Source organism: Vulpes lagopus, chromosome 3 (genome assembly GCF_018345385.1).
Source record: "Vulpes lagopus strain Blue_001 chromosome 3, ASM1834538v1, whole genome shotgun sequence".
Lineage (NCBI taxonomy): Eukaryota > Metazoa > Chordata > Mammalia > Carnivora > Canidae > Vulpes > Vulpes lagopus.
The window spans coordinates 131,778,363-132,017,160 of record NC_054826.1 but is presented as its reverse complement, the minus strand read 5'-3'; the positions used below and the strand labels follow the sequence as shown (position 1 = coordinate 132,017,160).

At 39.5% G+C, this 238,798-nt stretch overlaps 5 protein-coding genes and 1 pseudogene across 12 annotated transcripts; 5 read left to right on the top strand and 1 right to left on the bottom strand.

Moving 5' to 3' along the window:
* The first annotated feature begins 15,810 nt into the window (after positions 1–15,810).
* Positions 15,811–24,526, top strand: PRPF38B (pre-mRNA processing factor 38B). Of its 2 annotated transcripts, XM_041749543.1 has the most exons (7): positions 16,505–16,833; positions 17,090–17,142; positions 19,155–19,223; positions 19,507–19,658; positions 19,739–19,799; positions 21,988–22,211; positions 22,484–24,526. In XM_041749543.1, exons 1-7 carry the CDS (start codon positions 16,710–16,712, stop codon positions 23,343–23,345), a joined length of 1,545 nt encoding a protein of 514 aa, XP_041605477.1. In that variant the 5' UTR covers positions 16,505–16,709; the 3' UTR covers positions 23,346–24,526. The 2 variants fall into 2 exon arrangements, with proteins under 2 accessions (XP_041605476.1, XP_041605477.1); XM_041749542.1 differs by lacking the exons at positions 16,505–16,833; positions 17,090–17,142 and adding an exon at positions 15,811–16,365.
* A 14,573-nt stretch (positions 24,527–39,099) lies between these two features.
* FNDC7 (fibronectin type III domain containing 7) lies at positions 39,100–64,882 on the top strand. The gene is made up of 12 exons (XM_041748378.1): positions 39,100–39,177; positions 39,692–39,710; positions 44,309–44,563; positions 45,304–45,564; positions 49,486–49,743; positions 52,177–52,431; positions 54,154–54,411; positions 55,359–55,613; positions 56,938–57,192; positions 59,257–59,517; positions 63,436–63,465; positions 64,753–64,882. Exons 1-12 carry the CDS (start codon positions 39,103–39,105, stop codon positions 64,782–64,784), a joined length of 2,214 nt encoding a protein of 737 aa, XP_041604312.1. The 5' UTR covers positions 39,100–39,102; the 3' UTR covers positions 64,785–64,882.
* A 4,741-nt stretch (positions 64,883–69,623) lies between these two features.
* On the top strand, positions 69,624–119,642 carry STXBP3 (syntaxin binding protein 3). Of its 5 annotated transcripts, XM_041748382.1 has the most exons (20): positions 70,627–70,671; positions 79,001–79,050; positions 79,652–79,733; positions 80,705–80,894; positions 83,432–83,508; positions 86,140–86,218; positions 87,511–87,611; positions 92,056–92,210; positions 95,052–95,142; positions 97,816–97,940; positions 101,112–101,207; positions 101,341–101,398; positions 107,793–107,858; positions 108,561–108,641; positions 110,781–110,919; positions 111,326–111,432; positions 112,449–112,541; positions 114,252–114,337; positions 117,605–117,753; positions 118,706–119,642. In XM_041748382.1, exons 5-20 carry the CDS (start codon positions 83,473–83,475, stop codon positions 118,798–118,800), a joined length of 1,557 nt encoding a protein of 518 aa, XP_041604316.1. In that variant the 5' UTR covers positions 70,627–70,671; positions 79,001–79,050; positions 79,652–79,733; positions 80,705–80,894; positions 83,432–83,472; the 3' UTR covers positions 118,801–119,642. The 5 variants fall into 5 exon arrangements, with proteins under 5 accessions (XP_041604315.1, XP_041604318.1, XP_041604313.1 ...); XM_041748379.1 differs by lacking the exons at positions 70,627–70,671; positions 80,705–80,894 and adding an exon at positions 69,626–69,746; XM_041748380.1 differs by lacking the exon at positions 80,705–80,894 and having other exon boundaries at positions 70,632–70,671.
* Positions 119,643–126,444: 6,802 nt separating this feature from the next.
* AKNAD1 (AKNA domain containing 1) lies at positions 126,445–161,811 on the bottom strand. The gene is made up of 13 exons (XM_041748569.1): positions 160,831–161,811; positions 158,525–158,564; positions 157,999–158,147; positions 157,842–157,904; positions 152,868–152,998; positions 145,417–145,573; positions 139,774–140,283; positions 136,406–136,503; positions 132,743–132,876; positions 132,541–132,648; positions 130,447–130,528; positions 127,870–127,999; positions 126,445–127,114 (listed from the first exon to the last, which is right to left on the bottom strand). The coding sequence occupies exons 1-13, from the start codon at positions 161,809–161,811 to the stop codon at positions 126,983–126,985; spliced, it is 2,715 nt and encodes a 904-aa protein (XP_041604503.1). The 3' UTR covers positions 126,445–126,982.
* Positions 161,812–171,351: 9,540 nt separating this feature from the next.
* Positions 171,352–171,450, top strand: LOC121488575 (annotated as a pseudogene).
* A 17,273-nt stretch (positions 171,451–188,723) lies between these two features.
* On the top strand, positions 188,724–238,430 carry GPSM2 (G protein signaling modulator 2). Of its 3 annotated transcripts, XR_005986633.1 has the most exons (16): positions 188,724–188,959; positions 199,432–199,735; positions 208,229–208,450; positions 208,823–208,958; positions 209,283–209,425; positions 210,583–210,706; positions 210,814–210,929; positions 213,298–213,453; positions 214,638–214,746; positions 215,629–215,758; positions 221,598–221,668; positions 225,289–225,465; positions 227,896–228,055; positions 229,077–229,294; positions 237,018–237,159; positions 237,662–237,792. XR_005986633.1 is itself a non-coding variant. In XM_041747336.1 (15 exons), exons 2-15 carry the CDS (start codon positions 199,680–199,682, stop codon positions 237,887–237,889), a joined length of 2,046 nt encoding a protein of 681 aa, XP_041603270.1. In that variant the 5' UTR covers positions 188,724–188,959; positions 199,432–199,679; the 3' UTR covers positions 237,890–238,430. The 3 variants fall into 3 exon arrangements, 2 of the variants coding, with proteins under 2 accessions (XP_041603270.1, XP_041603271.1); XM_041747336.1 differs by lacking the exon at positions 237,018–237,159 and having other exon boundaries at positions 237,662–238,430; XM_041747337.1 differs by lacking the exons at positions 199,432–199,735; positions 237,018–237,159 and having other exon boundaries at positions 237,662–238,430.
* The last annotated feature ends 368 nt before the right edge of the window (positions 238,431–238,798 follow it).

The following is a 238,798-nucleotide window of genomic DNA, read 5'->3' as shown; positions in this document are numbered from 1 at the left end:
AATTTAAAAAAACCTCTTTAGAATAAGGAAAAGTGAAGAAGAAATACTTAGAAAAATGCTTCTGACTTCTCAAAAATCTGCAGTCATAGGTTTTAACAAGAATGCTCTAGGCTCTGACATTGTCTGATGTAGCCAGCAGGCTTTAACTATTGTTGCCCCATTCACACACCTTTCTGACCTGGGGGAAGGAAGCCTCCCTCCCCAAAACCACTGTCGAAAAATGTAGGCCTTTCCCCTGAGGATAGGGCTGTAAACAGCTCTTAGACTCACTTTGTCTTGTATTAACTTCTATTTCCTTGAACATTCTTGTTGATTTGGGATGAGCTCTCCACTATAAGATAGTAGACCAATCCTGTCACCACTAATCTCATAGACCTGTTATTATATGCCAGGTGTGGCTAAGAGACTCCCATACAAACAGGATTCTGATTATCTGAATGGTACCTGGGGCAATTCTGGGATTGGTGAGTAAATAAAGTTTTCCCTGCCTTCATGACCTATACTTCCTTTTCTTTTTTAAAATTTTATTTATTTATGAAATAAACCCTACACCCAACATGGGGCTTGAACTCACCACCCCAGGGATCAAGAGTCACAGGCTCTTAGCAACCCAGCCAGCCAAGTTTACCTTCATCTTAGAGAAACATTGGCATTTTATTCTCTCCTGTGCTGGGAACTGTCAACAGATTCCCAAGGCAGGAAAGCATTCCAAAGAGACACGAAGAGAAAGTTGTTTTAGGTAATCTGTTGAGGGTTCCCAAGATGGCTCTCCGGTTGGATAACTCAGTAGGAAGACTCACAGGACTCAGCACATAGTAGTAGTCATGAGTATGATTTATTACAGTGAAAGGAAAACATACTCAGCAAAGGGAAAAGATCCATGGGCAAAATCTGGAGTAAGCCAAGCACAAACCTACAGGGTCCTCTTCCAGCAGAGCCATAAAGAATGTGATAAAGTTCCTCCAATAACAAGTGGTGGTAACTCACAGATGGCACATGGTCAGGGCCCTTTTTGGTGCAACCATTGCTCTTTCTTTTCTTGGTCACCTTGGAATCAAGGAATCCAAAACTGAGAAATTATTTTTAAAGAGATTTTATTTTTCAGATCGGTTTTAGATTCACAGCAAAAATGAGCAGAAAGTATAATGTTCCCATAAAACCCTTGTCGCCATAAACATAATATTGCTTACTCGCAATATTCCACATTACAGTAGAACATTTATGACAATCAATGAAAGTACATTAAAAAATAATTGTCACCCAAAGTTCATAGTTTACATTAAGGTTCACTCTTGCTGTTGTATATTCTATGGATTTTAACATGTATGTGGTATGTATCCACCACAGTAGTATCATACAGAGTATTTTCACTGTTGTAAAAATCTTCTGTGCCCTACCTATCTCTTGGAAACTGCTGTCTTCATAGTATGACTGTTCCAGATGTCATACAGTTGGAATTTAATTTTAAAATTTTAGCCTGCCATCCCCCCCCTTTTTAAAGCAATCTCTATACCCAATGACCCCAACATCAAGAGTTGCATGCTCTACAGACCGAGCCAGCCAGGTGCCCTAGATTGCCCTTATAATGCAGCTTGTCTTGGTTAGGTAGATTAGATGACTATGCTGGCACAATTCTTTCCTGTAAAATATTTTCCTTCCTCTGGAGTATGTAGATAGCTAAAGATTAATGGTTTCTGACAGTAAATAAATAAATAAATAATAAAAACACATGAAGCTACTTTGGAAGTGAGAAATTTTATTTCATTATTTTTCTTCTTGATCTAGTATTTTCATTCCACTTCCCTCATAACATTTTATCCTAACAACATTTTTATATTCACACTTCTTTTTTTTGGTCAAATTATTTTATTTCCCTGTAAGTAGAAGTATATGTTTAAAAAAAATGTTTTAAACTTCCTAAGAGCTTTAAAGCTTATTTTCTTCTATAGTACTTATTTAACAGTTATATACAACTGATCAAAATAGCAGAGATGTAAGTATTGGTAAATATTAAACACAAAATGTAACATTTTATTGGAAATACATAATTTAATGAGATTATATACATATATATACACATTTTTTAAAGTTTTTTTAAGTAGTTTCTTCACCCAACATGAGGTTTGCACCTATAACCCCTAGATCAAAAGTTGCATGCTCCATTGAGTGAGCCACCTAGCTGTTCAAAGATGATATATATATGTTTTTAAGCAACTAGTACATTTAGCTATTTATGAATATTACTGATTTCTAAAGTGAGACAGAGGGATCCCTGGGTGGCGCAGCGGTTGGGCGCCTGCCTTTGGCCCAGGGCGCGATCCTGGAGACCCGGGATCAAATCCCACGTCAGGCTCCCCGTGCATGGAGCCTGCTTCTCCCTCTGCCTGTGTCTCTGCCTCTCTCTCTCTCTCTGTGTGACTATCATAAATAAATAAATAAATAAAAATTAAAAAAAAAATAAAGTGAGACAGAGTATCTTATCAATATTGTCCCTATTTTTCATTTTTATATATGTAAGTGCTGGAAAAATCTTATTCACAGAAATGAGTAGATGGATCTGAAGGGGTTTTGTTATAGCAGTGTCACTTGATTCTTTGAACTACTTCCAAGTTATATGCTGTTAAAAAAAGAGACAGCCGACCCAAAATGGAATCACTTATGCTAAGCCCACATCAACGAACCAAGACTTAATACCTAACCTAATTGCAGTTTCAGACTCTTCCAGAACATAATCTTATTTTTTTCAAGATTTTAGTTATTGATTTGAGAGACAGCACAAGCTGGGGCCGAGGCAGAGGGAGAGACAGACTCCCCACAGAGCAGGGAGCCCAATTCGGGGCTGGATCCCAGGGCTCTGGGATCATGACCTGAGTCAAAGGCAGACACATAACGGACTAAGGCCCAGGTGCTCCCCAGGACATAATATTAATCTGTCAATCTAGAATTTTCTGATCAACACCAATGAGGCCTGACAGACCCCCCTGTGGTCCCTGATAGGAGGCCTGGCCTTGGCCGAAAGAATCCGCTTTTTGCTAGAATAACTTCCTTGACCCACTTCCTTCTGCCTATAAAAGTCTTCCAGTTTGTGTAGCTCCTCAGAGCTCCTTTATATCTGCTAGATGGGACGCTGCCTGAATCATGATCATTGAATAAAGCCAGTAAGATTTTTAACTGTACTTAGTTGAATTTTGTCTTTTTTTTTTTAACAAAACCAAACGATGATGATTTGATATTTCATAAAAAAAATTTTTTTAAGTTTATTTTTTAAATAATCTCTACACCCATTGTGGGGTTTGAACTCATGACTCTGAGATAAAGAGTCATATGCTCTTTTGACTGGGCCAGTCAGGCCCCGCCAAAGTCATTTTTGATGGGATCTCTTTTGTAGACAATTTGATTAGGTCCCCTTCCTATTTTATTGGAAACCACCTGACTTGAAAAAGGATTTTCTTCCCCACCCAAAAAAGGATTTTTTTTTAAAGATTTTTATATATTTATTCATGAAAGACAGAGAGAGAGGCAGAGATACAGGCAGAGGGAGAAGCAGGCTTCTCACAAGGAGCCTGATGCAGGACTCCCAGGACCCTGGAATCATGCCCTGAGCCAAAGGCAGATGTTCAACCGGTGAGCCACCCAGGCGTCCCAAAAAAGGATTTTCTGTCTAGTCACTGGAGTCACCTTGTCAACACCAGTGCCAACATTGTTTTTGAGAAATGACACCATGTTTGGACCCTGAGGTTTTTATGCCTTAGGACAATGTACCATTATAAGATTTTGACGAAAGAAACAAAAGCAAAAATGAACTATTGGGACTTCATCAAGATAAGAAGCTTTTGCACAGCAAAGGATACAGTCAACAAAACTACAAGACAACCTACAGAATGGGAGAAGATAATTGCAAATGACGTATCAGATAAAGGGCTAGTTTCCAAGATCTATAAAGAACTTATTAAACTCAACAGCAAAGGAACAAACAATCCAATCATGAAATGGGCAAAAGACATGAACAGAAATCTCACAGAAGACATAGACATGGCCAACAAGCACATGAGAAAATGCTCTGCATCGCTGGCCATCAGGGAAATACAAATCAAAACCACAATGAGATCCCACCTCACCCCAGTGAGAATGGGGAAAATTAACAAGGCAGGAAACCACAAATGTTGGAGAGGATGTGGAGAAAGGTGAACCCTCTTGCACTGTTGGTGGGAATGTGAACTGGTGCAGCCACTCTGGAGAACTGTGTGGAGGTTCCTCAAAGAGTTAAAAATAGACCTGCCCTATGACCCAGCAATGGCACTGCTGGGGATTTACCCCAAAGATACAGATGCAATGAAACACCAGGACACCTGCACCCCAATGTTCACAGCAGCAATGTCCACAATAGCCCAACTGTGGAAGGAGCCTCGGTGTCCATCGAAAGATAAAAGGATAAAGAAGATGCGGTTTATGTATACAATGGAATATTCCTCAGCCATTAGAAACGACAAATACCCACCATTTGCTTCAACCTGGATGGAACTGGAGGGTATTATGCTGAGTGAAATAAGTCAATAGGAGAAGGACAAACATTATATGGTCTCATTCATTTGGGGAATATAAAAAATAGTGAAAGGCAATAAAGGGGAAAGGAGAAAAAATAAGTGGGAAATATCAGAAAGGGAGACAGAACATGAAAGACTCCTAACTCTGGGAAACAAACTAAGGGTGGTGGAAGGGGAGGTGGGTGACTGGGTAACGGGCACTGAGGGGAACACTTCACGGGATGAGCACTGTGTGTTATTCTATATGTTGGCAAATTGAACACCAATAAAAAATTTATAAGTAAATACATTAATTAATTAATTTAAAAAATAAGATTTTGACGAGTAAGATGCATACCTTTCTTTTGCAAAGTGGGAGAAGAGGCCTATTGTGGAAGAGGAGGAGGAGGAGGAACAGAGAAACCAGTATTATACCACTGATCTCAGGAAGCTTGGTTTTAGGAAAGTACAGATATAGAAATGGGAATCCAGAAAGTGAATCCCTTAAAGCAGTCTGAATGTCCATGCATCCAGGCAGAACTCTCAAAACCATATGAATTGTACACTAAGGAATTTTTAGACGATAATATATCAAAATCTATCAATTTTGCATTTTCATAGTACACTGGCTTGAGAACTTAACCTTTTTCAACTTGATAGGTTTCCAAAAAAAAGAAAATTCAACTGAGTTAATTAGTTTATTTCCTTATTTTTATTTTATTTTTTTTTAAGATTTTATTTATTTATTCATTCAGAGAGAGAGAGAGGCAGAGACACAGGCAGAAGGAGAAGCAGGCTCCATGCAGGGAGCCCGACGTGGGACTTGATCCGGAGACTCCAGGGCCATGCCCTGGGCAGAAGGCACCAAACCGCTGAGCCATCCAGGTATCTCCTCCTTATTTATTTTTAAAGGGAGGAGGCAGAAGGAGAGGAAGAAAGCATTTTAAGCAGTGTCCACACCTTGTGTGGGGCTCAATCTCACAACCCTGAGATTATGATCTGAGCCAAAATCAAGAGTTGTACACTTAGCTGATGGCCCCCAACTGAGTAAATTTAAAGATCTAATTAGCTTTTTTCCAAGAATTCATGAATGGGGCAGTATCCCATCTAGCAAATAGAAAGGAGTTGTACAAAATGGAAGGCTTTCATAGGCAGAAAGGATGGGACAAGAAAGTTAAAAGATTGCATTCTTTCAAGCAAGTTTCCAGGGCCAGGGTCTTATCAGGCTGATGAGCTCACACAGGCTGATCAGGAAATTTGAGACTGAATGGTTTAAAATTCCACTCCTAGAAAGACTTTTTTATTTTTATTTTTATTTATTTATGATAGTCACACAGAGAGAGAGAGAGAGAGAGAGAGAGGCAGAGACACAGGCAGAGGGAGAAGCAGGCTCCATGCACGGGGAGCCCGACGTGGGATTCGCTCCCGGGTCTCCAGGATCGCGCCCTGGGCCAAAGGCAGGCGCTAAACCGCTGCGCCACCCAGGGATCCCTAGAAAGACTTTTATCTGTAGAGAACAAACTGAGGGTGGCTGGAGGGGAGGTGGGAGGAGGGAGGGGATAAATGGGTGATGGGTATTAAGGAGGACACTTGTGATGAGCAGTGGGTGTTATATGTAAGCGATGAATCAACTAAATTCAATTCCTGAAAATATTACACTATGTGTTAACTAACTAGATTTTATTGTTTTTATTATTTTATTTGTTTTATTATTTTATTTTTAAAAATATTTTATTTATTCATGAGAGGTACAGAGAGAGGCAAAGACACAGGCAGAGGGAGAAGCAGGCTCCCCACGGGGAGCCCGATGTTGGACTCGATCCTGGGACCCCAGGATCACCCCTGAGCCAAAGGCAGAGGCTCAACCACTGAGCCACCAGGCGTCCTACTAACTAGATTTTAAATAAAAACTTGAAACATAATAAATAAAATTCCACTCCTAGAAGAGGCTGAAACTGCATTAGCTATTAAATCTTGGTGGGTGAGGCTTAACACAAATGACTCCATTTTAGGCCGGTTATTTTTTTTTTTTTAAGATTTTATCTATTTATTCATTCATGAGAGACACAGAGAGAGAGAGAGAGAGGCAGAGACACAGGCAGAGGGAGAAGTCTCCATGCAGGGAGCCCGATGTGGGACTCGATCCCGGGACCCCAGGATCACGCCCTGGGCTGAAGGCGGCGCTAAACCACTGAGCCCCCCCCACCCCCACCCCCGGGCTGCTCAAGGGCCAGTTATTTCTAACAGGTTCTTGCTCTTGTTTTTTTTGTTTTTTGTTTTTTGTTTTTCTTTCTTTCCTTGCTTCCTCAGAATCTGGGTATGAGCCTGGGTGAATCTATATGATGACTCCATGACTCCTTCCTTATCCTCCATTCTTTTATTGGGATGTCTGACTGGCTCAGTCGGTAGAGACACAACTCTTAATCTCAGGGTCATGAGTTCATGAGTTCAAGCCCCTGATGGGCATGCAGCCCACCTAAAAACAAAACAACAAAAAACACATTCTTTTTGCTTCAGGGCCTGCTAACTGATTTCCTGTTCCATTCAAATCCCAGCAAGGGTCTGGAAGCCCCAGCTCATCTCATTCAGAGGGAGCCACATCACAGGTCACTGGTTAGCATGTGGATCTGTACTACCTCTGGTCCAAGTGGCCACGGCCAGATGGCCAAGGTCACTAGGTATATATCATGGCCACATAGGATTGCCCTCTCAACAGCACTAGGAGTGAAAGTTACACTTAGAAGGGGCAATGGGTGTGTAAAAGCCACGAGAGGAGGTTGTTATTCACAGTTATTCTCCCTTAAATGATTTTCAAAGGTTGAGGTAGAACCTCTGAAATATTCTTTATTTCTTGTGAACAGCTTAAAATAAATCTGGTATCAAGTTTATGACCCATCTGCTTAGTAGATCTATCCCATCTGTAATCCTGGCCATGCTACACAGTTGGCAGCGACACAAAAATGTCTCTGGCAAAACGCTGTATCACAATTTAGATTCCTAATGGGAAGTAAAAAGACAACAGTTAGATTTAGAAAATAAGACTGCAATAACGTTTTTTAAATTGTTTAAGTGTATTTTATTTAAATTCAATTAATTAACATATAATGTATTATCGGTTTCAGAGGTAGTCAGTGATTCATCAATCTTATACTTAAAAAAAAAAAGACATTAAAAAAAAAAAAAAGACATTTACTTAATTTATTTGAGAGAGAGTGGCAGAGAGAGGGGGAGAAGCAGGCTCCCCGCAGAGCAGGGAGCCTGACACAGGGCTTGATTCCAGGACCCTGGGAGCATGACCCAAGCTGAAAACAAATGCCTAACCAACTGAGCCACCCAGGCATCTCGACTGCATTAACATTTTTAAGGTGGATTTTTTTTTTTATCATTTTTATTTTTTTAAAGATTTTTAAAAATTTATTTATTCATGAGAGACACAGAAAGAGAAGCAGAGACACAAGCAGAGGGAGAAGCAGGCTCCCTGCAGGGAGCCCAATGGGGAACTTGAACCCAGAACCCTGGGATCACAACCTGAGCCAAAGGCATACACCCAACTGCTGAGCCACCCAGGTATCCCTCTCTATACCCAGTATGGGGCCAAACTCACAACCCAAGAGATCAACAGTCACCTGTGATACCGACTGAGTCAGCCAGGCACCCCTAGTAATTTTTAAATTTCAACTCATACCTCTTCTGATTCAGTACTTTGAAATAATAACCAATAAATAAGGGTAGCTTTGTCCAACACCCTTGATTGTTCATTTCCACATCCCTGAATGTGCATATATTGTATCAGATTTTTAGTTCCAGGGTACCTCAGTCATCTTATGTTACTCTCGATTTATAGTTCTAAATAGTAAAATGTTCAAAACACCAGAACATTTATTTTAGTTACACATGGCAGTTATTTTAATTCTTTATTCATTTATTCATGAATGTACATATTTATTTTTTAAAGGATTTTATTTATTATAGTGAGAAAGAGAGTGTGTGAGCATGGGGTCAGGGAGAGGAGGAAGGAGAGGGACAAGCAGACTCCGTGCTGAGCTCCATCCCATCACCAGAGATCATGACCTGAGCCAAAAATCAAGAGTCAGATGCTTCACTGACTGAGCCCCATGATACATATATATTGAGTTACCACATGAAAACATGCCAGGCTTTTTCTTAATAATAAATTTATTTTTTATTGGTGTTCAATTTGCCACCATACAGAATAACACCCAGTGCTCATCCCATCAAGTGCCCCCCTCAGTGCCCGTCACCCATTCACCCTCAACCCCCCGCCCTCCTCCCCTTCCACCACCCCCAGTTCGTTTCCCTGAGTTAGGAATCTTCATGTTCTGTCTCCCTTTCTGATATTTCCCAAACATTTCTTCTCCCTTCCCTTCTATTCCCTTTCACTATTATTTATATTCCCCAAATGAATGAGACCATATAATGTTTGTCCTTCTCTGATTGACTCACTTCACTCAGCATAATACCCTCCAGTTCCATCCACGTGGAAGCAAATGGTGGGTATTTGTCATTTCTAATTGCTGAGTAATATTCCATTGTATACATAAACCACATCTTCTTTATCCATTCATCTTTCGTTGGACACGGAGGCTCCTTCCACAGTTTGGCTACTGTGGACATTGCTGCTAGAAAAATTGGGGTGCAGGTGTCCCGGCATTTCATTGCACCTGTATCTTTGGGGTAAATCCCCAACAGTGCAATTGCTGGGTCATAGGGCAGGTCTATTTTTAACTCTTTGAGGAATCTCCACACAGTTTTCCAGAGAGGCTTTTTCTTTTTGTAAGAAATTGATGGAGGGGCGCCTGGGTGACTCAGTCAATTGAGCATCTCCCTTCTGCTCTGATTGGAGAGCAGATCCTGGGGTCCTGGTATCGAGTCCTGGGTCAGGCTCCCAACAGGGAGCTTGCTTCTCACTCTGCCTGTGTCTCTGCTTCTCTCTGTGTTTCTCATGAATAAATAAATTTTTAAAATCTTTTAAAAAAAAGAATAAAAAAAGAAAAAGAGGGATCCCTGGGTGGCGCAGCGGTTTGGCGCCTGCCTTTGGCCCAGGGCGCGATCCTGGAGATCCGGGATCAAATCCAATGTCAGGCTCCCGGTGCATGGAGCCTGCTTCTCCCTCTGCCTGTGTCTCTGCCTCTCTCTCTCTCTGTGTGTGTGACTATCATAAATAAATAAAAATTTAAAAAATAATAATAAAAAAAAAGAAAAAGAAAAACAACAGAAACATAAAGGATAGAGTAACCAAAGCAATTTTTAAGATTTGTTTACTTATTTGAGAGAGTGGGAGCATGCAGGGGGGAGGGAGAAAGTCTTTTTTTTTTTTTTAATTTTATCTATTTCCTTGAGACAGAGAACAAAGGAGGGTGAGAGGGAGAGGCAGACTCCCCACTAAGCAGGGAGCCCAATGTGGGGCTCAATCCCAGGTTCCTGGGATTATCATGACCTGAGCTGAAGGCAGATGATTAACCAACTGAGCCACCCATGTGTCCAAGGGCTGATAGTTCTTTTTTTTTTTTTTTTTGAAGATTTTATTTATTCATGAGAGACACACAAAGTGAGAGATATATTTTAAGGTTTTTTTTTTTTAAAGTAAGCGGTCCACCCAACTTAGGGCTTGAACTCAGGAGCCCAAGATCAAAAAAGTTGCATGCTCTATCTACTGAGCCAGCCAGGTGCCCCAGTCTAGGGTAACCTGAAACCTGCTGTGTGTTTTTTTTTTTTTTTTTTTTTATTGTATTCATTTATCCATGAGAGACACAGACAGAGGCAGAGACACAGGCAGAGGGAGAAGCAGGCTCCATGCCGGGAGTCCAACGTGGGACTCCATCCCCGTTCTCCAGGATCACCACCTGGGCCAAAGGCAGGTGGTAAACTGCTGAGCCACCCAGGTGTCCCAGTAGTTTTTAAACATAAAAGCACAAATCATAGGGGATCTCTGGGTGGCGCAATGGTTTGGTGCCTGCCTTTGGCCCAGGGTGCAATTCTGGAGACCCTGGATTGAATCCCACATCGGGCTCCTGGTGCATGGAGCCTGCTTCTTCCTCTGCCTCTCTGTGTGACTATCGTAAATAAATAAAAATTTTTTTAAAAAAGCATGAATCATAAGCAAAATAAAAATTTGGTAACTTGGACTTCATTAAAATAAAAAACTGTTTGCTCTTTGAAAGACACCATTAAGAAAATTGAAAGGCAAGCCACAGACTGTGTGAAAATACTAGCAAAACACATATTAGACAAAGGACTTAATATCCAGATCATGTAAAGAACTCTCCAACTCAATAGTTAAGACAAATAATCACATACGGATACGGGCAAAAGATTTGAGTACTTCATAATACAAGATATAGGAATGCCAATAAGCACCTGAAATAATGTTCAACATCATTAGTTGTAAGGGAAAGGTAAATTAAAACCACAATCAGGGCAACCTGGGTGGCTCAGCGGTTTAGCGCCGCCTTCAGCCCAGGGCGTGATCCTGGAGACCAGAGATCAAGTCCCGCATCGGGCTCCCTGCATGGAGCCTACTTCTCCCTCTGCCTGTGTCTCTGCCTCTCTCTGTGTGTCTTTCATGAATAAATAAAATCTTAAACACACACACACACACACACACACACACAATGAGGGACACCTGGGTGATGACATACCTGTTAGAATGGCTAAAACAAAAACAACCTATCATGCCAAGTGTTGGTGATGACATGGTACTACTGGAATTCTCATACAGTGCTGGTGGGACTGTAAAATCGTAGAAAACAGTTTGGCTGTTTTATTCTTGTTTTTTTTTTTTTTTTTTTTAAATGAGATTTTATTTTTAGGTAATCTCCACACTCCACATGAGACTTGAACTTACAACCCTGAGGCAGCCAGGTGTCCCTCGACTGTTTCTTTAAAACTTAGAGGCACTTGGCTTGCTCAATTGGCTACACTTCCAACTCTTGATTTTAGCTCAGGTCATGATTTCTTGAGTTGAGCCCCACAACTGGCTCCGCACTGGGCATGAAGCCTGCATAGGATTCTCTCTCCCTCTGCCTCCCTCCCCCTGTGTGTGCTCTCCCTTGAAAAAAAAAATTTAAAAATATATATATAAATTTTTTTTTTAATTTTTATTTATTTATGATAGTCACAGAGAGAGAGAGAGAGGCAGAGACATAGGCAGAGGGAGAAGCAGGCTCCATGCACCGGGAGCCTGATGTGGGATTCCATCCCGGGTCTCCAGGATCGCGCCCTGGGCCAAAGGCAAGCGCCAAACCACTGCGCCACCCAGGGATCCCAAAAATATATATATATATTTTTTAAATATTTAAAAGTTAAACACATGGGACCCCTGGCTGGCTCAGTTGGTAGAACATGTGACTCTTTATCCTGAGGTTGTGAGTTTGATCCCCATGTTGGGTGCAGAGATTATTTAAAAATAATAATTGAAAAAATAAAAGTTAAACACATCAAATAACACAGTCACTCTACATTTAGGTTTGTAGCCAAAAGACATAAAAACATATTTACACAAAGGCTAGTACACAATGTTCATAGCAATTTTATTTATTTATTTGATTTGATTTGATTTAAGGGGCACCTGAATGGCTCAGTCAGTTAAGCATCTACCCTTAGCTCAGGTCATGATCCCAGGATCCTGGGATCAAGCCCTGCATCGGATCTTTGCTCAGTGAGGAGCCTGCTTCTCACTCTGCTTCTGCAACTACCCTTGCTTGTGTTCTCTCTCTCTCTCTATTAAGTAAATAAAACCTTTAAATTTTTTTTTAATTTAAGAGTGAGAGAGAGCACAGAGGGAGAGGGAGAAGCAGATTCCTTGCTGTGCAGAGCCCAACTTGGGGCTTGATCCTAGGATCATGGCGTGAGCTGAAGGCACGTTTAACCGACAAAGCCACCAGGTACTCCAGCAGCTATATTTATAATAGCCCCAAATTAGATAACCAAATGCCCATCAACATATGATTGAACAAACTGTAGGAAATCCTACAATTGAATACTATTCAATAATAATATATAATCTTATAACCTGTTGATACAAGCAACAAGTATAAATCTCAGGCTTGTGCTGACCTAAAGAAGCCAGGCAAAAAAGAACGAAGTGTATAATTCCATTTATTTAAAATTCCAGAAAATGCAAACTGACAGAAAATGGCTCCCTGGGGATGGAGTTGAAGGAGACACTGATTCCAAGAGGGCACAAGATAACTTTTGGAGGCGGTGGAAGGTTATCTTGATTGTGGTTGATGAGTGCTGTGGTCTGAATGTATCCCTGCAAAATGCATACGTTGAAATTTTTTTTAAAAGATTTTATTTATTTATGAGAGACACAGAGAGAGAGACAGAGACACAGGCAGAGGGAGAAGCGGACTCCATGCAGGGAGCCCAACGTGGGACTCCATCCCAGGTCTCCAGGATCACCACCTGGGCCAAAGGCAGCACTAAACCACCCCTAGCCACCCGGGCTGCCCTGAAATTCTAAGTCTCCAAAGTGGCTGTATTAGGAGGTGAAGGCTTTGGGAGGTGTTTAAATCATGAGGGTGGAGCCCTCATACATGGGATCAGTTTTCTTATGAAAGAGATCCTAGGAGGTTCCCCATCTTCAGCCATGTGAGCACAGCTAGGTGTCAACTCTGACCCAGGGAAGAGCATGTCCCTTGATCTTGGTTGGACTCCTTAGCATTCAGAACTGTGAGAGGGACGCCTGGGTGGCTCATTGGTTGAGCATCTGCCTTTGGCTCAGGGCACCTGATCCTGGGGGTTCTGGGATAGACTCCCATATCAGGGTCCTGGGAGGGAGCCTGCTTCTCCCTCTGCCTATGTCTCTGTGTATCTTAGGAATAAATAAATAAATAAAATCTTTAAAAAATAACTGAGAAGTTAATTACTGGTATTTATAAATTACCCTGTTTGTTGTAACAGCATAAATGGACTAAGACAATGGGTGTGCACTAAGTAATACACTTAAGTAAAGGAAAAACTCGGTTCAACATTCTTTTTCATTGTATTTTCAACTTAGTAATTCATTAGATGTTGTGATCATCAATTTTCCTTGGTAAGTACAGTGATATAAACTAAGTATAGAAAAACAAGATCTACTAGGATGTGAAAACCACTTCTCTCAAAGCTTCAGTTCTTTATTTTTAAGATTTTATTTACTTATTCATGAGAGAGACAGAGAGAGAGAGAGGCAGAGACACAGACAGAGGGAGAAGCAGGCTCCATGAGGGGAGTCTGATGTGGGACTCAATGCTGGGACCCTGGAATCACCACCTGAGCCAAAGGCAGCCGCTCAACCACTGAGTCACCCAGGTGTCCCTATTTATTATTTTTTAAAAAGATTTTATGTTATTATTAGCATGAGCACAAGTGGGGGGCAGCGGGAGAGGGAGAAGTTCTCTTTTCAGCAGGAAGTCTGACTTGGGGATCAATCCCAGGACCCTGAGATCATAATCTGAGTCGCAGGCAAGATGCTTAACCTTAACTGACTGAACCACCCAGGTGTCCCTCCAACCATTTATTTATCATTTACCTTTCCTTGCATTGTCATACCAGGTTATCCCCGTTTACCTCCTACTTCTCTGTTTTCTCCCTCCTGCAGGTATGGATTTTCCTCTCCTCTGTATATGAGGCACTGAAAAGTAAGGGCCTCCAGTTTCCAACTTTCAACCCAGTGTCTAGGAAAGAATAAATGATAAAAAAGTGCCACAGGGGCACCTGGGTGGCTTCAGCCGAAGAGCGTGTGACTGGATCTTGGGTGGTGAGCTTGAGACTCACGATGCTAGTGGAGATAAATAAGACTTAAATTTTATTTTATTTTTTTTTTTTAAATTTTATTTATTTATTTATTTATTTATGATAGTCACAGAGAGAGAGAGAGAGAGAGAGGCAGAGACACAGGCAGAGGGAGAAGCAGGCTCCATGAACCGGGAGCCTGACGTGGGATTCGATCCCGGGTCTCCAGGATCGCGCCCTGGGCCAAAGGCAGGCGCCAAACCGCTGCGCCACCCAGGGATCCCAAGACTTAAATTTTAAAAAGGGGGGGAGGTCACAGGAATCATATAGGATGAAGAGTGGAAATGGTCACTGGGTCTTAGCAATGGCAATGAGGATGTCACTGAGATCTCGAGTAGGGGTGTTACACGTTTGGGATGAAGAATCTGGCAATGCTCTGAAGCATGATTGGAGCCAGAGAATATTATTTGGGGGTCACAGGTGTAATCGCGGAGTCCTGGGATTTAAACGCCAGCGCATTCCTTGTTTCATCGTGGCCTCCCCCAGCCATTACTCCATCGGCGGCTCCCGTCCTGTCCAAGGACGAGTCTGGCCCTCCTGCTTCTACAAACCCCCAGGCTGAAACTGCCCAGTGACAGCCTCTGTAGAAACTCCAGGGCTCTCGGCAGGCTCTCCTAGCTCCCTCAAATCAAGAATCTCCTCTGGGTTAACAACAGCTTTTGAGCGACAAGAGCTACGCGTCCTCCCACCCGCCTCTCCTCCCCGCGCCCAGAACGGGCCGCAGAGCCGACGGACTCGAGCAGGGACGAGCGGCGAGGACAGACAGCCCTAGCCCACGCCCCCACGAGCCCGCGACGCTCCACACGGCAGTTGCACGAGGCTTCCCAATCTTTTTTTTTTTTTTTTTAAGATTTTATTTACCCATGATGGACACACACAGAGACAGAGGCAGAGACACAGGCAGAGGGAGCAGCAGGCTCCACGCAGGAGCCCGACGCGGGCCTCGATCCCCGGTCCCCAGGGTCACGCCCCGGGCCGAAGGCGGCGCTAAGCCGCTGGGCCGCCCGGGCTGCCCAGGGTTTCCCAATCTTACAACCGAATAAATCTGAGGACGCAAACAAATGTCAGTGCCGCCGGCGGACAGAAGGCTGTAACCACTGCGTCGGAACCACACGGCGGCACGAAGTCCGGGTCACCCTCCCTTTCAGGGAATCCAGAATCGGTAACTCGAGAGCCTGGAGCGCTCCGTAGGCGTCGAGTCACGCATTCGCGAGCATCTATCCCTGCGGCTCGCTTCCTGCCCGGCTTTCGAGAGGAGGAGGCGGGCCCCTAATCCAGACACTAAGACACACGAGGTGGGCGCCCGAGCTCCCAGGGAAACCCTCCCAGGAGCCGCGCGCGGGAGACCCCGCAGGGACCGCGGCGCGCACGGAACGCGCGGAACCAGGAAGAGGAAGGCCCCGCCCAACCGGGCGTCCCTGATTGGCTGCCGGTCCGCTTGGAACTCTGGGGCGGGCGGCGTCACATCCGCCGGGCCCGCCATCTTGTTCCCAGGGGCAGTTGGCGGAAGAGATCGCGCTCCGTGGCCGCCGGCTCGCCTTCTGCCGGGAGTTCTTGCGGCCCGCGCTTCGGCGTCTGCGTTCGGCTCAGGGTCCTTCTGTCGGCGTCCCCGTTGCCCTCCCTCACCCAGCTGGGGGACAGCGAGGCGGCCCCCTCTCCTGACGGCGTTCCATGGAGTAGGGTCCCGGACCGTTGTCCCGAAGAGCGAGATCGAGCTTGGCCCCCTCCCCCTCCCTCCTCCCTCCCTCCTTCCTTCCGCCGCAACATGGCTAACAACAGCCCCGCGCTGACAGGCAACTCGCAGCCGCAGCACCAGGCGGCGGCGGCCGCGGCCCAGCAGCAGCAGCAGTGCGGCGGCGGCGGCGGCGCCACCAAGCCGGCGGTCTCGGGCAAGCAGGGGAATGTGCTGCCGCTGTGGGGCAACGAGAAGACGATGAACCTCAACCCCATGATCTTGACCAATATCCTGTCGTCGCCTTACTTCAAAGTGCAGCTCTACGAGCTCAAGACCTACCACGAGGTGGTGGACGAGATCTACTTTAAGGTACGAAGCGTCTAGGCCTGGGGGGCCGGGGCGGGCGGGTCAGTTCCGTGGAGGGGTGTGGAGGAGCCGGGCGGAGGCGGCCCTTGAGGTCTGAGCGTCGGTAGGCTCGGGGGGTTGGGTGGGGGAGCGGTGCTCCATAGTCGGCCAGGGAGGGGTCAGACGGGCCGCCCGCCCTCTCATTTCTTTTTCAGATTTTTAGGGCTGGGAGAGCCCGCCACCCTTGAAGTCTCTCCTCCCCCAACCTCCTGCCCACCCCTGGGGGGAGTTGGGCGGGAGGGGTGGGGGAGGGGAGAAGAGGGTGACTGAATCCTCTCCAGTTCACAGCTTTAAAATTATTCCTTTTGATGTGGATCTACTCAGCGCCAACTTGTTGGTGCTTCTCCCGCTCACCCCGGGCCAGGGCGTGTATTGACTTCGATGTTGGCCTCGTGTTGTTGGTATTCTTTATCCGATCCAGACAGGGAAGTGGTCAGTGCGAGTGTCGGGTGGGGGTGGGAGGGTTGAGGGTGGAGAGGTGCCAGGGCAGGAGGTGTACAGAAGGCCTGGAAAATTTCCCAGCAGGAAGTCAGGAGTAAGTGGTCTCAGTTACTTGTGCATTGGGCTTGTTTAGAATTATCTGGGCCCTGGGCTTCTGCGGCAGGGTCGGTGCTGGCTTGGCTGTGCTGGGGAGCTCACCTGGCGCCTCCTCACTGCACTCTTGTCTCAGTTCTTGTTTCGTTAGCAGGATTGACTCAGTCTTGCAGCGAGGCTCGGAGCAGCCCAGGGTCGCAGGTAGAGGTATGCACTATTAATCATGCTCAATCGCCATAAATGCATTTCCCTGGTTAAATGAACGGCTAATTAGGTACTTTTTGGCCATTGGTTTTGGGCTTTTCTTCACCAACTAGATAGGTTTTCTCCACTTCCCTGCAAATTATGTAGTTTTAAAAATATCTTCCAGGCCTCGTAAGGTTAATTCATATTTTAAGGAATGTTAATAGTCTTAATGATCTTTAAATATTTTAGCTAGAACATGTAACAAAACATCATCCATTTTGAGTATTTAATTCTTGGAACATTTGACAGACCACAAAGTATTTTCTGTGATCTGAACATACCTGTAGAAGTGTTAGCAGAAGGAAATTCTCTTTATTTGCTTTTAGGTTATATTTTGTCCACAATCCTCCCCCCACCCCACCTCTTTAAGCGATTAGGGTATTAAAGGATTTTTTTTTTTTTTTGAGATACTAGTTTTTGATAGAAAATGATACTTTGAGAGTACAGTTCAACTTTGGGTATGTAAACTACACTGAAATTTTGTTATCCTTTTATAAGAGTATATTGTAAGTAATTGTAGTACTTTGAACTAGCTTTATTAGCTTTTAAAAGGTAAGACCTTTTTCAGCATGAATACAGTATGGTGGATATTCTTAGTTTTGTGTAGTAAACTTAAAAAAAATATGGAAAATTGGGTTCCTGCTCTTTTTGTAGCAGGTTCTGTTTAGTAACACAGGCAGATGTTAATGTGATAGAGGAAAAGCTTGTTTTCAAATTTCAAATACTGTGTTTTGAAACCATTTAAGATTGTACTAGAAATTATTTAAATATAGTTAAAAAATTAAAGATGGAGGCTTTGTTATCAGGATGTCCAGATTAAATAATCATTGAAATATGTAGGCTTCTAATTTTAAGTCAGTTTTGTGTTGCATCCCCCCTTTGGCTGGCCTTTAAGGAATTGAAACATCTTTCATAGCAAACTGGGGGAAGGAAATGAAACCTTAAAGCAGTGCTGAGCCTAACAGTGTAATGCTTACATTCAAATGCATGCTTTTCTGTCTGAAGCCACTGAAAAAGGCTATAAAAATGTAACCATGGGTGGGGGAAGCTACACTTTTAGGAATGCGTAGTGAAAGAACAGGATTTTACTTTGATTTTGTTTTAAATTAAGAAAAAAACAGATCTTTCTAAAAGACCTTGAGTTCTATGTTACCAAATTAATATTCTTTCTTTGCTATTTGTAGGTAAAGTATGTGGTTTTTATAGGGTATTCAACAAAGATACTGTATCAGTTATACTTAATATAATGACTAGTCACACTCAGTTTTTAACAGTTTATATTCTGGGGAAAAACTGAATTGGTTTACATAATTAGGCTGAAAATAAACCAACAAGAATGATCTTTGTAGGTGTGGCCCTTGTAATTTCATCTTTAATCAGGAACGAACATAATGCCTATTCATGGTAAAAAAAAATGTACAGTTTCGTAATTTTGCATTAGAAGTAACTTGTTGCTGTCTAACATACTTAAGTCATTTTTCTTTATTTGATGTAGAATTTTAAATCATAAAATTAAGAGCATTTTTTTGAAATTACTAAAACTTCATTGATGCTTCAAGTTGAAGACTTAAATCCATTTTAAAATGAGAATCTTTATTTTTTTTAAACAACTCATAGTAAGATATAAAATTTTAATATATTATCACGTTTTTTACAATTATATGAGATTCCTAGAAATCTCTTGGCTCAACAAGAATCAGCTCTCTACAGAGCTGTTTTAATGGAATTTCTGCTCATGAAACTGTTGAGGTTTTTGCCAAACTCTGGCAGTTTTATTGGTGCTTTTAAAAAAACTAAGCAGTTTTTCAAAGATGGTTTATATAATGTATGTAAGCAAAATATATAATGTCAATACGCCCAGCTTCCAAACTTTTGGAAGAATCTGCTCTATTATGGACTTGGGTTTACTTTAATCATAGCTTTAAAAAAATTCGAAGTATGAATGTTTGTTGTGTTCCTCTTTTCTATTTCAGGTCACGCATGTTGAGCCGTGGGAGAAAGGAAGCAGGAAAACAGCAGGCCAAACGGGGATGTGCGGAGGGGTAAGTAGAAGTACGTGCATTTTTCAGTTTTTCTGTGTCTGATAACTAAGTTTATATTTAGGAAACTAAAAGTGACAGTTACTCAAATGACAGTTGGCAAAGCTTAGAAGTTTTGCTTTTATCTAAATCCAGGTGGCTCGTGAATGGGGTTAAAACATGCTGTTTAATAATGCTCTAATCTTAGTTTTTGATCATATCTTGTTATTACTACCTAATGGAATTAATCAATTGGTGTTAAATATCTGTTATTTTACTACCTTTTTTTTTTAACTTTCCCTTAAAGGTTCGAGGTGTTGGAACAGGAGGAATTGTTTCTACAGCTTTCTGCCTATTATACAAATTATTTACTCTGAAGCTAACTCGTAAGCAAGTGATGGGTCTCATAACGCACACAGACTCTCCATATATTAGAGCCCTTGGATTTATGTATATAAGGTAAGCATGCATTTATCTACATTTCTATTAAGTATATCATTTTAATTCATATAAACCTAATCAATCTTTTGTAATTCTAGGTACACACAGCCCCCTACAGATTTATGGGACTGGTTTGAATCCTTCCTTGATGATGAAGAGGTATGTCAACAAGGGTAATAATTAGTTTTCTTCTCATTACTCTCATGTTTTTAGTATCTTTTATTGGAGGCTTAATGTTTTTCACAATCTCCTGTAGTTAGGTTTACTTCACTCTTTTGGAATTGCTGTCCTTTTACTAAGACATAGTGGATTTTATATATTATAGATTAAGTTTTTTAAATTTTCTTATTTCTTAATTGTTTAAATGGTTTTGGTAGCTATTAAATTTTTTCTTCCTGATTACATTTTGTGTATTGCATTGATCTTGACTTGTACAGTTGATAGTGATTTTTTTAAGTGGGCCATTCTCAGGATTGAGGTGTTAAGACATGCCCATACAATACTAATTATAGTGCTTTATTCTTTTGGAACTTTTCAGCTCTCTACACTCTTAACTTCTTCCATGTATCTTAATACTCCCACTTGCGTAGAAGTGCAGAATTGAAGAGCTGGGTGGGATTTCAATAGGGTGAGAGTTTAGATGATATATCCAAAATGATCAAAGTATTTCAATTCTAGCTTTCTGACTCATAATGTACTGTACATATTTTTAAGCCAGAAGAAAACCTTAAAATTAGTACTTTAGTTCTTGCTTTTTTAATTGATTTGTTTTTTTTAAAGTAAGCTCTACACCCAGTGTGGGGTTTGAACTCAGGACCAGGAGATCAACAGTCAGATGCTCTAAGACTGAGCCAGCCAGGTGCCCCTTTTTGTTTTTTAATTATAAATATAGTTTGCTGCTGAGCTTTAATAAGGTTGAGCTTGTTACATATGTTTAGGAGACAAAAGTTACTTTTGGAAACATTGCTGTGTCATATTTAAATCGCAGTTATGTATTAATATGCTTACACAGTGATGTCCAAGATCTCAAAAAGGTACTTAATACATACCTGTATTATCCATACATATGCCCCCCACCACTTTGTATTTTAAGGTTCATAGCGTAAACTTTGAGTCCCATGCTTCAATAGTACTATTTAAAACATTTGTCCAAAGAATTTGTTGAATTAAAGGATAGTTCTAATAGGTCTTCCTAGTGTGTTTTTATATTATTATGTGCACATCTAAAACTCTTGTAGACATGGAGAATTTTAGTCTGCTTTTTTTTTTTTTGGCAGGGGATATTTACTGAATTACTCATTTTCCCGAAGAAGCAAAAAATGTATTAGGTGATAAATCACAATCTTTAAAGTAGTTTTTCTTTTTAGATGAGATTTTTCAGGCCAAAACACTTCTCCCTTCTATATTTAAAAAGCATGTCCCTCTTCGTAATTGGTATTGTATTAGGTTTGTTTCTGAATGCTTCTATTTAATCTGTTTTTTATTGTATTTACAAACCTTAGGATCTCTATTTAAGCTAACTTATTGTTTTCTTCCTTAGATATCTGCAGCGATTATATTTGGAAATACTGTATATCTGAACACTTAAATGTGTGTGAGTGCAAGCAGTTTTACCTTTAGCTCTTGTTTTCCTGTTTAGATAACAAATCTCACTTTCCTTGTGTGCTTGCACTATAGGTTTGGGACTGACAATAGCTGACTAACATGTCCTGAGCTGTGAGAGGGCATAGCAAGAAGGCCTTCATGCGGTAATGACCCTTTTCAGAGACAATGGTCATCATGGATTATGCGTTTCCAATTATTTGTTCATTTATTTATTTTCTACATAACTCTAAATTAGAAACCTCACTGCTTCATGGCAGTTGGTTTGCTATTGCTTCCAGTTTTATGAGGGCTTCATTTTATATTAGAGCTGTTAAAAGATAATCTTTAGAGAGGATTGTCTGAAGTAGTTCATATGCAGTTAGGCTACAGTGCTAGGAATGTGTGCAAATGTGTCCACAGAAAGAAATACATACTTAGTAGGTATGTGGAATGTTAATTTAAGTTTATGTTCCACAGAGTTTAGTAATGTAAGGGGCTGTTTCATGTTCCTGTTAACTGAGTGAGATCAATGCTCTTTATGCCCACAAGGCTGCAGGATTTGTTCGCACCTGCATGCACACACTTAAGCCCAAGTATTTCTCTGTATCATTCATTACCAGATTAGTAGGGTACACAAATTAAAATTTTCGTTAGAATTTTTTTGTATTTGAGATTCCAAAGATGGTAATATTTTTATAGTATTCACATATATATTGAAATTACTATTTTTTTGACGGCTAGGGTATCTTTTGTGTTTTTGTAGGACCTAGATGTGAAGGCTGGTGGAGGCTGTGTAATGACCATTGGAGAAATGCTGCGGTCTTTTCTCACAAAATTGGAGTGGTTTTCTACCCTGTTTCCAAGAATTCCAGTTCCAGTTCAGAAGAATATTGATCAACAGATTAAAACCCGCCCCAGAAAAATCAAGAAGGATGGGAAGGAAGGTCCTGAGGAAATAGACAGACATGTTGAACGCAGGCGTTCCAGGTAACGTACCTCTTGGAATTACTTGAAAGATAGGCTTTATAAAAGGTCCTTGGAGATCAGCGGCAAATTCTTAGAAAATTCTCTGTATGCTGTTCATTTTATGAGTTTGTCGCTTTTAACCCTGAAAGGTCATTTTCTGCCTTTTGGGGCCTTTAATCGTTCCTAACCTGTCTATGTAAGTTGGGGGCCTAAATAACACTCTCAAAAGTTAAATTTTTAGGATATGTTTTATTTGTTGAAATTTTCTTTTTCCTTCCTTTATTAAATATTAGGTCTCCGAGGAGATCACTGAGTCCACGGAGGTCCCCAAGAAGATCAAGAAGTAGAAGCCATCATCGGGAGGGCCATGGGTCTTCTAGTTTTGATCGAGAATTAGAAAGAGAGAAAGAACGCCAGCGACTAGAGCGTGAAGCCAAAGAAAGGGAGAAAGAAAGGCGAAGATCCCGAAGTATTGATCGGGGGTTGGAACGCAGGCGGAGTAGCAGGAGTAGGGAAAGGCATAGAAGTCGTAGTCGAAGTAGGGATAGGAAAGGGGACCGAAGAGACAGGGATCGGGAAAGAGAAAAAGAAAATGAGAGAGGTAGAAGACGAGATCGTGACTATGATAAGGAAAGAGGTAATGACCGAGAAAAGGAGCGAGAGCGATCAAGAGAACGGTCCAAGGAACGGAGAAGTAGGGGTGAGGTAGAAGAGAAGAAACACAAAGAAGATAAAGATGATAGGCGGCATAGAGATGACAAAAAAGATTCCAAGAAGGAGAAAAAACACAGTAGGAGTAGAAGCAGAGAAAGGAAACACAGAAGTAGGAGTAGAAGTAGAAATGCGGGGAAACGAAGCAGAAGCAGGAGCAAAGAGAAATCAAGTAAACATAAAAATGAAAGTAAAGAAAAATCAAATAAACGAAGTAGAAGTGGCAGTCAAGGAAGAACTGACAGTGTTGAAAAATCAAGAAAACGGGAGCATAGCCCCAGCAAAGAAAAATCTAGAAAGCGTAGCAGAAGCAAAGAACGTTCCCACAAACGAGATCACAGTGATAGTAAGGACCAGTCTGACAAACACGATCGTCGAAGGAGCCAAAGTATAGAACCAGAGAGCCAAGAAAGGCAACATAAAAACAAAGATGAGACTGTGTGAAGTTTTTTTTTTTTGTAAAAGTGGATCACATTGAATCCTATAAATGTTTGATTAAATCTGCTTTCTTTTTCTTCCTCCCAAGTTGAGATTGTGCCGTAGTTAAGCACTCTTCAAGCTCCCTGTAGGCTGCATTTTCATTTCCTCTTTTGTGTAGGGAAGTGCCTTTGTAATCCCATTTATTGCATTGATGTTTTCACCCAATTGTTGAGTTTGATACATGATGCACAGATTGTTCTTGCATTTTTATTGTTTAATTGTTTTTGAGATGTACAGTCTGTACATATGTCCTGAAAATGTTTTAATTCCTTTGGCATGGTTGCCATGTTGGTTAAATTTGTATAAGGCAATAAACTGCCGCTAATTCTATTTTTGTTTTGTAGGTGTGGGATTATGGTTTGTGTACTGAAGTTAGCATGGCTGTGCTTTTCATAATAGAATGCTAAAGACTTTGAGAATGGATCTTGGATGTCTATTCTGGGAGAATTGTGTGCTTTCAGTGTACACGAGGGCAGCAGTTGTAGGATTAACATTGTCCACTGTATATTCTCTTGGAAGGCTCTTGTTTAATATGTTACACTTAATATTCTCCACAGTTAACTTTTAGATTCATGACAAGGTAGTTTCTGAGGCAGAAGTTTCATTTAGGCTGTGATTTGATCAAAAGTCCTTTTAGCATTCTACCTCAAAGGGACACTTACTATGCCTAAAATATATTCACTTAGTTTTCCTTTTTTATTTGAAAAAATACATGTCATGTAATCTTTTTTTCTCAAATTTCTCAGATTTTAAAGTACTATATTAAAGGAAAAAATTAATGTCTAAAGCCTAGCATTCTTGCAGCAACCCTATACTAACGTGAAATTGGGAGAGGGTGGGGCAGATGAGTAGAGAAATAGATTCAAGCCTCAAGCTTCCAAAGGATTTTTATAAATGGAAAAAACTTAAATTATGAAACAGCTTGGTAATAGTCTCCTTTTTTTAAAATTCAAAACTTTTTTTATTGATAATGAAGATTGCTGTTTTGAGTTTTTAAACTTAATCTAGGACAGAGATATTAAAAGTAATGCTATGCTGCATTATTTAAGATTATCAGCAGATTATTTGAAAGATTGTTCTTATGACTTGTATTCTGATTACAGAGAACGATCATGAGTGTGGAATAAATACTGGATTAAATCCTTTATTCTGGGTGTTGGCTTCCCCCCCCTCCCCTTTGTCAACATTTTAAATATTTTTATTGTGGAAATTTATACAGTGTTAGAGTCACACTTTGTGTAGAGGGTTGGATATCTCAGTGCCCAGATGACCAGTGAATTTTAAATGGGTAGACTAGAATTGAATTGGATATGTGATAGTCAATAATATTTACTAGAGTTCTTAATATCAGCAATTCCTTTTGTCAGTGGGTATTCTGTGTGTCACTAGGTTCTTTTCAATTGGGTGATTACTTAATTTTCACATCAAAGGTGCTTAATGAGATACTTTGCACTTGGATTACATACTAGAATCATTTAAAATTTGGACCTGAGGTGACTTTTATATAAGACCACTCCTCCAGTTTTTTTAGAACAAGAAATTGAGGTCCGAGGTGATTTGTTCAGTCAACAGCAAGACTAAAAGGGAGTGTTCCAGACAGTGTATGTAGACCATCTATCTTAACATGTCTGATCTCACTTTATATTGGCCAACTCTATGGGCACTTGGAAACCACCTTGCAAAGTGTTACATGGGGCAAACAAGTACATTTGGAAGAGTCCTTCATATGGGGGCTTAACATTTGTACCTACCTAACTCCAGAAAAATCTCATTAAATGAAGGAATTCCTCACTGAAAAAATGCTACGCTTTTTTTTTTAATAAGTAGAAGATTCAGTCATCTTGCCTTTTAAATTGAGCATCAAGTAAATTGACAAATTAGAAAAGCATTTTAAAGTAACGAAAGATTAATCTTAAATATTTTTAGCCTACCTGAATTATGGTGCTATTCCTAAATATAGTTCCACCTGAAATGTTCATTTCACAGTGTATTTTACGTAAAATGTGGAAAGAATTTCAGATAGAGATGAAAATATTATAAACTGTATTTGATTTCCTCTGGTTTTTAATGTTTAAGTTTACCCTTGAACATTTTGATAAGTAGAATATGTTAATAATACTAATTGTTGCCAAATACATATGCATGGTTTAATTTGAAGAGCAGCTTCCTGAAAGACCAGGAAAACAAGTGGCTGCAAAAGACCTCAGAATTATTTCTTACAACATGAGCAAACTTGAAAAGCTTTTGACAGAACGTTATAAATAGCCTCTTTCGGTGTGTTCTCGGCTTACTGAAATGACTTCACCTTTTTGTGTACTAATATCTTTCATCTGTTTTCTAATGTTCCATTTGCAATTAAATACTATACATGGGCTAGTTTATTATTAATCTTGAAATTTTAATATAAAAGTTTCGTTTTAATGCCCAATTTATAATCAGTTGAGGTTTAGTGCTGCTTAACCTTTGAGTTACAGGCTCCTTTTTAGGAATCTAATGAAAGCTACAAATCATGTCTAGAAAAATAAAAAGTACTCTAAAACTTGAATGCAATTTCAAAAGCACTAAACTGCCCTAGGGCTTTTGTACTGTTTACTTTTTTTTTTAAAGCTATGATTAGATGAACAGTAGGGAATGAATAGGAAGTTTGTTTCTGAGAGTAGTAAAGGTAATATAGCTTTTAGGGTTTTTTTGTTTTTTAGTTAAAAGGGGAAGATTGGGGGGGGGCGTGAAGCTTAATGATACTAAGATCTTCCCCAAAAGAGTTGTCCTTTATGAATAGAAAGGTTTTTTTTAACTTAATCAGATATGAGGCCCAGACAGGCAGTTTATACATCTTTCCACTGATTTCCAATGCACAACCTGGATTATAGGACTGGTTGATCAGTTCTCTCTGGTTATATTGGCCAACTAACAGACTTTAAATTGGTTCTGGTCCTAATCTGATTATATCACATCCTTGAGCAATTCATCCAATTACAGCGAGACTTTTATTTTTTTTTTATTTATTTTTTTTTATTATTTTTTTTTTTTTTAATTTTTTTATTTTATTTATGATAGTCACAGAGAGAGAGAGAGAGGCAGAGACACAGGCAGAGGGAGAAGCAGGCTCCATGCACCGGGAGCCCGATGTGGGATTCGATCCCGGGTCTCCAGGATCGCGCCCTGGGCCAAAGACAGGCGCCAAACCGCTGCGCCACCCAGGGATCCCGAGACTTTTATTTTTATGGAAAAGGAAACCCTTCTGATTGTCTTTGAATTCCTTTGTTCTGTCCCGTGGGATCTCTTTGCACTTGGCAAATACTACTGAAGTGGCATTTTTCATTTTAGGATCACTGCCTATCAACATTTGTTACTGTAGGAAACATGACAGTGAATAAAAACAAAAATGTTACTCTCAGCCGATTTAAAATCCATTCTGTTTCTCCGACCATTAATAGTCAAATTTCTATTACATAATCTTGGCCCATAATGTATCACACAGGTAGGGTGTCGGGGAGGTTGTCTTCAGCATGTTACAAAAACGAGTTCCAGTTGTTCAAATTGATCAGTTGGCCTTACAGTGTTTCATAGAATACCCAAGCCATGAGGTTTTTGGTTTTGTTCTTTATCAGAAGGATCAGGAAAAGAAAAGCCATCATAAGGAAATCACTTAAACTTCCCTGACGTGCGAAGTGCACTCGTCTACAGCTAGCTCTCTGGTCAGTACTGCTCTGGCCATTCTGAAGCTGAATTCTTTCTCCATGGGGTCCTTGGATTTTGTCACTCCCTGCAAGTCCTGACAGGCCTCACCTCCTAACATCCTCAGTAAATGTACAATCTCCGAGAGAAAAGTGCTTGCTGAGCAAACACAAGAGCAGTCCTTTTGCCTGCCCAACTTCCCTCTTACTTAGAAATTCTGAAGTTACCAGTGTCCTTCATAGTATCAATAAGGTGAAGTTTCTCAAGTGCTGGCCTCAGGCAGCCAGTCCAGGTATTTGTTCAGTGACGTTCCTCCCCGGATAAAATGCGCTCCTCTCTGGTTTCCATTCTGGGAAGTTATGATGACCTTGTGCCGGGACTGCCACTGATTGTGGATGTGCCATTTATTGGGGGATTTCTTCTCAGTTCCCAAATCCCTCTTTGTGAGCCTGAGCCCTCCAAGCCTTTGCCTGCTAGCACGTATTCAACTTGTCAGTAGAGGATACTGGAGGGATGCTGAAGAAAGCTGCTCATCCTGGTTCTAGTGGGTTTTTTTCCTTCTGTAGTGTGTAGGGGTTGGTGGCTTCTGGGAGAGTGCTTTCCAGCAAGTGCACCGGTCCCCCTGCCAGCTTCCCAGCAGGGTTCTTTGGCAGCCCTTTGGCGGGGGGGGGGTTGCTTCCAAGCTAGTTTTGTTGACACCCTCTCCTCCAGCCCTGGGCTTCAGTAGCAAACCTCACAACCATGCCCTCGCCAACAGTCTGACTCAGTCTTGCAAAGGAACCTCTTCCAATTGGTTTCCTACGTGGGTCACTTGGCTTAGCTGTAGGCACAGTGGCTGCTCCTGTAGCCACTACTGCTGTGTTCTTGAGTTCTCTCCACCCTTAGTAACTAATCCTGTTCCTGGGTACTAGTTCTCTACATCACTCTTCCCCTGTTCAAGTTGCCGTGTCTCCGGTTTGGACTGGACCCTGCCTGGTACAGTGGATTGAGATACCGGCCGCAAGGGTGCCCACCGCAGCAAGCTGGGTGATAGCCCCCAATGGAGTGGAGTATACAGGGCTCAGCCCGTTAAGATTGCTGAGAAGCATCTAAGTGAATCACTGGCTCCCTAGCAGAATTTTGGCTGAGAGCTAGAAGTGGTCGAGCCCCTAGAAGAGTGGATAAGGCTTGTGTCGTCTTATGAGGATGCCCACGTGAAAGCAATGGCACAATGAATAACCTGAAGCTGCCTTGCTTCCTGCTTTCTCATTTCTGTTTTGTTTGTTTGTTTGTCTGGTCCCTGAATGTGCTTGGGGCTTCTGTCTTCCTTCAAATGGCCTGACTTTCTCCTCCTGGGAACCCACAAGCCTCATTGGTTTCTCTAATCCTAACCATCAGAGATCTCTGATGAGTGGTCTGTCTTCCTGACATTTCCTTGACATTTAATCTTATCTGTGCTCGACACCAGTGAGAAAATGTCATCTGCTTGATTGGACCTGGCAAAGAAGTCCACGAAGAAGCCCCAAATGCAGTTGCTTTTCCTTGACAGAAATTGCCCAGGGGCAGAAGGGGGATATACAGGTATGGAAGAAAAATGGAGTAGGGATTAGGGCAACTGTAAATCTCAGTGTCTGCTTCTTCCCTGGACGATCAGGCTTTCTCCCATGTTCCTTCTCTGTCACTAAAGAACTTGCTTATTTCCTATTTCAACCCTCGCTAGTTTCTTACGTCCCTCCTGCACCTCCATACTCATTCTCCCGTCACAGACACTATCCCTCAACTTGCTGTCCCCTCTCCCACAAACGACACTAGCTGCAGTCACATCTGTCCTGTTTTCCTCCTTAGCTCTGTCACTTTTGATCCGTTGTTACATGTTGTCAACTCTGCCCTACACTTAATTCTACGTTCATGTGGCCAAGGCTGCCAACTGTCCACTACCCATCCTTCCCTCCTTCTATAACAATAGCATTTTTTGACTGTGTGTGCCTTATTTTCTTTCAGCTTGGCATAGCCATGAGACCAACTTCTGCCTACTGGGATGGAACTGGCAGCAGGAACCTCCCTTAAGAGCCTCTTGGCATAAAGTTCAGCTCCCCCCCCCCCCCACTGCCTTCCTGAACTCTGCTGCTTAGAACCTTCATAGGGTAACTGGCACTTTATTTTGGACTAGAAGAAGAGAGCTTCGCTTACACACTGGCAGACTTAAATATTGTAGGGAGCCTAGGTCTCTGCAGACTCCCATGGAACAGAACTGCTCTCCCAGCCCTAGATGCTCTGCCTCCACTATTTTTTAAATTTTTTTTTAATTTTTATTTATTTATGATAGTCACAGAGAGATAGAGAGAGAGGCAGAGACACAGGCAGAGGGAGAAGCAGGCTCCATGCACCGGGAGCCCGACGTGGGATTCGATCCCGGGTCTCCAGGATCGTGCCCTGGGCCAAAGGCAGGCGCCAAACCGCTGCGCCACCCAGGGATCCCTGCCTCCACTATTTTACACCCGAAAGACTCTTCTGTTTAAGCCACCATGTTTTTTTTTTGTCAGTCTCAGAAAAGCATAATCCTAACATTATAGTTTTTTTTTTAAGCTAAGTTTTAATTTATTGTTTTCTTAAGATTTTATTTATTTATTCATGAGAGACAGAGAGAGGCAGAGACACAGGCAGATGGAGAAGCAGGCTCCCCACGGGGACCCCGAAGCAGGACTCGATCCCTAACCGGGATCACGCCCTGGGCCGAAGGCAGACGCTCAACCACTGAGCCAGCCAGGTGCCCCCTAACATTATAGTTTTGATATCTGTAATTCTATACCAGGTAACAAAGCCTAAAATGTTTAATGTTAGCTTAGTAAAGGACGTTGGATGTCAGGAAGCACAGACACAGGTATCGTGAACTAGAAAGCTCATGCCTCTTGACAGGCAGCAGCCTAACATTTTTCTCTCTCTCATTCTAGACTTTTGTCTTTATCTTTTCAGCTCCTCTCCAGGCCTTTGGGTTCTTGACTAATTTAATTTCCCTGGCATTACCCTATTAGCACACTAAGAATGTTTAAACAGACTCGCTCTTGCAGCTACTTCCCCTTCTAGTTGCCTTAGCTCCACGCTCCTCAGGACCTAAACTCTGGCACTTACTGCTCTGCAGAATTCTGGTCCCGAAAGAATTACAGACAGCTGGCAAATTTAGAAACGCAAAGTTTTAAAGTAAATTTATGTTATGAAACAACTGCTTTATTTGCATCATTTACCATTGGAACTGCTCAGCAGTAACACTTTTTTTTTTTTTTTTTTTTTTAAGCAGTAACACTCACTCAGAACCTATCTGACAACAACCAAGGAGTTGACGCTGGCCCAACCCCGTTGGTCGCATAAAATCGCTGTACCTCCACACACGGCTTCTCCCTCTCCTCTGAACCTCCCAGCTCCTCTAAATTTTTTTTTTAATTATTTATTTATGATAGTCATACAGAGAGAGAGGCAGAGACACAGGCAGAGGGAGAAGCAGGCTCCATGCACCGAGAGCTCAACGTGGGATTCGATCCCTGGTCTCCAGGATCGCGCCCTGGGCCAAAGGCAGGCGCCAAACCGCTGCGCCACCCAGGGACCCCTCCCAGCTCCTCTAAAGTTCTTGTCATCCACTTGCCCACAGCTCAGGTCATCCACAGACCTTGAGAGATACTCCCCTAGAATTTAAATACTTAGTCTTAACACGTGTCCCGATACCTCTTTTCTCACTCCTCCTGCCATGATTCTTAGTGACGGAACAATCTTTCCAATACTTGGAACTCTGAATTTCCTGATCTAAACTCTAGTGATTTTTCCTTTCCTCCACCTGACCTCAGCTGCCAATTCCAATAGTAACATCCGAGAACTGGCCCTTGTCAATAACTGAAACTCGTCCACAGCCTCCATTTCAAACATCCATTCTTCTAATCACCAACTCCCACACTTTTTTTTAAGTTTTTATTTATTTATTCATGAGAAATGAGAGAGAGAAAAAGAGGGGGGGTGCAGAGACACAGGCAGAGGGAGAAGCAGGCTCCATGCAGGGAACCTGATGCCGGACTCGATCCTGGGTCTCCAGGGTCACACCCTGGGCTGAAGGTGGCGCTAAACCACTGAGCCACCCAGGGATCCCCAACTTCCACATTTTCTGTTTGCTTTCCTCTAATATCCTTTCCACCACTTTTTAAAATTTTATTTTCATTTTTTAATTTTTATTTATTTATTTTTACCACTTTTTTAAAAATAAAGATTTTATTTATTCATGAGAGACCCAGCAAGAGAGGCAGAGACACAGGCAGAGGGAGAAGCAATCTCCCTGTGGGGAGCCCGATGCGGTACTCGATCCCAGGACCTCGGGATCATGACCTGAGCCAAAGGTCAGGCTCAACCACCGAGCCCCCCAGGGGCCCCTCCCGGGTCCTCGCTGAACACTCCACATGGCCTCCTCTGTGCCTGAGCACGAGTGGCCAAACATGCCTGGAGACCATTCACAGTCTTGCTAACTAGCAGTCTCTTAAACTCATGACCATAAACCTCCGGGACTCTGGGCTCCTATGAACCTGAGAGTGAACCAACCTCTCTGTGAACCAACCTCTCCCTCCTCACTGTCACCCAGCCCTGGTGGATGCCCAAGTGCCCCATTCCCCTCGCCCCTCCAGAGTTGTCCTGGATTCAGGCCATGGGCACTTCCTTCACCTCTCAGCGCATCAGGTGGAAGAGGCATCACCTGGAAGAGGGTGTGACTTAGGCCAGGTGGCTTTGAGCTGAGGGCAAGCGTGAGAGGCTCCCTGGGGCTGTCCACCAGGGCATTCCCCCACTTAGGAAGCGCTCACCTGGCTCTCGCCAAGCCCTCCTGCTCCTCAGGGCCTGCCTCTTCCCTCGGCCTGCCAAGCTCTTTTCTGAGGGCTCTTCCTCACTTCCCTGGAGCCTTTGCTCAAGCACCTCATTGCTAGAGAAATCTCCCCTGACCACAGTAAATAAACTCCGTCCCTCAATATTCTTTCCTTCTGCTCTGCTTTATTTTTCTTCACCACAGTTAGCAATGCTTGAAATATTAGATATTTATTACTTTAGCTGCTTATTTTGTCCTTTTATTTAAAGATTGTTTATTTTTATTTATTTATTCATGAGATAGAGAGAGAGAGAGGCCGAGACATAGACAGAGGGAGAAACAGGCTCCATGCAGGGAGCCCGACGTGGGACCCGATCCCAGGTCTCCGGGATCACGCCCTGGGCTGAAGGTGGCGCTAAACCGCTGAGCCACCCAGGCTGCCCATTTTGTCCTTTTTCTACTAGAGTGCATGCTCCATCAGTGCAGGGCTTTGGTTTCTTTCTGTTTATGTCCCCAGTGCCCAGAATAGATCTTGGTATACAGTAAGTGCTCAATATATACTTGTTGAGGGCACAAACAAAAATGCCTTGAATGCACAGTAGTTCACTGGCAGAAAGCAGAGTTGTTTTTGTTTTCTTTTGTTTTGTTTTTAAGATTTTATTTAAGGTGGGATGCCTGGGTGGCTCAGTGGTTGAGCATCTATCTGCTTTCGGCTCAGGTCGTGACCCCAGGGTCCTGGGATAGAGTCCTACATCAGGCTCCCCACAGGGAGTCTGGTTCTCCCTCTGCCTGGGTCTCTGCCTCTCTCTCTGTGTCTCTCATGAATAAATAATTTTTAAAAATATTTTATTTGATAGAGAGAGCACATGAGCAGGACAGAGAGAAGGAGAAGTAGACTCACCACTGAGCAGGGAGCCCAATGTGTGGCTCAATCCTGGGACTCTGGAATCATGATCTGAACCCAAGGCAGATACTTAACTGACTAAGCCCCTCAGGTGCCACCCTTGAATGGTTTAGGGGAAGGATCTCAGAGTGTTGGAGTTAGACTAATTTTTTAAAGCAACCTTTTTTTAAAGATTTTATTATTTATTTATTTATTTATTTATTTATTTATTTATTTATTTATTTATTTATTTGACAGAGAAAGCACACAAGCAGGGGGAGCGGCTGGCAGAGGCAGAGGGAGAGGAAGAAGCAGCCTTCTCACCAGCAGGGTGTCCGATGTGGGGCTCCATCGCAGGACCCTGGGATCATGACCTGAGCCGAAGGCAGACACTTACCCAACTGAGCCACCGAGGCGCCCTTCAACCAACTTTATTGAGATATAACTGAAGTACATATATATTTGTGGTTCATCAATGGGCTTGTAGACTTCTATATAAAAAAGGAGCACTCTAATCTCACCAGCACACACACACTTCTCTACATGTATTTCTTAGCAGTAAAACATGGAAAAGAATCTTATATTTAGGTATTTAGTTTTCACTCTTCCTAGTCAGAGAAGTTTCTGTTTGATCCACTTCTCATTTATAAATGATATAAAGCAAAGTCCTCTCCTCTCCCACGTTATTGAACTTGACCCTATTTTATTACTCGTATGGGGAAATGGAGTTTGAATGTAAGTCTCAACATAGCTCAACCCAGAATTCCGTTAGAAATATGCTAAATACCTCCATCCCCTGTTATAACCAAGAACTCATTTTGTAGCTACTTTGTAGCTTACTTTTAAAAATTATTCATGGGGAGGCACCCGGGTAGCTCAGTCGGTTAAGCATCCAACTCTTGATTTCGGCTCAGATCATGACCTCAGGGTTTTGAGATTGAACCCCACGGTCAGACTCTACTAGGCATGGAACCTGCTCAGGATTCTCTCTCTCCCTTACCCTCTGCATACCCCCCTCCTTTCTTCCTCTCAAAAAATTTTTTTTATTTTAATAGGAATTGCCATATGGTTAGAGAAACACTTGGCTTCTAGTTCTAATGGTACCTTTCTTTCAGAGACTTCCAATGCTATTCTTTTCTTTTTTCTTCACTCCCTTCTTAGGAATATTGAGCCTGCCTAGATCAGGAGTGCAGTCAAGTAATTTTCTTTCTGAAAAGCTCCCCCTCCACTGTGTAGTCTCTTCTTAGTCCTTGGGTCCACTTGGGAAAGGTTTGTTTTTCTTTTTCAAATGTTTCATTTTGAAGTAGTTATATACTCACAGGAGGTTGTAAAGAAAGTACAGAGAAAGAAGTACCATAAACTTCTTCCAGTTTCTGTCAATCGTAGTAACATCTTATACAAGGATGGTACGGCATCATAGCCAAGCAACTGACATTGCTACAGGCTGTAGCTCTTATTCAGATGTCACCAGTTATCCACACACACGCACATCCCCGTGAGTGAGTGACTCTGGGCAATTTTATCACATTCGTAGCCTTGCATAACCACCACCACAAGATGCTCAACTGGGTGTGCCTGAGTGGCTCGGTCAGTTGAGCGTCCCCTCTTGATTTCAGCTTGGTTTGTAGTCTCGGGGTCCTGGGATCCAGGCCCAAGTAGGGCTCTGCACTCAGTGGGGAGACTGCTTGTCTCCCTCTCCCTCTGCCCCTCCCCCTGCCCTCTCTCTCTCTCTCTTTAATAAATACATCTTTTTTTAAAAAGATGCACAATTATACAATCACCATGAGGCTCCATTTATATCCAGACCACCTCCTCCCCCCATCCCTAATTCCTGACAACTGTTAATCTGTTCCCTATCTTTATAATTATGTTATTTCACAAATGTTACACCAGCAGAATCATGAGGTGTGTATCCTTTTGAGATTGGCTCCTCGGCATAATTTTTTTTTCACTCAGCATAATTTTGTTGAGGTTCACCCAAGTTGCTGTGTGTATCAACAGTTTAGTTATTATCCCTTCTTATTGGTGAGTAGTATTCCATGTTTAACCACTCATGGAAAAGGATTTTTTATGTTTCAATATGAAACAATACCCATGGCCTTTGTCCTATTCAGGGAAAACCTGTATTTTTATAGCTGCTTATGGTATACATCAAATAACTACAAAGGGACATACTTTTCCTAACTAATCTCTGAACATTGGAAACGTTTTCAACTATCAAGTTTTTCTAGTGGCGAAAACATGGGTTTATTTATGCCACAGCCAGATTCATTTTTTTATTTATTAATTTTTTTTCACAGCCAGATTCATTAAAACACACAAACACACACACATACACATACACAACAACTGAAAACTTTCAAAATTAAGATTCCTATTTCCCTTTAATATTTCACTGGCCTCTTTAAGAAAAAAAATGTTGGTATCTGTGAAATTAAATTTACAAAAAGAGAAATAAAATTTCTGGTAACTCCAGGAGAACTTATACCTGTTGGAAAATTATGAGCTATCTTGTAATAAAAGCTTTCTGCTTGATATATAAATTCACTGAAATAAAAATTAGAACAATCCCAGGTTTCTGGTAAAATGGGCCACATATACAAAGATCCACTCCCAGGTTAATAGAACTGGATGGCAATTGTCACAAAAAAACAAAAAACACAACAAAGCTTTGCATGCATCATTGTTAGAGGAGCTATTGTTTCGTAAATAAAAAGGAATCATGCTGTTTCCCTCTCATGAAATGTTCTTCCTTTACATTCAAACAAAACAAACCCCAGCTATCTCCTAGGCTCAGCTCCAGACCCTTCTCTACAATTCTTCCAAACACACAGCCCTCTGTTCTTTCTCCAACTCCTGACGTCTGTGAGGTGGCGCGTCTCGTGTACTGCTGTGTGCACATTCTATTTGAGATTCTTATAACTGAGCATCTTACTGGGTTCCAGGCTTCTGTCTGTTGTTTTTTGAGAGCTTACTTATAAGAGCAAAATAAACCTGGAAACATCCTACAGTCCTACAATGTGGTACTGGTTCCATATATGATAATTAGAATTAAAGAATGATAAATATAGGCATGTATTTAGTGTTGTGGAAAGATGTTCACAGAACACACGGATGTCTGTTATTTTACTGTCATCGTCAAACTCAAACTACTAGCATTTTCTATATATGTAACCATGACAATGATAAAGTGTACATAAAGAAGGAGAGAGACTAAAACATTAATAATCCAGGGTTACGTATTTTTCCCTTTCATTTTCTGTTTGTTTTTTTTTTTCAAAAGTTTAATGATAAACATGAGCAATAAAAAATATTCAAAAGTTAATGCTACTGGGGATCCCTGGGTGGCTCAGCAGTTTAGCGCCGCCTTCGGCCCAGGGCGTGATCCTGGAGACCCCGGGTTGGGTCCCATGTTGGGCTTCCTGCGTGGAGCCTGCTTCTTCCTCTGCCTGTGTCTCTGCCTCTCTCTCTCTCTCTGTGTCTCTCATGAATAAATAAATAAAATATTTTTTAAAAAGATTTTATGAATAAATAAAATATTTTTTAAAAGGTTTTATGAATAAATAAAATATTTTTAAAAAGATTTTATGAATAAATAAATAAAATATTTAAAAAAGATTTTATTGGGATCCCTGGGTGGCGCAGCGGTTTGGCGCCTGCCTTTGGCCCAGGGCGCGATCTTGGAGACCCGGGATCGAATCCCACATCAGGCTCCCGGTGCATGGAGCCTGCTTCTCCCTCCGCCTGTGTCTCTGCCTCTCTCTCTCTCTGTGACTATCATAAATAAATAAAAATTAAAAAAAAAATTAAAAAAAAAAAAGATTTTATTTATTCATGAGAGACACAGAGAGAGAGATTGAGAGGCAGAGACACAGGCAGAGGGAGAAGCAGGCTCCACGCAGGAAGCCCAACATGGGACCTGACCCCGGGTCTCCAGGATCATACCCTGGGCCGAAGGTGGCGCTAAACCGCTGAGCCACCCGGGCTGCCCGAAATAAATAAAATCTTAAAAAGAAAAAAAGTTAATGCTACTATGAATACTTGTATATAAGTTTTTGAGTTTTTTTAATTTAATTTTTTATTTAAATTCAATTGATAAATATATAGTGTATTATTAGTCCTCAGAGGCAGAGTTCAATGATTCATCAGTCTCATATGATACCCAGTGCTCATTACAACCTGTGCCTTCCTTAATGCCCTCACCCAGTTACTCCATCACCCCACCCCCTTCCTTCCAGTAACGTTCAGTTTATTTCCTATCATTAAGAGTCTCTTATGGGGGATGCCTGGGTAGCTCAGCACTTGAACCTCTGCCTTCAGCTCAGGGTGTGATCCTGGAATTCTGGGATCGAGTCCCACATCAGGACCCTGCATGGAGCCTGCTTCTCCCTCTGCCTGTCTCTGCCTCTCTATGTCTCTCATGAATAAATAAATCTTAAAAAAAAAAAAAAAAGAGTCTCTTATGGTTTGTCTCCCTCTCTGATTTCATCTTATTTTTCCCTCCTTTCTCCTATCATCCTCTGTCTTGTTTCTTAAATTCCACATATAAGTGAGACCATATGATAATTGCCTTTCCCTGTGTATATAAATTTTTGTATGGACATATACTTTCATTTCTCTCCAATAAATACCTAGGGGTGAAATGGTTGGGCCATATGCTAGGTGTATGTTGTACACACAAATATGTCTAGGTATATATCTTATATGAAGTGTTTGTTCAAATCTTTTGCTCATTTTTTATTAAGTTTTCTTCTTTTTTTAAAAGATTTTATTTATTTATTCATGAGAGACATAAAGAGAGGCAGAGACATAGGCAGAGGGAGAAGCAGGCTCCATGCAAGGAGCCCAATGCAGGACTCCATCCCAGATCCTGGGATCATGCCCTGAGGTAAAGGCAGACACTCAACCACTGAGCCACCCAGGCATCCCTTAAGTCGTTTTCTTATTAGGTTTTGAGAGAATATACATATTTTTAAAATTCCTAATTAAAAATTAAATATGTGATCTGCAAATATTTCCCCCCAATGTGTGGTTTGTTTTTTCATTCCCTTAATAGTGCAAAAGTTTTTGATTTTGATGAAGTTCAAAGTATCAATTTTTTAAATGGATCATGCTTTCAGTGTGGTATCTAAGAAATCTTTGACTAATCTAACATCACAGCGATTTTTTTCTGGAAGTTTTATAGTTTTAGGTGTTACATTTAGGTCTATAATCCATTTTTTTAAAATTATTATTATTATTTTTATTTATGATAGTCAGAGAGAGAGAGAGACAGAGACATAGGCAGAGGGAGAAGCAGGCTCTATGCACCGGGAGCCCGATGTGGGATTTGATCCCGGGTCTCCAGGATCGCGCCCTGGGCCAAAGGCAGGCGCTAAACCGCTGCGCCACCCAGGGATCCCTATAATCCATTTTGAATTAATTTTTTATGTAGGGTAAGATATGGATCAAAGCTCATGTTCTTTGCATCTGATTATTTAATCATTCCAGTACCATTTGTTGAAAAGACTATCCTTTTTCTACTGGATTGCCTTTGTACGTTTGTTGAAAATCAATTGTCTATATATGTTTGGGTCTATTTCTGGACTATCTATGCTGTTCTATTGATCTATTTTATTCCGTTGATTTATCCGTCTTCATGCCAATCCTTATAACCAATTAATCCTGTCTTAATTACTGTAGTTTTATAATAAGTTGAAGTCATAGGTGGTAAATCCATTCCCTTTTTGCCCTATTTCGGTTGGAAACAGAGGTCTGATGAATTTTAATCCCAGCTCCACCATGTAATACTTGTGTGATTCCATAAAAGTCAGTTAATACTGTTTATTACTAATTTACATACTTGCTTATTACTAGAATTGTTTATAGTGTTTGGATTAAATGCTTATAAAGAGCTCAAATGGGCACCTGGGTGGCTCAGTGGTTGGGTGTCTGCCTTCAGTTCAGGGTGTGATCCTGGAGACCCGGGATGGAGTCCCATGTCGGGCCCCCACAGGGAGACTGCTTCTCCCTCTGGTTGTGTCTCTGCCTCTCTCTCTGTGTCTCTCATGAATAAATAAAATCTTTGAAAAAAAATTTTTTTAAAGAAGAGAGCATTCTACATATTACCTTGAAACCCAGGTTACAGTACCTTTATGGCCAGTTTGGGGTGGTTTTCTTCAACTCTTCTTTTTTTCAGCCTTGGCAATATCTGTCCCTGCCAATCTCCGAGTGCCCCCAGGAACAGGTCAGTTCCACACTGAAGAGGAGGAGCTACTTCCCAGGATCGCAGCCCTAGCAATCCACAGTGCTGCCCTCCTGGGGACCGAAGAGGACCCGGATCACTCTGTTGCGTGTGCCATGTGAGTGCTATGTCCAACAGGATGGCTGGTGGACACAAGAAATGTTTGCCTTTGATTGGATTCACTCTTATCTGTCTTAAATTGGTGAGTTCACCATTCCGACCAACCTGCAACTAGTTAGAAAAAAAGAGAGAGAGAGGCATTTGTTACCTTTTTATTTTTTTGAGAGAGACTAGGGGGTAGGGAGATAGAAAACAAATACTTTTGGACCATACCAAGATTGCATATGTTTGCATGTTTGAAATTTAATGCAATTTACTAGAGAAAGAAAACAAGATTATCATTATATTTTAAGAACAAAGATTTTTGAGAAATCTGTCAGCAGCTGCTGACTTAGTTCAATAGGCAGACTCAGGGAGAAAAATGAAATAGTAATGTGATCTGCCTCCAGCCTCTAAATTCTATTTGGATTTCTTTGTGGCAGATTTGAGTTTGGGAAATGATTTGTGCAAATAACTACTCTGTATGGATTCAAATATTGCTCACATAACATATTAAAATGTTGTAATAAATTTATTGCTGCTCTGACTTATGTTTTATGTTTCCCCAAATGGTATTTTTCTCCATGGTTCTAATTTTTGTAAACTTTCCTTTTCAGGTTGCTTCAGCAAAAACAGGTAAAATTTTTTGAAATGCAAGTTTTTCCTCACCATGTTTTATGTTAATTTCTATTGTTAATTCTTGAGCTGTCCTGAAATAGAAAAGCTCTACCAGGAAAAATATTCAGCATCTCCTGAGCACTCACACTGTGAGTGTAACTGATAAGACAGATACATGGATCAAACTTATGAGTCCTCATAAGATACTCCTATCAAAAAAAAAAAAAAGATACTCCTATCAAGTGCTGAGATATATATAGAAAGTCATGCAGTCATGGATTTTCTCAAATACATTTAGCCATTAGTAAAATACTATGATTATCGTTCTAGTTAAAGAAATAAAGTTTTAAACATAAATAGCAGAGTCTAATTTATATAATTTTTCTTTTTTTTAAGATTTTATTTATTTATTCATGATAGAGAGAGAAAGGCAGAGACACAGGCAGAGGGAGAAGCAGGCTCCCTGCAGGGGGCTGGACTCTATCCCTGGACCCCTGGGACCTTGACCTGAGCTGAAGGCAGACACTTAACCACTGAGCCACCCAGGCGTCTCAAGACTCTTTAATAGGAAAGGATTTTATACTTCTAATAGTGCATCCCTAAAATACAGGAAATGATACCTCAGAGCTAGAAAAAGTCTTTCTTTTAAAAAGATTTTATCATCATTTTTCCTGAATAATGACTGAAGGCAAAAATAATATCTCTAGAGACCTCACCTAGCTCCTCCATTCTAGAAATCTATGTCCTCAGAAAGGAAGTGTATATTCAATGAGATTTTGATTATCTGGAGGACTCATGTAGTATTGATTATATCTCCAATAAAGTCTCACATAAATGAGAACAATTTTTATTTATTATTTTGTCTGTACCACAGAAACAGGAAGTGTAAATAAGGCAATTTTAAAAAATATCTTATTTATTCATGAGAGACACAAAGAGAGAGGCAGAGGACCAGGCAGAGGGAGAAGCAGGCTCCCTGTAGGGAGCCTGATGTGGGGCTCGATGTGGGGCTCGATCCCAGGACCCAGGATCATGCCCTGAGCCACAGGCAGAGGTTCAACCGCTAAGCCACTCGTGCCCCAACCTTTCCCACCTTTCAAAGTGCCCTTGAACACACTATTTTACTTAATCATTACAACAATCCCAAGATGTAGATATTTCTCATTTCTTTTTTTTTTAATATTTTACATTTCAAAAGTAAATCCTAAAATGCAGACAAGATCAATATTCTGGATGCTCAGGGGAGAAAACAGAGGCTGGAAGAGGCTGAATGACTTGGACACAATCACATGCAAAAGTAAATGTCAGAGCCAGGCCTCCAACCCGGAGCCGCTGGATCCAAACGCTATGCTGTTTCCACTGGGCAACCCTTGTTCCACCCCGCGGACACTGGGGTCACACGCTACTCCTCTGACCTTGCTCACTTCACAGCGGTCGATGTGGTGGCGCTGTCAGGCCCCTTGGCAGGCCTGGGAGGAGACAGTCTAGACTTTCCGGTGCCTCTCCAACCACTCCATGAACGCACTGCCAGGCCTTGTCTGCCGATGGCTAGTTTGGGTGTCATTTTTCCAGGAAGCTGGTCCACTCCAAGGAGAATGAGTAGCTAACCCAGGAGATAAGATACACTGCGGGGACAAAGGAAGACAGAGTTGAGAGACGTCACAAAGTTTGTTAGAGGAAAGAAGGCAAATAACTGAGAGCACAGGCCCCTGGGTGGCTCAGTGGTTCAGCGTCTGCCTCCAGCTCAGGGAGTGATCCCAGGGTCCTGGGATCAAGTCCCGAATCAGGTTCCCCGCAGGGAGCCTGCCTCTCCCTCTGCCTGGGTCTCTGCCTCTCTCTCTGTGTCTCTCATGAATAAATAAAATCTTAAAAGAAAAAAAAAACTGGGAGTAGAAAAGTGATGAGTGTGTGGGAGGGATAAAAGTGGAGGCCCTTGCTGGGGCTTTCTTTTAAAAAAAATATATATGTATACACACACATATATATATCTTAAGATTTTATTTATTTATTCATGAAAGGCAGAGAGAGAGAAAGAGAGAGAGAGAGGCAGAGACACAGGCAGAGGGAGAAGCAGGCTCCATGCAGGGAGCCTGATGCGGTACTTGATCCCAGGACTCCAGGATCACACCCTGGGGCTGAAGGCAGGCGCTAAACCGCTGAGCCACCCAGGGATCCCCTTAACATATATATTTTAAAGATTCATTATTTATTATTTGAGAGAGAGAGCTTGAGTAGCGGGGAGGGGGAAGGGAGAGGGAAAGATCACTTTGAGCAGACTCTGCACTGAGCAAGGAGCTGGACACAGGGCTTGATCTCACGACCCTGAGACTGTGACCTGAGCCAAAACCAAGAGTCAGACGCCTAACTAGCTGCGCCAGCCAGGTGCCCCTTGCCGGACCTTTCTGTCCTGCCGTGGGTGGGAGGGGACATGGATGCTTCCCGTGGAGTCACCTTCTGCAGGCCAACGGCTATGATGAGCAGGTCTGTAACATCTCCCCAGCAGATATAAGTCTCAGTTTTCTTTTGATGGCAAAGGAGACAGTCCTGGGTGATGTTCAAGGAATGTCTGGCCAGAGCACAGTGGCGACTTTGTTCCGTCTTGCAGCATGGTCGTTTCGGAGCTAGTGCCAGAGCCAAGTCTCTAGGCTGTTGGTACAGAAGGAAGTTGTCTGTGTCACGCACGCAGGGATTTGGCTGGCGGGGGACTGCTGGGGGCCTGCTGGGGGCGGGGCGTTGATACTGCTAAGCCACACATGGGTCTGTATTTACTTTCTCCTCTTTGCCCTAGAGTTTAGTTTGGAATTTGGTATAAGGGGATTTTACCCAGCAAATGCAATATATTGAACATAAAAGTCCAAGTGCCAGTCGCAGACTTAAGCCCAGCTGTTTTTGTTTGACCTTTTCTTCTGCATGGACCTCCTACACCGAGGGCATTTTAGGTGTCTGTGGATTTTTGCAATGTAGTAAATCTTGTCACCATGCTGTATCTCCTGCCCCTTACACGAAGTGTGGGAATGCCTTATATACACTCCCGACGTCAGCATTCAGGTCCCCGAGACAAACCACAGCTTGGCCTGGGTGAGGAGGGACCACAGCATCTCATTCTCATGCTGGGGCCGATGTTTTGATGGAGAAGGGGAGAAAAAAAGTTTATTTTTATTTTATATAGCAAAATCTAAAAAATGGTTCTACTCTGATAATATGGAAGTATGATAGAGCAATCCCCAAACAACTCATTTCTTCCTCTTCTTCCATTTAGATTAAAAACCACGTGGGAAATGTGCAAGTGCATGAGGTGGAGACACAGGCTTGGCAGAGGTGGGCCCCTCTCTGTCAGGCAGAGGCAGTGGAACAGGAGTCAGGGGCAGGGCGGGTGGGAGTTCACAGGTGCTGAACCAGAGGAGAAGCTTCCAGAATGAAGCTCTCAGATTTTTTCCCCACAATCACACCCCACTCTTTTTTTTTTTTTTAAGATTGTATTTATTTATTCATGAGAGACACAGAGAGAGAGGCAGAGACACAGGCAGAGGGAGAAGCAGGCTCCCTACGGGGGGCCCGATGTGGGGCTAGATCCCGGGACCCCAGGATTATGCTCTGGGCCAAAGGCAGGCGCCTGACCACTGAGCCACCCAGGCATCCCCCCACCCTTTTTTTTTTTTTTTTTGAGTAGGCTCTGTGCATAATGTGGGGCTTAAGCTCACAATCCTAAGATCAAGGGTTACATGCTCCACGGACTGAGCCAGGCAGGGCCTGCCCTCCCCATTCTGATTTAACTCTTTGAAAAGTACAAAAAATGTAAATTATCCCAGAGGCAACTGGGAAAAATGTCTCTGAAATCCTGTTACTGAATGAGAGGCTTGAGCTTTCTGGCTCTCTTCTGGAGAGTAGCTTTGCCTTTCTTTTTCTCTATTTCTGTCTTATTCCTGAAAACGAGGGCAGGGGCGCCTGGCTGGCTCAGTCAGTAGAGAATGTGACTCTTGATCTTGAGGTTATGAGTTCGAGCTCCATGTTGTGTGTGGAGATTACTTAAACATAAAATCTTAGAAGACAAAAGAAAAGAAAGGGCACTTGGGTGGTTCCGTCGGTTAAGCGTCTGCCTTTGGTTTGGCTCATGATCCCAGGATCCTGGTAACAAGCCCGGGTCCCCTGCTCTGCAGGAGTCTGCTTCTCCCTTTCCCTCTGCCTGCCACTCCCCCTGCTCTCTCTCTCCATCAAATAAATGAATAAATAAGAAAAGAAAATAAGGGCAAAGTTTATGTCTAAAGGATGGCAGGAAAATGATTTCGTTTGAAAAGTAAAATGATGAAAGAAATAATCTTCATAGGTATCCAAGCTAATGTAACCTCAAAATCTCTCCCAAGGGGCCTGGGTGGCTCAGCTGGTTATGCATCTAACTCTTGATTTCAACTCAGGTCATGATCTCAGGGTGGTGGGATCAAGGCCCTTGCAGGGCTCACGCTCAGCATGGAGTCTGCTTGGGATTCTTTCCCTCCCTCTGTGCCACCGCCTCCGGCTTGTGCACTCTCTCTCTCCATCTCCCACCCCACCCCCGCTCTAAAACAAACAAACAAACAAACAAATAAATAAATAAATAAAATCTTTAAAATCTCTTTCAGCTCCTGACATACCCACTATTGATCAGGCATACTCAAAAATCAGCAACAGCATCACTGTGGAGTGGGCCACCGTGCCAGGGGCCACCAGTTATCTCCTTACGGCTGAAGATGGAGACACTGTCATTGAAACCACAGTGGCCAATTCCCCGGGCACTGTGACAGGCCTGAAGGCTGCGACCTTGTACCAAATCACCGTCAGATCCATCAGTGCCACCGGGAGAAGCCAAGCATCACCTCCGAAGCAAGCAAAGACAGGTAGCTGGATGCTCGGCCTCTGTTGAGCTAGTGTTTATGACCTAGGTCGGTCATACTGAGGCTTCAAGTACATGATATAATTGTGAAAGTGTCGTGTGAGTGCCTACAATTCAGGGCCCAGGGGTAAAAGCCACCAAATGATGTTTTTGGCTGATTCAGATATCTGGGGAGCAGGTGGTATTTAAATTTCAGATGCTTTGGAAAACAAAACCCATTTCTGGCCATCTTTGAGAACATTCTTGCTTTTAAATCTCTGAAAAAGAGATTTCTGTTTTAACCTCAGTTATCCATAAAGACCATGCTAAATCAAGAACAGGTAGAAAGGATTTTGCTACATTTTGACTTGCTTAAAATAAAAGTACTTAGCTTGTCATCAACATGACTTAAATGGAGTTGATAAAGTTGTACTGAGGCTATTTCCAAAAGGTTGTTACACATTAAAATATTATAAACCACCGTTTCCCCCACTGAGTTATAATTATAGGGATGTTTTATATAATTTCTTACAAACATCCAGTTGAAAGTAATGCCTAATATTAGACCTTTTCTGTTCCTCATTCCTCTGCCAAGTCATTTATGATTAATACACACTTAGTCACTAATTATTTCATGAAACTCTGCTGTAAATCCTTTCACAAAGCAAATAATTGTCTCATAATATGGATGATCAACTTCAAATTACTTGTTCCTAAATTTGAATTATCCTCTATTTGCAAACGCATGTGTTTTTGTCCTTCTAGTATTGGCTGCACCAATTCTAGAAGTGAGCTCTCCGAGTCCAGATTCTATTCTTGTGCAGTGGGAAGCCGTATATATGGCGATTGGATTCTCCGTTTCCATTATGCGAGCTAATGGTTTGGGTAGAGTATGGAAAGAGAATACCACAAACAACTCGTTGACATTCACCAGTTTAGATGCTGGGACTCTCTACACCATAAAGGCCTACGCGTGGAATGCCAATGGAACCCCTGGGGATGACTCCACCTGTAATCAGAGAACAAGTAAGGACTTCCCAGCTCAGCCCCAAGCAATCTCCATCTTGATTAATGAGAGGGGCGATGCATTGTAGCCATCAGGCGGTGTGTTAACTGATAAGTACAGAACAGCTGGCAGCAGATATTTAGATTTATTAGTTTATTTATAGTGCCTTGGCTCTTCATTCTTGGTAATTTAGATGCTTACTACATGTATAAAGAAAGGCTGCTCAGAATACACAGAGTATGGCTTCCCCCTCACTGACACCAACTTATTTTCAAGCACACACATTCAATATCACACAGCAGGACATGATTTATGTTAGGTTTACCAGCCTCCCATACCCTGCCTAGGTTCAGACCAATGGCATAAACAAAAAAAAATGGGACAAACAGGAATTCATTTACTCAGTAGACATTTAGTGAGTGTATGCCAACTCTGGGCATTGTTCTAGAGGTCCAGCCGCCGACAAAACAAAGTTCCTGTTGTTACAGTACTTTATGCTGTGGTGGGAATCAGAGTTTCAGATATATTTTCTTTCTTTTTGTTTAAATATTTTATTTATTTATTTATTTGACAGAGAGAGAGCACAAGCAGGGGGAGTGGCAGGCAGAAGGAGAGGGAGAAGCAGGCTCTCTGCATAGCAGGATGCCTGATGTGGGGCTTGACGGTAGGACCTTGGGATTATGACCTGGGCCAAAGGTAGACACTCAATTGACTGAGCCACCCAGGCACCCCTCAATTATATTTTCTAAAACTTCAGTTTAGGCCTGAGGTCAACATGGGGCTTCCTATCACCTCTTCTCCAGTTATAGGCTGAGAAGCTAGAGCATGGCGTGTGTCTCACCAACCCCACTGCAGGGGTACCCTGACCACAGGGTCAGGTGCATGATAAATGAAAGCCCAAACTGAGTTGCTGGAGCAAGCCAGAAGAATGAGAAGGAGAGAGAGGGAAGGAGAGAGATTTTTTTCTTCTCTTGAGCCAAAGTAAGCCATCCACTGATAATATGGCCTAATAGACACCAGATTCTCACCAAGCAAATGAGCTATTTCATCCCTTGGAGAAGACCAAGGAAAGGATGCAAAGAAACCAGAAATGTTCTCCCCAACATTCCCTAAGTTTGGAGGGGAGTGGAAGCCCTGTTGTCTATGTGTCAAGACAGAAATTCAGGGAGAAAAGGATTTGTCTTTTATAATTCTTCTCTCAGGTGAAATCAAGTTGGCACAAAGATAATTCATGACGGGCTTGGTGTGTCAGGATGTCTGTGATAAACTAGTGTCCCCGGGGTTTTTTCCTAGATATTCATTCTTTCTTTCTTTACACAAACATTGACAATGCCCCATTATGTGCTGAACATAGTTTACCTGATGGGGATAGAAAATCAATTAAGGCATAATCCCTACACACTCAGAGAAATGACTGTATCTTGGGAGAGACCAAAGTGTCAATCAGTGGTTATAGTTCTATGTGACAAGTGCTTTGAGAGAAGGTTTTGCAGGCATGGAGTTGTGGGGGAGGAATCTTCTACATTAGGCTGGGGACAGCAATCTCCTACAAGTGACTGTTTTCTTAAAGCCTTCCTCTTCATTTGTTTCCCGTATTTTAAAATTTTGTAGAGTTTAGATTTAGCCTCTCTATAGTTTGCTAAGGCTGTCATAACAAACTACCACAAACTAACTCAAACAACAAAAAATTATCATCTCCCAGTTTTGGAAGCTGGAAGTCTGAAATCAAAATGTCAGCATAGTTGGTTTCTTCTCCGGGCTGTGACGGAAGGATCTGTTCCAGGACTTTCTCCTTGGCTTGTATAGGGCACCTTCTATAGTCCATGGCATTCTCCCTGGAAGCATATGCCTGTGTCCAGATTTCCTCTCTTTATTATTTTATTTTTATTTATTTTTAAATGAAATTTGCATGTTACCCCTGTGACATGCAAATTAGTATGGCCCATGCCATACTAATGGCAATTTTAGTATATGTGCTACTGAAGCCAGTACAAAATTGACTGTCTTTATAAGGACACCCATAGTATCGGATTAGGGCCTATACTAATGATCTCATCTTAACTGATTGCATCTCTTATGACCCTGTTTTCAAATAAGATGACATTTTGAGGTACTAGAGGTTAGGACTTCAACATATGAAATTTGAGAGGACCGACTACTCATTTTTCCAGGTTTTCTCACCCCCCATGAGGGAAGGACAGGTTGTCCTAAAATACTGCAGGCTACCCTTACTAGCTTTGAGCCTAGAATTACCCCCAGAGTAGATCTGCCTCTGCAGATGAGCTGACCATGAAACAGGGGAGGGGTCCTGTGAAGATGGCCTATAGGAGAAACATGGCAGGTGCCTGCCTTGCAGAGGATGAGTTGAGTACCTGTTTCCTCAGCCTTCCTTGTACAATCATCTGTGCCCAGAAGGTGGTTTCTGCTCACATGCTGTGCAACAGGTCTCTAATGCTTACCATATGGGCTTCATCACAGCACAGATTCTGGAGTATGAGGCCAATTTCTCCTCTCTCAGCACAAGAGGATACTCCTCAAGCTTTTTCAAGAGGATAACCCTGAAAAAAAGGAAGGCATAGTTCTAAGAATGTAGACAGAAGTGTTTTTGGAGACACCAAAATGTGTGCCTTAATGTGTGATCATCATACTTGATATTTTCCTTCCTTCCCTTTGATTTGGAATGGAATGAAAGTCTGCTTTTTTTTTTTTTCCCTAGAAACAGCTATGACCTAAAAGCTCTTACATAAAAAAGGTGTCAAAAGTAAAGAAGGGAGGGATGTCTGGCTGGCTCAGAGCACATGATTCTTGATCTCAGGGTTGTACATTTGAGCCCCAATTTGGGTATAGAGACTGCTTGACAATTGGTTAAGCATCTGACTCTTGACCCCAGGGCCATGGGATCGAGCCCCACATCAGGCTCCGCACTCAGCAGGGAATCTGTTTGAGATTCTCTCCTTCTCTTTCTGCCCCTTTCCCCACTCCAGCTCTTTCTCTCTCTAAAATACCTAAATAGGGATGCCTGGGTGGCTCAGCGGTTGAGTGTCTGCCTTCGGCTCAGGGCGTGGTCCTGGGGTTCTGGGATCAAGTCCCACATTAGGCTCCCTGCACAGAGCCTGCTTCTCCCTCTGCCTGTGTCTCTGCCTCTCTCTCTCTCTCTCTCTCTCTCTCTCTGTGTCTCTCATGAGTGAATGAATGAACAAATAAAATAAATTTAAAAACATAAATCTTTTAAAAAATAAGTAAAAAATAAAAGGTAAAGAAAGGATATTGTTGAAGCCTAATCTATTCAGCTTCATCAATCAATAATAGAATATTTGACCTCCCACTTAATAGTAACGTACCCACATGGTCCTTTTAGCCCTTCATGTATACAATTTCATTTAATTATTCGATCACTTATTGTGTTGTGCATTCACTGATTCATTCATTCAAAATATGCTTATTACCAACTATATATGTTAGGGACTCGATCTTATTAGATCCATTTTAATTTTTATTTATGATAATCACACAGAGAGAGAGAGAGAGAGAGAGGCAGAGACACAGGCAGAGGGAGAAGCAGGCTCCATGCACCGAGAGCCCGACGTGGGATTCGATCCCGGGTCTCCAGGATCACGCCCTGGGCCAAAGGCAGGCGCCAAACCGCTGCGCCACCCAGGGATCCCTAGATCCATTTTACAGTTTTTTTTTTTTCCCATTTTACAGTTGATACAAAAATTAAATAACAGACTAAATAACATGGCCAAAGTCACATAGCTAGCTAGAGTTTTCATAGTCAATGGCAGATGTGTTATCCTAAATCCCAATGTTATGCTCTAAATACTAGCAATTATCCTACTATGGTGGCACCCCATCCCCCAAGCTTTAGGATATCGTTAGGTCAAATCTTACTTGGGTTCTTAAAGCTACTGCAAAATCTTAATTGTTTCTCAAAAATCTAGGTCCTCAAGCTCCTGCCAACATTCAAGTCTCTTTTGACAGTGGGGCTCTGAAGGCCTCTGTTTCATGGCCCCCAACGGAAGGAGCTTTCAACTATACTGTGATGGCTTCGAGTGATTCTTCAAAGCTGAGCTGTAGTACAACTCTCAGTACCTGTACCATCTCCTCCCTCCAGTGTGGGACTGAGTACCTCATTTCAGTTTTAGCGAGTAATGATGCTGGTTCTAGCCAATCAACTTCAGCAGAGGCCCTAAAAACTGGTATGTAAACAAGAGTGAGATCACTCTGGGGCCTGTGAACCAGAGTGACTGCCAGAAGGGAAACATAATCACCTGATAATGTTCCAGAACATTCTGGAAGCGGTGAAAATGAAAGCCTGACTAGGCTTTCCAATGAAAGCGTGGAATTGGACAATCTAATGAGTTTTAATAATGTGATACTGAAACCAGATATCATACACTGGAAAAAGCACTTCTTTGAAAATTGATTGAAGTCCTGGCTCCTATTCTAGCCTACCATTAATTAATCTTCTTTATCCTTTGTAAAGTTCTACAAATTCTAAGATCCAGTTGGAGTGGGCAGCCCCGGTGGCGCAGCGGTTTAGCGCCGCCTGCAGCCCGGGGTGTGATCCTGGGGACCCGGGATGGAGTCCCACGTCAGGCCTCCTGCACAGAGCCTGCTTCTCCCTCTGCATGGAGCCTGCTTCTCCCTCTGCCTGTGTCTCTGCCTCTCTCTCGTTCTCTCTGAATAAATAAATAAATAAATAAATAAATAAATAAATAAAGGTTAAAAAAAAAAAAAAGATCCAGTTGGAGTGATACACAGCTCTAACCATGTGGTACAGAGAGCAGCCTCTTCCTTACATCATGCTTCACAGACCTAGACCTGGTGGGAGCTATTTTTTAAAGATAAAGATGGGCAGTCTATAATTCTTAGTATGTGTCTGTGTTTGTTTGTTTTTTATTTTAAATATTTTATTTATTCATGAGAGAGAGAGAGAGAGGCAGAGGGAGAAGCAGGCTCCACGCAGGGAGCCCGACGTGGGACTCGATCCTGGGTCTCCAGGATCACGCCCTAGGCTGAAGGCGGCGCTAAACCACTAGGCCATCCAGGCTGCCCGTGTGTGTGTGTGTGTGTGTGTGTGTGTGTGTGTGTGTGTGTGTAAAGATTTTATTTATTTATTTATTTATTTATTTATTTATTTGAGAGGGAGAGAGAGAACAGGGAGAGAGAGAGAGAGAGCAGATTCCCCAGTGATCAGGGACTCAGATATGGAGATTGATCCCAGGACCCCAGGATCATGACCTGAGCTGAAGGCAGTTGCTTCACCAATTGAGCCACCCAGGCATCCCAGTATGTGTTTAAATATCTTCATTTTCATCTTATCAAGAAATAATGACTCACAAATATGGAGTTTTACTCCTCTAGAAATATTTGTACATTTTGGTGATGGGAACTAAATTTTAGTGAAGACCTGCTATGTACCAGGCACTATAAATACATGATTTTATTTAATTTTCATGACCACTCAACAAGGTAGGCTCTATTACCTCCTTTTTCAGACAGGAAAGTTTTAGGTCTGAGAAGTGAAATAATTTTTCCAAAGGCACACCAACAGTGAGTGCTAGAGCTAGATTCAAGCCTAGGATTGCCTGATTTTAGTCCTCTAAGCCAAAGAAAATGTTGATAATCACAATAATGTCCACTTTACCCAACAGTCAGAACTACATCACTCGAAGTATAAAAGGCTTCTGAACAGGGAGGAAAAGAGCTATCACCAAGTTGATGCACTGTTATTTCACAGGGAAACAGTACAGCCAAGCCCTCAGCTCCACAGTTTCTTATAGTTGTGTTAAATTAAGGTCACTGATAGCAAACCTGGTGATTTGGTTTCCCTTCTGACAGCTGTAATTTACTCTGGTTGGCACATTAGGAAGGGTCATGAGGTCGGGATAGCTGAGAGTGAAGGAAGAGATAAGAATACACTTTCAAAAGCACAGCAGATCCAAGTTAGTCATTTAATGCAGAAGAGAACCTTCCAGTGTTTCCCAGTCTTGGATGCACATTAAGAGAATCTGGGGAGCTTTTCACAAATCCACCTAAGACCAATTAAATCAGAGTTGCTGGGCATGGAGTCTGGGTATGACTGGTTTATAAAAGCTCCTCCGTGAATTCTAATGTGCAGCCAGGGTAAAGTGGCAGGGAAGCAATCCTGCACATTTACAGTAGGGAGGCACCACTGCACTTTGGGCATAAAACAGTTAGTCATGATCATGGGAACGGCCCACAGTTATCAATAAAAGAACTATGTTTAGAAGATGCTATGTGTTTCCCAGGTTCCAGAATTGTGAAATATATTTTAGAAAGATTCCCACTAGAGATGGCTAAAATTTTAAAAGCTTAGAGTTTTAAAGAATAAACTTCATTTGAATTCTGTGCTGATCCTGGCATTGCCTTAACACAGAAATGCAGGCAGTAGCAACAAAGGGGATCCATGCCTCTTTGACATGGTCTAACTAGCAGGTATTGTGTAAGATAAATTTTACGACATGTGAGAATGTCTTGTTGGCCTGCACATACTATCTGATGCATTCCTTGTCCATGGCGTGTGAACAATCCTGGACAATTGCAAAGATGCAAAGAAAAATCTCTTGCAAGACACTCATAGCTGTTCATTATTTACTGTTTCCTAGTTGCTTGTGCACCTGGCAGAGTGACCATCCGAGAAGATCCTCCTGGCCACCTATCTGTGGCTTGGTCCAGTGTAGATCTGGGCGATTACTATGTGGCCTTTGTGAAGAGTGACGATGGCTTGGAAGTCCACTGCAACACATCCCTCACCCAGTGCAATTTCTTATCTGAATGTGGCTTCACTTACTTTATCAGTGTTTTTGCCTATAACAAGGCAGGCCAGAGTCCTCTGGGCGATGTGGTCAATTATACCACAGGTAAGTTGCACTTGATGCTTATAAAGGGAGTCTGGAGTTCACTTAACAGCAGCGTAGATCACCCAATTGATTTACCTAGAATACCTGAGAGTCATGCTATGGCTTGGAACAGAAAGAGAAGCTCTCCTCTCACATTCTTTCCAGATCAGGAAATTTTGGCTTCATGGACTCAAGCTTGAGGAGAACACAAGGCTTAGGAAGAAAGCAAAAAATATGGTCGTTCACACCTGCTCTGAAAAGCCAACCCCCCCCACCAAGATCTACTCAGTGCTCAGCACCCTATGTAAGGTGCCGAAGGGGTTGCAGTCCTCCTGTCTCAGGAGTTCACTTTCCCCAAGACCCAAAACCAGAGATGCAATTGTAAAGTTGTGGCATCGCGCAAAAGGCTCTGCAGCAGGACACCTGTGTTTAAGTCCTGTTGTGACCACTAACCCATTACAGAATAAGGATAGATAATGATGTTTACCTTTCTAGTTCCTTAGTATCCTCCACAGCAAAATCGGACAAATAATGAGAGCATGAGTATGAAAGGTATTTGTATGTGGTAAAGCACAATGCAAAGTATTTTTATTAGCATCATTACTACTATTATTCTCCACCCCTAGGCTTGGATCTTCCACAGACAGAGCAGGGATTGTTTTATTTACCTCTTCATCCTCAATGCTTATCATAGTGTGATCAGCCTATAGGAGAGGCTTGATTTCTGAAGAATGAATGGAGTGACTTGAAATTAGTGAACCATGCTTACAAATAAGAACATTAGAATATCATTACATAATAACACTACTAGCTGGATTACAATAAATTTTACCAAGATGAAAGAATCAAATAATTGGTGCCTTTAGAATATGGAATTAAGGGGCTACCAATCAAGTCTCAAAAGCATAGGAGGGCTTTCCAGAAGGAGTGGCCTTGACTTGGATGTTTAAGGGTGGATGGAATGTAGGTGGGACAAGGGCATCCCAGAGAAAGTCCAAGCTGAGCTAGACATTTGTCAGAATTGTCAGAATTCATCCACGACATGATATAGGGTCTCTTCTAAGATCTACTAATACAATGATATTTGCCCCTCCTGCAGCCCTCAGTTTTATCTGGTGTTTGTAAAGACTGATGGGATCTAGCTGTTAGACAAGGTATGATTTTTCTCAGGCAGAAGAGGGGAATAGCATTCCAGTAGAGGGTTAACAGTCCTTGAGGCATAGAGAAATGAGAGCATATGTGGGCTGGGGAATTGAGAAGACTGGTGTGGCCGGTGATGGGGGAGGCACAACTGAACATGCAGACTGGATGCAGCTTTTAATGACCTTTAGACGTCATGCGTCGAGGAATTATCCTCTATGTAGTGGGTGTTAGGCCAAGATTGGAGCTGGAGAGAATTGTAGGAGAATCTATTTATTTATTTATTTATTTATTTATTTATTTATTTACTAATTTGGGAGAGGGAGGGGAGGGATAGAAGGAGAGGGAAAGGGAAAGAGAAACTCAAGCAGGCTCCACACCCAGCACGGAGCACAATGCCAGGCTCAATCTAGAGACCCTGAGATCATGACCTGAATGGAAATCAAGTCAGACACTTAACCGACTCGGCCACTCAGGCTCCCCATGGAGATTCTTGCAGCAATTTAGGAGACCAGTGGCAGAGGCTCTGGGCACCAGAAAGTCAGGTCCCTCTGATATCACTGCTCCTTCACTGACCTCCATTCTCTCTGCTCCTGCTTTCAGCTCCCTGTTGTCCTACTGACATTAACCCGGTGTTAGTGTCCAGTGATAGAGTAGAGATCGTCTGGTCTCCTGTCCGTGGTGCCGAACTTTATGAAACCAAGGCTGTAGATGGGTTCAGTGTGGTTGAGTGCAATGACACGGCTCCTGCTTGCACCCTCTCAGCTCTAGAGTGTGACACCAAGTACAACATCACAGTGTATTCCTTTAGTGAAGTCCGGGGCAGCAACATGTCGTGTACTTCCCGATTCATAACCACAGGTATGATACAACATGGTTTCCTTCACTGACTTTGAACAATTCACCCCAGCTATGTCCCTCGGAATGGACGTTTAGCAAGAACTATAAAACGGCTCTTTGTGGGGACCATTAGAGCCCCTGTCTTTCTACGGAGAGGCCGAAGGGAAGGTAGAACAGGGGAAGTGGGAAGACAAGAAAACAAAAAAAGGAGGTAATGGAAGAGTGGAAGGTTTCCCCAGGGATTACTTCAGCCATTCGGTTCCTCTGACTTTTGGGGGCTTGTCTATATTCACACCATGAAAGTCAAGCCCACATCTTTTGTCTTTCTTTCTTTTTTTTTTTGGAGGGGGGAAGAGAGAGAGAGAGAGAGAGAGAGAGAGAGAGTTATAGTAGAGACGCAGAGGGAGAGGGAGAGAGTCTTCAGTGGGCTCCACACCCAGCTTAGAGCCTGACATGGGGCTTGATCTCAGGACCCTGAGATCCTGACATGAGCCAAAATCAAGAGTTGGATGATGGGTGCCTGGGTGGCTCAGTCAGTTAAGCATCTCCAGGGTGCTGGGATTGAGCCCCTGCATCAGGTTCCTTGCTCAGCAGGGAGCCTGCTTCTCCCTCTCTCCTGCCCCTGCCCCCAGCTTGTGCTTTCTTTCTCTCTCAAATAAATAAAATCATAAAAAAAAAGATTGGATGCTTAGCTCACAGAGCCACCCAGGCACCCCAAGTCCCTAAATGTTTGTCTTAATTGCTTTTGCTTTTGGAGTTCAAAATGCCTCAATGTTTTCCAGTGAGTCTGATGCTATAGGAATCTAATACCATGTTTCCACCCAAAAGCTCTGTGAATCTGGCCTATGTGCTTTGTCAGGTTGAAAGTAGTGATGATCTCATTTGGGAAAAAAATCGGTTTAAAACAAATGGCACACCTGATATTTTTTGACTCAACCGTTCCCATTAATAACCTAAAAATCTCTTAGCTCCTTGCAGGCCTGAAATAAAAAATGTTTCGAAGGATGATTTCTCCACAATTAACGTGCACTGGCGATCCACTAATGATGATGCCACTTACACAGTGACTGCCCAGGGGGAGAAAGGGCGGTATCTGTGTAGTAGCAGAGGAGAGTCCTGCACCATGGGGGGCTTGCCCTGTGGCTCCATGTTCTCCATCACTGCGGTGGCCGAAACACAGGCAGGACGGAGCCTGCCCAGCTACAGTGTGCCCCTAGAAACAGGTAGGTAGCAACCACCAGCCTGAACATTGACTTCAGCTCGTCCTTAGATATTGTTATAAGACATGAACTTTCTCATTTGATCTACCCGAAGTGTGGTAGAAATACATTGAACTCATGAACAGCCCTGGTCTTAGAAAATAAAACTTGCAATATTTGGACACAGTTTCTGTAAAAATATCATCAGAAGACTCTAATATGCTGACATCAAAGGAGGAAAGCATTGACTCTACAAAACATTTATTTGAATTCATATTCCTCTGTGACTTCCTCTCCCAAAACAACTAGCAAGTGACCAAATGATCTGGCTCATTTTTTATTTCTTGGGCTCAGCCCTTTCAAATCTTTCTGTATAAAATGCTTTCGGAATTTCAGTTTTCTAATTGGTGAGAGGGGGATCGTAGATTCCTTGGGTGGTTGTGAATGTTAATGCTGCAAGCACTTGGCATGGTGCCTCACACATAGTGAGAGCTGCATAAGAGAACGCTGCTCCTGCTTCATAGCGCCAGGTGTGAGGGGAATTTAGCAAATTACTTAAAGCCTTTGGACATTATTTTCTCTTATATACAATATATGGAGCTTTGAACTATGAGTTGAAACATGAAAAGCAACAGATCAGGAGATCCCTGGGTGGCGCAGCGGTTTGGCGCCTGCCTTTGGCCCAGGGCGCGATCCTGGAGACCCGGGATCGAATCCCACGTCGGGCTCCCAGTGCATGGAGCCTGCTTCTCCCTCTGCCTGTGTCTCTGCCTCTCTCTCTCTCTCTGTGACTATCATAAAAAAAAAAAAAAGAAAAGAAAAGCAACAGATCAGAGACAATGCCCAATATTCAGGAAGATTCTAGATATCCTATATCCTGAATAATGGGCCCCTGAAAAACTGAGAATTGTCTGTGGAATTCTTAAGTGGCTAAAAATATTGTGAGCTTTTATATCAATTATGTACTATGAAATACATGAAAAAGACAAAACACATTGAATTGTAAAGGCTATGAAATGTTATTTTGAGAGAAGAGGTGAATGCAGCCATTGCTTTGAAATTTGCAACTGGAATGGTTAAAGTTGGGAAACAACCAAGGATTTCTTTCTTAATCTGAAAAAAAAAAACCTAGAACTCACATTACCCACAGCTAGTTAGTACACCGTTCTTGGGGGAAAGCACCCCCTATGTACACTTGATGTTAAATAATGTATCAGAGGGAATGAGATTTTGCTTAACAATTGAAGGTTTGAGAACTTTAGGATATTGAATGAAATATAGACAAAATACCATTCTTGGTTATTGTCCACAATAAATCCCCAATTCTTTCTCTTTTTCTCCATCTAAGTGCCATGCTGTCCAGCTGGTCTGACAGTAACTCAGGTCACCCAGTCAGTAATCAATGTGAGCTGGACTGCTGGGACCGGGGCCCAAACTTATGTGACGGTTCTGGAGTCACACACTGGACAGTCTAAGTGTCTCACCCATCAAAACCAGTGCCTCCTGGGATGCATCGCATGTGGCATCAATTACACAGTGGCATTAAAAGCGATTAGTGCCACTGGGTTGACGGCAGACTGCACCTACCAAGCTTATTCCTCTAGTAAGTGAATTCTAAACTCCAGCTATGGAGTACCAATAAGGATTTTGGCTATTATAAATCCAGACACAAGCCCCTCCTTCTCATTTAAAAAGATGCTGCATCTCCATCAGGTTAGCATTATACATTCATAGTACTTTCTAAAATGTTTACAGTTTTCCTCTTAATTTAGAACCTCAAAGCTTCAGGGACGCCTGGGTGGCTCAGCGGTTGAACGTCTGCCTTCATCTCAGGATGTGATCCCAGGTCTGGGGATCGAGCCCTGCATCAGGCTCCTGCGTGGAACCTGCTTCTCCCTCTGTCCGTGTCTCTGCCTCTCTCTGTGTCTCTCATGAATAGATAAATAAAATCTTAGAAAAAAAAAAAAAGAACCTCAAAGCTTCAGAGGCTCCTCTTGGTGGTTGCTGAATTAGTTCCCTGGGTAACATGGCTCAGATGTACTTTTTTTGAAGGGAGGACAGATTTTTCTATGACACAGCTACCTGCAGCACAGAGTAAATCAGTCTGTAAGAGTTCTCGGAAAGCATTGAGGTCACACATTCTATTTCGCTTGAATTCTTTTCTTCTCATTACGCTATTACCTCTCTCGTCTAAACCACTCCAGCTTCTTCTATGGTTTCTTATTTCAACAGGCTAAAAAGGAGCACTGTCTACTGACAGTTTTGTATCTTGTTCTTCACAAAGACCAAATCAATAGGAATAGCAGGGGAGGGTAGAAGTGGTACAGGGTTAGCAAAGAAGATTCTCTTGATGATTCTAGTCCACTGAAGTGGCTGCTTTGGAGCACTGTTTTGAAAAAGGAAAGGAAGGAAGAAAAAAGAAACAAAACTCCTTAAAACACCTTTTGTTTTTAATAAATTAATTTTTATTGGTGTTCAATTTACCAACATAAGAGTACAATGATCAGTTTATTGTGTCTACCCCAGGACATGGGATGGGAGAGCTGAAATTTTGCCACCCCAGGGACAATAGAATCTTCAGCCAGGAGCCTAAGGACATGGCGTTTTTGCTGTGTGTGTGTGTGTTTTAAGATTTTATTTATTGATTGATGAGAGACACAAAGAGAGAGGCAGAGACACAGACAGAGGGAGAAGCAGGCTCCCTGCAATGTGGGGCTTGATCCCAGGACCCCAGGATCATGACCTGAGCCAAAGGCAGGCACTAAATCGCTGATCCACCCAGGCGTCCTGAGACGTGGCTTCTTATAAGCTGTGTTGCCTTATCTTCCCTGATTTTGCTTCCTCATTGGTAAGAGAAATAGTAATAACTATAATGTGAAAGCATTTATAACATGCTATACATATGTAAGGGGTTTCATATTTTCTTTGGGCCCATTGTTTTCCATCAGATTTGCTGCCTAAATTCTAACCCTGATATCCAGTTCTGGGAATATGGCCTGCTGCTTATCTTCCCATGTAAAAAGCTGCTTTTTTTTTTTTTTTTTTTTAAAGGAAAGAACGAATCAAAAGAACCTAATTATCTGTAACTGGATTTTAATTTAAATTGTTGTACAACAACATTTTTATCTTAGTTACTGAGTAGTCCACCATCTGGTGCCCTGCTTGACATAGAGTGTGTGGCCTGCTCAAGGCATTTAGAGAAGAGAAAAAGAAGGATCTAGTGAGCTAGCATGGACACAGTGGGGTGAGCAAAGCCTGGTCACTTGACTGCTATGTAAGTCACTGTTCCCCAGGCATCATGCTACTCAGCTAGCAAAATAGGTCTTTTCAATTAAAGCTGAATGCAGTTAATTTAAATTCAATCCCACTAAAATCATATGGAACTAGGACATTATGAAATCTCTTGACAAGAATGTTGTGCATTTGACTCACATAGTTTGAGATACTGTAGCTGCCAAGTGGGGACTTTTGGCCTCACCATTGTTCTCTATTAAAAATTCATGGCCCACCTCACCATCATATAGGGATTTCTAATCATGGAAAGAACTTGCGTACCCCTTCAAATAATGCTCTAATTATCCATTATTTAGGTTTTTAGGGGAAACTTACTTTGCTTCCATGCTTATCTGATGATGAAATGTGATTTGTGTCTGTTTTTCCCCTGCAGGTGCCTGCTGCCCATTGGGAGTGAAATTGTATAGACTGGGCCCTAATGGCATTCGAATCTACTGGCAAGCCTCCAGGGGCTCTGCCAATTACAGCACTGACCTCTATGGTTCCAAAGGCATTTTCACGTGTGCCCCAAGTGCTGGCCTCAGTTTTTGTGATGTCACCGAGATACCCTGTGGGGATGTATATACCGTGATGGTCTCACCAGTCTCTGAGACAGGACTGAAGCTTACTTTCTGTCCAAAAAAAATATATTCAGGTAGGGCAATAGAGCCCTTAAACCCTCTATTTAAAACCCTGAACTCCATCTGTGAATCAAGACTCAGAGCAATTACACTTATTTGCTATGTAGAAGGTCAGGAAGGTGTGAAATTTTCTACACCCTGCATGTGGATTCTGGCTACAGGGACCTCAAGCTTCTTTGGAATTGTGATGCTTTCTTATCATATGATTTGGAGACGCTCCTTTCTTCACTTTGCTGACCCTTTCTTTTTCAGAAAAAGGACCAGATGCTTGCTGTTTAAATAGTAAAGCGGATTTAAAATGATTTTCTGCTTTGAGGTTTGGGAATAGATTTTTAACATAGTCTCAGAGATAATGAGACACACCCTGAAATGTTGGAAATTAAGAGACTTGAATCTCTGCACAAGTTCAGACTTATGACTGAGCAGAAGTTGGAGGATCAGGGGAAAAAATGAATTTATAAATCATAAGCTAGGTTTGGAAATATGAGTGGGCAGGCAGTCTGTGATCACAAAACAAGACTGTCAGCAGCTGCCATCTCACCAGAACTAGCAGAAGAACGTTAGCAATTCTGCTCTGTATTCCAGCACCTTCTGCTACCTTGCCCAGGGGATAGTCATATATTTTTCATATATTTCTAAAAAAATTTTGTAAAGAAACGAGATGATAAGGTCCTAGAACTTTATAGGTGATCACAGAAAGAGTAAATATTAGCTCAGAAACCTTTACTGAAAACCAGAATCTAAAATTCCCAATTACATATAGGTGGCACGAGGGCTCAAATGGTCCCTGGACAGAACCAGGCCAGTTCCTCATATTGGTGTTCTTGCTGTGCATGGCTGTCATGCTCTGATTCCTCATTTTTTCATTATCTTGTCCATAGGACAAGCTGGCTTAGAGTAGTGCCCTATGGGAAAGGACAGGAATAGGTTCTTGGGGTGAGGGTCAGCTCTTAGGAAAAAAAGAGACTTTCTTTCAATAACAGTGCTTCATCATATTTGCATTACATTTTACGATTTATCAAGTGTTTTCACATTCAGTCTCTTATTAAATGCTCAAAATAACTCTGAATTAGATTTAACAAATCTTATTATCTCCAATTCATAAATGAAAAAACTGAAGCTTCGGCTCCCACATCTCTATCTATAACCTTTCTCTTCTTCTCACCCCTAAATTCATATTCAAATTCATATTTGACTCTTCTAACCCCTAAATTCATATTTGTATACCTCTACCTGGAGGTGCCCCAGGGCTTCCAACTCCTCAGGGCCCAAGAGAACTCCTGATCTTCTCCTGCAGTTTCTAATTTTCCTCCTGGCATCCTTGTTTCAGGTATGAGAGCTGATCACCTGGGAGTCAGCTTCCCTCTCTCTCACCCTCCCGATCTCAGGGGTCTCCAAGTCCTGTCCTGTTCACTTCATGATGTGTTTTCTTTTTAACTATTTTTTTGAAGATTTTATTTATTTGAGAGAGAGGGCGAGAGAGAGAGAGAGAGAGAAAGAGAGAGAGAGAGAGAGAGAGAGCAGGAGAGGCAGATGGAGAGGGAGAGGCAGACTGCCCGCTAAGCAGGGAGCCCAACATGGGGCTCAATCCTGTGTCCCAGGGATCATGACCTGAGCCAAATGCAGATGCTTACCTGCCTGATCCACCCAGGTGCTCCCCTTTTTAAAACTTTTAAAGTAATCTCTGTACCTCACATGGGGTTTGAACTCACAACCCCACACTCAAGGGTTGCATGTTCTACCAACTAAGCCAGCCAAGCACTTCTCGAGACAGTTTTTATTTTTTTAAGATTTTATTTATTCATTCATGAGAGATAGAGAGAGGCAGAAGGAGAAGCAGGCTCCCCACAGGGAGCCTGATGTGGGACTTGATCCCAGGACCCCGGGATCTCGACCTGAACCAAAGGTAGACAATCACTGAGCCACCCAGGGGCCCCTCATGATGGTTTTTAAATCCAAATTCTTCTCTCTCCTACACCTACTGCTATATAATAGGCCCTCACCACTTCTCACCTAGAATATTGTACCAGGCTTGTCTTCCTGAACTCATGCCAGCCTCCATACTATTACCAGAGTTGTCATTCCAGGACACTGAATTTGTGTTTCTTTTATGCTTCAAAATCCTCAAAAATGGGCAGCCCAGGTGGCTCAGTGATTTAGTGCTGCCTTCAGCCCAGGGCCTGACCCTGGAGACCCAGGATCAAGTCCGATGTCAGGCTCCCTGCATGGAGCCTGCTTCGTCTTCTGCCTGTGTCTCTGCTTCTCTCTGTGTGTGTGTCTCTCATGAATAAATAAAATCTTTTAAAAAAAAATCCTCAAAAGTGTTCCATTTCCCAATAGGAAAAAAGCCTATACTTTGAGCGTGGCATTCAAGGCTCCTCATAGTCTGTCTGTTAGTTGGTCTTCCTACACCTGCATTGTCCAAAAGATATTTAGTACAAGCCATGTATGAAAAAAATTTAAATTTTCTAGTAGCTACATTAAAAATTAAAAAGGTAAAATTAATAATACATTTTAGTTAATCCAATATATCCAAAATATTATAATTTCCACATGAAATCAGTATAAAAATTTCACATTATTTTTTTCATACTGAGAATCTGATGTGGATTTTATGCTCCACAGCACACTTCAGTTCAGACTAGCCACATTTGGAGTTTTCAGCAGCTACATGTGACAAATGCCTGCTGGTTAAGCAATATTAATTCTAGGCTCATTCCACAACATCTGTCCTGAGAAGACTCTATTCTCCAGTGTAGCCACACACACCTGCCCTCACCACACACATATACCATGCCCAGCTTGCCTCTGAGCTGATGCAGTACTCTTCTCTTTGCCTGGAATTCCACCTCCATCAAAGGAACTCCACCAGCACAAATTTCTTCTCCTCTGTAAAATTTCCAAATCCTAGAAGTTGATTTATTCTTCTTGCTACCTCCTTTATGACCCCATATCACCTGTGTCTTTATGACATCATATGACTTGAATTGAAAACGTGTTATTTCCCCTAATAAATGATAATCTCTGGATTCTCAACACAAAGCACACAACTATCACCCAATATATTTTAAATTAAAAAATGAATAAATTAATGAGTTTCTCTGGTTGCCTGGGATCCTACAGCCAGTATATTAATCACCAGAAGTCCTTGTTAGTTAGAACTCTAATACCTGGGGAGCCTGAGTGGCTCAGTTGGTTGAGCATCTGCTTTCCACTCAGGTCATGATCTCCAGGCCCTGGGATCTAGCCACACAGCAGGTTCCCTGCTCAGCAGGGAGCCTGCTTCTCCCTCTCCCTCTGTTTCTCCCCCTGCTTGTGCTCTCTCTCTCTATCAAATAAATTAATAAAATCTTAAAAAAAAAAAAAAAAGAACTCTAATACCCACTGCTGGGATGCCATCTCAAGCCTGCAGTCATTCCACATTAGCAAGGATTAGGTGTCTAGACTCCAGTTAGGGAATCCACTTTTGCTCCATCTCTCTGCTAAAAAAAAACAGGTGTCTAGGGAAATATTTTTGGTTTTGTTTCTTGGGTTTCTTTTTTTTCGATATCAGTGGTGCCTTCCTTTGATAATTAAGACAATATTATAAATGATAATAATGACTGTTTATTGAGTGTATGTGTCCAGCACTATTTTGAGGGCTTTACATATGCTAACTTAGTTGATCCCTATAACAACCTTATGAGGTTGGCATTCTGATTCTTACCACTTTACAGATAAACTAAAGCACAGAAAAGTGAAGTGACTTGTCCAAGGTCATACTGCTAGTAGTTATATCCTTTTATCACTCAAGCTGGGTCTTAATCAGTCTTTGGTTCACTATCCCATTATTCTTTAAGTTATATCTTCACTATCTTTTTTTTTTAATATCTTCACCATCTTAAATATGTTCATTAATATATTTTAAATGCTTTTGTTTTTATTCATTACAGTAACCTGCTCTGGAAGTACACTTGGAATGGGTAAGTCACTTTTCTCATGGATAAAATAGAATTTTTGTTGTTGCTCTTTCGGGTGATGTAATATGGTAGGGATTAAAGCTGACTCTTTCTTGCTCTCGCCTCCCACAACCTTTTCTCCCCTATTGCAATGTCTCCCCTCAGATTTCACCAGTTAGGATGAATTCCTTTGCATTCGGAAGTCTCTTCAGTTTCCAGGGTCCCACAGGAAAATGTAAATATGGTTCAGTAGAGGCAGCCGCTTCATCCTTCACTTCAGAGACTAAGCCAGCCAAGCACTTCTCAAGACAGTTTTTATTTTTTTAAGATTTTATTTATTCATTCATGAGAGATACAAAGAGAGAGGCAGAAGGAGAAGCAGGCTCCCTGCGGGGAGCCTGATCTGGGACTCGATCCCAGAACCCGGGGATCACAACCTGAGCGCAAGACAGATGCTCAGCCGCTGAGCCACGCAGGCACCCCCATGTGTCAGTTATTAACATTTTAGCATGCTACTTCCAGGATATGTGCATTGTAAAGTCAGTCTTCATAATACCCTAACTCATTGGCTCTCAAGGTGTTCCCCCAGGGCCAACAGCATGAGCAACATCTGGGAACTTCTTGGAAACGCAATTTGTGAGGCTTCACCATAGACCTAATGAGTGATGAGTCAGGGGCCCAGCAATCTTTGTTTTAATAAACCCTCTGAGTGATTTTGATGCACGCTAAAGTTTGAGAACCACAGCTCCAATTCAAAGAAGCTACTTTGGTACTGGGAATTTGATTCACGTTGGAAGGGAAAGGAAAACAGTCTACCTGAGGCAATGGGGCTCTAACAGCAGGTAGCCTGACATCACTCTGTGGAGGCATTCTTAGTCCTCAGCATCTAGCCTCACCTGCACTTTCAGGAGGATTTTCCTCCCCGAAACTTCCTCAGCAATTAAATGGGTTTAGTATGTTGTCCCTACACAGCTCCCTGAATCAATAAAATTTGAAAGCTGTCTGAGAACAGAGCAAATTGGCCTGGGGGTAGAGAGGAAAGTTCTTTGTCCAGAGTCAAGGCAGTCTGAACTGGTAGAGGTTGTGGGCGGGGTCATTTCCTGAAGCACCTGGATTAGTTGGAACCTACTGGTTAGTTTCTTCTTGCCCTTTCAGCAGTTCAGATTGTCTTAATTTCTTGTTTTCTTGCTGTGAAGTGCTACGAAAACAGCATTTTGAATCAAAATACTAAGCTAATTTTCAGAGACATTTGAGGGCTTTTTAAAAAAATGTCTGCATATGTAATGTATCTTGTGGCTTCTTCCCTTCCAGTGATTTACAGGGGGAAAAGAAATGCAGAATGACACAGGGAACCCTGGCTAAAAACAGACTTAGTGAGTAACTTACATTGAAATGAGTCAAAGGCAAAGTGTTTTGGCTTTGTTTTAAAATTTTTTTCCCATATCTTTTGCAGGGTTGACTCAATTGTTAGTGTGATTAGAGGTGGAAAAGCTCTATTAGAATACAAAAATGCCTGTAGGGTAGGATAAGCTCTTTTGGCCTCTGTAAGGACAACTCTGACTCCACTTCCTGAAGGCAAGCAAGGTCAGGCATGTCCTCATCTGCACAGGAGTTCAAGCTCTGCTATGGAGAAGACTCAGAGAAATTAATCCAGAAAGTGCTCTGGAAGACTGCCAGAGTGTGCTCGCACACTGGGAAAATTCTGGAAGTGTGAAAGGTCTGTTTAGCAGAAACTGTCTCTGGGATTTCATATCCAAACACCACACAGACTTCAATACATTCACTTATAGGTATTTCATGGACACCAGGACTTGCCGTTCAAGGACTGCAAATGTTCACTCCTGGAGAGCTTGATATCCACCACGCAGAGACACTGCTCATCTCAAGACCTCCAGCAGGACTTTGGCATAGATTGGAGAGCCACAGCTGCCAGGGCAACCTGTAGTAACAAATCATCTCAAGTAAGAAGAAAGCAAGTTGCAGATATTGTTTGCCAAGTCAAAGCATTCTGTGATGTTACCTCTGCGTGAACATCTGGGCAAGTATAGCTGCTGGCCTGTTGCTGGAAGGATTATACTCATGGTTGTGAGTGAGCAAAGACTTCAATGGAGGGACAGCCAAGGCAAAGCTGACAGACTGTGGCAGGCTGACAGGCACACATCTTTTGTGGGATCATCAATCTTGTTGGTCGTATCCCCATGCTCCCACTGCAATATTTTCATCTCGGAAGAAGACAATGATATATAATATAAATCTGTTGTACCTAGAAAATGTCCTTTGAAAGCTTATTAAAAAAATAATGTGAGTAGGAAAAATGGAATTTGTTGCATCAGAGAGCACCACAGAGTAGGGCTGAGTTTAATTCAGTTTTTTTTTTTTTTTTTAAGATTTTATTTATTTATGAGAGACAGAAGGGGAGAGAGAGAGAGAAAGAGGCAGAGGGAGAAGCAGGCTCCATTCAGGGAGCCCGACATGGGACTCAATCCCAGGTCTCCAGGATCAGGCCCTGGGCTAAAGACAGCGCTAAACCGCTGCACCACCAGGGCTGCCCTAGTTTTGTTCTTAAACAACAGTATATAAACAGGAGCTGAACTAGGTGTTATCTATATCATTTGAAGAACTCATTGCTTAATAAAGATTTCCAGACATTACCTCTGGAGATTTTAATTCAGTACATCTGGGTCCAGGCTTGGGCATCTATATTTTTAACAAACTTGCCAAGTGACATGTGGCCGGGTTTGAGAAACTTAAAAGGTTTTACATTGGCGAGTTCTTCCCTGAAGCAAAATTTCAGTGACAGGAGGCTAGGAAGTGTTAAAAGATGAATTGAGGCATATTAAACATTTTACGAGTTTGAGCAGAACTTGATTCTAATTTAGTAGCACCAAACCAGAAGTGGTTACGGGCACTCCACTGACAGGATCTCAAGGAAACACTTTCATAGAGAAGAGAGAAGCAAAGCAAGGATATAATTTGATTGGCTGTAACTTAAGTGGTTTCCACATTTGGGAAAGCCCAACTGGCTGATTGGTTGTCCTTAGATTTTGATTTTTTAAAAAAGATTTTATTTATTTATTAGAGTGAGCAAGAGAGAAAGAAGAGAGGGAGAGACAGAGAGCATGAGTGGGGGTGGAGAGGGATTAGGGAGAGGGAGAAGCAGACTCTCCTGTTAAGTAGGGACCCTGAGATGGTGACCTGAGCTGAAGGCAGACACTTAGCCAACTGAGCCACCCAGATGCCCCACATTTTGATTTCTTAACCTTGAGACACTTACAGGTGTAGGTTTTGGTTTGCTTACACAGACTGCTAAGGCATTAGAACCACCTCAGTTTAATGGCCTCTTTGTTTAATTTAACAGAAGGTAGATGGCTGTGGCATATAAAGAAAGATTGGTGAGAAGATCTGGGGGTGCCCATGAGGTTCAGAGTGGGTCCATGCCCTGTGAGGCAGACATGAACTGGGGCAGTGTTCTGGGCTGTGGTGCAGGGTCCATGCAAGACTGTGTGCTGAGCCCAGTTGCCAGCAGGGTGTTCTTCCAAATAGAGCTGTGTTCATTGCTGATTGGAATGGTCAAAGGCTAAGGCCAAATGTAGGTCAGAATCCCTGGTTCTAGGATGCTAGGGAGCTGGGACCAGTACACCCATACCTTATGAATACCAGGGCCACAAAATGAAACGGCCATCTACTTTAGGCATCTGAGCTGGGCTGTTTTGGTCAGAATTCCACAGAAGACAAGGTGGTCCACACTAAAACTAAAATATGGATGTAGCACATAAAATGTGCTTCTATTCTAGGTGCTTCCCACATACTCAGTTCATTCTCAGAACAACTCTATGAGCTAGACAATATTACTGTTTTATACTGATAAAGAAAATGAGACTCAGAAAGGTCAAGTACCCCGCTCATGTTTGCATAGCCAAGTCAACGTGCAGCATTGGTGAGAACTACTAATCCATGATACTTTTATGGAGGATATTTATCTGGATTATCATGATTAAGTCATCATTACTAATGAAGAAGGCCTGGGAATAAGATGGTGAGTGATTTGCCCTAACTCAAGAGCTTTTACATTCAGCTCTTAGTTATTTTGATTCTTTTTTTTTTTTTTTTTTGATCCCCCCCCCCCCCCCCCCCTCAAGCAGGTGTTTTGCCTCTGACCAGTGTTGTTGGATTTGACCTTTTATTCTGTCCTGTCATGTTCAGGGGACTCAAATTCCTTGTCCAATTTGCCCAGGCAAACAGACTAGAAGAGGCGGAGAGACAGCTCAGGGAGGTTATACGAAACTAAGGGAGCAAGGGAGATACGGTATGCAGTATGGTACAACAGAAAGGGCAATGGTCTTGGGGTCATTCTGAGGTCTTAAGTGGTTTATTTAGCTTCTGAGTCTCAGTTTTCACATCTGTAAAATGGCAATAAGGATTTTCATCTTGGGCTATGTGAGGTTTTATCATATTTAACACACAAATGCAATGAAACAGGTGTTTGAAGTCACATGCTTCTAAAAGGCAGAGACAGCATCTTGTGCTGTGGACCTGTTATCTTTGTGCAGCTAAGGCACACATTTGTTCCATTAGAACACACTGCTCCCTGGTAACCCAGCCTTCAGGAGCGTGAGCCACAGCTGCACCCGACATGATCCAAGTCAGACTTTCAGCCCCAGAGGGAGTTTCTGTGTCATTCCCGGGCACCTGGTCATTCTCCTCAAGGTAGGAGATGGAGGCACTTCACCCACCTCCCTCTTCTGCCTTGGTTTGCCTCTCTAGGGCAAGGAGCTCCATTTTAGAAGGGTGAGTGCACTGTCATGCCTTTTTCTTAGGGCTTGGGGCTCCACCTCCTCTACTAAGCAGAATCTGATTTTAAATTGAAAAGGGAGAGGGAAATAATGTGTTCATTTATGATCCTGAACAGCTGAGTCCATTTAAAGCAAGTTTAAAAGAGGCCAGGGCTCCAGCTTCCATTCCCATACAAGCCATGAATGGGAAAGCCATTAATGCCACGGGTTGTGCTCAAACCCATTTTATGGCTGGTTTTATTCTTCATTCTCCTTTTCTCTCCAACAGAGCATATATTGTAAATTATCCCATAGACAGGATACTCTATTGCTTTCTGTGTAGCTTAGACACAGTCCGCATTCCACCGCAAGCGCGGCCTCCTGGGCAAGTTTCAGTTTCCTTGTCTTTAAGGAGGATCCGTGAGATAATCCACTCACCTTTGAAGCACTCCGTAAATATTAGCCACTATCATTACTAGTATAGTAACTAACCATTTCCACTTATTAAGATCATTGGTTCTTTGCAATCTGCAGGAAAGTCTTTCCTTTTTTAAGATTTTATTTACTCAGGAGAGACACACAGAGGCGGAGTCGCAGGCAGAGGGAGAAGCAGGCTCCGACGCAGGATTTGATCCTAGGTCTCGGGAGTCATGACCTGAGCCGCAGGCAGAGGCTCAACCGCGGAGCCACCCGGCGCCCCTATTTTGTGATTAACTGATTTCGCCTCAAAAGATTCCTCTCAGGAAGTAGTTTTCTGCCCCAAATTTTCTAAGTCTGAGCTCAAATCACCTCCTTTGTGAACAGGCTCTTAACAATAATTCCTTCGTCTTTCTTTAACAATCCCTCCTTTGGACCCCCAAGGCATTGATAACCCCTCCCACACAATTTCGTACGTCAACTTTTGCTTGTTGAGGACACAGCCGCCGTCCTGCGGGCTCCTGTTCGGCGAGGTCTTCATTAAGGCCTTCGCTTTTCCGACCAACTTCCGACTACCGTCGGCCGGGAAGGGCCTCAAACGAGGCTTAAGGGGCCTCGCAAGCGGGTCTCTCATTCATAGGAGCGCCCTGGAGGGGGCCTCAGAGCCGTACACAATCACTGTGTCCTGAAAACAGAGCGACACCAACCTCCGCGGGACACCTTTCCTAGCGGGTAGCTGAGCGCGCTCCCCGGGCCGCGCGCTGCGAACGGCTTCGCGACAGGGACGTCCTTCTCCAGGACCGCGAGCGTGGACGCCGAGCGTCGGACGTCGCGCTCTCCCACCCGACCCGCACGCGCCGCTGCTGGGTCCCCCAGGTCCGGGGCCTTCCCCGGACAGAGCCCCCGCCGGGGGGCGCGCGACTGCCCGGCCGACCCGCCCGCACTGCGCAGCCTCCGCCCGGAAGTGGGCGGGAATCCGCGGGCGGCCGCGCGTGACGTCACGCGGCGGGGGCGGGGCCGCCGAGCTTGGCCGGCTCCAGTGGCTGCACCTCGGCGGTGTTGGGAAGATGGCGCCGCCGGCGACGGAGCGGGGGCTGAAGAGCGTCGTGTGGCAGAGTGAGTGCGGTGGGGCGGGGGCTGAGAGGGAAGGCCTAGCTTTCCTGCCCCGGGCCGCTCGGGCAGCCGCGCGGGCACTTGTTGCTTTGGGGCCCCTGCCAGCCCGGGGACTTGCGGCCTCCTGGCTCTCGCGGGCACCCCTCGCCCCGGCCCGGCTCTGGCCTGGAGGCGGCGCCCGGGTCAGCGGCCCCGTCGGGCCCAGCGGCGATGTCCGTCCCCCGGCGCCGTCTGTGCGGCGTGTGGCCGCGGCTCGCCCGTCGCCGCCTCCCTGGTTTGCAGGCACTGCTTATTGTGCTGCTTCGTTTTGGTACCAAGTAGGGTTTTATCACTGCGCTTTTCAGTGTCCCCTAGAAGAAACAAAACGAGAGGAGCCCACTCTCCAGAGGGTCCTTGAGAAAGACCCACTTGAGCGGTCAGATGTCGGGGCCCGGTCCCCGCCGCGCTGCGGGCCTCCCTGCTGTGGGGACTGAGCTGCTGCTTGGCGGTGCCGGACGTGCCGCCCTCCTCCTCCGCGAGTTCGTGAAACTCGCTGCAAGAGCTCGCTGTGCTGGGTGACAGGGGCAGCAACCACCAAACAGGAAGAACCATCGTTGTTTGGCTCGCTGCGTTCAAATTAATTATGGCCTAGCCGTGGAACAGGGAGTTGACACCTAATTAGTATTTCTGACTCCGACTTGTTGAGCGAAGGGTAGAAATGACGAGTTAACAAAATTCTGGGAGCTCCTTGTGTAAAATTAAAACTCCAAATCAGTAACTGGCCTGTTGCTGAACATAACTAGATACTAAAAACGACTGTATAAATAGAAGGGGGAGGATAAATTACAATAACATCTTTTTAAAACTTGAAAATTATAAGGTTGGCATTCTGTGTTTTCAGGTTTGCATGGGTGACTTTTAAGATTCGGTAGTATTTTTCAATTACAGCGTAAGTACATTTATATGAACATGGGTAGTGAATTGATTTGTATAAATAATTTCCGAGATCTGTGTGATCCTTAACATCAGCATTTATCAGGAAAAAAGGGTAACGATAGTAACTTCAGTTTTGCTAGTGTGGAAACTGGGCAAGATGGAGAGCTTAGAGACAAAAAAATTTCCGGCCGTGCTGTTAACTTGGGGTGGCACCAGGATGTCAGATGGAGTGTAAGATAAGATGGGATACTGAAAGGAAGGAAAGAGATGTCAGCCTTAAAAAATAGGTCTTTGAATCTTTGTATAAATAGAAACATAACTAAAACACAAGATGACATTCATTCAGCGTATAGGAAGTAGAGAGAGAAGAGGGACTCAGTTCTGTTCGCAAGAGATACCAGAGTCTGGAGGAAACGATGGAGGAATCTCCTACGGGATAGGAGAATACTACAGTTGACTGGGGGAAAAGTTTTGCTAGAGTGAGGATAATGCAGTTAAGTCATGGTAGAGAGCTAAATAACTTAACCTTCAATTTACCCAAAATGTAGGAAGAAGGAAACTAATATTTCTTGAATATTTATTCTGTGCTGGGCATTATTCTTTATATCTATTAAAATTTGGTAGAAATTACTACCTTTATTTCATAGATGTTAAAACTGATACAGCTATTATAATAGCTGTATTATTCTTAAGAGCCAAAAAATCAGATAATCCAAATACCCATGGATTGATGAATAGGTAAATAACAGGCAGTATGTCCCTACAGTAGACTATCAAGCAATAAAAAGGAATGAAGTACTGATAAATGCTGCAATATTGATGAACCTTGAAAAAGTTGGGCCAAATGGAAGAAGCCATTCACAACCGCATGTTGTGTGACTCCATTTACATTAAATATCCAGAAGTGACATAATATATATAGAGACAGTAGATTAACAGTTGTGTACCTCCTGGGGGGGGGGTGGAGGAAATGGGGAGACTGGGGGATAATGGTTAAGGGGATGGTTTCCTTTTGGAGTAATGAAAATGTTCTAAAATTGATTATGGTGGTGGATGCACAACTCTGAATGTAATCATGTAAGAACCATGTAATCATGCACTTTGGGTGAATTATATGGTATGCAAATTATATCTCAATAAAGCTTTTTCTAAGAAACCTGATATCAGAATTAAATATAGACTTAGGGACCCTGCGTGCCTCAGCGGTTGGGGGAGCGCTTGCCTTTGGCTTAGGTCGTGATCCTGGGGTCCGAGGATCGAGTCCTACATCAGGCTCCCTGCACAGAGCCTGCTTCTCCCTCTGCCTGTGTCCCATAAATAAAAGAAAGAAAGAGAGAAAGCTAGAAAGAGAGAAGGAGAGAAGGAGAGAAAGAAAGAAAGAAAGAAAGAAAGAAAGAAAGAAAGAAAGAAAGAAAGAAAGAAAGAAAAGAAAAGAAAAGAAAGAAAGAAAAAGAAAGAAGAGAGAAGAAAGGAAAGAAAGAAAGAAGAAAGAAAGAACGAAAGATTGATTTAGTATTCATACCCAGCTCTTTCTGGCTGCAGGGTTAATGTGTTATATGTCTGTGATTTTCTGTAATGTTTAATGTAAACCGTAGTTCAGAGCCTTATCTTATGCCCAGTCTGTTGCAGTAGTCTCCTAACTAAGCCTCTAACCTCTAAGTGCTCATTCTTTCTCACTCCAGTCTGTGACTAATAGTTGCCAGAATAATTTTCTTGTAACAGTGAGGTCCTGTGATCATGTTATCTGCTTGAAGACCTGTAGAGAGAGACCCCTCCAGTTGTCTAGAGATCATTTCAAATAGTCTGCTTATTATCTACCTTTTCCTTGTATAATCTTGATGTTCAACTAGTCTATACTGTTTATTCTCCTTGAAATCTTCTACCTCTACATCTTTATGACAGTTTTTGTGTAGAATGCTCCCCCTATACCTGTTCTTCACCTGTCCAAATTTTAGCTAGCCTTCAAGTCTTGACTCAAATGGGGTTACTATCTCCACAGTGGCTTCTTATTTTAACCCAGCCTCTTACATTTCTGTAGCATTTGGTTTATCCTTCTCAAATGACACTTCTCCCTAATGTCTCTTGATAGGCTTCTCAAAGTTGGGTCCACTATTGTTTGTCCGCTATTGTGTCTAGGGAATAATAGAAAACAAATATGTAAACAAAAAATATTATTTCAGTTTGTGATATATATGGGCAGGGGCTGCTTTAACTAGATGGATCAGGAAAAGTTTCTCTGAGCAGGTGACACTTGATCTGAGACCTAAAACATGAGAAGGGATCAGCCTTTAAGGACTGTCTTAAAAACACTTTTAAAAAAAAAATCTTAAAAAAAAAAATCTTAAAAAAAAAAAAAAAAATCTTTAGGGATCCCTGGGTGGCTCAGCGGTTGAGCGGCTGCCTTCAGCTCAGTGCGTGATTCCGGGGGTCTGGAGATTGAGTTCCACGTTGGGCTCCTCGCAGGGAGCCTGCTTCTCCCTCTGCCTGTGTCTCTGCTTCTTCTCTGTCCCTCGTGAATAAATAAATAAAAATCTTTAAAAAATAAAAATAAAATTTAAAAAAGCTTTAATATTTTGAGTGGAAAGGCTGTATTTATAAAGCTAATTTCCATACTTAAAATCAATGAAAGTTTCTAGTGTTTGGTATTGCTTATTTGCCACTTTCTGCTACAGAAAAGCAGTAGCAAAAATATCATTGATATAAGATTTTAAATTTTTTTTTTAAATTTTTTATTTATTTATGATAGTCACAGAGAGAGAGATAGAGGCAGAGACACAGGCGGAGGGAGAAGCAGGCTCCATGCACCGGGAGCCTGATGTGGGATTCGATCCCGGGTCTCCAGGATCGCGCCCTGGGCCAAAGGCAGGCGCCAAACCGCTGTGCCACCCAGGGATCCCTGATATAAGATTTAAAAAAAAAATTTGATGAAGTTGGGACACCTGGGTGGCTCAGCAGTTGAGTGTCTGTCTGCCTGTGGCTCACGGCATGATCCCAGAGTCTATTGGGCTCTCTGCATGGAGCCTGCTTCTCCTCCCGCTTCCTATGTTTCTGCTTCTCTCTCTCTGTCTCTCATGAATAAATAAATAAAATCTCTAAAAAAATTTTTTGATGAAATTTATTTAAAAAGTAAAGCAACAAAACAAGAGTAATTAAATCTACCACAAAGCAATCTCAGGCCACCTGTGGCATTTTTTCCTTAACACAGTCTTATTTTGTTGTCTGTAAATAGTAGTCTGATGTCTGTGATTCATAGCATATATTTTATAGGAAATATTAAGAGAAAGCTCATTTAGAAAAATTACAAATAAAAGTAATCAGACCATATTTTAATTTTCCTTTTAGTCCTTATATAGCTACACATATATTTTTTATTCTTTGTCATTCTATGGCTTCCTTTTTTTTTTTAAACCTAATACTGATGTGGCATTTTCCATACTATTTCATAATCTTTGCTATTCACATTTTCAAGTGTCTTTAAATACCTTGATGTGGCAAAAAATTTTGATATATTCTCCCAGCCTCCTTCTCCAGACACAACCACTCAGGTTTCTCACAAATTCTTCTACAAGTTTTCCATGCAAATATAAGCATATGTAAAATATTTTTTTGTTTCAATCAATTATTTTTGTTTTATGTATTTTTTCATTCTGCTTATTTTAAGTTTATCTTGTTGAGCAAAATATTCTTTTAATTTTTGGATATTTGCACAGTCCTGTATTTACTTAAATCAGTATTAATTGGGTACTCTATGCTGCAGATTGATTTGGGTGCATATACCTTGACTTCCTGGAATTCACAGTGTGGTGGGGGGTGATGTTACACAAGTAGCATGTGGTATATTAGCAGTGCAGAAAGGTTTCCTGGGAGAAGAGAAGAAAAAGGAATCATTTCCTCTCTGGGATTGGATCAAGGAAGACTTCAAAGAGGAAGTGCAATTGAAATGTGGTAGGATTTCACCAGCCGGGGAAATTGAGCCGTGGCCCAAAGATGAAAAAGTACAATTTTTATGGAAGAGGGAATGATTCCTTCTAAGTATAGGGTATTTGTTGCAAGGAATAGGTGACGAAGACCAAAACGTAGGTTGGAGCTAAATAGTTTAGGCATTAGATGGTGGGGAACCATTAAAAAGCATTTTTTTCCCCTCTCTCAATATAATGAGTATTGCATTTGTTCCTTCCCTGGTCTCCTGGGTTTACCTTTATAAAGATTCTTGCCTTGGTGGGCTCAGTCAGTTAAGCATCTGACTCTTGATCTCAGCTCTTGATCTTCATTTCAGGGTCATGAGTTCAAGCCTCACATTGTGCTCCATGCTGGGCCTGGGGCTGACTTTAAAAAAAAAAAAAAGGATTCTTACCCATTCATTAAATAACTTGGGTCACAGGTCAGCAGAATCTGTTGGGTTTCTAATTAGGAATTAAGTAACATGTATAAATTTTCTGAGAATGTAAATTTCTTTATGGCCTACCAATGTGCTTTTGACTTTTGACTTTTTGATTTTTCAAACACCTTGTCATTTGCATTACTTTGAAAGACTGGTTTATTATTTCTTCTCATTGGACTAATAGTTGGAAGATTTGGTGTCTACTCCAGATTATACTTCGCTTTCCCAGCCTAAAGAATGAGGAGTTTAGACTACATGTTTTTCAAGATTTTTTCAGTTTGAATTCATGTTTCCATTTTTTTAGATCTTCATTTTGTATATTTTCTTTATTTCCATTTGCATTCCTAAAAGTTTTCTCTTTTGTTTAAGTTATAAATATTTAAAACTAGGTTTTCATTGTTTAATTACAATTTATTTTATTTTTTTTTAAAGATGTAAAGATTTAAAGATTTTATTTATTCATGAGAGATGCAGAGGGGAGAGAGAGAGAGGCAGAGACACAGACAGAGGGAGAAGCAGGCTCCATGCAGAGAGCCCGATGCGGAACTCGATCCCGGGACCCCCAGGATCACGGCCTGAGCCAAAGGCAGACGCTTAACCGTTGAGCCACCCAGATGTCCCATTTACTGACATTTTACAAATCATTTGTGTCTTTAGGCATTTTGCTCTGAAATTTGCTTAGCATGATTCTCTGCTCCTTGTTTATTTACTTAGGCATGATCTTAGTCCAACTTGGCAAGATAATTTGAATTCCATAAGTGTATTAAAGATCTAAAGTAGAAAAAGTAAAACAACAAAACGTGGAGAAAATATAGGATGGCATGAGTTAGACTTTTAAAAAAAACCCGTAACTCAAATCTCATTTAAAAGAAAAAGACTTGGGCAGCCCCGGTGGCTTAGCGGTTTAGCGCCACCTTCAGCCTGGGGTGTGATCCCCGGATCCAGTCCCACGTCAGGCTCCCTGCTTGGAGCCTGCTTCTCCCTCTGCCTGTGTCTCTGCCAGTTTCTCTCTCTCTGTGTGTCTTTCATTAATAAATAAATTTAAAAAACATTAAAAAAAAGAATTTTAAAAGAAAAAGATTTGATAAATAAAAATTGTAAATTCCTATATGGTAGAAGACACCAGCTAAATTATATTCACAGAAAACATTGACCATCCATAGGAGAGAAAGGGTTAATAACCGAGAGTATCTGCAAATTGATAAGGAGAAAATAATGACTCAACAGAATAATAAATAAAGGATGTAAACATGATTTGCAGATTAGGACATTGAATTGATTGTTTTTTTAGTGGAAATGTGAATTAAGACCAGTTCTTTTTCTTTGACCCATCAGATTGACACCATGCTATAATTGGGAAGCTTGCTGGTAGGAATGTGAATGGTTAAAAACTTTTTGAGAAAGCATTTGGAAAAAAAGAAAAGCATTTGACATACAGTAAAATAAAAGACATAACTTTTGATGCCAGCAGTCTCATTTATGGGAACCTGCGTTTCAGAAATAAAAAGAATGATACATAAAGATACATGGATAGGGGCCCATGGATAGGATGGGTGGCTCAGTTGGTTAAGCATCTGACTGTGGCTCTGGTCATGATATTGGGGTTTTGGGATTGAGCCTCTCAATGAGCTCTGTGCTCAGTGGGGAGTCTGCTTGTCCCTCTGCCCTTGCCCTTCTCTTACACACACACACTCTCAAAGTCTTAAAAAAAGATATATGTATAAAGATCTTCATTGCCATGTTATAGTGGCAAAAATGGAAACTCCTGGGGGTCCCGGGATCGAGTTCCACATCGGGCTCTCTGCATGGAGCCTGCTTCTCCCTCTGTGTCTCTGTCTCTGTCTCTCTCTCTCTCTCTGCATCTCTCATGAATAAATAAATAAAGTCTCTATAAGGTAAACCTAGGAGACCAGGGAAGGAACAAATGCAATACTCATTATATTGAGAGAGGGAAAAAAAATGCTTTTTAATGGTTCCCCATCACCTAATGCCTAAACTATTTAGCTCCAACCTACGTTTTAGTTTTCGTCACCTATTCCTTGCAACAAATACCCTATACTTAGAAGGAATCGTTCCCTCTTCCATAAAAATTGTACTTTTTCATCTTTGGGCCACGGCTCAATTTCCCTCTGGTGAAATCCTACCAGTTGAGCTATATAAAAATAAAGCAAGCTTAGAAAGGGAAGTAGTGTAATAGTGTCTAAACTCTGCCTGAGGGCAGCCCTGGTGGCCCAGCGCTGCCTGCAGCCCAGGTTGTGATCCTGAAGACCCTGGGTCCAGTCCCACGTCGGGCTCCCTGCATGGAGCCTGCTTCTCCCTCTGCCTGTGTCTCTGTCCCTTTCTCTCTCTCTCTCTCTCTCTCTCTCTGTGTCTCTCATGAATAAATAAAATCTTTTAAAAATATATAAAAAAAAAATAAACTCTGCCTGAGAAATCCTTCATCTCTGCCTTTAACGTAGAAGAAACCAGTGCTTTAGGCTTAAATTAGTATTAAACTCTAGGCTTTTGCCATAATTCTTATTTAACATTATAATCTCCTTAGCAAACATATATAAGCATCTTAACTAATATTTCTTAACGCTTTCAAGCCTTCCCAAATACAATAAAACCTTCCAGATCATACTTCTATGAACATTGGTAATCCTTATTAAATATACCCTCTGCTTGAACATGTCTTTTTTTTTTTAACATGTCATTTTTTAATATGCTAAAAATTGATGGTATATTTCTAGAAGCATTAACTTAAATATAAATTAAGTAGGTGAGTTTAAATGAATTATGTAAACACTCATTACCAGGAATTAATGAAATTAGAAGTTACTATAATTTACATTTAAATTATATTTTTATCTATTATATACTACATATTAGTTTTCAAAATTGAAAATTAATGAAAAATTAAATGAGGGATTGTCATTTTATTTTTTAATTTTTAATTTTAAAAAATATTTATTCATGAGAGACAGAGAGAGGCAGAGACATAGGCAGAGGGAGAAGCAGGCTTCCCGCAGGGAGCCTGATGTGGGACTCGATTCCATGACCCCAGGACCATGACCACAGCCAAAGACAGGTGCTCAACCACTGAGCCCCTCGGGTGCCCTGGGAATTGTCTTTTTATAAATTAGAACAACAGGTATTTGTGTGAATTGCCTATGTGCATTATTTAATACATAAGAAAAAAGTTTTTGTAAATCAGTGAACTAATTTAAAAATAGATGAATTTTGAAAATCATTGCAAGGAACATGTTTGTATTTATTGATTATAAGTCAAGACTGAATTTTTTTTATCTAATACTAAATATAAATTGATGAAAATGGTAATGCAGTAAGCCAGAAAGAAAAGTATTTACCTAGTTTTGATTATCAGATATAATTTAGCAATAGACTATTTAGGGATTTTCCTATGAGTTTTTTGTTTTTTTCTTGTTTACTTGCGATTTAAGTAAAATAGGAAAAAGCAAATCAGATAATGGTTTCAGAAATATTTTCCAGATATATTTATATAGTTAAATATATTAGTTTTTTATAATACTTTTATTCTCAAAAGTTTAAAAACATACTACAGTTTAAATATAGGTAGGGGGTGTATGGGTGGCTCAGTCAGTTGAGCATCCCACTCTTGATTTCAGCTCAGGTCATGATCCCAGGGTCATGGGATCCAGCCCCCAGTTGGGCTCCTCCTTCAGGGTGGAGGGTTAGGGGAGGGAATCTGCTTGAGATTCTCTCTCCCTCTGCCCTTCCCCCAATTAGATATGCATGTGCTTTCTGTCTCTCTCAAAATCAATAAATGTTAGGTATTAAAGATAACTGGATTTTTACTTTGAGTTTAACAGGTATATATACTTTTTATGTAAGTTAGCAGATTTTCAAATTGGAAACTTTCCCAATGTTTTTGATCTTTTGAGTAGTTATTATATTTGTTCATTAAGATTTGTGAATAATTCTTTTTTTTTTTTTGCAGAGATAAAAGCAACAGTGTTTGATGACTGCAAGAAAGAAGGAGAATGGAAGGTAGAATTTGCATATTTTGCCCTTTATTTGAGGACAATGTATTATTATTATACTTGTATAAGAATGTAGAGTCTGGAAGTATACTGATTGCATTCAAATCCCAGCTTCATCACTTGATAGCTGTGGCTTTTTGGGTAAATTACTTGACCTCTCTGGTTTTTTTTCTATAAAATAGGAATAGTATTACCTCATAGTGTGGTTGTAAAGATTAAATTAATTAATCCATGGCAAATGATTAGAACAGCACCTGGAACATTTATTATTCCAGAAATAGAATTTTAGAATTTTAAGAAAATTTGATGTTAAACACAAGATACATTTAGAATGAACAAGTTCTTTTAAAAAATGAATAAGTTCTCTGATTCAAAATGGAAATGTTTTATTTGCTTACTTATATATAATATTATATGCATGTATATTGAGAAAATAAAACTCCAAGTCCTACAAATGAAAAGGTGAGTTGAGATCATTTGCCTACTGTCCTGATATTTTCATTTTACATTATAAAAGGTTTATATTTGAATAGATTTAATGTATTCTGTCTTGTGAATTCTTGACAATCAAGTACTTACACTATTTCTTAATTTATGTTAATTTTAAGATAATGCTTTTAGATGAATTTACCACTAAGCTTTTGGCATCATGTTGCAAAATGACAGATCTTCTAGCAGAGGGTATAACTGGTAAGTGTTACCAATACTCATCATGAAAACTTTTTTTTACTATGACTGGGAAAGTTTGAAGATTAATAAATTTTAGTCATTGTGTTTCTGAGGGGGTTGTGTTTTATTATTTTTATAATTCTAGCCATAATAATTATGTTGGACATTCTTTCTCTGTAAATCTTAAGAATAACTCCTGGAAGTTTTCTACAGCTGAGATTATAATTCATAGCCCCTGACCAAGAGTATAAGTCAGTTGCCTTGTTGAATTTGTCATTTAAAAATTTAAATTTTACATATTTGATAAAGGTTTTGTATGTCGACATACTGAGTATACCTCAGTGTTTTAATTAATGTTGGTGGTTTTCATGTATTGCTTTTAAATGGATAGAAAGATTTATGTTATAAATCCAACTTTTATACATATTTACAAGTGTATAATATTGACTTTTTAAGTTTCTCTTTATTACCTGGAAATGAGGCAGTTAATTATAAGTTTAAGTCAGCTTTAGAATGGCATTATGAAAAAAATGATGCTGCCAAAAGTTACCTTCCATTAGGCAGGATCGTGTTAATGAGATTAATTGCTCTTACGTTTTAGGAATAATACCCATATTTTATAATATTTATAATCCTATCATCATCCTTAAATTCCTCATCTGTTCACTCATTTATTTAAATTTGATCTTCATGACAACCCTTCAGAGATTTTTAAAATACCCTCACTGGTAACTAGGAAACTGAGACTCAAAGTCGAAAATAATTATTTCTTTTATATTTTGCAACCTAATGTAGAATGTGTACCCTCTGTCACTGCTACTTGTGAGATTCAAACATACACCAGTATTTTTAAGAAAACCTGAGCATTGTGTACAAGGGGAGGATTAACTAAAATTTTTTATAATGTTTATTTTGATATTTATATATAAAATCTTTAATATATAATCTCTTACTATTGATTATATATTCAGTTTGTCTTTATGGCCTTTCAGTGGAAAAAGCTCTCAAATAGAAATCAGAAGATTAAAACCTTGATTTTTCAACTGTTGTACAAATGTAATACCAAGTAAGCCATGAAGTTTTTTAAGTTTCCAGAGGTCATTCTGATTTGCAGTAGAATGAGAACCATTTGCTAATGTGTATGAAAATTCTGTGAAGCTACAGAAAAGATTCTGCTGCCATGTAAGTTTGGGAAGTAACATTAGACAAAGCTAAAGAGGTTTCTTTAGGACTTCCAGAGGTTGTTTTTTTTTTTTTTTTTTTTTTTTTTTTGTATGCCAACATGTATGTGGATCTACTGGGTTCAAGTGTAGTACTCAGTTTTCTAAATTTATTTAGAAAGAAAGCTTTTTTTTTGAGAACCATTTCATAAGGACTGTTTATCATGGAGTATATTGTTTCTTTATATCCTCTGCTGTCACCTTGGTTTACTTGGTTTAATCATAATCATATCTACCAACTTGAACTTGTCACAGTCCTTTTGAGTCCCACATGTGCTCTTGATTCTTTAATTAAGAATCCCTCAATTAAATTCAGCATTGCAGTTTTGGTAGTCATACCTTCTGTGGTCATTCAGGTCATTTGTGAAACTATTCAGTAGTATTTTCGAAGTTTTAAAAAATAAATGAGAAAAATATGCATGTATGATACTACTTTAGTGAAGAATAAAGTTAAATAGTAAAAAATAGACGGGGGCAAGGGCACCTGGGTGGTTCAGTTGGTTACGTATCAAGCCTTCAGCTCAGGTCATGATCCCAGGGTCCTGGGATTGAGCCCCACATTGGGCTCCCTGGTCTGTGGGGAGCCTGCTCCCTCTCCCTCTGCTGTTTCCCTTGCTTGTGTTCTCTTTATCTGTGTCAAATAAATTAAAAAAAAAAAAAAAAAGACTGGGAATTAGATGAATCTTTTGTTACTATTACAGGAATACTCATAAAAATCTTTTTTAAAAAATCTATTAGATACCCATCTTTCAGGAAATTGAAAAAGTGACATTTTCTGCTATTAATAACCAGACATTTAAGAGTATTTTCAAAGTTTGTATTCTAAATCATATCACAGTGTTTTCACATTTTAACATATACATTACTCACCAAGCATAATAGGATATATAGCATAAGATGACTGTAAGGCACTTGATTTTGAGTATTAAGCAGTAAAATAAGTTTACAGATTTAACCTTAATTTTTTTTTTTAAAGATTTTATTTATTCATATAGACACACAGAGAGAGGCAGAGACACAGGCAGAGGGAGAAGCAGGCTCCACACAGGGTGCCTGACGTGGGACTCGATCTGGGGACTCTGGGATCACACTGAAGGCAGACGTTCAACTAGTGAGCCACCCAGGTGTCCCAACCTTAATCTTTTTTTAAGGATTTATTTATTTGAGAGAGAGAGCATGAGGGGGAGGGGTAGAGGAAAAGGGAGAGAGAATCTGAAGCAGACTTAGCATGAAGCCTGTCACAGGGTGGTCTCACAATCCCGAGATCACCACCTGAGCTGAAGCCAAGAGTCAGTTGCTTAACTGACTAAGCCACCCAGGAGCCCCTAACCTTAATCTTTTAAGGGTGAAATTACAGGGGTACCTGAGTGGCTGTCATTTAAGCATCTGCCTTCTGCTCAGGTCAAGATTCCAGGGTCCTGGGATGGAGCTTAGTGTCGGGCTCCCTGCTCAGTTAGGAGGCTGTTTCTCTTTCTCCCTCTGCCTGCCTCTCCCCCTGCTGTGCTTTCTTTCTCTCAAATAAATAAATCTTTTTAAAAAGTGGGATTACAATTGTTGGGAATGGGGATAAAAATAAAATTAAGTATCTTCTTGGAAACCTTATCTGATATCCTAATAGAAGCTATGATAAACCTATACTTTACTAGTATAAATGAAGGAATGAGAAGATGAATCATCCTATTTACCAAAGAAGACCAATATAATTATCAAAATAAACATTATAAAAATTTTTAGTTATACTTCCCCTTGTACACAATGCTCAGGTTTTCTTAAAAATGCTGATGTATGTTTGAATCTCACAAGTAGCATTTCTTGCTTTATGGCATGCTGCTTGCTTATGCTTGTAGTCCTAACTGTGAAATAGCTGCTTTATCTTTTTCTTCTCATGATCAGTACTTAGTCCAGAGTTGAATTCTAGGGAAGATACATTTTTTGGGGGCTTTTTTTTTTTTTTTAAGTATTTAGTTATTTAAAAGATTTTATTTATTCATGAGAGACACACACAGAGAGAGAGAGGCAGAGACACAACACAGGCAGAGGGAGAAGCAGGCTCCATGCAGGGAGCCTGACGTGGGACTCCATCCTGGGTCTCCCAAGATAACACCCTGGGCTGAAGGCAGCGCTAAATCGCTGAGCCACCCGGGCTGCCCAAGATTTTATTTATTTTAGAGAGGGAGAGAGAGAGAGCGCACAAGTGGCAGAGGGGGAGGGAAGGGACAAGCAAACTCCATGCTGAGCATGGAGCACAGTGCGGGGCTTGATCTCAGGACCCTGAGATCATGACCTGAGCCCAAATCCAGAGTTGTTTGCTTAACTGACTGAGCCACTTAGGTGTCCCTACATTTTGGGGATTTTTTGAATTATCAAATGGAGACAAATATTAAACCTAGTTATGTAAATGTGTTTCCCTATTATTATAAATAAGAAGTAAAGCTTGTTTTAAAATTGTTTCAAGTGTATAAATACTTGCTTATATAAAATAACTTTTTTTTTAATTAGTTGTGGAGAATATTTATAAGAATCGAGAACCTGTCAGACAAATGAAAGCTCTTTATTTTATCTCTCCAACATCAAAGGTGAGTATTTTGAATCTTTAAAAGATAGGTTTTTCATTCACCATTGACATCATTTTCTCATAGAAAATTCAAATATACATTCTTACTTAGAAAATTAGTGCTACAACCTAGTTTGCTTAGGAAAGTTTTTCTGTGTTAGAAATTGTTTCATTTGCACTCTTGCAAATAAGAATATATAAGTGAAAGAATTCTTCCCCTTCCTCCATATATGAAAAAGAATTTAATTGTATAAAATGGTAGAGATTCTTTGAGTAATTTGTTAACTCTGCAACCATATTTTTTTTGGAGGACAGCAATGTACATAAAAGAACTAGTCTTGGATTAATTCTTTATCTTAGTGACTTCTCTAGAGCATACATTTATGTATACATATATACACATGTATGTATGCATGTAAGTGTATATATAAATACATTTTTTATGTCAAAGATATATCTTAGTTTATGATCTGTGATTAAGCTCATCAAAAGCCAAACTTTTAGAGTGAAGTAAATACCAGATTCCTTTATTCTGTACAATATTTGAGAATGAATTTTTTTTTTTAAGATTTTATTTATTTATTCATGAGAGACACAGAGAGAGAGAGAGAGAGTCAGAGACACAGGCAGAGGGAGAAGCAGGCTCCACACAGGGAGCCCGATGTGGGACTCGTTCCCGGGACTCCAGGATCATGCCCTGAGCCAAAGGCCGACACTTAACCACTGAGCTACCCAGGCGTCCCTAGAATGAATTTTCCAATTCATACTTTGACATATTCCCACTCAGAATGTTAAAGTTGAAGATTCCAGTTTCTTTTCTTCTGATTCTAGCAGACAGCAGGGAAAAAAAACCCAATTATTCACTGTTCAGGCTCTGTATATTGACTGCTGGTGTGTGTGTGTTTTAATTTATTTTAGAAAGAGAATGGGAAGGAAGGGCAGAGGCAGAAAAAGAGAAACCCAAGCAGATACTGTGCTGAGCAAAGAGCCTGATAACGTGGCTTGATCTCAGGATCGTGAGATCATGACCTGTCCCAAAACTGAGAGTCAGACACTTAACCCACTGAGCCACCCAGGCGCCCCTGGCTGCTGGTGGGTTTTAATGATATTTTGTATCCTAATGCTAATTCTTAGCATTAACAGATAATGATGTAAAAGTCTATGTGGCCATTGAAAATGAGATTTCTAGGAAATTTTAATGATTTAGGTAATTGTTATTTTTAGTGTTAAGTAACAGAAGCAGGATACACAATTGTGTATTCAATAAAGCAGCAAAGGAGTCAGAGAAAAAGGTACCTGAATGAGACTCCTTTTTTTTGCTACAACCAACTCTAGCTTCTCTTTCTGTCCTGAGTCAATTACCTATTGGGTTCTACAACTCTGTGAGTATCAGTGAGGGCTTAGGCTCATGCAACACCAGTGGAGAAACCTAGTGAGAGACTTCCTTCCTCAGTGGCTGGGTGAGCATCTGTGGACCAGTGTCAGAGTGTTCCCAGCCAGAGGTTGTAAAATGACAGATTTCTGAAAGAGTTTGGCTGTAAGAGATTCCTGAACCCCAGGGGAAAGGTCTGCTAGTGAAAAAGAGAAGCCCTGTGGTTTGTTTATTTATATACCTATAGCCCTCAGGAGGGGAAATCTTTTTGCCTTCTTCCTTTTGTGAAACTGCCTGTATTTAGGATTCTTCAACAACAAACCTCCAATGAGTTGATAAAGGAAAGCGTTGACATATCTAAGTGGATCAAGCTGCCAGAGAGGAAGTTTTCAGTAAGAATGAAGAAAATATACATCTTACAAAATATAGCTACTTGGAGAGAAGGATGACGACCTAAACAGAAAAATAATACACATAAGGAGAGTCTAGTATAGCACATAAAAAATTTCTTGAAGCTCAAAACTGTGATTTCTCACAGTTAATTGCAGAACAGGATAATCACCATCAAAATTTGAATTAATACCCTAGAAGATCAAAATGGAGTATCTCAAAGCAAAAAACCAAAGTAATGGAGACTTGCTAGATAGATCCATGTGATCTAACATGCGATTCTAGGAGTTCCAGAAGTAGAAAAAGGAACAGATGGAGGAGAAATCATTAAAATCTGTGTTCTTCTGTTTTTCATTTTTGCTTCCAGATCATTGTGTCTTTAAAACTATTAGCATAATAAGTAAACAAACAACTACTAGATTGTATTACCTGCTGTTCCTCCTCCTTGAAGTCATTTCCCAGCCTCTGGGTCTTTCATTATCCCTTGATAACTTTACTCCTGGCTGACTGTTCCTCTCTTTAGCACCTCTTCTAGTCTCAGTGGCTTCATTATCCAGGTTGATAACATTTCCAGTATGTTCGTTGGCTTCTCAGTTCCTTGATTTGTTACCTTCTAACAGGGTCTTCTGTGGGGCTTTAGCTTCCCAGTCACTGAATCATTCCTGGATCTTCTCATTGCTGAAACAATACTCTGTTCATACATATTACCTTACTGCTTCTTAGGTCTTTAGCTATTACTGTCTAGACAACATAGCATTTTTAAAAAATCAGTTTATAAAGTAAACTGTTAAGGTTTTATTTTATTTATCAAAAAAGAATAATCTTAGATATTTATAGCATATTTAAATTAGTATTTGGTTAAATGTGTATTAACAGCTAACCTTCTTTAAGTCTGTAGACTGTTTTTTACGTGATTTTGCAAGTAAGTCCGAGAACAAATACAAAGCAGCGTATATATACTTCACTGACTGTAAGTAGCTTTGTAGTATTGCTTCATTGTTTAAATCCTATTGAGTATTTCTTACAATACTATTATGATATTATGATTTTTTATTTATTGCTTGTTCTAATTGGTTAAAAAGAATCTAAAGCTATCATAATCTATCCTAATTTGCGTTAAGGTGATAGAAAATTAAATTCCGAACTGGTCATTTTTGCTGGTATACAATGGTGGGGGGTTGGTGGTCCATCAAATCCATCAAATTTTATGCTGCTGACAGGAGGAATTTTTTTTAAATAAAAGTTTTAATTGAGGATTTGATCATATAATCAAAAATAAGACCCTTTGGGAGAGTACTGAAGAAATTGCCATCTGTTTGGCAAATATTAATGGAGAGAATCTATCACATTTCTCTTCCTGTACCGTATGTTCAAATAGAAAGCAGCTAAACTAAATCACGGAGAAGTCCACAAACACATGCTTCTGCTTTATGTTACACCTTACATAATTATACTGCAAAATAAAAATGCCATTCATCTAAGTGCAGTCTTGGTCTGTGCTATTAGATATTCATCATTTTAACTAGTATATTTTTCCTGTAAGTTATTATTTATCTCATACCTGTAGTACTTTGCATTTTAAATGCCATGCTATAACTTTTTATCCTTTAAATAGCCTTACTGTACAGAAATTCATGTTTATGGAATTGATAAAATTTAATGAGTGTGAAGCATCTTAAGGAATCTTGAGACTAAAGAACATCATGTTAAATGACACTAGGACCCAATGATTGATGTTCCAACCTAGATTAAAGGTGAGGTTGAGGTGGAACAGGCTCTAAGATCCGGAATTTATCAGTCTCAGGATTTCCCATCTTCAGAGAAGTTCTTGTAATACATAGAAGGAAAAACTAATACTTTGATTAGTTTTGGTATGGTTGCACTTAATGTTAAAATTTAGAGAACTAGTATAAATTCCTAAGAAGTTCTGAATGTCTTATAAAAGTTTATTAAGTCCTGGATTTGGATCTGATTTTACTTCCTGCCAATTTTAGTTTGCTATAAGCAGCTCTCTAAGGAAATAATCTTAGATATGGTTCCTATGAATTGGGAAAATGGAATTTCTGTTACAGTCCTCTTCGCTAGAATATATTTGCTCTGTAAAGAGAAGAATACTTACATATTATCTCTGTACTCATAGTAAATTACTTTGTGAAAGTCATGAATTATGTGTAAAAAAAAATCTTGAATGTTGAAATGATTAATTCAAAAGAATAAAAATTTAGATGGAGTTAATACTCTAATTTTTTTTTTCCATCTCAGTTTGCCCTGATAGTCTCTTTAACAAAATTAAGGCTTCTTGCTCCAAATCAATAAGAAGATGTAAAGAAATAAATATTTCCTTCATTCCACTTGAATCTCAGGTACTTCTTTTTTTTTTTTTTTAATTTTAGCTCACAATGGATTTTAAAATTTGATTTTATGACCTTTTATGACCTTACTTGTTAATAAGGTATATCCTAAAGATATTTTATATACTGTATATTTAGTGAATCTTGAACAATTCACAAGTAGACATTTCTCATGATGAAGGAAAGGAGAAGAGCATAAATTGAAATGGAACATCATGAAAGTGGAGTTTAAATTTTACGGCTGCCACTAAGTCCTGTATATGTCAGGTTTTACAGCACTATCAGATTATGAAATCCAAAGATTCTGAGCACAGTCTATGTTAGATGACTCCAAAGAAATACTTTCAGCTTCTGTGACCATTTATAATAACAAAACAAATGTTCTTCAATAAATTTTTTATAAAACATTATTAGATTATTTTAACATAAAAAATTTTGAATTTTTAAAATTCATTTTGACTTTGGAATAGTTATTAGCCTCCAATTAATAATAGTAAAAGTGATAGGAAACACCTATATAGTACTCTCTATGCCAGACACTTTGCTAAATGTTTTCTGTAAATATATTCATGTAATCCTCATAATAATTCTATTAATAGACAGTAATCCCATCTTCATTTTAAAAATGGCAAAATCAGAGAAGTTAAGTAACTTGCCCCAAATCACACAGCGAGTGCAGTGCATTGCTCAGCTTTGTTGTGCTCTGTTGTCTATGTTTGGATTCTAATATTTCATAGAATTAGAATAATTCACTGTTGTTTGGAACCATAAGGTCAGTATTTTAAGAGATGGAAAGGCTCTAGAAAAGAGATTTTTCTTCTAAGCTGTTACAGTTTGGGGAAAAAAAAAATTAAATCCAAATTGTAAAATTTTAAGATAACCATTTAACATTAGATTGTTTCCAAAGGTTACCTTAAGACCTGTTTCTTTTAATATGATATGTAAGTTTAGTGTAGGATGAAATGGGCTTCCTAAATGATGTGGGATATAAACAGTAGTGTGAGAAATATTACAAGCATATCCAGAGCATCTGCTGTACAGATGGTAAATATAGTTTTAGTCTCAGAATTCATTAAAATTCTGCAGTTGCTCTTTTTGAAAGAGAGATTTGTGTAGCTATCTGACCAATTTGATTGGTGATGGAAATAACTTGTCTATATAGAGGACTCTCATGAGAATCATCTTGCTGGTCTTTGCAAAATGTTGTGATTATTTAAGGTCCTGTCTGTCTGCTTTGTTTTTCCCCTATGAAGTTTTTGCCTTTATTTCCTTGATATCTTAACAAGGTTTATGTAGTAAACTTAACTGCTATGGAGGAATTATAGTGAAAGTACTTTGAACTTTTGTTCATTTGTGAGTGAAGATAATAAATACAACTAAGCTGTTTGGGTTATGAACAGAGGCCTATATGATTATTCATCAAGATCATGTGCAGTGGATGCTGTCTGCTAGATGCAAAGTGATTTATTGTGCTGAGTATGATATATGCCCTACATGTACCTGAATGCTGTAAAAGAAGTCCAAACAATTAAACATTTTCAAAATGATATCAATTAGGATTAGGTTTAATTGCGTAGAACAGAAAAGTTTACTTGCAGTAGCTTAAACAAAATGGAAATTTATTTCTTACTAATATAAAAGAAGTCAGGAAATGGGTTATGTATGGCAGGTATGCTGACTCTACAAAGTGGTCAAGGGCCTATTCTAGGGATGACCCTCATGATCCAGGGTAACTATAGAATAATTTCATCTTCATTTGGGGAAGCAGGATGAAGGAGAGAAAGAAGAAAGTATATAGATTTCCTTTATATCTTGTTGGCTAAAATTCAGTCACATGGGTATACATAAATGTATGAGGAAAAAAATGTAGTCTTTTAGATATGCATATGTAGATATGTGGCTGCTTCCCCCAGAGAATTGGTGTGGTTACTGAAAAGGACAGGAAGAATGGTTTTGGGGGAGGCAAGGAAAAGAGATTAATTTGTACTAGGAGAATGGGAAAATATTTGAAGAATGGATAGAATTTCATAAGGTAGTAATGAAGAGAGAAAGAAGAGGAAAGCGAGAATAGCCTGAATGCAGAGATACAGAAGCAGAAAAGTACAGGGGAGCAGCAGAAGTGTGCATTATAAAGGCTGAAGATATGTTAGATAGATCTGTCTCTATAGGTAGGTTGGGACTGTTGTAAGAGGCTCCAGGTCCCACCAAGAATAATGGCAGAAAATGCACTGATGCAGAAGACCATGGGACTGGTCCTAATGTTTTTAAGGAAAAGTAGAAGTCAGGAGACCATTGGGGAGAGATTATCAAAATCAGATATGATAGTGCTCCAAAGAAAAGTTGGACATTCAGCACATTTAGAGGTTGCACGGAGAGGAAGGTTGACTCACTCCTGAATTTGAGTCAAAGAGATTAAAGAAATCTCTCAGAGAGTTTAAGATAATTACTGCTGTCACATATACATTAAAGCAATTAGATGTCAGACATTCAAGAATATATGGGAAACTGATGATGGTGGACCTTAGGTAGTACAGAGTCTGGTGGAGTTTAGTAGAGAGGGTGCTAGATGATATCTAGGTAGAAATAGAGCTAAGCCAGCTATAGTTTAGCAAGAAAAGTAGATGGAAGTGGTAGGGGTGGGGAGAGTCTTTAAGGAGCTGATTGTGGATCATGACGTTGAAGAAAGTATTTGGTAATAGTCTAAAGGAACATGTAATAGTGGACATGAAAAGTAGAGAAGGGGAGGAAGGAAATGGAAGAAATGGGAGTGTAGAATGAAAACCAGCTCTGAAATTCTCTTTGGTTTATTGGACTATTAGTTTAGATTAATTTAAACTGTGGTAACAACTTCCTAAATCTCAGTATATTACAATAACCAAGTTTATTTCTCATTTGTGTTTTTGTCCATTGTGGTTTGCCTAGGGCTATGCTCTGTATTCTCTTCATTCCAGGTCTTAAGCTCAAGGAGCAGCCCTTGTCTGGGACGTAGCAGAGGTAAAAGAGAAATGGTAGAGCCACACAATGGCTCCTTCCACTTACCCACCCCTCCCCACCAATGGCTTTAAAGCTTTTGTGGGGAAGTAGAATGGGTCACTTCTACTCATTCCCATTGATGATAGCTAACGCTAACTTCAGTGAGTGAGAGGCCCTTTAGAGAAGGACTGTAAGTTTTATTTTATTTTATTTTATTTTATTTTATTTTAATTTTATTTTATTTATTTTATTTTATTTTATTTTTTATTTTATTAAGAAAGAGAGAGAAAGAGCAGAGAGGTTGGGGGTGGGAGAGGGAGAGAGAATCTGAAGGAGGTGCAGAGCCCAGTGCAGAGCCCAACTCAGGGATTGATCCCACAACCCTGAGTTCATGACCTGAGCTAAATCAAGAGTCAGACTCTTAACTGATTGACCTACCCAGTTGCCCCAGGGCAGTAAGTATTTTTGAACAGATAATATTATCTACTGTTATGTGATAATGTACTATGAGAAGTGCTTTTTTGGCAGTTAATACAACAGCCAACACTTTGAGCAACACAGACATAAGTGGATTAGCTATGGCTAAATCTCCGTCCATCTTTGGGCTGCTGCTCTTGGTTATGTGTTACGTTCAAAGAAATGAATGCCTTACAGTGAAAGGAAACTTTCACGAGGAAGCTTATTCATAGTTTAGTAGTTAACCTATAATAATTGTTACATACCTACTTTTACACTCAATACGTTATCCTAGGCTAAGAGGGATTAATATCATTATTTTTTAAAAAATAAAAATTAGTTTAATGGAGAACTCCCAACCCCAGTTAGAGAGCTGCTGCTTCCTTTGTACTCTTCACATAACACAATAATAGTAAATCTCTAATCCAGTTCTTTGTACATAAGTAAATGCTTTTGTTAGTTGAATAAATGTGTCTTTGAGGTTTCAGTGTATCTATGATTAGACCAATTACTAGGTCTGGCACAATAGGTGTTTTTGGGAAATATGTTTCTATTTTAAGGAAATGAAGACTACCTGAGGAATTGAAGAAACATCTTAACTATGGAAAATTTCTGGGTTATTCTCTAATGGATTAAGTTGCTTAATGTAGGTCAAATATATAGACCAATTTTGGCTTTGTTGTATTTGTGCCAGGTATTAGATTTTTTAGTTTGACTACCTCAGATTTGTTCATCTGTTGCACAGGTAGTGAAAAACAAACAGTACAATCTGTATATGAAACAAGAATTGAAGGAGAGAGGTAGACTAAGCAGGAAAGGAGAATGAGAAAAGAAATAGGGATGAAATCAAGAGGACAGAGAAAAAATGAGACTTGATTAAGGTAAAGACACAGTGGCCTCAGGAAACAACATGGTTAGTGCAAGTAATTTTTTTAATGTCCCAAATAATAGCTGTGTTTTTTATTTTTATTTTTTTTTAATTAAGTCACCAAATTGACAGTGTGACCTCTTTTTCGGCCTGACTTAGGTTTATACTCTTGATGTACCAGATGCATTCTATTACTGTTACAGTCCAGACCCTAGTAATGCAAATGGAAAAGATGCCATTATGGAAGCAATGGCTGAGCAGATAGTTACAGTGTGTGCTACCCTGGACGAAAATCCTGGAGTAAGATATAAAAGGTAAGATACTCAGTAGTGTCTGTATATTACGATTTCTATTTGATCTCTAGTGTAAAGGTAAGTAATGTCTCTGTGCTTGTGTTCATTGGTTTGCAGTTTATTTTCCATGTAGAATTATGCTGTACATATAGAAGATTTAATGTTTAAGGTTAAAATTTCAGAGCAACTAACAGCCTTTATTACTAAATTTCAGAGCTTAAATTTGGTGTGATTTGCAAGCACTTTTTCATGAGTTTAAGAAATGCTTAGAGGAAATGTCTTTGTTGTGATATAGAGAATACAGTCTTAAAATTAATGTTTTATTAAATTTTCACCGAATTTGAATTGCTATATTGTCTGAATAGTGGTTTTAGTGTTGAAGTGTTCATAGTGTCTAATTCCAGTGGCCATTTTAAATAGATTATTGGGGTTTTTTAAAAATATAAAGTTTGACTTTGATACTATGTACTTTTATTTATTTGCTTCTTTTTAAAAATAAAATTTACTGTGAAGTATATAAATTACATATGTATGGCCTGATAAATTATTCCAAAGTGAACATATCCTCTAACCCCACCAAGGTCAAGAAATATAATGTAGATGGCATCTCAGAGGTTCTGCTCATGATCCCCCTTGATCATCACACCATCTCTCCTCCCCAGAGGTGACTGCTATCCTGACTTCTAACACATTTTTAGTTTTGCCTGATGTTGAACTTGGTAAAATGAAATTATATAATATTTTTTGTTTCTGGCTTGTTTATTCCACATTATGTTCTGAGAGTCATTTATGTTGTTGTATGTAACCAGACAACTTGGATTTTAATCCCTGCTAATTACTAGCTGTGTGACCCTTATGCCTTCAGTTTCTTTATCTGTGAAATGGGAATGATAATAATACCCATCTTATAAAGTTGTTAGGACTCTGTAAAGCTTTCAGGATAGTGCATGGCACTAGTAAAATGGTAGTAGTATAAATATACTGTGGTACTTCTAATAAGTATTATCACTCACTTCTCTTTTAGAAGTTTCTTTAATTTAAACATTGGCATTGGTCAAGTTTGTTGGCCCAACTGTTTAATTTCAAATTCATGTGATACCTTAAGCTATATTACTCTCAATCACTTAAAAAATCTATTAATTACTTAGAAAAGTATAGCAAATCCCATTAATTCAGATGTTACCTAATAAGCTCTACTCATATATACATCAGGTCTTGAAAACATTCTTTTTCTTATAGGTAATGTACTAATTCCATTTCAACCTAGGAGAACAGAGCTAAGTGGTTTATCTTCTGGTAGAGTTCACTGTTCAAGTTTCTGCTCTTGGTATTAGCTCTGTTGAGGGAAATGAGTAAATATAACCATTAATAATTTAAAAAGCTCACCTATGGACGTGTTTTGAGTTCTTAAAATAGTTAAAGAATAATTTAGGCTTTTAAAGTTCTACATGTATTTTCTCAAAGCATTCCTTTTTTTTTTTTTTTTTAATTTTTATTTATTTATGATAGTCACACAGAGAGAGAGAGAGGCAGAGACATAGGCAGAGGGAGAAGCAGGCTCCATGCACCGGGAGCCCGGCGTGGGATTCGATCCCGGGTCTCCAGGATCGTGCCCTGGGCCAAAGGCAGGCACTAAACTGCTGTGCCACCCAGGGATCCCTCAAAGCATTCCTTTATATCTTCTGGACTGTTACAGTGTAATTCTAACATAAAATTACTTCCTTTTGAAATATTTTAAAGCAAAATGGGTAATAAATTATTCTTTATAGTTGCTGCTTTATTTAACTCTCCAAAGTCCTCACAATGAGATCCTCTGTTTTTGAGGTTGGTATGCTAGTTGAGGAGCCTTTTCCAGCATTTTTCTTGTAGACTCAAAAGTACCATAATAACACGTCACTGATCATGAAGTTTTATTATTTTTTTTTATTTTATTTTTTTTTTAAATTTTTATTTATTTATGATAGTCACACAGAGAGAGAGAGAGAGGCAGAGACATAGGCAGAGGGAGAAGCAGGCTCCATGCACCGGGAGCCCGACATGGGATTCGATCCTGGGTCTCCAGGATCGTGCCCCGGGCCAAAGGCAGGCGCTAAACCGCTGCGCCACCCAGGGATCCCTGATCATGAAGTTTTAAGTAAGACTATGATTTTATCATTTTAGAAGAGAGTGATATACAAGATTTTATGCAAAAGATTATGTTGGAAAGATGATCAGCTGTTAGAGAACATGTTGGGATATCTCACACTGCTAGTGGGAAGGATAATTGGTCGACTTATTTGGAGAGTAATATGCTAATATCTAGAAAAGTAAAAATAATATACTTTGTGACTTGGCAGTTATACTTTTAGGCAAACATACTGACTTAAATGTCTATTCTTAAGGTAATGAATACATAGAATCCAGTAGAATCATATGATGGAATACTATTTAGAACTAAAATGATAAATTTGATATATATGTGTCAACATAGATAGATCTCAAACATATATAAAACATATATAAAATAGTAACTATATATAACAGCATTGACAGGAAGACTGCACACCAAATTCATGATCGTGGTTGCTACTGAGGGTTAGATAGAGTAGTGGAGAAGCCTAGGAATTGGGAAGGAAATAAAAGGAACTGCAATTTTACTTATATGTATTATTTTCTTTACATTAAGAAAATTGAAGCACATAAAAGGTTTACATTTGTAAAATCCAGACAAATTGGTATAATATTATATTTGATATTATCTGAATTTTTCTGTTGATAAACTTTTAATAAACTAGCATGGTTTAATTTTAGAATTCAGCTTTAGATATTATAACATGTGTTTTGAAAGAAAGATAATTGTTTGAACATTTTTTCCACTTTTAGTAAACCTCTAGATAATGCCAGTAAGCTTGCCCAGCTCGTTGAAAAAAAACTTGAAAACTACTACAAAATTGATGAAAAGAGCCAAATAAAGGTAATGTATAAAAGGCAAATAGTGATTATGCACAAAGTCTGTTATTTCTTCATAAAGCAAAAAAACTATTGTTCATTTTCCACTACTTATTTGGGAATCATTAACATAGATGGTAGCTGAAACCTTAATAGTGTGGTTTTTGTGGGGAAGATACATGTTTGAAGTAAACACTATGTCCAAATCTGGGCTCTGCCATTTAATTTATAGATATGTCAATTTGGGCAACTTATGTAACTTTTCTGTGCCTGAGTTTTTTTATCTATAAAATGGGGATAATAAGAATACCTATTTTATAAAGTAGAGAGAGGGTTTTTATAACAATGCTTGCTACTGAGTAAACAGTATATTCTAGTTATTGCTAGCTCTGTGACTTTGTACAAATTATCTACTTGAGTTTTTTCATTTATAAAATGGATGAGGTAAACATATTAGCTTGGTTGATTAGTATGAAGATGAGGCAAATTAACGTGTCTGGCACATATAGGAGTTTAATAAATGGCAGCTATTATTATCTTATGAAAATAGTATAAAGTAATCTGAGACTAAGGTTGAGACCTGGAGAATACAGCTTGGGTTGGAGAATGAAGTGAGTAGACTGAAGGAGGTGGGGCCAGAGGCTAGGGAGCCATATGAAGTGAACGGAAGAAACTGTTGATAATTTAGAACTAAGAGGAGATGAGAGAGGAAACCACTGATAAAGTGTTTTTTAGTATGTGGAATGAAAAGAATAATACATACAATGTAAAGGGAACGAAAGCAGGGCTTTAATCTTTTTCTATTTGGAATCTTGGAAGGCATCCCAGTGGAAGGGGCTCTTGAGCTTAAAGAATTAGTACATTATAGAAGAGGGACTTCTTGCTTTAATAACCTGATACTTTGGCAGAGGCATAATGAAAAAGGGAAGTTCACAAACAGCTGCACTGAAATGGGAGGGTGTAAGCTTAGATGTAGTGTTAGTCTAGAACTTTAAAAGTTACTAGAGGTCTGGTGAAAGCTGTTCTGGTTGTAGTTAGGAGGATAGTGGCTCAGTGGGTAGCATAGTAATAATAAATGTTGAATGAGGGAAGAGACATACAATCAGTATGTTAGTAAATACCCTTTTGTCCTTCATAATTTCAATGAAAAAAAAAGAAAATCCGCAAAAAACAAACTTGTCCTTTCCGTTTTTCTGTCTGGGAAATTATACATCCTTCAAATGCTGGATAATTTTCCTTCATTTAAGGGCATGATGAAGTGTCACCTCCTTTCTGAAGCGTTTGCTGACTCTTTAGGTCAAATGATACTTCCTTCCACATATTATCATAACCCCAATCCTTGATATCAGCTTACATTGCACTTTTTCTATTTGTGTTTTTGAGGACTTAAAACTTACATGAATTGAAGGCTAAGTGCTAGGCACTAAATGTTTTATGGTGTTATTACATTAAATCTTTACAGTAATCTCTTCTACAGAACAGCAGAGGTTGTGGTTGTATTTTGTTTTACAAATGAGAATACTGAGATACTAACAAGTTAAACAGTTTGTCCAAAGTCTTATAGCAAAATAGTGGTCAAAATTGGACTCCAACCTGGATCTCTGTGATTCCAGAGGCCATGCTCTTAACCATGTATTTGTCTCAAGGTTTATTTTACAGCAAAGCAAGAGTTTTTGAGTGAGATAGTAAAGTGGTAGTACAAAGCTCCCAAAGTAGGAGGGGACCCAAGAGGGTTGTCCCTGTCTCAAGGTTTAAATTAATAAATGGTTAATTAAAAAATTTTAAAGGTCTATTTCATGTAATTTAACTAAGTCTCATATATGTAAATAAATAGGAAATATCTGTCTAATGAGTTGTAGTTACTTATTTTTTTCTTTGAAGGTTTTATTTAAAGTCAAGTTTACGTATAGTGTTAGTTTCAGGGGCAGAATTTGGTGATTCATCACGTGCATGGATTTGTAGTTATTTCTTACTGCTTTAGTAATTCAAAAAATTTATTAATTTCTAAAACGAAGTATGGAAGATACTGATATTAACAATACTTTTCCCGCCACTGTTATTCACTGTTTCATGATTAGTGCTATTTGTGAATTAATAACAAGGCTTTCGTTTTGATTTGCCATCCTAGCTGGCATCAGTATAATCTTTTTAAATAGCATAACAGTTAAGAGCACAGGCATGGAGTGAAACTGACCTGGGATGGAATATCTGTTCTGCCACTGACTAGCTATGTGATTTGGGCAGGTTACAAATTTTAAGCTTTAATGCCCTTGTCAAATGGAGATAATAATACCTGCCCCACACGGTTGCTATAAGAATTAAATTATATATTTTTTGCTTAGCACTTGTGCTTAGAGCTTTAGTAAATACTGTTCATAATTTATATCAGTTTTAGTGTCTATGGAGCTGAATTCCTCAGAAAATGGATTTTAGTGCAAGGCAGATGTTACTTTTTTACAGTGAATTTTCACAATATTGTAATATTGAATATAACCCCTTAATCTAATTATGAAAGCTTTTGGTTTTATAGTCTTGTTTTTCTCTTTGTTGTGCCACTCTGAATTTCTATTTTAATAGAACTTCATGTTCTTAAGAATGAGACAGAACTTAGGAGAAGTCTGCTTTTGTTTTCTGAGATACTAACAAGGTGTTCACACGAATTCAAATTTCTGAAGATAATTTTATCTTGTTATTCCAGGGTAAAACTCATTCCCAGCTCATAATAATTGATCGTGGCTTTGATCCTGTGTCCACTGTCCTGCATGAACTGACCTTTCAGGCAATGGCATATGATCTACTGCCAATTGAGAATGATACATACAAGCAAGTATAACTTGAAGGGCATATAAAGGGCATATACAAACAGAATATATAGGATATGAGCATTCATGTAGGCACCAGAAATCTAAAGCCCCTGTAACTTTGATATTCAGAAACCTGATCATTCTCTTACCGCTATAATCATAACTTGTTAAAAATATCTTGACCTTGTAAGTTAATGGATAATTTGCTTTGGAAAAGCTTTTTTGGTATAGTTACTTCCTTAACTAACGTGTACAACAAAGGTACATTTAAACAGGTAGAATTTGGACTTTTTGCTTATGTTAAGAGTAAATACCAGGCTCACTACTATATTTGTTGAAGTGGAAACCATATTCAAACTTGTTAGGCTATAATTATTCTGACTCACACATGCAAAAGTATCTGTGTGTATATCTTGTTAATATAATGTATTTAAGAAGATTAGAAGACTGGAAAACTGAATAGGATAACTATTAAGAATGGGCATAGTGTTACTAATTTGATACCTATTGACTTATCTCTAATATAAGCATATGTAGTTTAAAAGTAATGCCAAATAGAAAGCTAAATGAAAAGTGAAATAACTTTTCTATCAAGGAACTATTTTACTGTATTATTGTGAATCATTTTGAGCATATATAGATGTACATACATGTATATATTACATGTTAATATCATAATCTCTAAGTCCAAATTGGCATTTTTCAGCTATGATTTACTGCTTAAGCATAGTAGAAAAAGGAAAATGAGTTAGTTTTCTGAAATTTTATATTTAAATTAATTTAGTAATTCTAATAGACGAAAAGATCTATTTTCTATTGTATGTATTGTAATTTATGTGTTTTTTGTTGTGTGTTTATTTGTATTCTGGTCAAATCCTGGCTCCTAAATTTTTCTCTGTGTAATTTATATTACTGTCTGGTGACATATAGAAATCAGTATTGCTATTTTTCTAATACAAAAGTAGTTTTAAACAGTTTATTCAGAATTTTCAGAAGAGATACTGTTTATCTCTTGTCATTTAGTCTCTAAACCTTCATTGCCCAAGAGATTTAAAAAAGAATTAAATTTTATTTATTTATTTATTTATTTATTTATTTATTTATTTTTAAGGATTTATTTATTTATTTATGATAGACACACACACAGAGAGAGAGAGAGAGAGAGGCAGAGACACAGGCAGAGGGAGAAGCAGGCTCCATGCCAGGAGCCCGACGCAGGACTCGATCCCGGGACTCCAGGATCGCGCCCTGGGCCAAAGGCAGGCGCCAAACCGCTGAGCCACCCTGGGATCCCCCAAGAATTTTTAAAAAGGAAAAAAAGGAATTAAAGGACTTGGTTTCAGACTATAAACATACGTGTCAGATTTTTTTTTTAAGATTTTATTTATTTTTATTCATGAGAGACAAGAGAGAGAGGCAGAGACACAGGCAGAGGGAGAAGCAGACTCCATGCGGGAGCCCGATGTGGGACTCCATCCAGGGTCTCCTAGATCAGGCCCTGGGCTGAAGGCAGAACTAAACCACTGACCCACCTGGGCTGCCCCATGTAAATAACCTAGTATTTACAATATTTGTCTCTCACAGGGCACCTGTGGCTTAGTTGTCTAAAGCATCCCAACTCTTGATTTCAGCTCAGGTCAGATCAAGCCCCATGTCAGGCCCTGAGCTGGGTGGGTATCGAGCCTGCTTAAGATTCTCTCTCCCTGTCTTTTTGCCCCTCCCCCTCCATCCATCAATCAGTCAATCAGTCATCTCCCTTCAACCCCTTATTTGGCTCTGTGCTGGGTGTAGCGCCTACTTTAAAAAAAAAAAAAAAATTCTCTCCCTAGGTTTGTTGGCAAAGAAAGCCAGGTTTAATCTTTTTAAGAGTAAAGAAGAGGCTTAAAAAAAAAAAAGCCAGCAATACTCTATTCTGAATCAGAAAAGTCCAGAGATAAGACTAAGATGGAAGCTTGAACTACTTATGTTTTGTAGTCCATTACAATTGTTAATGGAACCAATACAAAGCAGAAAATTCTCAGTATCCATATTCTACTTTTTATTTTGGTGATTGATTGATTGATTTTTGGTGATCTCTTTAAATGTACTCTTAAAATAGGGTTGTCATCTTCTTTTAGTATTGTTAGGCTTACTGCCGTAATCTTTGTTTATAAATCAAAGGTTAAAGATATTATATGAGTACAAAGTGGCATTTTAAATTGCAAATGGGCGGCTTCTGTTCTTAGTGTATTCTGAGTAAGCAGTCCCTCTACCTTTGGATATCTGCAATTAAGACCACATAGGTAAATGGTTTTATAGGTGGGGCCTATAATTTGGGGAATTCTGGAAGTGAGTGCACTCACACAGTAGAAATCTACATTTATTGTCTGCAGTTTAGGGCTGGGAAAGTTCAAATCTGCCTTTCCTAATCTTGGCTCAGGAAACTGACAGTTTCAAGGGTGATTGAATCTCCCTAGCTCCACAGATGGAAGGAGGCTATCTGCATAAAAAAGAGAAGGGAGAAATTACATTTGGGGAGGCATTCAGGAAGCCCATTTTGAGTAATTTCATGAACTCCTTGAATTGCTTCTTGCTTCAGTAGGACTCATTAAAGCAATCACAGTTTTTTATGACTACATTAGTAGTTCTTCAAAGGAGATGTGGTTTATAGGATTAGGGAAGAATATAGAAACAGATAATACGTGTTTATGAATTTATTTACTTGGATACATGTTTATGAAAGTGTGAACTCTGACATCAGTATTTAATAGGCTACATTAGGGGTGAATTTCTGTTCTTCACTTAATGAGTCTTTGATAGTTATGTTGATGGTTATGATGAGCACATCAAAATAGTATTTTAAGCGATTAGGAGATGTTAATATAAATTCAGTCTTGTTCTTAGAGTTGATTGTAGGACATTGAATTTTTGTTTCATAAAAACCATTTTGCTGACCCTAAAACTATAATATAGCTAAATCCTAACATTTGAAAACAAAAATATCTTGGTAGATAGCACTTTGAATTTTAATGTAAGGATAGCAATATGCCATAGTTTTGATTAGGTATTCTTTATCCTCCTAAAATATTGATTGAATAGTGTGTATTGTTCAATTTCTTGATCTGAGTGTTAAAATTAGTATTTGTAAAACTGTTTCTTCCACTTTTGGTGGGGGGTAATCCAAAAGATTTATATTTCTGTCTACTTGCAGATACAAAACAGATGGGAAAGAGAAGGAGGCAATCCTTGAAGAAGATGATGACCTCTGGGTCAGAATTCGACATCGACACATTGCAGTTGTATTAGAGTATGTGAACCCACTTTAATTTTTATTACATATTTTTCAGGCACTATGTACATGAAAGTGTATTTTATAATCTAAAATATTTCTCTAAAGAGTTACACCTTGGAAATCTAAAGAATTTCCTCAAATTTGACAGGGAAATTCCCAAACTAATGAAGGAAATTTCATCAACAAAGAAGGCAACAGAAGGAAAGGTAAGACTTTTATTTAACATTCAAAATAATATGGTGAGTTTTAAAATGTGTTTAAAGTTTTTATTTTATCTTTTTAATTTTCCATTTGGCAAAATTTCTGACATACACAAAAGTAGAGAAAATGAACTCCCATGTATTACCTAATCTATTACCTAATCTCAATAGTTAGCAACATTTTGTCTGTCTTGTTTCATTTGAATTTATTTTTAAATTTTTATTATTTTATTTTTAATTTTTAAAAAAAGATTTATTTATTCATGAGAGACACACAGAGACAGAGACATACATCGGCAGAGGGAGAAGCAGGCTCCCTGCAGAAAGCCTGATGTGGAACTCAATCCCGGATCCCGAGATCACATACTGAGCTGAAGGCAGACAACCACTGAGCCACCCAGGTGTCCCTGAGTTTATTTTTATTTTTTTTTTATTTTTTATTTTTATTATTATTATTTTTTAATTTATTTATGATAGTCACACAGAGAGAGAGAGAGAGAGAGAGAGGCAGAGACATAGGCAGAGGGAGAAGCAGGCTCCATGCACCAGGAGCCCGACGTGGGATTCGATCCCGGGTCTCCAGGATCGCGCCCTGGGCGAAAGGCAGGCGCCAAACCGCTGCGCCACCCAGGAATCCCTGAGTTTATTTGTAAAAGGCCATTTTAGCTGATTTCATCAGTGTATTTTTGTTAGATATTTTTTTTATATTGAGGTGTAATTTACCTAAGTGCACAAATCTTAAGTATATACTGAGTAAATTTTTACTTTTATATGTATATATTTGGAACCACCACCTAAATCAAGATAGAAAACCTTTCCATCATTCCAGAAGATTATACAATAATATCATCTGTGAATAAAGAAAATTTAACCCAATCCTTTCCAATCTTTATACATTTTAAAATAGTTTTCTTTGTAGTTAATATCTCTTAGCTTTATAATGTAGAATAGAATTGATGATAGAGGTTATCATTGTTTCATTCCCAGCCTTAGGAGAAACATGTTTGAAATTTCACCTTTTAGTGTTGTATTTTAGATACATCCTTTTGTTGTTGTTGTTGTTTTTGAGAGAAAGCACAAGATCGGGAGGGGTGGGCTGAGGGCAAGGAAGAGAGAGAATCCCAAGCAGTCTACACATACTGCATGCGGTCCAGCGTGGGCTCCATCCCAGGACACTTGAAGTCATTATGTGAGCCAAAATCAAGATTTGGATGCTCAATTTACTGAGCCACTCAGGTGCCCCTTTAGATTTATCCAGGATTATCCTATTATTAATTTGCAAGTAGGATGTTCAGGTTTTTGTAATCAGAATGGGTGTTGGATTTCATCAAATGCTTTCTTAGCATCTATTGAAATTATTTTTCTCCTTTTTTCCATTAATATGATAAATTACATTGATTCTCTAACAAACCAACCATGTATTCCCAGAATAAGTTGCACTAGTCTTGATGCATTATCCTTTTCCTATAACACTGAATGTATTTGCTAAAATTTTGCTTGGGATATTTAATTCCAGGTTTATGAGAAATATTTCCCTGTCATATTCCTTTTTTATTTTTTTAAAAGATTTTATTTATTTATTTAGAGAGAGCCACTTGTAAATAGGGGGAGGGAGAGAGAGAATCTCACACAGACTCTGTATGGAGCACAAGATGTCCAGTACAGGGCTAGATATCACAGTCTTGAGATCATGACTTGAGCCAAGATCAGGAGTCGGACACTCCCCAACTGAGCTGTCCTGGCACCCCAGAATGTATCCTTATATTATCATAGTCTACCTTAAAGTATACTTTTGCCATGTCCTGAATAATTCAAGAATCTTACAACAGTTTAACTACATTTACCCTTTCCTCTTCTGTGCTATTGTTTTCATATATTTTACTACAACATGTGTTTTATAGACTAAAGATATCATTTCGGGGCGGGGGGCTGCCTGGGTGGCTCGGTTGAGCATCTGACTCTTGATTTCTGCTCAGGTCATGATCTTAGGGACCAAGCCCTGTGTGAGGTTCCATGCTCAGCAGGGAGTCTGATTAAAATGATCTCCCTCTGCCCCTTGCCACCCCCACCCTATGCTCATACTCTCTTGTTCTCTCTCTAAAAATAAATAAATCTTTTAAAAAGATGTTATTTTTGTTTTAAATTCTCAATAGACTTCTGTTTTTTGTTGTTGTTGTTTGTTTTTAGAGAGAGAGAGAGAGTGTGTGGAAGGGGTGGGGAGGGGGAGAATTTTAAGCAGGCTCCATGGCCTGCATGGAGCCCAACATGGGGCTCTGTCCCACAGCCCTGAGATCATGACCTGAGCTGAAACCAAGAGTTGGACATTTAACCGATGGAGCCACCAAGGAGCCCCAATTCTCAGTAGACTTTTATATTACCCACATGTGTGTGAAATTTATTGTTACTTACTCCTTATTACTCTTCAGTGTTTTTCCATGAAGGCTGGATGAATTTTCAACTTTTGTTTTATCTGAGGATATCTTTGCTTTGCAAACTTTTCAGGTACATTTTTGCAAGATTTAAAATCCAAGGTTGGCAGTTTTCCTTTTAGCAGTGTGAAGATTTCAATGCATCACCTTCTGGCTACCATAGTTTATATTAAGGAAGCCAGCTTTCATGTTGTTTTCCTGAAGATAAAGTGTCTTTTGGGACGCCTGGGTAGATCAGCAGTTGAGTGTCTGCCTTTGGCTCAGAGCGTGATCCCAGGTCCTGGGATCAAGTCCTGCATTGGGCCCCCTGTGAGGAGCCTGCTTCTCCCTCTGCCTATGTCTCTGCCTCTCTCTGTGTGTCTCATGAATAAATAAATAAAAAAAATTTTAAGTGTCTTTTTAAAGATTTTCCCTTTATTTTTGATTTTTAGCAATTTAGCCATCATGTTTCTTACTGTAATATATTTTTCTTGGTATGTCTCTTCCTTGGGTTTGTTGAGCTGTTTGAATCACTGGATTAGTAACTTTCATCATATTTGTAAAATTCTTGGCCAGTATTTCCTCGTGTCTTGATTTCATCCTACTATTTCTCCTTTCCTCCTAGGACTCCCTCTACTTGAGTTAGATTTCTTTTTTTTCTACTATATTCTACATCTTTTACATTCTGTTCCTTTTTTTTTTCCATACTTTTTTCCTCTTTGTTTTAATTGAATGTTTTCTATTAACCTGAGTCTCCTATTTCTGTCTCTGTTGATGTCCATTCTCCTGTTAAAGTCATTCTATATATTGTTCTTTTTACATTGATTTATAAAAGTTCTCGCTGTATAATATAAAATTCTGTGTGTTTTGCAAATTCCTACAATCATATAATCACAGTCAATATATAGAATACTTCCATTACCTTCCCAAAATTCCTTTTTGTCCCTTGTAGACAACCCCTCTGTTCAGCTCTGATCTCCTGGCAACCACTACTCTGTTCTCTGTCTCTATAGTGTAGCCTTTATAATACAGTAGGACTTCTCATTTATTGTAATACACTTAATATTCATGTTGCATGTAACAGTGGCTTCACCAACTAATTACTGAGTAGTGTTCCAGTTTATGTGTATACCACAGTTTATCTACTCAAATTGTTGAACTTTTTTTTTTTTCAGGTTGTTGGTAATTATGAATAAAGCCACTATAAAACATTCAGGTCTCGTATAAACAGGTGTTTTCATTCACTTGGGTAAATGAGTGAAATTGCTGGGTCATATGGTAAATGCTTTTTTAACTTTATAAGAAAATTCCAAACTGTTGTGGCTGTACCATTTTATACTCCCACCACCATTATAGGAAGTCACTTTGGTTTTATTTTTATTTATTTTAAGATTTTATTTATTTGAAAGAGAGACAGAGAGTGATAGTACGAATAGGGAGGAGATGGAGAAGCAGCTCCCCACTGAGCAAGGAGGCTGATGGAGGGCTTAATCCCAGGACCCTGGGATCATAATCTGAGGAGAGGATAGACTCTTAACTGACTCAGCCACCCAGACATATTTGACAGTGGTTTTAATTTCTAATACTGCATTTAGTTTTAAGATAGCTGTTGAATTTTTAAAATAAATTCTAATTTTCTGATGAAATACTGTATCTTTCATCCATTTAGTCCATCTTTTCCTGTTTTCTTTAACATAAATATGTAATTTTTGAATTTCTTGTTTGCTAACTCCCCAACATCTGGATCGTCTTAGGTCAGCCTTTTTTTTTTTTTTTTAATAAATTCCAGTATAGTTAACATACAGTGTTATATTAGTTTCAGGTGTACAATATAGTGATTTAACAATTCCATACATTACTCAGATGTTTATCATAAAGTGTGCTTTTAATCTCTATCACCTATTGCACCCATTCCCCCTGCAACTCCTCCTCTGGTACCATCAGTTTGTTCTCTGTAGTTAGAGTCTGCTTTTTGGTTTGTTTCTTTTTTTCTTTGTTCATTTGTTTTGTTTCTTAGATTCCACATGAGTGAAATCGTATGGTATTTCTTTTTCTGACTGGCTTATTTCATTAGCATTAGACTCTCTAGATCCATCCATGTTGTTGCAAATGGCAAGATGTCATTCTTTTTTATTTCTGAATAATATTCTATTGTGTATATATACCACATCTTCTTTGTCTGAGATCTACGTTTATTGACTATTTTATCGCTTCACTATTGATCACTTTTTTTAAGATTTTATTTATTTATTCATAGACACAGAGAAAGAGGCAGAGACACAGGTAGAGGGAGAGGGAGACGCAGGCTCCATGCAGGGAGTCCGATATGGGACTCGATCCTGGGTCTCCAGGATCACACCTCAGGCTGCAGGCGGCGCCAAACCGCTGCGCTACCGGGGCTGCCCTTGATCACTTTTTTTTACATGTCCAGTAGTATTTCGGTGTATGGTAGACATCTCAGATAACATATTTCAGAGGTTCTAAATGATGTGGGGTTTTTTTGTTGTTTTTTTGTTTTTTTTTTGCCAAGAGTATTAAGTTCTTTTCTGATGGCTGGGTAGCTCAGCAGTTGAGTGTCTGCCTTTAATCTGCTGATAAGTAACTTTAATTCTGTTGAGACTTAATACAAGGTGCTGTTATGGTGAGTGTATTTCCTTTTGTACTTAGTTCAAAGACATAGTCCTAGTACTGAATGTCTGGTATGTTCACTTAGCTCTTTCTTCTTTGTGTTTTTTTTTTTTTTTTTAAGATTTTATTTATTTATTCATGATAGTCACAGAGAGGGAGAGAGGCAGAGACATAGGCAGAGGGAGAAGCAGGCTCCATGCAGGAAGCCCGACGTGGGATTCGATCCCGGGTCTCCAGGATCACGCCCTGGGCCAAAGGCCAGCGCTAAACCGCTGTGCCACCCAGGGATCCCACTCTTTCTTCTTTGGATCAGAGAATACCAGTATTTTCTTAGCACTAAGATCCCTCTGAAATCTTTGTTTAGCATTTAGCCACCCAGCAGTTGTTCTGTGGTAGTCCTTTAAGAGTTTTTCTGTTTACGTGTGCACCTTAGCTTTTGGCTAGGGATCTCAAGCAACCTTTCTTTGAGTTATTTCTTTGAGTTATGTTGTGACTAGCTCTTTCTCTGTAGCACCAAACCCCCCCACCCCCCGACCCTACCTCACGAGCCCCAGCTCTAATCTCTTTCTTCTATTCAGAGAGACTAGAGCTTTTTACATGAATTCTGCTTTCTTTCCTATGTTTGGGAAAGTGTCCCAGTGAAACGTCAGAGTCAGTACAAGGATCACCTATGCTTTTCTTTTGCTCAAGTATCTTAGCTGTGAGCTCTTTTTCTCATACATTGGCTGAGAGCTCTTATGTATTTTGTCCAATTCTGTTGTTTATGGAGGGAGACTAATTCTGATACCAACTACTTTGTTGTAACTTAAAGCCTTTTGAACTTTTTTTTTAAATTTGCCACATATTTAGAAAATTAACAATAGGGGGATCCCTAGGTGGCTCAGCAGTTTGGCACCTGCCTTCAGCCCAGGGCGTGATCCTGGAGTCCCAGGATCGAGTCCCACATTGGGCTCCCTGCATGGAGCCTGCTTCTCCCTCTGCCTGTGTCTCTGCCTCTCTCTCTCTCTGTCTCTCATGAATAAATAAATAAAATATTTTTAAAAAATTAACAATAAAACTACAAGATTTAAAAATTATTATATAGAGGGTACCAAGGTGGAGCAGTCAGTTAAGCATCTGACTCTTGGTTTCAGCTCAGGGTATGATCTCAGGATCATGAGATTGAACCCCTCCTTGGGCTCTGGGCTCAGCAGAGAGTCTGCTTAAGATTCTCTCTCTCCTTCTGCCTCTCTCCTCTGTGCGTGCACTCTCTCTCTCTCAAATAAATAAAAATAAATCATAAAAAATTAAGAAACTGCAAAAATTATTATACAGGATATCTGCATTATAAGTTTGCTTTAAAAATGTTTGACTTTTTTTTCTAGACATCACTTAGTGCACTTGCCCAGCTCATGAAAAAGATGCCCCATTTTCGTAAACAGATTACTAAGGTAAGCAGTATTGTATATGAGATTACTTTATAATTTTTAGTGTATTAGTCCATCCAGTTCTATAGTCAGATTTAGTAGTGGGTGTCTTGGGATACTTGGTATTAGTTACCCTCTAAAATTCATCCAAATCCAGCTTCAACTTTTTGTATCTTTGTCTTCATCAGCTAGAGAATTTTGTATTTATCAACTTAAAAAGAAAATTCAACATTGGATTAACCAGTGGTGGTTCTGCTTGGTTCTTTAATAATTATATATTAGTAGTTAAGAGCAGCTAAGCCGTGTTAGCATTTAAACTGTTCATTTTGCTGTATCAATCCTTCTTATGAGTCATTGTCAGAATAATCTTAACACATTTTTTTTTTTATCATATGGCACCCTGATCAAGAACCAATAATATAAATCCAAAAACTTTTTCTGTTGGACTTTTAGGGCTTAGCTTTTTTTTTCCCTGACCACCTTTATCATTACTCTTAAACACATAGTCAACCCTTCCATTTTATTTTTTGCTGTCTCTTGATTGTCCCCTGTGGACCATGTTAATTCTCACTTCTCTTTTTCTTGAACTATTTTCCTTTTTTACGTGGTACCTCCTTTCCACCTCAGCCCATAATTTCCTTCATGCCCATCTCACAAGTTTAATATTATCAATTGTACAAAGAGAAGTTAAAATGTATTCAATAATTGATTTCTTTTGTTTTTCAGCAAGTTGTTCATCTTAACTTAGCAGAAGATTGCATGAATAAATTCAAGCCTAATATAGAAAAACTCTGTAAAAGTGAACAGGTATGTGCAGAGTGAGAAATACCTATGTCATCATAAACTTCTAGATTGAACTTTGTAAGATGCACTAAATCACAGAATCTCTTTTAGAAGGGGGCTCAACTTGGCAGTATTTAAATACATCACTCCCTGGTTACCTGGGTGGCTTAGTCGGTTTAAGCATCTGACTTGATTTCAGCTCAGGTGTAGATCTCTGCAAGGTGGAATTCAGGCACCGTGTTGGGCTCCACACTTGGGCATGGACCCTACTTAAAAAATAAAAATAAATAAATAGGGATCCCTGGGTGGCGCAGCGGTTTAGCACTCGCCTTTGGCCCAGGGCGCGATCCTGGAGACCCGGGATCGAATCCCACATCGGGCTCCCGGTGCATGGAGCCTGCTTCTCCCTCTCCCTATGTCTCTGCCTCTCTCTCTCTCTCTCTCTCTCTCTCTGTGGCTATCATAAATAAATAAAAATAAAATAAATAAAAATAAAAATAAATTAATAAATACATCATTCCTCTCCAACATTATCAGGTAGCTATAGGTATCATAATAAGCAGTCTTTCCTAATCTATAATTGTGTGTTTTGGGTTAAATGTGATAATTTTAGTGTTTGGAACATTATTTCAGAGTAATGCTATTCGCAGGCCTTTCTTAATAGATGCAACATTTAATGCAGCACCCTGCAGCATACTACATTGGCACATTTAACTTGTTTTAAGAGTCCCTCCTGCCCCCCTCCCCCACCGCCGCCATAATGCCAAAACTGTTTAGACCGGTGCTAAGAGAAATGGAATGCAAGCCCTATTGAATTTTGTTTAATTTTTTTGAGACACTGAGAGAGCAAGAGAGAGCATGAACAGGGAAAGGGCATGGGGGAGGGAGAGAGAATCTTAAGCAGGGGTTCAATCTCATGACCTTGTGATTATGTATTACCTCAGCTGAAATCAAGAGTCAGACATTTAACCAACTGAGCCACCCAGGCACCCCAAGCCATATGTAATTTTAAATATTACAGTATAGCTGACTCTTGGATGGGGATCAGGGGTGCTGATTACCCCACACACACACACACACACAGTAAAAAAGTCCATGTATAACTTTTGACTCCTGCAAAACTTGACTCCCCCACGCTAATAACCTTCTATTGACCAGAAGCCTTACTGATAACATAAGCAGTTGGTTAACACATATTTTGTATGCTATATGTATTATATACTGTATTCTTACAGTAATGCAAGCTAGAGGAAATGTTTCTAAGAAAAGCATAAGGAAGAGAAAAATACATGTAAAGCACTTTGTTATATTTATTGAAAAAAATCCATGGATAAGTGGATCAGCACACTTCAAACCTGTGCTATTCAAAGGTCAACTGTAGTCACGTTAAAAAGGTAAAAAGAAAGGTAGTTAATTTAAACAATGTATTTTAAAAAAATAAAAATAAACAATGTATTTGACTTGATCTAATGTTTTCCAAACATTATTTCAACATGCAATCAATATAAAAAATATTAGTGACATATTTTACATTCCTTTTTATGCACCAAGTCTTCAAAATCTAGTGTTTTCATTTATGAATACATCTTAATTCAGGCTAGCCACATTTCAAGTGCTCATTGACCACATGTGGCTCAGGATTACCCTAGAAGCATAGGTTTAATCATTTTTTTCTCTGAATTATTTTTTTGACTTTTTATATTTTGTACAATCAGTAGTTTACAAGTAATGCCTATATTTGAAGTATCATCAGTGTTACATTAAAATTTAGCAAGATTTGGGCAGCCCCAGTGGCGCAGCGGTTTGGCGCCTCCTGCAGCCCAGGGCGTGATCCTGGAGACCCTGGATCGAGTCCCGCGTCGGGCTCTCTGCATGGAGCCTGCTTCTCCCTCTGCCTGTGTCTCTGTCTCTCACTTTCTCTCTGTCTCTATGAATAAATAAAATTAAAACTTAAAAAAAAAAATTTAGCAAGATGTAAGATCTTTTAAAAAATATTTTATTTTTAATCTCTACCCAGTGTGGGGCTTTGAACTTAACAATCCTGAAATCAGGAGTCACATACTCTACTAACTGAGCCAGCCAGGTACCCCTGGATTTAAGAGATTTTTAATTGAGAAGTGAACTTGGATTATAGGCCACTGACTATATTTAATTTTCATTAAGGACCTGGCACTTGGAACTGATGCAGAAGGACAGAAAGTGAAAGATTCTATGAGAGTACTCCTACCAGTTCTACTCAACAAAAGTCATGATAATTACGATAAAATAAGAGCAATTCTACTTTACATCTTCAGTATTAATGGTAATAGAGACTTTATTTTTATGAATATATTAAAATACTCAGATCTAAAATCACGTTATAATAAGTAATTACTACTGATCATAGGAGAGTCTTAGAAAATTCAAAGGTAGTAGCTTATGTTGGGTAAAGGAAAAATTGGAAATTGGGAGAAGATTGAAGGATATATAATTAAATATTTGCTTTTATTTAAAAAGCTTTATTCATGGGTACTACCTGAAACTAGACATGATTGTGGTAGCAATTATGTGATTTTTCCATAAGGAAAAATTGGAAATTGGGAGAAGATTGAAGGATATATAATTAAATATTTGCTTTTATTTAAAAAGCTTTATTCATGGGTACTACCTGAAACTAGACATGATTGTGGTAGCAATTATGTGATTGTGCACTCATATTTTTATCTAAGGAACTACGGAAGAAAATTTGGACAGGTTGATCCAGAACGTAAAGATAGAAAATGAGAGTGACATGATCCGTAACTGGAGTTACCTTGGTGTTCCTATTGTCCCCCCAGTAAGAAATCTTTCGTTCAATATATATTCCTATCTGTACGTATATGGTTGTTTGCATTAAATATGTTTTCTTATGTGGGAATCCAAGTAAATAATCTTCTTAATTTTACTCTATAGATTTGGTAAGTAAAAATTTTTTTTTTTTTTTTTTTTTTTTTTTTTTGTAAGTAAAAATTTTTAAATTTTGTTTTCTGTATATGAGTAATTTGGACAAATACATTTTTCTAGTGAATTTATATCTTAGGTCTTCTGTTATAATTTACTCTTTATGCTTTTCTCTATGATTCCTTTTATAGCAAATCTTGAAAGAACTCTGTTTAGAATCTCTTTCCCATCAAGCTTTGCACTTTTTTTTTTTTAAATTTTTATTTATTTATGATAGTCACAGAGAGACAGAGAGAGAGGCAGAGACATAGGCAGAGGGAGAAACAGGCTCCATGCACCGGGAGCCTGATGTGGGATTCGATCCCGGATCTCCAGGATCGCACCCTGGGCCAAAGGCAAGCGCCAAACCACTGCGCCACCCAGGGATCCCGCTTTGCACTTTTGAGTAAATATATTTTCTGGTACTGATACATATTTTATCAGAGTACAGAATATTGTGAAATTGCGTGACTCCACCTACTTAGATTTTTTGAGTAGGCATTTCTACTCTTAGTTGGTTTTTTTTGTTGTTGTTGTTGTTTTATAAGAATATATTAATTTGAGAGAGAGTGAGCAAGAGAGAATGCTCACAGCAGAAGGTAAGGGGCAGAGGGAAAGGGAGAAGTAGACCCACCACTGAGCAGAGAGCCTGACATGGGGCACAGGGATCTATCCCAGGACCCTGAGATCCTGATGTGAGCCGAAGGTAGATGCTTAACCAACTGAGCCATCCAGGTGCCCCTGCACTCTTAGTTTTACTGAGTCAAACAGTCAACATAGTATTTGCTGTACTTACCTTTTTAAGAAATGTAATAATGTAATGTTACTATATAAGATTACAGGTTTTAAATTTTTTTCTTCTATTTGTATTAGTCTCAACAAAGTAAACCATTAAGAAAGGATAGGTCTACAGAAGAAACTTTTCAACTCTCTCGATGGACACCTTTTATCAAAGATATTTTGGAGGTAAAATTCATTAAATTTTACTTATACCCTAAGTGCCTTTGTGTAGAATATTCTTTTTCCTTTTTTATGTTTATCTGTCAGTCTGAGCATATCTGTTGGTCAGAAATTTCTGCTGTACTGGGAGGGTTCACAAAATAAGGCTGTATCTGGGGTCAAGGGTGGAAAGGAAATGTGAAGATTCTTTAAAGATCTCAAACAAACATACAAACTGCCTCAAAATAAATAAAAGTAAGCATACATACTGCATTATTGGGAAAAAAAACCCTATTGTTTTAAATAACTATATGTAGCAGAAGGTTAAATAATTTATTTGAATGAAAGTTCTACAAAATAACGTTTGCATACAACCAGTTAGACTCTGGTATTCTTGGAAAAGTATTTGTGTTATTAAACTGTAAATTGTAAATTATAGTTTGCTGTTCCGTCCAACAGATGGCTTATGCCTTTAGTACTGTTTGCTTTTAGAAACTAATATTCAATTATGGAAAATTAGAAAATGAACTAATAAAAGTTGTATTATGAGCAGTAAAATCATGACATTGATTGTTCAGTTATAATATAGTTTCATTTATTCCAATTTTCCTTTGACTTAAACCTGTTTCAACTTTGCTTTGGGAACTAAATGTGTATAATTTATGACTATAATTTTCCTGTTTTGTTTGGCTGATTTTGTCATTCACACATTCTTAACCATAGGTGAAAAGTTTAAAGAATTTAGACTTTGTTTTCTACAACATAACCTACCCAACATAACCTACCCATAACAAGGATCTAGCTAAGTAGTTCTTCTTGGCTGGTACATTTAAAATAAGAATTGACTTCCTGAATTCTGTAACAAGTATTTGCATGTTAATTTAAAAAGTTTAGTTTTGGCTCAGTGGCATTCTAAGACCTTCAGGATTTCTCCTGAAACTTGATTTCTTTGCTTCTTATAGTTTTAATGAAATATTCTTGGATTACTAAATACCTTTTGCTCATTCTTTATGCCTATGTACTAATAATACCTTTTATATTACTGTGCTGTAATGTAGTGGTCTCCAGATTGTTATAATCATGCATAACTTAACCATAAAAATTGTGAACATAAGCTTATAGTATATGACTATTTATAAACTATGTATTACTGTTCTGGTGAGAAACATAATCTATATACCTAGCAAATCCTATATCATAAACCCTAAAAAAATTTTTTTAACAAAAGGAAAAGTTCTCTCATCCCTTTGGATTGTTTTGATTACCCTTAGGTCAGGGATGCACATCCTATTTTAGAGCCACTGCAATGAAGGACAAGGCCTGGGCTCTCCAGTAGCCTAAGAGGTATGTCAGGACTAGGATATTATTTAGCACTCTAGAGATAAATGTTTTGATAAGGTCTCTTATCAAAGGACTAGGATGTTATTTAGCACTCTAGAGATAAATGTTTTGATAAGGTCTCTGCAATCCTTCTATCAGTATTGGAGACCCTCCACGTGAAGAAATGTAAACATTCAGTAAATATTGGTTTAATAAGTAAGTAAAGGATTGCATTAGTTTTTGAAGCAAGTAAGATTTGTAAGTTTCAGAGAGTAAGCTAACCTTATTTCATTAAATATTTACATACCTTTAGGTCCCTGACTTGTAAACACAAGTTTTGAGTTTTATGTAAAATGCACAAATAAAAAATCCTGGAACTTACATTTTTTTGTTGGTGTTAATTCTTTTCTTCCGTAGGATGCCATTGATAATAGATTAGATTCAAAAGAATGGCCATATTGTTCCCAGTGTCCAGCAGTATGGAATGGCTCAGGAGCTGTAAGGTAAAACCTATCAATGAAAGGCGGTGAAACTGTCGATATGATATTGCAGACTAATAATTGAAATGGTACAGAAGTAACTCTAATATTGGCAGCTTTCCTGGAGGCATAGTCACTTAAGAGACAGGTTTTCTGTAACTTCAACCTGTTTTAAGTGATTGCAGGTAAGCAGTATGAAAATGTACTGTATCATTAAAAAAAAAAAAAAGTTTCCTATCTTATACTGAAGTGTCAACTCCCAGTCCCATCCTACTTTACATAATACCAAACTGTTGTCTCTTTTGTTCATTAAATGGGTAAACACCCAAGTCTCTTGTTTGCTAAGATTAGACTAACACTCCACTAGGCAGACAAGCCTCAATTTAGTTTACCACTCCAGTGTTTAGCTTCCTCTTTACTGCTAGCCTTTGGAGATTTCTCTTATTTGTTTACTTTCAGCTGTGCTTTTAAAAAGGAGTTCACTCTTATTTTAACCAAAGCTTCTAGGTGCTTCCTAGAGATTTTCAGGATCTAGGGATTTTATTATTATTATTTTTTATCTATCAGAATGTAAAACACCAGCACAACACCTTATACATGTATGCGAAACAAATTACTTGTTTTATTTTGTTTGATTATATTTATAATCCCATTGTCCTAAAATTGCTATTCAGAAATTTAAAAATTAATAGGATCACATAATTGTTTTGGGCATTATTATTTCCTTTTTTCTCTTTTCTTTCTTTCTTTTCTTTTTTTTTCTTTTTTTTGCTCTTTCTTTTGAAAAATTTTTTTAAAATTTATTTTAGAGTGTGTGTGTGTGTGTGTGTGCGCGCGTGCACATCCGCGCGCAAGAGTGAGGCAGAGGGAAAGAATCTCAAGCAGACCTCCCCACTGAGCATGAGCAACACAGGGCTTGATCTCAAAACCCTGAGATCATGACCTGAGCCAAAATCAAGAGTTGGATGCTTAACTAACTCAGTCACCCAGGCACTTTTTGAAATAGTCTTCTTTTTTATAAAAAATTTTTTTCTTTAAGCTTTTGTTTTTTATTCATGAGAGACACAGAGAGAGAGGCTGAGACATAGGCAGAGGGGGAAGCAGTCTCACTGTGGGGAGTCCAGTGCGTAACTCGATCCCAGGACCCCAGGACAGGATCACAACCTGAGCGGAAGGCAGACACTCAACTACTGAGCCACCCAGCCGCCCCTTGAAATAGTTTTTATTGGGCAGCCTGGGTGGCTCAGCAGTTGAGCACGGCCTTCCGCCCAGGACGTGATCCTGGGGACCTGGGATCAAGTCCCACATCGGGCTCCCTGCATGGAGCCTGCTTCTCCCTCTGCCTATGTCTCTGGCTCTCTCTGTGTCTCTCATGAATAAATAAAATCCTAAAAAAAAAAAAAAAAATTTTATTTATTTATTTATTTATTTATTTATTTATTTATTTATTTATTTTTAAAGATTGTATTTATTTATTCCTGAGAGACACACAGAGAGAGAGAGAGAGGGGCAGAGGGAGAAGCAGGGTCCCTGCAGGGAGCCTGATGTGGGACTCGATGTAGGACTCAATCCCAGGATCCAGGATCATGCCCTGAGCCGAGGGCAGACGCTTTAACAGCTGCTCCACTCAGGCGTCCCTTGAAATAGTTTTTTTGTTTTTTTTTTTTTTTAAAGATTTTATTTATTTATTCATGAGAGACACAGAGAGAGGCAGAGACACAGGCAGAGGGAGAAGCAGGCTCCATGCAGGGGGCCTGATGTGGGAATTGATCCTGGGACTTGGGGTCACGCCCTGAGCCAAAGGCAGATGCTCAGCTGCTGAGCCACCCAGGTGTCCCTGTTTTATGAATTTAATTGTTTCAGATTCCACATAGAAGTGAGATCATGCAGTAGTTGTCTTTTTGAGCCCAACATAATTTCACTTAGCATAATATCTTGCAGGTTCATCCATGTAGTTAAAGTTGGCAGGATTTCATTCTTTTTATTAAGTTTTTATTTTATTTTAATTTTTTTTAAAGATTTTATTTATTTATTTGAGAGTGAGAAAGTGAGCACAAGCAGGGAGGTGGGGAGGGAGAGAGGGAAGGGGAGAAAGAAGGCCGAGCATGGAGCCTGACATGAGTGAGATTCAATCCTAGGACCCTGAGATCATGATCTGAGCTGAGGGCAGATGCTTACCTGGTTCATTGAGCCACCAGGTGCCCCTTTCCTTCTTTTTTTTTTTTTTAAGCTGAATAATATTCCACTGCATATATATATATATGTATATACACTACATTTTCTTAATCCATTTCTCCATCAACAGATATTTAAGTGTTCTGTGTCTTGGCTATTACAAATAATGCTGCAGTAAACACAGAAGTGCAGATATGTCCTTGATAAACTCCTACCATCATACCTTACTGAGTTCAGCATGGGATTTCCCTGTACCACATCAGCACCAGATCTGTACCTATGCTTCCCTCCCTGTGCCTATAAAATAGAGCTGACACTCTCTGATTTGTTTCATATGAGAAGTCTATGACTTCCTAAAGTTTAAAAAAAATGAAGGGAGTGGCACTGAAACAAGAGGATTTTAAAGACTTCAGAAAGTCATAGATTTTGGGACACCTGGGTGGTTCAGTGGTTGAGCGCACCTGCCTTTGGCCCAGGGTGTGATCCTAGACTCCCAGGACAGAGTTCCACATTGGGCTCCCTGCATGAAGCCTACCTCTTTCTGCCTGTGTCTCTGCCTCTCTCTCTGTGTGTGTCTCATGAATAAATAAATACAATCTTAAAAAAAGAAAGAAAGAAAGAAAGTCATGTATTTTCAGGTGTCTGAGTGACTCAGTTAAGCATCTGACTCTTGGTTTCAGCTTGGGTGATCTCAGGGTCCTGGGATCGAGCCCCATGTCAGGCTCTGTGCTCAGCGTGTAGTCTGCTTGAGTTTCTTTCTCCTCCTCCCTCTGCTCCTTTCCCCTGCACTTGCTTGCTCACTCTCTCTCTCAAATAAATCTTAAAAAAAAAAAGTCCTAGACTTTTCAGGTATATAGTGTCAGCTCTATTTTATGTGTAAAAATGCTGAACTAGGTTATGAGCAATTTGTCCAAACTCTCTGTTAGATCAAAATTAAACTTAAAATGGGGCTGTCCTACCTAACCTGTCTTGGTTCTCCATTCATACCATTGTTAAGTCATTTCCATAAAATAAGTGTAATTGGTGTCAAATTTGAGTTTGAGTTAGGCTTTTTAAAAACTCTGCAAGTGCTATGGCTTTGGAAATATTTTTAACGTGTGGGTATTTATTTTTTAGTGCTCGCCAGAAACCTAGAACTAATTATTTAGAGGACCGAAAAAATGGGTCAAAGCTGATTATTTTTGTAATTGGAGGAATTACATACTCTGAAATGCGTTGTGCTTATGAAGTTTCTCAGGCCCATAAATCCTGTGAGGTTATTATTGGTAAGACATTTTCCTCTTTTCAGTTTTGTTTTAAACAATGCAAACCGTTATGTTCTAAGTTACATAGAGGACTAAATTGTTGAATACAGAAAAACTTACTAATCATAGTGTTTTATCTAATGTGCCACAGTTCTTTCCTGATTGACCTTTTTGATAATTTGATTTTTAAATATTCTATTTTCAGAGGAATAAGCTTCAAAATATTATATTACTTAGATACTATTAAATATGTCTTTTAAAATACTATGTTCTCTACTTGCCCTTAATATTAAATAAGTTTTAAGACATAAATACATTTCTACTACAGAAATACTTTTGAATGTTTTTGTGCGTGTGGACTTGACATTGGCAAGTCCTGAATGGAATTTAGGTGTTTTGTTTTTAAGATTTTATTTATTTATTTGACGGAGAGCACACTCAGGGGGAGAGGGAGAAACAAGCAGGTTCCCCTCTGAGCAGGAGTCAGACCCTTCCAGGGATTGATCCCTTTGCCTGTCCCCCTGCTCCCTCACGTGCTCTCTCTCTGAAATAAATCTTAAAAAAAAAAAAAATTTTTTTTTTTTCAGTCAAAGCCACTGATACAGAAGCTCTCCTCATGCAACAGTTGTGTACCAGGTCTAAATCTACAGCTCTGCTTAATGATCCTGTGATTGAACATGACTATTCTGTTCTGCCACAAGGATACAATAACCTCCAGTTTGATCTTCAGCATATCAATGCATAGCACAAAGTAGACAAAGTACTAGGAGTGTTTTACTGAGCATGCTGTTCAATGAAGGGGAAGGACTGAAATATTGAGGTATAGGCAGATTTCAGGAATGTGTCTTATAGAAATTTTGTTAAATTGCCCCCAAGCTATGACACTTTGCAAATTTGAGGAAGAGGGCAATATAATTAGTCAAGAAGAATATGTAACTGCTGGACTCTGAAAATGTATCTTCTATCCTACCAGGTTCTACGCATATTTTAACACCCAGGAAACTTTTGGATGATATAAAGATGCTGAATAAACCCAAGGATAAAGTCTCCTTTACTAAGGATGAATAATGATTTTCATTTCTTTTGGAGATTCTTACTAACATGTTCAACTAAAATCAAGACAAAGTTGTTATGTCATTTAAACAATGTAAATATTTTATGGAATAATGATTTTTCAAATATATTTCATAAGGGACTTTATGATTACATATCATAAATTTGCCATTTTTAATAATTTAAATAGTGTTGCTGCTTTGTAGATGAGAAGAAATGTTAAAATGCTTTCTAAGAGGGAATTTTACACTTTTGCAACTGAATATATTAGAATTATGGGTAATTTTTCACAACTACCTATGTACATACTAATTACTTACCAGATTACCTGTCAAATATAGTTTTTTGGGAAAGAATGATTTTAAATGAAAAGGTTGTAAAAGTAAAACTGTATGATAGAATGATTTTCTATAAATAGTTTTTTTCATTTGAAATTCATTTATGTGTAAATTAATTCTGTCATTAATAGAATAATTTCACACTGTATACTGTCTACCCAAATGCTTCTAAAGAACACAATTTTATATAATTTCAAAATCATATATGTTTAAAGTAGAAGACCAAAAATAAGTGTGATATTCTAAGAGAAAGTAAATGTAAAAAAAAAATAATAAATAAAATAAATAAATAAATAAAAAGAAAGTAAATGTATAGTTACAAAAATTTATCTTTTGAGGGGCAAGGGAAGAAGGAGAAGTTGGGAAGTTTAAAAGTTCTAAATCAGAAAGTTACAAAAAAGAAAGAATGCACCATAATCTTCCCACCATGATAGATCCTGTTGACTTTTTATAAAAATAATGTAATATTTGTATAAGGTTGGATAATATAAAGATACGTATACACATGTGTTAAGCAAAGGGTGTGTCTTTATTTCAAATCTCTCTTTACCCGACCTCATAGTGGCCTCATAGTTTTTTTTTTTAATTTTTTAAAAATTTATTTATGATAGTCACACAGAGGGGGCAGGGCAGAGACATGGGCAGAGGGAGAAGCAGGCTCCATGCACCCGGAGCCCGACGTGGGATTCGATCCTGGGTCTCCAGGATCACGCCCTGGGCCAAAGGCAGGCGCCAAACCGCTGCGCCACCCAGGGATCCCTATGTGGCCTCATAGTTTAATATACTACTCATCTTCAGAGTTTTGCTCTTACATATAATGCAGCATTGTTAGGGTACATACCTTTGCAAACACAAATACTTTTTTTTTTTTAAAGAGTCTTTATTTATTGATGAGAGACACAGAGAGAGGCAGAGAGAGAAGCAGGCTCCATCCACACAGCCTGATATGGAACTCGATCCCAGGTCTCCAGGATCACGCCTTGGGCCAAAGGCAGGTGCTCAACCCCTGAGCCACCCAGGTGTCCCCCATTTTTTTTTTTTTTAAGATTTTTATTCATTTATTTGAAAGAGAGCACAGTTGGGCAGAGGCAGAGGGAGAGAAAGCAGACTACCTGCTGAGCAGGGAACTTGGTACCTGAGCTGAAGGCAGACGCTTAACCAACTGAGCCACCGAGGTGCCCAGGTGCCCCCTACACAAATACTTTTATGATACAAATTTCTAGCAATGGTATAGCTGGCCAAAGTATTTGTGCATTTAAAATGTAGTTGACTTTTGAACATCGTTTATGGGTACTGACGCTTGCCTCCAAACCATGCAGTTGAAAATCTGTTGAAAAACTGTTTACTCCTCAGAAACTTTACTAGTAGCCTACTGTTGACCAGAAGCCTACCAAAAACATAAGTGGTCGATAAACACAAATTTTGTACTTTATGTATTATATACTGTATTCTTACAATAAAGGAAAATGTTAAAATCATAAGAAAATACATTTACAATACTCTATTTATCCATAAAATCTATGTTTAGGTGGACCTGTGCAAACTTGTGTAACTTGTGTTGTCCAAGAATCAACTGTGCTGATATTACCATTTTAAATTTTCATGTAGGTAAACCTATCACTTTTCCTTTTTGATTTCTGAATTATATGTTAAACCTAGATGGGATCCCTGGGTGGCGCAGCGGTTTGGCGCCTGCCTTTGGCCCAGGGCACGATCCTGGAGACCCGGGATCGAATCCCACATCGGGCTCCCGGTGCATGGAGCCTGCTTCTCCCTCTGCCTATGTCTCTGCCTCTCTCTCTCTCTCTCTCTCTCTCTCTCTCTCTCTCTATGACTATCATAAATAAAATTTAAAAAATAAAATTAAATTAAAATTTAAAAAAAACCTAGAAATACCTTTTACAACTAAGATTATAAATTCACTCATTGTTTCTTCTAGAACATTTACATAGCTTTCATTTTATTTTTGCAGGCAATTTTTTCATCAATCTAGAATTGACTTTAATGTGAGAATGTATGCTAGGTATTGTCTCTTAGCACTTGGCATTATGTCTCATGCCTCCCCATCTCCTACCACAGGGGATGAAAGGCTAAAAATGCAGTTTTGCAGACTTAAAGATAAGCAGGGTTCCGGACAGTTTAGGTTCTGCCAATGATTTGCATTTCGTCAAGATTTAGAAGGTGGAGATTATGTACCATGACTGTACTAGTGGGACAAGCAAGCTTCTGCCACCAACAGCACTGGCTTCCTGTTCCCTGGATCACAGAAAATGATAGAAACTTGAGTCTAAAAGTATCTTGGCCCCCAGTTTCTGCCCCTTCAGCTTTTTCTTTGATTTTTCAATTTATTTATTTATTTATTTATTTATTTATTTATTTATTTATTTATTTATTTAAGAGAGCACAAGCAAGCGGGGAGATGGTGGTGGAGGAGAGAGCAAGGGAGAAGCAGGCAGCCCCTGAATGCAGAGCTCAACACACAGCTTAGTCCCAAGACCCCAAAATCATGACCTCAGCAGAAGGCAGACAGACGTTTAACCGACTGAGCCATCCAGGCGCCTCTTTCCTCTGATTTTTAAGGATCTGTATTCTATTCTTTGAAATACCTTGTGGAATTTCTGTTCTATGTGAACCCTGACACAATAGGAAATAGGAATCCAGCTTTCTTCCTAAACAGTCAGATACTGTACAATGTATTGGGTAATCTCTCCTCATTGAGTCTGAAATACTATCTTTTTTTTTTTTTTTTTGAAATACTATCTTTATCATACACTAAATTTATATTTGTATTTTGGTCTGTTTCTGAATTCTCTTTTATTGACTTATAGTTCATAATGTTGTTTTTCCCTGTTTTAATTTGTGCTATATTTTATTTTTATTTTTTTTTTAATGAGAGAGAGAGAGAGGAGCAGGCTCCATGCAGGGAGCCTGACGTGGGACTCGATCCTAGGTCTTCAGGATCAGGCCCTGGGCTGAAGGCAGGCACTAAACCACTGAGCCACCCTGGCTGCCCTGTGCTATATTTTATTAAAAAAATTTTTTAAACTCCATGCCACATGTGGGGCTTGAACTCATGACCCTGAGATCAAGAGTGGCATGCTTTATTGACTAAGCCAGCCAGATACCCCTAATTTGTGCTATATTTTAATGTATGACAGATAGAATTTCTACTCCACCCACATCTAAATCACTGATATTTTTCAGAGATTTTCTAGCTATTACATTTTTCTAAATAAAATTCAGTATCATTTTGTTAATACCAAAAGTTATTTTGGATTTTCATTAGGTTGCAGTAAATTTATAGGTGAATTTAAGAAGAATTGACAGCTCTAGAATATTGAAACTTGAAACTCAGGAATATGGAATGTCTTTTTATTTACCTAAATCTTTATGACCTTCAAAACCTTTATTTTCAGGATGCCTGGGTGGCTCAGCGGTTGAGCGTCTTTGGCTCAGGGTGTGATCCCGGGGTTCCAGGATCGAGTTCTGCATCGGGCTCCCTGCGTGGAGCCTGCTTCTCCCTCTGCCTGTGTCTCTGCCTCTCTCTCTCTCTGTGTGTGTCTCTCATGAATAAATAAATAAAATCTTTAAAAAAAAAAACTTTATTTTTCTTCATATAGGTACTGTAGTTGCCAATACCTTTATATTGTGGTTCCATGTATATTAGATTTTTTATATTTTCAAACATCTTTTATATAGGAACATTATTGGTTTGATATGTTAATTTCATAACTTGGCTATTTTATTAGTGATAGCAAAATAATAATATGGAAGTGCTTACTTAGAGCTTCATACATGCCAGGCGCTGTTTCAGAGTGCTTATATTACCTCATTTAATCCTGTGAGAATAGGCACTATTATTATCATCTCCATTTGAAAGCTGAGAAAACTGGAGCACATGATGTAATGTCACCTGGGTGTGCATGTTGGTACACAGCTCTCTTTGTGCATGGAACATGGGAACGGTTCACTGCCAGTGAAAGGGTTAGTTTTTGGTGTCTGTTTTATCTGAGGCCCTTGTATACCTTGGTTACTGTCTGTCCAGAGTTAATACATGTGGAACAGAGACTTACACTGATCCAGTGCCCTGGAACAGATGGAACCAAGAGTGTGATGACAGCAAACACTGGCCCAATCATTCAGTCACTTAACACCTCAGTGATTACTTTGTCCTGTCAGTGATGTGAGATCCTTTGAGGCCTCCAATTTATGTATATTTTAGGCTTAAAATTGGGGAGACCCTGTTTCCTAAATTTACTGAATTCAAAGACCTAGGTTGTCATCTCACATAAATTCCTCGTATAAACTGATCCCACCTCCAGAATTAGCAGTTACCGATTCTGATAAGACCCTGAAAAAGATACTTTGCTCTTAAAACTAACTGAAACCATTTATTCGCTATCTTGGAAGCCCACATTTGCTTCCTGTTAAAATATGCTTCATTTGTAAAGTATAGTGGATTCACATTGTTCCGCCATATTCACAAAAACGTAAGGAAATTACCGGCTGTTGGCAAAGACACAAAAAAATTCTTGCATGTGAGCTCCAAAGGCCCAGATCTTGACAGTTTATTTTTTAAGATGTGATGCGTCCCTAACTCAGTTCTCTAGGTATTTGTAACCCTTTGTGAAGGCTGTCAAATTGCATGCAAGCAGGTTTCTTTTAGAATCAAAGGAGCAAAAAAGTCTTCATCCCACAGTAAAATTTCTACTACCAAAGCAACGTTTTGAGTATTAAATATAAACATACTCAAATTCAGTAGGAATTAGGTCTATTTTAAATCCCTAGCCATAAGTTTACAGTTGAAAGGAGTGATAAGAGGACTTTTCACTTGTATAATCTAATAGTTAAAGTGCACGGCTAGAATTTCTTTATTGAAGAGTTAAAAACATCCCCCCTCCCTCGTCCTGCTTCTTGCTCCTGGCAGCCTCAAGCCACCAGGGCACAGCCACACATTGGAAATAAACATAAAGAGGCCTCTGAACAGTGGAAACTGCCCGGTGTTGGCTTCCCACACGGCTGCCCTCGCAATGGTGAGCCTTTGACTCTCGAAATGCAATTATGTTCAGTTAATGAGCTTGTTTTTCTGGTCTGTTCCTGCAGCAGAGTTAGAAGACAGATCTGTCAGAATTTGCACAAAGAAGGGAGGAGACGCCCGAGGCTACATAATTGGTAAATATAAAATTACCTTTGTAAATCAGAGCCTGGCACTTTTTTTAAAAAGATGAGCAAGAGAGCGCCAGCGAGCGAGAACGAACAGGGTGGGAGAGAGCAGCAGACTCCCTGCTGAGCAGAAGCCCACACAGGGCTCAGGATCAGGACCCTGGGCTCTTGACCTGAGCTGAAGGCGGTTACTTCCCACTGAGCCACCCAGGCGCCCCAGGGCCGAGCACTCCCAGAACTTCTTAAGGACATTAGGGATCCCTGGGTGGCGCAGCGGTTTGGCACCTGCCTTTGGCCCAGGGCGCGATCCTGGAGACCCGGGATCGAATCCCACATCGGGCTCCCGGTGCATGGAGCCTGCTTCTCCCTCTGCCTGTGTCTCTGCCTCTCTCTCTCTCCCTGTATGACTATCATAAATAAATAAAAATTTAAAAAAATAGTTTAAAAAAAAAAAAAGGACATTGGCTCTGTTTCTGGTTCTTGGATTAAACACGTTGCAGTGATTGTTCATAATGACCCTCAGTCAACAAAGAAGTGTAAAATTACATTTAGAATATAGTTTAATAAAGCAGAGTTGGGCTATATTTTTAAATACATGATTACAATAGTTAAGTTTCTACAAAGGTTAATTGAGCCTTTAGGAACATTCATTTATGGTGGTCCTTTCTAACCTGGGCTCCATGGATTTGCTCTAGGTGTCCCTGAACTTTTAAAAATTGTGTGCAAAATAGTGTGTGCGTATATCCCTTTTCCTTGAAGAGTGGAGCATAAAGGAGGGAGACTCCATACCTTTCATCAGATTCTCAAAGACGGTTGAGCCCCAAAATGGTTAAGAACTAATGAGTCGTATGAGAGCCCTTCAAGGCAGAGAAGTGTAATTTTAAACTTGGAGACAGGATAGTGATGCTTGGCACACACAACCAGGTTATCAAGTTGTGATTAAATTTAGGTAAGTGATGACTAGAAGCCTCTTAGCATATACACAGTTTAAGCTCCCTTCTTTTCCTCTTAAAATGCTACTTCCAGGGATCCCTGGGTGGCGCAGCAGTTTAGCACCTGCCTTTGGCCCAGGGCGCGATCCTGGAGACCCGGGATCGAATCCCACGTCGGGCTCCCGGTGCATGGAGCCTGCTTCTCCCTCTGCCTATGTCTCTGCCTCTCTCTCTCTCTCTCTGTGAGTGTGACTATCATAAATAAATTTTAAAAAATTTAAAAAAAATTAAAATAAAATAAAATGCTACTTCCAGTCTTTGCTCTCATCCTTACAGTACCCCAGCTTAAAGTACCATTAGCCACAAAATCAGACATATCTTCAGGCTGGCCTCTGCTTTATCTCTTGTAAGGCACCCTAAACCAATTTCCAAGTCCCAAAGTTAAAAATAGTCCATTCTCCAGCCAGATGGACAAATAGCAACTGCCTTGGCCACAAAAAATCTTCAAAGTGGGAATAGATTCAATTCTCCCTACACAGAGCAAAGCTCTGGGGGTTGGGAAACCCTTTGTTGACTGTTTGGAGTGAATAGAGGCCTCAGGAAGCAGAGAAAGAGCCAATAATGTGCTGCTCTGTCATTCGAGAGGTTATAAATCAGTCTTGAAGCAAATCAAAATCTTGTCCTGGCATTCTACACGAAATATTATAAATTTAGTTAATCCCTGGTACATAGTTTTAGTGAATTGTCTTCACTTTTGTCCCAAATTCATTAATCTAGGACTAACACTTTTGCATCTGACTTCAAGAGATCTTCACGTAATTTATAACATAAACATATTGGAAGAATTCTCATACCGTACAGAAAGTGAGTGAAGAGTATAGAGTCTTCCTTCCCTGAATGACTCCCAATTCCATTTCCTAGAGATCCACTGAATATTTTTGTGTATTGTTCCAGAAAATAGGTATGCCCTTTGAAAAACACACAAATGAGGTCACACTACATATAGTATGAGTCGTCTTGCTTTTTTTTGCTATCTTGTAAGATAATCCACCTCATTTTTTTCAGTGTCTGCAGAGCACTAGCTGCATGACTGTTGGTATTTATGAATCACCATGTAGGGTATTAATTAGTTCCATCTCAGGGCTCTTCTCATCAGTTCTCCAGTGCCCATCCATGTGCGATCCCATGGCCAATGTGGGAGTTACTATGAAGTAATCACTGCTCAGAAGGTTAGTGCTTTTACATTTGTGGAATTTGATACCAAGTTGCCTTCCTACCAGGTTGCACCAATTTACACTTCCACCCTCAGGATACAAAAGCACCTGTCACCCCCAGCCTCCCTGACACTGGCTTTTCTAAACTTTAGTTTTTGCCATACTAATAGACAAAAGTATAGTTTATTGTTTGTTTTGTTTTGTTTTGTTTTAGTAATCTCTACACCCAACATGGGACTTGAACTCTTGACTCTGAGATCAAGGGTCGCATGCTCTTCCTACTGAGTCAGCCAGGCACTCCTAGTTTATTGTTTTGATTTCTTTTATTATGAGTTAGGAAAAACATATTTATTTTAAAATATTAATTTTAAAAATCAAGGGTCCATTTTTTTTTCCTTTTAAGCACTTGGTGCCCCCCATTTCATATGGTTTGGGTATTTTCTCTAGAAAGTCACCTTCCTAAATTGTATAGTAAGATACTTTTGGGGGGAAGATCAAGTTTTCTTAGCATTTTTCTTTTTTTTTTGTTCCTCAGTTGCCTTGGGTCGAACTAGTATTTCATTTGCTTCCTCCATCTCTGTGCTTTGGCAAGATCTTCTGCAATAGTTCTAATCATTTGATCAGTAGTTTCTTTCAAAATGGTTGCTGTCCTTAGGGCATGATCCAAAGATGAGTTTAATATCTACAGAGGAAAAGTCCACACGTTAAAAGTTACTGTTTCTGTTAATTGGGTTATCTCATTATTAACATTGCAAGATGGAATTTTTGGAGCATTCTTTTCCCACCCAGTCTATTCCTGTTTTTGACGGTTAGTTTCCTAGGAAACCAATCTGAGATGGAATATATTTTTTAGGGAAAGGGACAGAAAAAACACCCAACACGTGACTGATGAGTGTGAATCAGAGGGTGAGGTCAGCAACCTGCTGGGCTGTTGCCCTGCTTCAGAGGAAGAGGTCCGTGAGAAAGAAGGAAAGCTCTTAGGAGTCATCGAAGGGGATATAGGGGGTCATAACCCCAGAGGGGGCACCGAGGGGTATTAGTGCTTGCATTGGAAGCCTTTGAAAGTGGCCTGGGATTTGATTTGAAAATAGGGAACTGCTGGCAGCTCTAACCCCAGTGTCACTCGAACAGACTTGTGAGTGGCTGGAAACAGTCGCTGCTGCCTTCAGTCCTGGCTCAGGGGATCCTGTGGCTGAGGCACCACCCACAAAACACTTTCTCCAGGAAATTTCCCTTGGAACCAATTTAGGAATAATACAAACCATGTGGCTGCTCAGGCTGTGTGTCTTTATGTTAGTGCTGAGCACACATTGTCTTTAGCAGAGCCAATTTTCTGGTGCCCCCACACTGTAATAATTTAAAAGCCATCAGTTTTGTGGTCAAGCCCATACTTAAAAGCTGCAAGGATTCTAGATTTTTTTTTTCCCAAGTCCTCACCTCAGATTTTGTTTCTTTGGTACTGCCAAAGTTTCTTAAGGATTTGCTTCCAGAAATCCTGCAGGAGTAGAGATGGAGTGAGGGTGTAGCAAAGTCTGAATTGTAGGTCATGAAAACCCTAAGATTCTTTCTAGAAGGCAAAAGCATATTTGTATCAATCTCTCCTCTCCCCCTTGCTTGTGGTGCTTCAGTAGTGGCCGTGTGTGTGTGTGTGTGTGTGTGTGTGTGTGTGTGTGTGTGTGTGTTGGGACTGAGGAGTTTATGCACTCTCTGCCTTTTGTAGCTCTCATAGCCCTGTTGTGGTTGACCACAGAAATGAGTTGTTCCATGACCACGAAGGGCATTTCCTCTCAGAATCTGTCTCTACTTCTGTTGCCACAGAAAGAGGCGAGACTCCAATTTTTATTCTTTTCGGACCAACCTTTTACCCCACATATTTATAAAACAAATGCACACAAATCTGCCAATTGCAGGCACTTTGACTTGAGTTCATTCTATCACTGGTAAGCTTAACAAAGCGAGGAGGGAGCAGCAGTAGGAAGATATAAGCAGCGCCTCTTTAAACAGGCACCCCTGGGATCCCTGGGTGGCGCAGCGGTTTGGCGCCTGCCTTTGGCCCAGGGCGCGATCCTGGAGACCTGGGATCGAATCCCACATCAGGCTCCCGGTGCATGGAGCCTGCTTCTCCCTCCGCCTGTGTCTCTGCCTCTCTCTCTCTCTCTGTGACTATCATAAATAAATAAAAAAAAATTAAAAAAAAATAAAATAAAATAAACAGGCACCCCTCAACTACTCACTGTAAGTATGACTACATCTGTTGATGGTCTGGGTGAATAAGAGGGGCCGGCATCACTATGTACAGTTGTCCTGGTTGTGCACTGCATGGCTCTGGGAGGTTTCATTCACAAAGACTATGTGAAGGGCACTGCCTGGTGTTATGCTTTGCACAACCATGAGTAGTGGCCTTAAGGGATGCCACAAGACCTTGCCTGTTGACAGGTGGGCTATGGAGCCATCCTCACAACCCCCTGGCTTGGGATTCCTTCTGTTAAGCATTACTTCTTTGGTACATAAAACACTTGTGGCAGTCATCTCCAGAAAGTCCAACCTCAAATGCTTGTGACCCAATGCGTCCCTTCATCTCCCTCCCCTACCACATTCACATGAGTTGGTTCCGCAGGTTAGTTGAACACATTGGATCTATCATCCGGTTGACAGCATCAGAGACCATCAGCATCAGGAGCCCCTAGCTAACAGAAATCTCCAGACAGGACAGGGCAGGGCAGTGTGGTGCTGTGGGAAGGGCATAGGCTTCAGAGTCCACTGTCTCCCCACATCCAATCAGTCACCTTATCTACAATAACAGCCATCACTTGCTGAATGCCAGGTACCTTTCCAAGTACTTTATATGTATTGGCTCAATCCTCAATGAATTTGGCACTATTGTTATTCCTACTTGGGGAATAATGGGCAAACAGAGTGGGGAAAGCGAAGCACAGAGATCTCAAGGACACTGAACCAAGATGCAAACCCCAAATAACCCCAGAGGCCACATTCTTGAACACCACACTGCATTATGGTAGTAGCTAGTGAGTTCTGAGTGAGTGAGTGCGGAGCCTAAACTGTTAACCACCCTGCTACACTATTGGTTCTGCCTCCTGACCGCTCTCTTTCCTTTTCTACCACCCTTGGCGAAGGCTACCATCATCTCACCTGGATTATTGCCCCAGCCTCTTACTTGGCCTCTGTGCTTCACGCCTTGACTCCTCTACTCCATTCCTGCTTCTTTAGTAGTTAGAATGATCTTTTAAAACACTAGGAAACTTTTAAAACACTCTGGTTTAAAACTTCATTGGCTTGTTATACTCAAGAGTTTGAAATCCTTCCTGTGGCTGACAAGCCCCTACATGGTCTGCCCTGCCCATCCCTTCACCAGCCCCATCTTGCCCCACAGCCACACGCTCTACACTGTTCCTGAATTTGCCAAGGGCCCTTCCCACTCCAGCAAGCTCTTAGACTAGAATGTCCTCACTGTTAGCCTCTACATCCTCTTGCTAGTTGACTCACACTTATCTTTTGGTGTTAGCTTCCCTGAACCCCCAAATTAGCTATTAGTACTCAGTACACTCCCTTTGTGGCACTTACAAAGACTGGCCCTTCTACCAAAAAAGTAACTTCCATGAGGACAGGGACAGTAGTTTAATTTTTCACTGTGTCCTCCCCAAGCAGGTGCATGCGGGGCCTTCTTGGTGCATGGTGCATGCCTGGTGGCCTTCTTGGGGCTGGGAGTCCTTCTATGACCATAATCCCCCTCCCATGTGGCACTCTTGTCATGCAATCTCTCACTAGAAATGATGGGGGTGACCCCTGGCACGGGACACTGCTACTGACATTCAAATATTTGTTGAACGAATAAACAAATGTTTGAAGTATTAGCCATACTTTGGTTTGAATTTTGGCTCTACTACTTATGATCTAGGTGATCTTGGGCCAATAATTTAATGCACTAAGCATATTGTATGTAACCAGTTAATGGGTAGTCATTTTTATTATCATTAATAATAAAATAATACTTACTTTCCTGGTATGGTCTCATGTTCATCATGAGAGGATTTTGGATTCGATGTCTGGGAACAGATCCATTCTGGTTTTGAACAAGCTGAAAAATGTTAGCTATGATTAAATACAGAGCATCAAAAATGATTCCCAAATGGTGGATATATGGGTATCATTTCCCGAACTTTTCTGTATGAATGAAATATTTCATGCAATTTTAATGAATAAGAAGATTAGGGAACATAGAAAACAAAGAACTTTCTATCAAGTATTCTGAATTCATGAAAAGAAATTCAACTTATTTATTTATTTTAAGAAATCCAACTTTTAAAAAGAGTTTTCTCAGTAACAAGAGACCAAGAGTCTAGATTTAGGTTTCTGGGGTGCTAGCTGTGTGATTCTTGAGCATCTGTCCAACCTCTGTGGACTCAACTACTTCATCTGACAAGTGAAGGGATAATCTCTTCCATAGCATGGACCAAATGGATTCCTGAAGTCCTCTCCAAACACAAGAGCAAGGCTTCTAGGAGTCAGAAACTAAATTATGTTACTAAGACAATTTCAGAAAATAGAGACTAAACTGAAAAGAAGATAAATATAGGAAAGGCACCATGGAAGATAAGAAGAAAGTCAGGGAAAGGAAGAGAGAAGAATCAATGGCCTAAATCTGCTTTCTCTGTTTCTGGTTCTCCTTCCAGGTCTCCTGTCTTATTCGCCCGTTCTCATAGCTAGGCTTCACACCCCCTGAGGAGGGTTCCATTTGACAAGGAACTAGGAGACATTGTCTCTCAGACATGGAAGGCAGAGCAGAAGCCAGAAAGCTCAAATTAGTCATGCTGACCACCCAAACTTAAGTCATGATGAGCAGAGATACTAATGAGTTCAGTCTTAATTCTTTGCTCTCCAAATATAATTTTGGATTTTATTTGAAACATCATAACTCAGAGTTGGGAAGGACCATAGGGTCATCTGGTCCAGTTCTAGTCTGGTCTATAGATTTGCAATATCCTGACAGAGTATATTGTCTCCGGACAGCAACCCACTCCATTCCAATTTCTGGAAGATTCTTATCAACATTGAACAATGCCTTGCTATGACTTCTACACTCTTGGCCACATACATTTACTAATGCAGTTCAAAGTCACACTTCAGATGACTCAGTTGACCCCTCATTCCTTCATATATTGGAATAACAAGTCGCATGGGGTATAGACCCAAAGGCCAAGGAGACAGTAAAGAAATCTGCCTTGTTGCTTCTGCAGAGTTTTAATGGCTGTCATCTTGAAAGCATACATCCATTTGAAGGATTTGGCAGCTGGGGGGCGGGTGTAAGGGACGCACAGCTGAGTTCAATGAGGTAGATGGCATTCTTTCATCTTGGAAATTGGCAGTTGGGAAAGATAAAAAACATTCCCCTGGATGCCCTGTCCCAGATAGGGAGAAAAAGTGCTCTGGTGGTATGAATTTTTCCCTCAAGCAGAGCATGTCAAAGAGCAGCTATGGCTGTTGTTCAGAAGCAAAACAAGGAGTATTTCCTTCTCTCCCTTTTGTTCTCTTAGCACACCCTTTGCTCATTGTAACATCACATTTTGCCATGAATTTTCCTTATTTGGGTATGAATTCCTTTCAATAGATTATGAACTCCTTGGGAGGGAGGAGCCATGTCTTATTCATCTTTATAAATAAATGTTTGTGGGATTTTAATTTTTTCCAAAGGCAGCAAAATTTTATATTGAAATTAGCAATATGATGTTTAAGGAGTATAAAAATAGTCTGTTTCTTTACATAGAGATATGTTTAAAGCTTTCACCTGAATAATAGCAATACTAGTGGTAATTATTCAGTTGGTCATTTGTTTAGTAAATATTTACAATTTGTTACCCACTTACACTGAGTTAGCACTTGATAACTTTATTGCTAGGATCTCCTATCTCCCAGCCCTGGCCCTTGCCATCCAGGATGTGAAAGCATCAGATGAGTACTGGAGAGCCAAGCAGCAGACTGGAGAGGGCAAGGGCTCCCCAAAGGGAAGCAGTAGGCGGTGTGATATGGGTCCCGCACGCCCAGGAGACCAGCCTGTTTACAAAGATGAGATCATGCAGCAGATGTACTTACAAGGTGAAGAATTTTTATTGTCATTTAAAAAGCAGAGCTTGACAAAGGCACTTCTTTCGTTAGGATTTAAGTAATTCTGTCCTGGGCTGTTGTACCTATAATGAAATTCTAAAAAGAAAAGATGAAAAATACAACTTGTTACCTGCAAACAACAGCTGTCCCCACTCATGAGCTCTTTGCAAGTCCTCTGAGCCACACTCACCTTCGAGTGGCTCTTTGCTACAGACCCTTCTGGAATTATGATTCTCAGTGCCATAGTTCTCACATTTATTACTCTGCAATCCAGTCCTGGAAGCAGAATGGCAGCTGGGGCTGGTATCAGAACCTGAAAAAGCCCAAGTTACACAGAGGAAGAGTTTCTTCATTAGAGTCCTAAAATGCGGTGTGGAGAGTACAGTTCTAACCGTGCAAGGTATGCCGTAAGCGCCAAAGTGTTCAGCTTCCCCAGCTGTGTTCCCAAGGGGAGCTGCCAGCCTAGGGATGACATTTGGAATCCCATTATGACAACTGAGAGATGTTTTGGTAAGTAGTAGATCTTAGCCTCAGCTTTTCCTCGCACAGGTAGGGGCTTAGAGGTCTGCTGAATCGATGGGTCTGTGAGAATTCGGTCCACTGAATTAACGACATATGCAAGATTGCTATTTTTCCTGATTTGCCCTGATGCACGCATGTTCTTTTCTTAGATCTTATTGTGGCCAAGAGCTTGTGTTTTTTCACCTAGACATTTTACTCTACATCAAATCCATGAGCTGATACGGGAAACTGAATTATAGCTTTGCCCTTATCTGCACCAAAGAGGGGCTGGTAGTAGAGAGCGTGTATGACTAGTGCAGGTCTAGAATCTGGCAGGCTGTGGGCAATGGAGCCTTCCAGATAAGGCTGGAGCGTGAGAGCCTGGGCCAGACAAGCAAGCACAACAGGCTTGGGGTCCAAGCAGCATCTCAGCTCCAGGAGTGATGAGGCCAGAGGACAGACTGCCAGTGCTACCTGCCTTGTGCACCCAGTATTATGCTCATTTGTAACATTATCTTTCTAAGAGTAAGTCACAATGGAATGAGCTCTGGGGATGTTTTTTCTCTTCCATATCTCAGTCAGTAGTCATTGAGGGGCTCCTGGGTGGTTCAGTTGATGGAGCATCTGACTCTTGGTTTTGGCTCAGGTTTTGATCTTGAGGTGGGGCTCCATCTCAGTGTGGACTCTGCTGGAGATTGTCTCCCTCCCCTATGTCCTCTCCCCCCACTCATGTGAGCTTGCTCTCTCTCTCTCTCTCAAATAAATAAATAAATAAAATTATTGAATCTCTTCTCAATCTATAACTGAAGGAAATTACAGTAGAGGATCATGGGCCTACCCTGGGAAGGTTGCATAGTAGAAAGAGAATGAGGTTCAGATAGACCCGAGTTTGAAGTCTGGTTCTGCCACTAGTTAGTGGTGATGGTTAAAAATATGTCCAAACAATTTTTTGATATGTTCTTCAGAATGTAAAGCCTAATTCTTCTCTCCTTGAGTGTGGGCTGGATTTAGTGACTTGCTTCTCACAAATAAAGTGGTAGGGATGACATATAAATTCCAAAACTAGGTCATAAAAGACACTGAAGCTTCCATTTTGGACTTGGTCTTGGATCACGTGGCTGCCATGTCATAATGACACTCAAGCAGCTTACTGGAGAGGTCCCAATGGCCTTGTGAGTGAACCTTCTTAGAAGCAGATTCTCCAGTCCCAGGCAAATCTTCAGATGATGGCAGTACTGACCAACATCTGACTACAGCCTCATGAGAGAACTTGAGCCTGCATCACCGAGCTAAGCTCCCAAATTCCTGACCCATAGAAATTACAAGATAGAGTGATGCCTGGGTGGCTCAGTCAGTTAAACTTCTGACTTCGACACAAATCTTGATCATATGGATCTAGCCCCATATTGGGCTTGCTGCGCAGTGGGGAACCTGCTTCTCCCTCTCCACTGCTTGTTCTCTCTCTCTCAAATAAATACATAAAATCTAAAAAAAAAAAAAAAAAAGAAAGAAAGAAAGAAAGAAAGAAAGAAAAGAAAAAAATAACGAGATAGAAAACATCTGTGGTTGTGAACCATTAACTTTTGGGATACTTCACTATACAGCAGTAGAAATACATCAGCTCTTTGGCAAGTCACTAAATTTCTCTGAGTCTCCATTTCCTTATCTGTAAAATAAAGATAATTCCTGCTTACAGGAGTGTAGGGTAGATATGTTATATACTATATCAGCAGTTCTCAAATTCTTTATGTCAGAACCCTTTTTACATTCTTAAAATTGAGGACCCTAACTGAGGACCCTAAAGAGCTTTTCCTTATTATAGTTTTTATCTACCATATATCATAATTTGTGCCATTTTTTATACCTGTGGTGAAAAATCTCACCCTGCATTGGAGAAGAGCTATTATATGACATTCAGTCAGTTGAATATGGACTGGTAGAGAGGTATCTATTATAAATTTCAAGTCATTTTTGCTTCTGCAGGATCATTCAAATCTTTCCAAGACTGAATGGACAGTCCTAAGGGCTTTTTTTTTTTTTTAAAATAGAATTCTAAACTGAGGGATTTAAAAATATTTTATTTATTTTGACATTTAAAACCAATAGTAATTCATTTCATGCTGACAAAATACCAGGTTTTTATTTTTAATTTTTCAGAAACATTTTATTCATTTATTTATTTTAGATAGAGAAAGGGGAGGAGCAGAGGGGGAGGGAGACAAGCAGACCCCATGTTGAGCACGGGACTCGATGCAAGGCTGGATCCCACCACCCCAAGATCACAACCTGAGCTGAAACCAAGAGTCCAGCGCTCAACAACTGAGCCAACCAGGTGCCCCAAAGTAATGGGCTTTAATTTAAAAGAAAAGTATGAGACGAGTGGCAGCGTTTTATGTTTTGGCAAGCGTCTTGAGGATCTGGCTTAATAGAAGGCAGCTGGATTCCATTCAATCTGTTGCAGTATTGGCCTTGCACGGATACGTAGCTGGGAGAGGACCTCACCGCCCTCCTGAAAGGGTCTCAGGGACCCCAGGGCCTTCCGACCACACTTTGAAACCCTCTACTGTTACAGCATATCTGGTATAGTAGGTGTTCAATCTATAGTAACATTACTGTTACTGTTAGCAAATGAATTATCTACAGAGCAGAAGTAGGACTACGTGGGACGGAACAGAAAGAACACCGAGTTGAAGGAAAGACTCTGGGCTACCAGTCTGTATCAACGTCCACAAGCCTTGTTAGCACTCTGGCCCCAGTTTCTCAGGTACAAACAGGGTGGACTAGGCTCAGGAGTGACTCTCAGGCTCGGGAGTCGCCTGGACAGGCAGGCCTCGGCCTCACCTCTTCCTCAACCAGCGTGTTTCTGTCAGGGGATGTTTTTCTACTTCAACTACCTTTGGAGGAAGGCTCCTATGACCAAAAAAAAAAAATCACTGAATCCCATGCCCTGCCCTGGTGCTCTCCTGGCCTCCTCCCAGCTCTCATTTTCTTTGCTTCTGTGAAATGTGTGTGGACAAGACAGCAGCAATTCTCCCATGGCCAGTAAACTCACCAGGTGCAGATTATGGGTCATGCTGGAAGGGTGACACACAGAGCTGAGGCCACCTCATGACCCAGTGCATGGAGTCCTCTGATTCCCGCAGAAACAAACATGGGCATTTTCACCCTGTCTGACCACATTTGATCTATTTGAATCTATTCAGTTATTAATTTTTTACATATTGCCTCCAAAAATACAATATGCAACACCCTAGTCTAGGTAAAGCTGTTTGGTGTGGCAGGTGGTCTGTCTGGACCGTGGAGAGGGGCCTTGAGGCTGGAACACCCACAGCCCTGGGGCCCCTCAACTTACTGACAACAGAATCTGCACGCAATGCCTCTTCTTGAATGGCAGTGGGACACCTTCCGCTGTTGGTCCTTCTGTGCCCTTTCTTCTCCATGTTTTCCTTCCTATAAGAGGTGCATAAGATCCCATAAACTTTTTGTACACTTCTCACAGAGATCATGAGAGTACTGGTAAAACTGAAATGTTCAATTTCTTGTATCAGAGCCTGGGGCGATAATGGGAGTGGCATGTTGTCCTCATCACAGAGATCCCTTCTGCCTGTCTTTCTGAGAGCTTCCCTATAAGAAACTTCGCCCTAGCACCAGGTGGCCTGGTAAGAATGTGTATGCCTAATGTTAAAAGTAAATCTGCTTTGTTCCCCAGAGGATAGCATCTAATCATCATGCAATATAGAAATATACACACAATACAGAAATTTGTACAGAATTATAAAATTCCGTACAAATTTGTATGGAATTATATCATTGTATTTGTATGGAATTATAAAATTTGGAGTTTTCTTTTATTCATGTCTCAAAATCAATTCTTTTTTTTAATAAAGATTTTATTTCTTTATTCATGAGAGATAGAGAGGCAGAGACACAGGCAGAGGGAGAAGCAGGCTCCCTGCGGGGAGCCCGATGTGGGACTCGATCCCACGAGCCTGGGATCATGCTCTGAGCCAAAGGCTCAACCACTGAGCCCCCCCCGGCGCCCCTTAAAATCAATTCTTTATCAGTACTAGGTCACATAGGAGCCTTTGTGGCTTTGGCTCCATAAACTGCAAGCTGAATGAGCCTAGTGAGTCCAGCAAGATGGATTTTGTCCAGTGTGTATGGGGCTAAAAGCTATGGGAGCAGACAGGGTTAGTTTTAGCTGTACAAGGCCACCAGGGGGCATCAAGAAAGATACCTTACAGTTGTCATTTACCAGGACACTTTCTGTGACCTGTCTGTAGCTTCAGCCTCCTTCTTCACAGAAATTCTAACTCCTTCAGAGAAATTCTGATTAATCACAATTCCTAATAAAGCCCTTGCTGAGCCCCTGAGATACAGTAATAGCCTCCAGGAAAGTTGCTCGTTCTTAGTGTGGAAGGCACTTTGCCCATGATATCCTGGACATCGCTGGTGGGCGGAATGAGATGCATTCCCTGGGGGATGGGGGACAAGCCCTAGGCATTCCCTGGCAAATGCAGCACACCCAACTGTCCCTAGGCCTGCTGCCCGTGGAGAGAAGCACTGTGGCTGGAGTTGGTGGGGCTGGGGGCTGAGAAGCTGGGCCCTTCCCTTCGGAAAAACATGCTTTCTTCCTGACTCACATATTTTCTCATACCTCATTTTCTGTCTCCACCCTCCGCCTTTGGGGCATTTGAACATCTGCTCTCCAAAGTGGAAAACCTGGATTTCTTTCAAGTGAGTTCAGGCCCACACATGACTTTCTTTTTCTGCCTCTTTAAAACTTCTTTGAACACTAAAATCTTCTTGCTAAATGCAAAAACCAAGAGCCATTCTACTTGAGGAGACAGTTTTCCAAGAAGATAAAGTAACTAAAGTGTGTTCTTAAATCCAAAATCCTGCATCAGGCATAGCACAAAGGGATAAGCATTTTATATGCAGCATATATATCCTTTATGTGCATATAAATACCCTCCAAATGTCAGCAAATGTCATAAAGCACATGTCCTAACAGAGATATCTAATCTCCTAGAAGAGGAAAGAGTCCTTTGTTCAATTAGTCCCTCAGGTGTTATGTAGTTTACGAAGATTTTAATTTATAAAGCATGTGTATCTCTACTTCACACCCCATCAGTACATTCATTGTTAGATCTGATTTCACACTTGGTTGTGCTTTTCCTGCCCTCTTGTCCATCATTAAAGAGAAATTTTAGTCTGGAATATCGATCCCTGCCTTGGTACTACAGAGTACCTGTGAGGTCTAGACTAGGAATTTGGAAAAGAAGCATTTAATACCTTGAATGCTTAATCAGAATGTGTTTTAAATGTAAAACTGTTTTTATTATACTGAATACAATCTAAAAAAATTTCCCAAACCTGGGTTTAATTCAATAGATAGTAACAGTGGGCCTGGGGCGGCTCAGGGAGTCGGCATCATCATTGCCTCTTATTTTTAAAGGAGAATCAAAGCCTGTGGTTGGCAGGTCAGTTCCAAGCCACGGTCCACAGCCGACGCCGCACGGTCATTTTTAGCACAAACACCGAGCTGTTTCCTTTTTTAGGGGGAGGAAACTCAGCAACATCAACACTTAGGACAAGCGCCCGTCCCCGCGGTGGATCGCGCTGCAGCCTCAGACCGCGTCACCTGCGTCTACTAGAGCCCATTCTGTGCGGGAACGCTTGTGGCGGAGCGGCCCTGCCTCCTGACGCCTGACCTCTCCAAGGGAAGTTAGCCAAGCTTTGGTCCCGTCCACAGCGCCTCCTGAGGGCGCAACAGAAGCTCCAAATGATTCCGAATCCACATGAGCCGGCAGCGGATCCCAAGAAAGTTTCCGGGAGCCCTGGGTGCCTCAGCGGTTGAGCGCCGCCTTCCGCCCAGGGCGTGACCCCGGGGTCCCGGGCTCGAGTCCCGCGTCCGGCTCCCTGCTCGGGGCCTGCTTCTCCCTCTGCCTGTGTCTCTGCCTCCCTCTCTCTCTCGCCGTGTCTCTCAAGAATAAATAAATAAATCTTAAAAACAAAACGAAAGAAGTTTCCGAGAACATTACGGATTTCTCCGTAGGATTTCACATCTGTAGGTTTTTGCACGATTTATAGCTTCTTCGCCTCTGGAAAATCCCCCGAGATGTGGGGTTGGGTTTATTCCAGTGGGCGGACGGAGCGGCAGGGCAGCTGCTGGGGGGGGGGGGGGGGGGGGGGGGGGGGGGGGGCACGCTGCTGTCCAGGTGCGGCTGCAGCCCGGGCCCGGACGCGCTGTGGCCTGGACTCTCCACCAAGGAACCTGGGAGAATCACTTGAGCAGATTTAAAAGAAGTATTCGGGGGGTGGAGGGGGGGCTCGGCGGTGGGGTGTCCGCCTTCGGCCCAGGGCGTGACCCCGGGGTCTCGGGATCGAGCCCTGCCCGGGGCTCCCCGCGGGGGTCCTGCTTCCGACTCTGCCTGGGTCTCTGCCTCTCTGCGTCTCTCATGGATAAGTAAATACAAGCTTTAAAATAACTAAATGGCTATTAGTGCTCCTGCCGAGGCCGCAGCCCAGGGAGGCCGCCACGGGGGTGAGGCCGCCGCGTGCGCATCTCCCCGGGGCGCCGCCGCTCGCACCCCCCGAGGCACAGCGGCAGGATTCGGGAATCGGGGAGGCGGCGGCTTCCCGCACCTGTTCGGGCCCCCCCACTCGACCCCGCGGAGTCCCTCCCCCCACCGCGGGTGGGCGGCGAGGGGCGCTCACCGTTCCAGGGCCCGGCGGCCACCCGCACGGCCAGGGCTGCTCGGCTCCGCCCGGTCCTGCCTCCCCGCGCTGCGCTCCGGCTGCTCCTGCACCGCAAAGCACACTCCATGGGGCCGGGGCTGTGGACGGGGCCGGGGACGGGGACGGGGCCCAGGACGGGGACGGGGACGGGGCCCAGGACGGGGCCGTGGACGGGGACGGGGACGGGGCCCAGGACGGGGCCGTGGACGGGGACGGGGACGGGGCCCAGGACGGGGACGGGGCCCAGGACGAGGCCGGGGACGGGGACGGGGCCCAGGACGGGGCCCAGGACGGGGCCCAGGACGGGGCCGGGGACGGGGACGGGGACGGGGCCCAGGACGGGGCCGGGAGGGTCCTCGGGCCTGCCGCCCCCTTGCTCCAACCTCCTGGCTGCGCGCTCGGGCTCGGCGGGGGGCGGCCACTGTGGCGGCGGCCACGGCGGCGTGGGGGGACGGCCTGGCTGGGAGGGGGCGGCCTGGCTGGGGGCGCCTATCTGGGGGGGCCGGCTTGGGGGAGGCGGCCACTGACAGGGGGTGGCGGCCTGGCGGGAGGGGGGCAGCCACGGGGGGGGGCGGCCACTGGAGGGGGCCACCTGGCTGGGGGGGGCTGGCTCGGGGGGGGGGGGGGGGACGGCCTGCCGCTGCAGAGGCTGCAACCCTGGCCCCGCTTCTCTCCTCCCGATATTTAAAAATCTAGTTTACAGATAAGAGAACATGTTTCCCCTTTATTTCTTTCCTTAGTGTCAAATTACCCGAAGCTCCACTGGAGCTAAATGAACAGATTTAGGCAGATAATTTTAAATCCATCAATCTGACCGCTCTTGGTAGAGCTCTACAAGCTTCTCCAAAGAAATGCATTCAACTATGAATTAAAACAGGGTGTAGAGACTATTTAGAGCCTTAAATTATTGTTTATATGTCCCTTTTTAACACAGAAAAATTACACTACCTCACTGAAGGGCCTGACACTACCCAGCGTGTATTTTTTTTCTGTTTTTTTTAATCCTTTCTGTAAACAGAAAACGTGCTTTTCTCACCATTATAAACACTGCCGGCATAAGCATCGTTGTACAGATAGCTTCTTCCACATTTTGAATTACTTCCTTAGGAAATGTCTAGGTCAAAGGTTGTGAACATGTTTGCGTGATGATACATATTGCCAAACTGCTTTCCGCAAACGTTGGAAGAATTACACAGCCGCCAACAATGTGGGCAGTGCAACTTGACCACACCTTCCTCCGCATCAGGAATCATCCTCGAAAATGTTTTTGTTAATTTAAAAAGGGGGGAGGTGGCATCTTGGGGGTAATTAGCATTTCCTCTGTTATTAAAGGAGATAAACATTTCCCCATGTGCTTATTTATTGGCTGTTTCCTAGTTCATATTCCATATTCTAGTTCATGCCCATTACAGCTTTGGAGGGTTTCAGTATTTCCTGATTGATAAAATTGATCATTTGTTGATTGCTCATTGTGCCAGGTGCTTCTCATACAGCCTCATCTGTTCCTCCTCGCCATCCTGGCATGTTGTACCCATTTGAATGCCCATTTTAATCAACTGAGGCTCAGAATTTAGGCAACATGACAAGGTCACAGTAAGTGGCAGAACTGGGATTGGACCTTTACCCGTATGCTTGTGTTCTTAACCACAATTTTACTGCTCCTCTGTGCACTTGCCAGAGCACTTTGTACAATAAATATCTCTATTGAATGTTATTTGTTCCTAACATTTTTCAACTTGTCTGCCTTTTAAAAAAAAAAAAAAAGTGGCTGCGGTTTCAGTTTTGTAAATATTAGTTAAAATGTTGATGTCAAAGAGGAGGTGGCAATGGCCAAGAAACATGAAAATGAGTGGAATGTCACAAATCGTCAGAGAAATATAGCTCAAAACAGTGAGATACCAGTTTCACTTATCATTCCAGCAAAGTTGGAAAGAAAAAGAAAAAAATTCCCCAAGGGTGGGCTCAGGGGAACACATCTCCTTTCCCATGTGCAGCTGGGGCATGACACTTGCTCAGGGCCAGTTTATCAGAATTTTCACTCTGCGCCTCTTGAACCATTGACCGCACTGCTAGGTTTTTATTGTACGGAAAGAATCAAGAACGGCTGAAAGCCTGCATATAAAACAATGTTACCAAAGCAACGTTTATAATATCAAAGAACCAGAAAAAACTAAATGTCCACCAGCAAGGGATTGGTTAAGTGAATTGGTACAATAAAATACAATGCAGTCCTTAAAAATGAAGCTGTAGGTTTATTCTATGACATTGTTAAGATGCCCACAGTAGAATACCAAATGGAAAAAAAATCATAAAATAATACATTAGGATCCCATTTTTGCAAACACGTGTCTGCAGAGAAAAGATTGTACAGATACACTCTAATGTATTAGCTAGAATTTTTTCTCCATGAAATGTTCTTCTTTGTACTTTTCTCTATCTTCTGACTTATTTTTGCAATAAGAATAAATTATTTTTATAATTTAAAAAATAAAGGCTTTCCCTCCGTGTTTTCTTTGATCACTTCTCACTTTCAGGGCTACAGGGGTAACCCTGCCCTTCACATATAAGGCAGATTTACATAAGCAGAATGTAGGCGGGTGCCCTCCTCCTGAAACTGGGATCTAATGTCCCCTGACATTTGTCCTGGGCAAGTTTCCTCACCTTCCAACTCCTCTCTGCCAAGTCTTTGCAAACTGTGAAGTTCTGAACCAACAGAACTAGTGTTGTTTACTGCTTATTATAATTTTGTCACTATCATTTTAGATGTAAGGGTTTTTAATCCCAGTACTTGCAGCTCATTCATAATGAAATAATCTCAAGGTGTGGCTCCCCCAGACCGGCAGTACTGGCATCACCTGGGAGCTTGTTAGAAATGCAGACTCGTAGGCTTACCTCAGACCCACTGAATCAAAGCCTGTGTACAGTAAGATTTGCACATGATTCCAAGGCACACTGCAGTTGCAGAAGGCCTGATCTAGAGCAGATACCTCAGGCGAGTGTCTCTGAGCACCAAGAGTGGGAAGTATTAGCTTCCCAGCAGCTGTCGCCAGCACTAACATGCAAGGTGTCAGGTAATATAAGAGCCAGGTGATCGCAATGATGCCAGTATCAGAGCCCCGCTCAAGGAGCACTGGTTATGGTCAGAGAGCCAACAGAATGAATGAACTGAACTGAGCAGGACTGGGCTGCTGGCTATGACCTGGAATCAGAGGACCTCATGGCCATTTGATCAGATTAGTCTGTGTTATTGTTGTTTGTTGGGTTTGGGTGGGGGGATTTTGGTGGTTGTTTTTTTAGGCAGTTTGAATTTAGAATCAGTTCTTGAGCTCCGTGGGAGCCTCACTTTGTGGGATTCTTGGCTAAGAGTCATCAGATATTTAACTGCAGCATTCCTAGGGTGATGGGAAGGTACAACCTGGGGTAGAGGGTGGTGGGGCCATCATGTGCCACTCTCCCTTTCTCCTCTCAGAACTTGTCCATCCCTCCCTTGGGAACATAGATGTGAAGGAAGGGGTCTGTTGCTGCCCCAAAGGGCAGCCGGTGTTCCTTCAGAATCCACAGAGCTGCCCAGAGCTGCCTTTAGAATTGCAGTTCCACGGGGAGGGACTCAAATCAGTTCAGCATTCCCACCCCACCTCTGAGGCACCATCACATCCTGGCAGGAGTTCCTGTGCCTGACTCTTCACCTACCTGTCTCCTTCTTATCCCTCCCTCCCAACTCAGTTCAAATCTTACCTGCCCTGACCATGTCTCCCAAGTGACTTGGCCCTCCCACAGTGAGTGACTTTTGGTCACATGCCATTACTTAATAGTCACAAAAGCTAACACCCAGGTACTGTGCTTACTATAAGCCAGGCCCCGTTTCAAGCACTCTACCTATGTTAACTCGACACCATGACAACATAACAATTTCTAACAAGCTGCCAGGTGATAGCAATGCTCTTGGTCTGGGGACCACACTTGAGACGATTTCATTACAAATTAATTGGAAGTGCTGAGAACAAAAATCTGTGAGTCTAAAATGATAATGACAAAATTATAAGGAAAAGCAAACAATAATTCTGTTGGTTTAGAACTTTACAGTTTGCAAGGACTTTTTGCAGAAGAGGGGTTGGAAGCTTAGGCAAGTATTATTATCTTTAATTTATGCAGGAGGAAACTGAGAGACGTTACATAACTTGCCCAAGGTCACAAAGCTGATGAGTGACAGAGCCAGTACTCAGACCCAATTCAGCTCCAGAGTCACAGGAATGTATTATGTTCAGTGCATTGTGCTTTTAAACATTCTGTAATTACACATTAATTTTATTTGTTCATCGTATGTGTCCCTCACAGAAATGTAAGCATCTTGAGGGCAGGTGATTTGTCTGCTTTGTTTGTTTTACACCCAATACCTAGAAAAATGCCTACCATTTAGCAATAAATACTTGAATGAATGAATAATCCTAGCAGTGGATTCTCTTTCCGGAGCCACTTATCATAAAGTTATAGAGTTCTCATTATTGTGCAACAGCTGCTGGCAAACCTGGGACCCAGTCAAGAAAAGCAAACCCAGACCCAAGGGAGCTGCTGGGCGGAAGGCTAGGCTCACTCCCTGGGCTCCCTCATTATACCCACAAGCTAATTCAAGTTCACAACTTGGGAAGCATTGAAACTGTTAAATCCTCAAGGGCTCAGAGGTTACTATCCTGAGCATTCATGCTAGACCAGGTGTTCAGTCAAATATTTGGGATACAAGGATAAGTACAAAGGCACAAGGTCAAGTGAGACCCAGTGCTCTGGAGACACAGACGTCTGAGCAAAGAATTCTGCCCAGGGTGGGGGACTGTGTGTCAAAGTTATATAAATGGCCTAACTCTAAAGCTGAGCCATGAATGAAATTTTGCTGGAAGGGTTAAGTGTTTTGAAGGGGCAAACACACCATTTTGGCAGGGCTAGTATTTACATGATTATCAACATCTTGTTCTTAACTGTGACAAAAATCTATTCAGATTTTGAGTATCAGCCACGGGTTGTGACTTCAGATACTGTCTGGAAAAATTAAAAGGAGTCACTTTAAAGTAATTATCCAGATTATTCAGTTTCTCAGAATTTTAATTTCGTCTGAAATGTTCTGATACTTAAGGCTACAAAAACAAAAAGCATAGAAAGACAGTAGTGATTGATTTGAATTCCTAATCTTGCATATGTGGACAATCCAAAAGAATTTAACTTGAGAGTAGGAAAATGCAGAGTGGGCCCATGGGAAATAGTTCTTCCCATAGAGTGTGTTATTTTTTACGTAGAAGAGGGAATAGACTATTAAGAAAAATTATTTCTTCCAGGCACAATCCCAAAAATGTTGCTGATGAACCACTGAAGAAATAGCTTTTCAGTGGTTCATCAGTTTAAACTGCATTGTTACATCTTAAACTAGTAAGATATTTCAAACACTAACACTTCAAATTGCTTCTAATTTGTAAAAGCTGCTTCTATTTTAAATTGTATGATTCATGGGACTTCGTAAAGTTAAATTTTCATGAAATATTAAAATAGAATTCATGATTTCATGAATTAGGATTCCATAAATGCATCAAAAACATTTTTCCTGGCATAAAAGTAGGCTGTAGGTTGCTGTATTACCTCATTTGAGGGTGGAGAGGTTGTGGATGCCAAGTCATCCGGGATGATTGGAGAACTCACGGGAAGAGAGACGGCTGACGTACATTTGCCCTTATTAATTTTCTCTTTAACATCTTCAAGTAGCATCTCCAACTTGAAGATTTCACCTTCCACTTCTCTAATAGACATAAACAGGCATCGTATTGGGTATGCAGTCAACATTCTAATTAGTAGCAACAGTTTGTGAATATAGCACTGATCTATATTATTAATGTGGTTTGGCTTCAGACAGGAAGGATAATGGACACCCGCCCTGACATGCATCCTGTTTATAGTCTCACTCCAAAGGCCTGGGCTCTAATCCTCATTTCATTATTCATTAGCTGTGTATCCTTGGGGAAAATCACTTAATCTTACTATGCCTCCAATGTCTCAACTATAACATGGGATAACAATACTCTGCCCATCTGGATCTAATTATTTTGAGGTCCCTTACAGTTCTAAGTGCTATGATTCTATGGAAATAATGATTTATGTTAAATGAAAAAAGGAAGGACATGAAATATCTGAATAATCTGATTAATAAGCTTGATCTATAGGCATATGTACATATATGTATACATGTATAAACAAATGTATATGTATAAATGTACACATAAATATAAATACCTAATTTCCCCGAGCCACTACATTTACAAAAATTTACCTCATATTAATCCACAAAGAAAAATCTCAACAAATTCCAAAACATTAAAAATTATACCACTGCTTTCTCACTAAGATCAGGAAAAGACACCACTCCTTTTCAACATTGTACTGGAAGTCCTATCTAATGTAATAAGACAAGAAAAGAAAATGTAAGGTACACAGATTGGAAAGGAAGAAATAAAAGTGTCTTTGTTCACAGATGAAAATCCAAAAGAACTGAAAAACTAGAACTAACAGGCAACTATAGTGAGGTTGCAGGATACAAGGTTAATATATAAAAGTGAATCATTTAGCTATATAGTATGAATGAACAAGTGGAATTTCAAATTAAAAATATCATTTACATTAAGATCCAAAAAAATGAAATACTTAGGTATAAATTTAACAAAATATGTACAAGCTCTATATAAGGAAAACTATAAAACTCTGATGAATGAAATCAAATAACTAAACAAATGGAGAGATATTCCATGTTTGTGGATAGGAAGATTCAATATTGTCAAGATGCCAGTGCTTCCCAACTCAATCTGTAGATTCAATGCAACCCTCATCAAAATCTTGGCTAGTTCTTTTGTGGATATTGACAAAATGACTCTAAAGTCTATATGAAGAAGCAAAAGACTCAGAATAGCCAACACAATATTGAAAGACAAGAAAAAGTTGGAGGACTGATTACCCAACTTCGAGACCTACTATAAAGCCACAATAATCAAGGCAGTGTGGTATTGGCAAAAGACCAGTGGAACAGAATAGAGAACCCAGAAACAGACCCACGTAATTATAGTCACCCTATCTTTGACAAAAGAGCAAAGGCAATGCAATGGAGAAAAGATAGTCTTTTCCACAAATGGTGCTGGAACAATTGGATAGCCACGTGCAAAAAAATGAATCTAGACACAGACCTTATACCCTTCATAAAAATTAACTCAAAATGCATTACAGACCTAATGTAAAATGCAAAAGTGTAAAACTCCTAGAAGATAACATAGTAGAATTATCTGATAATCTTGGGTATGGTGATGACTTTTGAGATACAAAACCAGACACCATCCGTGAAAGGAATAATGATAAGCGAGACTTCACTAAAATTAAAACTTCTGTCAAGAAAATGAGAAGATAAGCCACAGAGCCAAGAGACAATATTGGCAAAAGACTGATAAAGATAAAGAACCATTATCAAGGACACCTGGGAGGCTCAGGGGTTGAGTGTCTGCTTTTGGCTCAGGGCGTGATCCTCAGGTCTGGGATCAGGTCCTGCATTGGGCTCCTTGCGGGGAGCCTGCTTCTCTCTCTGCCTATCTCTCTCTCTCTGTATCTCTCATTAATAAATAAATAAAATATTTTTAAAAAAAGAACCATTATCCAAAATGTACAAAGAACTCTTAAAACTCAACAATAAGAAAACAAACAACCCAATTTTAATGTGCTACAGACCTTAATAGACACCTCACCAAAGAAAATATACAGATGGGAAATAAGCCTATAAAAAGATGCTCCACACCATATATCATCAGGGAAATGCAAATTTAAACAACAATGAGATGCCACTATACGTTAGTAGAATTGCTAGAATATAGGATGCTGACACGGATGTGGAGCAATAGGAACTCTCATTCATTGCTGGTGGGAACTGAAAATGATACAGCCACTTTGGAAGACAGTTTGACAGTTTCTTTCAAAACTAAATATATTCTCACCATTTCATTCAAATACTCCTTGGTATTTACCCAAAGGAGTTAAAAGTTATGTCGACACAAAAACTTGCACACAGATGTTTATAGCAGCTATATTCATACTTGTCAAAACCTGGTGGCAACCAAGATGTCCTTCAGTAAGTGAATGGATAAGTAAACTGATACATCTAGACTGGAATATTATTCATCACTAAAAAGAAATGAGTTATCAAGTCATGAAAAGACATGTAGGAACCTTAAACACATATTACTAACTGGAAGAAGCCCAATCTGAAAAGTCTACATATTGCATGATTCCAGCTGTGTGGCACACTCTGGAAAACGCAAAACTATAGCAACAGTAAAAAGATCAGTGATTGCCTCGGTTGGGGTGGGGGGAGGGATGAATAGGTGAAGTACAAAGGATTTTCAGGACAGTGAAAATTCTCTGTATGATGCCACAAAGATGGATGCAAGTCATTATACATGTGTTCAAAACCATAGAATGTACAGCACCAACAGTAAACCCCAATGCAGACTATGGCCTTTGGATAATTATGATTTATCTGTGTAGGTTCATCAGTTGTAACAAATGTACACTTTGGTGGGGGATGCTAATAATGGGAAAGGCTGTGCATGTGTGCAGGCAGAGATACATGGGAAATCTCTCTACCTCCCTCTCAATTTTCCTGTGAAGGTAAAGATGCTCTTAAAAAATAAAGTCTAAAAAAATTATACCACTGACATTCTTTGATCATTGGAAAGTAATAACAAAAATATGGCAACAACAACAATAAAAAAACCAATTGGAAATTTTAACACTCATACTAATAACTCTTGGGTTCCTAGGAAATAAAAATAGAGATTAGGGATACTCTACAAGTGAGTAATAGATGAGAAACAACATGTAAAACCAATATAACGTAGCTAGTGCAGTACTTTGAGGAAACTTATAGCTTAAAATGCATTTACTAGGGGGAAATGTTCAAAATAAATGATGTAAATATTCAAAACAGGAAGATAGAAAAAGAACGACAAGATAAACCCCCTTAAAGGAGAAATAAATGAAACTGAAAAGAGACCAATAAAACAAAATATTTTCTTTGAAAATATCTATAAAATAAACCAGTAAAAAGTCTGACTGAAAAGCATAAGTAACAGTAAGAATGAAAAAGGAAAGATAGGGATGTCTGGGTGACTCAGTGGTAGACTGTCTGCCTTTGGCTCAGGTCGTAATCCCCGGGTCCTGAGATCAAGTCCTATATCAGGCTCCCCACATGAAGCCTGCTTCTCCCTCTGCCTATGTCTCTGTCTCTCTGTCTGTGTCTCTCCGGAATAAATAATTTAAAAAAAAAATAATGAGAAAATAAAACAGAAGAAAAAATTTTAATCAAATAAGATTGACCAACTCTATGCCTACACAGTTTAGAATCTAGATGAAATGGACAAGTCTCTAAGAAAACATAAATTATTAAAATCTACTCAAAAAGAGGTAGGAAATCTGAAAAAAAAAAAAACAGAAAAAAATAGAAAAGATTATTGAGAATCTATCCCCTAAAAAGGCACCAAATACAAGTAGGATTATGAGTTCTAGAAAGACTTTTAAGTAACCTTTTTGTTTTCTTTTTTTAAAGATTCATTTATTTATTATTTATGATAGACAGAGAGAGAGAGAGAGAGAGAGAGAGGCAGAGACACAGAAGGAGGGAGAAGCAGGCTCCATGCTGGGAGCCCGACGAGGGACTTGGTCCCGAGACTCCAGGACGGTGCCCTGGGCCAAAGGCAGGCGCCAAACCGCTGAGCCACCCAGGGATCCCCTAAGTAACCCTTTTGAAACATAAAAAGAAAAGGGAAAATTTCCCAAATCATTTTATTGTTAAATATTAGGGTATTTATTGATATATGTTATTATATTAATAGATTTAGGAAATAAACTAAATAGATCTCTACCTCCCATTTGATTAAACATTTTCCTAAATTAAAAAAATATACTCCTAATAAAGTAGGAGTAGAAGAAAACCTTCTTGATAAAGCTTATCTACTTGAAACTACAGCAAGCGTCATACTTGGAAAAAAAAATCCCCCTTAGTGTTCAGAACATGATAAGAATGATTGCTTTGCTACTATTATTTATCATCGTTTTAGAAAACCTAGCAAATAAAATACACTAGTAAAAAGAAATGTGATATATAAGAATTGGAGGGAAGAAAAGATAAAGTATAAATATTTAGGAGGGAACTGGGAGAGAGGAGAACCTATCATTATTTTCAAATGCTATGACTGTCATACCTAAAAACTAAGACAATCAACAAACAGAACAGAATTGGGTAAGGTGGCCCAGCACAAATTGAATATATGATTTTTCTTTGTTTCTTGTATATCAATTATGGAAAACATCTGTTACTCATGTTCAGAAAACCTATAAAATACCTAGGAATAAGTCTAACAAAACATACATGAAATCTACATGAAGAAAACACACTCCTGGATGGGAACACTCATTACAAGGTTTCAACTCTTTAATCTGTAAATTCAACACCATCCTGAACAAAATTCTAGTGGAATTTCATTAAGGAAGTTCGGCGAGCTGATTATAAATTTTATGGGTAAGAAGAGTGCAAGAACAGCTAACAAAACTTAAAGAATAAATATTTCAAAATATACACTGCACTGCAGTCATTTAAAACTGTGTGGTTAGGTGATCCCTGGGTGGCGCAGCGGTTTTGCGCCTGCCTTTGGCCCAGGGCGCGATCCTGGAGACCGGGGATCGAATCCCACGTCGGGCTCCCGGAGCATGGAGCCTGCTTCTCCCTCCGCCTGTGTCTCTGCGTCTCTCTCTCTATCATAAATAAATAAATTAAAAATTAAAAAAAAAAACTGTGTGGTTAATGTGGGAATAGAAACGTAACTCAGTGGGATAGAAGAGAACCAGTCCCATCTACACGCGGAGAGGTTTTTTTTTTTTTTTCTTAATAGGATAAAAGTGGCTTTTCTACCCAGTGGAAAAGCCTGCTCTACTCAGGAAGCAGCAGGAGAAAGATCTCAGCATGGAAAGCTATATTCATCATCAAGTAAAAATATAGGAAAATATGCTCTAATCTAGCAAGTAAACAAGAACTGAGCAGAGGACAAGGAGAGGCTGAAAATCTGAAGGAAGTAAAATGGTGGAGCAAGGCCTGAAGGTCGTGGGAAGAAATGGGTTTAAGGACCATGGCCATGTGGGTTGGAAGTGAGTGAGGAAAGAAAGAGGAGGTGAAAACATGCAGATCTAGAGGTGGGGAAAAGACATTTTTTAAAAAGTTGATTTATCTTTTAGTTATCTCTACATCCAACGTGGGGCTTGAACTCACAACCCTGAGATGAAGAGTCACCTGTTCTTCCAACTGAGCCAGCAAGGCACCTAGGAAAAGACATTTTTGAGGGAATTTGTGATCTTTTCTGCAAAGCAGAAGACAAGCTGATATCAGAGAGAAGTAATTGGTGGAGGCAGGGCCCCATTTCTTGGCCCCCTGGCTTCTGGTGTTAGCATGTGAAATGACCATCAGACTGCTTTCTGACAAGATGCATGTAATAAAATAACTATTTTTGCTTATTACCTTTTAAAAGCAACAATAAGGTTTTCACAAGAGCACATAGTGGACTTAAGCAAGTAATTAGTCAGTGAATCTGCAGAATTCTTTCCCTTGCAATGGCCTTTGGACTCAACACTTAGAAGGTTCTGGACAATTAATTGTATGGGTTTCTGCTCCTTGCCACTTTATGCCTATGTGAGAACAAGAGGACCAGTGTCAAGATGGGTAGCCTCACTTGCTCTGACATGGTTTTAACTCAGTTTGAGGAGAGACTGGGTCCTTCCCTTGCCCCAGTATTGAAAGCTTTTCCTGTTTCTGGGATATAATTGCAGTTGAAACTCTTTTGATTTATACTGGGTCCAGCACACTGTGGGTGTAACTAGGATATAAATACGGCGTTGCATAACTTTGGTCTTACTGCACACAGAGGCCTGACTTTAAAATGACTGCTCAGACAAGTGGGATTCCTTGGAATAGAAATATCCTCCCTCTATTAGTTTTTAAATAAATAGTGAAAATATGTAGAGATCTTTCTTTCCCACAAAACAAAATAAGCCTTTGGGCGGGGGGAAAGAAGTCAATATTAAAACCTCATCCTTGCTGTCTAATTATTCCGTGTTGAAATAACAGTAGACAGAGATTCCGTTCATCTTAAGAAAGTAAAATTGTACTTTGGGGAAAAAAACACCTCAGGACATGAATGCCAAAATATAAACCATTCAAGTAATCTGGCATCAAGAATGATTCCATGTTAAAACGCTATGAATAGAAAGGGCTGAATTTACAAGGATTAAGCCTCCTGAATGAATTCTTTTAAACCATACCAGGAAATTAAATGGAAACAATCCTAGCCTTAAGTCCTGGAATACATCTTAAAATTATTTGGGTTGGAGAGAGAGGAGCGCAGGGCCAGAAAACATGGCCAGTTGGAAACTTCAGTGAGTTTGCTTCCAAGTTTCTAATGTGAATTAACTCAGAAGTCATTTTCCCTCTAAGCTTTAATATCGTCCCTTTATGGGGATCTGTGGGTCCCTCAGCCCCACATTAACCAACCTAACAATGGTGCTTTTGTGCCCACTGCCCCTCTGGAATTATCTGTGGATGGGAAAGAGGGGGACAGAAGAACCAGCCAGGGGGAATAGAGGCACGACATGAAGAGCTTGGAGAGAAGGCTCTCTGGGGTGAACGCGTGAGCCCTTCTATGGTTTTCTTGTGCCGTTCCGGGTCTCAGAACCAGTTCTGACACCCAAGAAAGGACAAGATTGTGGTACAAAATCTGTCCCCCATGAGACAGCTGTTCCTGTCTAGGCCTCCATCCAGGTCAGTGCCCAGCACAGGACTTCATATGTAGCAGGAATTCTGCGCTGTGTGTCGCCAGGGGGTAACAGTGGCACTGGTGGCACACTTTTAGCTGATCCTAGATCAGGGGCTGTGCAGGCACGAAGCCAGCAGCCACATCAGAATCCCACCTGAAGGAGGTTGCCTCTGCCCCCTCCACCTCACACAGTTTAAGCCTGACCTTTCTGGATCAAAGTCACCGACAGCTGGGGATTCATGCCTGTGAACCTGTTTCAAAGTCAGATGCTTCTCCTTGTTGTCCAGAAACTCCTGCTCCAGCAGTTCAAGGTGTCCCTGTAACTTCTCCAGGACCTGCAGCAGTGAAGTCACCAGAATCATACACATGTAAGCCTCTGCATGTGGTTGTTTCCCCCCGAAATACAAGGAGGGTGTACTCTACAATCGGTTCAAAATGAAGTCACCATCCTTCTCCTGGCAATTGTTTTGTTTCAGAGTCTGGCCTCTAAAATGCAGACAGTCCGAAAATCCACCTCCATGTTTACAACATCCTCCTAGCACACAGCCTTTTCAGCACGCTGACCTGATTTCTCTCTCAGAACCCCATCAGGGGCCTCTGAACTTCCCTAATAGGATGTCAATAATCTGCGCTTTTGCAGAACGAGTTTTAGCTTATAGAGCACTTTCCTGTGCATTATCTTAGTTAATCCACACATCAATGTTGTCAATGTTGCAAAATAGATTTTATTATCTCAGTTGCATACAGGAGGAAACCAGAGCTCTAGGAGTGATGTCTGAAGCTACGTAGACCTTAAAAGGGACTGATGTGAGAGGACCCGAGTTTAAGTCTATGGCATGTGGAGTGCCATGTGAAGTTTAGCCAGAGTTTCGAATGGGTCTTTGAGACATCCATACACACAGCTTTGGGCAGATGAATACTTACACCATGCAAGTTAAGGTCTTGTCTTGATGTGTAGAAGCTTCAGCTCCCTGAGCACTGCCTGGGTGTGGCCCTCAGCCAAAGTATGAGAAAGAAAAGTTATATCAGGCACAACAATACCTGGTCTCAGAGATTTTATTCCAGTTGGGATAAGAGACTGGATTTGAGGATTTTGCCATGGTTCAGTAGAAGAAGTGAGACCTAAGTCAGGCTTGAAGAATGCTCAGGAGGGCCTGGACCAGGCAGTGTTCATGAACATGGAAAGCAAGAAATGACTGGCGAGATATTGCATATAACACAATGGGGTTACGGGATCAGACATTCCAGGGTTCAAGTTCAGACTCTTTCACCTAATAATTGTGTGATGTTAGTCAGCTTGAACTCTGAACTTCAGTTTTGTCATCTGAGATAAAAATAGCCTTCACCTCATACTGTGAAAATTAAATAAGTTCATGCTGAGTGCCAGGATTTCTGATTTCTAAAATCAGATTTCTGATTTTAATTCTGATTTCTAAAAATGAAAAAAAAACAAGTTTGGAAACATATTGGCCAAAGGACATACAAAATGCAGGTGTGGTCGATGTTTTCCATGTCCCCTACCCCCAGATTCATCCTCTGTCTTTTCTGCGAGCCAGCCGGGAGGCTGACCTTCAGTGGACCACCTCTACAGGCTCCCTCGCCCCGGCATTGGTTTCAGCCAATGGAAGGCAACAGGAGAAGAGAGAAATGCAGAAGGATGAGGGAGGGGTCTCTATGTCCCTGATGTCCTCCTGCCTGTATCAGCTACTCCTGCAGCTATAGCTACTCTTCCTGGGCTCCAAAATCTGCTCTTCTTACTCCCTTCTGCCCCACTGTTCTTACCAGCACTGTTGTAAAATGATGCCTTAGTAAACTCTCCTCGGTTGCTCCACTGGAGTAAACCACCAGGGTCTTGTGAGGACCCTGACTGACACTGTAAATCTCACAGACAAAGCTCAGGCTTCCAACTTGGGAGGCAGAAAAAATGTGAAACCCGACTTAAAATGAGGAATTTGAAAAAGCTAATGGATCTGAATGAAGCTGTCAACGTTAGACTAGTAGAATTTTCAGTGAGAGCAGGAGAACCAAGTGGAGATACCCACAAGCATTTGGAGCTGTGGATGAGAAGTTAGGACCAGTAATTTAAGAACTGGTAGATGGGAATGGCAGTGAAAACCTTGAGAAGGAATTAGGTGTTCAAGGGAAAGAGAAAAGAGAGAAAGCCAGTCACAAGTTGTAACTTAAGATCTTGGGATTTAAATTGTGTTCTCTCTCAGAAGAGAAGGCATGGTTTTCTAGCCATAAATTACCTCCTGTAATTCTCACAGGAACTCTGAGATGGGAAGACACACCACATGGCCTTAGGTCATAACCACCAATACATAGAGCCAGCGTATCTGCTCCAACATCCAACTGCTTTCCATCCTGTGGTGCTGCTCATGCTGACATTAGTTTTAGCTCTGCTGGCCTTCTTCCAGCACTGAACCAAATGGATCTGGAACTCTCAGGCCAAGGCTGACGCTGTGCGGAGTCACCTTGACTCTCTGTCCTAGCATGAATCCCCAAACGTCCTCCAGCATCAAGGAGAAACTTCCTGGATCAAAGCCGCAGAAGGCAGGTGCCTGGAACCAGTTCCCTCTGCTTTGTTCAGCCCTTTGAAAATCTGCGTTCCCCCGTTCCTGAAAGCCCAGGGTTTTTTGGTCTCTCCTTTATCATTCACTCCTCAACTCCTGCAATCTGGCTTCTACAGACCTACCATTTTATTGAAACCATGTTTGCCAAGGTCCATCGTGATCTCGTGGTTGCTGAATCCAATGCACTCCTTGATTTGACATTTACTTATTTGACATTTCCCCTTGTTTTCTTTCTTTCTTTTTTTTTTTTTTTTGTCAGATTGTATTTATTTATTCATGAGAGACACAGACAGAGAGGCAGAGACACAGGCAAAGGGAGAAGCAGGCTCCATGCGGGGAGCCCGATGTGGGACTAAATCCGAGGACCCCGGGATCAGGCCCTGGGCCCGAGGCAGATGCTCAGCATCTGAGCCACCCAGACATTCCTTCTTTTGGCTTTAACAGCTCTGCCGCCTGTAGGTCCACCTTGACCTTTCAGGCCACTCCTCGTAGGTCTCCATTGAGGACCCCTCTTCTTTAACCTGCCTCTGTTTGCAGATTCTTTCCTTTTACTTCTTTACTGCTTACTTTGCATGTTGCCTGGGCAATCTCATAGACTTCATAGCTTCAACCCACAGCTAGACCCAAGTTCACCTTTCTGGCCCGAACAACTCCTCTAAGGCCTAGATCCACTGATTTAATTGCCTACTGGATCTCTCCAGTTGGATGTCCTATAGGGACCTCAGCATGAACTTGACACCTTGTCTCCTGCTTGCCTCCCACACCCATTAGGAACTGGATCTTCCATTTTTAGTCCTGACCTTGGTTGCCCAAGCTAGAAATCTGAAACTCATCCAAGCCTCCTCCCTTCCTTTATTCACCGGTCTTAATCTGCCACCACTTTGTTAAACTCTTAGATTTGTTCCCCTCTCTATACTCATTGCCAATTTTGTTTCAGGCCCTCATAACTTGTTACCTGGAGTATGACTTCCTAGCTATAGCCTTGCCCCCAGGGGCTTGCCACTCCTTGGCTTTCAATACTCCAATTTTGCCCCATCACTCAATTTCAGGACCAAATCTAAGCTCCTTATCATGTGTGTAAAGGTCTAGTCCTAACTCTCCCTCTAGTTTCCTCCTTTTCTCTTCACCACATGTATCCTGAGCTCCATCTGGCCAATTAAAATGCCATACAGTTCCTTAAACTATCAGCACTTTCTGCCCCCTGTGCCACTGTACCTGCTGATTCCTTTTCTTGGAGCACCCCCTTACCCCTACTTTGCCAGTCTCACACATATTCATCCTACACTATCAAGCTCAGAGGTCAATCACTTCTAGGGAGCCTTCCAAAGTGCCCTCTAATTGGCAAGGGTGAGCTTCTCCGAGGCTGCTATTAGCATCGTATGTAACATTTCTTGAGCTTCATGCTGTTTGTCTATTTACCAATCTTTTGTTCCTAGGAGACTGTCAGCCACTTGAAATTGCTCTTTCATCTCCAAATCCCTAACACCTAGTACAAAGTCTGGGACATAGGAAGTACCTGATAAGTGTGTGTTGAATGAATGAATGAGTTATTTGATTAATTCAATGAGTGAATGAATAATGCACTGTGTCTCTTAACATTGGAGTCTTCCTAGTTTTTGTCTATGCTGTCTGGTTTCTACTGCATAGCCTACCCTGAGTTTTGTTTTGGTTCTTCACATCAGGACTTCTGACCACCTGCCTTCTGACCACCTGTTGCTGACCTAATGGCCTGAGCGACATATTTGACCTTGCACATTTCTGGCTCTAGTAATCTCAGCTTTTTACCCAGTTGCCATGCTCCACCCCCCACTTCCCACAACCCTGGCACTGAAGAACAAGGCTGTGTGGTTACAATATAAATTAGTGATTTGATGAAATGCAACAACAAGTAAGGATGGGAAAGTCACAGATTTTGATCTGAAAAGTATAGCTTTAAGATCAGTTTAAGTTTTCAAAGGTTTATATACTGAGTTTTCAGATACTGTCACATTTTATAAACGTATCCCCCAAGACCCAACAACTCTGGATGAGTTTGCCCTTTATAATAACTGACATGTTATTCTTTTAAGGCTACTATGGTCTCAGATTTATTGTGGGGTGACTGCTAAGAAATAATAGCCATAAGTAACAGATTCACCTAAGAATGAGAGAGGGCTAAATAACTATAGAAATAGAGTTTTAAGCTCTTTCAGCCCCAGTAACACAAAGCTCTTGAGCCTCAAATAACCAATGAGATACTCAGCCTCAGCATGTTGGGAGGTTGGGTGGCGGCAGATGGGAAGATGGGGAAAGGGAAAAAATGTAAATTAAACACTGACAACATTTTGTACTGGTTACCAAATATATCAAGCTTGAAATATGTCTTTATTTTTTATTTATTTTTTTGAAATATGTTTTTAAATCTTAATTTAAGTCAGCATTAATAATTAAGGACATAATATATGTAAGACACAAAGCCAGGCCTCTTGAGGTTACTGCCCTTAATCTTCAGCAAAGCATTTCCACCCCCACCAATGTAGAGAAAACATGGTGCTATAAAGTCATTTATATTTACTCATGTCAAGTTCCTTAACAAAGATGTTTAAAACTGAATAAAATTTATTACCAGTTTCTTGTCTTGCAAATGATAGGGAGCGTCCTGTGCTATGGTTTTGGAAAATTCTTGTACCTGCAGTGGAAAAGTATAATGATTCGTTAATGGCATGATGTCTTATGTCTGAATTTGGTCTTCTATTGGCCATAATTAGCTTTAAAAATATTACTTTAATCTTCAGTTGATCAGTCTGTTCTTTTAACTTCTGGCACATCTGTTTCCCTCGGGTTATCTTTTGAAATATGTACGAAGAACTTGGGGAAGGGTCTTTCTGAGAGGTTGATGACACCTTAAAGAGACTGGCCTCAGATTCTATTCCTGTATAAGAAAGAATAAGTTTGGCTTCCATTTGTCTCAACTTCACTGCAGACTTATTAAGTACTAAAAATAGAAGTCTGTAGCAACCACCACCATTTGCTATTAAAAAAAAGTTTTCAAAATGTATATCTAAATCAAAAAGGTTTAAAAATGTTAGTACCTAGGGCGCCTGGGTGACTCAGTTGGTTAAGCATCTGATTTTGATTTTGGCTCAGGTCATGATCTCAGGGTCAAGAGAGCAAGCCTGGCATCTGGTTCCATGATGGGTGTGGAGCCTGCTTAAGATTCTCTCTCTCTACCTCTCCCTCTGCCCCTCCATCCATCTCCTCTGCCCCCCCCCACAAAAAATAAAAAAAATAAAATTAAAATGTTAGTACCTGTGAGATATTCTTGGTGAATATGTATTGTGGTTTCCATCTGTACAAAGGATAAGAAACATTATTTATTGTTGATGAAACTGGTCAATGACACCATTATTCCAAGTGATCCAAAATGTTGTGGTCATCATGGGGGCATCCCAGAATTGTGTCAAGAGCTGAGTCCCTGGTGCCAAGGTTGAATTCTACTCTGACACCTATCTGCTGGGTGACTCAAGGCAATTACTCCATGAACCTCAAATTCCTCAACAATGAGGATAGAAATAGAACCTACCTCCTAAGGTTGTTATGAGGATGAAATGAAATAATATCCGGTACATGGTAAGCATTCCTAACATGCCAGCTGTTACTACTACCATGTTTGATGCTATTATGGGAAATACTGAAACATTTTTCCTAAAACTGTTGTCACCAGCTCTGTTGCTTCTGCTATCACTAATATCATGCACAGTAACCATTCGTTGGAAAATAACATTAGAAAATACGCATTAAATTCCAAAATGTGAGTCAAGATAGTGATTGTTTACTCACCACAGACAAACAGGACAGGAGCTTAAATTCTAGAGTGACCCACCTTGAGGGTCTTCCCACTATTCTCAACACATAAAAGCTCAGAAACACGCTAGTACCTGAGAACTCAAACTAGACTTTGGTTATTATGAATATCTCAATTGTATGGTGGATAGTCTAGTTCCTCAACCTAAACTGACAAGACTAGAGAAAAATCAGACACTTGACTTTGGACTGCCACTGCCAGGGAGGGGTGCCTAACATCCATTCTGCTCCTACACTGAGGACTTGCACACCCAGGGGGTGTTTTTCTGCAAGCAGAATGAGAACCTCTGAGACTTGCCAGTGTCAGACACAGAAACATTATGAGTCAAGGCCAGGTGGGCTGCCAGCTTCAGGTGTGTGTGTGTGGGGGGGGGAGAGCAGGTGTGTGTGAGTGTTCTGCTCAAGCTTCCCAGAGCATTCAACCAAAAGAGAAGGGAGTTGAAACATGAAGGTGTGGAAATGGAAACAGGCAGAGAGTGTTCAGTCCAAAGTGCCTTCATACAAACCTTAAGGGAAAGACCATCCTTTGATGGCAAAGTGCCAGAGAACTAAAATGCTAACAACTGAACCTCAAATAATCAATGAGATCCCAAGCCCCAATGTGTTGGGAAGTTGGAGGGGGGGATGGGAAGATGAGGAAAGGAGAAATAGTATAAATTAAACATTAACAAAATTTGGTCTTCGGGGGCACCTGGCTGGCTCAATCGGTAGAGCACGAAGCTCTTTATCTTGGGGTCATGAGTTTGAGCTCCATGTTAGGTGTCGAGATTATTTAAAAAATAAAATCAAATCCCAATGTAAGTGTTAAAAAAATGTGGTACTAAATAGTTACCAATATAGCAAACTTGGAATAAGTTCTTAAAGGTCTTAATTTGATTTTATTTAGCATTAATAACTATCATTAATAATAATAAGGGTGTAATGTATGGAAGACAGAAGGCCAGGCCCCTGGGGGAATTAGGCAATGGAAAGATGAAGACAAGTTTGCTGCCCTCCAGAGTATTCAAGTCTAGTGGAAGAAACAGATATTCTCAAATTACTATGATCCAAAGCAGGCTGAGATAAATGTTCTGACAGAAACCTAAACAACAGGGGATCCCTGGGTTGCTCAGCGGTTTGGCGCCTGCCTTTGCCCAGGGCGCGATCCTGGAGTCCCGGGATCGAGTCCCACGTCAGGCTCCCGGCATGGAGCCTGCTTCTCCCTCTTGTGTCTCTGCCTCTCTCTCTCTCTCTCTTTCTCTCTCTATCATAAATAAATAAATAAATCTTAAAAAAAAAAAAAGAAACCTAAACAACAGAGGATATGAAGGACTAACTGGGGATGGGAATGAGTGTCAGGAAAGTCACACAGTCAACTGGCAATTGAAGGAGGCCACGAAAACAAGGAGGTCTTTGATAAGCAGAGGTGGGATGTTCCACGTGGGGCAGGAGCTTAAAAGGTACAGGGCCAGAGAGCTTGGGGACCAGCCAGGTCACTGAGGATGACTCCTGGGGGATGAGAACTAAGTTTATAAGGGTAGGATGGAGCCAAAAACATGGGAAAACTCAAATTCTAGGTCAAAGAATTTGGAGTTTATTCTCTGATGGTGTTGTTTTTTGTCTAGCCCCTGATTCTTCTCAGGAAGACACCTTCTGAGCTTCTGACCAGGTCAAAGATTAGAAGTCCTTTCCATGTGCCTCACAAAGACTCACACAGATATGGATGAGCAGTGGCCCCGAGTATGCATTTCCTAGAGATTGCTTTCACTTACCTCTACCTGTTGTGAAGATTCAGCACTTTTCCTTTTCTGCTCTTGTTTTTCAATACAGTTTGACCTAGACATGCTTTCTAAAATATCTTGCACAATAACTGACTTATCTCTCAATTTAGGAGAAAAGCTGGCTTGTTTATCTATTGTAAGGGGTTTATTAATTATGTTGTTTTTAGGGGTTTTCACTTTGGGTGCAACTTTAGAGAAATCAGATAGCTGGTAATGAAACTGACCATGGCCATGTTTGAACCCATTGCCTGAAACTGCTTTTTCAGTCTGCAGTTTCTGGGGTAGCTGCCCTTGGCAACTTTTTGGTTTATCATGTGGACTCCTGATTTTAGTTAGAAAATTTATAGTTTCTTGATGGCTGCTCTCTCCAGCAGCCTGTATATCAAAGGTGTTTTCTTCTGTCATAGTTCGAGAACAACAGGGCACATTGCTGTGTTCACCATCCCTTTTGGGGCTCAGTTGGTCTGTGAGTTCTGGGGTTTGTTCTTTTGGCCAAGAATTCTTAACATGGCACAAAATAATGTTTTTAATAATAGCTTCATCAGAACTGTCAGCATCAGCAATCTCTGGGAGAGTTTCACAATTAATGCCTTGACCTTTTAAGAATTCCTCATTGGAAAGGTGATGGAGTAAAATATCAGAAATGTTTGACTTTGAAGGGTCTCTTTCATTAGTCAGAATGTCAAGATTTGTGGTAGATTGCTTCTCTGTATCATAGTTTTTGTTGATAACAGTTTTAGTCATTTTACCCAGAGTCATGGTTATGTCTGCATTTCTGCAAGTCCCTTTATATGTAGCCTTTCCTTGAGGGTCATCTACTGTTAAACTAATTTGATTTGAGACATCAAGGATGTCATTTTTTGAGGTAAAATTATAATCATTGTATATCTTAGTTTGGGAGAAATCCCCATCATAAGGCAAATCTTTTGGTTGCTTAGAAGTTGTAGCTTCTGAGAAATTGGCTTTGTCCATGTATATGCAGCCTGACCTCCTTTGTTCTTTGTTGCCTGTTCTTGATGTTAATTGTAATAGTAGATCTTCTGGTTTTCATTGATTGTCTTCATTGCATGTCCTATTCTGTGCAAAATGAGAAGAACCTCATTGTTAAATATACTGGAATAAGGTATGAAACTATGCTTATGTTGCTATTTATGCCAGAACAAAATGGATGCTTTTCATTTAGGAAATTCTGTTACAACCATGTATGCAGAATGCTCAGCCAAGTGATATATAAGCAAGGAAAAAAAAAGTTTGGGAGGATATTTAAAATTTTTCATTTATTGAATTTGGGGGGAGAATTTGGTCTCTGGTCTCCCAAATATTTATCAATTTCTCCTTAGAAATGCTATTTGGAATTTATTCTACCCAAATAGGAGCTTAGGAAGCAAGTGAAAGATTGTTATTTTAAAGTGCCAGAGGGGGATCCCTGGGTGGCGCAGCGGTTTGGCGCCTGTCTTTGGCCCAGGGCGCGATCCTGGAGACCCGGGATCGAATCCCACATCGGGCTCCCGGTGCATGGAGCCTGCTTCTCCCTCTGCCTGTGTCTCTGCCTCTCTCTCTCTCTCTCTCTGTGACTATCATAAATAAAAAAAATAAAAATAAAAAAATAAAAAAAAATAAAGTGCCAGAGGGCGGGGAGGGGGCAGCAGGCCTGGGCCTTCCCCGCCTCAAAATAAATAAATAAATAAATAAAAATAAAATAAATCAGTAAAATAAAATAAAGTGCCAGGGATTGCATGGTACTGAAAGCTGGCTCAGCTCAAATATAACCACCAGCCTTCTCTGCTTTGGTGGTGGTGTTTTTTTCCATCTGTCCCTCCAGACGTTCTGGTCCCTGTCCTTTTCCCCCTTTCTCCTGTATGTTAAAGAAAGGCAGAGGACTAATAGAAATAGGACCAAGGAACAAAAAGTGCTTTTGAACGCCAGCCTCCCTTTTCTAATTAAAACCTGGGCAGAACCCAGAGAGGAGAGGCTACTTTGCTCTGAGCAGTCCCACCTGGTTGCCACAGCCTGGTTGTAGTAGTATCTTAGGGGCACTTCAGAAAATGGTCAGAGCAAAACTATCTGCCATTTGATATCGGTATTTCTTTTTCTTTTTTTTTTTTTTTAACAAACTTGAAAACATCCATTTATATATCTCTTTTTGACTTGCAAACTTTTGGAACAACTCCTTAGAAGAAGTAAGATTTCCTCCAGTTTTAAATGGAATAATTGAAGCTCTGACTCAACCAGGGGATCTGAAGCCACCAGCTCCCTCCTTTGCTCATATAATGACAGGGTTGAATGAGTGGATCTCTGAAACTGTCTCCTCCTCTAAATTTTTATGAGTCTGTGAACTTGTGGTTTATTAGATAATCTGAAAATCTAAAATAATATGTTTAACACCCCCAAAATGAGTTAATTCTCCAAGAAAAAGAGTAGTATAAACTAAATGTGGTAAAGACATTTACAGAACATTGTTCAAAAATCTTAATTTATAGATATGTGCCGATGTTAGAGAACTCAAATCAAAAAAATAATTTGTTTAAAGTGAAGGGGTGGGAAGAGGAAATGGAGGGAGGGAGAAGAAGGGAAGAAGGGGAAGAGGAAGAAGAAGAGGGGGAGGAGGGAATAGGGAGAGTAGGAGGATGGGAGAAGGAGAAGAAGAATCACTGTAGGATTAATTTAAATTATTTAGAGCCTAATATTTACTGTAAAGTGAGGTATATCTTCATAAACAGAATTATAGGCTACTCCAACCCAAATTGAAGAACAAGGGAAAATGCTTCCCAGAAAAGTCAAAAAAGCATGGTGGAAAAGCAAGAATTAAGAAATATAGATGTGAATTCCAGCTTCTCTACCTATTAGCTATATGCCATCAGGCAAGTTACTTAATTTTCCTGAGTCCTAGTTTCCTCTTCTGAAAAATTAGAATAATAATATCTAGTTCATAGGGTTGCTAGAAGAAGCTCTTGGCAGAGTAAAGCTCTTGGCACAGAGTAAGCATTCAATTAAGGGTAGTTTAAAAATGAAAAATGAGTCTCAGTGTTGAAATACTGAAGAATGCTCAGATACAGAAGGCTAGGTACTCTATTTGCACGGATATTTAAAGGATAAAGGAAAAAATAGTGTATATAAGACATGATCTATATAAGAGTTTTAAAACTATTTTTAAAATCTACCTGTAAATGAATATATTGTTTGATGGTGAAACTATCACTAAATAAATTTAAATAGAATGTGTCTAAGATATCCAAATGGCCAACAGGTACATGAAGAAATATTCAACATCACTCATCATCAGGAAATGCAAATCAAAATAACAATGAGATATCACCTCACACCTGTTAAAATGGCAATCATCAAGAAGACAACAACAAATGTTGGCAAGGATGTGGAGAGAAGAGAACCCTTGTAACACTGTTGGTGGGAATGTAAATTGATTCAGCCACTATGAAAAACAATATGGAGTTTCTTCAAAAAATTAAAAATAGATCTACCATATGATCCAGCAATTCTACTTCTGGGTATATACACAAAGAAAATGCAAACAGGATATCAAAGAGATATATGCACTTCCATGTTTATTGCAGCATTATTCACACTCACCAAGATATGGAAACAACCTAAGTGCCCATCAATGAACGTGTGAATAAAGAAAATGAGAAAGAAGGACATCCTTACATCTACAACAACACAAATGGACCTTGAGCACATTATGCTAAGTGAAATAAGTCAATCAGAGAGACAAGTACGTGAATGGTATCACCTAGATGTAGACTCTAAAAGAGCCAAATTCCTAAAAACAGAGAGTAAAAAGGTGATTACCGGGGAATGGGGGTGGGGGGTTGAACAGATGTAGTTTAAGGATATAAACTTTCAATAAGTAGTAAATAAGTGCTAGAGCTCTAATACACAGCATCATGAATATAGACAATAACTTTGTATTATAATCATAAAACTTGCTGAGAGACTAGAACTTAATTATTCCAACCACTAGAAAGAAATGCAATTATGTAATATGATAGAGGTACTAATTATCACCGCAAAAGCAGTCATATTATAATATATAAATGTATCAAATTAACATGTGTACACTTCAAAATTACATGATTCCACATGTCAAATATACTTCATTTTAAAAGTCTGATTTTGGGACGCCTGGGTGGCTCAGCGGCTGAGCATCTGCCTTTGGCCCAGGGAGTGATCCTGGGTTCCTGGAATCGAGTCCCACATGGGGATCCCTGCATGGAGCCTGCTTCTTCCTCTGCCTGTGTCTCTGCCTCTCTCTCTGTGTCTCTCATGAATAAAAAAATAAATTTTTTAAAGGCTGATTTAAAAAAAAATAAATAAAAAGTCTGATTTCTGAGAGAAAAAAAAGAGTATCTTTAAGTGTCTGCAGAGAAAAGAGAAAAGAGAGATGAAGTCTAGCTTTGCAGGACTTTAGTAACCCAAGCTACAGCCCCAAAACTCATCCTCATGCCTTCTTTGTATCTTTAGATGCTCCTTGCTGACCCCTAAACCCCCCACTTTTTTAAAGATTGTATTCATTTATTCATGAGAGACACAGAGAGAGGGGCAGAGACATAGGCAGAGGAGGAAGCAGGCTCTCTGTGAGGAGCCTGATGCAGGACTCAATCTCAGGACCCCGGGATCACGCCCTGAGCCCAAGGCAGATGCTCAACCACTGAGCAACCCAGGTGCCCCACCTTTAAGCCCTTTTTGCTTAAGAAAGAAAAGACCTTTTGTTAGCGGGATCCTAGTTACTCAAATATCATCCCACTTAAACTGATACCATTTAATTTTTGCCAAGAAAAAGAAAAAGAGAGAGACTACCAAGATAATCTACACCCTTAGCATTATAATGGACGTCTTACAGGTAGCTGTAAGGAACTGGAACATCTTCTCAGGTCGAAACCAGCTCAATCTCAGAATCCAAAGGTGAATCTGAAGAGGTTCTGGTCAGAACTTAACAGAACCTTTCTATAGACCCAATTTGGTTTACTGAGTTCACATGAACACATCTAAGGCCATGACTGCTTATGTAGCTAACTGACAATTATGTGCTCAGCAATAGCTCACAAATCACCCTGAGCATGAACACTTAGAGCAAATAAAGCTAGCACACCCCAGTGACCCAGCCCTGTGAAAACACTTCAGTCTGGGACCTAAGCAACAGGTGTTCACCATGCTGACATCTATCCCCTGTGTGGTTTACTTCTTTATAAAGTCTGAATTTGGTGTTGAAGTGGTGACTTGTGCTTAGTAATTTGCCCAGTTTAAGAGAAGGTAACCATGGCTGGGATGATTAGGAATCTGATGGAATCTATTAAGAATGTCTAAAGAAGGGAAAACAAAAACTCCTTAGTGGTTAGAGATCAAAGATGGTCAGTGAATAATTGTTTCTGGGTAGCAGGTGATGTTTGTTTTATTCACTAAGCCAATTTAGTGGTAATAAGATGTTATGTATTATGTTTTATATTGGAGGATTATTCCCATCTTCAAAGGAAAATTGTGGGGCCATGTGCCTGTGACACTCACTTAACTTCATTTCGAATACCTACCATTGTGTTTAGACCTTTGCTAGTCTCCAGACAGGTTATGACGCAGAGGCAGGGGAGAAAGCAGACATTGTTTCTACCCACCCTTCAAGACTTCCTCCGTAAATTAAGCCACTTAACACTCAGGTCCTGAACCCTACTCTTTTAAGATCAACCCTATGAAGTGTAATAAAAACAGTTTACAGTTAGATCCAAATTCTTCTTCCTTCTTTATATGTCATAGATGTCACAGTTAGAAACTTTAAGTTCATGATCCAATTATTTAAGTTTTATTTTTGTTGGTTTGGTTGGTTTTTTTGTATTGGGGCACCTTGATAGCTCAGTCCATTAAGCATCTGCCTTTGGCTCAGGTCATGATCTCAGGATACTGGGATCTAGTCCCAAGTCGGGCTCCCTGCTCAGCGGGGAGTCTGCTCCTCCCTCTCCCTTTGCCCCTCCACCCCCACTTGGGTGTTCTCACTGTCTCTCAAATAAATGAGATCTTTTTAAAAAGACTTTTTTATTTTGGGGGCGCTTGGGTGGTTCAGTCAGTTAAGCATCTAACTCTTGGTTTTGGCTCAGATCACAATCTAGGGGTTGAGAGATTGAGCCCCAGCTTGGGCTCTGCGCTCAGTGCAGAGTCTGCTTGGTTCTTTCTTTCCCTCCCCCTCTGCCCGTCCTCTTGCTCTCTCTCTCAAGTAAAGAAATAAAATCTTTTAAAAATATATATATATTTTAATTTTTTAAAGATTATTTTATTTTTTTTAATTTTTATTTATTTATGATAGTCACAGAGAAAGAGAGAGAGAGAGAGGGGCAGAGACACAGGCAGAGGGAGAAGCAGGCTCCATGCACCAGGAGCCTGATGTGGGATTCGATCCCGGGTCTCCAGGATCGTGCTCTGGGCCAAAGGCAGGCGCCAAACCGCTGCACCACCCAGGGATCCCTACTTTTTAATTTTTAAGTCATCTCTACACCCAGCATGAGGCTCAATCTCCCAATGCTGAGATCAAGAGCTACGGGGTCTACTGATGGAGCCAGGTGCCCCTGCTATGGTTTTTTTCTACCACCTAAAGCTCTAAGTCTTCGACCAGCACACACCACCGTCAACACAAAGAGGTAAAACGACAGTGGTAGCAATAGAGACTCCCCTCCATCCTGGGATCTCTGCACCTCATGGAATGAAGCCATAAACCTTTCAGCACAGATGAGAAATCCTTTAATTCTAAATCATCTTCCTTGTTTTCAATAGTAGCAATTTGGCTGCAATTAAGTAATAGAACAAAAACCCAGCATCTAAACCATGGTGGCCTGCTCCTTCCATGTTCCTTCAATTGCAAGAAATTAACTTTGAAAACTACCTAAGGAACTTCTGATGTGATCTAAACTTGTCCGTGTGTGTGTGTGTGTGTGGTCTTTTAGGTGCACGCAAAAATACTTAGTTTGACTCTTTGAATTTTCAAATTCTCTTTCTCTGTTTCTAGCTCAAGATTTCTATTTATCCATGAAGGCAAATAGGAGATGGTTTAGAATAATATGTTGTAGGCTATGCCCAAAGGCCAGGTATTCATGGATTTTGTCTCCAGTGTATGGTGTTTTAGATTCAAGTATTTTCAAAGGCAATATGATACAGGCTCCCTCTGCAAAGACTGCATTTGATTACGTGCTGGTAATGCTATCAGCTAACTTTATCTCAGAAATGTGGGTGCACACAAATAGGGTCTATATAGCTGCAACCATATACCTTGCAGTATGGCCGTCTGGTTTCCTCCTGTCATTGAATGGCAGAAGGGAGACACTCTGTTGGAGCAACAAATCAACCCAGTGCTCCCTCGAGAGCCATCTGGGTATATTATTTACAGCCCATCTTGGAGATACAGACCCTTGGTAAATGTGCATGAATCTGATGACCACCTGTTACAAATTATCTATCCTGAAACTATTTGAAAAATCTGAGCAAAAGGCTTTTGAAACTGTGAGTGAACTAGTATTTGGAGAAGCTTCCTCCCTGTGTTTTATCAGCAGCCTTTGTTTGGTATACCTGCCTTTTGGGAGTCAGTGCTGTCTCTTTATCCAATTTTCCCATTGACATAACCATGTAGTTATCTTGGATTGTCTAATTTGTGCTATGAACTATAGACCTTTGCTGTGCTTTGGAAACAGTTCGAAAACTCCTGCCAACTGATTTTCTACAAACAATTCTAATCACAAATTTTAAAGAACATTGATTTAAAGAAGTGTAATTTTTGAAAGATTTTATTTATTTATTTATTTATTTATTTATTTATTTATTTATTTATTTACGAGAGACACACAGAGAGGGGCAGAGACACACAGGCAGAAGAAGAAACAGGCTCCCTGTAGGGAGCCCAATATGGAACTTGGTCCCAGGACCCTGAGATCATGACCTGAGCCAAAGGCAGACGCTCAATCGCTGAGCCACCCAGGCATTCCTATAATCTAAAAACAAAACAAAACAAAACAAAACGTTTTCTTTCCCTAAACTTTCTAACTTAAGTTTGGCAACTCTTAGAGATAAGAGGGGCCAGAATATAAATTATGTCCTTATAGAAAAATAATAGCACTACTTCCTTAACCCCTTTCTTATAAAAAGATCAAGGCACTTTAGTAATCAGTTAGACTCTTCCCAACGTGACTATGAAGTAAATATTACCTAATCCAATGCTAAAATGCCAATTTTTATCAATTTTACTTGCTATATTAAGATCCTAGAAGCGACAACCATACAAAAGGAAAATAAGGTTCAGCATTCAGCCTATTATGTTGGGCTTGTGTAGGCTTAATAAACATTAATTAAGGCACACAATACCCAGAGGAGGTATTTCTTCACCCACTCAAGCAATACCATCATCTCAGAAATGGAAACTCAGTACAGTGATAAACAATTTAGGCCAGGAAATAATTACCTGCTCAAAAGATAACAGTGCTTTGCTTCTAAATAACACTTTCCAACCAAGAGTATCCAGCCACATTACAAACTCTAATTAAACAGTCTCAGAGGCTTAATAAGTATTTCCCCTTAACCTCAACAGATTGAAGGAGAGAAAGCAAATTAGCCAGAATTACACAGAGGGTCACTAGCAGCAAAGATTTAGTCCCTTGGATTCCAGTATTAGGTGGAAAGTGAAGAAAGCAAAGGTTTATGGAGGACTCACTATGTGCTGGGCCCTCTGTGTATTTCATCTCATCAATTCTCTCCATGGCCCCTGAGATAAATACTCTATCATCCCTGCTATGGGCTAAGGAAATGAGCTCAGAAATGCAGCTAGGACAGCTCAGACTGATTCTAAAGCCAACTTGTTTCTGCTCCTATTAGACCACATGTCACAAAGTGGACAAAGTGGAAAAAGAAATAGTGGTCAGACTCTCCAGAGCTTTTTTTTTTTTTTTAAACAGGATTGGTAACTAATTTTCTTTCTTTCTTTCTTTCTTTTTTTTTTTTGGTAACTAATTTTCTATTCCTGCTGTAGCTAATTATCCCAAACCTAGTGGCTTAAAGCAACACAAATTCATTATCTTTCAGTTCTGGAGGTCAGAAGTACAAAAATGAGTCTCAGTGGGCTGAAATCAAAGTGTCAGCAGCCTGCATTCCTTCTGAAGGCTCTAGTGGAGAATCCATTCCCTTGCTTTTTCCAGCTTCTAAAGGTGATCTGCATTCCTTGAGTGGTGGCCACTTTCTTCATCTTCAAAGCCAACATCATAGCATCTTCAAATCTCATTTTGACTCTGACCCTCATACCTCCCCTTTAACTTCACAGGACCCCTGTGATTACAAAAATGGGTCCACCTAGATAATCCAAGATGCTCTCGTCCCCTCAAAGTCCCTAACTGAACTACATCTGCAAAACCTCTTTTGACCTGTAAAGTGACATATTCAAAGGTTCCACGGATTAAGATGTAGGCATCTTTGGGGGCCATTATTTTGCTTATCACAGTACTATATTTTATATTTTGGAGAGTTCTTAGAAAACCAGGATCTATGCCTCATCATTTCTTCCCCAACTAGTATCTCTTGTACCTGTTACCCACAAAGCCGCTCCTAAAATAGAGCTTTGTCATCTCATGGAGCAAACTTTTTGAGATACAGTAAATACTTTAGAAGGACATATCTCAAAAGTAGAAAGTTAAAAAAAAAAAACAAAAACAGTAAATGATTGGCACACCTGGGTGGTTCAGTTGGTTAGGTGACTGACTCTTGGTTTCAGAGTCCTGGTCTCAGGGTTGTGAGATCAAGCCCTGTGTGCTCATGCTCAGTGCAGCATCTGCTTGTCTTTCTCCCTCTCTTCCTTCTGCCCTTCCCCCTCCCCTCTTACTCATGAGTGTGCACTCTCTCTTTCTAAGATAAGTAAACAAATAAAATGTATTTTAAAAAATAAAAAATTGGGGCACCTGGGTGGCTCAGTGGTTGAGCGTCTGCCTTTGGCTCAGGGCATGATCCCAGGGTCCTGGGATCAAGTTCAGCATTGGGCTTCCTGCATGGAGTCTGCTTCTCCTTCTGCCTCTCTCTCTCTGTGTCTCTCATGAATAAATAAATAAAATCTTTAAAAATAAAATAAAAAATAAAAAATTGGGCAACCCTCTTGGGTCCCCTCCCTCTATGGGAGCTTTGTACAATTGCTCAATAAACTTTGCTTTGCTGCCCACCTAAATAAATAAATTAATTAATTAACAATTTAAAAAATAAAAAACCATAAATGATAGCTATTTATGCATGCAACCACCTGGATGCATCTCAAAATAATTATGCCATTTGAAATAAGCCAAAAGAGAGTACATGTTCATATAAAATTCAAAAAATGCAAAGTAGTATACAGTGACAGAAAGCAAATCACTGGTTGTCTGGGGTTGGGATGCAGGCCCGGAGAAGGATTACCAAGGGACATAAGAACATTTTTAGTATTGATGAATATATATAGTTTTTTAATTTACTTTTTCAGTTTTATTTAAATTCTAGTTGGTTATGCACAGTGTAATTGCTTCTTGGTCTTTTGGCTAAGATCAAGTGTAGTATCTGTTCTTATCAGGTTAATACATAGTGCAATATTGGTTTCAGGAGTAGAAGTCAGTGATTCAGGGGAACCTGGGTGGCTCAGGAGTTGAACATCTGCCTTTGGCTCAAGTGGTGATCCCGGGGTCCTGAGATCAAGTCTTGCATCAAGCTCACCAGAGGGAGCCGCCTCTCCCTCTACCTATGTGTCTGCCTTTCTCTGTGTCTCTCATGAATAAATAAATAAAATTTTTTTTAAAAAGTCAGTGATTCATCACTTACATGCAACACCCAGTGCTCATCACAAGTGCCCTCCTTAATCCCCATCACCCAGCTACCGCATCCCCGATCCACCTCCTTTGGATTGATGGATATATTGATTGTGGTGTTGGTTTCACAGATGTATAAATATGTCATACAAATGTCAACTTGAAAAATTGTGTACTTTATGTGCTATTTATTATATGTCAATTGCAGCTCAATAAAGCTGTTAAAAATACATGAAAAGAAACTTCAAAACCTCCAAGGCGCACAAGGACTTCATAATGAGGTGAAAGAGCTAAAGAAAAACTTGTGTCACCCTGCAAAATAACCTGATCTATATAGCTCTTCAGAAAATTCTTACACACCTCATCCAGATGTTATCATTTCAGGATGATTGAAGATTTGCAAGTATAATACATTTGGGAGTTTATTTTGCATATTATCTAAGCTTATCTTAGCTTGGCATATGAAGCCCTTTGTGAACTGTGTGGGCCTCTTGCCTCTCCAACCTGTCTTCCTACTACACCTGGACTTGAAATTCATGCTTCAACAATGCCAAACTATTTATAGTTGTCCAAGCTCACCTGGTGTTTTATGTCTCCATAAAATGTACTGCCCTCCTCTCAGCTTCCTTGGCCGGGGGAAGCCATCACTTCCTCCTCCGCCACCTCCAGTTCCTGGATAACCATTCTCGGCTACACTTTCCCCACCATATTATAACTAATCGTTTCACTTCCGTTTCTGTCACTGGCCTACCTGTACTCCCGACCTTGGCATATAGCAGAGACTCAGCAGTTATTTCATGGAATTAGAAATGCTCCCAGTATGTCATAGAACAAACTCCATCATTAGGGTGTATGTAGGGAAGGACATCCACGAAAAGAGGAGTTTGGCTATTGGTAGATGAAGGGAAAAAGCATGGTCATGACCTTGGTGGCAATGACACAACTGCAGCCCCAAGGAAAGCAATGGTTCTCAGCAGGAGACAGGACCATTGCAGAGGGGTTCAGAAACTGTAGGGTGTTTCTGGTTACCACAATGCTGCCTGACTCGGAAAGTGCTCCTGGTATTTAGTACCTGGAGACCAAGAGGGAAGCTAGGTACAGAGCAGCCCCGTACAAAGAATGATCACCTCCAGCGTGCCAATAAGGCTTTAATTTTTAAAAATACTACTGTAAAGATAAAAAGTATTTTCTCTGTAAAGACTAAAAATACTTTTCTTCAGTGCTTCAGGTGAGTGGAGGTGCATTCAGGGAAGGGCCAAAGTCCTCTCCCCCAGCTGCAAACACTCGCTTTCCTTGTCCCTATCTTTCTCACTAGCCAAGTGTCACTCTTCCCTCTTACTGTCTCCCCTTCATCTCATATTCCTCAGATACCTGGTCTCCTTCCCACTGTGGTACCTTCACTTCATGCTGTTCACTCTGCCCAGAGTGACCGCTCCACCTTCCTCCCTCTGCCTGGTTATTTCTTACATATCCCTCAGTATGTCATTTCCTAGAACCTTCCCTCATCTCCTTTATTAGGCCTGCTTCCCCTAAGAAGCTTTCAGAGCATTCTGCGTATCTCTCTAATAGCCTTTATTACAATTCTAAAATGTTGGTGGAATGAAGAAGAGAGAGAAGACGGAAGGAGGAGGAAGGCAAGCAGAAAGGAAGACCTATTTGGCTGTTTGAGGAGGGTGGAAAGAGCACACATTTCTATAAACCAGACTCTTAGCTCTCTATTCCTTATTAATTGAGAACTTGAGTAAGTTATCTAAGTGACTTACACCTCAGTTTCCTCATCCACAAAATGAGGATAAAGGGTGCTTGTAGGAATTTGATGACAGAAGTACATAGAGTATCTTGCTCAGCATCTGACACATGGAGGGTGTTCAATAAATATCAAATCTTCTTTCCCCCTCTCCCTCCTTTTTCCCTAAGTGAAGGGCATGTACATGTAGAAGTTTAGTTGAGGAAGCTGGACTGAAAAAACCCTTATGCCTAGCTTGATGGAAAGAACTTCTGTAAGCCTTTTAAATGGGTTTTGGAAACTCTGAGAACTCAAAAATGTCTTTAAAAAAGCCTGTGGTTCAGGGCTGGGTTGTGAGTAGAAGCAACGAGGGGCATTCATAGACACTGATCTGAAATGTTGCTCACTATTTTTGAAAGACCTACTCTTCATAATCCTTTTAGCATGCTAGCAAGTAAATGCAGGATGACCATACCTGGTTTCTTGGAAGGAATTTGAGCCAACTGGGAAGTGAGGCACCTCTAAAAAGTTACTTAGTCCTTTATGTCTCTGAGATCAGGATCCTACTGAGGTCCTACTAATGAAAAAAAAAATGGTTGGGGAGGACCAACTGTGACACTTACTGAGGTGGAGTCTAGCCACTAAAGTAGAAAGAGTTCTAAATGACCACAATTTAGATTTGTGCAATTTGCTGTCAAGGGAACCTCTGGGCACATCTGCAATCCCATAATTAAGACTGATAAAAGTGTCATAAAATAATGGGTATAATCTTCAGAGAAGAACACTGAGCATGCATATTATCCTAAAGGCAAATAGACTCTTAGAAGTTCAACACACAGGAGACTGCCAGGGTAGTCATCATAGTCCTGCCTCATTTCTAAGCAATCCATCCTACTAAGTGATATTTGGAATAACAGGATAGTAAGTAAGTTTCATTGTGCAACTTGTTTTGTACATGACACCACGTGAATTAAAAGCACTTGATTGCCTTGCTAACAGGCAGCCTCCAGATCTACTGTTAAGCCATGATATTGAACACTTCAACTTTAGAGAACCCCAAAAGTTAACCCTGTAAAAGAACACAGGGTGTTTCCTGGTTAAAGCCCTGAACTACCACTTGCTTTTCTTTCTCAGACAGACTTCTTAAACCTATTTTCTTTGTTCCACAAGTCCTAAAGTGTTGCCTTGCTCATTTGCCCTTTCCAATTCCTGTCCTGGATTTAAAGTAGAAAGTTCTGCATCCTGGGATGCCCTCAGTCTGAGAATGATTAGTCACCCTAGTGTAGGGCAGATTCCCTCAACTCTACCAAACTCCTAAACTGTTATCCCCTGACCCCTAAGTATTTACCCCTGTTTCATATCTATGTCTTTTTTTATTTTTTTTTCTATGTTTTTTTTTTTTTTTTTTTTTATAGAAAGCCACCAGAAGGAAGTAACAGAGAGCACACTTGTGGGGGAATGTTCAAATCCATAGTATTTTTTCTTAGTTTTAACCTTTTTTATTGCTTGATGCTTTTAGCTTATTGTATAAAATGAGAAAAGTACAGAAATGTCCAGACTCAGATGGCTTTTGCATAATTCTTTTGTGTTTATTAAACATGTTTTACATCGTTGTGATCATAATAAATTAAGCAATTTTGCAACATGCTTTTTTTCACTAAACATAAAGAACATTTCCCCATGTTATTGTACTTTGAAATAAATGTTTATTTTTAATAGTTCTGTCCACTACATGGCTACACTGTAATTAATCATTTTCCTAACAACAGATATTTAGATTGATTCCAGTTTTCAAAATTTTTATCTTTACCTATATTTTAAATTATTTCCTTGGGATAAATTCTTAGGTGAGCAAGTATTAGGACAAGTATAAAAATTGTAATGTTCCTAATAATGATTTCAAGGAGTCTGTACAAGCCTATATTCTCACCAGCAACATGGCAATGATAGTTTGATATGCTCTGTAACACTGAACAATGGCATTTAAAAAAAATCTTTGTCAACCAATAAAGTATTTCAATGTTGTCTCAGTTTGCAGTACTTTGATGACTAGAAAGTCTGCACATTTTTCATATGTTTATTAGCTCTTTAATTTTTTCATTTGTGAATTCTCTCAGTCCTTTGCTCATTTAACTATTATCCACAATATGACTATTTTTTGTTATTACAAAAATAATACATGTTCATTATGAAAGGTGTTAGAAAATGTAAGAACTCAATTCAACATATTGTATTTGTGTCAACCAGGATACATCTAAGCCTCTTTTTATTGAAGTATAGTTGACAATGTTACATTCGTTTCAAGTGTACAACATAGTGATTCCAACAACTCTATATATTATGCTATTCTCACTACAAGAATAACAACCAAATGTTACATTATGACCCTATTATAATACCATTAACTATATTCTCTATGCAGTACCTTTCATCCCTGTGACTTATTCATTCCATGAAAGGAAGCCTGTACCTCCCACTATCCTTAAACACATTTTGCTCAATAACACCTACCCTTCTCTCTGACAACCACCAATTACATACAATGGAGAAAAGACAGTCTATTCAATAAATGATTCTGGGAAAACTGAGCAGCTACATGCAAAAGAATAAAATTGGATCACCTTTTTAGACTATACATACAAATAAACTCAAAATGGATCAAAGACCTAAATGTGAGATCCAAAACTATAAAACTCCCAAAAGAAAATATAGACAATAATGTCTTTGACATAAATCTTAGCAATATTTTTCTAGATATGTCATCACCTTAGGCAAGGGAAACAAAAATAAGCTATTGAGACTACACCAAAATGAAAAGCTTTTTGCACAAAGGAGAGAACCATCAACAAAACAAAAAGTCAACCTACTGAATGGGAGAATATATTTGCAAATAATATATCCAATAAGGGATTAATATCTAAAATACATAAAGAACTTATACAACTCAACATCAGAAAAACAAATAATCTAATTAAAAATGAGCAGAGAAACGGAATAGAAATTTTCTCCAGGAAGACATACAGATGGCAAATAGACACATGAAAAAATGCTCAACATCACTAATCATCAGGGAAATGCAAATCAAAACCACAATGAGATATCACCTCACATGAGTCAGAATGGCTAGTATCAAAAAGATGAGATAACAAGTGTTAGTGAGGATACAGAGAAAAAGGAACGCTTGTGCACTGTTGGTGGGAATGCAAAGTGGTGCAGTCACTGTGGAAAACAGTATGGTGATTTCTCAAAAAAATTAAAAATAGAAATATCATATGCTCCAGTATTTCCAATACTGGTTATTTACCCAAAGAAAATGAAAACCCTAATTTGAAAAGATATATGTACCCCTATGTTTATTGCAGCATTATTTACAATAGCCAAGATATGGAAACAACTCAAGTGTCCATCATTCCAATTTTTGGTATATGTGCTGCCGAAGCAAGCATGAGATATATTCTTCTAAACCCACTATTTGGGGGCACCTGGCTGGCTCAGTCAGTGAGGCATGTAACTCTTGATCTCAGAATCATGAGTTAGAGGCCAGCATTGGGTATAGAGATTACATAAAAATGAAAGCTTAAAAAAAAAAGGAGAAACAATATACTTTAAAAAATAAAAACACTTTTTTGAGAGTTTCTATCATGAATGGATGTTGAATTTTGTCAAAGGCTTTTTCTGCACCTGAGATTATTGTGTGATCTTTCATTTTGTTAATGTGTTTTTTATACTGATTGATTTGCAGATGTTGAACCATCCTTGCATCTCTAAAACAAATCTTATTTGAGCTTGGTATATGACCCTTTTAACATGTTATTGAATGTGGGTTGCTAATATTTTGTTGAGAATTTTTGCATCTATATTAATTAGGAATATTGGCCTGTAGTTTTTTGTTTTATGTTTTTTGTTTTTTGTTTTTTTTTTGTTTTTTTGTAGTGTCTTTGTCTGGTTTTAGTATCAGGGTAACACTGGTCTCATAGAATGGTATTTGGAAGCTTTCCTTCCTCTTATATTATTTGGAATAGTTTGAAACGAATAGATCTTAAGTCTTTTTTAATTGGTTGATACTGTTCACCTGTGAATTCATCTGATCTTGGAGCTGTGCTTGTTGGGAGTTTTTGATTACCAATTTAATTTCATTACTAGTAATCAGTCTATTAAGATTTTCTACCTCTTCCTGATTCAGTTTTAGAAGGTTGTATGCTTCTAGGAGTGTATCCATTTCTCCTAGGTTGTTTAATTTATTGGCATATAATGTTCCATTGTAGTTGCTTATAATCTTTTGTACTTCTATTGTGCTGGTTGTTATGTCTCTTTTTTCATTTCTGATTTTATTTATTCATGTCCTCTCTTTTTTTCTTGATGAATCTTGCTAAATGCTTATTAATTTTGTTTCTTTTCAAAGAGCTAGATCTTGGTTTTATTGGGTTTTTTTGTCTCTCATTTAATTCTGATATTAAAAAAAATATATTTACTTTTATTTATTTGAGGAGGGAAGGGTAGAGGGAGAGAATCTCAAGCAGACTCCCTGCTGAGTGTAAAGCCCAACATAGGGCTCAATCTCACTATCCTGAGATCATGATCTGAGTCAAAATCAAGAGTCAGATGCCTCACCAACAGAGCCACCCAGGGGTCCCTAATTCTGCTCTGATCTTTATTACTTCCTTTCCTTTAGTGACTTTGGAGTTTGGTCTTCTTTTTCCATTTTTTTTTATGTATAAGGTTAGATTGTTTAAGATCTTCTTGTCTCTTGAAGTAGGCTTGTATCACTATAAATTTCCCTCTTGATCTGCTTTCACTGCATCCACAGGTTTTGGACTGTTATGTTTTCATTTTCATTTGTCTTCCTGTATTTTTAAATTTTCTTTTATTTCTTCATTGACTCATGGATTGTTTAGCATGTTGTTTAGCCTTCATGTGTTTGTGCTGTTTCCAGTTTTTCTCTTATGATTGATTTCTAGTTTCATACTATTGTGGACAGAAAAGATACTTGATATGATTTAAAGCTCCTTAAATGTATTAAGACTTGTTTTGTCACCTAACATGTGATTTGTCATGGAGAATCTTCCATGTGCATTTGAAAAGATTGTGTATGCTGTTGTTTTTGAAGGGAATATTCTGTATATATATTTTAAGTCCATCTGATCTATTAGTCATTCAAAGACACAGTTTCCTTATTGATTTCCTGCTGGGATAATCTATTCATTGATGTAAGTGGGGTGTTAAAGTTCTCTACTTATTAGTGTATTACTGTCAATTTTTCCCTTACATATATTTGCTTTATGTGTTTAGATGTTCCAATGTTGGGTGCATAAATATTTACAGTTGTTATATCCTCTTATTGGAATTGATCATTATGTAATACCCTTATTGTCTCTTGCTGCAGTCTTTGTTTCTTTTTTTCTTTTCTTTTTTTTTTTAAGAGAAAGAAGGTGGGGGAGGGGGAGAGAGAGAATCTTTATTTTTTGAGAATCTTTTTTTTTTTTTTTAAGATTTATTTATTGGTACGACTGGGTGGCTCAGCAGTTTAGCACCTGCCTTCAGCCCAGGGTGTGATCCTGGGGTCCCGGGATCAAGTCCCATGTCAGGCTCCCTGCATGGAGCCTGCTTCTCCCTCTGCCTGTGTCTCTGCCTCTCTCTCTCACTGTGTTTCTCATGAATAACTAAATAAAATATTAAAAAAAGATTTATTTATTTGAGAGAGAGTGGGGAGGTGGGGTGTAAGGCAGAGGGGGAGAGAGAATCTCAAGCAGATTCACCTCTGAGTAGGGCACCTAATGCAGGGCTCAATCTCATAATACTGAAATCATGACCTGAGCTAAAATCAAGAGTTAAGTGTTTAACTCACTGAGACATCCAGGTGCCTCTTCAATCTTTGTTTTATTTATTTTAGATTTTATTTATTTATTCATGAGAGATACAGAGAGAGAGGCAGAGACATAGACAGAAGGAGAAGCAGGCTCCTCACAGGGAACCCGATGTGGAACTTGATCCCCAGACCCAAGATCATGCCCTGAGCTGAAGGCAGATGCTCAAGCGCTGAGCCACCCAGGCATCCCTCAATCTTTGTTTGTTTGATTGATTTTAAAGATTTTATTTATTTATTCATGAGAGACAGACAGAGAGGCAGAGACACAGGCAGAGGGAGAAGCAGGCTCCACACAGGAAGCCCAATGTGGGACCTGATCCCAGAACTCCGGGTTCACACCCTGAGCCCACGGCAGACGCTCAACCACTGAGCCACCCAGGCGTCCCTCAATCTTTGTTTTAAAGTTCATTTTATGTGTTAATTGAAATTAAAAATTTTAAATGTCAAAAAAGTAAAAAGAAAAAAATAAAGTTCATTTTGTATAAGTATTACTACCCTGGCTCTTTATTTTTTTCCTGTTTTCATTCACATGGAATATCTTTATCCATTCCTTCACTTTCAGTCTATAGGTGTCTTTTGGTCTCTGAACTACATCTCGCATGCAGCATATGGGTGGGTAGGTAGGTCTTATTTTTTCACCCCTGCTGTCACCCTATGTCTTTTGACTGGAGAATTTAGGCCATTATTTAGACCACTTATATGTAAAGGAATTATTGATAGGTATGTACTTATTGCCATTTTGTTAATTGTTCTTGGTTTTTTTGTTTTTGTTTTAGTTTCCTGTTCCCTTTTCCCCTTGCTCTCTTTCCCTGTGATTGATAAGTTTCTTTAGTGTTATACTTGGCTTTCTTCCTCTTTATTTTTAGGGTATCTATTATAGGCTTTGGGTTTGTGGCTACCAGGAGGTTTATATATAACATCTTAAGTATATAGCAGTCTCTATTAAGTTGATGGCCACTTAAAGTCAAACATATTCTAAAAGAATTTCATTTTTACCCCCCACCACATTTTATGTATATGTTGTCATATTTCAGATCTTTTTATTTTGTGAGTCCCCTTAACTAATATTGTAGATATATTTTTTAATTGTTTTATGTTGTGGTATGGTTCCCCTTGGCTTCATCTTGTTTGGAACTCTCTGTGCTTCCTGAACCTTGGTATCTGTACTCTTCCTCAGCTTAGGGAATTTTTAAGCTATTATTTCTTCAGATAAGTTTTCTGCCCTGTTCTTTCCCTCTTCTCCTTCTGGCATCTATATAATGCAAATGCTTACTCACTTTATGTTATCCAAGAGATCCTCTAACCTCTTCTCCTTGTTTTTTGTTCTTTTTCATTTTTTTTTGGTGTTTAGTTTATGTACTTCCCATTACCCTGTCTTCCAGATCACTGATCTGTTCTTCTCCATCCTCCAATCTACAATTGATTTCCTCTAATGTATATTTCATTTCAGCTATTGTATTATTCAATTCTGATTGGTTCTTTTTAAATTTTTTATTTATTTATGATAGTCACACACAGAGAGAGAGAGAGAGGCAGAGACATAGGCAGAGGGAGAAGCAGGCTCCATGCACCAGGAGCCCGACGTGGGATTCGATTCCGGGTCTCCAGGATTGCGCCCTGGGCCAAAGGCAGGCGTTAAACTGCTGCGCCACCCAGGGATGCCTGATTGGTTCTTTTTAAAAAATCTTTGTTGAAGTTCTCACTGAATTTATCCCTTTCTCCAGTCCAGTGAGCATCTTTATGGCCTTTACTTTGAACCCTTGTGTTGATTGGTTATCTCTGTTTCATTTAACTCTTTTTTCAATGTTTTGTCTTGTCTTTTATTGGGAGCATATTCTTCTGTCTCTTCATTTTGCTTGATGTCCTGTTTGTTTCTATAAATTAGGCAAAACAGCTACTTCTCCTAAACTTGAAGGAATGGTTTTGTGTATGGTCATTCCCTGTGTAGACTGTGTATTAAGCCATAATTTTTAATGGCTGTGTAATATTCCATTGTATGGGTGAACAAGTACTGTTTTCACTAATCTCTGGGCATATAAATTGTGTCTAATGTTTCCATATTATAAATGGTTGGGTGCTGAATGTGATGAACACCTGGTACATTTATTTTGCACACTTGTCTGATCATTTATGTAGGTAAAGTCCTTAAAAATGGAATTATTACCTCTGGAATTGGTCCAGAGGTGCTAAAGTTTTTGATATATATTACAGAACCTTCCTTCAAAATGATTATACCAATTTCCAGCCCCAACAGCAATATGTGAGAGGACTAATTTCATCTTATTGAGTATTATCATTCTTTTTCATCTACAATTTGATAGGCAAAAAAAGTATCCCATTGTTTTGAGTTTATTTAAACCCTAGTGATGCTGAAGTTCATATGTGGGCTCATTGTGGGCTCTTAAAATTCCATTCTAAAGTGTTAGTCCTTGGCCGTTCCTTTCTATTGGGTTGTTGCCATTTTTTCTGTTAGGTTGTTTCATAGTAAGAGCTCTTAAAATATAAGTATTTAATATTAACCCTTTGTCTATCACATGTCTTCATTTGTCATCTTCCTTTTGACTTTTTAAGAAGCAACATACGGAGAGGTTAAAAGCCTAGCCCCTGAGACAGACTGGCTCTGCCATTTGCCAGCTGTAGTGTATGCTGCTTAGGTGCCCTGTCTGGATACCCTTTACTCACCAGTACCTTCATCTCCCAGACCTGTGAGGTTGGCTGTTAAGGATTACAGCTGTCCTTCTCTCTGTAGAGTTTGCACTACAAGGAGCTGGGGAAGTTATACCCCACCCCATCCCAATATGGAGATACAAAAAGCTGCCACTCTTCTGTAAAGTGGGGGGCTAATTTTATGGTTCATGCTCTAGACTCTAGAGACTTCCCTGTATGAGTCAGACCAAGGCTAAGATTTTCTAAGATCCATTCTTTTTTTTTTTTTTTTTTCTAAGATCCATTCTTACTTGACCCTTTTCTGTTCACTATCCTGTTTTACTCTTTTTCTTACAGGTTCATCCTGAAAGCTCTTCTTCAATAAATCATGCATATTTAATCCTTGTTTCAGGACCTGCTTCTAGGGAATCAACTCAAGATTCTGTAAAATGAATATGCTATTAATACTTGTGTCACAGGGTTGTAAAGATACTTATTATGCATAAGGCATTGTCTTAAACACTTTATATGTTTTTTTTAAATTTTTATTTATTTATTTATTTATTTTTAAATTTTTTTTATTTATTTATGATAGTCACAGAGAGAGAGAGAGAGAAAGGCAGAGACACAGGCAGAGGGAGAAGCAGGCTCCATGCACCGGGAGCCCGACGTGGGATTCGATCCCGGGTCTCCAGGATCGCGCCCTGGGCCAAAGGCAGGCGCCAAACTGCTGCGCCACCCAGGGATCCCTAAACACTTTATATGTATTAATCCATTTAGTTCCTATTACCAATGAGGGTCCAGGTATAATCTTCAAATATCTAAGTGCTTAGAACAGTGCTGGTATATATTTAGCATCAATAATTCTTAGTTATTATTATTTATTAAATCATTCTACATTCTTTTTTTTTTTAAAGATTTATTTATTTGAGAGAAAGAGAGAGAGGGAGAGAGAGAGGAAAGGGGCAGAGTTAGAGGGAGAAGGAGAGAAGTAGGCTCCCCGCTGAGCATAGAGCCTGACATGGGGCTCTATCTCAAAGCCCTGAGATCATGACCTGAGCCAAAACCAAGAGTTGGATGCTTAACTAACTGAGCCATTCAGGCACCCCTGTTAAGTCATTCTATATTTCAAATAGAAGATTAAGTCTGTTAATAGGCTGTTTCTCCTGGATTTTGAGGTCTCCTTCCCATGCCCCTTTTCTTAGGTGTTCCTTTGGAAAGCTCTTTCCCCTCATTTTTTCCCTCTTTTATTCCAAAAGTCCACATTCTTGCTGAGGAACTTCTACCAAGTCCACATTCTTGCTGAGGAACTTCTACATCTAATATTCTTAGTTTCTGTTAAGGGAGCACTGTTATTCTCTGATAGACTTTGTTGAAAAAGGAAGAAACAAGTGTTTTCTCCTGGATTATTCAAATTTGCCTGGACTCAATGGAGTTCTTTATAACTTAGAGGAAAGTCCAACCACTGTAGCTTTATCTTAAAAAACAAAACAAGGGGCACCTGGGTGGCTCAAATCAGTAGAGTGTTTGTCTTCAGCTCAGATCATGTCCCAGGGTTCTGCTCAGTTGAGAGCCTGCTTCTCTCTGCTCCATCAGGAACCTGTTTCTCCCTCTCCTTCCTGGTTGTTCTTTCTGTTGTTATTTCTCTGTCTCTCAAATAAATAAATAAAATCTTAAAACCAAACAAGACAAAACAAAACACTAAGCTTGGGCTATCTTAACAACCTTGCACATTGTAGAACTATGCACATTCAAGGCTCTCTCCCTTCTCCAGGGCACTGGGAAATGATCAAGGAAGTGCCAATATCAGCAGTGTTAACATCAGAGGGGTTTTCAAGTCATGTGGAAATGCAATAAAATTGCTACTATGTCCCTAGCCCCTAATATAGTGTTTAGCACATAATAGGTATTTAAATACATGTGTTCTTGAACAGATGAATGAGAGAATCTACAAGGCAAGAAAGAGCAATGACATTGGTTTATAGTATTATCCACATATTTGCCACTTACTGTGGTTATCATCTGCTTTCTGCATCTTTATCCAAGATCATTTTCCTTCTTGAAGGATAACCTTTATAACTTCAGTTAGTGAGGGTCTGTGATGGCAAAACCAGTTTTTGTTTACCTAAAAATGCCTTTATTTCAATCTCATTTTTAGAAAATATCTGCATTGGTTAAATAATTCTAGGTTGACAGTTATTTTTCTCTCAGTACATTCTTTTGGCTTATATTTTTACAGTTGCAAAGTCACCAGCTAAGTGTTGTTTCATTGGAGGTAGTCAGCTCTTTCTCTTGTACTTGTTACAAAGCTACTTCTTTGTTTTTGGTGCTCTGCATTTTCATTATCTTATGTATAAATATCTTTTTTCTTTTTCTCTTTTTAAAATCTTGTGTAAATTATTGTCTATTTTTCTTCTCATTTTAGAATTTTGATTAGATACGTTAGATCTTCTATCCTCTATGTTTCACTTTTATATGAAAAAATTAATTTGATTCTATCTTTCAGTTTGCTGATTTTCTCTTCACCATATCTAATCTGCTGTTAAACCTGCCCACTGACTTTCTTTCTTTCTTTTTTTTTTTTTTAAGAGAGAAAGCATGAGAGCAAGTGGGGGGTGGGACAGAGGGAGAGAGAGAATCTGAAGCAGGTTTCAGATTCATCCCCAGTGCAGAGCCTGAAGTGGGGCTCAGTCTCACAACCCTGAGACCATGACCTGAGTGGAAATCAAGAGTTGGATGCTTAACTGACTGAGCCACCCAGGCACCCCCGCCTATTGACTTTTAAATTCTAATTATTACATGTCTTCTTTTTTTTTTTTTTTTAAGATTTTACTTATTTATTCATGAGAGACACACAGAGACAGGCAGAGACACAGGCAGAGGGAGAAGCAGGCTCCCCACGGGGAGCCTGATGTGGGACTCGATCCCAGAATCCCAGGATCACGACCTGAGCTAAAGGCAGATGCTCAACCACTGAGCCACTCAGTTGCCCCTATATATCTTTTTTTTTAAGTCTAGAAGTTTTTTTGAATTCTTTTTAAAACCTGCCTGTTCATTTTTGGCAGAACTTTGCTCATTATTTATATTTTCAATCTTCTATTTAATTGCTTTAAATCTATTAAACATATTTATACTCTATGACTGTATGATTGGTAATTCCAATTTCAATGTCTTTATGAGTTTGATTTTGCTTTTTTCCCCCCACTAATTCTTATATAAGATGCCTTGTTTCTTTGTATGATTTACAGTTTGACCAAGAGTTTGCATTTCTTGGAATTTCTTCTGTGTAAATTTTAGGGCTTTGGATTAAGTTGGTGTCTTAGTCAACTTGAGCGGACAAAATATCATAAACTGGGTTGCTTAAATGAAACATTTATTCCTGACAGTTCTGGAAGCTGAGAAGTCCAAAATCAGGGTGCCAGCAGATTGTGTCTGGCGAGGGCCCATTTCTTGGTTCTTAGAGGGCTGTCACCTCACTATGTCTTTGTGTGTGAGGCTGCCCTTCAGGTCTTTTTTTTATAAGGGCACTAATCTCATTCATGAGTGCTCCACCCTCTTGACTTTTTGATTACAAAAGCCCTATCCACAAATACTATCACAATGGGAATTAAATTTAAACATATAAATTTTGGGGAGACACAAACATTCAGTCTCTAGAGGTGATTTGGTTTAGCTTTGCCAGTTGCCTGGGGGTACCATTAACCTGAAACCACTTTAAAGTAAATTATGTGTTTGAGTTTCAGACGAGCCAGGTAGAGCAGATTTTGTCTTTGGTAAAAAACAACAACAACAACAACAACAAAAAAAAATATCAGAAGAGATTTCCTCCTCTATTCTATATTAAGGATGATCATAGGCAATTTTCTTCTGCTGTCTTCTGGGAAAAGGTAGGAGGGAACTTTGAGAATCCTGGCTTATGTGTGAAGTCTCTTATTAGATTCCCATCATGGTAGGACCTGGCCTTTGTCTCTTTTTTTCATGCCTCATGAGACCATGATAACTAAAATTCAAGTTCATCTGCTTATCGATTTTTACTAGTTCCTAGCTTCCAAATAATGTTTACTTGAATGCTAGGTCATTAATAAATTTTCTTTTTATTTTTTTAAATATTTGAAAGCATTTTAGGTTGTTTTCAGTGGGAGCGTTGAACAGGGTATCTGGGTTATTACTCTTAGACATGGAAGTTTACAGAGTGATTTTCTTCCTTACTTTTTATTCTGAAAAACTCCAAATTTCTAGAAAAAGTAAAAGAATAATATGTAAATAGTGCAGTACAAGAATAAGAAATATTAAAAAAAAAAAGAATAAGAAATATATCTTTACCCAGGCCTAATTGTTAGCATTTAGTTTGTATTTCTCTCATTTCTCTGTCTTTTGGTGAACCATTTGAATGTAAGTTGCGGAAGTCATGGTTTTTTATCCTTAAGTACCTCAGGCTTGCATCTCCTAAAAGTAATAAAAAAATTTCCATATAGCCATAATTCCATGTTATCTCTAGGAAAATTAACAATAATTCTTTAATATCTAATATATTCTCTATATTCAAATTTCCCCAATTGTTTCTTACATGTTTTTTATAGTCTCTCATCATCTCTCTCTGATTTAGGAGTCTATCAAGACTCATGTACCTCCTTTGGTTGTTTTTCGTGACAATGACGTTCATGAAGAGTCTGAGCTAATTGTCTTATAGAATATCTGAAATTTTGGTTTTGTTTCAGAGTGTTCCTTTAAAAATACAAACAAATGAAGTTATTCCCATGTTTAAAATCCTCTCTGGCTATTCTAACATTTAGAAAATAAAGCCCACATTCATTATCCTGGTTTACAAACGTCTACATAATCTGGTGTGACTTGACCCTGTAAGTTCTTTGCTACCTCACCTCACTTAAGCCATAGTGGTCTTTTTCCAGTTTCTCAAACCCACAAAGCTTGTTCTCAAGTTTAAAGTTGGCTCCTTATAATTAAAGTCTTGGTTTAAATACCACCTTCTCAAAGTGGACTTTCTTACCTTGACCCTCAATGTAAAGTATCTTTCAATCACTCACTCTCACATCACCCTCCTTTGAATTCTCTGCATGGTACTTGTCACAACCTGATACTTTTCTTAGTATTTATTTTTATTGAACTCCATGAAAGCAGGGGCTGTGCTCTGTCTTGCTCCTTACTATATTCCCACCACCTAGAACAGTTCCTGACACATAGAATAAGCCTAATAAATACTTGCTAAATACTGTAATGAATAAGCTGAAAGCTGAGGGCTGAAAAAGGAGCCAGCCATTTAAAGGACCTGAGGGAAAAAAATCTTGGCAGTGAGAACTGCCAGGGAGAAGGCCTTGAGGGAACCCTGAGGCTTGGTGTATTCTAGGGATGGAGGAATGTTCTGTGTACTGGAAGGGAAGTAAGCTGGAAAGGAAAATACAGGAGAGTAGAGAGGTGGGTAGGGCAAGATGACTTAGGGCTTGGTGGGCAGTGGTAGGGAATTTAGATTTTATTTTAAATCAAATGATAAACCGCTAAAGGTCTTCAAACAGGAGAGTGACATAATCTGATTTATGCCTTTTAAAAGGAGAATTAAAAAATTAAGTCAACTTGAGTAAGATGGAGATAACTAACACCCGTGAAAGAAAATCCCTTGTGTACGAGAAGATTGCCAGGTTAGAAATAATGATTCATTTTGGACACGTTGAATTTGATACACTACACTTCCTTTGTGGTTTTCCTATCAACACCCAAAAAAGAATTTATGGGTGAGAAGGAATTATAATACCTACTTCTGAAACAGTACAGGCATCTAATTCAGTTGATGTTTATAAGTACCTGATATTAAAGGTAGTTGTTGATAATAGTAAGAGCTACCATTTATTAAGCAGCCAGCCACTATGTTAGCCGCTTAGCAAAACTTACTTCACGGAAGCATAACCACCACCTTCATTACCTGTGTTTTGCAGCTGAGGAAAGGGAGGCTAAAGAGGATAAGTAACTCCTTCAAGGTCAATCAGCCCACAAGAGGCAAAGATGCGAGTCAAATCCAGGTCAAGTTTGATGCCAAAGCTGTTATTCTGACCAATTTGCCAAAACACGTTCCCCCAGTAAAAGAAATGCTGCTTGGATTGCTGGTTTTGGCCACCATTCAGAGACATACTGAATCTGGGGTTTTCCCTGACACATCCTTATGCCTGCAGGAACATTTAACTTTCATTTCAGTGGAGAAATAATCTAATCAAATCCACGTTTGTGTTGAACTTGACACAGAGAGGAGGTGCACGGATGCCACCCGGACTTGCCCCGCTGTGTCTGGGACACTGGCCTGAAGCCGAGCTAAGTGCCACCCATTTTCCCGGGGACCGGCAACTCCGCAGTCGACACAAGTTTGCCGTCTTCACAGCTGGAAATGCCAGAATTGGGACAGGGCCGCAAGAACGGAGGCTGCCTCGTTCAGACTTTGACACGGGTCCCTCTTTTTTTCTTAAACATCCCGCCGATGCCGCTTGGGAAACTCGTTCTCCAGGCGGAACGGAGCCGTAAGTGCAGGACGCATCTGCTCTGAGCACCAGCTTTTAACGGGGTCTGGGCCAGAGCCCCTCTGCGCACGCTGCGCGACATTTACCGCTGCACCCCTCGGTGTCTGCGGAAAGACGCCAGGAAAGCCTCCCCCTCCGTCCCCACTTGATAGCAGGTCGCGGGCGGGCCTCCCCGCCCGGTCCCCGGCAGCTGGACGCGCAGCCCCGCCCCCCGCGCCCACGCCCCGCCCCCCGCGCCGGCCATTGGCGGGTCCGAAAGACGCGGGGCGTTGTCGGTTTGAATGGGAGCGACGGCAGCTGGGGCGCAGGCGCAGAGGGGGACCGGCGGGGCGGGCGGCGCCGAGGGGCCCCGGGCGGCGAGGACGGCCCAGCGAGCTCTGGCCCACGTGACCCACGGCGAGCGGCGGGGGGGCGCGCCTGCCTCCCTGGTGCCCCTGTCCGGAGACGCGCCCCCCGCACGGGCCCGCCTGGGGGAGGGGCCGCGGCCACCGTCCGGCGCCCGAGGCGGCCGCCGCTGCAGCCCCGTGGCGTCCGCCGCGCTCTGGGACTCGCCGGCCCGCGGGAGGTGAGTGCGGAGGCGTCCGAGGGCGCCCCGCGCGGGGAGCCGGCCGGGGGGCGTGTGTGCGCGCGGGGCCGGTGCGCGGGGCGGCGTCCCGGGGGTCGGCCGGGAGGCTGAGGAAACCAGAAGCGGGGAGAGGAGCCGCGGCTGGAGGGCGCGAGCTGTTTTCCTGTGGCGAGGCTTTGCAGGAGGGTCCCGCGTAAGAGCTCTTCTCCAACTTTTCAGAAATAAAAAGTCCGATAGGGCACCGCGACTCCTCACGCCTTCTGAGGGCGGCGGCGGTGGGCGAAGACCCCGAGCGCCGGCCGAGTCGCGCCGAGTCTTGCGGCGGCGGGCGGCGTTCCCGCGCGCTTGCCCCCGGAGCTGGCGGGCCGGCGCGCACCTGCGTCCGTCGCGTCGCGGTTCGTGAATCCGCGCCCGACGGGGCTGGTAGGCGGCTGCAAGACGCCCAGGTGAGCAGAGGACGTTAAGGCCCTTGTCTGAAAATTTGGATAATCTATAGACTATCCTTGAAGAGTTAAAAAAAAAAAAAGTGGGAAATCTGTCAGTCTTTGTTTTCATGGTTGCCAGTCGTATCCTTTTAACTGGTATCACTTGGACTCCGTTAAAGAAAACGGGTAAGGGTGGAAATTTTATTTGCCTTGATGCATAATTCAACTCTGCGCAGCGCAGAGCGGCACGAAGTCGCTTCTTGGCTTTCCTTTCTGTCGACTTGGGTTGGAGTCTGGGTAGCGTGTGTGGGCTCAGCATGCCACCCGAGCTGAATTTTCAAGCCGCCACTCTAGGAGGGTGCCCGGAGATTTCCGGTGTGATAGCCGCCACTGTGATTACCTCTGATAAAGACCACTGTTGCTTGGGTTGCCCCTTATTCGAGAAGCAGCTTCGGTTGGTTCTTCTGTTGCTCACTTGTGAACAAAGGGACGATCGCTGTTGATTGACCTGGGTGTGTGTGGGGAGAGTGAGGACTGGGGGGCGGGGGCGGGGGGCGGGAGGGCAGTGCCAGACTACCCCGCTCTACGTCTACGGTGAACTGGCAGGCTCCTTCGTGGGCGGGCATGTGCACTAGAAGGGGTGGAGCAGATACAAAGTAAAAAGTTGTAAGGAAGTGTTGCAGAGGCTTTGCCCACAAAATCAGCTTTGGCTAGAGCAGCAGTTTAGGTGTGTTTTCCAGTGTTATTAAATCAGACATGTAGTGTTACAAATATATATTTTTAGAAAGATTTTATTTGTTCATAAGAGAAAGAGAGGCAGAGACATAGGCAGAGGGAGAAGCAGGCTCCCTGCGAGGGAGGGGAGGCGTGATGTGGGACTGGATCCCAGGACCCTGGGATCACACCCTGAGCTGAAGGCAGTCGCTCAACCACTGAGCCACCCAGGCACCGCCAAATATTATATTATATTTTATTTTTAAAAATATTTTATTTATTCAGGAGAGGGGCGGGGGCAGAGAGAAGCAGGCTCCATGCGGGGAGCCCGACGTGGGACTCGATCCTGGGTCTTCAGAATCAGGCCCTGGGCTGAAGGCAGGTGCTAAACCGCTGAGCCACCCGGGCTGCCCAATATTTTAATCCGGGCTGCCCAATATTTTAATACAAATATATAAGTATAGTATATAAGATATGTCTTAAAGCCCAGTGTTCTCACTATTATAGGATTCTTTGCTGGTTCATAGTTCTTCTTCCCAGGCAAAAAAAAAAAAAAAAAAGTATGTTGCACATCGATTATGTCCAAGGCAATTTGCTTGGTGTTTTGAGATGACAAAAGAAAACTTCCTCTTCAGCAGATGTTCCTGAAGTTTTTGAAGTATCTTTCTTCTGTCTCCCTCCTCTCCCCTACATGTTGCTGCCAGTTTATTTTACTAACACAGATCCAACTTTGCTATTCCTTTGTTGAAAAAATTACAATATTAAATACAAGGCCACATACATATTCACAATCCCTAACACTTTAGTACCTTCTTAGACTTCTCTTTTCCTTCTCCTAACCCAGTGTGCTTGTCTTGAGCATACATTCTGTGCATTCCTACCTCCTTACTTCTGCTGGAGACATTTCCCTGTGACTGGAATGCCTTTCCTTCATTTGCCTAATAAGGTCTACCCATCCTTCAAGGTGCAGTACAGATATCCTTGCTTCTAAAAAGCTTTCCCTGGTCCTTTTTATTTAGAATCATTTTTCCCATATCCTCTCATAACATTACTGAACTGAATAAAAACATTTGCCACAGGATAGTGATAATTTTTGGAAGAAGACAAAGTTATATTTTCCTATACGGAATTCTGAATTCAAACTCTCAGTGACTCTTGTAGACATTTTTAACCCTTTTGCATTTGGGATTTATTTCTGCTTAAAATTTTGAAATCAGTTTTGCCTCTAATTGGGAGAACTGGTTTATTATCATTTACTTAACTCAAGAATAATGCCCAATAGAAAGGACTACTTCTATTCACTACTGAGTTTTTCATATATATATTGGTTTAAGCTGATGGCTGACTAGCATTGGTGGTACTAAATGGCTATATAGGCCAATATTCTCTCTTGATTGGTAACCAGTTTTTGTCAAACTTGTGTGTTCCCTATGGTTTTTCTTTTTTTTTTCTTTTTGACATAGTAATGTCTTCATAAAGCTATATTTATTTTGAATTAGTTTCTTTGAGCCCCTATTAATTGCATCATGTTTGTCCAATAATGTACATAGGCCCTAAAAAGAAAAACAAACCCATAAACTTCTACATATTTATTAACAAAAAGATTATAGATCAGAAGGGGCAAGTACTAATACATATACATTCAGAGGTTGGGGTGTTTTTGGTAGAAATTGGGCTTGGTTTGAATCCTCAGTCTTTTTGGATTGAAGACATACTCTTGTGGTCTCCTGGTTTTGTAACCTGAATAGTCATTTGGAAAGCACTGAAAATGTAATTGGGATTGATGAAAATGTAGAATGTCTTTTTTTTTAAAAAAAAAGAAAAAACATTAATAGGTCTTTTATAACTTTGGTATTGTAATATTTCTAAGTATCTGTTTTTATGTGTTTATAACAATCAACTACAAATCATATTTCTTACACAAGGGTAACTGAAACTTTTTCAAAAGGTTATTAATTTTACTAATGGATTGAAAAACTATCTAGGGCAGCCTGAGTGCCTCAGTGGTTTAGCGCCGCCTTCAGGCCAGGGTGTGATCCTGGAGCCCTGGGATCGAGTTGATGTTGGGCTCCCTGCATGGAGCCTGCTTCTTCCTCTCTCTGTCTCTCTGTCTCTTTCTCTCTCTGTGTCTCTCATGAATAAATAAATAAATAATCCTTTAAAAAAAAAACGTATTTATTAACATTTTATAGGGAAGAAAATTAACATTATTTTTAAACTCTAGGCTTCGGTTTGATGAGAAATAAAACTAAGTAATGGAGAAAAGTACTAATTTTATTCTAATAAACACACTCATTTAGTTGAACACACACACACACACACACACATTCACTCACTCACTCTCTCCATGCCCAGTATGGAGCCCAGTGCAGGGTTTGAATTATGACCCTGAGATTAAGACTTGAGCTGAGACCAAGAGTCGGATGCTTAACCAACTGAGTCACTGATTACTTATTTATATTTGTAAATATATTTATGTTTACATTCATATTTGTAAATATACATAGGTAATCTTGGGGTGCATGGCTGGCTCAGTCGGTAGAGCATGTGATTTGATTTCGGGGTTGTGAGTTTGATCCCACATTGGGCATAGCGCCTACTGAAAAAAAATAGTAATTTGTTGGAGCAGGACTTTTGATAACTGCTTTGTAGGGAAAAAGGAAACCAAGATTAGGGATGTTACATAAAAGCAATCTCCCTTTTCTCCTTGAAATTTTTAAGCAACTGCTTCATCCTCTTGAATTATAATCATGGAGGATTATAATTACAAAACAAAAGTTTTGGTGATTAGTGTAGTCACTGGCATAATTCAAATTCACTCCATGTATAACCTAAAAATAGAGCCCCTCTCTAGTTTGTAACACACACCTCCCCCTATGAAAAATCTTCTTTATCATGGGCTGCCAAACCAAAGACACTAAGAGTTTGTTCATGCAGTAATTATTATATCCATAGTACTTTGTGTAGAGACTTTTGGAAACTACTGGTGACCTACATTCAGCATTTCTCATATAAGTAGACTCATATTGATCCTTTCTCACTGTATAACAACAGTGAAGGCTTGAAATATTCAAATCTTTTTCTTCTTCTAGATTACATTTTGTTTTAGTATTTATCTAATTTGAATTTTCATATATGATTTATTTGTATCTGGTTATTCAGGAAGCATAGTTCATTGGACTCCTTAAATATAAATGTTTCTCATCAAAAAAAGAAGTTTGGGGATCCCTGAGTGGCTCAGTGGTTTGGCTCCTGCCTTTGGCCCAGGACGCGATCCTGGAGTCCCGGGATCGAGTCCCGCATCGGAGCCTGCTTTTTCCCTCTGCCTGTGTCTCTGCCTCTCTCTCTCTCTCTCTCTATCATAAGTAAATAACATAAATAAATAAATCTTAAAAACAAAACAAAACAAAAAAAGTTCATGCATATTTAGTTGTTTAGAGTGGTAAGCTTTTATGTATAAACTTTGAAAACATGAAAAGGAATTTTTCTTGTATATTGCTAAAATTGTTTGGATCATACTACTCTGAAGTGGTTGCATTTGTTGTTTTGACATTTCTAAAGGCCATGGCTCTAGATCTGATTTTTTTTTTTTTAATCTGCCAAGAATAAAAATGAGAGTTTGAAATTAATAGTATCTTTAGTTTGCATGTATTTGATATCTTTCATATTGGCCTTTGAGAATTAATTTCAGATACACTTGGAAACCCTTCTGACTGGTGGTATACTTTTAAGATATAGATTTATTGGAATCTAGAACCATTAATCTATTCTTTGAATTTTATTCTATTTATTTAGCTAATAGTCACAGACAGCTTATTAGAAAGTTTCTGTAATAAAATACGTGTTTTAGTTAGCAGTTTCACAGTTATGCTTCTTTTCTAAACATACCTGGCCTAACATCTCACAGACTAAACTTTGATTGTTGCACACATAAAGATTAGCAATAAATTAAGACTTGACCTTAATTGGAGTACATAATTTAGGATTATGTATTTGCTTAAGGAAAACTTTATTTATACAGTTTTTAAAAATTAATTAATTAATTTAGGGATCCCTGGATGGCTCAGCGGTTTAGTGCCTGCCTTTGGCCCAGAGCCCGATCCTGGAGACCTGGGATCGAGTCCCATGTCAGGCTCCCGGCATGGAGCCTGCTTCTCCCTCCTCCTGTGTCTCTGCCTCTCTCTCTCTCTCTCTCTATCATAAATAAATAAATCTTTAAAAAAAATTTTTTTTAAAAATTAATTAATTTATTCATGAGAGACACACAGAGAGAGAGGCAGAGACACAGGCAGAGGGAGAAGCAGGCTCCATGCAGGGAGCCTGACATGGGACTGGATCCCAGGTCTCCAGGATCAGGCCTTGGGCCCAAGGCGGCGCTAAACCGCTGAGCCACCCAGGCTGCCTATTCATACAGTTTTTATAGCATAACTTGGTAAATTTGCATTTCTCCAGAATGATAGAGAATAGAATAATCTGCTTAACTAAGCACTATGATTGTTTATTTTATTATTTTGGGATTATGGAAAGTAATTTACATTTGCTATGTATGACAGTTGTTAGAGGATACTAACTTCATGTTCAGCATTATACGTGGGTATTCATGGATATACGCATATACATAGGCTTGATCTATCTTTAATTCAGAGTATTATGTAAAAATTTGGTTATATTACTGGCTTAGAGATTGAGTATGTTGAAAAAAGGATCAAAACTATCATGCATTGCTTTAATTTTTTCTTTCATTGTATTTATTTCTTAATTTTGCCACTGACTTATTGGTACTATAAGAAAATTTTATATATATATATATATATATATATATATATTTTTTTTTTTTTTATGATAGTCACACAGAGAGAGATAGAGGCAGAGACACAGGCAGAGGGAGAAGCAGGCTCCATGCACTGGGAGTCCGATGTGGGATTCGATCCCCGGTCTCCAGGATCGCGCCCTGGGTCAAAGGCAGGCGCTAAACCGCTGCGCCACCCAGGGATCCCTGAAAATTTTAATTTAAAGATGCACAAAAATTCAGAAATGTCAGTCACTCAATTCTACTTTTTTTTTTACCTCTCAGATTCTTTCCCACTTATCAAATTTTATATGATTTCAAATGATCTCAAGTTTGATATCTTTATTTTTTTCAGCTATTATTTGTGAATATAGCACTTTACCAAGTACAAGTTTAATAGAAGGATTCTGCTTTTTCCCATTTGAAGGAATAGCTTATTTTCTCCTCTTGGAATTATCCCTCTTGCAATCCAGTTTGTCGGTCACTGTGTACTACTGCTGTTCCATCTATCTTGAAAACTGGAAATCTTTTAAGTTCTCTGTTAACTGCTTGACCTTTGCCTCTCACATCTAGTGAGTGGGTGTTGTTTTTCATTTCTCTTTAGAAACTCCTAGCAAGATTACTTAAGGACCCTGCCATTTTTGAGTCTGATTTCCCTTGCTTCAAGCACTAATTTCCGACATCAGTCATATACTCTGATATCAAAATAATTTTTCTTTTAGTTGGCTCCTTAACACCTGCCACACTAAAACCAAGCTCCGAACTTTTCTCCCTGTTGGACTTTGTTCTGGCATCCTTCTTTATGACTCCCATTATTACTACAATGTGTATTTGTTGTTATAACCTCTACTCTAAGTCTAATATAAAAGATCTTCATTTAAAATAAGTTCTTGATTCTTCCTCCATATTTATCCCTGCTCACATTGATAAAGGGCTGTTGTATCTGACTTGAAACACTACAACTGAAAGGGATTAGGGGAATTTGTTGTACCTTAAAGGGAATTATTAAGATAAGAAAAGCTTAAAGAATTTAGATCATCTAATCTGTACGCAAGAAAAGTAAGTTATATTTATTGTTTATGGAGATACTTAAAGAATAAGACCAGAGATTATTGGCACTTAATTTGGATAGTTTGGATAAATTGAAAAGACAAAAGATTTACATGTAACTGTGTATCCCCCATCACTTAGTTTGCAAATATTTTACTGCCAGTGGAGTAAAGCAAGGCTAGGATTTATTTACTCTGATTCCATACCTTGGACAGTGCCTAGTCCACCTATTTTGACTTCCTAATCAGGTAATTAAATGTGAGGCAATTAGTGATATACCATTTTATTTTTCTATATGCTTTTATCAGTTTCTAGCATATTGAAAAAAATTACTTCTTTCTCTTTATTTCTCTGTGATCAGACCGAAAGATGCTGAGAGTTTTTGTTAGCAGTGAGGTTTTGGGAGCACTGTTTTTTAAAACTTGGAAGGTGTTATTAAGGACATATATTTCCTTGTAAATTACTAGTTATAAGTCTTAATGGAGATTGGAGATTAAATTTGATGACCTCTTTTTTTTTTTTTAATTTGATGACCTCTTAACGTTCTTTCAAACCTATAACTTCCATTTCCTGGTCTTGTTAAATTTTCTTATCCTAGCAAACATAATTTAATATTTATTGCAGATTTTATTAGTGTACACTGGTAATATATAAACTATATGTTAAATATGAAGTGGGTTTGTTAACTCTGATGTGGTACATGAATGAACAGTGGTTACTGAATTGTTTAGAGAATTCTTGCAGAATTAATCATTGGATCAAGAATCGCTTGTTAGTTCAGTGAATAATTATAAGAAATGCTACTTTGTTATGGAGATTGTAATGTAAGAGTGACTTGTTTGGGATACACTTCTTCTGAGAACTGTAAAACCATATTACAAATTGCCCTTATTGTAATGGTGGATAGTAATATATCTTCTTGCTTGTTTTAATTATTTTTAAAATGTTTCTCTACGCAGTTTTAGGTAAGGTTATTTCACAACTCCAGTGATAGACATTTGTTAATTTTACTCCATATTTACATTTTAATCAGTATGGAGTTAGCATATTTTTTATTGATTGGTAAAATTTAGAATTTCATTATGATATGGATGAAAAAATATTTCAGTTAAATTGTAACTTAATTTAATTCAAAGTTAAATTGATTTTAATATTTCACCGTCTACCCCATTTTATAAATAACAGCCTAAACCTCAACATGGGTAGGGGAAGAACTTCGGTTGACAGTTTAGCTGTTGTATAATCTAGATGTACTTTGAAGGTACTGCTATTAATATCTACACTAATTCTCCTTATAGTGTTGTATTTATGAAGGAGGCACAATAGAATTCTGAGTAATAGAAAAAGATTTGTTGGATTAATAGCTGCTACCGTATCTTTTCAGCCTTTCTTAAGACACTACTTCCTTTGTTGGAATGGACAAGGGAAGAGATAAAGGGATGTTTTCTGTTTTTTATGTGTCAAACTGGTTATTAATATGAAAATCTCATTTGCCCTGGGAAGCTTGTCTATATTCCCGAGGCTGGTCCTTTCCACCTTCCTCCTCCTCACAGGTCCTTTATGCTCTGTTCCTTACTAACCTCTCTCTAACTGTACTTGATTAACAAAGTAGTGGGTGTGTGTGATTTAGAGTCTAGTTTATGTTTTAGCTGAAGTATTTAAAAGGATGGTTATATGGCAAAGGAATTAAGCTTATTGGATGGCAGCAGAAGGGAAAAATGGGAAAAATGGAAAGATTGCTCATAGCATGGAACAGATTTCTAAAAGGACTATTCAAAATTAGGATTAGCCAGTTTGGGACCTTTCTGGGAATGCTGTAGTAAAATGTTAGACTAACTGACCTATAGGGTTGTTTATAACACTGAGATTCTAGGACTTAATAATTGTGTGTGTGTGTGTGTGTGTGTGTGTGTAAACTGTATCTATTTATTTATATACACACATACATATGTTTTACCTTATTTGTTTCTCTCAACTGTTGCCTTAGAAGTTATAGTTTATATCTGATAGCCTATAGTTTCTCTGTAATATATCTGGGTATGGGATTCATTTTCATTTTTCCTGTTTAGGACTTAGTGTGTGCTGCTTCAGTCTGCCAATTTAAGTCCATCTTCACTTCTGAAAAATTCTCTTTATCACTGAAGATATTTTTACTTTTCTGTTTTCTTTCAAGTACTGTAATCAGACCTCTGTCAGAGCCTCTCATTTTGTCTTCCTTTTCTCTGAACTGCTCTAGTATTCATCTCTTATCTCTTTGTGAAGGTCTGGATAATTTCTTCAGATATTCTTCTAATTCACATATTCTCTCTTTAGCAGGTTATTAATACCAATGTTCATACCATCACTTTAATAGTAGTAAAAAAATCCAAAAAACTACAATCCAAATGCCCATCAACAGAATAAAAAATATTTGGTATTTAATGGGATATGACACAGTAGTGAAAATATGCAAACTGTAGCTATGTGCAACAAGTGAGACGAATCTCGAAAACATCATGTTAAGCAAAGCCATACAACACTAAATCATATAATTTTTAGACTGATGGATTGTACCATAATTAGCAATGGAATAATGAACAAAATTCAGTTTAGAGACTACCTTAGAGGGGAAAGGAAGGTGTGATTGATTAGGTTGAGGCACCCAGGAGACTTCAGAGGCAGTGATAATGTTTTTTATCTTACACTGGGTGGTGTTATATACATGTTTGTTGTGTCATTCTACTATACACATATTTTCTAAATTTCTTTTGTACCTACTCAATATTAATAAAAACATTTTAAAGACCTTAAAAAGTAAGAATAAGGGCAGCCCTGGTGGCTCAGCGGTTTAGCGCCTCCCTTCAGCCCGGGGCGTGATCCTGGAGTCCCAGGATCGAGTCCCATGTCGGGCTCCCTGCATGGAGCCTGCTTCTCCCTCTGCCTGTGTCTCTGCCTCTCTCTCTCTCTCTCTCTCTCTCTCTCTCTGTCTCTGTGTGTGTCTGTCATGAATAAATAAATAAAATCTTTAAAAAAAAAAAAGTAAGAATAGAATATACTCTGAGAGCAAATGAATACAAAGTATAACCTAATTATCAGCACAGATACCTTTGAAGGAAGAAGTTTAAAGTTTGGAATTGGCTTGTTCAAATCATTACAGAATTCTCATTTTACCTCTTATAATAGCAATTTTTAAAAGCTTAAAGAATCATAATTTTCTCTTTAGATACCCTAATACATTCTTCTATATTGGTTTATAATAGAAAACATTACATAAATGATTGTATTTTAAAACGATTTTAAAAATAAGGTACAGGTCCCAAATAAATGTAATGTATTCACATCCTTATTTAGAAGCTTTGTGGTGACAGTTAAGCCCTCTGCTGTTTTTCTTCTGTGATTGATATGACAGCAGTCTATGGAGTTAGCTGTGTGATTATGTACTACAGCTTGGAATTACTTTAGGTTATTATTTGAAAATAGGACTTCAAGCAAGGCATCTTGTATTCCTTTTGCAGAAATTTTGCTGAAGTGCTGCTGAAAGGGCCAGAGATGCAAGGATTTGGGACACATTTTGAACCTTTAAGCTGTCTGACATTGACCTCCTTTCATTATTAATAAAGAAGAAGCAGGAGCTTAGGATGTATTAACACCAACTCATTAATATACTAACCGGACAATGTTCTGCAACAATTCTACATTGTAAAGAACTGGATTGGCACAAAATAAAATAATTTCAATTTTACTCAACTTATAATATGACTCGATGGAGGAAAATTTGATAAGCATGAGGGAAGACCATTCTTTTCATGTTCGTTACAGGTAAGACTACTGCTTTCTTGGTGGCTTTTAATCCTTATATAAACATGTATGTAGCTCTGATCATTTCAAATTTAAATTTGAATATATTCAAAATAAACTAGCCTTAATATCTCCTGTATACGATATTTTCTTTTTGTTGTGGTGGTTGTAAGGTTTTATATCCTTTCTATAGGAAAATGGTGGTAAAAACTAATTATATGTTATAGTTTATTAATGTTTTATGGAAAAATTTATGGATAATTTATATTTTGTAACTGTTGTAATGCAAATATAAAAAATATATTTCTAAATGTTTGGGGTAAAAGATGGAATGTAATATGTCAGATGAATGACCTAATTTTTGTGTTTCAGTTTTTAATGGTGATCTTTTATAAATAAGCTTTTTAAAAAGTGAGTAACATTGAAATGGGTGGATACTTTCTAAACATAAACTAATAGCCAGTTTAATATTTAGTGATAAAATGTTAATGGCCTTTTGGATACATTTAGGAACAAAGCATTGGGGCGCCTGGGTGGCTCATTGATTGAGCATCTGCCTTTGGCTCAGGTCGTGATCCTAGGATCGATTTTTCCTCTGCCTGTGTCCCTGTCTCTCTGTGTGTGTCTCTCATGAATAAATAAATAAAATCTTTAAAAAAAAAAAAAGGAAAAAAAAAGAACAAAGCATTGATAACAGCATCATTATCTTTTTTTAATTTTTTAAAGATTATTTATTTATTTATTCATAGAGATGCAGAGAGAGGGAGAGAGGCAGAGACACAGGCAGAAGAAGCAGACTCCATGCAGAGAGCCTGACGTGGGACTCGATCCAGGGTCTCCAGGATCACGCCTTGGGCTGCAGGCGGCGCTAAACCGCTGCGCCACCGGGGCTGCCCTCAGCATCATTATTTAACATTTATTCTAGAAGTTCTGGTCATTGCACTAAACTGTAAAATGAACGTAAACCTAAATATTGGGATGGAAGGCATGTGATTGTTACTAAGGTGATTAGAATACTAATTGATACTAATATATTCTTTATCAAAACTGTTATAAATTAATATTAAATAAACATCAGAACTTGCAGCAACGAGTAGTATTCAGCATCTCTAATAAGTTGAAGGTGTTGGTTGCCAAATCTTAGATATCTTAACACATGTTTAGGAAGTAGATTTGTTGGAGCACATGATTCATGTTAGGGCAAGGTGCCACCACAGAAGTCCATATAGGTAAGATGAGGGTATTTCTATTAAAAAAAGGAGGGGGCACCTGGGTGGCTCAGTGGTTGAGCGTCTTTGGCTCAGGTCATGATCCTGGGGTCCTGGGATCAAGTTCTGCATCGGGCTCCCTGCATGGAGCCTGCTTCTCCCTCTGCCTTTCTCTGCCTAGCTCTCTCTGTGTCTCTCATGACTAAATAAATAAATAAAAATCTTTAAAAAAAAAGTTTTGAATAGAAGAAATGGAAGATATTCAACATAATTAAAATGAGCTTTTAAAGGCCTTCTCTCTACTCTCTTGGGCATAGTTCCAGAAACCTGGAAGTTATCTTATGTGCTTTTTTTTCCCACTTACTCTCTGTATCCAGTGTGAAGCCTTGCCAGTTTTACCTCCTAAATGTTGCTCAGATTGACCTATCCACCTGGATCCTCCCTGTCACTGGTATAGTTTAGGCCCCCATCATCTTCCATGTAGACTCCCTCCATTCTCCATTCTTGTCTTTTAGAATTCATGTTTTTAATTTGCCGCTAGAGAGCTTAGTCTAAAAACACAGAGCCAACTGTGCAAATTCTGCTTTATCGCTATGGTGGCTCATTGTCATCAGTAGGGCAGAGCCAGGCTTATCATATATACAAGATCTTCCATTTTCTAGCCTCTATATATTCCTTTGTCCTTACTTTCTCCAGTCTTCACGTTGTACTTTGAGCTCTGCTTCCCTGTACATGTCTTGCTGTTCAATGTCTCTGTGCTTTTGCTCATGTTGTACCCTAGGACTTGTATTATCTACTCCTGGAAACCATTTCTAAATGTGATTGTTTGACTGTGTGCCCTCCCTGTGCTCACGTAACATCCTTTGCATATTTCTTCCTTTGCATCAACTATATTAAAATTCATTGTATTTCTTTATATGTTTGTCTCCTTCTTGACTACTCCCTTCCTTGACTATTAATTTCCTTAGGGCAGCCACAATGCCTAGCATGTTTTCTGACTCATAGTACATGTTTGATGGAATGTCCATGTAATTCCATTGGACAGAACTATCGGATACATTTTATCTGTCTTACTAAACATTTTTTTTTTTCTTACTAAACATTTTTAAGAGTGATATACTTCTTAATACTGTAAGAGCAGCAGGTAAGGAGGAGTGGATTATACCTCTGCCTGTAGGAGGGTCTTAGATTTGTCCTTTTAACCTGATAGGTCAAAACTATATAAAACATAGTTTATATATTGGTATAGTACTTCACCAAAAGGAACTTTAAACTCTGTAACTATTTTTAGTAAGAATATGCCAAACTCTGACTACATCAGTGCTCTCAGATCAGCATTCTGAATAATGACTGGATTGTTATATAATTGCAGGTAATATTTTGTATCTTTTATGTTAGGAGTCCTGGCCTAGTATAAATTATTCTTCTCCTCTGGTAAACAGGTAGCATGTTATGTGGTATCCATATGGTTCTTTGATTGTGGCAAACAGGTAGCATGTAATGTGGTATCCATGTGGTCTTTTCCATATGATGACTGTGGCAAACAGTCATCCCTGGAGGAGTTTCTGTGGCACACAGAGTTTGTAATTTTGAAATGGAATAATCCTTCAGACATTAAGGAAGCTCCTGATGGATACCAGAATGCTATATTTTGTGATCTATTTGTGGAGGTAGAGAGAAATGGAGACTGATAGTAAAGTGAAATTAGTTTCTAAACTTTAAAATGGCATGTGATTCATTTTACAATAATTATTAATTTTTTAGGCATAATATTAAATTTTTTTTGAAACTGCTCTCTTTTAGAGATATATGCTAAAATATTTACAAGTGAAATGTGCTTTCTGAAATGTACTTCAAAAAAATCTGGGGTTGGAGAGTGAGGATGGAAGTAGAGCTAAAATACATTGGTAATAGTATATATTGGTATTGTTGATGTTGAAAGATGGATATATCAGGTTCATTATCAAACTAGTTCCTCTAGTTTTGTATTTCTTTTAAAAAGTCTTTGTTCATACTTGTTACTATGAATAATAAACACTTCAGTACTTTCATATTGTAAAAATTAGACTATTGCACATAAGTTGTAAAGGAATACAATTTTGGTGTTGAATTCTTCCATTTTGCTAGGTAAATGTAGTTGTTAATATTCTTTCCTGAAGAATAATTTGAGGTAATGCAGAATGGTGGAAATAGCATTGGATTTGGTGACAAAGACAGGATTTCATTTTCTCATCTTTGTAATCATATGATTTTAATAGGTCATTCAACCTATCTGAGCATCATTTTCCTCTTCTATAATAATTCCTATCTCAGAGGGTTATATTGAGTGTTAAATTTGATATAATATGTAGTAAAATCACTTTTAAAACTAAGTTACCAAAAAAAAAATAAATAAATAAAAATAAAACTAAGTTACCAAGGGATGCCTGGGTGGCTCAGCGGTTGAGCGTCTGCCTTAGGTTCAGGGTATGATCCTGGGGTTCTGGGATCAAGTCCCATATCAGGCTCCCTGCATGGAGCCTGCTTCTCCCTCTGCCTATGTCTTTGCCTCTCTCTGTGTCTCTCTGCCTATGTCTCTGCCTCTCTCTGTGAATAAATAAATGAAATCTTAAAAAAAAAAAAAAAACAAAAACAAAGTTACCAATCAAAATTCAAATCTAAATAAAAATAAATTCACACGGTTTTCCCTCTCACAAAGTAAACTAGAATAACTAGATATATGTGGTAAATTGGGTGGATGAAAATTGTTTGTGGGGGATAGGATTGATAATGGGAAAGACCCATGCCAGATTAGAACCCACTGAAAGTGGAGGGAGCTAAGGTCTGTAAAAAGAGATTTGACAGCCACAGAAGCCAGCAAAATGGAGAAAATGCAGAGCACTCTTGTTTTGAATCCGGAGTTCTCAATTCCATTGTTTATTCTTGAATAGTATGTAAACCCTTTGAGGGGAGGATCAAATTTGAACATAATCTGTAGTAAATCTTTTAAAATGATGTTAGCATTGAGGTTTTAATCCTTTTTTGCTTTCATTGGTATACAGTGAACACAAGAAACCAAAATTAAGGAGGTAAAGGAAAAAAAATCTAGTGTGGAAGAAAAGTAAATAATAATAAAATACAAAAATCAAATTGAAATGACATGAGTTTGTGCAAAAAAAAAAGAGAAATTCTAGCTATAATGGTCTATTAGCAAAAACAGCATTTCAGTTAAGGATAGTAGTACTGTGTTTATTTATAGTTATTAGGAGTGTACTTCTTTGAGTATATAACTAGATAGGCCATTAGGGAGAATAAAAGAAACCAGGTATGTGGGTTATATGTTGATAGAGATATTTTCCCAGTTTATCTTCTACTCTGGTTATGTTCTTTGTTTCCAACCCAGCTGGTAAACAAATGAAGTAATTCTATTCTCTCATAGAGACAAAGAGGCTATGAAATTACTTTCTCTCTTACTATTTAATGATCTTCTAAAAAATTTATAAGCCAACCTGCCTTGACTATTTTGCAATTAGATATATTTGATTGAGGTGTTGGGAGATTTTGTCAGAATATTGACTTCTTTTCTAATGAAACTATACCAGAGCCACAGTATTTCTCAGAATTAATCATAAACTAGAGAATTTGGGACTTTATTTTGGGAATTAGTTACTGAAATATCTTTTCTAAGGTAGTTTCCCTTACAGGGCGTTCTTACTTCATGGACTTCAGAGACAGCTCAGTAGCCAGTAGGGTTCCAATTTGCTGTCACTCTTTCTAATGAAAATTATCTAAAATGACTTTTTTTTTTTTTAAGATTTTATTTATTTATTCATGATAGTCACACAGAGAGAGACAGAGAGGCAGAGACACAGGCAGAGGGAGAAGCAGGCTCCATGCACCGGGAGCCCGATGTGGGATTCGATCCCGGGTCTCCAGGATCGCGCCCTGGGCCAAAGGCAGGCGCCAAACCGCTGCGCCACCCAGGGATCCCTAAAATGACTTTTTAAAAATTAGTAGCTGTTATGACACCATTCAATCTGTAGCTAAATTAATATTATATACAGCATTTGGTTTGATATAAGTTTAATTCAGAAAGTCAAATATTTGTGGTGAAGATATTTTTTTGAAGAAAACATTTCTCTGGATTATATGGATATAGCAAACATGTTGTATATTTCCAATTTTTACATGTCTTATATCTTAATAGCCTGTTCTGGCTTATCTCTGACTTCCTGGCCATCCAGTTGCCTGTCCTGAACAGATGGTGCTGCTGTGTGTAACTATTTCTCTCTCTCTCCCTCAGTGAATACTCAATGATTATTATCATTAGTATTCCATTGTACAGTGGCATGCAATTTTCTTTAATACTCTATTGATGGACATTTAAATTGTGTGGGTTTTTTTTTTTTTTTGCTGCTGCGAACATCCTTTCACATATCTTTATGAATTTGTGTACATACAGCTTTAATAACTAGCAGTAAAATTGCTCAGTATATAACTTCCATAATTGGAATCATGCTTAAATTAAAAATTTTTAATAAAAAAGGTAATATATTTTATATGTAAAAATACCTTTTCCAATTTTTTTCCTATGGTAATTTTGAAAGTCCAGTGGTTTTGGTATTCAGACAAATAAAGACAGCTAGTTTCAGTAGCTTATATAGTAGAAGAACTCTTCAATAAAATCACATTTTTACAAAATAGTCTTTTGCTGCCTTGTTTCTCTTCACACACAGAATGTACTAGTAACCTCATAAAACCTTAAACAAAAGTAATCTTTTTCTTTATGAAATCTCTAATTTTAAAAAATACAGTCCTAAATGGCAGTTTTCACTTGTGAAAGACAAAAATTGGTTTTATTAATTTGAAATGACATAAAGAAATATAAATATAGCAATTTCCTCTTTCTGATTTAACCAATTAATTTTTCCATGTACTTAAGTTGTTCTTTGTATCTAATTGACTTGATCTACTGTTTAAGCAAAATGTTAAAGGTTTACTTGCATCATTTTGCCTAGATTCATAAAGTGAGGGTAAAATCACTAGTCTGACTATGAACGGACAGTATCCTTTGGCAGCATTACTTGAATTATTAAAAAAAAAAAATACCTGCATGTAAAACTTGAAAATTACCTATCAGAAATGACTAAATAAACCTGTTTATTTCGAACTGAATCTACTTTGAACCTTTGCAATTAGCTCTGTTAATCTTAGTCCAGACTTCTCTTTTAGGTTTATCAGATTTCTTTTCCACTTTTGCAGTTCCATTTTAATTTATGGCTTTAAGGAGCCTTGACATTTTATAAGCCAAAAGAAAGCATCTGAAGAAGAAACATGTTACTTGACCTGCTACCATAAATACAAAAGTATAATCATATTTGAATGAATTTAGGGTGATGGTGGTTTAAATCACATTTTCTGTTAAAGCAGTGATTCTCAATTCTGGCATACAATGTTGGAATTACCTGGAGGTATTTAAAAAAAAAAAAATACTGCGAGCCAGACCTACCCAGAGAGTGGGTCCCGGCATCGAGAGATTTATTTATTTGTTTGTTTATATTTATTTATTATATAGAGAGAGTGGTGGAGGAAGGGCAGAGGGAGAGGGAGAGGAAGTCTCAGGCAGATTCCATGCTGAGCATGGAGCCTGACACGGAGTTTGATCTCACAACCCTGAGATCACCACCTGAGCCGAAACCAACCGAACCCAAGTTGACCACACCACTCAGGTCCCCCACATTGAGAGTTTTAAAAAACACTCCACATAAGCTCTGCTGTTGTATAACCAGGATGAAGAATCACTCTCCAGGGGCATCTCGGTGGCTCAGTCAGTTAGGCGTCTCCCTTCAGCTCAGGTCCTGATCTCAGAGTCCTGGGATCAGACTCCCTGCTCAGTGGGGGGCCTGCTTTTTCCCTTTCCCTTTGCTATTCCTCCTGCTTGTGCTCTCTGGCAGCCACTTTCTCTGTTAAATAAAATCTTAAAAAGAAAAAAAAAGAATCACTGCTCTGTTAGAGATGCTCAAAGCTAATTCTACTAAGGAGTAAATTCATGCTGCTCACAAAATTAAAATGCTTGATGAGCTCAACCAGGGTTTTCTAAAGGGTAATATGGTAATTTAACTTTTTTATTCTAATACTACATATTGTTTTAATGTGCACTAAAAAATAAACATAAGTATTACATCAAACAGTTTCATGATACTGCTTTGGATGAAGCTAGATTTTTCTTTTTTTCTTTTTTTGTAAGGACATGTGCCAATTTCAAAGAAATTTTACAAATTATAGAAACATTTAAGTGAATGATTAGGTAATACATAGACATTGCAGAAATCATAAAAATGTTGAAGAAACACAGTGGTAAGTTTGGCAAAAGGCCCCCACTAAAGTCTAGTATTAAAACCTGAAGTATCAGTGGTTTTTCTCCTACCTAGATTTACAGTACCTAATTCTTCTGGTGTTTAAAAATCCAGTGACAGACTTACAGGATTAGACTTTCTGTAAATCTTTTTTTTTTTTTTTAAAGATTTTATTTATTTATTCATGAGAAACAGAGAGAGAGAGGTAGAGACACAGGTAGAGGGAGGCTCCATGCAGGGAGGCCAACGTGAAACCTGATCCCAAGACCCCAGGATCATGCCAAAGGCAGGGGCTAAACTCCTGAGCCATCCAGGCTGCCCCAAATTTCTGTAAATCTTGAAATTATTCCTTTCTAACCTGAAGTTTCTTGACACCTAGTTCTCTTATGGAAGTATGCCTTATAGATGAAAATATTTTGCTCCTCCTTTTTTTTGAGGTATAGATGATCGTGTGGTGGTGAGAACAGGAATGTGTGTATGGGTGTATGAGAGAGTAAGAGGTGTGGATGTTAGTAGGAGGGGTTGGTGGACAGATGAGTAGATCACTTAGATATGTGGATAGAGAAGGGTATATGTATTATAGGACTTCACCTTCCCCAGCTACCCATTTTCTCCCCAGACTCTCAGGAAGTTCATAAAACTCAGAGTACTTTAGGAAACATACTTTAGGTTCTCTCATTGGTTAACTGGGTTGCTCTGGATGGGCCATTTAAAATGGGCTCCATATAGAGAGATTTAGCTACCCTTTATGAAAGACCTCAGAGGCTCAGATATTTGATTAGGCAAATTAGCCCATACTATAAATAATAGTTTACTGTGTTATCAATAATGTATATCTACTTCAAATATAGAGGCAGCTTTTCTGAGCAAGTAGCCACAGTCAGCATTAAAATTATATTACCTGAAGTTAAAAATACTGTGGTATAGTTATAATGTAATGTTGTAAATGTCTGTCCTATATAATTTTATAGAATGGAAGCTTCTTGCCTAGAACTGGCCTTGGAAGGGGAACGTCTGTGTAAATCAGGAGACTGCCGTGCTGGTGTGTCATTCTTTGAAGCTGCAGTTCAAGTTGGAACTGAAGACCTAAAAACACTTAGTGCTATTTACAGCCAGCTGGGCAATGCTTATTTCTATCTGCATGATTATGCCAAAGCATTGGAATACCATCATCATGATTTAACTCTTGCAAGGTAATTAATTTAAGAATTAAAGAATTTTAATTCCTTCTCCCTAAATATCCCTTAAAAATATTTTCATTCAATTAAAAAAACGAACTTAATACATTTTAGTGAGCTCTCATTCATAGCATTGCATTTTAAAACTAATCTTTAGGCTGATCACTGTTTAATTAAATGAATTAATGGTAGTGAAATGACCTTAGAGTTTAATTAAATGAATGAAAATTAATTAAATTTAAATATAGAACTGTCAGTTTTAAATTTTTATTTAAAGTAGCTAATGGGTCCTTCTTTCCTAAAGCATGTCAGTTGTCTTCTGGGAAAAACTATACTCTGGATGCTTTATTTTTAACACCACTTGCTTTTTTTTTTTTTTTCCCCCAGGACTATTGGAGACCAGCTGGGGGAAGCCAAAGCTAGTGGTAATCTGGGAAACACTTTAAAAGTTCTTGGGAATTTTGATGAAGCTGTAGTTTGTTGTCAGCGACATCTAGATATTTCTAGAGAGCTTAATGACAAGGTAATAAGGAACATTGAATGGCAGGCCAAATGTTTTCATTGAACTTGCTTTATGTTTTAATTCTATTTAATCCGTAGTTTACTAAAAGTTAATACCAAAAAAATTCATAGAAAAATAAAAGAAAAAAATAAAAAATTTAAAATACCAGAGAAAAAATAACAACACATTCTTCTTTCATAAGTAATCATTTGGTTCTGTGTGGATGGCCAATGTAAATGTTTCTTTCTCTTAATCATCAAGGATATTATAAATAAATACATGATCAGCATTAGAATGCCTGGCTTCTGATTTCAAAATGTAAATTCTACTGATATCTTCATCTAGGTGGGAGAAGCAAGAGCACTTTACAATCTTGGAAATGTGTATCATGCCAAAGGGAAAAGTTTTGGTTGCCCTGGTCCTCAGGACATAGGAGAATTTCCAGAAGAAGTGAGAAATGCCCTGCAGGCAGCTGTGGATTATTATGAGTAAGTAGCACTGATGCATTCACGTGGCCCACCTAAGCCTTGGATCTATCCTACATTCTTTATCCAATAATACATTTTTAAGTTTGGCAAAGGTTTTAGAATTATGGTCTAGGGATGGCCTGGGTGGCTCAGCAGTTGAGAGCCTGCCTTTGGCCCAGGGTGTGATCCTGGAGTCCCAGGATTGAGTCCCACATCAGGCTCCCTGCGTGGAGCCTGCTTCTCTCTCTGCCTGTGTCTCTGCCTCTATCTCTGTATCTCTCATGAATAAATAATATCTTTTAAAAAAAAGAAAAGAATTATGGACTAGCAAATAAAAATAAACCATCAAATAGCTGCTAAATGTTATATAGTGTTAGGTTAGTAGTAATCTCCCCTGGAAAGCTTTCCTTTAAACTGTTAACTAGTGCCACTTAGTGGCAGAAACAAGAAATATCAATCATTAGCCTAAGTTATGTGAAGTAAATTTAGTCTCTTACCAGGATTTCATAGAACTTCTTACATGTAAGGGTTCCAAGACTGACTCTGTTCTTGACTTTGAACAGAAGCCTGCCTTAATTGTTCAGTGAAGTATTCCCAGTTATTTACTATAATCACCCTCCATCATAGATATATCTTTTTATTTTTAAGATTTTATTTATTTATTTAGAGCACTTGTGTGCATGCAGTCAGCAGGAGGGGCAGGGAGAGGGCAAGAGAATCTCAAGCAGACTCCCTGCTGAGTGTGGAGCCAGCCATGGAACTCAATCTCAGGACCCTGAGATCATGACCTGAGCTGAAATCAAAAGTCAGATGCTCAACCAGCTGAGCCCTGCAGCCACCCCTTTCATAGATATATCTTTAAAATGTGGGGATCCCTGGGTGGCCCAGCAGTTTAGTGCCTGCCTTTGGCGCAGGGCGTGATCCTGGAGTCCCGGGATCGAGTCCCACGTCGGGCTCCCGGCATGGAGCCTGCTTCTCCCTCCAGCTGTGTCTCTGCCTCTCTCTCTCTCTGTCTACATCTATCATGAATAAATAAATAAATAAATCTTTTTAAAAAAGTGGCACATTATGGCTGTAAGCATGTTTAAATTTTTTTTGATAAAAAGAATTTGATTTGTAAATCAAACCAATACATTTTTTTCTCAAACTTATTTTTTCACAACTTTGTTATCATTTAGGGAAAATCTATCACTAGTGACTGCTTTGGGTGATCGAGCAGCCCAAGGACGTGCCTTTGGAAATCTTGGAAACACACATTACCTCCTTGGCAACTTCAGGGATGCAGTTATAGCTCATGAGCAGGTACAGTGCAAGGCTTTGGAACCAGATCATTTTTTCCATCAGGTTTTGAACAGTGATTATTCTTTAGTTTTATTATAGCTGTATCTAATTAGAATTTTCTGTTTCAGCGTCTCCTTATTGCAAAAGAATTTGGAGATAAAGCAGCTGAAAGAAGAGCATATAGCAACCTTGGAAATGCATATATATTTCTTGGTGAATTTGAAACTGCCTCTGAATACTACAAGTTAGTATAATATTTCTGTAGATAAATGTAAAATGAGTAGTTATGCAAACCTATTAAATAATAGGCTTTGGGTTTAAAACTTGCATTTTGTACATACTAGCAGCAGGATCTTGTGCTTCTAATCCTCAATTTCTTCATCTGTAACAGATCATGCCAATTCCTTGCTTTTGGTATTGTGAGGATTGAATGAAAGACCGTATTAACCATTTACTTTGCATAGGACCTGGTATTATTGTACCTTAGATTTAATGGTAGTATTATGATTCCTTTATATTTTTTTTATCTTTAATTGTTTTTAAATGAAATTCTAAACTTTTAAAGTCTTCTTAGCCTGTTCAGCATGTGTGGTGTATATACTTATATGCTTTTTCTCACCCAGTTATGTGTTTTCAGAAAAACCATGAGAAAGCGTGGTAACAAAAATATGCCCTAGTTTTCGCCAGGCATCTCTGAATTCTTTTGCCCACCATCTCACCCCCTTGTTTTTTTTTTGTTTGTTTGTTTTGTTTTTTTTTTTTGTTTTTTTTTTCATCTCACCCCCTTGTTGAACAGTTTGCTCATTCTCCTCTGTCCATCTTTGATCCTCACCATAAGCTAGGCCCCATTCACTTACCTGAGAAGTTGGCAAACCCAGCTTCTTCTGGACAGTCATTCTGATCTATCAATACACTTGAAACATAGATAATAGCAAGGTATAGACTCTTTGACATTGTCCAGTATATGCTTCTTAGTTTGGAGTTTTCTCTAATGAGTGGGGATTGAAGGCCCATACAGATGTTAGGCAGAGCCAGTTTAAAACATGGATACAGTGATTGATTTGTATTTTAATGTTAAAGAATCCAGTGTGAGAGAGTTTGGGGTAGTTTGCCATCTACAAACAAAGGTAAAATTGCTTTAGGTCCATAAAAAAATAGAATGTCATCCCAACCTACTATAAACATTGACCAATGGTTAATATTTGTTGGTTAGTTAGATATGAAATATCTTCCCAAATAAAATATATTACTACATATAGAGTATATATTTTGATTTTAAATATTAAAATTTCTTATATTTTAAAGCAAAAGACATAGAAATGTCTTAATAAATGAACTACTTATGTTAAATACTGAAAGTTCTGTAATAAAGCAGATGATGGCTATTTGACTAAAAAATATGAGTGTTAAGTAATAAAACTTCCTCCTCCTGCCCTCTTCATAAGTAGGCTAGAACTGAGGGAGGATTCTGCTTTAGAGCTGTTTTCAGGATCACACAAGAAGACTGTCTTAACATTTTAAATCTATATCCTTCAGCATAGAAAGCAGTAGTTGGGTAAGCCTACATTAGCAATTGAATTTGGTTCCAGAAGGACTTCTGAACATTTACAAATCAACTATACCCTCAAAGAGTAATGGTGTGCCAGAAAATACCCCAGGAACCGAAAGCAAACCCAAAAGTCTTCCAAAAATGTTTGAGAGGGGGCAATGTTAAAATAAGTGTGTAACCTCCCAAGGTAACAGCTTTGAAGGTATCACCATTAAATATATAATTTCAGGTTTGTTTGCTTAAAACCATCATATTTTAATCATATACTTATTTTCATATAATTATAAATCATATGAAATATTTTCACTATTGAGCAGAGATTATAGAAGTCATTTAAGTATTAACATTTATTAGCATTTATTGTGAACGAGATCTATTCTAAGCATTTCATATATATTAATTCATTTAATCCTCACAAAACCCTGTGGGTATTTCCCCCATTTTACATATGAAGAAACAGAAGTTGAGTGACTTGGCCCATTACAGAGCTAGCTAATAGTTGGCAAAGTTGGGATTTGAACCCAGTTGAAACTCTAGGATTCACAATCTTAACTGCTACACTAGCTTCTCATTGACAATTCAATGAATCTTAGGTAGAATTTGGTTAATGTTTAAATATGGTCTTCAGTATTTTTCATGAATCAATGACTAATGATCTACGCATTAGAATTTTAACTATATATTTTAAATTTTGTCAAAATGCAAAGACAACCATATGATTGCAAAGACAAGTTATGTAGACAAAATTCTCTTTAAGTTATGGCCATTCCAACTGGGACAGTTTTTTTTTAAATGTTAAAAATACTATATTATATAATCTTTAGAGTCATTTGACCTCATGTCAGTATTCCTTTTCTCTGAAGAATTAATAGGACTTTCCAATTTATTCTTAGAGTCTAGATTTGGTTTTTGTGTTTCTAAGACATCTTTTCATTTTGTCTGGAAGTATAGAGAAGTTATAAAATAGATTTACTTTAAAGGCAGGAGGAAAAATGTGAGTTTTATGATTATTATAGCCAAAAATAAAAATGATCATTGTGTAAGAATTAACTTCTTTTTTTAGAAAGACACTACTATTGGCTCGACAGCTTAAAGACAGAGCTGTGGAAGCACAGTCTTGTTATAGTCTTGGAAACACGTATACTTTGCTTCAAGACTATGAAAAAGCCATTGATTATCATCTGAAGCACTTAGCAATTGCTCAAGAGCTAAATGATAGGTAAGTTATACACCTTTTTACTATAATTATAGTAAAATATAGATGCATCATTGAATCTCTAGAATTTTTCCTTTGTTTTTGTTTCCTTTGTTTTCCTTTTAATTCTTTTTTTAAGGAATTTCTTGTTTTAGTCTCCTCCTCTCTATATTTATTGTTTTTGAAGGGCTAGCATGTCTTAGAAGATTAGACTGGTCCATAGAGCCTTGAACCAAGATCAATAAATAGGTCACAAACTCAATTGCCTACAAAGGTCGTCTTGACTAGATCAGTGTGGGAATTATGGTAAACTTATAGATAAGGCCCAGTGTAAAGGGAACATCTGCTCCTCAGCTCCAGCTCATTCTTGCCAGGCAGGACTGAGGATGTGTTATGTCCAGATATTCCTCTTTTTTAAAGAGAAGCTGGAAGTCCTGAGTTTTATATGAAATCTTCTGATTTTTAAATGTTGATGGCTATTTTTTTAAAAAACTGTATGAAAAAGCAGTGTATCTCTACAGTCATTTAATCCGTGATATTTGCTTTAAGAAGACAGATTTTTACTTCAGTATGAAGAAAAACTTCTCTGTAGTTGTTCAAAATGAAGTATACCACTTCAAGAGAGAGTGAGTTCTCTCTCCCCAGTGGTTCAAATGTGGACTGAATGATTACCTGGTAGGGCTATCATGGAAAGAAAATGGAGTCGTTTAACTAGTATCCCTGAGATTTTATTTTATAATATATGGTATGTTTTAAAGGAATATTTCCTATCTATCTATCTATCTATTTATTTATTTATATGTTTCCCATTTTATTTCATTTTTTTAATATTTTATTTATTTATTCATGATAGTCACACACAGAGAGAGAGAGGCAGAGACACAGGCAGAGGGAGAAGCAGGCTCCATGCAGGGAGCCCAACGCGGGACCCGATCCCGGGTCTCCGGGATCGTGCCCTGGGCCAAAGGCAGGCGCTAAACCGCTGCGCCACCCAGGGATCCCTAAATGTTTCCCATTTTAATATCTAATTCTGAGTTCAGTATTATCTGGGTATTCTAATGTCTCTAGTATGAATATATTTATGTTCTTTATATGAAAGACCAAATAAATCCAGAGCATTATTTATACCTTTAATTACTGCTAGATAGCTTTTATTCTATACACAGCTCTTTCAGATAACTGAATGTTAGCTTTGAATTGTTTTGTAGAATTGGTGAAGGAAGAGCATGTTGGAGCTTAGGAAATGCGTACACTGCTCTAGGGAATCATGATCAAGCAATGCATTTTGCTGAAAAGCACTTGGAAATTTCAAGAGAGGTATGAAACTAAAAACCTTTCTGCTATTATGATTCACCGATTTGCAGAGAAGGAGGAAGTCCTATTATTTTTCTAGATCGCTCCTATATGACCTAGTAATAAATTTAAGTATGTTATTCCCTTGGCATAAGAACTGCACAAAGCATTTTGAGATACAGATCAGAGGTCTGTTTGCACTGGCCTTGATGTAGGAAGACAGGAAGGTAAGGCCAGGCATGAGGAAATGGAAAGGTTGCTAAAATATGCCCCCTACATGGAAAAGTAGATGGTATAGAAAGAAAAACTTGTTTTGTTTTGTAAACATGGTTTTTATAATCAAGGATTGGTTCCTATTGCAGTTCTGCCACTTTCTGGCTATTTGAGCTTGGAAACCTTTTCTGAGCTCATTTCTCTCATTTGTAAAATGGGAAGAACAATACCTAACTTGCAGGTATTAGAGATAGTGTCTGTAAGTGCCTAGTGTAATGTTTAGTGCTGGCTTAATACATATTATTACTATGGAATGGAAACAAAATATTCTTTTTTTTTTTTGAAACAAAATATTCTAAGGAAATTTTAATCCTGTGGTGACAAGTTAATGTATCACAGAATAACCTACATTATTACTAAATGATTGTAGAAATTTAACTAATATTTAGAGAATGAATTAACACAATGTAATTAGTTTTCCTATTGCCATATTTTAGAAATTTCCCTTTTCTTTAAAACGATTACTATTGAAAAAAACCATTTTGTTCAGTCTAATTCTAATATAACTATTTCATTTCTTTATATTTTATTCAAGTTTTAGGCTCACAACATTTTCAGCTAATCTTCATAATTCTTTGTCTTTAATACTACTCTAAATGTTTGTGGTTGAAAAAAAAATGTTTGTGGTTGTAGGTTGGGGATAGAAGTGGTGAACTAACAGCACGACTGAATCTCTCAGATCTTCAAATGGTTCTTGGTCTAAGCTACAGCACAAATAATTCAATAATGTCTGAAAATATTGAAATTGATAACAGCTTGCATGGTAAGTAATAGGTCTTCACACCCAGTTTCTTTATCCTCAGTTACATTTGTATTACGTATCACATGTTTATCATATCCAGAGAGAATATTACAGAGGAAGCTCAACTTTTTATAATACTTTTTTGCTTTACCCCAGTCCTGTTAATTTATCAATAAAGAATACAGTATTTTACAGCTGTTATCAGGAAGTTAGGAATGGTAAAGGTATTTTTTAATACATTTAAATTATCTATAGGCTCACTGAAAAATTTATAAATGTGAAGATGACAAAATCAAAACATTTTTTAAAATTCAAGTGTTTTTTACATATTTGATTTTTGTATAGCTCTTTTCTTCCCATTTAATTTCTTTCCTTTTATTTTTTTTTAAGATTTCATTTATTTGAGAGAGTGAGTGAGTGAAAGCAAGCAGAGGGAGGGAGAGGGACAAGCAGACTACACTGAATGTGGAGCCTGACTCAGGGCTTGATCTCATGACCCTGAGGTCATGAGCTGAGCTGAAACCAAGAGTCATTCACTTAACCTACAGAGATATCCAGGTGCCCCTCCCATTTACTTTCTAAAGTGATCTCTTAGTATTATTACTTTTTTTTTTTTTAATCCAGAAAACTGGGAAATATTCTTTAGGTCAGCGCCTAAAGGAAGATTTGACATTGTTACAGGGAAAACATGCTTGAATGTCTGTTTCTACATGAAAAAGATTGTACTTTTTTTTTTAAGTAAGTCTTAAATCGCATGTGAGGCTTGAACTCATGAACACATGAGTAGAACTCAGTAGAACGCATGCTCTACTGATTGAACCAGCCAAGTGCCCCCCAAAATTCTGCTTCTGATTAAAGAAATAAGGACATCAGATTACATTTCGAGTGCTCTGTGATTGTGTGAGACCCCATTATATAGATCTGGTGAAGGCTCTAAAAATTCTCAGTCTGAGAAAAGTCACCAATTCACATCAGTATTGGGACTTGAAAGTTGGTGACAAATTGAGCTTTCATCTTTCTAATTTCTCTAAACCCATATAAAGAAAGGAAGAAGGAAAAGAAATCAGTAACTAGTCGTCCTGTTAAGACTGAAAGAACATTCAAGGAAAGATACTGAAGTATGAGCAGTGTATGGACTGTGTGCTCTGCAGCATAGTAATGGACTAAGGGGTTCCCTAGGTTTAATTTTCAAGGAGGGTGTATTGTAATAGTTCTTATATATTTTTTTAATTTTTATTTATTTATGATAGTCACACACACAGAGAGAGAGAGAGAGAGGCAGAGACATAGGCAGAGGGAGAAGCAGGCTCCATGCACCGGGAGCCCGACGTGGGATTCGATCCCCGGTCTCCAGGATCGCGCCCTGAGCCAAAGGCAGACGCCAAACCTCTGCGCCACCCAGGGATCCCTAGTTCTTATATGTTAGCAGACTATCACTTGTTCTCCTGGACCATTCTAACTGTAGACTCATTACTTTGTTCCCACTTAAAACAAAACTTGAAAATAGTAGTTCATTTCTTTACTTCTTCAGTTCCCATTCACTACCCATTCTCTGCTCAACTCACTTCACTCAGGCTTTGGTTCCATCATGACACCGAAACCTTTTCAAGGTTACCAGAGATCTCCATTTTACCAAATCACTGCTCAGTTTTCAAATGTCAGATTACTTGATTTCTCAGCAATGTTTCCTACTGCTGATCATTCCCCTCTCAAAATATTTTGATCATTCAGTTTCCAGGATTATCCTCCTTTTTTTTGGTTTGCTCTCACCTCACTGGCCACTCTCAGCCTTCATTATTCTCTCCTCATCATCCTTCACCCTTGAAATTTGTAGTGCTCAGAGATCAGTTCTTGAACCTCTTCTTCCTTCCCCTACCATCTAGTAGAACTTTCTGTAAAGATGGAAATATTATATATCCAGTCTGTCCGCTATAATGGCCTCTAGCCATATGTGGTTCTTGAGCACTTTAGCACTTGGTTATTGCAAAAGAGAAAATTAATTCTTAATATTACTAATTGTAATTAATTAAAAATTTAAAAGCCACATGGGACTAGTGGCTACTGTATCAAACAACACAACTCTAGATGATTTCATTCCGTTGGTTGGTTTTTATATCTTCTATATAGTGATGATTTCAAATTGATGTTTCCAGTCATAATTTTTTCCCTTATGTTTGAGATTCACATATGTAATATTTCCATTTGAATATCTAATTGGCATCTAAAACTTAACCTGTCCAGAACAGAGCTCTTGTTTTTTTCTTCCCACACATGTTCTTCCTCCAGTCTGCCCCATCTCAGGAAATGGTACTACCATTCATCTAAGTCTTCAGGCCAAATACCTATGAGTCATCCTTGTTCCTTTTCTTCCACTCACTTCCTACATCCAGCCTATCAGAAACCTTACCTTCCAAATATATGCCTAATCTCTATTACAATGTTCACTGCAGCAATCTTAGTACGAACTGCCAACGTTTCCCATTAGGGTACTAGCCTATCAACTATTTCTCTTCCATTCATAATCCCTCACACTGACTTTTTCACACAGCAGCCAGAGTGCTCTTTTAAAATGTAAATCATTGGGAGATCCCTGGGTGGCTCAGCGGTTTAGCGCCTGCCTTGGGGCCAGGGTGTGATCATGGAGTCCCAGGATCAAGTCCTGTATGGGACTCCCTGCATGGAGCCTGCTTCTCCCTCTGCCTGTGTCTCTGCCTCTCTCTTCTGTCTGTGTCTCTCATGAATAAATAAATAAAATCTTAAAAAATAAATAAATAAAATGTAAATCTTGTTATTTGTCAGTTCAAAATCCTCCGATGATTTCCCATCACACCTAGAACCAAATCCTCACTTGTCACCATGGTTAAAAGGCCTTATGGAATTTCAGCCTACTTCAGCATCATTTCCTACCACTCCCCTCTTTGCTCTTTGTGGCTGTATGAAGACAGGTATTTTTTGGTTTCTTTTATTCATTGCTGTATCTCCAGTGCCAGGAAAAATCTGCTGGCTAAAGGAACTTCAAGGAAACACCAGTTTCTGGTGTTGGCTCAAGGTAGAGAAAGGGAGTGTTCCTTAAGAATCTGAATTCCTGGGATCCCTGGGTGGCGCAGCGGTTTGGCGCCTGCCTTTGGCCTGGCGCGATCCTGGAGACCTGGGATCGAATCCCACATCGGGCTCCCAGTGCATGGAGCCTGCTTCTCCCTCTGCCTATGTCTTTGCCTCTCTCTCTCTCTGTGTGTGACTATCATAAATAAATAAATAAAAATTAAAAAAAAAAGAACCTGAATTCCTAAGCCTGCCTATGTACTGGTTTGGAATTTGATTTATTCTACCTGCATGGTGTAAGAAACCCCAGTCCACTGAAGTGCAAAGGGGTTAGAAATGCTCCTAGAGGGATGTTGGGCGGCTCAGTCGGTTAAGCATCTGTCTTCGGCTCAGGTCATGATCTCCGGGTCCTGGGATCCAGCCCCACATAGGGCTCCCTCCTGGGCAGGGAGCCTGCTTCTCCCCTCTTCCTCTGCCTGCTATTCCCCCTGCTAGTGCTCTTGTTCTGTCAAATAAATAAATTCTTTAAAAAATATTTTTTAAATCTTTAAAAAAATAATAAATAGATGAAAGGTCTGAGAACACCAGTATTGAAATGTGGGTAATGGAAACTCTTACTCAGTATTGATAATGATAGAAATATGTCTACTCTCAAGAATAGTCTGACAACATTCTGGTAAAGTGGAGGATGTACTAAGCATATGAGCAACAGTTCTACTCACAGTTACATACCGCCAATACCCAAACTAGAAGAAACTGTTGCTCATGTCACTAAGATACATTTCCAAGAATTTCTTTGGGAGTGCTGCTTATCTGATTAAAAAAAAAAAAAAATGGAACCGGTCTATAAATCTCTGTCCCCAGTAGAACAGATAAAGAATTTCCTAGTCCTAAAATGGTAATGAAAATTACACTGGGGATGCCTGGGTGGCTCAGTGGTTGAGCGTCTGCCTTAGGCCCAAGGCATGATCCTGGAGTCCCAGGATCAAGTCCCACATCGGGCTCCCCATATGGAGCCTGCTTCTCCCTCTTCCTGTGTCTCTGACTCTCTCTCATGAATAAATAAATAAAATCTTAAAAAAAAATTAAACTACACATAGCAACTTGGCTGAATCTCAAAAACATAACGTTGCTTGAAGGAATCAAGTTAGATGATATTTACAGTATGGAAGCATTTATTTATTATAAGCTATATTGCTTAGAGATCTATTCATATGTAATAAAAATATTAAAATTACAGAGAAAGAGGCAAGTTATAGAGAGAGTCACAGAGGAGGAGTTAGATTTTTTTTTTTAAAAGATTTATTTATTTATTTATTCAGAGAGAGCGAGAGAGAGGCAGAGACACAGGCAGGAAGCCTGACGTGGGACTCGACCCCGGGTCTCCAGGATCACACCCTGGGCTGCAGGCGGCGCTAAACCGCTGTGCCACCGGGGCTGCCCACAGAGGAGGAGTTAATGTGTTGAAAATGGTTTATTTCTTAAACTGGGTATTAGGTATCATACATTCCTTATATCATGTCTTTAAAATATTGATCTTTAAAAGACTGAATGGATATGAAAATTCTCTATATTTAATGATTATTGAAAAACATTGAGAACCTTTTATTTTAACTTTATTATCTTATTCATTCTTTTTTTTTTTTTTAATTTTTATTTATTTATGATAGTCACAGAGAGATAGAGAGAGAGGCAGAGACACAGGCAGAGGGAGAAGCAGGCTCCATGCACCGGGAGCCCGACGTGGGATTCGATCCCGGGTCTCCAGGATCGCGCCCCGGGCCAAAGGCAGGCGCCAAACCGCTGCGCCACCCAGGGATCCCTATCTTATTCATTCTTAAAATAGAAATGAGTAACTTAGAGAAGAGTAACAACAGGGGCACCTGCCTGGCTCAGTTGGTATATCATGCAACTCAATCTCAGGGTCATGAGTTCAAGCCCTATATTGGGCATGGAGCCTACTTAATAAAAGGAAAGGAAAGAAAAGAAAGTAACAATATAGTACTAAGGATGTTATTTTGATTTGATTTTGGTTTTTTTCCAGTTTTACTGAGAAATGTTTGATATACATGACTAAGGTACTCAGCCTGATTGCCTCATTAACATACGTAGTGATCACCACAGTAGGTTCAGCTAACATCCATCTTCTCATACTGATAGAAAAGAAGGGAAAAAAAGAAAAAAAAAATTCTTCTTGCAATGAGCACTCTTAGGATAAACCCTCCGAGCAACTTTCCTAAGTATCATATAGCAGTGTTAACTATAGTCATCCCGTTGTACATTACATCCCTAATACTTACTTACCTTACAACTGGAAGTTTGTATCTTTTGACCACCTTCCCCTCCCCTACTCCCTTCCCTAACCCCCTCTGTTTCTGGTAAACTACAAGTTTGATATCTTTTTCCTAGTTCAGGTATTTTCTTTTTCTTCTTCTTTTTTAATTTTTGATTTCCACTATAAGTGAGATCATACAGGATTTTTCCTTCTTATTTTTTTTAAGTCTATGTGGATAGTATAAAACCAGTTATTATAAAATGCCTTTTCTAAATTAAGGGGTAATGTTAGTAACCAAAGTCAGTTTCCAACCAAAATGTAACTTCCTTACATCAAAGCATTTTAGAGGGAGTGGATATTCTATTTTTATGTAGTTGGTATGGAAAATTATTATTCTTAAAAGAATACATGTTTGTACGTTTCTTGCTTCCATATGGGCTTGTTTTACACACTTTAAAATTGAATAACCTAGAGATGCTGAACTTGTAGTCTTAAGGGGTCCCCAGTTTATTTGAATTATTATTATTATTTTTTTTTACAAAGGTGCACGCCCCAAGTTTGGACGCCGACACAGTATGGAAAACATGGAACTTATGAAGTTAACACCAGAAAAGGTTGGCAGCTTTTATGTTTTACATTTCTTGAACTGTTAAAATCAAATATTTAAATAACTTTTAACTTAAATGAATAGTATAAATAAACCTTGCCTTGTATAGGTATCACTTTAAAATTTTCCTTTAAAAAGAATCAGAGAAAAAATAAATAAAAATAAAAAGAATCAGAAAAAAGTACAGTCCAAAAAGAATGTGTATAACATGTAGCCATATGTATAAGAAAAGTATTATGCATATATATTCTTTGTAGATACATACAGCCTTTCTGGAAGAGTATGTAAGAAACTTGCTAACAACTGCTTCTGGGAAAAGGACTGGGTGTCTGAATTAGGAGAGATATTTACTTCATATATAGCTTGAACTGTTTGAATATTTTAACATGTACATGTATTCCTTTTTTTTTTTAACTAAAAGATCAGAAAAACTTAAAAAGGTTAAGAGGCTCCCCCCCCACTGCGTTAACAGCAACATTATTGCAAGGTTAATGATATTTATGAACAAGCTATATTTTCTAGCTACCTTTCTTAAAAGCATTCTCTTAACAACTTTTATTCAAGATCTTGTCTGGGCTTTTTCTCTTTTTACATAACATAATTTTAAAAAGGTTATTTTTCTTTATTATTTTTTATTAAGTTTTTAAATTCCGGTTTAGTTAACATACAGTGTTACGAGTTTCAGATGTATAATATAGTGATTCAATACTTCTGTACACTACTCAGTGCTCATCATGCCAAGTATACTCTTTAATCCCCATCACCTGTTTCACCCATACCCTCACCCTGTAAAAAGGTTTTTGAAGAAAAAAAATGAAGGCTGCTTGCTTCCACTTTTGCTTAACTTAATTTTACATTGTTAAGGTAGGCTGTTCTTCTGTGGTATATTTTATAAAATATTCTTTTTTTTTTTTAAATATTCTTTATAAAATAGGCTCATTATAATAACTTCAGAAAATTTCCGCAAGGAAATTAAAATTATGAGTAATCTCACCTCCTAGTGGTAACTGCAGTTATTAATATTTTGATATTTATTCATCTTGCATTTTTATATGAATATTATATTACAGATCTTATAATACATAGTTAATACATCATTTTCATGCCATTAAACATTTTTCTGCTGTATTATAATAGGCATATGATTTTTTAATATTGACATTTCTGTGGAAATAGTTTTCTTAAGACTAACATCTAATTAACTTGAATTTATAGCCAATATATTTTTATTCCAAACAATTAAAGTTGTTCAAAAACTCTGAAGGACTTTGTGATTTCCCGCAAGTATCTACCTCTTATCTTGTCAGTTCCAAAGCTATCTAATCTGCAAATTATTTTTTAAAAAAACTTTTAAGTCAATTTAGGTCTCTTTTCTTATTCTTGTAGGAATGTACTGATTAATTTACTCTTGTGCCTAGCTCCGTAGGGTACTAACTGTAGATTCCATTAAGAAGGTGACCAGATTCAGGGGATCCCTAGATGGCTCAGGGGTTTGGCGCCTGCCTTTGGCCCAGGGCGCAATCCTGGAGTCCCGGGATCGAGTCCTGAATCGGGCTCCCAGCATGGAGCCTGCTTCTCCCTCCTCCTGTGTTTCTGCCTCTCTCTCTATATATATATATCTATCATGAATAAATAAATGAATAAATCTTTAAAAAAAAAAAAAAGGTGACCAGATTCAACTCAAAGTTGGCTTTTCCAAGAGCCAAATAATGACAAAATTCTATCTTTAAATATGTTTGGGATTAGTTCTGTGTTTTCTTTTCCTCATCATAAAGTTGCATCGAGTTATTTCATTACTCTCAACAAAGTAAAAAACCATTTATAAAGAAAAAGAAACATCTGTGTTAGAGATGCTTCTTAAGAAAGCACAGTTGCAGGGAACTCTTGCAGACCACAGATGTTGGAAAATGCCTTTTTGCTACTCTCACATTTGATTGGTCATTCTGCTTACTGTGGAATGATTGGTTAGAAATAATTTTCTTTCTTTTTTTTTTTTTTTTAAGATTTTATTCACGAAACATAGGCAGAAACGTAGGCAGAGGGAGAAGCAGGCTCCTCACAGGGAGCCCAATATGGGACTTAGTCCCCAGACTGGGGTCATGCCCTGAGCCTAACACAGACGCTCAACCGCTGAGCTACTTGGGCATCCCTTATTTGGACTTCTCACAGAAACACTAAAGAATACAGACTGGAACAATGTCCTCAGAATTATGAAGGAAAATTATTTCCGGGACACCTGGGTGGCTCAGCAGTTGAGCATCAGCCTTAGCTGGGCATGACCCTAGTCTGAGGATTAAGTCCCTCATCAGGCTCCCTTGTAAGGAGCCTGCTTCTCCCTTTGCCTGTGTCTCTGCCTCTCTCTGTATCTCATGAATAAATAAATAAAATCTTTAAGAGAGAGAGAGAAAGAGAGAAAGAGAAGTCCAAATAAGTATATAGGAAACATTTAAAGTTTTTCACATTTCTACTTGGGATTTAGGTGTTCTAACATCTGGGGCCATTTACTGTCTCTAAAATCAGGAGACCTTGAAGTCCACTCTAGCAGTAGTATCACTTTCCCCTTATAACCTGTATAAGAAAAGGAATAAGAAGAGGAAAAAGCTTCATTTGATGCAGATAGCTTGGTTTCCTCACTAGCTGCCTGTCTCTCTGAGGTATGGTAGCCTGAGGGCAGGACCTAACTCTAATTTGTGCCTCATGAGGTAACTACAAAAAAAGCATGTTTTATCAAATTATCAGTTATTACATAACATAGACCTTTGGATTTACTTGCAAACAAGACTGAAATGTTAAAGTTGCAAATGTCACATAGCTACTGTACATACTGTATGTTTTCCTTTCTACTCAGTAAATATTTTTTATATTGAATCTGTTTTTTAGAGGTTAAGTATATTTAAACCAGATCTAGGCCTATATAAATTGCTGATTAGAGGGTTTTTGCCTATTGAGAATTTAGTAGTTAGTGAAAACAAAAAGTATCACCAAAAAATTGCTACAATATGTAAGTTTTAGATATTAATTTCTACAGTTTAAAATTCTGCATATGTCCAAAGTTTCCAGTTGTAACATTTTTAATTAACTCTTATCCAGAATGAAACTTGCTCTTTCCCTGACCAAATTTTATTTTATTTTAATTTAATTTTAATTTAATTTATTTTATTTTAATTTTATTTTTAAGATTTTATTTATTCATTTATGAGAGACACAGAGAGAGAAAGAGAGAGGCAGAGACACAGGCAGAGGGAGAAGCAAGCTCCACGCAGGGAGCCCGATTTGGGACTCCATCCCAGGTCTCCAGGATCATGCCCTGGGCCAAAGGCAGGCGCCAAACCGCTGAGCCACCCAGGGAATCCCCTCAAATTTTATTTTTATGGGATTCTGGCAAACTGTTTTATTACTCTTAAGTTCTTAAAAGTCACCATTTTAATGTTTTGATAATGAGAAGTCCACAGTATACGTTTGGTATAAGCTGTTGAAAATAGAAATACTGGCAAAAAGGAATTTATTAAGAGATCTAAGCTGCCCCACACACTAAATGGGCGGCGAAGACAGGTTCATATGATAGAAAACCAAAGATAGCTTTGTTTTTTCATGCCCTGCTTTCCATTTATGTTTATAATTTTATAGGTACAGAACTGGAACAGTGAAATTCTTGCTAAACAAAAGCCTCTTATTGCCAAACCTTCTGCAAAGTTGCTCTTTGTCAACAGATTAAAGGGGAAAAAATGCAAAACTAATTCCTCCACTAAAGTTCTCCAGGATGCCAGTAATTCCATTGATCGCCGAATTCCAAATTCTCAGAGGGTACGTATAATAATAAGTTTTTGAGTGTTGTGCTTCAAGTATCTACATTTTAGTTTTCTTGTATTCAGACTGAATATTCCGTAATTTGTATTAGACATTTAATACAAAATACTGTTTTTATTCAAAGAAGTCTTGCATATTTCCCTATCTTTTCTTTTTCAAGCTAGAAACTATAATTACTCCATTCATGGATATGTTGCTTTACTACTTTGGATAGTAATTGTCATTGTTTGCAAAAATACTCTCTTTTTTTTTTTTTTTACTGCAGTGTCTCCCAGTAAAACTGTCCTCCTTTCAGTTTAGAAGTTAGAACAAATTAAACTTAGAGGTTGAAGGATTTTAAAATACTAATGTAAGATAGTATCTGCTAGCATCAATTTCTATTTATTTATACTGAAATTATAATAGAATTAAAAACTATTTTGATGAAAAGTGATCACAGGACTCAGATTACTAAATATAACTATATAATATTTTATTTCTAAATATCAGAAGTATCTTTAATTAAGCTAACCTGCACCTGATAAAAGAATCAAAATAAATCACAAAGATGATACTTCAAATTATCAAGTCCATTTTTCAGTGAGAGCTTTTGGAAAACTTATGGTAGTTTGTTTGTTTGTTTCTTTCTTTCTTTCTTTCTTCTTCCTTTTTTTTTTTTTTTTAATTTATGATAGTCACAGAGAGATAGAGAGAGAGGCAGAGACACAGGCAGAGGGAGAAGCAGGCTCCATGCACCGGGAGCCCGACGTGGGATTCGATCCCGGGTCTCCAGGATCGCGCCCTGGGCCAAAGGCAGGCGCCAAACCGCTGCGCCACCCAGGGATCCCTCTTTTTTTTTTTTTTTTGACAGCTTTCTTTTGGTTATCTTATCAGCATTCCACCTATGTCTGTACCCTGGTGGTGTCCTTTCTTGATTTTTATCAGTAGTTTTTTCCAAGTGTATGACTAACAAAAGGAAATATTATGGGGTATATAATGGACCACGAATATTTTTTTAGACCTACAGCAGATCTCAGGGGCATACCTTTGTTCAAGGTTTGAGGTCTTAACTAAGCCCACTTAGCCCAACTGAAAATGTCCATACTTCTGAGGCCTCCCTGTGTTTTGATGTTCAGAATTTTGAATTCAAGCCTTTTTTGGCCCTAGGAAAGTCTTGTGATTACAAGTGCATCTGACTACAGCTTATGTACATACTTTAATCCCAGTCCTCAAACTAAACACGTTAAGAACTGTAGTCTGAGCCCCTCCTATTTCCCTTATGTATGCCATGTTCTCTGTCCCCCAGGTTAGGAACCCAGGTGTCATTCTAGACTCCCTCTTTCACTAACCACATCCAGTCAATTCCTGCATCCCTCAGATCTGCCTCCAGCCCCTTCTTTCTGAAAATAAACCTTTGCTGCTATGTATGTCATAGTCCTTAGTGCATTACTGCATCTCTTACCCAGATGTTTGGAATAGGCAACTGAGCTGATTGCTTTCCCTGCATTAACCTCTGCAGCCATTTGGAGGGGCCAGTTCTGTTTCTGCTCAAGCTGCTTAAAATTATTATTACCAATGCTCCTCTTACTTCATATAGGATAACTTGTTAGTATGTCATACAGAGGCTTTTTTTTGGTGGCCTCTTCCCACCTCTTCACCTCTCCTACCCCCTTCAGTTCATTATCCCCTGAATACTACAAACTTTTAGCATCGCATATTAATCAGTATGAAGCATATACCTGTAAATGTGAATTCATTCTTCAGGAGCCAATTCAAATATCACAGTTTCCCTAAAGGATTAGTTTTGCCCATCTCCTGAAGCCTATAATTTTTTATATAAATGTACCTCTACCATAATACTTATATCATTATGAAAAACAAAATATTTTTTATTAAACATTACATCTGTCATTTTAAGCTTTGAAGCTTCCAAGTAAAGTATGACTGGTTTCCTTCTGCCCTAAATATTTATTTATATGAGGTTTATGTTTTTTTAAAGAGCTTCAAATCTTTAAATATAATAAAGGACCTTGGAAAATCACTATGCTTTGTTAGTTTTAAGTTCTTAGAGAGATTGATTTACTTTTAAATTCTTTTGTAGAATCTTAGAACTGAACTTTGAGCCTAGGATCACTAATATTTATATAAATCTTTTAGTATCTGAAGTAGTTCCCCAGAGTCTGAGGTACATTTCTTTAGCCTTAAAAATTACAAGGATTAAAAACTAAAATACGTAACTAGAATAAATAAAATATAACAAGAAATGCTTTTTATTAGTTGGACTGAAATAACTTTATTATCAAGGTTGCCATCTTGAAATCTTTATAATGAAAATGTCAATTTTTATTTTTAATCTTCCTTTACCTTTTGCGTATGTATCATGATTTTGCTCCATTGATGATGTGATGCTAATGCTGGAATATTAAGATTTTTCTTTCAATATTTCAGAAAGTCAGTACAGATACTATTGGAGATGAAGGGTTCTTTGACCTGGTAAGCCGATTTCAGAGCAATCGGATGGATGATCAGAGGTGCTGCTTACAAGAACAGAGCTGTGGGCCAGCTTCAACTGCAGCATCTTCCACTCCCCCTAGAGTGATGCTTAAAAGTGAGTAATTGTGCTTCTCCCCCAATTTTAATAGTTTCCTTTGATATTCGTGTGATTTCTTTCTGAGAGTTCAGTTTTCTTCAGTGCAAGTACAGTAAATGAACCTGAACCCAGGTGTATCTGAAATGCTGGTATTTCTTCAGTTCAGAACAAAGTTTTGTTTCAGTTCCCCTAGGTTTATCTGTATTTTAGTTCAGTGCACTTTCTACTAACTGTAACATACTGTCTCCTTAGAGTCTTTGGGACTGGGGAAAAAATCTAACTTTAAAAGTAAAAATAGTAAAGGGAAAAATTTAAGTTATACATACCTTATATAATTCTGTGTAAATCACAAATGCTTCCTATCTGGATTTTTAAAAAGCCAAGACAGACTGAGGAGAAACCTATGACTAAGGCGGAAGCTAAGGCCTGCCTGAGCCTTAGAAGGGTTACTTAAAATTTTCTACTTCAGCTACCAAAAGACTTCCTCTGCCATAGACCAGGACTTAACTCTTAGTTAGCTAAATGGTTCCTATCCAGGACATAGAATAAAGACTGTCTCATTCATCCTCACGTGAGAAATGATATAAGACAATGTATTACCTTCTGAAATCTAGCCCCAGATCTTGTAAAGTTATCTTTTTTGGGGGCAGTAGGCTCCATGCCTAGCATGGAGCCCAACACAGTGCTCAAACTCACGACCATAAGATCAAGACCTGAGCTGCGATCAAGAGTTGAACACCTAACTGACTGAGCCACCCAGGCACCCCTTGTAAAGCTATCTTTTGAGTGGGCATAGATAAAAAGAAATATAGTCTAATCTGAATAACCTTTAAGTGGATCATCTGAAGTACTCTGGGATTTGTTCTTCCCTACCTGCCCATATCATCAGGCCCCAGTGTATCAGTGACTCTCAGTGACAAAGCTAAAGCAGGGGGACAGAGTGGATGTTGGGACTGAACAAGGCTGAAAGGAACTATATGTATATTAAAAATATGCTTAAATATTTTTGTGATGTTACGGATTTTTTTCCTATTCATAGCACCATCTGTTTCCATGGTGTCCCCCAACACGGATGAGTTTTTAGACCTTCTTGCCAGCTCACAGAGCCGCCGTCTTGATGACCAAAGGGCCAGTTTCAGTAATTTGCCAGGGCTTCGTCTGACACAAAACAACAATAAGTCTGTACTTGGCCACCTGATGACTAATGACAACAAAGAGCCTGATGAAGATTTCTTTGACATCCTTGTAAAATGTCAAGTATGTATGCATATTTTTGTCATTCTGTGTATGGCTCAGATACTGTTGAGAGCTTTGGCAGTATTATAATTCTAATCTGGGAAGGGCTTATTTTGTATTAGGGACACACTTACCATTCAGGGGTCCATCAGACTCTTTAGATTCCTATGATAGTTTCTTTGTATCATTTTGGGTGGTGAGGCAAGATGAGATGTTGCTGATGACTCTCTGAGCTGTGGTGGAGAGGAAACTATGAAAGGTAGGGAAGGAGACCTAGAAAACACACCCTCTTTTATAAATGGTAGGAGAGAGTATCAGGAAGAGCCAGTGATTAATAGGGAGAGTCTAGCAGGAGCCCTTTCTAGACTGCTTTAGGAGAAATACACATACCAAGATAGCTTTCATTTTTAGTTATTTTAATAATTATTTGCCAAAATGGTTAAGGAATATCTCAAATGGCTTGAATAGAACCAGAAAAATAATCCTTATTTTCACTAAAGAGACATTTCTTCTGTCTGACCTTGATTCTGTGTGTTTTCTCATTCATAAAAAGATGAGGTAATGACATGACACATACATACTACCTACCTCTCATTCATTCAACAGAAAATTATTGAGCGTACACTGTGTTCTTGGCACTAGTCTAGACATTTGAGACACATACTTAGCCTTTAAAGGAGCCTACATTTTAGGATCCTTTAGGAGAGACAGTAAATAAGTCTGTACATATGTATAGATATTATATGTCAGACACTGATACTTGCTATAAAGAAAATTAAAGCCACATAAAGGAGTAAGGTATCTAGTGGTGGTAGTGGTTAGGGAAGATGTTCCATGTGAACAGAGATCTGAATGAGGCAAAACAGCCATGTGAATATTTAGTGGAAGCATTCCATGCAGACACAGCAAGTCTCTTCTTGGCTATAAAAGCTTAGCAGGTTCAAGTAATGGCAAGGTTGCCAGTATGTCTGGTGTGGAGTGAATAAAGGGTAAGGGAGAGCAGTAGGAGATGAGGATGGAGAAAGAACCAGCCTAGATCTTATAGGCTATGATGAGGTCTTGTATCCCAAATGTGATAGTAAGACATTGGAGGGTCTGGAAGATCATCCCAGCTACTGCTGAAAGCATGTGAAGTGCCAAAGAGTTAGTAGGAAAACCAGCTAGAAAACCAGTATGGGGGGATACCTGGGTGGCTCAGTGGTTGAGCATCTGCCTTTGGCTTGAGGCATGATCCTGGAGTTCTGGGATTGTGTCCCACATTGGGCTACCTGCGTGGAGCCTGCTTCTCCCTCTGCCTGTGTCTCTGCCTCTCTCTCTGTGTCTTTCATGAATAAATAAATAAAATGTTGAAAAAAGAAAAGAAAGAAAACCAACATGGGTAATTCAGGGAAAAGATACTGGTGACTTTGACTAGTGAATGGTGTTAGGAGAGATGATAAGTAGCAGTTGAAATAGGGATATATTTTGAAGTTATGGTTGGATTGGAAAGACCTATTAATGGGAGTTATAAGAAAGAAAAATAAAGAGGGTTCTAACCTTGTTGGCTTTGAACAACTGAATCTGTGAATGGTACAGTTTACTGAAATGGAGAAGTCAAAAGGAGAAAGAGGTTTGGGAAGAAAAAGCAGGAGATGTACTTTAGGCAGATAAATTTGAGTTATGTAAGTAGATACTCAAGTGGAGATGTTGAATAAGCAATTGGATATATAAAAATCTGGAGCCCCAGAGAGAAAAGACTTGGGGAGTCATCTGCTATATACTGATGACTGGTATTAAAACTTTGGGAAGATAGTATCTAAAGAATAGATAAGGAAACACGAAGACTAAGTTCTGGGCATTACAAAATTGAACGGAATAGAGGAAGATAAGCCAGCAAAGCAGCCATCAGCCTGGAGGAATGCTTTCACTAAATATTCACATGGCTGTTTCACCTCATTCATATCTCTGTTCACATGCCAGTCCTGGAACATCTTCCTTAACCACCAACACCCCTAGATACCCTACTCCTTTATATGGCAAAGTGTTTTAAGGAATGTTCAACTCTGTCAAATGCTGCTAATAAGCCAACTAAGATGATGGCTGATCTTCTAGATTTGGCAACATGCAGATTATTAGTCATTTTGAAAGACACTGTTTTAGGGACATGATGGGGACACAGGATTGAGGAGGTTGAAAACATGGAAAGTGTAAAGGGGGAAATAGTAAACATAGGATAGAGGTGGGTTTTTTTTTCTTATTTTGGGAGTTAATACTGCATGTCTCTTGATGTAAATGATCAAGTAGAGGGAAGAACCAGTGATGCAGCAGAGTATGGGATAATTGAAGTTTTTGTGCAGGTGAGAAGGAAAGCAGAATATATATATATATGTTTACAGATTTAGAGGTAGGTGTAGATAGGACTTCTCTCTGGTTGTTTTTATTTTCTTAGCAAAGTAAGAAGTAGGGACATAATTGGAGATTGGGGTTGAAGCATTGTGATTTTGAAGAAGTTACTTTGAAAAACTGAAAGCATATTGACCAGGGAAAAGTAATAGGATTATTGAGCTACCCTGAGGACTCATTTGAAATTCACTGTCACTGAAGTAAGACAGGTCAGTACAGTGGTGTATTTTCTCGAGGCATAACCAGTTACTTAAGGATACAGAGATTTAATCAAGGTCAGGATTTTGACAGAATAGGATGGAGGGAGAGAGAAACACATGCCAGGGAATGATTTTAATAAGGGACTTGAAATCTAGGCTGCATCTAAGAAGGGAAGTAAGGAAATGAAAGGATTAGAAGTGAAAAGTGACAGTGATCCCATGGGTTTTTAAAAAATTCTAAAGACCCATAACTAATTACAGACCATCAGATAAATATAAATGAAGCAAAAACTGACAGCGTTAAAGGGAGAAATGAACATTTCTACAAAAATGGTTGGAGCACCCTCTCTCAATAATAAGTAGGACAGCCAGGCAGATGATAAAATGAACAACACAATAAACCAGCTAGTTCTTATAGAACATACTTTCTCTCTCTCTCTCTTTTTTTTTTTTTTTTTAAGATTTTAGTTATTCGTGAGAGACACAGAGAGCAGGCAGAGACACAGGCAGAGGGAGAAGCAGACTCCCTCCAGGAGAGCTCAATGTGGGACTTGAGACCAGGACCCTGGGATCACACCCTGAGCAAAAGGCAGATGCTCAACCACTGAGCCACTCAGGCGTCCCCAGAACATACATTCTTCTCAAGTGCATATGGAATATTCTCCAGGATAGCTCAGATGTTAGGCCACAAAAGAAGTCTCAAAATTTTAAAAGATAGGGGATCCCTGGGTGGCTCAGCAGTTTAGCGCCTGCCTTTGGCCCAGGGCGCAATCCTGGAGTCCCGGGATCGAGTCCCACGTCGGGCTCCCAGCATGGAGCCTGCTTCTCCCTCCTCCTGTGTCTCTGCCTCTCTCTCTCTCCCTCTCTCTCTCTCTCTCTCTCTCTCTCTCTATGATAAATAAATAAATAAATCTTTAAAAAAATTTTAAAAGATAGATATCATATAGAGTATCTTCTCTGACCATAACAGGATGAAGTTAGAAGCAGTAACAGAAGAAAAAATGGAGAATTCACAAATTTGTGGGAATTAAGCAATGGGCAGAGAAAAATCACAAGGGAAATTAAAAAATACCTAGAGACTGATGAAAATGAAAACACAATATTCCAAAACTCTGGGATGCAGTGAAGGTAGTACTTAGGAATTTTATAGCTGTAAATGTTTACAATAAAAAAGATCTCAAATCAACAGCCTAAAGCTTTAGACCTTAAGGGGCTAGAAAAAGAACAAACTAGACCTAAAGTTAGCACAAGGAAGGAAACGGAGAATAGAAAAAAAATAAAACCTTAAACCTGGTTATTTGAAAAGTTTAACAACTGGTAAACATTGAATACAACTGGTAAACATTTAACTAGAGGAAGGAAAAGGGCAGGCTCAAATTACTAAAATTAGAACAAAAGAGGGGACATTGCTCTTATTCTACAGAAATAAAAAGAATTTTAGGATAATACTATGAATGATTATGTGCCAACAAGTTGGATAACCCATATAAAATGGACTTAAATAACTAGAAACACAAAATCAACCAACACTAAATCATGAATAGAAAATAGACTCATAATCTGCAAGATTATATCGGTAATAAAAAACCTCCTGACAGAAAAGCCCTGGTTCTGATGGCTTCACTGGTGAATTCTACAAAACATTTAAAGAGGTAACACCAGTCCTCATACTTTTCCAGATAACTGAAGAGAGGAATTAGGAATGCTTCCTATTCTGAAATCCTTCTATGAGGTCATTATTGCCATGATGCCAAAGCCAAACAAAACACTACAAGAAAACTATGTGGCCATATCCATTTTGAATATAGATGCAAAAATCATCAATAAAATACTAGCAAACAGAATCCAGTAAAACGATTATACACCATGCCCAGGTGTAATTTGTTCCTGAAATGCAAGGATGGTTCAACATAGGGGAAATCAGTCAGTCTATTACATACATCACATTAATAGAAAGTGAAAAAAATCTCAATAATCAAAATTGATATGGAAAAGCATTTGACAAAATTCAACACATTTTCTTGTTAAAAACACTCAACAAATTAGGAATAGTAAGAAACTATCACACCATTATAAAAGTCATTTTGGGGGGGGTACCTGGATGGCTCAGTTGGTTGGGTGTCCAGCTCTTGAATTCAACTCAGGATTGTGAAATTGAGCACTGTGTGGGTGGAGCTCTGTGCTTGGCTCAGTCTGCTTGTCCCTCTCCCTCTTACCCTATGTGTGCATGCTGTCTCTCAAATAAATAAAGTCTTTTAAAATCATTTATGAATTACAGCTGCCATCATACTCAATGGTAAAGGGCAAAAGCTTTTCTCTCAGATCAGGAACAAGACAAGGAGCTCATTTTTGCTACCTCTATTCAACGTAATACTGGAACTTCTAGCAGAGCAATTAGGAAAAAAAAGAAAAGCATCTAGATTGGAAAGGAAAACGTAAAATCATTCAGAAATGACAGTCTTCTATATAGAAAACCGTAAAGATTTCACAAAAAAAAAAAAAAAAAAAAAAAACCAAAAAACCAAAATCCCTGTAGAACCAAGAAATTCAGCAAAATAACAGGAATACAAAATTAATATCCAAAAATCAATTGTGTTTCCACACACTAACAATGAACAGACTAAAAAGGAAATTAAGAAAACAATTATTCTTAAAATAGCATCAAAAAGAATGAGCTACTCCAGAATGAACTTAGCCAGGGAGGTGAAAGACTTGAACAATGAAAACTACAATTTCTGAAAGAATGAAACCTCATAAATAAAATGGAAAAGAATCTCATGTTCATGAATTAGAGGATTTAATATTCTTAAAATGCCAGTAACCACCCAGAGTATAATCTATACATTTAATGCACTCCTTATCCAAATATAAGTATGGTTTTTTTACAGAAACAGAAAATTCCATCTTGAAATTTCTGTGGAATCTCAGGGGAACCCAAGTAACTGAAACAGTCTTGAGCAAGCAGAACAAAGGTGGAGGCCTCACACTTCCTGATTTCAAATTTTACTACAAAGCTACAGTAGTCAAACAGTTATGGTTCTGGCATAATGACAGACATACAGAGAGACCAATAGGAAGGAGATCCCAGAAATAAATCCTTGAATGATTTTCAGCAAGTGTGTCAAGACTATTAAATGGGGAAAGGGGTCTCATCAATAAATGATTCTGGGAAAAGTATCTACATGCAAAAGACTGAGGCTGGACCCGTACCTAACCCTGGACCCCTGGGTCCTGGACCTGGACCCCTACCCGTACCTAATATAAAAACTGATTCAGAATGGATCAAAGACCCAAATGTAAGAGCTAAGACTTGTAGAAAACATAAAGGGAAGCTTCAAGATTTTTTTATTTGGCAGTGATTTCTTAGTTATGACACCAAAGGCACAGGCAACAAAAAAAGAAATAGACAAACCTGGATGTCATGAAAATGTAAAACTTTTGACACAGAGAAAGCATAAGTAGGGGGAGTGACAGGCAGAGGGAGAGGGAAGCAGGCTCCCCTTGGAGCAGGGAGCCCAATGCAGGGCTCGATCACAGGACATCATGACCTGAGCCGAAGGCAGACACCTAACCAACTGAGCCACCCAGATGCCCCTGAAATTTTTAAACTTTTGTACATCAGATGACACTTTTACAAAAGTAAAAAGGCAACTCACAGAAAGCATTTGCACATCATAAAACCAATAAAGGATTAATTGAGAATAGAGAATTCTAAAGGGCTTTTTTTTAAAGATTTATTTATTTATTTATTTATTTATTTATTTATTTATTTATTTATTTATTTATTTCTGATAGACAAAGAGAGAGGCAGAGATACAGGCAGAGGGAGAAGCAGACTCCATGCCAGGAGCCTGACGTGGGACTCGATCCCGGGACTCCAGGATGGCTCCCTGAACCAAAGGCAGGCTCTAAACTGCTGAGCCACCCAGGGATCCCTGAGAATAGAGAATTCTAAAATGTAACTACCAAAAAACCTATTTCAAAAATGGGCAAGAGGCACCTGAGTGGCCCAGTCGGTTAAGCATCAAGAGTCAGTTCTTGATTTCAAATCAGGTCATGATCTCAGGGTCATGAGATTGAGCCCTGTGTTGGGCTCTGTGCTGGTGTGGAGCCTGCTTAAGATTCTCTCTGTGCCTCTCCCCCTCTATCCCCACCACCACCAAAGAATCCAAACAGACATTTCTCCAAAGAAGATGTACAAATGACCAATAATCACAAGAAGGGATGCACAACATCACAAATTAGAGAAATGGGAATCAAAACTACAATGAAATACTACCTCACACCCATTAGGAAGCTACCATTAACGACAAAACAAGCACATTGGTGAGGATGTGGAACTGGAACTGTCCTGCACTGTAGGTGAGAACAGAAAATGGTGGAGTTGCTATGAAAAACAGTATGTGGTTCCTCAAAAATAGAAGTACCATCTGATCTAACAACCTCGTGTCTGGGTATATACCCAAAACAGTTGAAATCCCGGATATGAACAGATATTTGTACACCCATGTACAAGCAGCATTATTCACAAATAGCCAAAAGGTAGAGGCAACCAGGTGCCCACTGGCAGATGGACAAAATGTGGCCCACATACCTAATGGAGTATTTTTCAGCCTTTTTTTTTTTTTTAATGTTTTTTAATTTATTTATGATAGTCACAGAGAGAGAGAGAGAGAGAGGCAGAGACACAGGCAGAGGGAGAAGCAGGCTCCATGCACGGGGAGCCCGATGTGGGATTCGATCCCGGGTCTCCAGGATTGCGCCCTGGGCCAAAGGCAGGCGCCAAACCACTGCGCCACCCAGGGATCCCTAGTATTTTTCAGCCTTAAAAATGAGGTGAATTCTGACAAAAGCCACAACACGGGTGAACCCTGAAGACGTTATGCTGAGAAGTAGGCAGTCACAGGGGTACAAATACTGTACAGTTCCACTCACAGGAGGTAGAGTAGTCGGAGTCATACAAAGTGGAATGATGGTTGCCAGGGGCTGGAGAGGGGAGAATGGGAGCTACTAGGTTTATGGTTGTAGTTTTACAAGATGAACATGTTATGGATGTGGTGATGACCGCCCAGCAGGATGAATGTGCTTAACACTGAACTGTACACTTAAAAATGGTTAAAGTGTTAGACTTTATTTTACAATTAAAAAAAAAATTTTCCTAGGGGATTACTCTCTAGCCTGATCTGGAAAATTGGAGGTGGTGGTCACCATGAGATGTTTGAAATCATGATTGTAAAGGCAGTGCAATTATTGAAAACGACCAAGTTCGGCCTGGGACCATGGGAACTTACAGAGAAGGCAGAGGTAAAGAATGAAGACCGGAAGTGGTCTAGGGCCACAAGCGCCCAAGTTGGACAAATTGGAGGACGATGAAATGAACTCACCATGAAAGGAGAAATGAAGCACGAGTCTGTGTGTGTGTGTGTGTGTGTGTGTGTGTGGCGGCAGGGGGTTGCTCACACAGAGGCCAGTGAGCAGCTGCCTGTGAGGGTCACAGGGCTGTGGCGTTAAATGCTAAGGCCGGTCAGTGCACAGCGCCCAGCAGGAGTGGGCACTCAAAGGTCAGCTAGTGGGTTCCCGCTCTGGAGCTACTCCACCAGACTGTACACTGTTAAGTGTTTGTATTTTTTACCAAAGCCGTGAAGTTCTACTTCTCCATAATACTTGCTATATTCTGATTATAGAAGTCCTGGAAAAGATTTATTAGGTTTCAGGTCTAAAGATTACATTTCGGAGATGAGGTGAAAAAAGTTTTTATTGGGTTGACAAACATGAACACAGAATTTGTGTTTTAATCTCTTTTCAGGGATCCAGATTAGATGATCAAAGATGTGCTCCACCACCTGCCACTACAAAGGGAACAACAGTACCAGATGAGGACTTTTTTAGCTTGATTTTACGTTCTCAGGCGAAAAGAATGGATGAACAGAGAGTTCTTTTACAAAGAGATCAAAACAGAGACACTGAATTTGGACTGAAGGACCTTTTTCAAAGTAAAGCTTTGTTGGAATTTAAAAATACGGGGAAAAAATAAGCAAACCACTAGTTATTTAAAAACGATCTTCCTTTCAGAACATGGCAAAGAAATTCAATTTATGTTTCCTTAAATGGAGAAATTATAGCACTGTAATACAGCTTAACATGCTCTAGAATGATGTAAATATTTAACCTTTAATAGTGTATTAACATTCCTCTGGACGCAGACTTGTTTCGGGGTGGAGGGGTCTGATCAAAGGTGCTTCATCAACTTTTGTGGTTAAGGCTCAGGATTGTGTTCTTTGGCAACTTGTTAGATTCCTTTACCTAGCGCTTGAAAAGTAGGAAGGTAAATGAATCTAGAGTTTAATCCTCATGCTAATTCTTTAAAATCTTAATGGACAAGGGCGTTTTTAATACTGAACTATGAAGGTAGTGAGAAATTATGCTGTTTAGTAAAAGTAACATACTTGCCCAATGTGTAAAAAAAAAAATCTTACTAAAAATCTAGATTTTTTTTTCTGCTAAGAAAGTCGTATTTTCAATGTTACTAGATCAGAGCCATTTATAACAACTCTTCAATAAACTTCTAGCATGTTTTGGGCCCTTTATTTTTAAAGTGTGTGTGGCTTAGAACTATATCAAAATACTGCTGTTAAATTTTTTAAGACCTAATGTCAAAAAAACACCACAACCTCAAAACTCATGTAGTTGTATCAAGAACCTAGGCCATGAAAGTAGAAAACAGATGAAAACTCAAAATTTAATTATGGAAGATGGAGGTTGTCCTCAGTCATCATTAAGCCTTCCCCTCCTCCCAGGCACTGAAGTAGTTTACAAGCGTAAACTAGGACATGACATAAAGTAAGCTTAGCAAAAGATGACAGCAGGGATGGGACACAGCAGGCAGGGCCTTAGTCTGAGGGAGACTTCTGGAACGCAGATGCTCACACCCCAGAACAAGTTT

What these genes read in the sequence shown, in the direction of transcription:
- PRPF38B (XM_041749542.1), top strand. Translation starts at nt 16,087, where the DNA reads ATGGCTAACAACAGCCCCGCGCTGACAGGCAACTCGCAGCCGCAGCAC. An exon ending in TGGACGAGATCTACTTTAAG is followed by an intron (nt 16,366 to 19,154) that starts GTACGAAGCGTC and finishes TTTCTATTTCAG; the next exon opens with GTCACGCATGTTGAGCCGTG. An exon ending in AAACGGGGATGTGCGGAGGG is followed by an intron (nt 19,224 to 19,506) that starts GTAAGTAGAAGT and finishes TTTCCCTTAAAG; the next exon opens with GTTCGAGGTGTTGGAACAGG.
- FNDC7 (XM_041748378.1), top strand. Translation starts at nt 39,103, where the DNA reads ATGTCCAACAGGATGGCTGGTGGACACAAGAAATGTTTGCCTTTGATT. An exon ending in TGTGGTCAATTATACCACAG is followed by an intron (nt 52,432 to 54,153) that starts GTAAGTTGCACT and finishes TCCTGCTTTCAG; the next exon opens with CTCCCTGTTGTCCTACTGAC. An exon ending in TCCAAAAAAAATATATTCAG is followed by an intron (nt 59,518 to 63,435) that starts GTAGGGCAATAG and finishes TATTCATTACAG; the next exon opens with TAACCTGCTCTGGAAGTACA.
- STXBP3 (XM_041748379.1), top strand. Translation starts at nt 69,698, where the DNA reads ATGGCGCCGCCGGCGACGGAGCGGGGGCTGAAGAGCGTCGTGTGGCAG. An exon ending in GAAGAGCGTCGTGTGGCAGA is followed by an intron (nt 69,747 to 79,000) that starts GTGAGTGCGGTG and finishes TTTTTTTTGCAG; the next exon opens with AGATAAAAGCAACAGTGTTT. An exon ending in AGAAGGCAACAGAAGGAAAG is followed by an intron (nt 101,399 to 107,792) that starts GTAAGACTTTTA and finishes TTTTTTTTCTAG; the next exon opens with ACATCACTTAGTGCACTTGC.
- AKNAD1 (XM_041748569.1), bottom strand. Translation starts at nt 161,811, where the DNA reads ATGGACAAAGCCAATTTCTCAGAAGCTACAACTTCTAAGCAACCAAAA. An exon ending in TCACCAAGAATATCTCACAG is followed by an intron (nt 158,148 to 158,524) that starts GTACTAACATTT and finishes TTTCTTATACAG; the next exon opens with GAATAGAATCTGAGGCCAGT. An exon ending in GGTGACTTTGATCCAGAAAG is followed by an intron (nt 145,574 to 152,867) that starts GTCAGGCTTAAA and finishes TATGTCTATTAG; the next exon opens with AGAAGTGGAAGGTGAAATCT.
- GPSM2 (XM_041747336.1), top strand. Translation starts at nt 199,680, where the DNA reads ATGGAGGAAAATTTGATAAGCATGAGGGAAGACCATTCTTTTCATGTT. An exon ending in TCTTTTCATGTTCGTTACAG is followed by an intron (nt 199,736 to 208,228) that starts GTAAGACTACTG and finishes ATAATTTTATAG; the next exon opens with AATGGAAGCTTCTTGCCTAG. An exon ending in CAGTTATAGCTCATGAGCAG is followed by an intron (nt 210,707 to 210,813) that starts GTACAGTGCAAG and finishes TTTCTGTTTCAG; the next exon opens with CGTCTCCTTATTGCAAAAGA.